General features: G+C 40.3%; 2 protein-coding genes, 2 non-coding genes and 1 pseudogene across 8 annotated transcripts; 2 read left to right on the forward strand and 3 right to left on the reverse strand.

Annotated features, from left to right (window-relative positions):
• The first annotated feature begins 17,633 nt into the window (after positions 1 to 17,633).
• Positions 17,634 to 69,413, forward strand: NDEL1 (nudE neurodevelopment protein 1 like 1). The gene is made up of 9 exons (XM_056115056.1): positions 17,634 to 17,826; positions 31,626 to 31,725; positions 33,358 to 33,511; positions 42,770 to 42,918; positions 46,934 to 47,070; positions 51,387 to 51,560; positions 53,643 to 53,734; positions 58,436 to 58,587; positions 67,452 to 69,413. Exons 2-9 carry the CDS (start codon positions 31,640 to 31,642, stop codon positions 67,543 to 67,545), a joined length of 1,038 nt encoding a protein of 345 aa, XP_055971031.1. The 5' UTR covers positions 17,634 to 17,826; positions 31,626 to 31,639; the 3' UTR covers positions 67,546 to 69,413.
• LOC130024496 (U6 spliceosomal RNA) lies at positions 37,134 to 37,240 on the reverse strand. Its single transcript, XR_008792576.1, has one exon. It is a non-coding gene; the product is annotated as a U6 spliceosomal RNA (small nuclear RNA).
• On the reverse strand, positions 43,340 to 43,444 carry LOC130024502 (U6 spliceosomal RNA). Its single transcript, XR_008792582.1, has one exon. It is a non-coding gene; the product is annotated as a U6 spliceosomal RNA (small nuclear RNA).
• A 3,677-nt stretch (positions 69,414 to 73,090) lies between the features above and the next one.
• Positions 73,091 to 238,247, reverse strand: MYH10 (myosin heavy chain 10). 5 transcript variants are annotated; one of them, XM_056115234.1, is made up of 43 exons: positions 238,003 to 238,245; positions 227,632 to 228,007; positions 206,602 to 206,758; positions 192,590 to 192,617; positions 186,959 to 187,061; positions 186,315 to 186,344; positions 182,321 to 182,413; positions 172,386 to 172,449; positions 171,418 to 171,516; positions 168,540 to 168,683; positions 168,226 to 168,321; positions 162,669 to 162,787; positions 161,843 to 161,995; positions 154,395 to 154,568; positions 151,594 to 151,767; positions 151,040 to 151,154; positions 146,422 to 146,484; positions 123,148 to 123,341; positions 122,930 to 123,051; positions 120,371 to 120,440; positions 120,121 to 120,281; positions 115,123 to 115,231; positions 114,902 to 115,033; positions 112,831 to 113,037; positions 107,827 to 107,964; positions 107,179 to 107,302; positions 104,810 to 104,981; positions 102,687 to 102,899; positions 100,157 to 100,301; positions 98,178 to 98,384; positions 95,211 to 95,315; positions 93,305 to 93,457; positions 92,676 to 92,924; positions 91,845 to 92,057; positions 89,906 to 90,118; positions 88,523 to 88,684; positions 83,946 to 84,074; positions 81,021 to 81,109; positions 80,207 to 80,330; positions 79,916 to 80,124; positions 78,086 to 78,194; positions 75,876 to 76,048; positions 73,091 to 74,752 (listed from the first exon to the last, which is right to left on the reverse strand). In XM_056115234.1, exons 2-43 carry the CDS (start codon positions 227,974 to 227,976, stop codon positions 74,608 to 74,610), a joined length of 6,024 nt encoding a protein of 2,007 aa, XP_055971209.1. In that variant the 5' UTR covers positions 227,977 to 228,007; positions 238,003 to 238,245; the 3' UTR covers positions 73,091 to 74,607. The 5 variants fall into 5 exon arrangements, with proteins under 5 accessions (XP_055971209.1, XP_055971210.1, XP_055971211.1 ...); XM_056115235.1 differs by lacking the exon at positions 186,315 to 186,344; XM_056115236.1 differs by lacking the exon at positions 146,422 to 146,484.
• On the forward strand, positions 197,304 to 197,633 carry LOC130024477 (costars family protein ABRACL-like; annotated as a pseudogene).
• Positions 238,248 to 288,358: the final 50,111 nt, after the last annotated feature.

A 288,358-nucleotide genomic window follows, 5' to 3' on the forward strand; every position in this document is an offset into this window, starting at 1 on the left:
CTAAGCTGGCACAAAATAATTTATTATATATTTCTTGCTAAAACTAAATGACTATTGAAATTATACAAAATACTTCAGTAAAATAAATAATTTGTGAAAATTGGTTATATCTCACCTGGGACATTAGGATCATGCCTAAGGGGTTACCAAGCTGTTGTTGCTATTTGACCCTTCTGTATTATTGCTTTTGCTTAGTTGTCATCTATGTTATTTCCCCAATTTTGATCTGAAAATACTGTGAAATTTGGAGGTGTTGTGTGGCTGTGAATGTAGTCGTGCACTCCAGAAACTCCAGGACATGTAACTGGGCTGTGAGTTTACATGGCATCCATGGTGGGATATGGGTGTGGCTTCTAGGGATTCCAGAAGTATGGAGTTTGGGGAAGATTGCTGCCCCCACTCTGAGAAAATCCCAGAGTTTTCAGTGTGCAGCTGGCATACCTGGAATTTTTGGCAGTTTGTGTGACTGCAGAGATTAGTTGTGAAGCAATAGAGATGAGATGTTGTCATGGTGGCAAGTAGCTGGGAGGGGACTAAAAACTTACATGTTTAATAAGTTTTTTAAAAAGAGCTTGGAATGTAGTTTAGTGAAAGAATGCTTACCTCAAATATATGAGGTCCAGACTTCAACCTCCAGAACTTCAATTTTAAAAAATCTTGTAAAATTACAGAAAAGACGGCTGGAGAGATAGAACACTTGTTTTGCACGCCACTGAATCAAGTTCAAATCCCCACACCACTGTGGTCCTGCACACTGCCTCAGGTCACTTCTGAACATAGAGCCTCTGTGCTCTCAACCTCTGCCCTCCAGAAAATTTACAAAAAAGAAACCAAAAAGAAGGTTGGGGAGATAATTCAAAGGGTTTGTGCACATACAATCCCTACCACATGGTTCTCCATGTTCTGCTGGGAGTAACCCCTTAGCATCCAACCAGTAACAGCCCTGATCTCTGCCTATTGTCCCAAAATTAAACAAAACTGAAACGAAAGAAGAAAACAATCCCCACCTGTGTAAACACAAAAGGTCTGCAGTGCTCTATCTCTCCCTGCTGCCTGTGTTCGGTAGTCTTGGGCCACTCCCCCCACCCAGGAGAGGTCAACGGCAATGGGCAGGCGAAGGAAGGAAATGAGGACCAGGCTGGTTGGTGTCCGTTGCAGTTGATTCCACTCTCCTCTCCATTCTCCTCTGATTCTCCTCCTGCTTCTCCCCGCCCCCCATCCCCATGCTACTTTATTCTCCTTCTCGATCCCCCTTCATTCTCCTTCTGCCTCCCTCATTCTCCTTCTCCTTCTGGCTCTGGATCCCCCAGCCCCCTCTTACCGCCTAGTTAATTCCCCCAAGCATGAGGGGTTCGGGTTTACACATAGGTGTGGTCACAATCAATAGGGGTAAAGTTCTTTTCCTCAGGGAAATCTGCTTCTAGGACAGATACTCATTCAGCAGGATGACCCACCCAAGTGCAGAATGCCATGAGTGTATTCCTCCTCTCCTTGTCCAACAAACATATAAGCATTCATAATATTAATCATGGTATGGCCACAATAAGAGATACATTAAGCTTATAGAATTGCTCTCCTGGGGTCATCTCGATCTCAGACTACAGTGCTCAGGCCAGATTAGTCTTTCCTATCCCTAGCAGGGTCCTAATCTCATCGTTACTTTTGGATCATGACAGCATCTGTCCATGACCATGTTCTCAACTTATAGTTGAGTATTGTGGTGCTTTGGCCTGGCCCATTTTGATGCCAGGGTAGCTCATAGCTTACCCTGGGTTCATTCAGTCCCTCGTCACGACCCTGCTTTTGGAGTGCTAAAAACTAAGGGCAACTGAGGCTTAAGTCAAGAAAGTCTGGGAGTGAATAATATTCATAGCCAATTAAATCCCAAGTTATAAAAGCATAATATTAACTGTCTTCCTTTGTCCACAAAAAGGACATTGCTTTAGAGTAAACTATTCAAAAGACATAAGGAGAGGAGAAAGACAATATGTAACTTACAATTTATGTGTCCTAGAAGGATCTGACCTTACCAATTAACAGATTCTGATTAGGGGAAAAAGCTTATTAACTTTTTGGGGAAGAGAGTATAGAGAAGTTACAGATAAGCACAGAGGAATGGGAGTGACTCGGCAGCTCTGTGATGGGTGTAACCTGATAAACCTAAGCTCCTTGTGGCAAGGGAGAAATGACAAACCGATGTTGTCCTAGACCCACCCCCACCAAAAGGGAAATCAAGAACAATGAATTAATTACCTGTGACTTTCTTACAGAATCTTACAGAAATGACCACCTTTTTGATATTTCTCCAGAACATTTTTGGTACAGAATATAGGCATGGTTTGCTATTTTATGAAGGTGAGATTAAATTACATATCTCATTTTCTACTCATTTGTACTCATTAATATTATTGAGATCCAATTTATATGCTATGTGCTGTGTGGCTATCACATGCTTGATCTTTCAAAATTTGTTTCTAATTTTTCTGCTATGCAATGCTTTGGTGAACACACTCATAACTAAATCTTTGCATATATCTTCAATGTTTTTCTTCAGGTAAATTCTTCAGATAGGCGGGATCATAATGGTCGCACGTTTATTTTGTGATCACACATGACATTGATGGGGCTACAAAGAGCTTAGATTTGGGGAGGTCACTTCAGATGAACATGTGGTGAACACGTGGGAGCATGTGGCGCCAGGGATCATCTCTGGGGCTCCTGCATGCAAAGCATGTACTACAGCTCTTTGAGTGGCCCCTGATGTACATTTTAAAGTTTTTCACTCAGGATGCTAAACTTCCTTCAGAAAAACTCACGCTCAGTAACACTTGGCATCAGATGAAGGTTTTTTTTTTTAATTTTTATTAGTGAGACATCATGAGGTACAGTTGCAGACTTACAAATTTTTGTGCTTGGGTAGATGAAGGGTTGTTTTATCTGTACTATGTAGTCTATATTTTTTCCTGATATTTGGCTCACTGTGTCTGGCATATCGAATACTCTCGGTAGCTTGCCGGGCTCTCCGAGAGGGGCGGAGGAATCGAACTCGGGTCGGCCATGTTGGCTCACACTTGGTAATGCCAAGGATCATGACCAGGGAAATTGCACTTGCTTGAGCTCTTGGAGTCTTCTTCCTAGTTCTAGTTTGATTTAAAACACGAAGGGGCTGATAGTACAGTGGGTAAGCTTCCTGCCTTTGCATGTGGCAGATCCAGGTTTGATCTTCAGCATCCCATATGGTTCCCTGAGAACTGCCAGAAGTGATCCCTGAGTGCGGAGCAGGAATTAACTCCTGAGTCAGGTGTGGTCCCACCCCCCCAAAAATACCCATCATGTATCTGTTGGAAGAAATACAGAATCTGTGGAGTTTTACTTTGAATGTTTTTATTAGAAGCATGGTGAAATATGGTATGTTTGTTAGAAGTTGCATTTTAAATGTTTTTCAGTTTATTAGATTTCTTTTTTAGCTATATCTGGCATTTCTCAGGGCTTACTCCTGGCTCTGTGCCCTGGGGTCACTCTTGATAGGGCTCAGGGATTATCATATGGAGTGCTGGGGATTGAATCTGAGTTGGATTCATCTAGGCAAGCACCAAACCCAGTACTCTATAACTCTGTCTCCTATTTATTAGATTATGAATAGTGTTTTGATGAAAGAAAAGGAGAGGCAAGGGAGATGGCTCAAAGGGTAGAGCATATACTCTGTATGCAGGGGCCCTGGTTTTAATTCCTGGTGACATTAGATCCCCAGAGCAACAGAAGGAAACCATGAAAATATCTCAGAACTTAAAACGTTCACTGTGAGGTTTTTCATTCATTCAATAAATGTTAAGTCCCAGGTGCTTTTCTTATAAACTTATTTTATTAACTGCCCTGCCTCTGAGGCCCCAGTAGTCCCAGATACTCATTAATATTTGTTGAATTATTGAATACATGATTTTTTCAGTCCTTTAACATTGATTCATTGGCCCACCTGAAATGGGAATTGGACTGGCGTTGCTTGAGACGATCAGCTTAGTGGTAATAAACACTATTTCTTTTAAACCCTGTCATTTCATTAGAATGGTTTGGGAGTAGGTAAAACTGGTGCCACTTTGTCTGTCTAAAGGTATGTGATCAGATATTGCTTTTGTTTATAGACAGTCACACTGTTTATGTAGGTGTGATGTCAGCAGCCCTTGGGGTTGCCAGGTGTTGCCCAAATTAGCAATTAACAGTGTCATGCCAACCTTTGCTATAGAGGTCTGGTCCCATACTGCAGCTCATTCTGTGGTAGGAGCCAGGACTGACAGAGAAGATCCAAGCTTGCAGAGAGCAGAGGCTCTGAAACCGGGAAGACCACAAGGCTACACATAGTTCCAGAGCAGGAAGAAGTCCGCAGTTCAGGTAGGCTGCTGGGGAGGAAATTGGATAAGGGAATCTTGTGAGTCTGTCAGAATATCAGGTTTTATCATAGGGAAAAAATGGCAAAGAAGCAGCTTGCAATGTCAGTTTCCAAATACCATTTTTCCAAACACTCTTCAAGACATCAGCAAGTTAGACTGGATCCTAACAGGGAAGGTCTATTACAGCTTCAACCTAAATTGTCCTTATTTTTCTCTCTTGCCACTCTTTTATGAACTTTACCTGGGCGTAATACTCTGCTGGCAAGTGATCCTAGGGCCAGAAGCAGGCCACCTTGCCAGGTGGGCACAATGAACATGGAAGGATGGGAAGAAGGCTTGAAATCATCTAGTTTCTGCTTTTCTGTTGACTTGCAGCCAATTGAAATTTGAAAATTAGGGTGCAAATTCCAGCAGTTAGCTGGAATTAAGCATTGTTAGCTCAAGAAACCTCTAGGCTGCAACAAGGATGACAAATGGAATTTTCCTTTTATATATTTTTTGAGTCACAGCCATTGGTGCTCAGGGTTTACTCCTGGCACTGCACTCAGGGATCACATCTGACAGGGCTTAGTGGACCATATGGGGTGCTGGGGATTGAATCTGGGTGAGTCGAATGGAGAGCAGGTGCTCTACCCTCTGTACTATCTGTCCATTGTGCCATTCCCTTTGAGTGGTATGGCTTTCTGGTTTGAATGAGTCAAGGACCGACCAGAAATAAGCATTTTAATTTTCTTTTCAAATTCCTCTTCCTCTCCCCCTCCCTTTGTTGTCGATGTTTTAATGACTGAGGCCTGGATCTGCACAAATGCCTGTGGTGCTTGCACACTTGACTGGGATGCTCATAAAGTTTGAACTTCTGTTTTAGTTGCCACATGTACTTACTTGGGTTGCAGTTTGTGTGTGCATGGTCTGGTTATGGTACTGCCCAGTGGTCACTGCTGTGTTCATATATGTGCTTGCTACGGGTTGTACTTCTTGGCAGTGGCCCCTACACATCATTTTTCTTTGAGGGTCACAACTGGCTGTGCTCAGGGATTACTCCTGGCTCTGTACTCATGGATCAATCCTGGAGGGCATGGGACCATGTTGTGCTAGCCATTGAACCAGGGTTGGCTGCAAGCAAGGCAAGTGCCCTGGCAGTTGTATTATCAATCCAGCCCCACTTGTGCATCTTTCTAATGCAGTGTGCATCCCCTTTGTGGTGCTTATAAAATCCTGGCTGTGGTGTGACTGGAAATTGTATTGCTGGGATCACACACCAGAACAGATGCCAGACTCAAATAGCAGAGCTCCAATTGGATAGTGTTGGCAAGTGTCAGCATTTTAGAGTTTTAACTTATGATTGTAAGTTTGCAAGGCAAGTGAGCAATCTAGGCCACAAGAAGTGAGCATTTTATTTTAATTAATTAATTTAATGTGATGCTGGGGATCAAACCTGGGGTTCACACATACAAGCAAGTGCTGCACCGCTGAGCTACATCCCTGGGTATTTTTTTTTTTCTTTTTGGGTCACACCCAGTAATGCACAGGGATTACTCCTGACTTTGCACTCAGGAATTACTCCTGGTGGTGCTTGGGATGTTGGGAATCAAACCCGGATTGACAAAAGCTCTACCCGCTGTACTATCATTCCAGCCCCACAACTGGGTATTTTTATCAAACTTCTTTTTCTGATTGTTTGTTTCTTGGGTCACACTTGGAAGTGCTTAGGGCTTACTCCTGGCTCTGCACTCAGGAAAATCACTCCTGCTGGGGCTCCAAGTACCATATGGTGTGCCAAGGATTGAACCTGGGTTGGCTGTGTGCAAGGCTGCTACCTGCTGTACTATCTATTACTCTGGTTAATAAGTGGTTATTTTCTTATTTTAAAAATAAGACATTAACTGTTTATCATTTCCTGTCCTATAAGGCAAAATTTGTCATCTGCTTCTGTTATTCTGTGGATCACCTAAGAATTCATTCTCCCCAACAATATTTATTGAATGCCTATTCTATACAAAGCATTATTGTATACATTAATACAAATTTCTTTATTAAACAATCTGCATATAGTTTTACATTCTATCTTCCTTTCTTTTGGTATCCTCTACAGTGCTTAGGGAACTCAGGGGCCACTCAGCATATAAGCAGTACCTGGCTGAGTATGTGGCCAGATGGTTCAGTGCTGGGCCCAGACACAAAAGAATTCCATAAGCATTCAATCAACAGTTATTATCAGTTATTGTTGATTGAGTGCTCAGTGAGCAGCCTGTACCACACTTATCCTTTTACCCTAGTTATGTTTTTTCTCTAGCATTTTCCATGTCTTGAAAAATAGATTTGTCTCTTTCACTGTATTTCTAGACTATGATAAGCTCTGGGGCTTACTTACTCTGGGGCTCTGGGAGATAGCTAAGTAATCAGGGCCAAATGTCTGGCACATGTGGTGACCCAGTTTCAAACCTCATCTCACATAGTCCCTGGAGCACTGCTGGGCCCAAGCAACATTGCACTGCTTTATCTGAGCATTGAACTCTGGCACATTTGACTGAGTATTGTTGGGAGTGGCCCCTGAGCACTGCTTGGGAGGAAAAATAAATAAATAACTCCATGGGGATGGGTTTGGGAGTGGGATATATTTTATATCAATGTGGATATATATATATATAGGCTGGAGCAATAGCTCAGCGGGTAGGGCGTTTGCCTTGCAAGCGGCCAACATGGCTGACCCGAGTTTGATTCCTTTGCCCCTGTCAGAGAGCCCCGCCAGCTACCGAGATTATCTCACCCGCACAGCAAAGGCTGGAAAGCTACCCGAGATGTATTCAATATGCCAAACACAGTAACAATTGTCACAATGAAAACGTTACTGGGCCCGCTCGAGCAAATCGATGAACAACGGGAGGAGAGTGACAGTGACAGTGATGGATATATATGGGCTGGAGCGATAGCCCAGTGGGTAGGGCGCTTCCCTTGCATGCGGCCAACACAGCCGACCCGGGTTCGATTTCTCCTCCCCTCTTGGAGAGCCGGCAAGCTACTGAGAGTATCTTGCCCGCTTGGCAAAGCCTGGAAAGCTACCCCTGACGTATTCGACATGCCAAACACAGTAACAAGTCAGACAACGGAGATGTTACTGGGCCCACTCGAGCAAATAGATGAACAACGGGAGGACAGTGCTACACTGTTATACATCTACATAATATTACATATAACATGTAATTAGGTATTGGGTTGAATCCTCACGGCCCATGACTGTCTAGTATAGAGAAAGCATTAAAGTGGTCCAAGTATATAGCTTTTAAATTAATTTTTTTTTGCTTTTTGGGGCACACCCGGCAATGCACAGGGGTTACTCCTGGCTTTGCACTCAGGAATTTCTCCTGGTGGTGTTTGGGGGACCATATGGGATGCCGCGGATTGAAACCGGGTTGGCCGCGTGCAAGGCAAACGCCCTACCCACTGTGCTATTGCTCCGGCCCCTTAAATTAATTTTTAAAGTTTTATATTTTATTACAGAAGCTGGATATGTTGTTTTGGAGATTGTAAGTGTTTTGGACTTGGTTTAGGTTTTGGACTAGAGAAAAGAAAGTTGTTCATAACCCTTTCAGACCAATGAAAATATCCTCTATAGATGGTGATTTTTTTTTTTTAATTTGGACCATTTTCCAGAAAGTTAAGTCAGTTTTGCATTTGAGTTATAGCCACCAGTCTATTGATTCATTCTTTTACTTTCATTAAAGAATATTCTAAGTGTTTGCTAAATTTTTAAGAATATTCTGAGTGTTTGTTACTGGAGACTATTAGGACAATTAATAAAATACCTTTTCCTGAGGGAGCTTAGATACCTTTATTACCATAAGGCCATGATCAATAAATCTCCTGTTAATTGCAGGGCTCTACTGGAGCTCAGAGGAAGGAGCACTCACTTTGGAATTTTGGTGCTAAGGAAGGCTTCTTAGAGGAAGTAACATATGAATCTCAAAAAAGGCAAAGGGCAGGGCTGGAGTGATAGTAAGGTGAACAAGGTGCTTGCCTTACATGTGTCTGACCAGGTTTGATCACATCATGGTTTCCCCAGCTCCCTCAGCACAGAGTCAGGAGTAAGCCCTGAGCGCTTCCAGGTGTAGCAAAACAAAACAAAACAAAACAAAACAAAACACAACAAAACAAAGCCACAAAAAAATGCAAAGAGGAAAGCAGACTTGAAAAGCCAAGCCTAGGGAGCTACAGGGCAGAGGGCAATAGGAATCAAGAAAAACTCTAGCGAGGAGGAACCGTCCATTTGATGGGCAGGTAGGTGCACATATGATGGATGAAGCAGGCTCAAGATGTTATGGAAGGGCCTTGAATGCCAGATCATGCAGTTTGTATTTGGTGACAAGGGCAACAGGATGCTGAAACAAGTATCAACCTGGGATATTCTGTGCACAGTGATATTTTTAAAAGATTAATCTCATGCGTCTTTGGATTGCTGGGATGGAACAAGAGATGTGAGGGAGATAAAATTGGCAAGGGACAGAAAAACAGGAGGCTTTCAACTGGGATGACACACAGAGAGAGATATTGGGAAATAAATGGGCTAAAGATTTTGTGAAGGGAATGTCTGGTGTTTTTGTCACTGAGTGAAACAAAAGTTGGGGATGGGTTAAGGACCATACGATGAGGGGTGTATCTTAATGACTATAAGAGCAGTGATAACGATTAGCAAAAATATGAACAAATGTTTAGGAAATTTTAATTGGCTCAAAAAGAGAATATGAGGGTTGGGGAAATACCGCAAAGGACCAGAGTGCATGAATTGTATGATCTCTCAAGTACTTGCTAGGAGTGACTCCAAAAGCACCAAGCCTTGAGTGGCCCTGGTTTGCCTAGAAATCTAGAGGTGTCAATACCTCCCCTCCCCCGCCCATTAGTAGCTGATCAATACCAATCTTCTCTAGACGCAGAACCTCGTCTATGTTTCCTTAGTAGCAGGGGAAATGTTGGGAAGCTGGTGATTGTTCTCTAGGATTAATATATTGACCCCTTGGGCTTGTTCCTAGACAAAATTGTACTGTACTTCTGCATATCCCTTTCTAAGGAGTTATGGAGAAGAGTAGGCAGCCCTTATTTACTTCTACTTTCACAAAGCAGATTTTATAATGTGTTTCCCATACATACAGACTACTTCCAGCTTTGATTTTATTTCCCTCAATGACATTTGGAAGGGATGGGGCAAAGGATACTATTATTTTCCCTTTTAAAAAACAGTCTACTCCCAGGGAGAAAGTTCAGTCAAAAAGGGAGATGATTACAGGGGCTTTGAAACTCTGAGAGCCCTTCCAAGTGAAGCCCATTCATTAAGATGGGGGCCAACACACCAGTTCTTACACACACCAGTTTTGGATCCAGGCTGTGTGGGAGGGGAGGTGTCCTGGAAGATGATGCCAACATTCATCTAATTAGCCTGTCCTGCTATTAGATGACTCAGTATGTTTCCCAGAACTTCAGCCAGGAGGTGAGGCTAAGGGATGAAACATTTATTTGTTTTTTCTTCCTTGGGTGGGTCTGTTCTGTCTTGGCACTAGGCCTACAGAAAAGCCTTCATTAATTATCTCCCTGCCTATGATTTCATTGGTCAAGGAACACCTTTAGTCAGGGAAAAAAATCTTTAGAACCTGAAAGAAGTTCCATAATGTCTCAGGCCATTGCCCTTGGAGTTAGATCAGTTTGATTTAAATTTCAGCTCCTTTGGGTCTGTTCTCTAATGTGTAAAATGGAAGTTTTAATTTCCGCTTCAATGACTGTGGTAGATTTTAATTAATACTCACTTCCCCCCTATTTTGGTTGTTTTTGGGCCACGCCTATAACACTCAGGGGTTACTCTGAGCTCAGGAACCATTCATGGCAATGCTCAGGGAAGCATATGGGATGCTGGGGATCAAACTAGGGTTGGCTGTGTGCAAGGCAAACCCTCTGCCCATTGTATTATTGCTCCATATCCATAATAGTCTCTTTCTAGACTGGTAGTATGCACTGGAGCACTGTCCTCCCATTGTTCACCAATTTGCTCAACTGGGCACCAGTAACATCTCCATTGTGAGACGTGTTGTTACTGTTTTTGGCATATCGATTATGCCACAGGGAGTTTGCCAGGCTCTGCCGTGCAGGTGGGATACTCTCGGTAGCTGGCCAGGCTCTCGAAGAGGGATGGAGGAATCAAACCCAGGTAGACCACGTGCAAGGCAAACACCCTACCCACTGTGCTATCACTCCAGCCCACTCTATTGAAGAGGCAGCCAAAACTTTAGAGAGGTAAAGGAATTATCTAAAAATGTAAAGCAATGGGCAGAGATCTATACCATAATCAGTGTGTTGGGATGGTTTTCCCATATACTACTTTCTAGCCATTTCCAACTATTTGTTCTACCCTACTCTATTTTCTTCTTGCTACAGAGTAAAATTTAGAGCATTCATTCCCTCAAAATAGTGTTTGCTACCACTGATGTTCAGCATTTCCCCTAACTTTTATAGTCAAGTCAATCGATATTTCCTTTATTGATCTATCCTCTGTTCCTATCCTACCAGCAGAATTTATCACATTTAAAACTTTTAGTTTTACTATAAGCACACTTTAAGTTTTACTATAAGCACAGATTGGTAGTATGATACTGATTAATAGTATGGTGTCTTCATTTAAGGCAATTCTAGATTGGGTGGGTTTGAATTTACTTTTTTCCCTAATTGATTGACCATGTGGTGACAGAAGTTTATCTTTCTTGCTTAGTCTTAGTTTCCATATTGGTCCAATCAATCAATCAATCAGTGTCCTCCCGTTGTTCATCGATTTTCTCGAATGGGCCCAGTAACGTCTCCATTGTGAGACTTCTTGTTACTGTGTTTGGCATATCGAATACGTCACGGGTAGCTTGCCAGGCTTTGCTGCGCGGGTGAGATACTCTCGGTAGCTTGCTGGGCTTTCTGAGAGGGGCGGAGGAATCGAACTCGGGCCGGCCATGTTGGCTGTGTGCAAGGCAAACAACCTACCCGCTATACTATCGCTAGGAATAATAAGGTATTTCATAGAATCATCATGACTAAATTATGCAAACCAAGCTTTTATCAAATTAACAGTATATACACACAGATACACATACAAAAATGATACAACAAAAGTAAGCTTTTTTTTTTTTTTTTTGCTTTTTGGGTCATACCTGGCGATGCACAGGGGTTTCTCCTGGCTCCTGCACTCAGGAATTACTCCTGGCAGTGCTCGGGGGAACATATGGGATGCTGGGAATCAAACCTGGGTCGCCCTACCCACTGTGCTATCGCTGCAGCCCCAAGCTATTTTTTTTTGTTTTTAAATTGTTTTGGTGTTTCTGTAGTACAGTGGTTATCACATTCACCTGACCAAAAAAAATTGCTTTGTGGATTTTGGGCCACACCCGGTGGTACTCAGGGTTTACTTTTGGCTCTGTGAAATCACTCATTTTTGTTTATCCTTTTCCCCACTTAATTAAACACCAATTTACAAAGCTGTTCATGATATGTTACAGGCATTCAAATTTCCAATACCAATTCCGCCACCACTGTCAAATTCCCTCACCATTGTTTCCATTTTCTTGGCAGGCTCTGGGGGTCAGGGCTGCTGGGGATCAAACCCAGGTTGGCCACATACAAGGCAAGCAGCCTAACTGCTATACTTTCACTCCAGCCCTTATTTGTACAAAATTTTTTCAACCCATCCGTCAGAATTTAAACAAAGGAGTCATTCTTCCCACAAACTCCACTCAGGGGTTTGGATGCCTTTTAAAATTCAGTTTACCTATTTATATCAATTTCCACAAAAATAATGACTTCCTAGGTATCACCTTGCTTGTGTCTTGAGGTTTGTCTTCACATCATTGATGTGTCCAAAGAACCCACAAGGGGGACTGGGGGGTGGTGGGAGTGATACTGGGAACACTGGTGGTGAAGAATGGACACTGGTGGAGGGATGGGCACTCGATCATTGTGACTGAAATATAATCACGAAAGTTTGTAAATCTGTAACTGTATCTCATGGTGATTCATTAAAAAATTGAAATAAAAACCAAAAAACAAAGAACGCACAAGTTCAATTCCAGGAGCAGTGACATCAGAATTGCATTGTGCATTATACAGCAAAGGTAAACTTATTATTTTTTTTTGGCCATACCCAGCTGTGCTCAGGGATCACCCCAAGCAGTATATGGTGCCGGGAATCAAATCTGGTTTGGGTCCATGGAAGGCAAGTGCTCTACCTCTCTCTTCAGTCCCCAAATTATTTTTATTTATTTTTATTGAATCCTAGTGAGTTACAAAGTTGTTCATGATTGAGTTTCAGGCATGCAATGTTCCAATACCAATCCTTTCACCAGTGTCCACTTCCCTCCACCAATGTCCCCAGTTTCCTACTGCATCCCTCAGCCTGCCCTATGACAGGCACTTTCTTCTTTTTCCGTTTAGGCACTGTGGTTTAGAATGTTATTGATAGGGTATCACGCATATCACTTTACCTCCTTTTTATCACCCAGTCCTTATCCAGAATCAAAACATTTTTTTCTTTTAAAGTTTTTTGGTTCTTCAGGTGTTCAGGTCTGACCTTGTCTGGGCTGGGTGCTGTTTGTTTCTTTACCGACGAAATGGCGTGTCGGGTTTCGGAAGGGAGAACGTTGGGAACGACATATCCATCCTGTGGAATTTGGTATGTCGGCAAGTGGACATGGCTATCGAAGAGATTTGAGTAGAAGTCATGAATAATCTTCTCCATTGCCGTTCTGGAGGATGTGATGGATCCATCAGGACGTCGGAGGGCAGTCATCTTGGTCTTGTAGTTGGCGAAGGACAGGCGGGCGTTACGAATACTTTTCCCAGCTTCTGCCGCATCTACCAGTACTTCTGCTCTTCTCTCTTTGAGGTCTTCCTTGATCGCATCTCTGCACTGCTTTGCGAGCTCGGACGTTAGCTTGCGGTTGCCTGAGGCATGCGCCAAACCACGCTGGCGAATTAGCTCAAGAGTTTTCGAAGATAGGCGATTTTTTGTGGCTATCTCTCTCTTGGCGTTCCTCGCACATTCATGGAGGTGCTGAACCAGTCGATCGTATTCCTCATCAATGTTGTCAACAATGGCATCTTCCCATGTTGCCGCAATAGTAGCAAAGAGTTCCCAGTTGGTGGTCATTCTGGGAGTTCTCTTTTTGAACTTTGCAGCCCTTTCTCCCCGCTCTGTGAAGTAGAATTTTGCATGAAGGAGACGGTGGTCCGATCCCGTTCGAAATTTTGGGACAACAGCAACATCAGTCAGGCAAAACCGTCGATTGAATATGATATGGTCTATTTTGTTGTGGAATCGTCCACCGGGAGACTCCCATGTCCATCGTTTAGATTCTGCCTTCTGGAACTGTGAGTTACCGTGAATGGTCTTGGTCGACATGATGAACTCAGACAGTCTCTCACCCTGTTCGTTCCATTCTAGGCCATGGGTCCCGATGTGAGGTTCTTCAGCTGATCTTCTCGGTCCTATCTTGGCATTAAAATCACCCACAATGATCTTGTAGAAGGTGTGGTCTTCTTTATAGAACTTCTCTAGCTCCATGTAGAACTTCTCGATTTCTCTTTCATCATAATGAGATGTTGGTGCGTAGACAACGAAGATAGAAACTGCAGGCAGTGAGTCACATCTATTCAAATGTAAACGTCTGATTCGGGTTGTTAGGCATTCGAATGAATAAATGCTCTTGGCCAAGTTTGTGTTGACAAGGACATCGACGCCTCCAACACCTCTTTTATTGCATGTTCCGAGGAACAATTCTTCTCCAGTGTCGAAAACGGCATGGTGAGATTCGTGCCTTCTTGTCTCGGTCAGACCAATGATGTCGTACTTGAACACCTGAAGAACCTGTCGTCAGTACTCATCAATACACTGGCTCGGCTCTTCACTCGCTACCTGTCTGAATGCAATGTTCCGTCCCAGTGGAAAACCAGCAGGACCGTACTACTGTTCAAGAAGGGAGACATCCATGACATTGGCAACTATCGCCCGATCTGCCTATTGTCTGTCATCTACAAGTTGTTCACTCGAGTCATCCTAAATAGGATTGGCAGAACACTAGATGAAGGACAACCATGCGAGCAAGCCAGGTTCCGCAAAGGATTCAGCACCATTGACCATATCCACACAATAACCAAGCTCATTGAGGTTTCTCAGGAGTTCAAGATGCCGCTCTGTTTAACGTTCATTGATTTAAAGAAGGCCTTTGATTCTGTTGAGACGGAAGCGGTCATTGAAGCCCTAGCCAATCAGGGCATTCAAGCCCAATACATCAGGATCCTCCGTGAGCTGTATTGAGGATTCACTACCAGGATCTCACCATTCTACAAAGAAGTGATCGTTGATGTCAAGAGAGGGGTGCGGCAGGGTGATACCATTTCACCAAAACTCTTCAGTGCCACCCTCGAGAACATCATGCGATGACTGGAATGGGAAGGAATGGGAGTGAAGATAGATGGTCGGCAACTACACCACCTCCGCTTTGCTGATGACATTGTTTTAATAACACCAAACATCAGCCAAGCGGCACAAATGCTGGCCGACTTTGACCGTGAGTGTGGAAAGGTAGGACTACAGCTGAATCTTACGAAGACAATGTTTATGAGAAACAGCCTTGTTCCTGACGCCCCATTCGCTCTCAACAGAACGACCATCTCCGAATGCAACAGCTATGTGTACCTAGGTCGAGAGGTCAACATGACAAATGACCTGGCACCCGAGCTGCGCAGGAGGAAGAGAGCGGCTTGGAACGCCTTCAAGAACGTCGAAGAAATAGCTAAGAGGACGAAGAACCTCCGGCTCTGGGCACATCTCTTTGATTCCACTGTTCTTCTTGCATTAACATATGCCTCAGAGACCTGGGCCCTACGCAAACAAGATGAGAACGCTATTCAGGTCTCCCAAAGAAGAATAGAAAGAGCTATGTTTGGAATATCACGTTTCACTCAAATGAGAGAGAGAATCCGGAGTTCTGACATCCGTCGACGATCAAGAATCAGGGACGCTGTCTCATATGCCAAGGTGTCGAAAATCAGATGGGCTGGTCACGTAATGAGATTTAAAGACGACCGCTGGACTAGAGCTGTTACCGACTGGATTCCACGGGATGTCAAAAGACCACGTGGCTGCCCACCTTCCAGATGGTCAGACTTCTTCGTCAAGATCATGAACGATCGGTTTGAGGCCCTTCATGTTCCCGGAGCGAACAGATGCCATTGGGCTACACTAGCACGCGACAGGGACAAATGGAGACGTTACTGGCGCCCGCTCGAGCAAATCGATGACTAACGGGAAGTTAAGTGATTAAGTGTAAGTGAAAGTTTTTTGGCATCACTGTCATTGCTCAGGTGTTCCTCCGGGGTCTGCACTCAGGAATCACTCTTGGCGATGCTCAGAGGACTATATGGAATGCCACGGATAGAACACTTGGGGGTAACATGCAATGCAAAAGCCCTACTTGCTGTAGTATCCCTGATTCCGAGAGCCAAACTATTTTTAAAAAAGCTCATTTTTTTTCCTTTCTGAGCTAGTTGCCTCTCAGTTAGAGGATATATATAGATACATATCTATATATATCTTGTGGATATATATATATACATATATTTTAAGTTCTAGGATGTGTATATCTCATGCATAACATATATACATATACATGATTCCACTCGTTGAAGTCCCAAGACATTTAATTACTAAATGTAAAGTTAGATACATAATTACATAAACACTTAAATTCTTTTTTTTTCCCCTTTATTTTATTTTATTTTTTTTAAAGTTGTAGATTTACAATTTTTTGTGCTTTGGTTTCAATTATACAATGATCAGATACCCATCCCTCCACCAGTGCCCATTTTCCACCACCATGGATAATATCCCTCCCACCCCCATCCCCCCATCCCCCCTGTCTCTGTGGCAGGGCAATCCCCTGTGTTCTCTCTCTCCTTTTGGGAAACACTTAAATTCTTTTCTTTTTGGATCACACCCGGTGATGCTCAGGGGTTACTCCTGGCTTTGCATTCAGGAATCACTCCTGGTCATGCTCAGGGGACCATATGGGATGCTGGGAATGGACCCCGGGTCGGCTGCGTGCAAGGCAAACGCCCTACCCACTGTGCTATTGCTCCATCCCCAACACTTAAATTTTCTTAATGCTCTCAACAAACATATTCACTATCAAGCAAGGCGTGAGATTCATAGCACTCATAAAATCCTACTGGAAGATAACTGCAGCACTGTAGCACTGTCCCCCCCATTGTCCATCCATTTGCTGGAGCGGGCCCAGTAACGTCTCCATTGTGAGATTTTGTTGTTACTGTGTTTGGCATATCGAATACGCCACGGGTAGCTTGCCAGGCTCTGCCAGGCAGGCGGGAGACTCTTGGTAGCTTGCCGGGCTCTCGGAGAGGGGCGGAGGAATCCAACCCGGCTCGGTCGGGCTGGCTGCGGGCAAGGCAAACGCCCTACCCGCTGTGCTATCTCTCCAGCCCCCGGAAGATAAAAATGCACAATACTTTTAGCGAGTGGAAACGTCGTTGAAAGCAACCAATCTCGGGGCTAGAGAAATGTTTACGCTCGCAGCCACCCCGGGTTCGATCCCGGGTACCACGTGTGATTGCCCGCGCTCCGCCAAGAATGAGACCTGAGCGGCCAGGCGTGGTCCCAGACAAACCCAAACCAAACCAGTCGATCTTTCAGGAGAACGACAAGGGCGATCAGAACACTTTAGGTCTTGTTTGGTGGTCTCGCAGATGAAGATCCCAGGTGAGTCTTTGTTTTGTCTCAGGGCCACACCATGCTCTCATGAACGGGGTCCCTGGGGCAGACTCTTGCAGGGTTACGGCGACTGAAACACGGGACAGTGGGTCCCAGTCACGGCGGTGGCTTTAGCTCGAAAGGTACACATAGGTCTGAGGGGCCTAAGAACGAAGACCACCGCGCCCGACTCCCCACGCCGCCCCGCCGCCCCGCCCCGCCGCGCCCCGCCTCCTCCCCGCCTCCGGCCCCGCCCCCTCCTCCCGCCCCACCCATCCCTGCCCGCCGGCCCTGCCGCCGCCGCCAGCCTCCCCGGCCCCTCCCCCAGACACGCCCCCACCGTTGTGCCCCCCCCCCCCCCCGTCGGCCCCGCCCGCCCCGCCCGCCGGCCCCGCTCCATCCCGCCCCGCCCCGCCCCGCCCGCCGGCCCCGCTCAGTGCGGCGCATGCGCCGAGCCCCGCCCCGTGCGTCACAGAATGGACACGGACATCCCGGCAGTCCCTGACGTGTCGGGGAGGAGCCGGCGCCGCGGTGCGGGGAGCAGAGCCCGAGACTGCGGAGGTCCGCGGAGCTGAGCTGCCGGGCGGCCCTGGCCCGGGTAGCGGAGCCGAGGCGGCGGTGGAGCAGCGGCGAACATGCGCTTTTGACACTCTGGAGGTGAGCGTGCGGTGCGGGGCTCCCCGGGGCGGGCCGGGCCGTCTGCGCCGAGGCCTGCCCGTGGGGAACCTGCCGAGCCCGGGGGTGACGTCGGAGGCGCCGCAGGCCGGGCCGGTCGCTGTGCTCCGGCGGCCAGTCCAGGTGCATCAGTTCCAACCGCTCTAACTGACTTTCTCGCCCCTGCTCTCAGATGCGGCCCGGCAGTGGCGCTGGGCAGGGGCTGGCCGGGGCCGGGGGGCGCTCGCGCCGGGGCGGGGAGGGGCGGCCTTCCCGGGGGCCGGGCCCGTCGTGCCGCCCCAGGGGTGCACCCGGAGGCGGGCCGCGGTGTGCCTGGCCCTGCCCTCACCTCCAGGCCGCGTAGCTGAAGGCTTCTTCAAACCGGGGTGGACTTGAGCTTGCGTGGCTTCCTTCCCGGTGGGGCGAGAGCGGAAGCAACCGACGTGGGGCTTTTTGGGCCTTTCTGTGACATTGCTGAGAATTCACCCGAAGTGTCACCGAACAGGTTCTGAGTGCTTGCACTTGTCTTCTTTTCTTCCTGGTAAGCAGTGCAGAACCCTTCAAAATTTGCCCCCCCGCCCCCCGAGGCGACAGTTCTTTCATTGTTCTTGCCTGCCGTTTCTTGAAGTGCCTTTGCATATTTCAAAGCACTCTTGCTCTCTTTGGAGCCTGATCGCCTTGTGTTTGTCCTGGATTCTGTCTTCGCCGTTCCACCCGATGTGTAAATTGGGTCCAGGTAGGGTTGCAGGTCTTAAGTGGTTTAGCCAGTGGTTTCACTTGGATCCTCTGCCTTGAATTTATGCCTCGAGGCTCAGAGTTCTGCTTTCTTTTTGTGGGATTTTTCGCATGGCTCGAAAACAAAACAAAAATTTTGACTTGTCAGAAAATATCAGAAGCTGGTTTTCTGGGTAGCCCGTGTTGTCTCTTGCACATGTTGTTTCTTTCTCCTCTAAGCAATCTTGCAACATGCACACCTGAAATCTAATTTATAGGAGACACATAGGATGAAATCTACTCAGTTGTAAGAAAACTACTTCGAAACTTGTTTATGGGTCCCTGGCTAATTATTTTGTTTGATAAGTTCCACTGCTTCTAATCCACTTGTGAAATTGCTAAATCATGAAGTTGGTGGGGTAAATGTCATGAGTTGAGACAATGAAGATTTTGTTAAATTAAAATTTTAAGATTTTTAAAATAAATTTAAAATCAAAGTGCATAGAAGCAATAAAGGTTTGGTTAGTCTTTGTTAGAAGTTGGCCTGCCTTATGAAGTGGTAGTTTGACAGAAACAAAAACATTTTTTTTCCCCTCCACCATACCCATCTACTCAGGAATCTCTCCTGGTGGTAGGAGAGATTCCTGGTTTAGGGATATGTGGTACCTGGGTGTACCTGGGCAGGCCGTAAGCAAGTCTTTGACATTTAGTTAAAAATTTTGTCCTCCTAAGTGGTGTGCAAGAGGTGGGGTGGGGCACCTGCAGTTCTCATTAGCTGGTCTGGAGGTTAAGTGCCAGGGGCCCTGGATGCAGTGCCACTCTAGCTTTGCAGTGCCAGGGTTACTCAGCTGACTCTAGCAGTGCTGGGGGCTTCTGGGGCTACACCTGGCAATGGCTCTGGGCACCATGTGGTGCTGGAATCAAACCTGGGTTGGGCTTATGGGTCAGGTGAATGCTGAGCATGCATCCTAACCACATCCTAATACTATCTCCTTGTCGCCTGTGTATGTGTGTGTGTGTGTGTGTGTGTGTGTGTGTGTGTGTTTTAAGAATTTTGTGAGTGAATCTGGGGAGGGGGCCTCCCAAGCAGGTATTTGGGTCCCCAGGGGCACTCCTTCCTATCCTCAGCTAAACCATTGGTGGCTCAGTGCTAAGCCTGAGGATTTGGTAGTGCTCTGGCCTGCTTTGCGGAGAACCACCAGGGCCACTTCTGCAGGGCCTTTTTCGTGGTGATGCCGAGGAAGCCATGTTGTGTTGGGAGAACCCCTGTAAGATCTTCCAGGCCCCTTTCTAAATTAAAAAACTTAAAATTTCTTTCTTTCTCTCTCTTCCCATTGTTGATGATGTTGCTGTGGATTAGGGTTGCCCTTCAGGTTGTGTAGTGCATACACTTGCCAGGTGTTCAGCTGTACTTCTTCAGTTACCTTGCTTGCACACGTGTATGCCAGCAGTGGTGCTTTTGTTGAGGTACTCAAGTTATAGTTGTGGTGCTTGCTGGGGGCGGGGGAGGGGTTGCTGCTTTATCATACTCGCTTGCCAGAAGTTGATCTTACTAGCCGGGGTGCTCACTCTTGTTTGTAGCTGTGCTTACACCTCTTTTTTTTTGTGTGTGTGTGTGTGTGTGTGTGTGTGTGTTGCTTACACATGCCTTGCTGTGGTGCAATGGGAAATCACTTGCAGTGCCAGGAAAGAAATACTAGGCTGAAGAGCAGAGATACTAGCAGATGGAAGAGGTATTAGGCTGAAAGAGCAGAGCTACCAGGAAGGAATTTGAAGCCATGATTATGCTCTTACTATTCCTCTCTAGGCTTGTATTGACTTTCTTAAGTAAATTGAAGTTGGGCAAGGAACACATAATAAGTAGAAACCAATGAACTTAGAAATTGCTTTAATGACATCTAAGAAAACTTACTTTCATTCTTATTTTAAGCCATACTAAGAAATTTGGTGAATAATGTTTAAAATTACATCTGGCATGAGTTTCTGAGCACCTCATAAAGGAGAAGAAAAATTTTGAAAAGATAAAAATTTCTGTAAATTATAAGAATAATTTTGGCAAAAAGACAAGTAATGCCTACACTAAATTAGAGAGCTCTCCCAGTTTCATTAGTGTATTGACAGACAATAACATATAAAATGGGTTATTTTTATTTTTTTGTCGTTGAGCCGTCCCCTGATCCTAAGTTTTTTTTTGAGAGTTGTATTCAAATTTGATTCATTACTTTTATTTTTTATTTTAGGCATTGTGTTTACATTATTGTTAATATTATGCAAACATTATTCTAAAAACAAATTCTGCACTATTGTGTCCACTACCCTCCACTATTGTCCCTATCCTATCCCTCACTCCCATCTGGATTTTCCTTCTTTTTCTTTTTTGTTTTTGGGGCCACAGTTGGCAGTCCTTTGGGCTTATTCCTGGTTCTGTGCTCAAGGATCGCTCTTAAGTGGTGTTTGGGGAACCGTGTGCAGTGTTGAGGATCACATCTTGATCAGCCATGTGCAAGGCAAGCACAGTAACCCTATACTATATTTCCAGCTTTGGACTTTTGTTTGTTTTGTTTTTGGGCCATACCTATTGCTCAGGAGTTACTCCTGATGGTGCTCGGGGACCATATGGGATGCTGGGGATCGAACCCGGGCTGGCTGAGTGAAGGTAAGTGCCGTGCCTGCTGTACTGTTGCTCCAGCCCCTTTGGATTTTCTTTTTAAGAAAATTAAAGAGGATTGTTTTAGGCCAGAGAGATAGTTCAGAGTGCTGGAGAACATACCTTACTCATGTGGTAGGTCTCTCTCGCACCACTTTACCAGGTGGTCCTTGGTGGCTCCTGATGAGGTGGGCTCAAGTTGCACTGCTTCACTGGCCTGAGCACTGAGACATCAGGACTGTCAGTGAGGCCTGCTATTGCTGGGGGTGGCCCCCAGAGCCCAGATCCTCCCCCTGGAATTATTGAATTGTAATTTATATTAAAATTGGCATTAGTAGGGCCAGAGTGATAGTACAGCAGGTGCGGTGCATGCCTTGCATGTTGCTGACTTGGGTTCAATCCCTGGCACTCAGTATAGTCCCCCAAGCCCCACGAGGAGTGATCCCTGAGCAGAGAGCCAGGAGTAAGCCCTGAGTACAGCTGGGTATGACCCAAAAATAAACACAAAAAAAGTTAAAAAAAAATTGGCATTAGTGTGAGGCATATACTTCAGTTATTTGAAACTGAATAATTTAGATAACAAAAGATAACAAAAATGGATTCTCTTTTTACGAATGGAGTTTCTTTGTGAATAAAACATTTTGGACAAGGGCTGCCTCCTTGTCCCCCTTAAATTTTTTGTTTTTGGGCACTCAGGGCTTTCTTTTGGTAGAGTGTGGGGGACTGACCATATGTGTGGTTCAGGGGATAGAACCCATTAAGATATGTTCCCAACCCACTGAACTATCTCTCGCCCCTCAGAACCCTCCCTGTTTTCAAAAAAACCCAAAACAACCCAAGTGAGGGGCTGAATTGATAGTGCAATGGGGAAGGTGCTTGCCTTGTACATGGCAACTGAGTTGAATCCATAGCATCCTATATGGTCCCCTGAGTATTTTCCAGGAGTAATTTCTGAGTGCAGAACCATGGGTAACCCCTGAGCATTGCTGGGTGTGTTCCCCTTCCTCCCCCAAAACCAAACAAGTGAGTTGCTACACCTTCATATACAGGTCATACATAGACTGATAATGCCTTATTTTAAGTAAAAGTTGTCATACTTTTATGATTCATACTCTACTGTTGTATAGATGTAGTATTGAGGAAAAATTTAGGTAGGGTAAGAGTATGTAATTATCTGTCTTTAGCTTCATATTTATAGATGTATCATTAAAGTATTGTTTTAGCAGTGTAGGTTTCTATACTGCTAACTCTGTAGTCTTACTCTCTCCAGTTATATAGTTTCAAATAACAGTCAGCATGTTCTCTCACTGTAACTTGAAACAAACTGAGAACTGTCTTTTACAGCCCTTGCAAATATCTTTTGAATATCTGTAGTGGTAGTAAATTTTTGTCATTTGTAAAGAATCTCACATTTGAAAGGTAAGTCTGATCAATAAAATTAGAGTGACAAAGCTAGATAATACCAGTTAAGAAGAAGTAAAAATGATGTTTGAGCACAAGTAATTTTCTGATTAGCTCTTAATCTGGCATTGCAACATAGATCTAAAAGAGGATTTGAAGTGTTAGGGTAGTGTGGTATCACTAGAATACTAGAACTGATTTAAAGAAATAAAATATGTCCAGAGTGTTTTCCAGAAAGACTGGACCAGTCGGCATTCCCACCAACAATGAAAGAGTGTCCCTTTTTCCCCACATCCACACCAACACTGGTTGCTTTTGTTCTTTTGAATGTGTGCCAGTCTCTGTGGTATGAGATGATATCTCATTGTTGTTTTGATTTGCATCTCCATTGGGCACCTTTTGGGCTCACTTTGAGAGTCAGGCAGCTCCCAACTGGGGTGGATTGCAAAACCAGGATTTTTATTTTGTTTTATTTTTGATTTTTGGGTTATACCTCGCTGTGATGTTGGAATATGGATTAGGATTTACTCCTGGTCGGATGCTTAGGGATCACTACTGGTGGGCTTGGCAGACCATATGGGGTGCCAAGGATCGAACCCAGGTTGGCCATGTGCAAGGCAAGCACCCTAGATGCTGGTCTATTGCTCTGGCCCAGGTTTTTATTTTTTAATTTATTTTTATTTTCTAATTAAGGCACAGTGATTTGCAAAGTTGTTCATAATTAATTTTTTTGCATACAGTATTTCCAATAGCAAACCCACTACTAGTATCAACTTAGCTCCATCAGTTTCCCTAGGTTTCCACAGGCACATTTTGAAGAATTTTGGTCAAGTTTGGTTATTGTTGCTTACAGTGTTGTTGATTCTGTTTTTTAAATACATAGATGGACCACACCCTTATATCACCTCTGTGCCTGAAATCCTTGGCCCTGCCACTGTTGCCTCCTGTCTGCTACTTACTTCTTTCTTCCCACCTTGACTTTTTTTCCTTCCTTGTTTTTTTAGTTTCTTAAATCTAGGGACTAGGATAATCTAGGTACCCTCCCCCTTTGATCCCTTGCATCTCCATGTCCTGTTAATTCTGCATGTCACAGATAAGTGAGATCATCCCATATTTGTCCTTCTGATTTAGAGTAATATGATATCATCCAGTTCTGTCCAGGTTGTGGTGAATTGCATGATTTCATTATCCTGTGCAGCTGCGTAGTATTCCATTGTGTGTGTGTGTGTGTGTGTGTGTGTGTGTGTGTATATATACACACACACACACCACATCTCTATTATCTGTTCATCTGTCATTGGACATTTGAATTAATTTTATATTCTAGCTAATCCATTAAGTGCTCCTATGAATAATGGTATTCGTTGTGTGCTTTTGAATGACTGTTTTTGCATCTTAGCGGTAGATACCAAGAAGTAGAATTGCTGAGCTGCATGACAGCTCTATTTTGTTTTGACCACAACCTGACTGAGCTCAGGGCTAACTTTTGGCTTTACACTCAGGGATCAGTTCTGGTGGGTTGGGCATCATATAGGATGGAACCCAGGTGGACCCCTTCTAAAGCAAACACCTTGCCCGCTGTATTATCTTTCCAGCCCCTGTATGTATACTTCTCTGAGAAATATCTACACTTTTCCATAGGGGTTGAACCAGACAACCTTCCCATCAGCAGTGGATGAGAATTCCTTTTCACCACAATCCTGCCAACAAGATTATTTCCACTGGTATGAAATGATACTTCATTGTTGTTTTGATTTGGATTTTCCTGATAATAAGTGATGAATATTTTTTCGTGTATCCTTTGACCATCTGTCTTTTTCAGAGAACTGTCTGACCATAGATCTGGGGATTTTTCTTTTGGGTACTCAGTTCTAATTCATTGATCAGAGTCTTTCTTATTCCAATACCTTGCCATTTTAATCACCATATTATAGTTTCAAGTTAGATAGTGAGATGCCTCCAATTTTTTTTTTTTTGAGTCACATCCCATGATTCTTGCAAGGCAAGTGTCCTTCCCCCCCATCCCCACTGTACTGTTTCTCTGACCCCCTCCCAATTTCTTATTTCTCAGTATAGCTTTGGCTGTTCAGTGTTTTTTATTATTCCATACAAACTTTTGTTATTCATCATTCTGAGTTCTTTTTTTTTTTTTTTTTTGCTTTTTGGGTCACACCCGGAAATGCTCAGGGGTTATTCCTGGCTCTACATCAGGAATTACTCCTAGCGGTGCTTGGGGGACCATATGGGATGCTGGGGATCAAATCCGGGTAGGCCGCGTGCAAGGCAGACGCCCTACTCGGTGTACTATAGCTCCAGCCCATCTGAGTTCTTGAAGAATGACATTGGAATATGGATTGGGATTGCATTGAACTATAATAATTTAGGTAGGATGGTTATTTTTATAATATTGATTGATAATATGTCAATGGTTGTGTCAATTTGTCAGTTTTGTCATGGGTTGACAATCCATGAGCATGAAATATTTTTTCTTTTTTCTATAGTTTAAAAATGTTTTCTTACTGAAATTTTATTATTTGGAATGTTTTTAATTTCTTTTTTATTCCCTCTTTGATCCAGATATTTAGCAGCATTTTGCTCAGCTTCCAGGTCACTACTTGCATTCTAAGGTGAAGCATAGAATTGTTTTTACCAACTGGAAGTGACCAAGGAATAATTAAGGAAAAGAATTGGCAATATCAGATTTTAAACATCTAAATTGTTTTTTCTAAACTGGATATATATTAAAAAAAAGAAATGTGTTATTTATAATCAAGACAGTCTCATTTTGCTTTTTAGCATCATTGCTTTAGTTGCTTAATATTTAAATTTTGCTGCTTGTCTTTTTTTTTTAATCACCTTGAGACACTGTTACAGACTTACAAACTTTCATGCTTACAATGATCGAGTACCCATTCCTCCACCAGTGCTGTTCACCACCAATGCTCCCAGTATCCCTCCTATCCCTCCCAGTGCCCCCTCCCCCCGTTCCCCTCCCCCCCCCCCCCCCCCCCCGCATATGTTGTAGTCTGCAGTGCAAGTATTAAGTGCATATGTTGTAGTCTGCAGTGCAAGTATTAAGTGACCATCATGTTTGGTCTATAGTCTATTTTCAGTACACATCTCCCATCTTGAGCGGATCCTCCGAGCATCCTTTACTTGGGGGTCCCTTCTCTATCTGAGCTGCCAGCATGTGAGGCTGGCTTCTAAGCCGTGGACTTGCTGCCTGTTTCTAAATCTTCAAAGTCTATTTCACTTCAATGACAAAAATTATTTTTAATGTGAAGCATGCTGAGACAAATGCTTATATCTAATGAAGTCTATATACTCTTATGTATTTGATTAAATTAAAAATGTTTTTATTAAGACACTGTGATTTACAAAGTAACTCATCATTGAATTTTAGGCATATTATGTTCAGCACTAGACCCTCGCCCATTTTCAGCTTCTCTACCAGATTCCCTCTTGCCCCACCTTCCTGAAGTTTTGATTAAAGCAAAACAATAAACTATACAAAAAAGTATTGACTTGTCCCAGTCCCTTACTTTGGCTTCTGGTTCTTGAATAGGGGTCATATTCTTTTCTTTTATTTATTTATTTTTTTGCAGGGGGGGTGATCACACCCAGTGTTGTTCAGGGATAACTCTTGGTGGGGCTTGGGGACCATATGAGATGCTGGGGATCGAACCCAGGTCAGCTGCATGCAAGGCAAGCACCCTAACTACCCATACTAACACTCCAGCACTTTCTTTTTTTTTGAGTCACTCCCAGTGGTGCTCAGGACTAGCACCGAGCTTGTACTTGTGTAAATAATAACATTTACAGATAAAAACAATTCTAGCCCACACCTCATGGCTCCCAATACTTTCTGGTGTTTTCCTGACGATCCCAAGCACCTCTGGATTCAAGCATTGAACTGTCAGGCTCACACTACTACCAGCATATTGCTGGAGGAAGCCTCTATTTAAATAGAATGTTGAAAAACTGAGGGAAGTTGTACTGTTCACTCTACTCTAGGAAAGCAAAATAATTAAGGGACCAAGATTGCTGCCAGGTGCCTAGGAACTGAAAAGATAAGAAATCTTTACTTGGAGAAGAACAGGACTGAGGAATACTATCAAAGCCTGCAAAATTGGAAGGGCTTAAATACAAAATTTTTCTTCTTGTTGATTAAATTCCAACTTTCCATGAGAATAGTACATGATAATAATGGTAAATTGAAGACCAAAATAGGAAATAAATTACTTTCCAAGCCTGATAAGCTAGATTTCATTTGGGAAATATTTTTTTTGCAGTCTTGTTTTGGAGCCATTATTTCTTCCACACTGTACTTTTTTTTTCTCTCTCCCTCTCCCTCCCTCACCCTCCCATTTCCCTCCCTCTCTCTCTCTCCCTCTACTCTTCCTCTCTATCTCCCCCTCTCCCTCCATCCCTCTGTCTCTCTTGGTTTTTTTCTCCCCATGCTCATTTTGTTTCTTGAACCATTATTTTTTCCTTTCTCTCTCCTCACTTCAATTTCTTTCTTTCTTTCTTTTTTTTGGGTGTGGGGGGGGTGGTGTGGGGGCAATGCTTAGGAGCTACTCCTGGTTCTGTACTCAGAAATTACTGCTGACAGGTTTGGGGGACCATATGGCATGCAGGGGGTCGAACCTTTATTGGTTGCGTGTAAGGGAAGCACCCACCTGCTGCTGTACTGTTGCTCTGGCCCCTCTCCTCACATCTTTTTTTAAAAATTGAATCACTGTGAGCTACTCTTTCAAAGCTTTCATGTTTAAGTTTTAGTCGTACAATGATCGAACACCTATCCCTCCACCAGTACATTTTCCTCCACCAATGTCCCCAGTATCCTTCCTCCAACCCCCATCCCACCCCATCCCCCTGCTTCTATGGCAATTTGCTTCTTATTCTCTCTCTACTTTGGGGCATTATGTTTTGCAATACAAATACCAAGAGGTCATCATGTTTGGTCCTTTATCTACTTTCAGCACTCATCTCCCATCCGGAGCGATCCCTCCAGCCATCATTGACTTAGTGATCCCTTCTCTGTCCCAGCTGCCTTCTCCCCCTGCTCTTAAGGCAGGCTCCCAACTGTGGAGCAGTCTTCCTGGCCTATCTCTACTGTTCTACTACTCTGGGTGGTAGTCTCATTATATTTTATATTCCACAAATGCCTCCTCTCACGTCATAATTAGTAAATGTCTTTTTATAAAAAAAAATCTTGCTTCACTCTTTCACCTCCTTCTGAAATTCTTTTTTGCGAGGGAAGGTGACAGACCTGGAATGCCTGTGCCAATTTTAGATTTGCAAAGAGCAGGTCCTTACTCCAGCCTGTGTCCATGGCTTCTTAATAAGTATGGTGTCAGGGATCATTTCCACCATGTGCAGAACAAGTGGACTCCAATCACAGCTTGAGGCTACCACGTGGGGCTGGTGGGACATGAATATCTGTACTGTGTAGGACATCACAGCAGATTTTACCAGTCCTGACCCAAGCCAGATATTTCCCTAGGTGAGTCGAGCACAGAGGTAAAAGTGCTTTTCTTGAGGTTACCTCACATCATTCCCCACTTCCCAAGCCACTGGCAATAACTATAAACCATCTTATCTCAAAATTTAATAAAAAAAACCCCTTGTCTTTCTTGCTGCCCAGAATGGATTAAGTTGAATCAATTACAGATTAATGTAATAAATATTATTTGGAATCTGCTGTAGTGCAGGCATTGTACTGGGATAGAAGTAAGCATGTAGTATAATAGGGGACAGAGTTGTTAGCAATTCTTATGGGGTCAGTATATTCTAGAAAGCAGGTATAAAGAGGCCCCCAGTAGCATGGGAGTCCTTAGTACTGTCTGGGTGAGGGCAGGAAAGGTTTTCTGGAAAATATGACAACCAGGATAAATGAGTGCCTTTGAAAAATGCACAGTGAACAGAGGACACAATGGTAGAAAAAAGATGCAGATCTGAAACAGGTCTATTAGGCAAGTTTTGAACACTGTTGTTGGAATGGATGTAAAGTGCAATAACTGAAATTTCTAAGCAGGAATCTAATGAGCTAGTGTCTCCATCTAGAATTTTGTATTTTTTCCTTTTTGGGAGAACCAAGGTGAAAGAATGTTAAGTGTGTGGGGATCAGTGGATTTATGGAGACATTTATAGAGAAATTTATGGAGTAATTTAAAATACAGGAAAAATTTAAAGATAGAACAGTCATATTGGAAATATGACATCTGATATAGTAGAATGACCTGGCCCAAAATATTCAAGCAGGTATTTTGAAGCTTTTATACAACAGAGAAGGGAATGCAATTCTGAGAGTAAGTTTGTTTCTTATCACCTGATTCCCAGAACACCATTTGACTATAAGCCAATTTCCGGAACCACCTTCCCCCCCCCCCCTTTTTATAAATTTATTTATTGAATTACCATGAGAGCAGTTACAAAGCTTTTGGGTTTAAGTCTTGGTCATATAATGATGAAAACACCCGTCCCTTCACCAGTACCCATTTTCCACCACCAAAAACCCCAGTATACTCTCCATCCCACACCCTCCCTCTACCTGGGGGCAGATGATTTCCACATTACTCTCTTTCTACTTTGATTACATTCAATATTTTGATATGAGAGCCATCATTATTATTTGGGATTTTACTCCAACACTCAGATCTGCCAAAAAGGCAACTGTAGACAATTTGTTTTCTGTTTCTGATTATGAATAACATATTTTGGAATTTCAAAATTTTAACCATTAAATCTGGAGGGATTTCTGCCAAAACCTGCTGGGTTCTGAGATTTGTTCCTGAGTCTCTGGGATCATGGCCATTAAGCAGCTTGATTAGAAGCCAGAGTCAGAGTCAGAGCCAGATTAGGAGTCGTTCGTGGGCAGTGACTCGGGGTCTCATTGGGGCAGGGAGGAAAGGGCCAGCTCCCCCCATCTTGTGAGGTGCCACGCGTCTTGTCACTGCGGGCTTAAATGTGACTGTCCAGTGGCTCTGGAGGATGGCGGCCACCAAGCCGCCAAAGGGGAACAGGTGGAGGGACAACACCCTTTCTCTCTGGAGTGGCCTGGTGCTGGTAACCTACTGTGGAGACTGGACGCATTTCTGCCAAAAGTTCCTGGGTTCCAAGAATTGTTTCTGAGTCTCTGGGATCATAGCTGTTAAACAGATTTATCAGGAATCAGAGAGGCTGTTCGTGGGCAGCAACTCGGAGTCTCGTTGAGGCGGGAGGAAAGGGCAGGTTCCACCTCCATCCCGTGAGGCCCCGCCTCCATCCTGTGGGCCCAAAACTGACTGTCCAGTGGCTTTTGGTGGATGCCACTGAACCGCCAGGGGGAATAGGCCAAGGCGCGAAACCTATTGCTACCTGGGGTCGCCTGGAGCCAGTAACCTACTGCGGGGACTGGACACATTTCTGCCCAATGCCACTGGGTTCCGAGATTTGTTTCTGAGTCTCTGGGATCATAGCCGTTAAGCAGTTTGATCAGGAACCAGAGAGGCCATGCCTCCAATTATATAGCTGAGCCGGAGGTGGTTTGTGGGTGTGTCTCCCACATACCTAAATTTTGGCCGCTTACTTTCTTGGTAAACTTTGCCCCAAGTTGTTGGGGTCTGGCCAAAGGCACAGCAGCAATTTTGGGGTATCTAGAAGTCTGAAGGCACCATCAGGCTGCTGATGCACTCGCCTCACAGGTACAGATTGACCTGCTGGAGGCACCATATCCCAATTCTGGAACCCTCTTTGCAGTGTAATTTCATGTAGCCAGTTCACCCAGAACCTATGTTCAGTGGATTTTACCAAAGGACTGTATCGATGGCCTTTTTTTAATCTTGATCATCTTATATTGGTGGTCCTTGAGAATGGGAAAAAAATAATTTATACATGCCTGGGTTATAATAGCAACTCTTTGGTGTTTTTACGTTTAACTTCATCTAAAATGCTCTACACTTAATATTGTCCAAGATTTTATGCTTTTATTTAGGTTCCTGTATTCTTTATTTAAATTTTTTAAAAAAACTTTATTTAAACACCTTGATTTACAAAGTTTTTCACAATACTGTTGTTTCAGATATTCAATATTTTAGCAACAATCCCACCAATAATGTACCCTTAACTCCACCCCCGGCCTTCTTCCTTAGTAGGTTCTTATTATATTGCTGGAGCGATAGCACAGCAGGTAGGGCGTTCGCCTTACAAGCGGCCAACATGGCCGACCCGAGTTCAATTCCTCCGCCCCTCTCGGAGAGCCCGGCAAGCTACCGAGAGTATTCGATATGCCAGACACAGTAACAACAAAGTCTCCAATGGAGACGTTACTGGGCCCGCTCGAGCAAATCGACGGTCAACGGGAGGGCCTTTACCTTTACCTTATTATAGAATAATGATGTTGCTAAAGTTATGGCCTGAGGATTTACTGAGCTGTTAGGTAAAAGTTGAGCCTTCTGTGTTAGTTTTCACTCATTGAGTCAGTGAACTTCTATTCAGTTTCCCTTCTGATTTTCTTGTTTTCCCTGGGCTGTCAGCTCTGTGAAGTTTGGAGGTGTTGTGCAGCCATATTTGTGACTCCACGCTTCAGGGGCTTTGAGGTTGGGACGGTGTAGGTGTCGCTCTGGCATCTCTCTGAAATCAGTCCTGAAGCTGGTCCACTTCTCTGGCAGTGGGGGGAGCCAGATGGGTGGGTGGAGAGCACGGGGCCTTTGGCAGGGTGGGAACCTGGTCTGCCCCATCTCACCTAGAATCCGGAGATCTGGGCCTGGTGGCAGCTGGGCCTTCTTGGGATAACTCAGCTGCCAGCATCTCTTTGAGGTGATTCCTGAAGCTGGGCTGTTTCTGTGGAAGTGTGGGAGCTGCATGTATGTGGGTGGTACCTTGGGCCTTTGGCAGGACAGTGACCTGGTCTGTCCCCATTCCACCTAGGGTTCAGAGATCTTTACCTGGTGGTGGATGGGCCTTCCTAGGATAACTCTGCAGACAGTGTCTCTTCAAGATCAGTCCTGAAACTGCTATTTTCTTTTCATTTGGAAAATTGTGTCTTTATATTTCACAGGTGACTTCTTGATCATGGATGGTGAGGCTATACCAGATTTTTCAAGTTTAAAGGAAGAAACTGCTTATTGGAAGGAACTTTCCTTGAAATATAAACAAAGGTAATATTGGAAAACATCTTAAAAATAGGGGAGAGCTTTTAAAATGCATTGTGTTTAGCATGTGCATTAAAAAAAAACAAAACACCTAACTTATAGGGTTTCAGAGCTAGCATTGGGGTTCTAGAAAAAGTCATAACATTGCTTATAGCACTGTCTATAAAGAGCAGAAAATGTCATAAATACTTAAATTTATAAAATAGTAAGCAAATTTGATGCCTCTTATGATTTCTTTTGGCGTTTTGCTTCCTTTATCCTTATTACCACACTTGGCTGTTTCGGCTGACTGCATTGATTTCAGCCTTGAGTTGTGGTCTTTTGGAGATAGTGCCCCTTCTAGCAAACTTGAGTTCTTTTCAAGCAAGCCTTAGTAATGTCTGGAGTGAACAAAGCTTCAATGAAGAAAGAAGAGCTTTGGAGATTTTGAAGGCGGATTAAATTGGACATGAACTCCACATCACTTTTTATTTTTATTTTTTTTAAATTGTATCACCATGAGATACAGTTACAAAGTTTTCATCTTTGAGATTCAGCTATACAATGATGGAACACCCATCCCTCCACCAGACCACATTTTCTACCACCCACATTACTGTCCTCATCCTACCTTATGGCAGACAGTTTCCCCAATACTCTCTCTCTCACTTTGGGCATTATGTTTTGCTCGAAATTTCCCACCACCATTCAAGCCTACCTGCCAGTGGCAGATGCTAGATCATTTATTGTCCTTTGCTCATTTTGAATATCATGAGAGCCATATGGGACGTTTTAATTACCTGGAAAGCCTTTTGGATAGTAACCTTTGGGCACCAAAACTTGTCTTAAAATTGAAAAAAAAAAGAATTTAAAACATGGTTCTTTCTACTTTGCTTAACAGAATCTGTTTAAGCTTACCTTACTGAACACTTGATTGCTAGTTTGTCATTACTGTTCAAGCCGTTTACTATTTTCAAGCTGTTTACTATTTTGTGTTGGTGGATATAGAAAATGTGTGTTTCTGACAGGAATTCTTCATATTTTTGTGCTATAGATACCTGAGTAGTCTGGGGATTTCTGTAGGTCCCTATGGATCCCTTCCCAGAATATTGTTTTTAAATACTTAAATTTAAATATTAGCATTAAAGAGGAAACCAATTATATTCGAAAACACATTTAAATATTAAACAGATTTGTGGTTTAATAACCTATTTTCTAATTAGCCCCTTAAAGATCTAAGGGATGAGTAATTTTAAGATATGTGTTCTTTGGGGGCTTTTAATGTATTTTCTTTTCTTTTTTGGGGGGAGCAGGATGCTTTGGGTCACATCCAGCAGTGCTTAGGGCTTTTTACTAACTCTGCTTAGGGGTTACTCTTAGCAATGTTTGGGGTACCATATGTTATGCCTAGGTCAAACTGGAGTTGACTGCTTGCAAGGGAGTTAACCCCAGTTTAGACCATCTCTCTGGTCCTATAAAATTTTCCATTGACCTCAACATATATAGTAAGAGACAGAGCAGTTGTCTTTATTGTTTGCTATACTTTATGATAGCTTCAGCAAAAATTCAGGCAGAAATTATTGAGTGGATATAATTAGCTTCAAGATGATCCTTATGATTCCTGATATAGCTTATCTTTTCCATTTTGTTTCCGAGTAGCTTCCAGGAAGCTCGGGATGAACTAGTTGAATTCCAGGAGGGAAGCAGAGAATTAGAAGCTGAGTTGGAAGCACAATTAGTACAGGCTGAACAAAGAAATAGAGACTTGCAAGCTGACAACCAAAGACTGAAATATGAAGTGGAAACATTAAAGGTAATTATGGCAGTAGATCTAGGGACCTAAATATTTTGGGTTTGTTAAAACCAGTACATAAATTAAAGTGACTTAGGAGCAGTAGGTAACAACAAAGTATAAAATCACAGTGAATTTTAAATTTTTTAATTTCGGTTCATATCTTGAATTGTTAAAGGGTATTTCGTGGTGCTAGGGCTCAAATCCAGGACATATGCAGGACATGTGCTCTATCACTTGAACCACATCTCCAGCCTCAAAATGAATTACTGAAATCTTTTCTTTCATGGAACTAAGAGGTGGTTGATTTTTTATCGCTTTATTGATTGATTGATTGCTGGCTACACCTGGCAATTTTCAGAGCTTACTGGTCAGGCTCCAAGGACCACGTGTGGTGCTGGGGATCCAAATTGGGTCTGTGGAGTGCAAGGCAAATGCCCTGCCTGCTGTACTATCACTCTGGCCCTGAGAAAGGTAGTTTAGAGTTTAGTTATAGTGTTTAAAATTTCACTATAGATTTCCTATCCATAATATTAAATGTAGTAATGCACTGTAGAACTGTCCTCCCATTGTTCATTGAGTTGCCCAAGTGGACCCAGTAACGTCTCCATTGTGAGATTTGTTGTTCCTGTGTTTGGCATATCAAATATGTCACAGGTAGCTTGCCAGGCTTTTGCCGTGCGGGCGAGATACTCTCGGTAGCTTGCCGGGCTCTCCGAAAGGAGTAGAAGAATTGAACCTGGGTAGGCAGATTGGCTGCGTGCAAGGCAGACACAATTCCTATAATTCTCATAGCTGTTGTTTTTTGACATTATATTTGTATGAAATAATACTTTTTTTGTTGTTGTTCATAGTCCCTTCAATTTTTTTAAAAATTTTATTTGAACATTGTGGTTTACAAAGTGGTTCATAGTACAGTTGTTTCAGGCATTCAGTATCACTACACAGGTCCCTCTACCATTGTCCTGTTTGCCACCTACCCCCTAAGTTTGTTCCCTTGGCAGGCACAGAAGAATATATATATTTTTTAATGAGGTACAGTTGTAGACTTTCGCGTTTGGGTTTCAGTTATACAATGATCAAGTACCCATCCCTCCACCAATGCCCATTCTCCACCACCAATGAACCCAGTAGCCCTTCCACCCCCCTCCCACTCCCCCTACCCTGCCCCACCTCTGTGGCGGGGAATTCCCTTTCATTCTCTCTTTCCTTTAGGGTGTTGTGGTTTGCAATGGAGGTATTGAGTGGCCCTCATGTGTGGTCTGTAGTCTACTTTAAGCATGCATCTTGCATCCTGAGTGAGTCCTCCAAACATCCTTTACTTGGTGTTCCCTTCTCTATCTGATCCCCGCCCCCCTCCCCCCCCCCCCCCCCCCCCCAGCATGTGCTGCTGGCTTCCAAGCTGTGGAGCAGACCTCCTGGTACTTACCTCAACTATTCTTGGGTGTTTGTCTCCCATTCTGTTACTTTATAGTCCCCAGATAAGTGCAGTCTTTCTATGTCTGTCCCTCTCTTTCTGACTCATTTCACTAAGCATGATACTTTCCATGTAGAACCACTTGTTTGCAAATCTCATGACTTCATCATTTCTAACAGCTGCATAGTATTCCATTGTGTAGATGTATCAAAGTTTCTTTAAGCAGTCACCTGTTCTCGGGCACTCGGAATTTTTGCAGATATTGGCTATTGTGAACAGTGCAGCAATGAACATAGAAGTGCAGATGTCATTTCGACTATACTTTATTGCCTCTCTGGGATATATTCCCAGGAGTGGTATTGCTGGGTCAAATGGGAGCTCAATTTCTAATTTTTTGAAAATCATCCATATTGTTTTCCAAAGGGGCTGAACCAGTTGGCATTCCCACCAGCAGTGAAGGAGGGTCCCTTTCTCGCCACATCCGCACCAACACCAGTTGCTTTTGTTCTTTTGGATGTGGGCCAGTCTCTGTGGTATGAGATAATATCTCATTGTTGTTTTGATCTGTATCTTCCTGATGATCAGTGATGTAGAGGATCAGAATGCTATTATTTAAAAAATTTTATTTTAATGATTCATCATGAGATACCGTTACAGACTTACAAACTTTTGTGATTATGTTTCAGTCATACAATGTTCAAGTACTCATCTCTCCACCAGTGCCCATTCTCCACCATCAATATTCCCAATATCCCTCCTGCCATCCCCCCCCCCCCCCCCACACACACACACCTCTGTGGCAGGCACATTTTCTCTTACTCTCTCCTTTTGGTTGTTATGGTTTGTAATACAGGTACTAAGCGGCCATCATGTTTGGTTCATAGTCTACTTTCAGCAGGCATCTACCATCCTAAGCGAGCCCTTCAACCATCATTTACTTAATGGTCCCTTCTCCATCCCATCTGCCTTTTCCCCCAGCACGTGAGACCTGCTTCCAAGCCGTGGAGCGATCCTCCTGACCCTTAACTCTACTGTCCTTAGGTGTTAATCTCCTATTATGTTACTTTATAATTCACAAATGAGTGCACTCTATCCCTCTCTTTCTGACTCACTTCACTTAGCCCTTTCTCTTCTATTTCTTCCTTTAAAGCCAGTACTTCCTTGCTGAGTTTTAGTCTTGCTGATCTATCAAGAGGTGATAGGGCGGTGTTGAAGTCTCCGACTACTATTGTGTTGCTACCAATGTCCTCCTTGAAATCTATTAGTTGTTTTAAGTATTTTGCTGGTCCCTCATTGGGTGCGTATATGTTTAGGAATGTGATTTTTTTCCTGATGCACATTTTCCGTGATTGTTGAAAAATTGCCTTTGGTGTCCCTTCTAATCTTTTTCAGCCTGAAATCTATGTTGTTGGATACTAAAGTATGGCCACCTCAGCTCTTTGTAGTGAGCTGTTTGCTTGTAGGATTGTTTTCCATTCTTTGACTTTGAGTCTCTGTTTGCTCTGACTATTCAGATGGGTTTCTTGTAGGCAGCAGAATGTTGGGTTCAGTTTTTGAATCCATTTTGCCACTCTCTGTCTCTTAATTGGTGCATTTAGACCATTGACATTGAGAGAGATTTTTGTCATGGGGTTTTGTGCCATCTTTCTGTAGAGGTTTGTTGTGCTTGTAGGGGTTTGTCTTGTCTTATGGTAGCCCCTTTAGTCCTTCTTTTAAGGTTGGTTTTGAGTCTATAAAGTTCCTGAGCTGTTGTTTATCCATGAAATAGTGTATTGTTCCTTTGAGTTTGAGTGAGAATTTAGCCGGATAAAGTGTTATTCATGAGGCATTCATTTCATTGAGTTTTTTCACTATATCCCACCATTGTCTTCGGGCTCGGACAATTTCCTTTGTTAAGTCTGCTATAAATCCAAGGGGTGTTCTTTTGTGTGTGATTTTCTTCTTTGACCTTGCAGTGTTGTGTCTGTATCTGTGCTATCCATCATTCTGATTATGATATGTCTTGGAGTCTTTTTATTAGGGTCTCTTTTAGCTGGTACCCTGCAAGCTCCTTAGATCTGGATGCTTTCATTCTTCAGCTCTGGGTATTTGTCAGCAGTGATATCTTTAACTATTGCTACTTCATTGGGGTTACCTTCCTGTTGTTCTGGTACTCTGTTGATTCTTGTGTTATTCCTCTTGAATTCATCTCCTAGGTCTCTGATTCAGCCTACAGCTATTTTTTTTTTAAATATGGAACGCTTCACAAATTTGTGTGTCATCCTTGCGCAGGGGCCATGCTAATCTTCTCTGTATCGTTCCAATTTTAGTATATGTGCTGCTGAAGTGAACACCCTACAGCTATTTTGACGTCTTTTTCCATTGTATGATGCTCCCTGTATGCTTTCTACAGCTCATCGTCAGACTTTCTGATTCTGTCTTTGGCCATTGTCATTCTACTGTTGAGGGCACCCACTGAGTTTTTAATTTCATCTGCTGAATCCTTTATTAGTGACACTTCTGTTTGTAGCTTTCTTATTTCTACTTTCATTTCTTCCTGTATTTTGTTGGCTGTCCATCCCATTGTTTCTTTCATGTCCTCCTTTAATTCACTGGAGGCCTGTTCCACCATTTCTTTTAGCTCATTGAACAGCCTCAACATTTCATCTCTGAATTCTTTATTGGAGAGATTGTATTTGTGGGTATTCCCTGTTGAGGCTTCAGGGCTCTTCATCCGTTACTCATGGTGGGGATCTGTGCTGTTTCTTCATGTTGCTGTGGTAGTATTGGGGCCGGTCCCTCCAGTTCACTATCAGTGACCCCCTCTTGCTTCACGGGTGGATTCTAGAGGGGCTCAGTTGATGGGCTCATCTAGAATGCTTTAAGAATGCTCTTTGGTGCTCCTCTGTGCCTTATGTGAGGCCACTAGTGCAGCTTTAGGGAATGTGTTCTTTTACATTAGGTTTGTTCAGTTTCTTTGTGTTCACCATTATTTTGCTAAGTTTTGGGAGTATTTTGATTGGAATAGGCTAGTGGACTATTGGTCTAATGTGTTTGGGATAACCAAGTTGTTCTCGTCATAATTAGGTAATGGAGGCTGAGATGTGAGTCCAAAGCACTGGGAAAAGGGGAAAAAAAAACCTGGGGGGAGGGACCGCTTCGATGTCTGCTTGGGGCCAGCAGTTCACATCTGACACACGTCTGAGACTTGTAGTAGTCCCTTTTGGCCAGGTGCTGGAGGGCACCTCGGTCAGGAAGTCAGAATAACTTATTTTATATTGTTACAATAAAACGGTAAGTGGAGTTTAAAAAAAAATTAGTAGAAAAAAGTTTGTGAAAATTGTTATATTTCACAGTGGTGTTAATAACTTTAATAAAGTCATTGAGGATTTACTGAGGTGTATTTTGCTAGCTGAGCCTTGTGTTATTTATTGTTTTTGCTTACTGAGCTTAGATTCTATGCTACTTTCTCTTCTACTTTGCAGTTCTCCTATTGGGCTGTTGTGTCAGTATTGTGGAATTTGGAGGTATAATGCTACCACATATGTGACTGTATGCTCTAGGAGCTCCAGGATCTGTAGAATGGGGATGATACTTGTCCTGCTTCCCTCTCAAGGATCCCCAGAGTTTTCAGCCCCAAAGGCCCATGTTTCCACGTGTTTCTTTGGCTTGGTATCTCCTCAGAGATTAGTTGCAAAGCTGTGAAGCTGGGCTGCTTACATTGTGGCAGATTCAGGGTGTGGGTACGGCCACTGGGGCGTCACTAGAATGGGGACTTGGCTTGCCCTTCTTCCCAGGATGACCCAGAGTTTTCAACCTGCTGACTGGTGCACTGGTGAGTTTTCATCAGCTTGGCTTGGCATCATCTCTGAGATTAGTCGTGAAGCTGTGAAGCTGGGTAGTTTATGTGGTGACAGCTATGGGGTGTCTCCTTTCAATTTTCAAGTGTAATTTGGGTCATTTACCTTGAAAAAGGAGTTGTCAGCAAAATCACTTAATCATTTAATCACTTAATCCCCGGTATTCATCGATTTACTCGAGCAGGTGCCAGTAACATCTCCATTCATCCCGGTTGCGTGCTAGCATAGCCCAATGGTATCTGTTCGTTCTAGGAACATGCAGAGCCTCAAACCGATCATTCAGGGTCTTGACGAAGAAGTCTGACCATCTTGTAGGTGGGCGTCCACGTGATCTTTTGATGTCCCGTGAAATCCAGTCAGTAATGGCTCTAGTCCAGCGGTTGTCTGTAAACCTCCTTACGTGTCCAGCCCATCTGATTTTTGATGCCTTGGCAAATGAGACAGCATCCCTGATTCTTGAGCGTTGACAAAGATCAGAACTCCGGATTCTATCTCTCATTTGAGTGAATCGTGATATTCCAAGCATAGCTCTTTCGATTCCTCTTTGAGAGACCCGAATAGCGTTCTCATCCTGTTTTCGTAGGGTCCAGGTCTCTGAGGCATATGTTAATGCAGGAAGAACAGTGGAATCAAAGAGATGTGCTCGTAGCTGGAGGTTCTTTGTCCTTTTAGTTATTTCTTCAATGCTCTAGAAGGCATTCCAAGCCGTTCTCTTCCTCCTGCGCAACTCAGGTGCCAGGTCATTCATCATGTTGATTTCTCGACCTAGGTATATATAACTTGCATTCGGAGATGGTGGTTCCGTTGAGAGTGAATGGAGCGTCAGGAAAAAGGCTGTTTCTCATAAACATTGTCTTCGTAAGATTCAGCTGTAGTCCGACCTTTCCACATTCACGGTCAAAGTCGTTCAGCATTTGTGCCGCTTGGCTGATGTTTGGTGTTATTAGAACAATGTCATCAGCAAAGCGGAGATGGTGTAGTTGCCGACCATCTATCTTCACTCCCATGCTTTCCCATTCCATTCGTCGCATGATGTTCTCGAGGGTGGCACTGAAGAGTTTTGGTGAAATGGTATCACCCTGCCGAACCCCTCTCTTGATATGGATGATTACTTCTTTGTAGAATGGTGAGATCCTGGTAGTGAATCCGCAATACAGCTCACGAAGGATCCTGATGTATTGAGTTTGTACGCCCTGATTGGCTAGAGCTTCCATGACCACTTCCGTCTCAACAGAATCAAAGGCCTTCTTTAAATCAATGAACGTTAGACAGAGCGGCATCTTGAACTCCCGAGAAACCTCAATGAGCTTAGTAATCGTGTGGATATGGTCGATGGTACTGAATCCTTTTCGGAATCCGGCTTGTGCACATGGTTGTCCTTCATCTAGTGTTCTGCTAATCCTATTCAGGATGACTTGAGTGAACAGTTTGTAGATGACAGACAATAGGCAGATTGGGCGATAGTTGCCAATGTTGTGGATGTCTCCCTTCTTGTATAGTAGTACAGTCCCGCTGGTTTTCCATTGGGATGGAACCTTGCATTCAGACAGGTAGCGTGTGAAGAGCCGAGCCAGTGTATTGATGAGTACTGATGGTAAGTTCTTCAGGTGTTCAGGTCTGATCTCGTCTGGGCCAGGTGCTCTTTGTTTCTTTACCGACGAGATGACATGTTGGATTTCGGAAGGGAGAACATTGGGAATGACATATCCATCATGTGGAATGTAGTATGTGGGCAATTGGACGTGGCTATTAAAGAGATCTGAGTAGAAGTCATGCATAATCTTCTCCATTGCCCTTCTGGAAGATGTGATAGATCCATCATGATGTCGGAGGGCAGTCATCTTGGTCTTGTAGTTGGTGAAGAACAGGTGGGCATTATGAATGCTTTTCCCAGCTTCTGCCGCATCTACCAGTACTGCTGCTCTCCTGTTTTTGAGGTCATCCTTGATGGCTTCTCTGCACTGTTTTGCCAGTTCGGATGTTCGCTTGTGGTTGCCTGAGGCATGTGCCAAGCCACGTTGGCGAATAAGTTCAAGAGTGTTCGAAGAAAGGCGTTTTTTTGTGGTTATCTCTCTCTTGGCATTCCTCGCACAATCATGGAGGTGCTGAATCATTCGATCGTATTCCTCATCAATGTTGTCAATGACGGCATCTTCCCATGTTGCCGCAACAGAGCCAAAGAGCTCCCAGTTGGTGGTTGTTCTGGTACCCTCTTCTTAAACCTTGCATTCTTTTCTCCTTGTTCTGTGAGGTAGAATTTTGCACAAAGGAGACGGTGGTCTGATCCCGTTTGGAATTTTGGGACAACAGCAACATGGGTTAGGCAAAACCGCCGATTGAATATGATGTGGTCTATTTCATTGTGGAACCGTCCATCGGGAGACTCCCATGTCCAACGTTTAGATTCAGCCTTTTGGAACTGTGAGTTACCATGGAAGGTCTTGGTTGACATGATGAACTCAGACAGTCTGTCACCCTGTTCGTTCCATCTAGGCCTTGGGTCCCGATGTGGAGTTCATTGGCTGATCTTCTTGATCCTATCTTGGCATTAAAATCACCGACAATGATCTTGTAGAAGGTGTGATCTTCTTTATAGAACTTCTCCAGCTCCATGTAGAACTTCTCAGTTTCTCTTTCACCATAACTGGATGTTGGTGCATAGACAACAAAGATAGAAACTGCCGGTAGTGAGCCACATCTGTTCAAGTGTAATTGTCCGATTCGGGTTGTTAGGCATTCGAATGAATCAATGCTCGTGGCTAAGTTTGTGTTGACAAGGATACCGACACCACCGACGCCTCTTTTATCACATGTTCCAAGGAACAGTTCTTCTCCAGTGTCGAAAGCGGCGTGATGTGATTGGTGTCTTCTCGTCTCGGTCAGACCAATTATGTTGTACTTGATCTTTCGTGCTTGTACCATCAGGTCTTCAATGGATGCAGCAGATGCCAGCGTACGAGCATTAAAAGTACAGACAATCATTTTTGTCTTTATTCGTTTTGGCAGCCTATTTTTGCCTTGGGATTTTATCAGCCTCTCCTTCCACATCCTTCTCGACTCTGCCATATTCAGGGTCAGGGGAATGAGATCCATTTATTACTGGATTTGGCATATCAATTTGGTCTGTTTGGCATAGACCATGGATAGCTGGCCAGGCTCTGCCGTGCGGGTGGGATATTTAAAGGTACCCTGAAAACTTAGAGAAAAGTAAATAAATAGTCGCGGCATTCGTGGCCGCGCGCTCCCGAGAGCTTGTTGTGATAATCTCTGGATCCTGGCCATTGTTGGGGTTACACGGCAGTTGGAGGGTGTAACTGTCTAGCTACTGACAGGTCCAGTCCCAAACCGTGCAGGCTTGGAGATCTCAGCCCCAGGTCCCACACACCTGGGTTCCTCTGCCAGTTCTGTTATGCGCGAGGCTCATCCAAGTGTGTGGAGAGTGGTCCCAGTATGGCCTTGGCTGGGGCCTGGAGGTCTTCAGCTGTTGGGCCCTGGCGAGGACAGTCAGGCACAGGGTAGGAGACTCTGCCTTGTGCTCTCCCTGGAGATTAATTTGTTTTGCTGCTGTCTATCACCACCTGGCTTAGTCTGAAGATATTTCTGGGTCCGGGGAGTGGGTAAATATGGGGAACATGGAGATAGGCATGTATGGGTAGGGAATTTAAACTCTGGGTGACAGCGTAGGGAAAACTCTTTGCGCGTTCCCTCTGCTTTATTCAGCCTGATAATCCACCTAGCTGTTCCCCTACCATGTTTGTTTTTTTGAGGCAAGTTTCATTATTTTTCTTCTTTTCAAAGATTATTATTAGCTTGCTCTCTGAGAGGAGAATGGTTGAACATCTAAGTTATATATGAATTAAAATGCTTGGGATGAAACTTACATTGTTGAAAGGAAAAAGGGATGTTAGCATTCAGATTGTGGGTAAATTTTTTGGATCCCCCTCTCTTTAACATGGTTTACATTCTTTTTTAAAGAAAATTATACATTATGACATATACTTTCCTTCCTCTGCCCACTTTCAGGAAAAACTAGAACATCAATATGCACAGAGCTATAAGCAGGTTTCAGTATTAGAAGACGATTTAAGTCAGACTCGGGCCATTAAAGAGCAGTTGCATAAATATGTGAGAGAGCTGGAGCAGGCTAATGATGACCTGGAGCGAGCTAAACGGTAAGTAAATGATGTGCACTTTGCAGAAAAAACCAAGGTTGTCAATTAGCGGTAAAATATGTGTTTAGACATGTTATCACCTAGAATAAGTGAAGTGAATTAATGTTAAAACCCCTCCCCCCTTCACCCCTGAGGTGTATTCTTCCATTTCCCCTTCTTTCATATGCCATTTTTGCTAGTTTTTCTTTAAAATATGTCTTACTCATTTATCTGCCCTTGCTTCTGTTTTCAGCACTACTGTACTTTTGTAGGTCCTCTCATCTCATATCTGAATTCTGCAGTTTGAAAAGGACTATCTGTATTTCTTTTCTGTCTCAAAATTAAAGAGCAGTCCATAGTGGTTTGCTTTTACTTGGCAGTCCATAGTTGCCAAGCTTTCATATTTACTTATATGTAATTAGGTTTTTCTTTTTTTTTTTTTAAATGTTTGGAACACTTCATGAATTTGCGTGTCATCCTTGGGCAGGGCCATACTAATCTTCTCAGTATCGTCCAATTTTAGTATATGTGCTGCTGGAGTGAGCACAATCAAATTTTATTAACCATTCCAATCCTAATTATATAACATTACAGTTACTGTCTGGTATTTTTTTCCCTTAATATTTATTGAGTGATTGTGAATGCCAGATAGGATGTCAGAGTTGAGGATACAAAGATACGCTTCCAGGACTGGAGTGATAGCACAGCAGGTAGAGCATTTGCCTTGCATGCAGCCAACCTGGGTTTGATTCCCAGCATCCCATATGGTCCCCCAGTAACTCCAGGAGTAATTCCTGAGTGCATGAGTCAGGAGTAACTCCTGTGCATCGCTGGGTGTGACCCAAAACCCACAAAAAACCCCAAAAAACCAAAAAAAATAAAACAAAGATAAGCTGCCTCCTGCTCTTGGGTGTACACTGTAGCACTGTCCTCCCGTTATTCATCGATTTGCTCGTGCGGGCCCAGTAGCATCTCCATTGAGAAACCTGTTGTTACTGTGTTTGGCATATTGAATACATCACGAGTAGCTTGCCAGGCTTTGCTGTGCGGGTGAGATACTCTTGGTAGCTTGCTGGGCTCTCCGAGAGGGGCGAGAGGGGCGGAGGATAGCACAGTGGTAGGGTGTTTCTGACCCGGGTGCCCTTGGGTGTAACAGTTAGCAATTTAATACAGTGATAAATACTCTAGTGAAAAGAGTCTGTACACTATTCCTGAGCAAAGAGAAAGAAGTAGCTGAAATGTCCTGGGGCATTAAGGAAGCTTAAAGATAACTGAAGCTGAGTTTTCAAAGACATGTGGAAGTTAAACTGGTAGAGATAAAGATGCAAAGGACAGAAATAGGAAAATATCATGAGTTACTAATTTTCCACTTTGATCAGTGAATGGCTGAATGACATGAGACTGGAAGGAATTAGCGGTAAAAATTTGGGGCCAACAACCTTGTATGCTGGATTTGAAAATAATTGGTGAGGTGAATGCTATTTAAAAAATTATAAAACAAAATAATAATATCAGAATTTGATGTGAGAATATAATACTAATTAAAATTTGGGAAGAGATGTGAATACCGTGTAGGAGAAATGTTGGATGATATTAATAAACCAAGGACTAAAGGCTGAGGAGAGGAAATAGAATTGAGAAGCATTTTTGGAGTTGACCGGACTTGACAAAAACAGGACATAGCACTAAAATTTGAAATTTGAGGCCACAGGGGCTGCACAGTACAGTGGGTAAGGCGTTTGTCTTGCATGCTGCTGGACCCAGGTTCGATCCCTGGCACCTCACATGTTTCCTGATCCCACTAGGACTGATCTCTGAATGCAGAGCCTGGGGTAATCCCTGAGCATAGCCTTGAGTGGCTCCAAAACCAAAACCAAAACCAGGCAAGCAACAAAAAATTGTTTTAAGACTAGGAAATTTTAATTTCTACAGCAGCTAGTATGTAGTGGTAGAAGGGTAGGAGGCACATAGTGGATACGTGTTTGTATTTGTTAAAGACACAAAATTCAGGGAAAATGATTGGCAGAAAGGAAGAAAATGGAGCGGGACCTGTCATTTTGTGTTTAAACTTTTATATCTGTAAAACTGTTGAAAACGAATTGTATTTAAAATCCAGTGGAGAGATAGAAATTGGGTAAGTGTTCTTTCTTGGAGGAAATTTAGAGATTAGGAGTTTAAGATAAAAGAATAGACTGAATGGACCCAAATAGTAGCAGATGCCAAATCCCTCTGAAATGGGTGGGGTCATTCTCTTTCAACTGGACCAGGCTTTTCTAGGTCAGAAAATGGCATAAGATAAACTTTGTTTTCTTTTGATCAGCTATTAGTCACGGTCCTCCTGTTGTTCATCGATTTGCTCGAGCAGGCCCAGTAACATTGTGAAACTTGTTACTGTGTCTGGAATATCGAATACGTCACGGGGAGCTTGCCAGGCTCTGCCGTGCAGGCGAGATACTCTCGGTAGCTTGCTGGGCTCTCCGAGAGGGGCGGAGGAATCAAACTCAGGTCGACCATGTTGGCTGCGTGTAAGGCAAACGCCCTACCCGCTGTGCTATTGCTCCAGCCCTTGATCAACTGTATGTGTATATATATGTATATGCATATATACATATACATATATATGTTTATGTATATGCATATATAAAATAGCACATTATTATTTAAAATTTTTTTTATGAAATCGTCATGAGATAAAGTTACAAAGCCTTCATGATTGAGTTTCAGTCATACAATGATCGAACACCCATCCCTCTAACAGCATGCATTTTCTACCACCAATGTTCCCAGTGTCCCTCTCACCAGCCCTACTCTATCCCACCCCCTGCCACTGTGCCAAGCACCTTCCTACTTACTCTCTCTCGGTTTTTCTTTTTTTTGTGTGTGTGTGCTTTTTGGGTCACACCCGGCGCTGCACAGGGGTTATTCCTGGCTCATGCACTCAGGAATTACTCCTGGTGGTGCTTGGGGGACCATATGGGATGCTGGAAATTGAACCTGGGTCGGCTACCTGCAAGGCAAATGCCCTACCTGCTGTGCTATTGCTCCAGCCCTCTCTCTCTAGTTTTGGGTATTATGGTTTGCAATACAGATATTGGGAGGCCATAATGTTTGTCCTTAGTCTACTTTATGCATACACCTCCCATCCTAGCGATCCCTCCAACCATCATTGACTTAGTGATCCCTTCTCTAACCCAGTTGTTTTCTCCCCCAGCTCTTAAAAGAGGCTTCCAACCATGGAGCAGTCTTCCTGGCCCTTGTCTCTATTGTCCTTGGGTGTTAGTCTCATATTATGAACCTGGCAAACTACCGAGAGTATCTCGCCCACACGGCAAAGCCTGGAAAGCTATTGTGACGTATTCAATATGCCAAACACAGTCACAACAAGTCTCACAATGGAGACATTACTGGGCCCGCTTGAGCAAATCGATGAACAACGGGAGGACAGTGCTATAGTGCAGTGCTATATTCCATAAATAAGTGCAATCATTCTTTGTCTTTCCCTCTCTTTCTGACTCATTGCACTTAATAAGATACTCTCCTTGTCTATCCACTTATAAGCAGATTTCATGACTTCATCTTTTCTAACAGCTGCATAGTATTCCATTGTGTAGATGTACCAGAGTTTCTTTAATCAGTCATCTGTTCTCAGGTACTTGGGTTGTTTCCAGATTCTGGCTATTGTGAACAGTGCTGCAATAAACATACAAGTGCAGATGTCATTTCTACTGTGTTTTTTTGCATCCTGGGATATATTCCTAGAAGTGGTATTGCTGGGTCATATGGGAGCTCAGTTTCTAGTTTTTAGAGGAATGTCCATATTGTTTTCCAAAAAGGCTGAACCAGTCAGCATTCTCACCAACAAATGAAAGAGAATCCCTTTCTCCCCGCATCCACTCCAGCACTGATTGTTCTTGTTTTTTGTTGATGTGTGCCAGTTTCTGTGGTGTAAGATGATATCTCTTTGTTGTTTTTATTTGCATGCTCATTATTTTTTAATTCATCAATTCTTTTTTATTTATTTATTTATTTTTTTTAGGGCAACGATAGTTTCATTGGAAGACTTTGAACAAAGGCTAAATCAGGCCATTGAACGAAATGCGTTTTTAGAAAGTGAACTTGATGAAAAGGAGTCTTTGTTGGTTTCTGTACAGAGGTTAAAGGATGAAGCAAGAGGTAAAATTTTATAATTTACAGTGTTTTTTTATTCATTAACAAAATATCCTTAAGCCAGAGTTCTAAACTAGCTTTAGGATCTCAAGTTTTTCTTTCTTATTTATTAACGTTAAGGAAATATTAAATTGTTTTGGGAGTCACCTGGTGGTGCTTGGGTGATACTGGGCCTCACCCAGCAGAGGGGGTGGGGTGGGGTGCCTGACATGTGGGCCGAGGACTCACACCACATTCTTTGTCCTAGGTCAAGATTTTTATTTTTGACCACACTTGATAGTGCTCTCAGGCTGACTACTGGCTCTGTGCCCAGGGATTACTCCTGGTTGTGATGGGGTGTTGTGCTGGGGATTAAACCTGAAGTCAGCTGCATGCAAGACAAGTGCTTTAACTCATATACTATCTCTCAAGCCCCTACAGTCTAAATGTCCATCAGCTATTAGTCCTTTGTCTGATGTATTTACATAGACCCCTTCTCATTCATTAAGGTGTCTTTTTTTTTTAAGCCTGAGTATCTTTTGCCAGACGTAGAAACTTTTATTTATTTATTTTTTGAGCCAAACCCAGTGATGCCCAGGGCTTACCTGGCTCTGGGCTCAGAGATCACTCCTGGAGGATTTGGGGACCATATTGGTTGCTGGGGATTGAACCTGGGTTGGCATGTGAAGAAAAGTGCTTTGCCTACCTTACTATCTGTGCAGCCCAGTAATCATGTAAAAACTTTTAAATTTAATGTTGTCTTCTTTATCTTTGCCAGTATGATCAAATATTAAAAACACTGTGAAGTCTAGATTCTGGAGTGTTCTGCCTGTATTTTCTTCTTTATATTTTATGGATTCAAAGTCAACTTTTTTTTTTTTTTTGCTTTTTGCTTTTTGGGTCACACCTGGCAATGCACAGGGGTTACTCCTGGCTCTTCACTTAGTAATTACTCCTGGCGGTGCTCAGGGGACCATATGGGATGCTGGGAATTGAACCTGGGTCAGCTGCGTGCAAGGCAAACGCCCTGCCTGCTGTGCTATTACTCCTACCCCTCAAAAGTCAACTTTGAATTAATTATATGGTGCGAAATATGGATCAAATTGTTTTTAATTTTTGCTTTTGAATTGCACTTAACTGAACCTAGTGCTTACTTCTGAGTCTGTGCTCCTGGCAGAACTCGGGTGACCATATGTAGTTCCAGGGATTGAATCAGAGTTAGCCATGTGCAAGACAAGCACCTAAATCCCTGTACTACCCGGCCCTCAAATCCCTCCCTCCCTCTCTTCCTCCCTCCTTTCCATCTGCCCTCTTTCATTAAACCCTCCCTTCCTTCATCCTTCCATCCACCCTCCCTCCTCCCTGGCCTCCTTGCTCCCTCCTCCCCTCTTTCCTCTCTTCCTCTTTCTCTTCCTCATGCATTATCTAGTTTTCTCAGCATCTTTTGTTAGTGATGCTTTCCTTGCTCACTTCATGTTCCAAGCAGGTTTATCTCTGGACTCTCAGTTCTAACCCCTTGGTCAGACAGTCTTACTTATTCCAGTACCATGATGTTTTGATTATACATTTATAGTATAAATGTGTAGTAGCTTTATAGTATACTTTAAAGTCAGAAAATGCTGTAGCCTCCCATATTATTATCATTTTTCTTTATTTTAAAATTTTAAAATTTTTATTAGTGAGACACCATGAGGTACAGGTGTAGACTTACAAATTTTTGTGCTTGGGTTTCAATTATACAATGATCAAATACCCACCCCTCCGCCAGTGCCCATTTCTCACCACCACGGATCCCAGTATCCCTCTCCCTCCCACCCCCCCCCCCCCCACCCTGCCTCTGTGGCAGGGCATTCCCCTTTGTTCTCTCTCTCCTTTTGGGTGTTGTGGTTTGCAAAAGAGGCATCCCATATTATTTTTTCCGAATTGTTTTGGTTATTTGTGGAGCTTTATGATAAATATGTTAAAAGAAATTTGATTAGTATTCATGGGCTGGAGCGATAGCACAGCGGTAGGGCGTTCGCCTTACAAGCAGCCAACATGGCCAACCCGAGTTCGATTCCTCCGCCCCTCTCGGAGAGCCCGGCAAGCTACCGAGTGTATTCGATATGCCAAACACAGTAACAACAAAGTCTCCAATGGGGACTTACTGGGCCCGCTCGAGCAAATCGACGATCAACGGGAGGGCCTTTACCTTTACCTTTACCTTCATGCTAAGTTCTTGAAGATTGTAGTTGTAATTTGTTGGGGATTGTGTTGAATCTGTATACTACTTTGGGTAGAATAGTCATTTTGACATTGTTGATTCTTCCATTGTATGAAATTGGAATATTTTTCAACTTCCTGGTGTCCTTTTATATTTTATTTCTTTCATAGGTAATTCACAGTTTTTAAGGTCTTTTGCATCTTTTTAGCTGATACATAGATACTTGATGTGACTAGTAGTAGAGAAAGTGGACATCCTTGCCTTTTTCAATTGGAGAGGGAAGGCTTTCAGTTTTTTGCTGCCAAGTATGGTGTTGGCTATGGGTTTAATATAAATTTCTGTTACTATCTTAGCATTTAAAAAAATGGAAACTGTGGTTTATACTATTAATAATGGTTTCTTGTGCACATAATTTTAGCACCACACCCATCACCAGTGTACCCATCTCCCTCCTCCAAGGATTCTGATAACTTTCCTTTGCAATAATGTTACTATATTGAGGAAGGCTTTTCTAACTTCATTTTAATTTTTTTGTGTTTGAGTCACACCCAGTGGTGCTCAGGGTTTAATCCTGATTGCACTCAGGAATCACTCAGCAGTGCTCTGGGAACATAGGGGAAGACGGGGATCAAATCCGGGTCAGCTGCATGCAAGGCAAAAGCTCTACCTGCTGTGCCATTGCTCTGACCCCGTTATTTTTTTTAACATCATGAGTGGATGTTAAAATGTACTATGCCAGAGCAATAGTACAGTAGTTAGGATGTTTGCCTTTACACATGGCTGACCTGGGTTGGACCCCGGCACCCCATATATTCCCCTAAGCCTGCCAGGAGTGATTCCTGAGTGCAAAGCTAGGAGTAAACCTTGAGCACAGGCAGGAGTGGCCCAAAAAAAACAAAACAAATCAAAACAAAGTATGGATGGATATTGAATTTTGTCAGAAGTTTTCTCTTTATCAATTGATATGATCTTATGATTTTTTCTTGCCTTTTGTGGAGAGTATATTACATTATTTGATTTGCAATTATTGCAAAAATTGTTGACCCAGCCAATTTTGGGAGGAACAGGAAGGAGAGATAATATGTAGGGAGGGTGCTTGCCTTGATTTGATTCTGGCTCCAATATGGTCCCCTGAGCTTCCACCACCAGGAGATCCTTAACATAGAGCCAAGAGTAAGCCATGAGCCCTGCTGGGTTGGGTCAAAACAAATTCTGTCTTGAATTGTGCTTTGGTTTTTGCATATGGGTATAGACAACTATACAATTTAGTTATAGCATTTTATTTTATTTACTTTTTTTTTCTTTTTGGGTCATACCCAGTGACACACAGGGGTTACTCCTGGTTCTGCACTCAGGAATTACCCCTGGCGGTGCTCAGGGGACCATATGGGATGCTGGGGATCAAACCCGGTTCAGCCGCGTGCAAGGCAAATGCCCTACCCGCTGTGTTATTGCTCCAGCCCTTCCCCCCCCCTTTTTTTTTTTTGCTTTTTGGGTCATACCTGGCAATGCTCAGGGGTTATTCCTGGCTCTGCACTTAGGAATCACTCCTGGTAATGCTTGGGGAATGAACCCAGGTCAGCCGTGTGCAGGGCAAATGCCCTACCTGCTGTGCTATCCCTCCGGCCCGTTTATAATATTTTAAAGATAAAATATAGCATTTTTATTGGTATTGATTTTTGTTTAGAATACCAGGGCTCTAACTCGGAGACTCATATACAATGCATGGGCTATATTCTTGATCCTTAATTATAGCATTTTTAATTTCTAAAGTGTAAGATTTTTGTTTTATTCCCCTTGAAATAAGAGTCTTTACATTGGAAATTCTGTCACTGTCCTCCCGCTGTTCATCGATTTGCTCGAGCGGGCCCAGTAACGTCTCCATTGGAGACTTTGTTGTTACTGTGTCTGGCATATCGAATACTCTCGGTAGCTTGCTGGGCTCTCCGAGAGGGGCGGAGGAATCGAACTCGGGTCGGCCATGTTGGCTGCGTGCAAGGCAAACGCCCTACCGCTGTGCTAAATTCATTTTTGAGAAAATAATAATTTAAGAAGACATTCTTTAAGACATTTCTAATGTGATTTTGCTTGATAAATTTGCTTTTCTAGTGAGTATTGCTTCTGTTTCAACATTTTACAGATTTAAGACAAGAGCTAGCAGTTCGGGAAAGACAGCAGGAAGTAACCAGAAAGTCAGCTCCTAGTTCTCCAACACTAGACTGTGAAAAGATGGATTCTGCGGTTCAGGCATCACTGTCTTTGCCAGCTACTCCTGTAGGCAAAGGAACTGAAAACGGTTTTCCTTCACCAAAAGGTTTGCAGTGTTTTTTCTTTTTACAGCCTATGATAGATTCTTGTTACGTTTTGTGTGGCTTGGTTTTGGGCCATGCTGCCAGTACTCTGGGGTTACTCCTGGTTCTGAACTCAGGAATCACTCCTGCCAGTCTGTGAGGACCATATGGGATGCTGGGGGATCAAATCTGGATCAGCTGTGTGCAAAGCAAATGTCTTACCCACTGTACCATTGCCCCGGCCTCTATGATAGGTTATTAACTTCAGCTGGTTTGTTGACATCAAGTTCCAGCAACAATTTCAGCAGCATCAAAGTAAAATCCAAAGTAAAATCAAATCCAAATTTTCTTGGGCCACTCATACAGAGGAAGGAATGATGGATAGAAACTTTAATAAATGGAGAGTTTTAAAAGTTATTATTATTATTTTTTAAAAATAGTGATATAGGTGGGTCCTGGGGGGCCAGGTCGTATGGACCATAGATAGTAAAGTGTAATAAAGACTCTTTGGTTGGGTGGGAGACTGAGTTTCAGGCCTTTTGTCTGTCAGACTATGTGCTCTGCCGCTTTGAACTGTCTTGCTAGCTGACAACAGTTCTGATGATTATCTAGTAATTCCTGGTGACTCTGGGCAACCTGGGTTGAATAGGTTGATGCTGGAGCTTCAGAATGAGGTATTGGTTAGACATAGGACCACCCTGGTGAGGTTCCAGTGCCACTCGGATCATGTATGGTAGGTAGTATTCAGAGGCTTCTAGGTCTGCATTTTGGCAGTGTCTGGGCAAATATGACAGGGATCAAACCAGGGTTCCCTTCATGCAAAGCATGCATCCTAACTTCTGTACTGTCTTCCTGGCCCCAAGTCACAGGTTTTGAAAGAAAGCTTATTTTTCTTTACTTCTTAAAAATTTATTTTGATTATGGCATTAAATGTTTATATAGAAACATTAAAATTTTTTTTTTAGATTTTATTTATTGATTGATTTTTGGGGTTTGGATTAATTTATTTATTGATTTTGGACTTCTGGTATTTTACTTAGTAAGCCTGGAAGTATTTCTGCTGAGAGTCAGATAATTATGAGATTGGTTTCTGTGCTCTGGAGCCATGGCCGTGCCAGAGAGCCGCTCGTGGGGGGCAACTCGTGACCTCAGTAGGGCATGAAGGACGAGCCGGGAACGCCCCCCTTCCCATGAGGTTTCAGTCGCCCCATCACGACCAGCTCATACCTGGCTTTCCATAAAGCTCCGGAGCAGCTGCCATCTTTCTTTCAGAGGGATAAAGGTGGAAGGGAGCAACACCCTTTCCCCTCTGGGCAGGCATGGTGGTGTGGATTAACACATAGTCTATTCACTTTTCTGCTGCAAGCTGCCGGGCTCTGCATTAAGTCCTTGTGCTTCTGGAGGCATCGCAGTCATTTTAATTTTTAAAGTAATTTTGTCTTTTTTGACCACACCTGGCAGTGCTTAGGACTTACTCCTGGCTCTGTGATCAGGGATCACTTCTGATGGTGCTCAGGATATTTGGTGCCAGGGATCAAACCAGTTAGCTACACGTAAGGGGTACCACAGATAGTACCCCCTAGCTGACAGTTTATTTATTTGGGCTATATCCAGTGGTGTTCAGGGCTTACCTCTGGCTCTGTGTTCAAGGACCACTTTTGGTAGGGCTCAGTAAACCATATGGGCTTCTAGACATTGAACCTGAGTTGGCTGCATGTAGTGCAAGCTCTCTCTCAGCTCTACTCTCACTCTGGCCCCATAGCTGTCATTTTTAAAGGTTACAGAATAACTGATGAGTTACACATTGAGAATATTGCTTTTGCCATCATCAGTGAGTGTTTCCAAATTGAGATAAACAGAAAAGCCTTTCAAATTAAGATAGGCAGAATAGTCACATGAGACTAATACTTAAATTAAATTTTTTATTAACTTTAATGTATTGAGATTTATAATTCAGTTTTTCAGTTGCATTAGCCACAGTTGAGTAATCAACCTTTTGTTTACTCTTATTTTCGTCTTAGGAGGTGAAATTGATATAGTTAAAATTACTGATAAATATATTGTATTGCTGCAAATTTAGTTACTTGTGTTTTATTTTCTTCTAGCTATACCAAATGGTTTTGGTACCAGTCCGCTGACTCCTTCTGCCAGGATATCAGCACTGAATATCGTGGGAGATCTCTTACGGAAAGTAGGGGTAAGCATTCAGTTATTTATTTATGTGTATTTCAAATAGCAAGGCATTTCATTTTTCCTTTAGTTGAAGTGAGAGAAGAAAAAAATGATCCTTTCTTGTAGTCAAGGCTATAATTAAACTGAAAAGCAAAAAGTATCCTTTAAAGTAGCTGAGATTAATTCAGATTCCCCCACTTCCTCCCCAACTTGGACTTGCTGGTGCTTCTGGAGGAGCTGTTCTCTGAGTTGCCTGAGTTCTCACTGGACATTCTTGTGTTCCCCATGACTGTTTCTGCTTTGTGGAGCTTCCATTTTGTTCTTTTCTAAATACTTCCTCTAAAGCCTGTGTCTTCCCACCTTTGCTCCTGTTTGTTTTTACATGAGCTTTACTTTGTAAAACCTGAACATGCTGTACATCATTTCTCTAAGTCATGTTCATCTTGAGCGATAGCACAGCAGTAGGGCGTTTGCCTTGTGTGCAGCCAGCCTGGCTGAGCCGGGTTCAGTTCCTCCACCCCTCTCCGAGAGTATCGCCCACACGGCAAAGCCTGGCAAACTACCCGTGACGTATTTGACATGCCAGACACGGTAACAAGAAGTCTCAAAATGGAGACGTTACTGGGCCCGCTTGAGCAAAATCGATGAACAGTGGGAGGACACGTTCATCTTACTTACATGTTCCTTGGCCACCCCAACTGCACTGTTATCTCCAGACTGTATCCTTCGACTTTTGAAATACTAACCTTGTTTTTTCTGCTTGTTCTGTTCGTTTGCTCGCTCTTTCTTTCTTTCTTTCTTTCTTTCTTTCTTTCTTTCTTTCTTTCTTTCTTTCTTTCTTTCTCTTTCTCCTTCCTTCCTTCCTTCCTCCTTCCTTCCTTCCCTCCCTCCATCCCTCTCAGTTCCTTCCTCCTTCCTTCCTTCCTTCCTTCCTTCCTTCCTTCCTTCCTTCCTTCCTTCCTTCCTTCCTTCCTTCCTTTCCCTCCCTCCTCTTCCTTCTCTTTCTCTTTTATTTATTTATTTTAAAAAATTTTATTTTATTTTATTTTATTTTTTTTTAATTTATTTTTGGACCAGACCTGGTTGTGCTCAGGGCTTACCCTGGCTGTTTATCAGGAGTCACTCTTGGTTTGGCTCTGAGGACCATATCTGAACCATGGTCAGATTTCTGCAAAGGATGTGTGCAAAGCAAGTACCCTACCTGCTTTACTATCACTCCCTGCTTAGTTTTTCTACTACGTATAATACCTATTTTTAGTATTATCAAAAGCAGGGTTTTTTTAAAAATTGAATCACAGTGAAATACACAGTTGGGAAATTGTTCATGATTGGGTTTCGAGTCATACAATGGTGTAATGGCCATTCCGTCACCATTTCCCACTACCAGTATCTCCAGTTTTTCTTTCTGCCACCCCTCCCCTCGTCCCAGCCTGCCTCTCTGGCAGATATTTTTTTTCTCTCTCTCTTTCTTTCTCTCTGGATTCAGATTTGGTATTGAGGTTTTTAATCCATTTTAATCTGACTTTTGTGCATGGTGAGTTCAATTTTTTTGCATATAGCTGCCCAGTTTTCCTAGCACCAATTGTTGAAGAAGGTTTCCTTGCTTCACCTAATGTTTCTTGCTCCCTTATCAAAGATTAAATGCGCATATATTTGAGGATCTGTGTCAGAATATTCAACTTTATTACATTGATATGAGAGTCTGTCTTTATTTCAGTACTATGCTGTTTTAATTACTACCACTTTGCAGTACAGTTTTAGTGCTGTGCTGTTTTAATTATCACTTTGTAGTACAGTTTGAAGTTGGCAAAGGTGATGCCTTCCATCTCCTTTCCCCCCAAGAATTACTTTAGCTAATCTTGGGGTTTATTGTTCCATATCAATTTCAGGAGTATTTTATCTATTTCTTTGAAAAATGTCATGGGTAGGTACCCTTAGAGGAATTGCATTGACTCTGTATAATTCAAAATGGGGGGTATTGTCATTTTGGTGGTGTTAAACCTTCCAGTCCATGAGCAGGGAATGTGTTTCATTTCCTCATGTCCTCTTTTATTTCTTTAAGTGGTATTTTATAGTTTTCTTCGTGTATGTCTTTTACCTCTTTTGTTAATCTAATTTTTATGTACTTAATTTTCTGAGGCACAATTGTGAACGGGATTTTTTTTAATATCTCTTCTTTTTCATTATTTTAATATAGGAAAGCTATAGACTTTTGCATATTGATTTTGTAACTTACCACTTTATTATACTAATCTATTGTTCTTAGGAGCTTTTTTTGTAGTCTTTAGGATTTTCTCAATATAGTAATATGTTATTTGCAAATAGTGAAAACTCGGCTTCTGCTTTTTCTATCTGGATGCCCTTGATATTTTTTTCTTGCCTAACTGCTATGACAAGCACTTACAGAACTATATTGAATAGGAGTGGTTAGTTGGGATCTAGGAATTTATCCATTTCCTCTAGGTTCTCTTTTTTTGTGGCATAAAGATTCTCAAAGTAATCTCTGGTGATCTCTTGAATTTTTGTGAGATGTTGCGACATCCCCCCTTTTATTTCTGCTTAAATTTACTTGGGTTCTTTCTCTCTTTGTGAGTCTTGCTAGGTGGTTTATCTATCTTATCTATCTTGTTTACTTTTTCAAAGAACCAGCTCTTGGTTTCATTGATTTTTTTTTTTTATGGTTTTTGGATTCCAGCTCGTTTATTTCTGCTGCTCTTAAGTTTTATTATTTCCTTCTCCCTGCCTGGTTTGGGCTCCGTTCGTTGGTCATTTTCAAAGATCATAAGCTGTGAAGTTATTTATGTAGGCCTTTTCTTCCTTTCTGATGTATGCATGTAGAGCTCTAAACTTTTCTCTTAACACTGCTTTGCTGTGTCTCACAAGTTTTGGTGAATCGTGTACTCATTCTTGTTTGTTTCAAGGAATCTTTTGATTTCCTCTTTGATTTCCTCCCCGACCCACTGGTTGTTGAGTAGTGAGCTGTTTAATTTCCAGGTGTTTGATTTGATTTTCCATTTCTGTGTGTGATTAACTTCTATTTTCAGTGCATCATAGTCTGAGAAGATAGTTGATACAATTTCTATTCTCTTGCTTTTACGGAGGTACATTTTGTGGCCCTTTGTGTGGGCTATCTTGGAGAATGTTCCGTGTACACTGGAGAACAATGTGTATTCAGTTTTTTTGGGACAAAAAAACCCTGTGTATATCTACTAGCCCCTTGTCTTCCATGTATTCCTCCAGAGCCAGTATTTCCTTGTTGAGTTTTATTCTGATTGATCTAAGTCTACAACTGTACCTCATGGTGAGATAACTCATTGCTATCAGTGTCCTCCCTGAAGTCTATTAGCAGTTGTCTGAAGTATTTTGCTGGCCCCTCATTGGATGTATATACATTTAGGAGTATAATTTCTTCCTGATCTGCACATCCCTTGATTATTAAGAAATGACCATTGCTGTCTCTTGTAATCTTTTTGAGCCTGAAATCTGTGTTTTTGGGTATGAGTTTGACCACCCTGACTTTTGTGAAGTTGTTTTCTTGATGAATTGTTTTTGACTCTTTGACTTTGAGTCTATGTTTGCTCTGACTCTTCAGATGTTTTTCGCCCCTTCAGTTCTTCTTTCACAATTAGTTTTGAGTCTGTGAAATTCCTGAGCTGTTTTTTATCTGTGAAGTTGTGTATCATTCCTTCATATCTGATTGATAGAGTCTGGTTGGGTAGTGTATTCTTGGTGAGGCCTTCATTTCATTACTTTTTTTTTTTTACTATATCCCATCTTTGATGTTGTGCCCAGAGGGTCTCATTTGATAGGCCTGCTGTTAATCTAACCGGCTGGAGCCATAGTACAGGGGGTAGGGCGTTTGCCTTGCACAAGGCTGACCCAGGTTCGATTCCTCCGCCCCTCTCGGAGAGCCCAGCAAGCCACCTAGAGTATCCTGCCCACATGGCAAAGCCTGGCAAGCTACTGTGATGTAATTGATATGCCAAAAACAGTAACAACAAGTCTCGCCACGCAGACGTTACTGGGCCTGCCCGAGCAAATCAATGAACAACGGGAGGACAGTGCTACAGTGCTACAGTGCTGTTCATCTAAGGGATGCTCTTTTGTGTATAATTTCCTTCTTTGATTTTGCTGCTTTCAGTATTATATACCTGTGGTTTTCATCTTTCTGATTAGGATATGTCTTGGAGTGTTTTTATTGGGGTTTCTTTTAGCTGGTACCCTTTGGGCTTCTGATCTGGATTCCTGTGTTCTCCATCTTTGGGAAATTTTCAGCAGTGATGCCTTTGACTGTACTTCCTCATTGGAGTTGCCTTCCTCTCTGGGATCCTGATGACTCTATGTTGCTTCTCTTGAACTCATCCCAATTTTCCTAATTGTAAGTGGAGGGTTAGATCTGTATTCCTCAGTAATAGTGAGAGAAATAAAATATTCTGAGCTTATTAGAAAGTGAGTCAACTTATGGGACAAGGTGCTGGGGAGCAGGGGTTTACACCCTGCAGTGCTGGAACGGAGTTCAGGGCTTCTCTATGTACTCCAGCCACCTGAGCAATCTCCCCAGCCTCAAATATCTCCTCTGTCTGTTTGAAGTAAATTATGTCTTAAGTGGGTACAGTTATTAACTGAAATACTGAAGTTTTTGAGTTTTGAAATATTCAGATGGTTGAAATGCACATTTTTATGGGTAGCTACGGTTTTGACCATTAATCATTCTTTCTTTTTGCAGGCTTTAGAATCCAAATTAGCAGCTTGCAGGAATTTTGCGAAGGACCAAGCATCACGAAAATCCTATATTTCAGGGAATGTTAACTGTGGGGTGATGAATAGTAACGGCACAAAGTTCTCTCGATCAGGGCACACATCTTTCTTTGATAAAGGGTAAGTCTTGAAAGTTTTAAATGAAAATTTTCTGAGTGGAGAAGTTGTACATTATTAGTTGAGCTTATTGGAGCCTTCTAAAGGTAGACCAGTTTGGTAAACCTGAAGGCTGTTAGCATTCAAATCTTGGGGGACATGAAATCTGTTGTCTTTTCATCCCCATGGAGACTGTAACCTTGGAAACCCTGACTGAAGCGTGTGCCCTGGGAAGCAGTCTTGAGAAGCAGCAGAATAAAGCGCTGGGGATTCAACAGATTTATGATATGGTCCTTGTTCTCAAGGTGCTTAGAGACTAACAAACTTTCTCGACAAATACTGGTTAATGGTAGAGGAGAGAGTATCTCACCAGGTATATGCTCACATTGCAGCAGACCTTTATTTTTGGAGGTTTTAGGGAAATAAAAAACTGCATTAAATTGTGCCTAGGAGGCAACTTTCACATGATGTAAAGATATTCTTTGGGGAATTGAGAATTTAAAAATACTTGTCATAAAATTGAAGCCACAGTATTCCTCCTTCCTCCTCCCTCTCATTCCCTCTCCTCCCTCTCTTCTCCTTCTGCTCTTACTCTCCATGTCCTTCCCCGCCCCCCCCCCCCCCCCCCCCCCGCCACCCCCTACCCCGCCTTTTCATTTTTGGACCATACCAGTGATGCTTGGGACTTAATCCTGATCTTGTGCTCAAGAAATACTCCTGCCACTGCTTAGGGACCATACTGGATGGTGGGGATCAAACCTGGGTCAGCCGCATATGAGGCCAGTGCCCTATCCACTGTACTATATCTCCATCCCTTGAGCTGTGGTATATTCTTTTTTTGGGGGGGGTCACATCTGGCGATGCACAGGGGTTACTCCAGGCTTTGCGCTCAGGAATTAACCCCTGGTGGTGCTCAGGGGACCATACGGGATGCTGGGAATCAAACCCAGGTTGGCTGCATGCAAGGCAAATGCCCTACCCGCTGTGCTATTGCTCCAGCCCCTGTGGTATATTCTTCTTGCTGCAAATAAAATACCAGCCAGCACAGAAGTATATTAAGTAAAATAAAAATATTTTTGGTTGCATTCAAATATGTTTGAATTCTTACAATATTTCTAGGGATTAAAATTATAATTTTATCTTTCTCCTATGCACTTAAATTTTATAGGGTTATATGTATTTGTAATATACATATTTTACATTATATGTGTATATATATATGTATTTATCTTTCTTTGATTTTTGGGCTATAGCAGTGCTCAGGGCTTATTCCTGACTATTTGATCAGGAAATCACTCCTGGTGGGCTTTGGGGGCCAGATGGGGTGCTGGTAATTGAATCAAATTCAACTATGTACAACGTAACCTTACCTACTGTATTATCTCTGGCCCGAAATTATATTTTAAACATTGCTCTGCAACATGTCTAGCATAACTTAAGTATTTCTAGTATCTTTCCATGCAGTACATACTGTTCTGTCTCAATTAACAGAACTGACACTGCAAACACCACATGATTATGCTCTCACTTGGGTTGCCTAACTTACACCAGTTAAGACCTTGTACTTTGGGAATGCTGGCTGTACTACCAAGTGGAGCTCTTGGAACAGCAGCTGACGTATCAGGATCCATGGCCCTCTCTCTGCTGTGAATCATAGAGGATGTGAAAGCAGATTCAACTCTAGAAAATTTTAGTTTCTTAAAATATTTTTTTGTTTTCTGTTTACCCCGTAACTATGGCATATTTTAAGGAGAAACTAATTTGGCACACAATTCACCTTAAAAAGATTTTTATTCATTCTGGTTAGTTTTTTTTTTCCTGATGTTTTTAAAAAAGAGGATTCTACCTCTCTCTCTCTCTGTCTCTCTGTCTCTCTCTCTCTCTCTCTCTCTCTCTATATATATATATATATATACATACATATATATATATACACACACATATATTTATATATATTTTTTCTCCATGAATTTATACACATTTCATTAAAAAGCACATTTTAAAAATACAGAACTTTAGCTTTTGGGGATTCCTCTGGGGAACTGTGTATAAAATTAATTTTCCTGAGGAGTGCCTTTTTTTTTTTTTTTGTAGGAGTACTGCTATTTATTCAGCCACTGATTAGCTGATTGAATTGTGCATGAACTCCACCTTACTTTCATTTTTCTTTTTTTATAATTTTATTTATTGAATCACCGTAAGAGCAGTTACAAAGCTTTTGGGTCTAAGTCTCAGTCATACAATGAAACACCCGTATCTTCACCAGTGCCCATTCTCCACCACCAAAAATCCCAGTATACCCCCATCCCACACCCTCCCCCTGCCTGTGGGGCAGATGATTTCTACATTACTCTCTCTCTGCTTTGATCACATTCACTATTTTGACACCAGACCCACCATTATTATTTGATATTTTACCCCAACGCTCAGATATGCTGAAAAGGCAACAATAGACAGTTTGTGTTCTATTGCTGGTTATGAATAACATATGATGTCGCGTGGCTGCAGTAGGGCCATGTGGTTTTGAAATTTTGAAATTTTAACACTTAAATCTGGAGGGATTTCTGCCAAAAGCCACTGGGTTTCGAGATTTGCTCCTGGGTCTCTGGGATTATGGCTGTTGAGCTGCTTGACCAGAAGCCAGAGAGGCCGTTCGTGGGCGATGACTTGTGGTCTCGTTGGGGTGGGGAGGACAGGCCGGCTCCACCCCATCCCATGAAGCCCAACAAGTTTCGTCACTGCAGGCCCAAGCTTGACTGTCCATCCTCTGGAGGATGGCGGCCACCGAGCCGCCAGGGGGAAACAGGTGGAGGGACAGCACCCTTTCCTCCCTGGGGTGGCCTGGCGACAGTAACCTACTGCAGGGTCTGGACACATTTCTGCCAAAAGCCGCTAGGTTTCGAGATTTGTTTCTGAGTCTCTGGGATCAAGGCCGTTAAGCAGCTTGATCAGGAGCCAGAGAGGCCATTCATGGGCGAAGGCTTGGGTCTCGCTGGGGAGGGGAGGACAAGCCCGGCTCCCCCTCCATCCCGTGAGGCCCAACAAGTTTCGTCACTGTGGGCCCAAGCCTGACTGTCCAATGGCCTGTGGAGGATGATGGCCACTGAGCCGCCAAGAGGGAGCAGGTGGAGTGACAACACCCTTTCCTCCCTGGGGTGGCCCGGCGACAGTAACGTACTGTGGGTTCCGGACGCATTTCTGCCAAAAGCCATTGGGTTTTGAGATTTGTTTCTGAGTCTCTGGGATCATGGCCATTAAGCAGCTGGATCAGGAGCCAGAGAGGCCATTCGTGGGCGATGACTTGGGGTCTCATTGGGGTGGGGAGGACAAGCCCAGCTCCATCCCCATCCCATGAGGCCCTGTGTGTCTCGTCACTGGGGGCCCAAACCTGACTATCCAGTGGCCTCTGGAGGATGGCAGCCACCGGGCCACCAGGGGGAACAGACCAAGGCACGAAACCTATTCCTACCTGGGTTGACCCATCACCGGTAACCTACTGCAGGGACTGGACGCATTTCTACCTAAAGCCTCTGGTTTCCAAGATTCGTTTCTGAGTCTCTGGGATCATGGCCATTAAGCAGTTCAATCAGGAGCCAGAGAGGCCTTGCCTCCAATTATATAGCTGACCGGAGGTGGTTTGTGGGTGTGTTTTCCACATACCTAACTTTTGGCTGTTTACTTTCTTGGTAAACTTTGCCCCAAGTTTTTGGGGTCTGGCCAAAGGCACAGCAGCAATTTTGGGGTATCTGGAAGTCTGAAGGCGCCATCAGGCTGCTGATGCACTCGCCTCACAGGTACAGATTGACCTACTGGTGGCACCATACCCCCGGAGGAGTGCCTATTTTTATACTGTAACAGTAAGTGGAATAAACAGATTTACTTTAGAGTTGACATTTCTCCTAAATAAAATAGGGAAAGTTTAGGTCTAGTTTTAATGAGTATTGAAAACTGCCTAATGATTTCTTCTTGCAGCTTTAGTTACCTCTAATAGAATGTTATGAGTCTTTATAATTATATATTTTGATGGGCCTTAAGATGTGAGAATAGGTGTGAATCGTGTGTGTGTGTGTGTGTGTGTGTGTGTGTGTGTGTGTGTGTGTATTTTGGGCCATACCCTGCCATACCTCAGTGGTTACTCCTGACTCTGCACTTGGGAATTACTTCTGGTAGTGCTTGGGGAATTTCATGGGATGCTGGTGATTGAACCTGAGTCAGCCGTGTGTAAGGCAAGCACTTTATCCACTGTAGTATCTCCAGATCCAAGAAAAGGCATGAGTCTTAACCTGCTAGGTTGAATAGATGCCTTCGACTTAGAATAGTAATGATGAACTGTGTCAGTCCAGAGATACTGACTTCTGCTTTATCCCTGCTGCAGGGTAGTGAGTGATCAGAGGTGAACCCAGACTTCGATGTCACCTAAAACCAGGAGCGGGCCTTGGCCACAGTGGCAGTCTGTGTCCCCGTGGGACCATTCTAGATGCAGGTTCAGTTACTTTCCCAACTGAACCTGGAAATGTGCTTCCTAATTGGAGCTGTCAAAGCTTCGTGTTAAAAAAAGGTCTTCAGCTCTAGAACTTGCCCTTCATCTATCTCTTACTCCTAACAATTACCAGTTTTATTAGTGTACCTAGAGACCAATAGAAGCATTGTTTGTGACAAAGTAGGTTTGTGTGCATTGCATGAATGTGACTCAATATATAAGTGCTTTCTTGCCTACCTCATAATCTTCAGATGCATTGAAGTCTCTCTCTCTCTCTCTCTACCTTTCTCTCTCTCTCTCTCTCACACACACACACAAACACAAAAAACACTTAAAAGAATATGCCTTATTGTTATTTATTGTTTTATGGGATTTAAAACTATTTTCTAAATTTTGGCAATTTGAGGGCTGTGATCACTTTGCCAGTTCCTAGAATTTATTTGCCAAACCTCTTTTCCAGGGGATTCTTTAAGTTGCTTCCAACTACCAGTAGCTCCATGCCACTCACCTAAAAGGATGCAGATTCATGTCTGTATACACATTCATGATACAGACCCTAGTCACTTGAGGTCCTGCAAAAATATTTTTCCATCTTTTCTGTTTAACTTACTTATCACTTACCCTAGTTTTGTATGCCAGTCTGATTTCTTTTGGGCTGTGCTGTGTGTAGCTTGGCATAGATGAGATTTAGGGCATGATGTAAGAATAGTATTTGAATTACTTTTTAATGTATTTTTCCTTTTTTTATAAGGTAAGGTAAGGTAAAGGCCCTCCTGTTGATCGTCGATTTGCTCGAGTGGGCCCAGTAACGTCTCCATTGGAGACTGTTGTTACTGTGTCTGGCATATCGAATACTCTCGGTAGCTTGCCGGGCTCTCCGAGAGGGGCGAAGGAATCGAACTCGGGTCGGCCATGTTGGCCGCTTGTAAGGCGAACGCCCTACCCGCTGTGCTATCGCTCCAGCCCCCTTTTTTATTAGGCAAGAAAACGTCTTATTTTTTTGTTGTTCATGGGTAACAGAATTTGTTTGCTATACCCTTTTTCACTCTTTCTCAATCATGGTGTGGTGAAAGACACATGAACTGATTAACTTACACCAGCGTGAGCTTTTTTTATTTTCCTTTTTGGGTCACACTGGGCAATGCTACACAGGGGTTACTCCTGGCTTTGCACTCAGGAATTACTCCTGGTGGTGCTCTGGGAACCATACGGGATGCTGGGATCGAACCTGGGTCGACCGCATGCAAAGGCAAATGCCCTGCCTGCTGTACTATTGCTCCAGCCCCAAGCATGAGCTTTAAAGTTCTTGTTTGATTTGATTGTAGACCATTATTATTGCCATTATTATTGCTTCAGTGGTGCAAAGCAAAAATAAATTTGTTGTAGTTATTCTGGAGGAGTTGTAAGAACAGGCCTGATGGTGCTATACTGATGAGGCCAGGAAAGGGGAGGGTGGGGGGGGGGTGGGGGGGCGGAATTGAAGGTCACTATTAAAACCCTGAGCCAGTTAGACTCATGGAATTGGGCTTCTTAATCCAGTGTCTTCTCTTTCCTCAACGCAGGCACTGATATGGGGACTAGGGGGAGGGGAGGTTCACTCTTATATTCTCATACACATTGGAATGGCAAAGGGGGTTATGTATTGCAGAGCCAATTTTCCAAGAATACATTTCAGTTTGCAGAGTCTGGACTGAGGACTATAGTTGGCTGGAGCTATGCCGAGCTTCTGTTTCACCATCTAATTAAGGGGTGTGAGGCTGGTGTGTCTGCTTGCTCTCTTGTATAGGACTAGCCTCATCTCATCCTTTTCTCTAGTGTCTTTACAGATGTATATGTTCCCAAGCTTTCTCTCTCTCTCTCTCGGCATTAAGTCGGTTTAGTCAGCTTCTAAATCTGTATTGATTCTCTCTCCTTTCAGCTGGATTCGTTATTTTTTTGACTCTTAACTAGATTTTGGTAGTTTGACCATGACATTTCATAGTTTCTGGAAATCTTTTTATGTAGCTGATTCCCATCTGTATCTCCATCCCTGCCTGTTCTTTCTCCGTTCAGTCCTGTGTTGTCCACTGGGACATTTCTCTTTGGCTTTGTTGCTGTCCCCTGAAGCCAGCTGAGGTGAGTACGGAGCTGTTTCTTTTCTTGGAAACCTTGAACATTACACAACTTTGCTGTTCACTGAAGAGTCAGATTTCTTTTCCCTCTCATCTTTTATTTCCCACTTCTAGACTTGGAAGATTTGATAGATACATGACAGATTATTATTCTGTTTGTTTCATCCAGTTTTCAGATCAAGAATTTTCATTTTCATCCACGGAGAAATCCCCTGTGTTTTTCGGTCATGCCACTTGTTTTCCCATTAGTGCTAATCTGCTCTGGTAGCACCATAGTGATACTTCTTTGAGGGCTATTGAGTGTCCTTGACCAGAAGAGACTGGGAGCATCTGGAAGCATCTGGATCTCTGGGCCCATCTTCCCAATAGGTGGGCTTAGAGAGTAAGTGCAGGGGGTTGCTGGGCCTTGTCTTGCTTTGGTTTCCTGAGCAGTGAACAGTGGGGATGAACTTCTTCTTTAATGGTCCATCTTGATGGAAAATGCTGGTCTTCATCCCTATGCCTGCGTTCCTGCTTTCATATGCTTCATGGTGCTGGTTCTTCCTTGACCCCTTATGCTAAGCTTTTGGGGTTGTCTCAGTACAGCTTTTTCTCCCCACTGCTCTCCTCCACTGAGTCTGAGAATCTGATATTCATCTGCTTTAAAGCTGATGCTACTTGGAATGCCTGAGGCTTTAGAAGTAGACATTCGTGCTTTGGAACTAACCAGACAGGTAAATACCACATGGAGCTTATTATTTGAAGTACCATAACTCCTGGAAGAGGCACAGTCATACAGCTTTAGCAGAGGTGGGAGGGATAATTCAAAATTTATACATGTAATCTCAAATATCTGGCCTCAGTTGATTCAGAAAGAATTTGGAATTTTTTTGGTGGTTGTTGTCTATTTGGGCCACACCTGGCAGTGCTCAGGGCTTAACTCAGGATTTTACACTCCTGGCAGGCTTGGGGGAACCATATGGGATGCTGGTGATTGAACCCAGGTTGACAGTGTGCAAGGCAACTGCCCTGCCCTGTACTATCTCTTCAGCCCTGGAATTTGGGATATTGATCACTACATGGTATTTGTGAGAGCCTCTCATGTTTTTGGTCTGTGAGTAAACAGCTGGATTCCAAACTCAGATATACTCAGGCTAGTTTCTTCAGGCATTAACGTTTTTTCTAAGTAGTCAAGGGTCATTTGTCAACACAAATCTCTTCACATACCTGTTTTTCTATGTGATTACATTCACCTTTTCAGTATATGAAACTGATTATCGATTGGGCACGTGAGTGTGAGTGTGAGAGTGTGTGTGTGTGTGTCTGTGTGTGTGTGTTGGTTTTGTTTTAGAGTACCTCTTCTTGAGTCTGCATTCAGTTCTTGACCCTCTAGGAAGATGTGGGTGGGGATCAGTGGTGGGTCAGTGTGGACACCGTGGATCCTTGCAGCTGATGCATCTTTCAGATTGCTAGTAGAACAAATTTCTGGGGGCATCTTTCAGTAGGAAAAGGCTGAAGTGGCTTCGTGAGAGGGATTTCAGGCCTTATACCCAGTTCCTTGCTGCCTGCATGACTGTGCTGTCGGGGTGGAGCGGAATGGACACTCAGTGTTGCTCCAGTGCCTGAGGCTTTTGTGTTGGTCTGGTCTGTTGCTTGTGAGTCTGCAAAGAAGTTTACCCATCTGGTTTTACTTGCTAAACAATTTAAAAATATTTTTCTCCCCTTTACTAAGATACTAGAGTACATTGTGTAAGATTTAAAAACAATACAAATTATAAAATATTAAAATTTACCCATAGTGCAGAGGGAAGAAAAGTTAACTGTTAGTAAATTTTCCTTCACTGATTTCAAATTCCTGCGTGTGTATCCTCATGTAATTGTTATTTAGATGTGCATCTTTCAAAATACAAAATCTAATATATACTGTTTTGTAAACTGATTGTTTTCCCACTTAGCTTTAATTACATTCTAGATATTTTCCCATGCTGCTAAAAACTGCGGAATTTGTTGTTGTTAATGGGCACGTAATATTTTGTCTCAATTGTACTGTGATTTATGTGCCTACTGGCACACTATGGGAAGATCAGAGCCATGACTGCAGGGGCCGGTCCTGTCACTGAGACGGGAGCAGACAATCCCATTCCTGCAGACTCCCAATGCTAAGTGCCCTTGGATAGTCAGGATTCTGCTGTGGGCCAGGAAGAGAACTAGTTTTAGAGAACAAATGAATTTCTTATTGTCTATTGAGTAATTTTAAATGACAATTTCTTTTTCTCTTCCCCCTTCCCTTTTCTTCTCTGCTCTGGTCACCGTTATAGGGCAGTAAACGGCTTTGACCCGGCTCCTCCTCCTCCTGGTCTGGGTTCCTCGCGCCCATCGTCGGCCCCGGGCATGCTGCCACTCAGTGTGTGAGTGCCCAGCCTCCAGGTGGGGCCTCCTGCCCTCCTTCAGCGACCCAGGACACCCTCACGTTACCTGTGCTACCTGGGCCCAGCCCGTGCCCTCCGTCTGCTTCCCTGGGGTCGGCAGAGCGCGGGCTGCATGCAGTGGCGGCTGCTGGGTTCTGCCCGGCCCCAGGGTTCTACGCGATATCAATACTGGCTATTATCTCTTCTCGCCGTAGTGCCGTTGGTTTCACATGATTGCACTTTTGTGTGTCACAAGGTGATACATACATGTATTACTTGGTCACTGGATGCAGAAGTACCCATTCATCATACCAGCCTCATTCCCCATCCTGCTGTACTGATAGGATTTTATTGTGTTTAGGACATTGCTGATCTTCCTGGAAGTTCTCCCCTGAATCAGGTTGACCCTGTGCCCTCCTGAGCTCCCGCCACAGCATCTTCAGTAGTCACGATCATGTGTGCCCCAACTCTGCTCACACCTGCCCCAGTTCATGTCTGTTGCTGGCCTTCAGGAAGGTCACTGAATTAGGTACTGTTTTTTGCACCTTCTGATTTTACTTGATCAGTTCTCATTCCATAAATGTCTCTCAGAGCAGTGAAATGTCTTCCGGAGTCCCAGGTGGTAGGAGCATCAGGGCCTGGGCAGACGGGCTATGCCTCCGTGCTGTCTCCTCCACGTGCCTCAGGTCCAGCTGGGAGGCGGTGGCAGCTTCCTTGCCCGCCTTCTGGTCTTCAGTTAAATGACATCTTCAGAGCAGTTTTGTTTTGTGGGGCCTTTCCAGTTGTCGTCAGGAGGCTTGAGTTCTCTCTTTCCAGGGGCTGATCAGTGCTGGCTCCTGGGAGGCAGATTGACCATTAACGGTTGTCCCTGTGCATCCTTTGATTACGCTCATGCTGCATTTACTGTTTACATTTGTTTTATTGTACATAGGTTTGTAAACATTATTGCCTAAGATATTTGTATATGACCTGGGCTTTGTAGCTTTTATTTATTCCGAACTCACATGGCATGTAATGACTCATGATGGTGTCCTACTCTGGGCAGCTGTATAGGATCATCATGTGTTTAAAAATATTCTTCCCTTCAAAAAAGTCTTTTAATGTGGAAACAATAAATTTCACAGAAAAAAACGAGGTTTTATTGAGTTTGTGCCATCTTGTGAAAGGACTGGAGTTATAAAGCCAGGCTTAAATGCCATTCGACCTGGGACACGCATAGACACTGGGCAACTGTGGAATGGAGCTGGGAGAGTCAGTGGCCTTCGGAGAGATCTTATGCACCTTGCACATGTTCTCATGCTGATTCTGGTGCTGATTTCTATTCTCAGTTGTAATTTCTAGGAGCAGCTCAAGAATGACCCAGGCCCCACAGGAAAAATAGGAAGGATGGGGACTTGGAAGGAGGCAGTTTACTCAATCACGCAACAGTGCAATGTCTCTTGGTGTGCTGGGGTTAGTGCTTACTAGAATCTGAGTTTCTTTCCTATCCTTCAGGTTGACACCAGCAAATGAGAAGGTACCGTGTATTTTGTAATAAGATACAGTGACTGGACTTGAGTAATGTGTAAACTAAGAGGGACTCTGAATGTATTGGTTTCTGAACATGGTTTTTGCTTATGATAAAGAGCAGAAATAAACTAGTTTTAAAACTATAAATAGAAGTTAGTGGATTAATTTTTTTCCCCTTTGTTTTTTGGGCCACACCCAGAGGTGCTAAGGGGATACTCCCAGCTCAGGGGTTACTCCTGGTGGTGCACAGGGAACCATACAGTGCAGGAAATCAAGTGTGCTTCAGCGTGCTGAGCCATGTCTCTGGCCCCATGAATCCAGTATTTATGTGACTTTAGAAACAGTGAATAGGATATATTTTCAAAATTGTTTTGTTTGTTAATCTGAGGGTAGAAAAATAAAGACACAAAAGCTTGTAGTTTCTTGAGGTTTTATTGTAAATTGACTTACTGAGAGATGCCTGTAGCAGTGTGAGTGCTGTGTTAAAACTGCTGCCTGGAATATTGAAAGGAAAACTCCCAAATCTTTTACTGATTTCTGCAGCATCTCCCCGTTTCTTTCCCAGTTGTCAATGGATGGATTCACTTAGGTAAGAGCTGGTTTAAATGTTTCACAGACCTCCCTGTACACCAACCTCAAATCTAACACACAACAGGGATTAAGTAAGGATGCTTTAATATAGGTATAAATTCTGGAGCCCTCCCCTCAAATCTATGGCCCTGACCTTCCAGTGACTTACTTCCTTTCCAGGTGAACACTCCTAAGATCATTTTCTCCAGATTGTTCTGCCCATTGCTGTTGAATGGGGGAATGGCTATAGCTGTGGGGCCCACCTGTCATGGTGGATGGCACCACTCCTTCAGGGTGAGAACATGGACCAGGTCCAGAAAAGGGCAGCTGTGCTTTTTTGCCAGTCCTCCCTCAGGGAGAAGACCCCAGCATAAGCCCTAAGACCTTAGCATCAGACCTTGACATGACTCCATGAGGAAGTGGGTTGATTCTCCCATACTGGTTATTCTGTTTGGATTATTGGTCCAAAATGCTAACTTTGTATTTGCTCAAATAGAGTGCTCTTTTCATGTCTAGGTTTACTCTGCTGGAAAGAGCCTTCCCATGAATAGGGCCCACTTAGTGATCTACCCTTCACTGAAGGGCTCATCTTTCAGGTGGTGAAACTGTATCATAATTTCCAGATAGTTTTATCTTATCACTCACCTAATTCCCTATTTCTGGCTCCCAGGCATATTTTTCCGCATGGGATTAAGAGCCAGTGTTCTGCCTCATTTCAGCCGAGTGGCCAGAAACTATACCCCACTAATTCAGCTGAGAATCATAAGCTAAAGCTAGGATATAGAATCACAAATGAGGCACATGGAAGCTATGTATTTGCCAACTGGAAGCAGGATGAATTGGTTTTACACCTCAGTTTACGTAAGGGATAGTTGATCCTAAGTTAAAGGGACTGATCTGAGTTCTCAGGTAGCTCATAGAAAAAAGCCGTATTAGAAATGAACTTGGTATCTTTTGCTGTACACACACTTTCCTTGACTTAAGGTCTCTTTGGGAAGGAAAAGGGCTGATTTTGAATGCTTAAAAGTGATGAGCTGGCATAGCCTTTGCAATAGGAAGGCTGTGATTCATTCACTCTCTTTCCCCACCTCCCACTGCCCCTGACCTCTAGACAACATCTGGTGGTGCTCAGGAGTCCATATGGTGGTGAGGATGAACTGGGGCCCCTCACATGCAAAGCATGTGTCCAATTCTTTGAACCGTCTCATGGTCTCTCACCCACCCTTCTTCAGTCAGTTACGATGCTAATTGTAAAGACATTATTAGAATCTTCTGAGAACCCAAAAAGATGTCTCGGGAGGGAACCATAGCTTTTAAGGACCACCCCAGAGCCAGACCTAGTGTACTTTGCTAAACCAGGTTAGTCTGGCTGGCATGGAAGAGGGGGGTGTGTCTAAATAAGCAGCCAATTGTTCCCCTTTTGGACCGGATGATGTAGGCAGAGCCTTTTCTACAGCCCAATTTTTATTTAAGATTTTCTCTATTGCTTCAAAGTTGAAAGAATTTCTCAATTTCATATACTGGATTTGCCTTTAAAATACAGCTGCTACTTGGGGAGGAAGCATTTTTGAAAAATGATGTGAGAAATCAGAACCCACCCCACTTAAGAGAAAAGCATTAATATTGAGTAACAGGCTTTCTTTGTAAGGTAGTACAATTGAAGTTTATGCTATATAAGGCTGTAATTTATTCCACGGTCCATCTCTGTACCCTGAAGTACCTTATTGGTGTTTTTCTGATAAGTTAGGATACCTTATGGGGTGTACCTTACCAGGTTTTCTGGTAAGTTTGACTGCTTGAACATTCAAATATGGAGATCTTTCATCTATCATAATTTGCAGGAGGCTGGAGACCCAGGCACTTATTTGGATAAGCAAGTAAGGGACACCTGGATTAGCTCAGGGCCCTGTTCTTCCCTGTCAGTTGGCAATAGTCTTAATAGATTTTTAACTAGGAAAAATTGCTATAAATCCCAGAGTAACTTAGAATTTAGAGGAATAATGGTACACTTTTTTTTTACAATACTGGGTCATTAAATTATTATGTCAGTCTTAATTTAATAAAAGCTATTAAAAAGACCTTTTAGGAAAAAAGCTTCGATAGTAAGAATGAATAAAGTCACTGTCAGCAATAACATGTCTGATGGTGGGGGAAGGGTCAAGAAGACTTAGGATATCACAGGATACCAGAGGGCTGTATAAATGCGCACATATTAATGTAGAAATGACCATTGAGATCATAGATATGAATATACTAACTACATCCTTATTACAAATAAATGAAAAGACTGCAACTTGACTATTTGAGTCATGATTTTCTTTGACTACTCAAATTAACTTGAAGACCTATGCTGAGCAACCGTTTAGAATAATTCTCTGAAACTTCTGCATTAAAAAAAGTTCCCATAAAAAAAATAAAAAAGTTCCCATGTTGTGTTTAAGGCATTTAACATTCCATCTCTGATTCAAAGTCTCCATCAGAGCCTCATCTCCTGTTTCACCTCTGAAAGCTCAAGGTTTTCCCAAGGTTTGCCTGAACTCATCAGACTCCTGCTGGGTGAAGCTGGCCAGCTGCATGGAGTTTGTCACATTCACAGACCCTCTTAACCATCTTCCTTGTATGAACTTTTTTTTTTAAAGACAATGAAGATGTCGTGAGTCTAGTGAAGAAAGGTTCTTGGTTCATGTGTAGATCCTGAGCAGCAGTATGGCATTAACGTGGCTTGAACCAGGCAGCAGGGAAGTTTTTTGAGAAAAGACCTCTGAATTTCACAAATATGACTGGATGGGTGAAGGACACACTTGTGAAACAACTGCTGCCTCATCCCCTACAAACACAGGAGAAAGGGGGAACATCTGCCCATTTTCTACATCCCAGCCACTTCTAAGAAGTCTGACAATTGGTACTACCAGAACTAGACTAAGAATATGGAATTAAAAATAAAAAATCAGCATCTTTAAAATAAGATTTTGTAGGTTTGTAACCCCTAGCCGACCCCCAACACCCCGCCCTTTTGTGGGTGCTTATCCTCATTGGCTAGAGAAGTCGCCGCTGAATCATTCCAGTGCATTTTTGATGTGCATCCTGCCCCCAAATCTCTGATACTTGGACTTTTCAAATACTCAAACTCTGTAAGAAACTTCATTGGAGACCTGAATTCTCCTAGAGGCCCTATTTTCTGTGATTGTATATGCTCCGTCAGCAATTGGATCCCAGTCAGCCTTTTCCTTCTCAGTGCATCTCCAGGCTCACTGATCAGAGAATTATTAGCTCATCACCCAACAGTTTCTGGGAGTATAATTTACAGGAAAAAGTGAGCTTGAAGACTAGCTCTCAATCATTAATCAGATGACGGAAAAATCAAGAACACGGTGAAAAAAATATTCCATGTTCACATGATCTTTTTTTTTTATTGAGGTCTGTTTATTCTCAACGGGTGCTTTCCTCCAAGTAAACAAAACAGGCGTAAATATCTATAATGAATAAATTTATTGTCTTACAAAAATCATTGTCTAGAAATATGGGAATACAAGAAAAGATATTTGCAGTCAGGTAGGTGTTTGGTGGTCAACAGCCAGTACAATTCATAAGGGGGGGGAGGGGAAACCAAAGATTCCAAACCCACATGACAAATTCTTCCTGACAGATGTTAAAGCTTTTAACCCAAAAGGTTTGTGTTTTCAAGCATGTATCAGAAGATCTAGGATTTATAATTAACACTGATTCATTGTCACTGAATGTTTATAATACCACTTTGACTAGAGAGGTACATGATATGGAGCACAGTCAAAACATAATACATTAAATTGCTATAGGGGCAAATAATATATTTAACATTGTCTTAGTACTGTAGTGTCTAAGGCACTTTCTGTAATGTCAGTTGCTCAACTAAAAACCAAAAACAAAATGCTAAATGTTCACTATAACACTGTCCGGGGGGAAGGGAAAAGGAAAAATGAAGAGGATTCACATCTACTGGCATGTCAACATTCAGGCAGATGGCACCTGTTTTTGAGGTTCAATAAGCCTCATCAACAAACTTGGAACAAGTATCTGACACAAAACCAGTATTGCCATTTTGGGCTCAAAGCAGCGGCTGAATTTGCAAGGTCAGCATGAGAGCCTGGCGAGCGAGGGAGGGCCTTTCACGGACTCCTGCTGAGGGTCCCCAACTGCCTGCTCCTGAGCCAGCAGAACGCTGGGAGAGCCAGAGGTCTGGGCAGCTTTTGGGAAGCCAGTTGAGGACTGCTGCGGTGCCAACTATGCCAAGCAGCCCTGGTCAAGGGCAGTTCACACGAACAGGTGTGGGGACACCACCAATGTGAGGGAGACAGGCACGGTAACCCCAAGCAGATGTTGCTTTCCCCAGTCTAACCTACCCCTCCCTAATCTTTCCAAAGCCCCTTTCACAGTTTGCTCACTGAAATAGTGTTGATCATTATTTGAAGGAAATGAGAAATAGAAATGCAATTTAGGTTCCACAATGTTCTAAGAGACTTATGTGGCTGAGGAGTTGGGGGCCACATGAACACAGAACTAAGTCACCTGTCCTTATGACAGAGCATGCAGAGTGACTGGACAATGGCCACGGGGCCGCCCCATTAACCCAGTGACTGGCAATGAGGGTCTGGAGTTTGTTTGAAAAAAGAGTTCTCTTCTTAACACATATTAGAAAATGGTCTTGATGAATATATGGAAAATAGATGCAATGAAGAGACAATCTGTTTAATATGTGTAATGTTTAGTGTATGTATATATATATAAATATATATATATATTTGGGAGCAATTGTACCTAAATCTGAAGCAGGATACAGTAAGCTTAGGCCTGAAAGCCTTAAGACACATTAGATCTTTCAGTAAGGAATCCCACAGCTCGCCTGGTTCCTAAATCTCTGGGAGGCCCCAAGGCTGGGTGAGTTTCTTCGTGTGCTGGGTGAGTTTCTTCGTGTCCCACTGTATTGCCTCCACTTGCGCTTCCTGTGACTCTATTCTGACTGGGGTGGCTGTGTCTCATTGACATCGCTGGTCTTACTTTCTGTGTCATCGTCTGAGAGCTCCAGGGAAGTCCCTTCAATGTGTAGCTGACGCCGGCCAGATCGGCTTGAAGAGAAACTGATTGGGCCACCCCGCCTGGAGAGAACAAAGCAGACACGTGTGGGTAAAGGTTGCGACTGAGGTTCAGAACTCTGCTTTTGTGGCCTGCCTAAGGATAATCGACCGAGGGTGGGGGTGGGGGAGGGTGTGGGGGAAGAGTTTTGGTGAGCAGGAAAGACTTTGGACAATTTCACCTGCTCTCCTGTCTGCCCACAAAAACCAGCTGGCACTTTTCTCAGTCTTTTCTGACCTTATTTCCATCCTGTGCCCAGCCTCTCCCCAACTCCTATTGGTTGGTTCCTTAGTTTCATGTGTGACCCCCTGTGAGTGATTTTTCACCTGTGACCCTGGGAATGAGAAATGCTGAACAGTGTGCCCAGAAGGCCTCAGAGAACTGGGGTTGGCTAGAGTCAACACATGGCTATCTGGCAGAAATTTTAAAGGAAGATGAGTGAAATATTTTATTGTGGATTTATGAACTTAATATTTCATTTTTTTGATGGGGGGGCATACCTGGCACAACACTGGGAGATAACTCCTGGCGGGTTTGGGGGACCATATGGGATGACAGGGATTGAACCTGGGTGGGCTACGTGCAAAGCACCCTACCCGCTGTACTGTCTTTCTTTTTGGTCCCCACTCTTGGGGTTTAACCACCCTTCTTAATTAATCTTTTAGTTCATTGTATTCTAAAGCAGGGCATGACTTTGGTCTATAGAAAGTTTACCAACACTAGTGCTAACTAACCTATATTTCTGGGAACATTTAGCTTAGGCTCTTCTCATGGTTTGAATGCACATAGTCCAATAATGAGTGAGAAGGAAGAATGGGCCTATTTTATTCCCCTCTTAATAAAGGTCAGAAAACCTGAATGGAGAGAGGAACTGATGTAACAGCAGGAACTGTACAGGAATCTTCTTTGTTTCTGGGCCATACATGTCAGTGCTCAGAGCTTACTCCTGGCAGTCTCGGACCATATGTGGTGCCAAGGGATCAAACCTGGGTCCTCTGCATGCAAGGCAAATGCCCACTCAGGTCTCCAGATATGTCTTAAGAAAACCTTCAGACCAGTAAAACCCTATATAGCAGTTGTTCGGGCAAGCTTTGGGTTCAGACTCTGTTTGACTTAGTGCCTCTTAAAGTCTCCAGGGTCACTCACCTTAGCCGGTTCTTCAGGGTGCTGACCTCACGGGTTAGGCCCTCATTAGCTTCAGTGGCATCATCCAGTTCCCGCTGGAGTTTGCGCCGTGATGCATTGGCACGTGTAGCTTCTTCTTCTGCCTCCTCCAGCTGGCGTTTCAGCTGCTTCATCCGGGCATTGGCTTTTTCCATCTTAAGGAATATATATAAACCAAGTCAAACCACACTGGTTAGAGATGCTGCCACCCTGAGAATTTGGGTACAGCCCTCTGCCCCTCAGCTAATGCATACTCACATGCACACACAGGCTTTTGTGTCGCCTGACGTGCACAGCTAATGTTTAGTGAAAAAAAAATACCCAAACCCCTATTTTACTTGTGATTTTCTAAAGGAAGAGAACAATTTAGCATCTCCGTAGGAGTGATAGATAGGATTATGAAAGAATTATTATTCCCCAAGCATGAAAGAGTTAACAGTGCAGGCAACCGCCAGCCCCCGGAAGAAGAATTTATTTTCGTATCTCTAAATCTGGATGTTCTAGATACGCTACTTTCATTCAAGTACAAAATCACTTTTTACTTTGGAAGAGCCAACTAAGAGGCCCACTCTGGATGCCAAACAACGACTGGCTAGCTCACCCCATGGGTCCAGCTCACATTTATCCAGTACTGTCCCGTTAGGGTTGCCAGCTGTGATGCAAGAATGGGAGGGTAGAACAGGGGCCTTTAACAGGGCAGGGAAAGAAGAGAGGAGTTTGGACCAAAGGTAGTGTGAGTCTCTCATCTTGTCAACCTCAACCTTGTCTGCCTTCTCTCCGGTGTCCACACTGGCAAGTTTCCTCATGGTAGAGGGAAGAATGTCAGAGGGAGGAGCATGGTTATAGCCAATGAACACCCAACCACAGCTCAAAGTCCTGTTGCTCTTGATTCTCCAAAACCCCAAAATCCTGGGGGCCAGGGAGATTTCTCAAAGCAAATTTGAGCCCCAATACCACACAGATCTCTGAGTACAATTGCTGTGGGCACATGCGCGCGCACGCGCGCGCACGCGCACGCACACACGCACACACACACACACACACACACACACACCCTGCCTGATGCCTATTCAAGTCGCAAGCGTATCTCCTCACTTTCTAGGCCATCGCTACTGCATCTGAACATCTTTGCTGATGCATTTGAGGTATGGAGTGGATTAATACTCAGAATCTTTGCACTCAAGAATTCTGCAGTTTAGACACAGATGAATCTTGGACCTGAGCAACTTGTGGCAGAGATGGCCCTGGACCTTGCAAAAGGCCTTCTCCGCTGGGCTACTCCAGACGGGGGCAGGTGTTATCTCTCCGCCAACCCTCTAAGAGCTCCAGCGGGCGCCATTTCCTAGAAGCCAGCGAGAAGCATCAGGTATGAGTTTGCAGTGATGGCAAATCCCAAGTCTCGAGGGACAAGGAAGGAGTGAGCCGTCCTTCCCCCTGCCCCGATGGAATGCTGAGATTATGTCACATCTGCCCACTGTCTTATCTATTTAAGCTCCCACGTGGCCACAATCCAGAGACACACAAACGAATTTTGGACCCCAACAACTTGCTGCAGTGATTTCTTCAGACCCTAATGATTAAAATCTTAGAATTCCTTGAGTGCACGGCCACTCTTGTGGCTGCATGACATTATATTATATTCATAACAAGCAATACAAAACATTGTTTAGCATTGCATTTTCAGCAGGTATGAGGGATGGTAGGACTGGTCTTGAAATACTGAAGGTAACTAAAGTGAAGAAAGAACATTTTGCAAATTGTCTGCCATAAAGGCAGGAGGTGTGGAATGGGGTAGGGGTGGGGTGGAATCTGGGGATTTTGGTGGTAGAAAGTGTGCACTAGGGATGGATGTTTGATGGCCGTATGATCCAAGTTCAAACATGAGATTTTTGTTCCTGTACCTCACGGTGAATTAATAAAAAAATAAAAAAAAATTCTGCAATTTAGTGGATTAAATAGATGGTATAATCTCTAGATAGGGTAGATGGTATAAAGCCCTCCAACATATTCTTGCCGACCTTCCTAAGTCTGCTGCCTCCAAGGGACACATTTAGCAGCCCTGGCACCCATGATGGTAATTAGCATCAGAATGAAGTCTCAAATAACATTTTCTTAGCCAGATTGTAACAGGTCTCTTTTCTAAGGCAGTTCCAGTGGAAGCCATGGTCATGCTGTGCTGCACCTCCCCTCACCTGCTCCTTATACTGGTCTGCATGACGGCGTTCGTCTTCAACCTGCATGAAGATTTCCTTCAGCTTCTTCTCAGTACGACGCACTAGTTTGTTGGCAGCTGCTCGTTCCCTTTTGAAAATGGAAAAGTTTTTAAAAAATTATTCCCCTCTGGAAGATAACATATTCAATAGTTTCCAGAGCCTAGAAAATTTCTCCTTCTGGTCACAATATGGATTGCGTTTGATATATTTTAATACTGACAAATTTATTTCCTACATAAGCAGGTAAACCACTTTATTCAGTAAGCTCAGAAAATCATGTTATAAGCCACCTGTCACAGTGAGTGAAGACTCTTAAAATATAAACCTTTGCTGATTTCTCTGGTTACCTAAAAACAAAACAGTCATTGTCACTGTCCTCCCGTTGTTCATCAATTTGCTCGAGCGGGCCCAGTAACGTCTCATTGTGAGACTTGTTACTGTGTTTGGCATATCGAATACGTCACGGGAGCTTGCCAGGCTTTGGTGCGCGGGCGAGACACTCTCGGTAGCTTGCCGGGCTCTCTGAGAGAGGTGGAGGAATCGAACTCAGGTCGGCCATGTTGGCTGCTTGTAAGGCAAATGCCCTACCTGCTGTGCTATCGCTCCAGCCCGAAAAATCAAAACAGTTTTATAAAGTATAAAATAATACATTTCAATTTGACTGCAGACAGGGGATTCATGGATAAGGCTCTGGGTTTAACTTCTTGCACTGCAAAACCCAAACAACTCATTGAAAGTAAAATTTACTGACTACCTATAGTAAGCCTAGGGATGACTAACATTGAAAACAAAATCTCATACAATCAAACAAATTACCATATTTTGAGAGGCCTATGTACTTCCATATGAAGGAGAGTTATTTAAGGCATTCCATTGAAAACCAAGTTATTTTTCCCTTTGAAAAATGTCATAAAAAAATAAGTGGGAAATGGGCGCTGGTGGAGGGATGGGTATTTGATCATTGTATATTTGAAACCCAAGCACAAAATTTGTAAGTCTACAACTGTACCTCATGGTATCTAATAAAAAAAAATAGAAAAAACAAAAGTGATGAGTCAGCTGAGGTAAAATATAATGTTGATTAAGATTAGGCATAAACCCTTGTTCTACTTGCATTCAGCAGAGCAGTAAGTATAGAACACCGCGTGAGGTCTGGCTGGACTCCTGAACACTGCATCACTGGGTCTCTAGCTGCCTACAAAGTGCTGGGTCTTATAACTGAAACCCAAGCACAAAAAATTGTAAGTCTACAACTGTACCTCATGGTGTTTCACTAATAAAAATCAAAAACAAAAAACCGAAAAACCAAAACCAAAACCAAAAACCAAAGTGCTGGGTCTGGAGGTCTGCTCTAGCTCGAGCAGGCTGAGCCCAATGACGTCATAAACTCCCACCCAAAGCTGCAGTGCGACGGAATGGGGAAATGTTAGACAAGTCCCGCTTGGGGATGAAAGACTTGTTTCTGTAGTGTTGCTTTTCTTTGCTAGGAAGCATTTCATAGAATACCACCAACTTAGGAAAGCTGGCTTTTGGAAGAAGTGTCAACTTCCACCATTTTGGAAACCCTAGGGTATACCTGAGTAGCCTTCAGTTCCGTCCAGGGGGAGCTGAAGGCAAGACCAGCTTCTCAAAGGCTCCCACCATCCCTCGCTCAGTCTGTGTACCCATACTGGCACTTCTTCCATGTATGTCATGAAAGCTTCCTGAGGGCCAGGGAACTGCTCGTTTTTGTCTGACCCAGGCTGAGCCTGGATCTGGTCTAGAGCAGAGATACAGAACCTTTCAGTTGAGAGCAGCAAACCGTCTTACTTGGCTTCCTGCTCCAGTTGCTCCTCCAGTTGGCTGATCTTGGCTTCCAGGGCCGAGATGGTGGCCTTGAATTTGGACTTAACGGTGCCCTCCAGTTCCTGCAGTTTGGCCTTCAGCTCCTTGTTCTGCCGCTCCAGCTGCTGGCGAGCATTGTCGCTTTTCTGGGCAGCACTGCGCTCGGCTGCTAACTCCGCATTCAGCGTATCCACCTGGAGAGAAGGGATGGACTGAGTGAACTGTGCCAGAGGGGCAGCACAGTCCTTGCCAAGGGGCAGGCAACTGTGAGGCCACCTGCAGTGTGGTCTTGCGGAAGCGGTCATTGAGCAGTTCCATGTTGCTCTGCTCCTCTTCGAGCTCCTCCTCGAGCTGTGCGATTCGTGCCTCCAGACGTCGCTTCTCATCCAGTAGTGCAGACCTGGTGGGGCCGAGAAGTTGCTACTCAACACCAACTTTCATGGGTATCAGAAAGCTAGGCAGAGCACCTTCACCCACTCCACCCGGCAACATTCTTGCCTTTGCCCTTTTCCTTGCAACCAGGTCCCAATCAGTCAAACCATCCAACTAATTGCAGTCCAGATAAGACACTGACATAACCCCAGGCCACCTCCCCAGTCCAGGAGCTCTCATCTTTTGCCGTTCCCACTGTTAACTTTTTAGATCTCCTTGCTGCCTCCCCCGCCTCTTTGCCACAGGTAACAACTTTCTAAGAGCAAAATGACCCTGGCATTCCCTTCGACTACTGGTTTTCCAATCACTGCGAAAAGTTCCAACTCCTCATTACAGCATGCTAGAAAAAGACCACAATGAACAAACTCTCAATGTGGTAACTGAATAGCGAGACAACTGGATAAAAGGATCTTATGAAAAAAGGTTTTCAGAAAAGGAATCCACTGGTGAAACCAAGTAAGTGTGATAGTGAGGAGTTGGTCTCTTGGAACCAGGTAGTCAGGTGGCTTAGTGCCTGGTGTTCATCTCTCCGAGCTCCGAGCAGGTGATCAGAGCAGTTACTGACTCCTCGATGTAGTAAGCGGCCTCAGCGCAGCCAGGCCCTAAGCACCTCTGCTTTTCACACCCACTCCTCTCCACCTGCTGCCTGGAGACTCACTTGCCAGAGGCGCTGTTGGCGATCTCATCTGCCAGCTCATCTCTCTCCTGCTCCGCGTGTCTTCGGGCTCGCTCAGATGAAGCAAGTTCCTAAATAAGTTCAGAATTTGACTTAAGCTCTGACTGTGACAGTGTTTTCAAATTTGAAATCTGACAGTGCCTGAAGACTGTGGCCACCTTGCTCCAGGTGCCCCACATGCAGCTGAAAATCCCAGTTTGCTGAAGAGAGCTATCTTCCTCTCCTCTGTAGGAAGCTGCTATTTCTTATTCATAAATACAAGTTTCATTCAGACCCAGAATGGGGCTAATTTCACCAATGAATAGCAAGGCACCAGAAAATTGGTGGTGGGCTGATGTGGCCTCAGGTGGCAAGAGCAGGGGTCTGCAACCACTCCTCTGAGCTGATATGGGCCCTTGGGGCAGGAAGACTGAAAACCACTGGTCTTTAATGGTTGCAACTGCCTGCTTGTGGAGTGGCACATAGGATAGGTGTCAGTATCAGGAACGGAAAGGCTGAAGAACACTGGCTTACAGAACAGGCCTCATGCTGTACCGCGGGGCCTCTCCAAAGGGGAGGACTGACAGTAACTCTGAGAACAGTGCCGGATTCAGGGTAAAGAGGAAGAACTGCTTGATAAAAACGATTCACATTTCTCCTTGGGAAGAAGATTCACAACAGGTATAAGAATGGCATATTTCTCATCCCAACTAGGTAAAGAATGAAATCAATATTGAAAGCCGCCATCTCCCTTTATGAAGACAATGAGATTAAGGCCCACAAAGATGAAAATCACTTCTCCCAAATCCCAGTGGTGCCCCTTCCAAAAGAGGGATATTTGGCTGAAACATCTTTACGATGCTGGAAAAAAGGTCTTCATGGAAGGAATCAGTTTGTGTGCTCAGCATGCGCTTCTTATGTTAAACTGCATGACCGGAGCCCTGCAAAGGTCTGGCTGGCTCTAAGGACTCTAGCTGACAGTGTAGGAGTCCAGGATGTGATAAAAACAAAAAAGAACAAAGGCCTGGGCCTGAACTGGGGGCTTCTTTTTAAATTTTTTTTAAAAAATTGAATCACAGTGAGCTACACAATTTACACAGTTCCAAAGTTGGTCATGGATTTCAGACAGATATGACCTGGGGCTTCTGATTGATGAGCACTGTAAACACGGACACTGTTGCACTCTGATGTTCTATCTTTGGGGCCCAACAGGCTCCTGTGCCTTGACTGGGTGTATTGCTGGCAGGTTGAGGGACCCATGGGAGAAAGGAGAGGAACGAGGACCTATAAACCAGATGATCAAAGGAATTTGAGGGAAGAAGAAATAAGAAAAATCTGCCGGAGCAGAGCTAGCTTTCTAGATCAATCTCTTCCCAAATGCCTGTTGTCTTTGTATCTAGATAGCTTTTGCCGGAAGGTAGACATTACTTTCAATTTTTTTTTTTTTGCTTTTTGGGTCACACCCGGCGATGCTCAGGGTTACTCCTGGCTCATGCACTCAGGAATCACTCCTGGCGGTGCTCGGGGGACCATATGGGATGCTGGGAATCGAACCCGGGTTGGCCATGTTGGCTGCGTGCAAGGCAAACGCCCTATCTGCTGTGCTATCGCTCCAGCCCCAGACATTACTTTCAATTTTATAAAAACTTGAGAATGCTGAGTGTGTTTAGATACTATCTAGAGGCAGGTCCTCTGTGGGAAATGAGACATTTGGGGGATATTACTGATCAGACTATAAATATCTTGGACATTTTACTTTACTCATGTTTTTTAAGCACATGTTGGGGATCAAGGTTGTCCATATACTACATACTAGGGCTGTTTAACTCAACACTCTAAACATAATGCACATTCTATCAAATTTTGTAGGATTCAGTAAAAACAGTACATGGGGGAGGGGGAGAATTTGGATGAACACATTAGACAGGAGGAAAGATTGAAAACTGAGGTACTGAGTGCCTTACTCAAGCAATAAGAGAAAAAAAAATCTCAAATGAATAAGATGATATAAAAGTAAGTTGAGAGCAAAGAAGGATTAATCTCAGAATCTGATCTCTGTTTGTTCCTTTGGTTTTTCATTTCCTCTTTTATTCCTGAACCTGGGGAGTTCTTTTTCCTTCCTGAACGCTCTACAGTTACAGTTGTCTTTGGTAGGATATTCTAGGTGTATTTTTTTTTCTCCATGCTAATGGACATTACATTTCAAGTTGCTCTTTCTAGGTTTTAATTAAATTTGATCATTATTTGTTTTTTTTTCTTTTTGGGTCACACCCAGTGATGCACAGGGGTTACTCCTGGTTCATGCACTCAGGAATAACTCCTGGCCATGCTCGGGGGACCATATGGGATGCTGGGAATTGAACCCGGGTCGGGCTGCATGCAGGGCAAACACCCTACCCACTGTGCTATCACTCCAGCCCCTGATCATTATTTCTGTAGAAATGTGTAGTTCTTTATAGTTCAATTGTGCTATTAAAAAAAAACATGTACCCTAATGCATCAAACTTCTGATCAGAATTTGAGATAATTGGAAGAATAATTGATTATAAGATGATTCACTTAGAAATTTCAATGAAACATGCCTCTGTCTTTTTTGTAGAAAAGGTAATCTAATACTACTAAGTTCAGCTGCATGAACCTGATGCTGACCAAAAGTAAATAAAAACTTCCGTTGTAAGAAAAGAGCATGAACAAAAGGCCTGCAAAGTTACAAATCAGCTCCTCTGCTTTTTTCCATAGATAGGAAAATATCTGAGCAGTGTCAAAAGGATCACTGAATTATAGAACTAAAGCAGTAAGATGATCTAGTACTATATTAAAAATGGATAGTAAATTTACACTAGGATAGAAAGATAAAAATATCGTTGAGTGATCTTGGAGGAATTTCAAAGGATAGTATTTGTTGATGTAAAAAGCAAACAAACGAACCTCTTGTAATTGAAGTATTTCTGCTTCGAGACTCTTCAATTTCTTTTCACTTTCTTTGGATTGAGCAAAAATCTCATCCCTGGATGCACGAGCTTCCTCTAATTCACGCTGGTAATCCTTCATCTGAGCCTGGGATTATTAAATAGGAAGATGTGGGATATTTTTTGTTTTCAGTTCTTAAAACATTCCCCCCCCCTAAATTACACAAATAATCATTATAGTAACCATAAAAGTACACAAGGGTGAGAGATGCAGCTCAGTGGTAGACCGCAGGCTGTGCATGTGTGAACTCCTAGGTTTAAACTCCAGACCCTTTGCACCTCCCCTCCCTAAAAGGCATAGAAGTGACAAAGATAACCTATATATATATTTTTTCAGATATCTCTTATGAACATAGATGCAAAAACCTGAGTCCAAGAGACATGATGAAAAGAATTACACTTTATGATTTAAATAGGACATGTCTGAAGAATGCAAGACTTGTTTGACATCTATGGATTAATGATATGATCAGTTCACTAAACACAGAAGCAGCACTTGACAGAATCTAACACCTTTTCATTATACATGCATTAAGTTGTAAACAACAGGAAAATTCAACTCTGATAACAGACAGTGAAAATCCAACAGCTAATATCAGGTGTCAAAGGATTAATGCTTCCCCTTGAGATCAACAATAAAGCAAGATCTCATGACAGTTATACAGAAACAATGCAGTGAAGATTCTAGTTAATTAGGTCAAAACAAAGTTAAAGACATTAGACTGGAAAACTCTATCTGCAGATAATTATGATCTTGTATAGAAATTAAAAGGAAGTCAGTAAAAAAAACCACAAGAACCAAAACACAAGTTCAGCAAGGTTATAGGACTCAAAGATTTATATATAAAAAAACCCTAATATTTTACACGCTAACTTATACATTGTAAAAATTAAGAACACAAATACATTTATAATAGCATTGAAAAGAATGGAATACTTATGTATATATTTAACAAAAAGGTTTAATTTGTGCTCCAGAAACTGTAAAACATCACTAAAAAATCAAAAATAGCAAAAAACAAAAAACCAAACAAAAGAATCTAAGTAGGGACTGGAGCAACAGTATGGCAGGTAGGGCACATACTTGCAGTTGACCTGTGTTCGATTTCTGGCATTCCATTTTGTCTCCGAGCACCGCCAGGAGCAACTCCTAAGCATAGCTGGGTGTGGTGAAAGAACAAAAACAAAACCCAAACAAAAATAACAAACCCCAAATAAATGATAGGCATGGAAGAATTAAATTATGGAAGAATTAAAACTAAGCTAGCAGTAGTTCCCAAATTGATCCACAGAGTCAACACAATATCAAAGCTCATTTTTTGTTGGGTATAGAAACTGATATTTATTCTAGCATTAGTATGGAATTGCAGGGAGTAGTTAAAAATAATCTGGAAACAGATGAACAAACTGAAGTCACATTTTCTAGTTTCAAAGCTAGGATAACAAAACTGATACTAATGTTGAGAACACACATACAGATCAATAGAGCAGAACCAGAGATAAACCAGAAATAAACACAAATCTACAGACACTATCTTCTTGAAAAGGATGCCATGGCAGTTTATCGCAGGACAGAATGAATTTTGTTAAAAGGTGCAGGGTCTGGGGAGGTGCTCCAATGGAGATGCTCCCAGACCTAGTCCTGTACTAGGCCCTGAGTTCAATCCTCCTTCTTGCATGACCCCCTGGAGTAATGCCAGGTGTAACATCTCCACTGGGGTGTGGCCCTTATAAAAATATTAAAAAGATTACACAGTGCTGTCACGGCAGAGTCCTGGCAAACTACCTGTGGCGTATTCGATATACCGAAAACTGTACCAATAACGGGTGTCATTCCCTTGACCCTGAAAGAGCCTCCAATACATTCTGAAAGATGAGTAAGAAGAGGCTGGTAACTCTTTACAATAGCCAGAATCTGGAAAAAACCTGAGTGCCCGGGAACAGATGACTGGTTAAAGAAACTTTGGTACATCTACACAATGGAGTACTATGTAGCTGTTAGAAAAGAAGAAGTCATGAAATTTACGTACAAGTACATGGAAAGTATCATGTTAAGCAAAATGACTCAGAATGAAAGGGATAGACATAGAAAGATTGCATTCATCTGGGGAACGTAAAGTAACAAAATAGGAGACTAACACCCAAGAATGGCCGAGATTAGTACCAGGAATTTTACTCTATGGCTTGGAGGCCAACCACACATACTAAGGGAAAAGGGAGCTCAGATAAAGGAGGGAACACCAAATAAAGGTGTTGGGAGGATCCTCCCAGGACGGAAGAAGCATGCGGAAAGCAGACAATAGACTAAACATGATTGTCACCCATTGCCTCTTTTGCAAACTACAACATCCAATAAGAGAGAGAGAACAAAAGGGAATGCCCTGCCACAGAGGCAGGGTGGGCTGGGGGGTATGGGGGTGGGAGGGATACTGGGATCCGTGATGGTGGGAAATGGGCACTGGTGGAGGGATGAGTATTTGATCATTGTATAATGGAAACCCAAGCACAAAAATGTGTAAGTCTGCAACTGTACCTCATGATGTCTCACTACTAAAAAATTAAAAAAAAATACTGTAGAACATTTATAAATAAAAAAAAAAAAAGAAGAGGCTGCTAAAATCTCAGGGCTGGGAAAAAGAGATGTTACTGGCGCCCGCTTGAGAAAATCCATGAACAACGGGATGACAGTGATACAGTGATACAGTGCTGGAGTAAATAGATATTCATAACTGAAAAAATAAAGCTAGATCTATACCATATAAAAAAAACAAGTAAAGTAATATCTCAAAGCACAAAGTTCTTCAATAACTTTGAAACTTTGTTTTGGCTTTGGGCTACATCTGGAGATTCTCAGGAAACCCCTTACGGTGCCATAGATCACACCCAGGTTCCTGCCTGTGTGTAAAGAGATGCCCTACCTACTATATCATCACTCTGGTTCCTGGAACAATTAAAATAATTATTTTTTTGTTTTGGGGCCACACCTGCCTAAGTTCAGGCCTTACTTTTGGCTCTGTGCTCAGGGATCACTTCTGGCTGTGCTCTTATGTGGTTCTGGAGAATCCAAACTGAGTGAGTTGTTTGCAAGACCCGTGCCTTAGCTGCTGTGCTATCTGCCCCTCCACAAACTTTCAATTAGCTGGTCATTTCAGATAAGAAAAGCTCAAGAAACAAAGGAGAGAGATAAACTGAACTCCATTGAAATGAAAAACTTTGTGCCATAAACAATACCGTAAACTGAATTAACAGAAAATCTAGATGATTAAAAATCCTAAGAAAATGATTCAGAAAATAGAGCAGTGTTATAGCTCTCAATTATTAAAAGAAAACTCAATTGCACTGGATTGAAAGACTTCTTGAACCGATAAGCACACAAAAAGATGTCTAAAATTAGTTTAAATCATCAGGGAATTGCAATCAAAATGAAATAAAAAATACAAGAAAATGTTTTCATTTTTTTGCCACACAGAGGACTGCTCAGTGCTTAAGCCTGCTCTCTGTTCAGTAATTACTCCCGGTAGGCTCAGAAATGGGGTGCTGGGGATCGAACCTGGGTCTGCTGCATAAAGACAAGTGCCCTACCCATTGTACTATTGGCCTAGCCCCACAATGAAATGTTTTATGCTCACTGGAACCGGAATGGCGATAATTAAGGATGGACAACAGAAAAAACTGCCTCATCATAGTTACTAGGAATATAGTCATTGTAGAGAGTTTTGACAGTTTCTCAAAGTTAACATATAATTTGTCAGTTCCACTCCTAAATATACCCAAGAAAACTGAAAGCACCTTTTCAAAGGAGTGTACACATGCATAATCCTAGCAGCATCCTTTATAGTAACCAAAAGATGGAAATAATCCAAATGTCCAGCAACTGAAGAACAGATAAATACAATGTTGCATATATACCTATATAATGACAATTTATTAGTAGTTAAAAAAAGAACAGTGTGCTTATTCATAGCGATAGTGAAAACCTGCTTGTCTTATGAGCCACACATGATTAAACCTGCTATGATCTGACTGAAAAGATCACATCGTCCCCTCAGGTGGCAATGCTGAAGAATTATTAGGAGTGGGACTGAGCAGATAGTACGTACAAAGGTCAGGTGCCTGACCCCTGTGCCCGGGCCTTCCCTGACCCCTGGCATTGTAGGGTAGAGCAGCACCACATGCTTAGGCTCTAATATTCAACCACATGGTTTAGTTGGCAGGGTATCTTGGAAGTGATATCCACCCCTTTGAACACTATGTGGAGAGGCCCCCCCAAGACAAAACAAATCATGGTTTTGAACCCCCAAGAGCATGGTAGATGATTCGCCTGGTGACGACTACAGCTCTATCGAAGACTCAGTGGAATTAAGCATGTCTTGTCGGCACTGGGGACATACACATGCCATCTTTATGTCCAACTATCACTGAGGGCAACAGCTCCAACATGCTCCCTGGAGCAACTGCAGGTGAGCACTGAGCTACATGCCTGATCCCAGCAGGGGCAGAGGACAACAGTAAAGGCTGGCAGTTGGCTGCATGTACCTGTAGTTTGCGAAGTTGCTTGATGACCTCATCCCTGGCTTTGTTTGCAGCCTCAATTTGAGCTTCAAGGTCTTTGAGGTCTATTTCCATTTTCTTTTTCGAAGCAATAGCAAGTGCCCGTTGTTTCCGCTCATCCTCCAACTCTGCCTCAAGTTCTCGCACCTACGGACAATGGACAATATTGGGTTATGTCTGATCAGACCCGGATAATGCTTGCCATTGATAAGGCTCTAGTTTTTGTGTAGTGCTATGCTCTGCCAAGAAGTTCTTATTAATAAATCACAGTAGGTAGGTTTTGTTAAAGGAGACACTTCAACAAATATCTGCTAGAAACCATTTCCTCTGACAGCTAAGATACAGAAGGCAGAGTCCCTGATCTTAAGCTCAGTTTAGATGATGCAGCAAAATTGAAAGATGTGAAACTTCCTGGGAAAGTTCCCGCCAGGGATGTAGGAAGCCTTCAAAGAGGCCCCTGTAGTGAGATGCTGTACTTTAGAGCCAACACCACATGGGTGACTGACTCTGCTTGGATGTGGATCCTTCAGCTGTGGCCAGGCCTTCAGAGGGTGCACCTGCTAAGCAGACTCTTAAGTTTTGGCTCACAGAAATGGTTTTATTTTTTTAAAGGTACTAAGTTCAAGCTAACTTATTAATCCTCAAGTAATAAATTATTAATAATAATGGAATGAAAACAATGAAGTTCAACAAGTAACTAGTTCTGAGATCCAACATTTGAGGGACTGTCTCAAAATATGCACAACTCATTAAAAATTGTTTTTTTGTGGAGTTCATCAGCGAATGCCCAATTCAATCAGCTAATCCGTGGCTGAATAATAGCAGTACTCCTACATAAAAATAAAAAAATTGTTTTGTTTTCATTTAAAAAGTAGTATAATGAGCACAAGTGACTTGAATTTCAGACTAACGTAGAATCACCTAGGCAGATGCCTACTGACTCTTTTCCCACATTTTTAAGGCTCACAGAACTTGGGTCAAACTATAGGCTCCCTTGAGTTCACTAAAAGCTTTTATTTTTTATTTTATTTTTTCTTTTGTTTTTATGCTATACCGGATGACGCTTAGTGGTTAATCCTGGCTCTGCAGTCAGGAATTACTCCTGGTAGTGCTCGGGGGACCATATGGGATGCCAGGGATGGAACCTGGATCAACATCCCACTAAGTTCTTTTAAAATAACCAGTATCCTAGCCTGTAAGCAGCTAGTGAGAAACAGAAAATCAAGACTAGTATATTAAGGAAAAAATTATTAATTGACCAAATTCAATTTACTAGCAATTCTGTTCTAGTGTAAATGAGATAATGACTAACACTGGGTCCTGTGAAGAAAGCAACTTCTTGTTTCAGTCACCCCTCCTTTGACATACCTGTTTAATCAGCAACCGTTTCTTTTCTTCATTCTGCTCATCTCTGGTCTGCAAGTCTCTTTCAAACTGGGCCTTCATTGCCTGCATGTTAACCTCTAAGCGAAGCTTGGCATCTTCCGTAGCCTGAAGTTCATCTTCTAGCTCCTCCAGTTGGGTCCTCATTTCTTCCACTTGCTGCTCTAGTGCCCGTTTGGACTTTTCAAGTTCATGAACCTAAGCCACAAGAAAAAGTTGATCGCTGGCAGGGGCACAAAGGCAGTAGTCATGCTGTTTCAGAGCAACCCCCAACACCCATGGCATGTCAACTTCTCTGGGCAACCTCCCAACACATCTCACAAACTTTCTTTTCTCTCTATGGCTGATGCTAGTTCTCATTCTGGAGTCTGTGATTTCAGTAACAGGACTGGATTTTTTAAACTCATAAATACTTTATTATTAGCAAACGGTTCTATGAAGACCTTGAAGCTAAGAAATCTTTGTAAGCCAAGATCTATGAGAAAAGAACATGGGAGCAGAGGCATCTGCTGAGACGCCACATGCCTGCTGTATGTGTAGCAGGTAATTTAGTACCATCCCTTCTTGCTGTGGAAAAGGTTATTCATATTGAAAATTACATGTAAAATTTTTGAAATATTAAGGTGTATTAGGCCTGAAAGGACAAGGACAGACAGTTCTCTGAATCTTCATTACAAACCTTCACCTAGCTCTCTAGGTGAAGACTAGACCTCTACCCATGTTCCTTTTAATCCCTATGAAACAACTTTTTTTTTTCTTTTTGGGTCACACCCAGCGATGCACAGGGGTTACTCCTGGCTCTGCACTCAGGAATTATTCCTGGCGGTGCTCAGGGGACCATATGGGATGCTGGGGACAGAACCTGGGTTGGCTGCGTGCAAGGCAAATGCCCTACCCGCTGTGCTATTGCTCCAGCCCCACCCCCCCCATGAGACAACTCTTTAGGCAGACATGTACAGGTACCACTGGGTTTTACAGCCATGTCAAATCTCACAGAGGCAAGAATAAGACAATGACACAAGAAGAGCACGTGTGTCTCTATGCAATGGGCTCTTCATAGGTACAAATAAAATGCTCGACTGCTGATTATTTTAAATAAAAATAATGAAGAGCAAATAAGAATATAGAATCAGCTGAATTCGGAGAAATTCTCTCTTCAAATTTCACTGGATAATCATGGCCATTTTTCTGTTCTTTGTCATTGGGGTACTGCCAGAATCTTTTATAGGAGACTCTCAGCCAGGGGTGGGATAGTCCTTATGGTACCTTATGGTACTCCGTTATGGTACAGCTATAGAGCCCAGAGCCCATGAAAAACGAACATCTTTCTCATGCAAGTAAAAAGAAGCCTACAGGTTTTCCCAGGGTTTCGTACTGCAGTAATTTAGCTTCATGCAAGTAAGGTAAGTTGCCATCCCTGGTCAGAATGAAAACTGGCAGAGCCCAGTGCTAGGCTTTATCTCTGACTACCAGCCGAGGCTTATTTCATCACCCTCAACATTCATACATGATACAGAGGGGGGTCCGTGGAGCAAACACACCATCTTGTAGGAAGCATAGATAATGGAAGGACAGATATTGTCCTAGAAATTTCCAACCTGCGAATAATCCACCAAAAGCTTTTGAAGTCTCCCTAAGAAATAGTGAGGGCCTCTGCAACCTCACTGCTCATTCAGTCCGTGCTGGAGAAACCTCCAAAGGCCCTCGATTTGAGGGGCCCTGCGCTTCAGGCGATGAGGCTCTTTTAAAAAAGTTCCTCTGACGGAATGCAAATGAGGACAGGGAGGACTCTTCGAGAACAGGGCTCTCCTCCCCTCATCCTAATCACCTGAAAATCTGACAGCTTTTCCCAAAGACTTGAACGCCTGTTCACATACAGGCCCAAGCTCCCTTCTGAAGGAACCAAGTCCTCAGAGATACTCACATTCTTCCCCACGTCATCCTTGGAGCTCATCAAATCTTCCATGTCTGCCCGCAGCTGCTTGTTCTGCCTTTCAGACTCTTCCTTGGCCTCCAGGGCCTCCTCAAGGGCCCTGGCCAGGGACAAGGCTTTAGTTTCCTTCTCTCTGGCCTCTGCTTCTGCACGGTCTCGCTCTTCTGCGTAGCGAGCAGAGATGTTCTTCTCTTCTGCTAACAGCTGTTCAGAATAGAAATGATATTAAAAACTATCACATTAAAATTCTCAATCGTGTATATGATATGGCAAAACTACTACAAGATTATTTTTTTTTTCTTTTTTGAATTCACACTTGCTGGTGCTCAGGGGACCATATGGAGTGGTATGGATTGAACCCAGTCTTTTGCATACAAGGCAAGAGCCTCACCCACTGTACTATTAGGCTCCTCTCTTATTTTTATTGTTCATTTGTTCTTCTCTATTTTGTTCAATTAATTTTGATATGAATATGTATTACTTTCATCTTTTTTTTTTTTTTTTAGCTACTCAGTAGTGCTCAGGCTTACTCCTTGCTTGTGCTCAAGGGTCACACTTGGCGGGACTTGGGAAACCGTATGTGGTTCCAGGGATGGAATGAGGGTCAACCACATGCAAGGCTTACCTGTACTATCTGTACTATCTGTACTTATAAGGCTTACCTTATCTGTGCTATCTGTCCAGCCCCGGCTTTATCTTGTATACATTTCTTTATAAAGCAATATTTAAACCAAAATCACAAAAGTGAGAGCTGTGCAAATAGAGAAATATGTGCTGTATCCTGAAGTCTCAGAGATAGGAGGCTTCTATGAGAGAACCTACCTGATCAAACTTCTTTTGCTTCTTCTCCAAGTTGGAGACTATCTGGCGCTGATGGTCCAGATCCACCATCAAGTCATCAAGCTCCTGTTGCAGGCGGTTCTTAGTTTTCTCCAACTTGTCATAGGCCAAAGCCTTTTCTTCCAGGCGTTGGCTCAATGCCTCCACATCCCTTAAAAGCTTCTTTTTGGCTTCTTCCAAACTTTCAATTGTTCCCAAGTCATCATCTACCTTCTTTTTCGTATCCGTCAACTAGGTTTTATGTAAAGACAAAAAAACCCCACCAATATTAAAGAATTCAGCTGGTTTTTGCATTTGAGGAACAAAGATAAACATAATTATTATGTGTGAATACCATCCTAAGTCAATATTATGTGTTTTAAATGATGGCTGGCTTGAAATCATACAGAGTTAAAGTAGGTCAGTGTCTTTATTTTAAATGCTTTTAACATCATCACTAGCATTGATAGTATCAGCTTCTGACTAGATCAAAGGGAAAAAACATTAATGAGTTGAACTTAGTACAATCTAATTAACCCTCACAAAGGAAGATGAAACAATTCAGCATAGCAGAGAGATGAGCTGTTGATATATACAACTAGGCCACCACAGCTTCTCAAGAGGACACATACCTGAGACTGAAGGGCCAATACTTGTTTTTCCATATTCTTCCTGGCCTCTTCCTCCTCCTCCTGCTGCTCCTGAAGACTGTTCTTCTCCTCTTCAAGCTGCCGAATCCGACTGCTCAAGTTCAGCTTTTGACGTGTCTCCTCCTGAAGAAGCTCCTATTTATTTTTATAAAAGATCAATGCTTAAAGTAACTTAAATGTATTTAAATTCATTCATTCCACCCAAAGGCACCAAGGCCAGGGACCCATGACTGGTATTAGATACCCGACTCTCTTCTATCTCCTATACTTCATCAGTCATTTTTAACAATCTTCACCAAATTCTTTGCCTCTGCACTTGGCATTTCTCACCAGGATTAACACTAGTATTGCGTAACTGAATTGTTTGTCTTTCATACGTCCCTCCCAGATTAATTTTTCTGAACTATAAATGTCAACATGTCTTTCTCATTACCTCAGGTATGGAAGAATTTGAAAACATATAGAATTTGTTGTGATATGTTCCTTTCTCCTTCATCCACACCACCTGGGATGCGCCTCATCAGTGTAAGCCCAAGTCACACTGAGCTTATCAGCTGCCTAATTATTCTATTATCTTTTAGAGATTTTATCCTCCTAATACTCACACCTAAGCCCAGAAGCTGGCATAAATCTCATAAATCTCTGTAAAATTATTAAATAAGAATACTGTATTAAAAATTTAACAGAACTAAGTAAAAAAGTGCTTCAATACTTCAAAGTCATCAATATCATTACCCTAATTTCTATCCAAGCCAAAGACACTGCTAACAAACTATTCATTACATCTTAACAATTTGATAAGCTTCACTTTTTTTTCACAAATTGGATTGTTTCTTATAGGTTAGTGCAATAAAATTTCAGTAATAAAGTATATTATTTTCTGGGTGAAGCAGGGCAGATTTTATTAAATGAATTTTTTTTTTTTTTTTGCTTTTTGGGTCACACCTGGCGATGCACAGGGGTCACTCCTGGTGGTGCTCAGGGAACCATATGGGATGCTGGAAATTGAACCTGGGTCGGCCGCAGGCAAGGCAAACGCCCTACCCGCTGTGCTATTGCTCCAGCCCCTATCAAATGAAATTTACTTAGAACGATGTGAGGAGAGAAAGAGAGGGATGGGCTTCAAGAGAGAACACGGGCTGCTCTGATGTAGAATAAATGCTGTTCAATGGAGAATACGGGTTTGAAATGGTAAGTTGGCAAACAAGCAAAAAAGACGAAGATACAAGTTGTTCAAGGGAGAAACACGGGCTGGCAAGAACAAGCCAAAATATACTAGAGGCCAAGAAAAAATTTATTATTTTTTTGGAGGGGGCACACCTGGCAGTGCTCAGGCCTTATTCCTGGCTCTGTGCTCAGGAAATCAGATGTGGTGCCAGGGATCGAACTTGGGTCAGGTGTGTGCAAGGCAAGCACCCTACCAGCTGTACTATCTCTCCAATAATGTATCTTATTTAAAACAGCCACTATCTACATGTGTGCAACAGGACCAGCAGTTGGTAAATCTACAACCAAGTCAGTGTTGAAGTCAACAAGGCAGATGCCAGACAAAGGCACCAAGGATTCTGCCTTGAATCACAGCTACAGTGGAAATTTCATGTGCATCACAACTGGGTATGACTTAATATACAAATTACTGATGCTGGAGAGATAGCTTTGCATGCAGGAACCCGTGTTCAATCCCCAAGGCGCATTAGGAGTGACCCCCAAACACTGACCTAGTAGTCATTCCTGAGTACTGATGGGTATGTTCCAAAACCCAGAAAGCCCCCAAGGACAGCATAAAACTATTAAGAGGAGATAAGAATGTAATTGTAGGACTTGCATGTTTTACCAGCATATAGATTAAAAAAGTGATCAACAAAAGGCCTATCAGTTTTAGAATTACCTGTGTATCCTGTAGTTGAGACTCAAGACTAGCTGCTTCCTTAGCAAATTTAATACCCTTCTTCTCTGCTTCTTCTAGTAGAGTTGAGACATTATCTAGTTCATTCTGCAAGGAGTAAAAGATTAAATTCAACTGTGGAGCAGATGAAAAGTGTCTGGAATCACCACCCTTAAATATACACACTGTTTTGACTATTACTGGAGGGGTAAACTTGAAGGTGCTCAATTCAAACAAGGAAAACTTTCACCATCACCTGTCTTTAAACATGTCTCCAAGAAGGCAGATACCAACCATGGTAGAGAAATTTAGTCTCTGTTGGAAGGATTGGAGTGTGGAGACCAAAGAGAGAGGGAACTAATATTTTTTAAATCATGAAAAGACAAATTTACACTAAAACCTCTGAAAGAATGACTTATCCTATATGAGAAGATTAGATTGGCATTGTTCTATTTCAATCCTCTTTATGTGCATGAGGAAGGCAAGAACAATCTACGTTTTTTTCCCTTTCTTTTTTCGGGGGAAGGTGGCTTGGGCTGCACCAAGCAGTGCTTAGGGGCTACTCTTGGTGGTATTCAGAGACACCGTAGTTCCACAGATTGAACTAGGGTTGGCCACGATACAAGGCAAATGCCTTAACCCTTGTACTATCCTTCTGGTCCACCACAATCCATATTATAGATTTTGAAAGTATCACAGAGGTTCAAAAAAAGTTTAAATTCTAGTTAGTAGTCAGAAAAAAATTATTTTTAAGTTTTAAAAATTCTGCACTGTATTTGCTTCACACACATTAGAATTGGAACGATGTGCAAGGATGACATGCAAATTCATTTAGTGTTTCACGCACACACACAAACACACAATCTGAAAATATTTCATTATTTAGATATTTCTTATGACCAAGTTTTTTCTCTTTGGGTCATACCCGGCTATGCTCAGGGGTTACTCCTGGCTTTGCACTCAGGAATTACTCCTGGTGGTGCTCAGGGGACCATATAGGATGCTGGGAATTGAACCCCAGGTCAGCTGTGTGCAAGGCAAATGCCCTACCCACTGTGCTATCGCTCCAGCTCCCATCTTATGACCAACTTTTATGAATAATATGAAACTGGTTTTTCATTTTCCTCTTTAATAATAACTCTAAAATATTTTCCAAAAATCTTTGGTACAAGACTCATATACCCTTTTTTTTGGGTGAATGCTGGATATATGTATTATAAAGAAGCAGAGGTAAATAGAAGGAATAATGGGGACGCTGGAGCCATAGTACAGTAGGTATGGCGTTTGCCTTGCATGTGGCTGACCCGGGTTCGATTCCCAGCATCCCATATGGTTCCCTTGGGCACTGCCAGGAGCAACTCCTGAGTGCAGAGTCAGGAGTAACCCCTGAGCACCGCCGGGTGTGACCCAAAAATGGGGAAAAAAAGGAATAAAGGGATACTCTTTATTCCAGTTTGTCCTCTAGTTGTGTTAGCAAATGGAAGGGATTCAGAGGACACAAGAATATATAAAACTTAAGTTAAATACTTTGCCATCTGTATTTATTTTAACAAAATCCTCCTTAAAGCTCACACTATATTAACCTTGGTAAATGTGTAATAAACGGCACTGGCCTTAGGAGACCTCTTATCTTCAGTTCCAGTTCTTTAAGCTCTCAGGTAAGTTGAACTTCTCTGAATCTGACATTTCTTATCTACCAGACACTTCCACAGGTGGCAATGAGATCTGTGGAATGTCCAGTACACAGATGCCCCATGAAAGTCACTCACCATGCCTCCCCATCATATATGTAGTTTATAAGGCTGCTTCCAGTATCTTCTTTTAGGAATATATTTCTGGAATTGTGAGAACACACACACACACACACACACACACACCGCACGCATGCACACGTATGCACACACTCAATTTCAGTCCATAGATGTGCAGAAGAAACTTAATAGAAAATGCCTTACAGCACTGTTTTCCTTCTTAAAGTGTGGGTCCTTGGCTGGAACCTTCAAATTTAGATTTCAGGAGCACTCTTATGACTCCCAAATTGATGAGTGGCTCGTAACTGTGTAAACTATGTTATTTATGTGGAACATCTGCTTCCTTCTGGGAGTCTGAAAGTTGGTTATATATCAAGCAGAAGGTGCATATGGGATGAGCCCCCAACCAAACTACTGAACATGGGGTATCTAGAACCTTCTCTGGTGGACCATATTCCTCCTTCTCTGAGCTGAGGCTAGAACAGGGGCATCCTGTGTGAGTGAAGTGGGAAGTCTGCCGGAAGCTTCTACCTCAGGGTGTCACCAGGGGCACTGTTCCCTTTCTTGCATCCTTTTACTCTCATACATGGCAGGTCCTGGGTCCTCCTAGTTAATCACCCAACAAGGGGTTGGTGTTGGGTTAAAACAGTTTTGTAGCTGTTTATAGCAAAGAAAAACGTGTTTTCTCACCAAGAATAGTCATCTACAATAATACTTTTTACTACTTGTATAGAAGTAAGTTATTAGACATTCAAGCTATTTTCAATTAAATGATGCCTTTATAACACTTTTGCAGTGAATACTTTTAAAGAAGAAACTGTGTCTGAACCCTTAATTATATCCTAGAAGAAAAGATTAACATGAGCCTTTGAGGGCCCCAAAGCATATTTTGAAAAACTAGGTAACACTGATTTACAATGCTGTATAAGTTGGTTTTTATATTTCTCAGGCAGTAACATCAAAACCACCAAACTGTCTCTAGAAAAAGTACTGTTAATTTAAACTTAAACAGCAGCAGGTAAGAATCCAGGTCAAAACAAACAAACAAACAAACCCCCTTCAATTTTCATCCATTATTTCTGCTCTTATTCATTACTCTAACGGAGAAGTTGAAGTGTGCTCAGGATTCTTAGTCCCTGAGTCAGAGATGGAGAGAGAAAACAGATTAGCTGTGGACACACTACATGGGGTCTATGGATTAAGCGTTTTTCAGACTCACCTGTAGTTTATTTGCTCTCTCGGCCAGTTCCACCCTGAGCCTGTCGCCTTCTGAGACCTTGGCCTGGAGTTCCTGCACCTGAGCATCCAGTTTCTTCCTCTTGTGCTCAGACTCGGCCCTGACCTGCTGCAGCACCTTCACCTCGCAGGCCAACTCCTTGTTGTCTGTCTCAAGGCCCTGCTTGTTCTTTTCCAGATTTGCTTTAAACTAGGGAAGGGAAGGGAAAGATTTATTTTTATAGTATTCCACGAACGGTACTGGTATTTGTGAGATGTATGCCTGATCCAGTTTGCAATCAACATTTGCTGAATGGAGGAAAACATACTATTCTACTGTGTGAAGAGTTCTCTTGAACACCCTACAGATAATAGAGGGGTTCACTCACCACACCATGTAATTTAACCTTTTAATTGTAGGGATACTATTTTTCAACAGTATATCCTGTCCAGAGTAACCATTCATGTATACCATCTTTTGTATAAAACTTGTTTTGCTTGTTGAAAAGAATTTTTTTTTTTTAAATTAACAAGGAGCTGAAAATCTTATTGCTGGGACACAATTAACATAGAGACCCAACTAAATAACCATAGGTAGAATATAACCAGAGTAAATGTTGTATGTTGGCAGAGGATGATCAGATCAGGCTGGGTTCTTGAGGCAGTGTGGGTTGAGGACACAAGGGTTCCAGGGCCAGACTGCTGGGCATCCCCTTCCCCTTTCCACTCACACATAAGTACTTTTGGGGCCTCGGTTTCTTCATCTTTTAAATGAAAATGATAGAGGCTACTGCACAGGGATTTTTCCTTGTCCCTTTGCTTTTGTTGAGATGACTTGGGACTGCCACTGGATGCAGGGCTCGTTCAGAGTGACACACTTTGTTGTGAGGACAGTGACACAAGGACTACACTCAGCATATAAGGAAGTCATACCTAGTCACGTTCAGTGGCCCACCTGGCAGTGTTTGGGGGACCACACAGTGCCAAGGACTGAGTTTGGGTCCTCGAATATGCTGGCCAAGTGCTCTGTCACTTGCGCTCTCTCCATATTCCCCTTGACAATGTGCTAATGAAGGTTAGAAAAGGCAGTGCAAGAGAGTGTTCAGCAAAGTCACTGAAATGCTCACGTAAGCATCCAGTTGATGTTAATACTGTCATTGTATAAATTAAAAGTTGGCTTGTCGAGGGCTGGGGATATATTACAGGGAATAATGTGATCTTCTTGCATGTGGCCAATGCTGGTTTGTAGCTACAGCACCATGTATGGTCCTCTGAGCACTTCCAGAAGTTGCTCCTGAGCAAATAGTCAGGAATAGCCACTGAGAACTGTAAGGTGTGACCCAGAATACCCCTCATCCACACCTCCCCAAAAGCTGGGTGCTGACAGGCAGAGAAGAGAAAGGGGGAAATCAGAGAAAGAGCAAACACTGCATGAAGGTATATTTAGAGGAGGAACAACAAAGACGCTTCCCCAGGGTGACTGGAGTTACAGGGCAAATGGAATTATTTTTTATCAGGATGGAATGCCTGTACCTGAGAACAGAAAAGGAACAATGAAATGAATTATACATTGTGTATATTGGATGCCAAACACAGTAACAAGTCTCAGTTTGTTGTGAGACGTTATTGGTGCCCGCTCAAGCAGATCGATGAACAATGGGAGGACAGTGCTACAGTATACTGGATTGATAAAAGGGAACTGGAAAGGGCAGGGGGAAGGGGGCGCACATTAGAAGCAGCTGACCAAGTGACACTTCACTACTCAAGGTTTTTGAACTAAGTTATCAGAAGGAAGAAGAAATAGGTGACCTGAGATAGTAGCTGGATCCACCCTGTTTTTTTTTTAAAGAGCCATGGGGGTTCCCAATCAGCCCATCACAGCAAAGTCTGAGAGTTCATCAACACTGAGTGGAATGGAAGGGTTGAGTGGGTTCAACCAATGATTTTCTCCTAGCTAGAAACACACAGCAGGGATTCCCTTACCCTTTTAGCCTGTTCCAACTGTTCAGAAAGCTCCTCGAGGGCTGTTGCATGTCTTTGTCTCATATCCTGGATTTGAGCTTCGTGGTTCTTGGTTTCTTCCTCAAGAGCCTTTTTTAACTCTGCTACTTCTTGTTCACGTTTTGTACTAGAGAAACATTTGAGAGAAACAAAGAAATAGTCAAATAAGTTAAAAAATACATTCTTAAAGTGCTGTCCTTATCTTAAAATATTAAACCAGTTCCTTAGATAATTACTTGACGTGTCACTTTCCAATATGCTGGCATGTCCATTACTGTGGTATCAGGAATCCTAAAACCAGAACAACTTCCGTTCCACGCCCTACTTACTACTGAAACACAGGGTAGTGTCTTTAAGGGTCTCTTGACTGTTCTTGGCAGACAATTTTTATTATTTATTAGGAATTAATATATCAAAGATGCTAACCTACCTGCTAAACAAACCAACAGAAATGTCAATGAAACTGGCAAAGACTAAATACTGAAGAGGCTTTCAAAAGAGGACAAAGGGATCGGGGCTAGATTAATCAGAACACTGCATTCAGATGAAAGCAAGATTTTTTTTTATCATTGATGTGAAGTATTAGCTGTAAACTAAATTACTCCTAATACTATATCAGAAAATGGTTCGAGGCTGGGAGGAATTAAAAAAAACAGGACATTAGAATGCAGGTTGAAGTGTTGCATTCTTGGTTCAGAAAGGTTTCTAGTTATTTTGTTTTTGGGCCACACCTGGCAATGCTCAGGGGTTACTTCTGGCTTTGCACTCAGGAATTATTCCTGGCAGTACACAGGGGCCCATGTGGGATGTTGGGGATTAAATCTAGGTCAGCTGCATGCAAGGCAAGTGTCCTAGCCACTATACTATCTTTCTAGCCCCAAGTTTCTAGTGTGTGATGTAACACTGCAGGTACAAGATGATACAGATTTTGGACGTCCTGAAATAAAAAGTTTTATAAAGTATGTATTTAGGGTATAAAGATTATATTAGTATTAGCAATATGTGTTTCTAATACTTTTATGATCTAACATAAATAAGGTAACGAGTAAAAATTCCTCTCATTAACTAGAAGAGATTTTACCTGCAAATAAGTCACTCTTTAGATAAATCATTTGCAGCACCTTTCTTAAGCATGTGGCTTCATTTAAAAAGGAAACAAGTTAGATAAATATCACTCCAGCCAATAGCCACAATAACACTGAAAGTTGAGGTAGAAGTAATTTTATAATAGCCCTGAACCATATTTCTGGCAAACTTGTTCCATAGTTTGAATATGTAACTAATAGCAGTGATTTCTATGCTGGTTTCTGTGTGTAAGCACATTTTCTCCTTTTCCCAGTGGAATGAGCCTGAGAAGGCTCGGATGAATTGTGCAGAGCGAACATGGGGGCACTGTTCTGTTGCTGCACGTCGTCAGCTTGGAGCAGCCTTATCCGCAGGTTCAGTTATGAATATGCTCATCCTCCAGAGAAAAGCGTAACAGCCCTCACAACTCTTTCCCTCCTTATTGTTCTAAGTCGTTTCTCACTTGACTATACTTTATAAACAAAGCCTGTCACTCTCGTCTTCCTCCGCTGGACCTCAGCCACTTTCTCGAGAGTGGTGGGCTACTCTTATCATCACTCACACTTGGAGCAGCCGGCAGGTTTGTGGTGTGTACATGTGTGTGTGTGTATGTAGGTTTCCTTATATTTGGGATTCCTGGGCTGGGTGTCACATGCCTGGCAGTACAGAAGATATCAGGAAGAGGCTAAGACATGTCCGGGAGATCATAATTTACGAGTTTCTATAATAATGATATCTACATGATATCAGGAGCGATGATCAGTCCTTCTGCCCACTCTGCTTACTAGATTATTGCCACCACTCTCCGGTGATTTTACATGGGCTGACATGCTAAGATTTCAACAAATGAGCCTTTTCTGGCTCTGCTCTCCTATGCTTTTCACTTTCCTCCTGCCTGTACCTGGCTGTTGAATCATGTTCAGTGCTTGCTTCTCCCCAGTGCCCACCGTTGTCTGGGTACTGGTACTCACCTTTCATCTTCTGTTTTTAGCTGATTATCTATCGTTATTCATACTAACAGCAGCTGTCACCAGAAGCCTTAGAACCCTGCTATCTCCTATTTTGGATCAGCTTCCGCTCCCTTCTTTCATCTCTTTTATTTTTGTTGATGTACTTGGTTGCTACTAGTGTTCAGAAGGCATGCAGTACCGAGAATGGAACCCAGGGCCTCAGACATGCCCCTGGTCCCATTTCTCTTCTTGCTCTGTGTACCTCAGTCTAGGGTCCACCCACATGCCCCATATACATTCTATCTATGGCTGGTTCTAACCACAGCTATTTCGACACCATTTCATTTGGCGTATTTTCAGGAGAGAGAGGCTACTCAAAATGACCGCATAAAGTAAAACACACCAGAGTAAAGCACATCCTAAATATTTCAGTCAGCACTTGGCCATTGGCAGTGGTTGGTAGGCACCTACGCTGTGCTTCTGTGTCTACTACTCACCGTAGTTCCTGCTGAGCTGCAGTGGTGTCCAGAGTGTCTTCCAGCTCTGTTTTAAGAGCTTCCAGTTCCTCACTCAAGTCCCTTTTCTGTTTTTCTGCCTTGTTTCGTGAAGCCTTCTCAGATTCAAAGTCTTCCTGAAGTTCAGCGATTTGGGCCTGCAGCTCTCTCACAACTTTGAGTGCATTGTTCTTATGGAGTGTCTCGTCATCACCTCTGTCAAAACAGCCAAGTATAAGGCTTGCTCTTCAAGCCCACGTTCTCCTTGAACACATACAGCTCCCCTCCACTCCCCTCACATGCTTCTAAAAGAGTTTCCATAAAACTAGCTTGCTTAAAAATTTTTTTAAAGTAAAGATATGAGATGCATATCTCATTTTTTTTTAACCAAGCATGAGACACACATTTTTAAAACTAAGCATGAGATACACACAGAACTGGCACACTGATAGATTGCTTCTCAGGTAAACCAACTCAAGTATGTTCCACCAGGAAGCTCTAAGTACTCATCTCTTAACCATGGCACAAAACTAGAGCAGCTTTATAGGGCCGGGGGCAGAGGCTCACAGGTGAATGAATGCCCCAAAGCTACTGGAGAGCAACAAGGACTGGAATCCAGTTTCACCCCACCCTCCAGTTTTCTTCATTAAAAGAGGAAAAGGTAGGGCAATCTCACTTTAATGATTAGAATATTGTTTTGACTGTTTTCCAGAGTAAAATGTTGTAGTAATAAGAAACTGGAAGAGGTAGTAGTTAGTCTATCAAACTGATACCCAGCCTGTAGCAATCCAACAGATTCAAAGGCATTCTGAGACACTGCAGAAGAAAGAAAAACCACTTTCATGTCTTCTACTCTGCATGTTATATTTCCTATATTTCATCTTTTTGTTTATATGTATTGCTCCCCTGTAGGGAAAGTCTTTTGTCTGGGAATAGCTGGGAGGTTTGATGTAAGGAATAGGGATGATATATGATAGTGAGTAGTAGAGAATTTTCATCTAGATTCTAGCTCTCATCTTCAAAAGTGAAAAAAGTAGAAAATTTGGTCAGAGTAAGACTTAACAGTATAGAGGACAGAGAGTCTTTGACAGAGAGATAGTATAGTGGGTAGGGCACTTGCCTTGCACTCGGTGACCTAGGTCCCATCCCTAGCACCAAGTAATAGTCCCCAGAGCACACCAGGAGTGACATCTGAGTGTAAGTCCTGAGCATCACCAGGTGTGTACCCTCACAATCACCCCTGCCCCCAGCAAAAGGAAAAAGTTTCTTGACACTAATAAATTATAAGTTTAACTATATATCCATAGTTATACTTCATAAATAAAATATTTGTAAAATGTATTAATTACATCTTATCATTTATATTCTAAAGCTACATTCTAATAGCAAATCATGCTGTGTGTGTTAGTGCAGGGGAGAAGTCTTTGTATGAAAGAGAAATCATTCTTCAAAAGTGATTTTGGGGGCTGGAGCGATAGCACAGCGGGGAGGGCATTTGCCTTGCACGTAGCCAACCTGGGCTCGATTCCTAGCTTCCCATATGGCCCCTCAAGCACCACCAGGAGTAATTCCTAAGTGCAGAGCCAGGAGTAACCCCTGTGCATTGCTGAGTGTGACCCCAAAAACAACAACAAAAAAGTGATTTTGTCTAAATTTGATATGAAATGTCTGTAGCACTGTCCTTCTGTTGTTCATCGATTTTCTTGAGCGGGCTCAGTAACGTCTTCATTGTGAGACTTCCTGTTACTGTGTTTTGAATATCAAATATATCATGGGTAGCTTGCCAGGCTTTGCCGTGCGGGCGAGATACTCTCGGTAGCTTGCCGGGCACTCCGAGAGGGACAGAGGAATAGAACTTGGGTCGGCCGCCTGGGCTGCGTGCAAGGTAAACGCCCCACCCGCTGTGCTATCGCTCCAGCCCTAAATAAATAAATAAATAAAATGTTGAGAATATAAGATTTTCTTGCTGTCCTTCCTGAAACAAATTATGTGCACATAGATTTTTCACTTCCTCACACAAGGTATTTATTCTCCCAATTTTCACCTACTCCTAGACAGAAGACACTGCTAAAAATAAATCCTGTAGTGACAGTCCAACACAAAGGTGTTTTGTGGAGAAAGCAGACCTGGCCAGAGCACCCTGCAGCTCCTCCTCCTTCTTGGCCAGCTGGATCTTAAGCTCATCGATCTGGGCCTGCAGTTCTGCAATCTGGTCCTGAAGGTCAGTGGTTTCACCATCAAGTTTTCTTTTGGCCTTTTCTAGTTCCTGACGAGTCTTCTCTTCCTTCTTTAAGCGTTCTATAGAGAAGATGCAAAAGATTGTTTTACACAGTAAATGATAACCACATGAAGAAACTCAAGATACAAACTGTTGGATAACATTGGTTTCTCCTTGCTTCTCCTGCAGGGAAGTTAGGTTTACTGAGTTACTCCCACCACAGTGCTCCTGAGGTACACCCAATTCCATTAGGCATTAATAATCCTACATTGCTTTTCTCTTTCCTCTATGTTTTTTGCATGGTTTATGTCCTTTTTGTATAGACAAAGGAAGACAGTTGATGCTATGCTTTTGCAACATGGGAGCTAACTGACTCCAAATAATATTTCCTCCTGGGCATCCATCATATTTACTTGACTTAAGCTTCAGTTGCTCTTACTTCCTAACATCCCCAAAAGGAGAGTCCCGGCGAGGGACTTGGATGGACCCAGGGTACGCTGTAAGCTACCCTGGCATTGAAAAAGAGACAAGCTAAATAATAAGTTAAGTGCATGGTCATGGAACAAACTCTGCCATGACCCAAAAAGAAGTAACTGAATAAGGACTCTGCTGGGGTTAGGAAAGACTACCCTGGCCTTAGGACTGTGGACTGGGATATATAGCGAGATGACCCCAGGAAGATCCAACCTTTAAGTTTAAGATCATCTCTTACTGTGTTCATATAAAATGAATAGAAATAAATGGATTACTAGCTAAGAAAAGGAGAAAGCAATAAGCCTTAGATGGAATCTCACCCTTGGTTGGATCTCCAAGTAATCTAGAGTGCTGAACCCCCAAATGGTCCCTGAGTTAACTGCCTAGAAGAACTTCCCCTGAAGGAGGGGCTTTACACTTGCTTATTGTTATGGTAAGTTCAATCCTACCTACGTGTACCTCCACCCTTCACAATTTCTATATAACTATGCTGAAATAAGAATAAACAGTCACTGGTTACCAATAAGCCTGTGTCCCCATTCCTTCGTTCCCATTCCTTTGTTCATTTGTCACTGTCAGGTGGCCAGGGGAACAGTTTTAGGCCACCAAAATGCACCTACAATTTGAACTCACACAAACTAATGTTGAAGATAAGTCATTTTATTCAAAACGGCATCATTTCCTGTCTCAGTTTCTTATTCACTTGAAATCCATGAAGACCAAATTAAAGATAAGTTAAAACAGTGGGAGAAGGAAGTCTTAAAGAAGACACTAGATAGATTCTCAGGACAGATTTTTTTTATTTGGCCCCCAAATGAGATTTTGTCCCTGAGTTAATCTTGGGGCAGAGGGGTCAGGGGACTGGCCATACCCAGCAGTGTTTAGGGGCTATTCCAGGAGTGACCACTGGCGGTGCTGTGGGAGCTTATGTTGTGCTGAGGATCTAACTGGGGTTGAAATGGGCAAGGCAAGTGCCTTCCCCCATATTCTATCTCAACCCCCTCAGGATATTTTTTGTTTTTGGGGCATAGTTATTGTTTATCAGGACTTACTCCTAACTCCGTGCTCAGAGATTATTTCTGGTAGGGCTCAGGAGACCATATGTGGTGTTGGAGATTGAATCTGGTTTGGGCTCGTGCAAGGCAAGCACCTAACCTACTGTCCTAGCTCTCTGGCTGCAGAATTTATTTTATGGGGAATAAACACACACTATGGAGTCAACTTCCAGTCTCTTTTCTTTTGCAGAAAGTAATGACTCATTTTATGGAAATTCTGGGATTTAACCATATTACTCTTGCCATTAGAAAGAGAAACTCTTACCCTCAGCAATTTTTTTCTATGCCAGTCATTTTTTTCACACTTGAGATTTATTAACATGCACGTAAGATATAAATAAGAGGATACCTTTGAGATTATCAGAGTATATAAAAAGTATATAATAAAAAAATTATGCCTGTCAATTTTCATGTCAGTAGCCAGACCCCCTGTGAAGTGAGATGTAGGAGTCTTAATACTCTTCTTAGATTAGAAACACACAAATATAATGGCTTGTATGATTTAAATATAATTCAGATCCTTAATGTGTCAACCAAACAGAAAAAGTTTAAAGCAAATATTTTAAAGATTTAAATATTTAAAAATTTTTAAAGTTTATCAGGTTTATCACCACTGGTGATAATCAATACAATGTATCTATTTTTGTAACTGAATCCAAACTAAGGCACATATTAGTAACTGCTCTGTATATTTTACTGTGATGCATGTTCTGATAATCCTAAATTTCTCTTGCTCAAACACACTAACCTTCTAAATCTGATATCATTACTTCTTGCTTATTTCTGATTTTGGCCAAGTTTTTTGCCTTTTCTTCCTCTTCTGCCAGCAGAGAAGAACATTCAGCAATGCGATCTTCCATGAGTTTCTTCTCCTGAATAGAAAAAAAAATTTAATTGTTTTAGGAGAGGTGCTCAAAATATCGCATGGGATTTGTAATACTTAAAAAATGATTTTGGGGCTGGAGGGTAGAGCAACGGCATAAAGTGCCTGTCCTGCAAATAGCTGCTCAAATTTAAATTCCCATTGTGCCACAATTGTTAAATATGATCCTGGCAGCTCTGCTGTATATGGAGCAGCAAACAATTTCTAGCCACACCACAGCCAAGTGTACGGAAGCACAACAAAGGAGAGGGTGGCAAAGGGCTGACAACTCCCGTTGAGCACCGAATTGGGCCAGGAAATGTGATCCCAAAGGAGCACATCTGTTACTACTACAGTGACCTCTGGTGGACACCATAAGAACGTGTGTCTCAAATCCTGGTGAGCACTAAGGTAGTGCTGGGGATTGAGCCTGCATCACTACGTGCAAGACAAGCACTGTACTCACTCTACTATCCCTCCAGCCTAACTTACTTCCATATTCTAAAATTAACTTTTTAATAAAAATATTCTTACTTTGATAAATTTGGAATTTTGATCTTCGAGAAGAAGAATCTCCTCCTCCATCTTCTTGATTTTCGCCTCTGCTGTCACCTTCTCCAGTTGCAGCTTTTGCCGGGCCCCTTCTTCCTCATCTAGTTGCTCCTCTAGGTCCTTATGAGAAGAACAAACAGTCGATTCCCACACATTCTCCACAAAATTCTACATACACTAATAACTGAAGGAATGCATGTTAAAAGAAAACACCAATTTTTGATTTTCAAAATGGCATAGGTAATTGTTATTTTATAGCATTTCAGACATCATTCATATGCATATATGGTAACAGAGGGTACCAACAAATGCCATGGTCTCAAGTATCTGGATCAAAGCCCATGCAGGAGGTATGGGTGTGCTCTTGGCTCTACTCACTCAAGTGGCACTTCCCCATCCTCCTCTCCACACTGCGACACCACTGAGTTCAGTTACTTAACAACCCTGCCCTCTCACTCACTATCCACAGAAAAAGCAGGTTCTGAAGAAAAGACAGAAACTTGCTACCTGGACCTTGTTTCCAGCCAGCACTGGAGTGTAGGTTGCTGATCATGTGACACCCCCAAAACTATGGCCAGAGCTCTGTCTGAAGTAATGTTCAGTTATTGCATGGGGAGAAAGTTTTCCAGAGAAAACAAAAATGATTCATAAAGGACTTGGGTAAGATACTCTTTTTAGGAAACTTATTCTTCTTTTGATTTATGGAGCATTAGAAAAAAAATTTAAATTGTCGTTGCTTTGCCATTAGGAGGGAAAAAAAAATTTCAGCCCTCAAGAAAGCAAAAATACTTATACAACTGTTTCTCAGAACAATTAGTAAGGAGCCAGCAGCAGTCTTTAATAAAATAATATCCACTGTAGGTTTCTGAAAACAGAATTGAATATTAACAATATATTGGTGAAGTTTGTGCCCACGTTGCCCCTTAGGTCCTAACTGTTCATTTTTGTTGCCTTGGGACAAGATTATGGGACAAAGCTGCTTCTTCCATCAGCCCTTCTCCCAGAGCCCTCGGTCCTGCTCTGCTCAGAGCAGCCTTCCCATGTCAATTTTCCTTGACAACTGACAATCTTTTATCTACATTTTCCTCAAAAATGACAGATGAGGTAGCATTTTGAAAGGGTAACTACTTTTATTGTCGACAGAAGTTTCTCTGACAGCTACAGCTATAAAAATCTTTGACTTCTGAGTTTCCAACAGGCACATTCATATGGTGTGTAGATACAAGCAGAGCCCATTAAATATACTCCTTTGTAGACACAAAGAAATAAGGAGGAAGTAAGACTCTAAGAGAAGTGTTGGGCATCTAGGCATTGGTAGGTCACAAACTCTAAACACTCGTGGTACAATATAAAAATCAATCACAACCCCAGGACCCATCTCATAAACAGGTGAACTATGAAGAAGAGAGAGCCTCAGCTCTGAAGAAACCCAGGAGCAAATGGCTAAATTTAGGTGTCTTTTAAAGATGTAAGTACCCAATAGGTACACTTTCTCTGGATCCACTGACCATACTACTCAAAGTCATCTAGGAAAAAAACGAGATTTTTTCTGGCCTCTTTACATTCTGTGACTGTTCATAAGATTCAAAAGACCAAAGAAAGTTTAGCTATAGCTTTGGTCACAGACTTACAAAGGACCGGGTTCTCCCCAAGCCCTTTGGTCATAGTCAGGAAAGGATTTGCTTCTGAAAGACGTGACACTCAGGGAAAGAAGTGATAGTGAAGGAAGGGGTCAGAATCACCCAACAAATGCATATGCACTACTGGGGATGGCATGGTGGATGCTGCAGGCATGCCAAGATCAGAAACCAAGGAGAGATAAAAACATGGCAAGTTTAGTCAAGGTATTTTCCATAGACAAGCGCAGAAATAACTACATGTCTTAAAAACAGTAACGAAGTGGGGCCAGCATTCCATATGGTCCTGAGCACCACCAGGGCTGATTCCTCAATGCAGAGCCAGGAGCAACCCCTGAGCATTGCTGGTTATGGCATCCAAACAAAACAAAACAAAAGACAAAAACCCAACAACTCAGTACATTTGTCAACTTGAGTGATAGCACAGCGGTAGGGCACGCAGCCCACCCGGGTTCAATTCCTCCGTCCCTCTCAGAGAGGCCGGCAAGCTACCAAGAGTATTTCGCCCGCACGGCAAAGCCTGGCAAGCTACCTACCCGTGACGTATTCGATATGCCAAACACAGTAACAAGTCTCACAATGGAGATGTTACTGGGCCCGCTTGAGCAAATTGATGAACAACGGGAGGACAGTGACAGCTATTCCCAACCCAAATAATAAGAGAGCTAAGAGTCCTTGTTCTAGTTCAGACACTTAAGGAAGATGAGAGAGGAAAAGAAATGGTCACATCGGCTACCTCTAATTCCCTGCCTTTGAATTTACCTGCCTCTTCTGGGGGAAAAAAGCAAGAGAGTGTGTGTGTGTGTGTGTGTGTGTGTGTGTGTGTGTGTGTGTGCGCGCGCGCGCGCGCGCCATATCTGGTGGTGCTCAAGGTTTACTGCTGGTGGACTTGGGGGACCATATGGGGTGTGTGTGTGTGTGTGTGTGTGTGTGTGTGTGTGCGTTTGCCACATCTAGTGGTGCTCAAGGTTTACTCCTGGTAGGCTTGGGGGACCATATGGGGTGTGCTGAGGATCAAACCCAGGCTGGCCATGTGCATGACAAGCACCCTACCCACTGTACTATTACTCGGCCCCAGAAGATATTTTTTTAAACACCTCTTGTTAAAAAAAAAAAAACTAGGCCATTCCTTTGGAAGCCAACATGGCAAAGTGCAGCAAGCTTGAAAAAAAAAACATTTTCTTCGATATAGCACTCAAAAAAAATAGTCACTGATATGAGAAGAAGTCGCAAAGTGTTAATCTGAGGAACTAAGAACATGCTACTGATATATGATGATAATGAAATGCTGTACTTATACAATGGAATAACATGCATTAATTATAATTCACATTTTGAAATAACTTTTGAGAAGTTTTAATAAAGAAATTTTATATTATGAATAATATAAAACCACACCAAGACACATACTTAATTCATTATATTCTAATGCACATTTTGGGGAAAGGAGAAGTGAACACGAAAAAAACTGAAATACATAGGTTAATGAGAAATGGGCTCATTTCAAATATGGTGAACACATGAGTATGTCACCAAACCAGGTGTGATCTTAGCATTTACACATATTTTTATTATAATATTCTTATATCAATAAAATAATTATTGTACATAAATAAATATTTGTGGTGACTTTAAGAATCCTTGAATTTGCTATGTAATTCCCCGTTAAACCTTTGTAGAAATTTACTTTTTACTGTGAAAACTTCAAACACAGAGTAAGTAGAATAAAGAACCACCCAAGGACATATCACTCCAATTTTAACAGGAGTGATCCCTGTGCACAGAGGCAGGAGCACTCCTTGAACACAGACAGCTGTGGCCCGAAATACAAAAAATAAAAGTAAAACGAAATAAAATAAAGCACTTATCCTAAAGTGTGCAAAGACTCTTTTTTGTTACTTATTGGCCCTTATTACACACTCTTAAGGTAAGAACTGTCACTGTCCTCCCGTTGTTCATCGATTTGCTCTAGTGGGCCCAGTAACGTCTCCATTGTGAGACTTGTTACTGTGTTTGGCATATCGAATACGTCACAGGTAGCTTGCCAGGCTTTGCCTTGCGGGCGAGATACTCTTGGTAGCTTGCCGGGCTCTCCGAGAGGGGCAGAGGAATTGAACTCGGGTCGGCTATGTTGGCCACTTGCAAGGCAAATGCCTTACCCACTGTGCAATCGCTCCAGCCCAAGGTAAGAACAGAGAACCTAATACTATGTGTTTCATATAATTTCAACTAATAAATGAATCCGTGTATTTTTAAAGAAATATATGTAAGGAAAAATAATGAAGATAATGAAGAAGATTATGAAGTGTGATTTGTATTTGTATTCTTTAGGTTTTCGACAGCAACTTTGGTTATAAAGGGTAGAGGTGAGAAATTCTGAAAGTCACACAGGCGTGTTTTCCCAAGGAATAGTTACTACAGAAACTCCAATATTTCATTACTGAGAAAAAATATCAATATTTAATTAATACAGAGAATAACGTATCTTGAGAAAACAAATCCTGTGTGTGTGTGTGTGTGTCCTTTTTACAGCTTTTGGGTACTCTGCTAATATATTTTGGAATATTGGAAAGCTGTTTATTGAAGAATAAAAGATGTCATGATTTATTATATGGGTTAGTTGCTAACCTAGCTTTTGGGGGCTGGAGAAATATCTGAATTGTCTGATTTGTAAATTTAAGCTATTAGGTGAGAAAAATTAAGGGAGACATGGGAGAAAGTTTGGTATTAGCCGATAAGATGTTGGTGACAGATGTAGATACCTTGATATTCAAGAAAGAAGAGGTGAAAAAAAAAAAAAAAAAAGAAATAAACTTCTGGAACACATTCTAAAAAAAAAAAAAAAAAAGAAAGAAGAGGTGAGCACATTTTAGGTGTGAGAAAGAAGAACTATTTTATAAAATTCATTTAGGTATTCAACCATCTACACAGATGGCTGTGTTTCATATGAGCATAATTTGCAGCTCAAGAAAGTAACTTACAGAGAAAAGCGAAGTTTCTTATTCTAATTCTTGGTGATTTTTTATGAATCAAATTAGTACGGATGCTCTTATGAACAGAGGAAACAATAGAATTTTTAATGACATCAAGAACAAATTAGGTTCCCTACAAAATACAGATCCCTGGAGACTAATTTTCAACCACTTTACTTCCTGAAATATGTCACACGAGAACATAAAATTCCTATTTTTAAAAAATAAACAAATGCATGCTAGAAGAAAATCTATTACATGTGTGTTTCAAAGGATGGCAATGTATATGACTTGCAACCTTGTTTATAGATGACTCATAACCTTTTTCTCCTTGGTGAACACAAAATCAAAAATATAAATAAAAATGATCAAGAAACCTGAATATGTGCTTGCATTTTTTTCTTTTCATTTTGGAGGATTTGGTTTCTTTCTTCCTCTTCTTCAACCCGAGACTCCAAGTCATGTAAAATCTCTTCTAGCTCCTGCTTTTTAGCAGCAAGTCTTGCTCTCATCTCTTCTGCTTCAGCAAAGAGTTCAGTCTCTGCTTGAAGTTGTTCTGCAAGGATATTCTTCTCCTCTAAAAGCTGCAACAACAATAAAGAGTCAGCACTATAATTTCACCCCAGTGTATACACAAGATACAATTACCATTATAACAGATAGTGAGTTATAACAGATAGTGAGTATCACCAAAACCACGTTTTACTTTATAGGTCTATTCATATTTCTCATTTAAAATTTTTGTTTTAAGGCCACACCTAGCAGTGCTTATTCCTCAGGGATCACTCCTGGTGGGGCTCAGGGGACCAGATGGGGTGTTAGGGATCAAACCCAGGTTGACTGCATGCAAATCAAGTGCCCTACCCACTACACTATCTCTTTGGCCCCCCCATTTAAATTTTCTTTACTCTTACTGTATTTTACACTTGTAAATTTTGCCTATTTCTTAGAAACTCTAAAATATATGAACACAGAATATTTAAAAAAGCTTTATGACAGGGAGACATGATAATGGCCACAATAAGATCCAAGTATAAAATAAAGGTTAATGCAGGGGTTGGAAAATAGTATTGTGGGTATTGCACCTGCCTTGCATGTGGTCTTTTCAGAGCCAAGAGTAAGCCCTGAGCACTGCTGAGTGTGCCCCACCCTCCCTATCCCCTCAAAAAAGTTGCACTTAGAAAGTTAATACAATACAATATATTTTAGATGACGGAGTTGAAAACATAAGTTATGTAAATGAAAATAGGCAATAAACCATACTGTATGAAATGATTTGAATTTACTTAATTGGTTTAAAGTCATATAGCAATTAATCATTACAAAATGATTTTATTTTTTAAAAAATGTATTTTATTTATAATTACATTTACCATTCCTTTAAGTTTTGTTAAAGCAAGTAATATGATATATGGGGGTAGGCTGGGATTGGGAAGGAACCTGGGTACATAGGTGGAGAAAAGGGAGCACTGGTGTTGTAACAATGGAAACCTGAACAACTCTATTATGAACAACCTTGTAAATCACTATGTCTTTATAAAAATTAAAAGAAAAAAGGATTTGAAAGTTAAAATTATGTACCACGGTCAAAAATGTTATCTTCAGCTATAGAAAAATAACAGATGAAAACATTTTGGTTGATTCTGTTGCTTCAAGTTATCCTGAATAATATACTTCCTATTCTGGAGCTGGAAGATCATTTAGAGAGGAGAGTGCTTATATAATCCCCTGAGCACTACCAGGAGTGACCCTAATAGCACCTGAGGACCTCTGGGTGTGTTCAAAAAACCCAGCCCCTCACCCAACAAGAAAAACACTTTGTATTCTTCTACTGGATAATTTGAAAAGTGGCAAAAATTATGAGGGTAAGTATTTGACAGCAATGAAGTTCATGGTAACTAGTAAAGATGTTTGGTAATATTCTTGGGGCTTCTTCCATTAATTTTTTAGGATTCAAACACTAAAATTCTAATATTGTCATCAGCAAACATTTCTAGGCCTGTTCTGTTTATGGAGCTTAACTGCCTGGAAAGTAATGCTGGTTCTCAAGACCACCACTGCTGGAGACAGCACATATGGGGGCTCTGGCCTAGCCCTACCTTTTATTTTTGGAGGATACAGTTGTGAAGGGTGATAATAATAGTGGAGCCTCACTAAAAACAGCTGGAGAAACACATGCCTGGCAGCAAACATGATTTCCTGCATGTCTGAAGAACGACAAAAGCAAAAGCGCCGGAGAAAACTGATTTTAGGATATAAAATATCAAAATGCATGGCATAACGATTATTACTTTTATTCTCAAAATGTAAATACTTTGTGAATCTGTGGAAAACAGACGTAAGATGATGAGGTAGAAAGAGCTATTCCTAATTAAATAAGGGTGAGATTTTCTCTGAATGGGAGATCTCATGAATTCAGGAAACAGTTTATGAAGTCAACGCAGATACCTGCTGATGCTTCCTCTCCATTTCCTCAAGCTCTCCTTCCACTTTTGTTTGCTTTTCCTTCACTTTCAACAACTCCTCATCTTTAGCTTGAAGTTCTTCCTCTTGGCGAGTAACTTGTAGGAGTGGTTTCACCTGTGACAAAAGTAGAGTTTATCTTTATGTCTCCCTCCAATGGACTCCACATCATAAGCTCTAATTAGGGAGAAGTATACAAAATCCACCTTTGTGAAGACTCGCCACCACTGCCAATGCCGTAACTTCAGATATGCTGCACAGTTCCTCTGCAAGACTTTTAGGGCACTTAATTGTTGCTGTTTCTTGGCAAAGGCCCTGAAGAATGGTAGAAAAAGTTATTAAGTAGAAAAAAAAGAGTTTTAGTAGATGTTGTAATAAGTAGGTTCCTAAGGGCGAGCATTCTTCTTAGCTAAGCTGGGCTACAAAAATCAAGAACCAAGTTAAAGTGCAATAATTCACTGGTCTGCTCAGCAGAACTCACTTACATATCATAGGATTCTTTGCACTTTCTTCTCAAATGCTTCCTTAAACATTCTGCCATTTACCCATATACGCATGTGTGCAAACACCCCTGCTATAAACTCCGATATTACTGGGGTGGTGAAGGCATGGTGACAGGGATCCCTTATCTGCCCTTTGCCCTTGCTCTTTACATCTGTCAGGGAGAAAACATTCTTCCCCATTTCTATGGTAATTTTCTTCCTCCAGCTCTCCGCTTTCTCATAATATAGTACAGCATCTCTGTAATGGAGCAGACCAAGAGATCTGGGTATTAATGCTTCCCAGTTACAGGTGGAGGCTCAGAGAGAGGTCATGTGACCTTCCTCTAGACCTGGAGATAATTCCTGAACTGTGGAATTCTTGTCTCCTCACCTCTACATCGGGAACTTCTCATTTCCCACACATGGCCCAGGACCCTTTTCCTATTTATAGTTATCCCGGTAGATCTTGTTTCTCACTTTCCTGCAGGAACAAACTATTCTTTCAAGAACCCAGCCCCTTACCTGACAAAAACAACCCCAAGTGAAGCTTACTGCTCTGCTTGTCCTTCTAGGATACAATTTATCTCCTACCCTACAGGAGCCACAGGCAAATGTTCCTTTAACTTTATTCCCTCACATCCAGGAATCTGGTTTCTACCTCATCATTCTTCTGAAATTATATTTTAGATAAAGGGTCCTCTAGATTTTGAGTTATCAGCTTTTTATTTTTTTTAATTAGTCAAATCAATTTTGCTTTCTCTGCTGCACATCTATGTGAACTGTCCATTTCATGATGACTTTTGTCTCCTTAGTTTCATAGTACAAATGACCTGGAGTTTCTTTCACCCCTCAGAGAACTTGACTCCATTTTAATTATCTACCTATGTGGTTCTTTTCTCAACTTCTTTGAAGCTAAGACCATGGTCCAACAGCTTTTGCAAGGGGCCAAAACTTGAACTGTAAAAAATTAGAATTATTCATTCACTCCAACAAATGCTAGTGTCGGGATTCATGTGGTATCTTAAGATCTGACTGTTGAAGTTTTAGAGTACAAATGAATGTTTTTCACCATTCTGTTACCTTGAGTATAATGTTTCTTTGCAGGAATCCTAGAGTGTCCATCTCAACAACTACTAATTCTTTCCTGGTGATTAGAAATTTTCTTGAGCACAGCTTTGTGACTATATTTCTGCTCTCTATAAAGATTTATTTCTTCTTTTTTATTGCTCCTAGTCAGGAAAGTATGGCAACATCTAAATTGCAATAATTCTTATAAGAAAATCCTAACAATCTCAAATATATTTTTTCAAAGATTAAAGCATCCCCTTTCCAATTCTAGCGATGTCCTTCAAGAATGCTATACAAGTTCAATCTTTGTTATTTTTATTACTTTTGGGATTTGGGGGTTACACGTGGTTGTGCTCAGGTTATTCCTGGCTCTACACTCAGGAACTACTCCTGGCAGTGCTTGGGGGACAAAATGAGATTCCGGGATTGAAGTGGGTTGGCCATGTACATGGCAAATGCCCTACCTGCTGTACTATTACTCTGCCCAACAAATTCAATCTTATTAAAAACTCTAACCTTATTTGTATCTTTGAACCCTGTTATATAAAATTGTGAAATGAGTCAAGAATATGTCAGCCACTTCTTTAGGAGTTGGCTTTCCTTGTCTACAACAATCAACATTTTATAAACCGATTAGTATTTATTAAGTCCCTGCTCTGTTTTAGGCACCTTCCTAGTTATATTTAATGGGTAATAGTGACCTGCATCTGTGGAAAATCATTCTGTCTTCAAGTGCCTACAAAGCTGAAGTTACTTCTGTTTCTTCTTCCCTCTTTATGATTTATCCTAATGTTTTCCAGGATGCTTCAACCTCAAATTAATGAATTTTCATAGAGATCTCTTTTTCACTATTATTCTAACACTGTTCTGCCGTTTTTAGGTTATAATCTGGTTCTTTTATACAGAGTGTCTTCTATTAACACATCCTAGACTTTTATTTTGACAGTGCTCAAGGCTCAGGGATTACTCCTGGTGGGGTTCAGTGAACAATATGCAGTGCTGGAGATTGAACCTAGTTTGGCTGCATGCAAAGTAAGAGACCTACCCACTGTACTATCTCTCCAGCCCTACATTCTAGTCACAACCCTAATCTTACCATATATTAAAATATTACATAACATTGGGTACAAAATGACATAGGCATGCTAGTTTATGTAGCTGATTTAACAGATATGTTAGTTTTTTTTTTTTATTTATTGAATCACTGTGGGAAAGGTTACAAAGCTTTCAGGTTTACGTCTCAGTCATGCAAATATCAAACACATTTCCCTTTACCAATACTTATTTTTTACCATGAAGAACCCCAATAAAACCCCCCCCCACCCACCCCTCCCCATCCCTGTGAGGCAGATGAATTCTAGTTAACACTCTATCTGCTTTGATTAGATTCATTGTTTCAATAAAAGATTCACCACTATTTTTTAGAGTTTACCCCCCCCCCCCCAAATCAGACATGCTGAAAAAGCATTGTGAAGTGATTTGCTTTCTACAGGTGGGTTCAAGAATTAAATGTTGGTTATGGATTTCTGCTATTTTACCTATTGACCCTGGAGGTATTTCTACTGAAAGTCAGATAGTTAAGAAATTGGTTTCTGTGTTCTGGAGTCGTGGCCGTGCTGGAGAGCCGGCGGCCACATGGTAGCCTTGTGGACAGCAGGTATGAGCCGGGAGTGTGGGGGCGACTAAAACCTCATGGGAAGGGGGGCGTTTCGCTCCGCCCTTCACGCCCTACCGAGGCCACAGATATGTTAGTTTTAAGTTCTTAAAATGAGATAAAATATGTATTTATCATGTTTTTTTTTTTTAGTATGGATATTGATGAAAATTTTGTAGGGTTTAGACCTCAATAAAAACTGCATGAATGGGGAACTGGGAGGTGGCTTAGTGGTTAAAGTAACTGTCTTGCAAAAACAAGGCCATGAATTCAGTCCCTGGTATCGCTACATGTGCCAAATAAGATCCGAGAAGCTCTGCTTACATGAGATCTCTGGCACCGCAAGTTATTTCTGATTCCATAGGAGCCAAGAGTGTGTGACCACTGCAACTAAAGGAATGTGGTGAGCACCAGAACTAAGTGTGTGTGTATTATGCAATCCCTGGGCCACTGCACCAACATCCATGGGGGAAAGAAAAAAAATGAAATAAAAATAAAGTCAAGCTCTGTGCATTTTTTAAAAAAAGCTGCACATACTTTCACAATTTTTATACTTTAGTTTTCACCCTTTTGGCATAATCCATTTCTGGCAGTTGCAAAGCTTTACCTAATCCTGGGATGTGAGGAAGGCATGTGACTAGGATCCATGTGTTCCTTCAGTCACTGTGTGGTATTTAGGGACAACGGGTTTGTTAAAATAGGTTTATTTTATTTCTTAAATAGGCTCTAAGCATTCATTTATATAACCCAAGTTGTCTTCCTTCTAGCCAAATGTTTTCTAATATGAATTTTCAAGAATACCATTCATTCTCCAAAGTTTCATTCTACCCTTTTATCTTGATATTATATTTTACTGTAGACACAAAAATATCACCTCTACTCAGTTGAAAATCCTCTCCTTGACCAGTAACCGGTCTTCAATCAAAGCTGCTCTCCAACTCACATCTAAAATATACTGTTACAGAACATTAACTTTCCAAGTGCAGGCTTTCAGATTATTTATCAGAATGGTCTGGAATGGCACTGGGGTGGTCTCTCAGTGGTAGAGAATATGCCTTACATGTATGAGGCTCTGGGTTCAAATTCAATTGTCCCTCCCAACAACACCAAAAAACAAACAAAAGAACAAACCAGCAATAAAAACATCTCTTTGGATGGCAAATATTTAGCCCCCTCAATTTCTCTCACTTCCAAATCCTAAATTTTTTTTCTAGGATTAAAGAAAACACCCCTGTTAACTCTAGATCCAAATCAATTAATTATAAGTTGCCCGACTCTCTCAAATTCAAAATTCTCCACCACAACATTGGGCCTGGGTATCACCATCTTCCAGTAAATCACAACAGCTTCCCAATTGGCCACCCAATACTGCACATGCTTTGCCTACAATACATTTGCACGTGATGACTTGAAAATATAAATGACCTCTCTATTGTTCAGCTGCACTTTTTTTTATGCTTCTTGGGTCATACCCAGTGATGCAGAGGGGTTACTCCTGGTGCTGCACTCAGGAATTACTCCTGGTGGTGCTCAGGGGACCATAAGGGATGCTGGGAATGGAACCTGGGTTAGCAGTGTACGAAGCAAACGCCCTACCCGCTGTGCTAATGCTCCAGCCTCAAGAGCTGCACTTTTAACACCTGTCAAGAGCCCACTTCTCAAGCATCTTGTAACTTTCTTCTTGTCTGCCATGAATCAACTACAATGGATGGCTTCACTTTCTCAAATGACACCATACTTTTCCATAACTGGTATAGCTCTCTCACCAGAAGTCTTCTTTTACACAGGCCAAGACCCATGCTAAAGCAGGATCCCTACCTTTCAATTTTTTGGCTGTGGTATTTATTTCCTTGTTTGCTTTCTTAGTGCAACATCCTTTTATCTTCTTACCTTTCCCACGAGAATACATTTTCATACCAAGGACCTTACATGGGACTCGCATTTCTTTCACAAAACACAATGCTTAGCACAAGCACATATTTAGTAATTCATCCACTTACTTTCTGGCTAGATAACCTCTGCAAACAGCTTGGAAGAAGATAATGATATCGGTAATTTTTAAATCTCTTTCTTCCTCTAAGTGTGCCAAAACTCCAGCTCTGAAAAAAATCTTGCTCTGTCCAATTCTATACAAATTTGGATCCAATTCTAAAGCCCGAATCTTAGAGAAAAAGAAAAAACATTTAACTTTTTTGTTATAGGGAAAACATAACAATAGCCTACAAACCAGAAAAATCAAGAAAAGTTTACCATTCGCTCACAAGCCTGTTTGCCATCCATAAAACCTTTAGGAATAGCATTTGGAGTTAGGATCTCATATCTGTAAGAAAAGCAGTCAAAAAATCTTTTGTAAAAATTTGTAAAAACATTACAGTTTTTACATTGTCTAAGAGGCAATAATAGTTTTACATTGTCTAAGAGGCAATAATATGGTGATTATCAAATTATGAGTGAAGATATGACCAGATGATAATCTTAGTTTTCCTGAGGATCTCACTGGTATTCCTGAAAATAAGCAGCAAAATAAAAAATAAGTTAAAGGTACAGGGCTTGGTCTAATAAGTTGTGGCAGAGAAAGATAGCATGGAATATTTTTAAAAACCTTGTGTTCCTTTATCACCCAGAAAGTGTTCATACTTTAAAGATGCTAGGAGAAACCAGGCTCTGTCATCCCTGTCAATTTGTAGGCAACAGAAAAGGCTTTAAGCAAGATAAATGCAAAGAAGTCCCTTATACAGAATAGCAGAAAGTATCAAGATAACACTTAAAATAGCTTTGACTAGGGTATGTATGTTTACTGGGCTATACATTTAAGATGTGAGCACTTTGTGTATGTAGGTAATACCCTGGCAAAATAAAATTTTGCAGAATGATAAGGGCTACATTATAGGATAAATTCTGATATAATCAAACCTGGACACCAATTATAGGCATGTTATTTACTGCCTTTATTTTACTCTGAAGATACTGTGTGTTTTAAAAACTGAAAGTTTGTAGTATCTCTGTAGGTACTATTTTTTTGAACATGGGTTTGTTGCAGTGTCATATTTACATGTCATATCTAAGGTATACATTGTTTCTTACAGCATAATGCTATTGCAGACAGAACTGTAGTATAAAATAAATAAAAAAAACGGGAAATCAAAGATTTTGTGGCAAGCTTCATTTCATTGCAGTGTGTATTGTGCTACTGCATGGCATCAAACCTGAAATATCTCTGAGGTATGCCTTTTCTTCTAATAACAAAAAGTAGAAATCTATCAGACTTATACCACAGGATAAAATTAAGGACTTCCCCCTCAAACCCAGAAAGACTGGAATAATGTCACAACTAGATTCTATGCAGAATAATTAGAGAAAAGGCCATTCAATTCATTTATTTATTTGTTAAATTAAAACTATTTTATTAAAGATTTTTTGTTGTTGTTGTTCTGTTTTCAGGCCACACCTGCTGGTACTTAGGCTACTCCTGGCTCTGCAATCAGAGATCACTCCTGGCAGGGCTTGGGGGACCATAGGGGTTACTGGGAATCAAACCCAGGTCAGCTGCATGCAAGTCAAGTGCTATAACGATTGTACTATATTTCTCCAACCCCACAATTTTTATGGAACAACAAATGTTACCACAATTGGAAACCTTCCAGGAGTTAAAAATGATAGAAGTAAATTATCTTAATTATTAAAGGAAATTACACAATAAATTTAAAGAGTAACTACTACCTATTTTATGTTCTTATTACACGACTTTTCCTCGTTTTTGTTTTCTCTTTAATGCATCTTTTTTTCTATTTTGTTAAAAGGACTATAAGTATACATACATAAACACACACACAGAAGAAAAGATTCACATGTACACAATACATATAAATATAGTGACATAGTCATTGAAAAAAGATTCATTCATTCATTCATTCATTCATCCTGTTATTCGTCGATTGCCTCGAGCAGGCCCCCGTAACGTCTCTTTCATCCTAGCCCTGAGATTATATTCAAGGCTCTTTAGGAGAATGAGACCCATCATTGTTACTGGTATTTGGCATATTTGGTACGCCACGGGGAGTTTGCCAGACTCTGCCCTGTGGGCAGGCTACATTCGATAGCCTGTGTTGTTGCCATGGTATGAAAAAAGATGGGACAAAAAAATTAGGAGTCACCCCTGAATGATTTTTATATATCTTTTACTTCACTTGCCTTTTCAAATTTGCTTCAGATGTAGGGCGTTTGCTTCAGATATTTGAAAAAAAAAGTTTAAAAAAATAATTTGTGTAAATTCCATAAAGAATGGTCTGAATGAAAACTTTATAGGTTCTTAGCTTTTAGATACTGATCTCACAACAGACTTCAGGGCCCAACAGTTTTTGTAGCACCATTAGCACATTATCTCTAGGTAGGTGCTCAATAGTCTTAAGCAGGGGCTGGTGAGACAGCACAGCAGGTAGGATGCTTGCCTTACGCATGGCCAACCCGGGTTCAATCTCCAGCATCCCATTCGGTTTCCTGCCAGGAGTATCTGCTAACTGCTAAGGGCAGAGCCAGGAATAACCCCTGAGCATAGCTGGGTGCGGCACCAAAACAAAAACAAACCAACAAGAATCTCCAGCAATGATAAAGTCCTTCCCTATAAGAAAACTGAAACTATTCAAGGGAACATGGAAATCTGTTTAACTCTTAACTCACTGTTTTTAATGTTACCAAAGTAAGTTTTAATACATTAAAAAAAGAAAGAAAGGAAGAAAGTAAGAAAGAAAGAAAGAAAGAAAGAAAGAAAGAAAGAAAGAAAGAAAGAAAAAAGATAAAAGCTAGTAATACCTCTGTCTGAATTCTTGGAAAACTATCCGGTTGGGGAACCCTTGGCGACAGATTCTGATACCTTCCAGAACTCCGTTACAGCGAAGCTGGTCAAGCACTAGATGAGGATCCAATTTTCCAGCCTAATCAAGAAAGAATAAAAACAAAGTTTTATACTTTTACCTCAATAGCCTTAGATTACTTTTAACTACCAGCTCAAGTTTTTGTTTAACACCTACCCGCTTCTCATGATTTGGAATGATGCAGCGAACGAAGTTAGGGTTGGTATTTCGAAGAGTCGCCATCAGCTTTGTGAGAGATTCTTTGTAGAGCTGCCCAACGGTACGGAACATGCCCTTCTTGGTTTTATATGCAGAGCCAAAAGCTGTCTCAGTCATACCAGTGACTTGATCCAGACCCACAATGCGGTCCACTGGTAAAAATATAAAATATTTAAATGTAAAAGAAAATAGCGAAATATAATTCTTTAGTAGGGAAGGAAAAGACAGTCATAGTGCAGCAGCACAAGCTTTGTGAAACAAATGATAAGAAGATGCCATATAGGTAAGACAGCATATTTAGACACTGCACAAGCCGTGGAACTAAAAGCCACATAGTTCTATTGCAGGATACTGTAGAGCTTTGACAACTTCGTATCACATACCAGCAAATGTGTTCTGCTATACCAAGAATTCACTGTCTTTGATAACATTTTGTCTGCTGCACATACAATTATTTAATAAATGAGAGATCATGGCAGGCACTATTGATACACAAACTGATACTGTGATAAGTCTCAAACTAGGAAGGGATAATAAAACTACACATAAAAACATATAATTTACAAAGCAAATCCACTTAATGAATATGCTTTAGCGATTAGGGACTAGAATTATGTTCCCGTTGGTAATTAAAATTTCAATAAAGGTATCAGGAACAAATGCAAAAAGATGAGGATACAGCACTTCAGCACTCATTGGAATGAGTAAACTTCAGTTCTCTCTTCAAAGCATGAGTAATAGTCAAGAACACAAAACAGGAAGGAGTATCCTAAAAAAAAAATCTGTGTGTGAGCTAAGTTTAACAATGGTTAAACTTCCTAGATGTCCCTCTCTTAAAAGTGTTGCCGCTTCCAGTATCCATGTGGCTCTAACTAATGCTGGAATTATAAGCAAAAGTCCAGCAGTGTACAGTCAACAGTAAAACATGTGGTACATAATATGGTCTCATTTGAAAAATAATTGTTAAAAACAAAAAAAAAATGGACTGAACTATGTCCAACAATGCCTTATTTAACTCTAAGAGCTACCTCCATTATAGTCTAAGGTCACTAAGCACATGAAAAACTGCATGAAATATTGAAAAATTCCCTCAACTATCTTCTTTTAAAAGGTTTTTATTATAGTTTAGGTAAAATGGCTGTACTAGTGTTACATTTTATGGTACCGATGTACAAAGCTACTGTACCTGCCACAGTCAAAGCGCCCATAGGTCCCTCTACCACCCTTCCTAGATCAGCTCTGATCCAGTCTTCATTCCCAGTACCTGGTTATCAGTTTTGTATTCCAAGGTCAAGGGTCTATTATTGTTCAGAATTATATTTCCTTGCTTTCTCTCTCTCAATACACAGATAAATACCATTCAGTGTTTTCCCAGCTCCCTCTTACTTTGCTTACCACGATACTTTCCAGTTTCATCATGTTGTTATGAACTGCAAAATTTCATCTTTTTCTTATAGCTATATAGCATTCCACTGCATATATGGAATTGTGTTGTACCACAAATTCTTTATTCATCTGTTGTTGGATGGTTGGTTTGTTTTCATATACTTGCTATTGCAGTAAGCACTACAATGAATGTAAGGACTCATATTAATGCACACTTTTTCTATTTAATGATCTTGTAGCTTGGGGGTAGGTGTCAAAAGTGTAGTCTGGATTGTACGGCAGTTCTAGTCTTACTTTTATTAGAATGTTACATTGCTTCCTATAGGGGCTGGACCATTCCCACCAACAATAGATGACAGTTCTATTTTCACCATGTTCCCACCAACACTGGTCCACTGCTGTCCCCTTCTATTTCTTTAAATAGTGACTTACAATTTTTGGTGTACACATCCTTCACATTCTTTGTTATGCTGATTCCTAGGTATCTGATGATTCTGGATAAATGGGGCTGTCTTTTTTCTTTTGTTCAAGTTCATTATCTGCATTTACACATATAACCAAAGTCCTGTGATGATTTTGTAACCCACTACTTTGATGTACTGGTTTATTGTTTCCAGGAGCTTTGAAGCAGTGTCTTTACAATTATCATGTTATCTGAAAATCTTCATAGTTTAACTTCTTTTCCAATTAGATTCCAATGATTCCTTTTTATTGCTTGCTTGCTATGGTGAGAAGTTCCAAAAATATATTTGGTGAAACTGTTGAAAGTGGACATCTTTGCAATTGCCTGATCTCTGGAGGAAGCCTTTCAGATTTACACTTTTGAGTATGATGTTGGCTGTGGGTTTGTTGTAAATGGCCATTAGTTTTTTTGTTTTTGTGCCACAGCCAGCAATGCTCAGGTCTTACTCCTTGCTCTGGGATCACGCCTGGCGAACATGGGAGATCATACAGGGATCGAACCCTGGTAAACTGCAAGGCCTCATGTACTGTTCTATCTCTCTGGCCCCAAATGGTCATTAGTTCTATGTCCTTTTTATCCCTATTTTGTTGAGGAATTTCTACCATGATTGGAAGTTGAATATCGCCAAAAGTTTTTCTGCATGCATTGATATGATCATATAATTTTTAAATTTTATTGTTGTATTAATTTATATATATTGAACCATCCTTGAATCTCTGGGGTGAATTGCACTAGATACTGGTGTAAGATCCTTTTGATATATTGTTGGGTTCAGTTCACTAAGATATTGAGAACTGTTGTTCGTCAGGGGTATTGGTCTGTAATTTTCAAGTGATATTTCTGTCTGCTTTGGGGAATAGGATAATATTAGCTTCATGGAAAGATTCCTAAACAGGAATCCTAAACAGTTCTTCCATAGTTTGCAAGAACTTTTTTTCGGGGGAGGGGGTTTATGAGCTACACCTGGTGGTGTTTAGGGAATACTCTACTCAGGGATCACTCCTGGTGGTGCCTGGAGAACCACAGATAGCGCTAGGGATGGATCTAGGGTCAAACTGCACGCATTAGTGCCTTACCCACTGTAATTACCCATTGTACTATGGCCCTAGTTTGGAAGAGTTTGAAGAGTTTGAGGAGTATTGGTAGTAAGTCTTCTCTGTAGGTTTGGTAGAATTCACTAACGAACCCATCTAGTCCAGAACTTTTGTCTTCAGAAGATTTTAAAAACAACTGTTTTAATGCTTTGATGTGAGGATATACCACTGGTGGACCACACCTGGATGTGCCATGGACTGTTCCAACAGAAATGGCTATTGTTGACAAAAAATTTCATATTATACTTTAGTTGGTACTATTAATGAAGCAACCAGATGGCAAGAAACACAAATTGCAGCACCAGTGCTAAATTCTTCCTTCAGTCATTATTAGCCTGTTCATTTTCTATTTCCTTCTGACTCAATCTTGCCAGTCTGCCTGATTCTAACTCATTTATTTCAGGTTCTCCTCGCACGATCTTATGTATTTCCACGGTGTCTTTTGCCATCTCCTTTCATCTATAATAAGGATTTTCTATATTTTGTTCTTTATGAATTAAAGGTGTGTCAATGTTTACTGTTTTTCAAAAATCAGCCTGTGGTTTCACTGACCCTTTATTTTGTTTTCTTGATTTATATGTCACTGAACTGCTCAAGTTCTTCCCTTCCATGTACTTATTTGGGATTCATTTGTTCTTTTTCTGTGTTTAAAGCTGTGAGATTAGGTCACTGGTTTGAGGTTTTTCTTCTTTCTTATGTAAGCTGGTTTGCTATGACTTTCCCCACCTTGGTATTGCTTTTGTTGTGTCCTATAGGTTCTGATAGTTTGTGTCTTCATTCTTGTTTGGAGGAATCTTATTTCTTTTCCTCCTTGACCCAACTGTTACTTAACAGTATGCTCTTCAGTGTTCAAATGTTGGTTGGAGTTTCCTCCAACTTTCTTTTTACTAATCTTTACCTTTGTGGTAGATCTAATTGTGGTCTTGATATGATTTCTATTTTTGTGAGTTTACAGATATTTCAATTGTGTCTCAACATGAGATCTAGCCTGGAAAATCTAAACTGGAGAAGAATGTGTATTTAGTTTTGTGAGGGTACTGTAAATATCTATTAGTCCCAATTCTTCCAATTCCTCATATAAAACTCTTGTTTTTTTTTTTTTTATCCTGCCTGGTGATCTATCTAGTGATGAGAGCAGCATATTAAAGTCTCCCAAAACTATTGTTTTGCCACTGGTATACCTTCTCAGTTCAGTTATCAGGTGCTTTATAAGCTTTCTCTTTCTCTTCATTCAGTTCATATAGGATGAGAGTTAAGCCCTTTTGTTTTTTTTTGATCCCTCAACCAGTTTGCAACCCTATCTCTGATAGTTTTGTTTGATATGAATGCTACTGGGCTGCTTTTTTTCTTTTCTGTCTGTCAAACAGCCTGTATGACTGTTTGCTAATAACCTTTTACTCAACGAGGATGCTTATTTTCAGAATTTAAGTATGTCTCTTGTAAGCAATAAAAGGTTGTATTCTGATTGCTGATCCATCAAGCTACTCTGTGCCTATTTGTGGGGGAATTCAATGTATTAACATTCAGAGAAATTACTGATACAAAGGAATTTATTGACATACCTATGAAAAGTTTGGCTGCCTATGCCTATACTTTTTATATGAGGCCATCATCCCTAACAAAGCTAGCTTAAATGCCACAAATATCCCCCGCTACTATTTATCTGGAAACATTTTTATTCATCTGTCAACTTTGAATGATAACTCTGTAGGGTACAAGAGTCTAGGCTGGAAAAAGGTAAAAAGGTAAAGGCCCTCCCGTTGATCGTCGATTTGCTCGAGCGGGCCCAGTAACGTCTCCATTGGAGACTTTGTTGTTACTGTGTCTGGCATATCGAATACTCTCGGTAGCTTGCCGGGCTCTCCGAGAGGGGCGGAGGAATCGAACTCGGGTCGGCCATGTTGGCCGCGTGTAAGGCAAACGCCCTACCCGCTGTGCTATCGCTCCAGCCCTAGGCTCAATTAACAAAAACATTTAACACAGAAGATTGAACTAGCAACAACAGCTTAGTAAGCCCTCAGTCAAGGATTTAATGTCCCCTTGGTGAGATCCTTCGCATTCAAAGATATATACAAAGAACACATATCATCCCATTTTCTTCTTAATAGTAGAGTTTCAGGTTTCTTATCTTTGTTTCTGTGTATACTACATTTTGCTTCTCTCCTGTTTTAAGGAGTTTGTGTTTGGTTCTTTCCTCTTTGATTACAATGTGCCTTGTGAGTTTACTTTGATTGGCACTCTTTGGCCTTTTGGATCAGTGCTTCAATTTTTCTCTTCTTATTGGAAAGTTTCTCACCCATTATTTCTTTAACTCATCATTCTCCTCCTCTCATTCTTTTAGTTCTTGAATTCCTGATTCTGAGGTTGTTCCTCCTAGTATTGTGTATTCTTTACTGATAGAGCTATGTACTGCATTTCTGAGATATACTTGATTTTTTCAAGTTCAACAATTCTAAAACTTAACTTTAGCTCCTTTATTTCTATTTGAGTGAATCCTGCCTGTCCCCCCTCCCCCCCCCCCCACACACACTGATTCTCTGTTCAAGAGTCTTTAGATCCTTAAACACTGTTGTTCTAAAGTCTTACTCAGATAGATAAAAATGTCTGATGTCCTTCCTTGACTTTGGTCAAACTCTGTTGACACTGCTGAGTTCCTTTGTTTTTTTCCTTTGTTTCTGGAGCTCTGTTATCTGAGAGCATGACTCAGAGTGCCCACTACATGGCTTCTCTTACAAGTGGCTGTGGTTCAATTTACACCCCTCATCGTGCAATTGGGGGGGGGGGGGAAGGAGGCTAAAGGTTACTAAAGGTTATCAATCCCTGGTTATCTCCTGGCTCTTCTGGGTGTTGTTGGATTGGGGATTCGATCTGAGAATATGTAGGATGCACCCTACAATTCTCCAACTTACATTTTGGGGGGATTGGGCCCACACCCGGTAGTGGCTAGGGGCTAATCCTGGTATTTCCTTGCAATATTAGTAATTTCTGGTATTTCTGGCAATGCGAAGAGATCATATGTGGTGCTAGAGACTGAACTGGGGTAAGTAACATGCAAGACAAGTGTCTTAACCCCTGTACTAGCTGTCTGGCAACTCCAATGAAGTTTTTAATTGAAGAGGAGAGACCATGACCCCAGAGGTAAGGTTGAAATTACGCAAGTCTTAAAATATTGGGAAGAAAATGGTTTGCAAAACTGGATTCATGTCTAGGTCCATTTTTATTATATTATGATTTCTCCTAAGAGAAGCCATAAATAAGACTTGGGGTTTGGGTCAATGTTATCTTTTGTACTTGTGCTCTAGAGTCTGTTTCATCCACCTCAGACTATCATACTCTCCTGTGACTTCAATCTGTACCTTTTACAGCAGAAAACAGTACTAAGCGTAAACCCAAATCCTGCATGCACTATAAACCTTGAGTTTCTGGGTTGGAAAGACAGTACAGCGGGTAGACAGCTTATTTTGAACCTGGGTTTAATCCCCAGCATCCCCTCTGGTCCCACTGCCAGGAGTGATCTGGAATGCAGAGCTGGGAGTAAGCCCTAAGCATCGCAGGTTGTGGACCAAAACCAAAAAGCAAAAAAAAAAACAAACTAAAATGAAACAAAAACAAAATGAATTTCCTATAACCTGGTATCCAGCTGTTTCTATGTCTTCAGAGTCAAGTTTCTTATTAGAGTAGTTCACATCTTACCATTCTTCATCCATTTCCACTAATTTCCCATGATGCAGGAAACTGACTTCTAGTACACTCTCCTTTCCATGCTTGAAACTACCCAAAGCAATGACAGAGGATCAACTGCTAACAACAGATATCATCCAATGTTTATTTTACCTGACCTTGGTACACTGATTTGTTGATCACAACATCATTCTAAAAACTCTTACTTTTATGAGTTCTGCCTTCTCCTGGACCATTATCTATCCTTCCTTGATTCACACTACAGTCTCCTTAATGTTTTTAAGTGCTAACTAGGGTTATATAAATATAAATATATATATATATGTCATCTGAAATCCTTCCTAGATATAAGTACAGACATATATTTCTTGATTCATTTTTAAAGTCACATTCTCATCCTGGGTGCTTTTATTATTATTTTTATCCAACTTCCCAGAGTATTAGTCAGCAATACGTATATTCTCCATCCACGTGCCCCTGCCTTTAAATGCCTATTCTTTATGCTCATGTCTGCTTTACTCAACAGTGTATCCTTTATATCCATCCTGATGTCTGGCATATATGACTCTTGGATACATATGCACTAGTAAGTAAATGAAGCAAACATTATTAAATGCAATTACAAATGTTAAGAAATGTATTTGGAGAATATATGTGATACATGAGAGAGGGATGTCTGGAGATATCTCTGGATAAATTAAACATATTACCCAAAGGTTAAGAATGAATCAGAGGGGGTCAGAGCGATAGCACCGCCAGGAGTGACTCCTGAGTGCAGAGCCAGAAGGAACCCCTGAGCATCGCTGGGTATGACCCAAAGGTACCCCCCTCCCCTCCCGAAAATAATGAATCAGTGTACAGAACAAAACAACAATGAGATATCATCTCACGCCACAGAAAATGACACACATCCAAAAGAACAAAAGCAACCAGTGTTGGCGTGGATGTGGGGAGGAGACTCTCCTTCACTGCTGGTGGGAATGCCGACCGGTTCAGCCCTTTTGGAAAACAATATGGACGTATCCCAAAAATATAGAAATTGAGCTCCCATTTCTTTCAGCAATACCACTTCTGGGAATATACCATATACCCTGGGAGCCCAAAAACACACAGCAAAAAAACAAACCAAAAAAAACCCATCTGCACTCCTATGTTCATTGCAGCACTGTTCAATATAGGCAGAATGTGGAAACAACCTGAGTGCCCAAGAACAGATGAATGGATAAAGAAACTATGGCATATCTACACAATGAAATACTATGTATGCAGCTGTTAAGAAAAATGAAGTCATGAAATCTGCCTATAAATGAATAGCCATGGAGAAAATCATGCTGAGTGAAATGAGTCAGGAGAAGGATAGATATAGAATGACCTTTGTGATATATGCTGCGTGTGTGTTTGTGTTATATATATAACTAAAATTCATGGCCAGGTTAAACAGGGGTTAGGAGGTAGGAGGACTGGTAAATGATTGAATCTAAACACAAGTGTGCATGGGACTCAGGGTAGGTAAGATAGAGAGACTGGTATGACAATAGCTGGGAATGATCACACTGAGCAAGAACTGAGTGTTAAAAGTCGGTAAAGGGATACTCTTGTTAAACTTTCAGTATCAATATTGAAAACCACAATGCCCAAAAGGGGGGGTTGGGGGGAGAGAGAGAAAGAGAGAGGGGGAGAGAGAATGGGAGAGAGGGAGAGAGGGAGGAAGAGGGAGAGAGGGAGGAAAGAGAGGGAGATGAGGGAGAGAGAGGGAGAGAAAGAGAGAGAGAGAGAGAGAGAGAGAGAGAGGGGGGGGGGGAGAGGAAGCTCCTGCTATAGAGGCAGCCAGGGGGTGAGGGGTGATGGGAGGAAACCTGGAGACACTGGTACTGGGAAATGTACACTGGTGGAGGGATGGGTGTTGGAATATGTATGACTGAAATCCAACCATAAACCGCTTTGTAAGGGTCTATCTCACAATGATTCAATCAAAAAGTTAAGAAGAAAAAACAGAATGAATCAGAGGAGAAAAAACCCAGACAATGGGAAGATCATGGACAGGAAGAAACAATGAAGCACTGTGAGTATGGAGAGTGAACTGAATGGGGACACAGTTATGAGATCAGAGAGTGATAGCTACAGCAGTCCAGGCAAAAGAAATATAATAGCCTGCAATAGAACCATTAAAGAGAAGAGAGAGAAGATTCATGAATTCTGATTTTTAAAATAGTGACTTGCATTTTTAGAAATAGGGAAGAGAGACATGTCTAGTATAACTTCCAGGATTTGGGCTGGAGCAAATGACTGGCTGGTGGTGCCAGACTATCAAAAGGGAAGAGAACTGGGGTTTCAGGTGAGAGGACAGGATCCAAACTCTGTGTATAAAGTTTGGGGTGCTTGTGAGACAGACATCAAGTAGACATGTAACAGTCCGGTCGGCTAAGAAGAAAGATCAGTACTTGAAAAGGTAAAATGGGGAGGTGTCATCTTAAATCGCATATTTAAAGTTTGGAGGTACTGGATGAACCACCTAAAAAGTGAATGAATACAGATAAGGGCTTGGGCTCAAGCCTCAAGGAGCTGGAGAGAAGAAGAATAACTAGATAATGAGAATGAGAAGTGACTGGAAGGTTAAGATCCTAAACTGGAACACATTCTCTATCTCCACCCTCCAACCTGTGTCTCCTCCTGTATTTTCTATGCAGATGTGACCACTGGTCATGTTCTGGTACTCATGCAAATGTCAAGCCAAACTTCTGTCTTTACTCCACCCTCTCCTATCCACTGCTGGTTCTGTGTTCTTCCTAAATGTCGTTTACCCTTGCCACTATACTTTTCTTTCCACTTACGACTTCTGTCCCCATATGATAACTTCTAACTCATGACTTCTGTCCCCATATGATAACATATGACAAGTATTTTTAAATGCAAAATGGCACATTATTTATTCCTATACTTAAAATTCTTCAGTTTCTCTTATAGCCCTATACTGCTATAAGCAGTGAAAACAACTCAACCCAACGTCATAAACATCTGTCATTGAAAGATGTTTACAAGTTCTCTAAGCCTATAAGCAATAAGCAATAAAGTTTGGGGTGATATATATGTGTGTGTGTGTGTTTGTAAAGTTTATTCCTGTAAGCAATAAAGTCAACACAATCTTTGCAGATGCATAAGATGCCAGGAAAATATTACAAGTACTCAATAAATGACTTCCCATGTCATTTTCCCAAGCATACCAATTTAGTTAGATTTTCTAAAGACGTAAGGTTTCATTCTTATCTCTCTGTGTGGAATGCTCATTACTTCTCAGTTATCCTAGTAAACATAGTAATTTTAAAATTTCCTTTAGTTTCTCTCTCTCCTCTTAAGCTTATCCTTCCACCATGCCTCGACAAAATAGGCTACTCCCTCCTCATAGCTACAAACAACCCATGCCCTGATACCTGAAATAGTTTTCATTCTGTTATATATCATTCTGCTGGAATGAGCTTCTGTGGGGATGTACTTCTAGTATTTAACACATGCTGGGCACTCAGAATTCTTTGTTGTCTGTGGATCCCTCTAACCATCAGCTCATTTTTTTCAGCCTTCCCCCAATGTTAACCTGGGCATGATACTTGGCACACTCTTTAACGAATACCTGCTGAATGCACATAAAATAGCCTTCAAGAACAGTTATCAGAAAGAGAACTGTGTTCACTTTGCAGGGATTTATCTAGAGTGATTTTACAGTTTTCAATAGGACAATGTCTAATATATTGCAATGTACTAATAAAAACTAAAACAAACAAACAAACAAACCCCCCCCCAAAATTTGATGCTTCACAGTTTCATGGGGTTTAGTTCAAAAATTTAATAAAAATTTAATTACCAATAAACAAAATTTGTTGTCTCATAAAATAGAGAGTGTGGGAAATTTTTTAAATGATTTACACCAAACTAAAAGTATACAGTTTCACTTAAAAAAATCAAGAAGTGTATTCATTTTTAAAAGAAGGTTTTCTTGTTGAAAATGGTTAAAATAGAAATCAGAGAAAGGAAATGCAAAGAATGAGATCCTGGCAGTCTGTTGAAATGAGCAGCATTATTCTTTTTAAGACCGACTCTCACTACTGAAACTTCTAAAGTTCCATAAAGGCCATGGTTTAAATGATACAAATTCTCTTCTTAGAGGTGTCAGGAATGCCTGATTAGACTTTCAATTAATTATTTGTTTGCCCAGCAATGTGGAAAGAATTGAAATTGTGAGGTCTTCCAGTTTAAGAATTCAAGGCATCTGGCTCTAAGAATTTATTATTATTTAAACACCATCACATGAAACTACCATCAATAGAGTTAAAAAAATCACTATGTATTTTTTTTTGTCTTTTTGGGTCACACTGGCGATTCACCCAGGTTACTCCTTGCTCTGCACTCAGGAATTACTGCTGGCAGTGTTCGGGGAACCATATGGGATGCTGGGAACCGAACTTGGATCAGTCACGTGCAAGGCAAATGCCCTATCTGCTGTTCTATTGCTCCAGCCCCCTATCAATAGTTTTTATAGCACTGTAGCAGTCTTCCCGTTGTTCATTGATTTGTTCGAGTAGGCACCAGTAACGTTTCCATTGTGAGACTGGTTGTTACTGTTTCTGGCATATCGAATACACTATGGGGAGCTTGCCAGGCTCTGCCGTGCGGGCGGGATACTCCTGGTACCTTACCGGGCTAATTGAGAGGGATGGAGGAATCGAAACCAGGTCAGCCATATGCAAGGCAAGCGCCCTACCTGCTGTGCTATTGCTCCAGCCCATAGTTTTTTTTTATAAGGAATAGTATTTGTGATATTCTTAACTAGCTCTTCATTATAGGAGACAGATAAAGGTAAAGGTAAAGGCCCTCCCGTTGATCGTCGATTTGCTCGAGCGGGCCCAGTAACGTCTCCATTGGAGACTTTGTTGTTACTGTGTCTGGCATATCGAATACTCTCGGTAGCTTGCCGGGCTCTCCGAGAGGGGCGGAGGAATCGAACTTGGGTCAGCCATGTTGGCCGCTTGTAAGGCGAACACCCTACCCGCTGTGCTATCGCTCCAAATATATGAAATTTCTGCATTTTTTTCAAAAAGGTCCAAGAGACAAAATACTAGTGCTACTGAACTTGTGATACTTAAGCCAGCTTTTCAGAAACTTTTTCTAGTTATCACTATATTCTAAAAAAGAGAAAGAAATTATTTAAATGTTAATTTAATTTGGGTTTTAGGCTACACCTGGCGGTTGCTCAGGGCTTACTCCTGGCTGTGTCAGGGATCACTCCTGTTGGGGCTCAGGGGACCATATGGGTGCTAGGGATTAAAGCCAGGCCAAGCTGTGCGCAAAACAAATGCCCTGTCTGCTGTATTATCTCTCTGACCCCTTCAATATTCATTTTAAGCAAAATGGTGATGAATAAGAACACAATATCAGATTTTCTACAAAAAGTCCCTAACATCTAGGCAGGAAGTTGTCAATTATTCATTTTTATAAAAGACAGTTTACTCTAAAATACTCTGAAATGTTGCTAAGAATTAAAGATTTAAAATATTTGTAAAGAAATATATTATTATTATGAATTCTCAGACACAATCTTAATAACAGACTTTATCTCCATGACATCTATATTACAGATAAGAAATTTATAATGATTACATGTTGGGCTGGAGTGATAGCACAGCGGGTAGGGCGTTCGCCTTACAAGCGGCCAACATGGCCGAGTTCGATTCCTCCGCCCCTCTCGGAGAGCCTGGCAAGCTCCCCGTGACGTATTCGATATGCCAGACACAGTAACAACAAAGTCTCCAATAGAGACGTTACTGGGCCCGCTCGAGCAAATCGACGATCAACGGGAGGGCCTTTACCTTTACCTTACATGTTGGGCAGCAGAATCAATCTGATAATTGTTCTAGAATATTTGGAAATTTTAAGAAAAATTCCAGGAAGTTCTGAGGTTGACAGGGAGCACATGACTTGAGGAGAAAGTAACCTTTCTTCTTCCAAGGACTAGTATTAATTTGATCTTGAATTACCACCTTTACTTCCACATCTATACTTTCCTAGAACTGCACAAGTCGTTTTTGGGCAAACAGGAGGTCCCATTCATGCCTACAGGACTTCTATTGTACTTCTGCTCTAGTTTTCTCTCCTCAGCAAGCCCTCTGTGTACTTAATTCAGTTAACACTGAAAAATACAGGTTGGCTTTAGGAATACAAGTGCACTTCCATTAAATAACACCCTCAAATGAAACACTTATTGATTTTGTTTTTGAAAACTACAACTGCAGCAGCACAACAGTGTAACAGGAACTGGAATGGCTGGAGTCAGAGCAGAAATCAACACCTACCTATCATAATCTGACTAGGGGCACTTTCTGGGTGCCAGATGCGGGCTCACATAACCTCACTTTGTGCTCACAATAATACTGAGAACTAATGTGAGTGTTCACACTTGACCTCATAAACTCAAGTTGTAGTACTGTTTCTCCTGGAGCTAGCTCCCAAGTTAAAAAACCCCAAAACTCCAAATTTTATTGATTTACCATTGGTTTACCACACTATAAAATTTCAAGAGTACAGCTATGATAATAGTACAGGAGTTAAGGTGCATGTCTTGCATGCAGCTGACAATGGTTCAATCTGCAGAACCACATGTGATCCTGAGGGCCTCCAGGTGTGATTCTAGAGACAGGAGTTCCCTCTGAACAACACTGATATGGCCCTAATACTACCAGCCCCTAATTTGAGTACAGCTTCACACTTACATAAGCATGTAAGTCACATCACACCTACCAACAAAGTTCCATGGCATTGTCAAAATGACTTCTCTACCCTTCCTTCCCACACACCCTTTCCCCCTCTAGCAACCATTATATTTTTTAGTCAAAGCTTTTTTTGTATGTGTGTGTTTCAATTGCTTCGGCTATTTTTATTCCATGTATGACAATTATAGATGTATGACATCTGTAATTGTCTTCCACTTTCTGACTTATTTTACTATATAATAATCTCTACAAGTTCTTATTTTGTCCCTAAAGGTATGCTTTCATTTTCTTTAAATGGCACAGTAGTACTTCATTGAGTATAATAATTACCACAGCTTCTTTATCAAGTCATCCCTGGACAAATAAATAGGGTTACTCCATGTTTTGGCTATTGTTAAAACTATAATCAATATAGAGGTGCAAATATTCTTTTGAACTGGTGTGTATCTTTTGAATACATTGCTGAATCATAAATAATTTCCATTTTCATTATTTTAACTCTCCATACTGTTTTCTAAAGAGTGCAACAATTTACATTTCAATCAACAGTATACGAAGAATTTTTCCTCCAAATTTTCTCCAACATTTCTTTCCAATATTTTTGTTATATAAGACATTCTCAAGGTCTGAGAAGGTATCTCATTGAGGTTTTTATTTGCATTTTCATTTCCCCAGTGTTAATTTTGAAGTTTTTTAAAAAATGTATATGTGGTTCATCTATTCTCTTATTCATACAAATATATCTGTTCAGGATTTTTGCCCATTTGATGTTGTTGAACTGAGTTCTTTATATATTCTGAAAACCAACTCTCTTTTTGGAGGTAAGATGTTCAATGATCTTTTTTTTCCAGTATTTAAGTTACTATTTGTATATGCTAGTTTCTTTAGCTGTGTAAAACCTTTTTGATTTGATGTAGTCCCATCTCTAAATTTCTGCTTTTCTTTCTCTTGTAATTGCATTTCCACATACATTTCAGAGGTTGAGTGTATTATTCTATGTATTTTATGGTTCCTGGATATATATCCATGCAACTTGAGTTGATTTTTGCATGTGATGTGGAATATTGGTCTAGCTTTTTTTTAATTGAATATGGTTATACCATTTTCCTGAAGAGGCTTTCTTCTTCATACATGTGTGGGTTTATTTTTGGGCTCCCAATTCCACTGGTCTATATATCACTTTTGTCTTAACATATTGTACTGATTACTAGTTTTTTGTAATAGAGTTTGAAGTCAGGAACTATGATGCTGTTTTACTTTTATGTATACATACATGTATGCTGTTTGTTTGCTAGGAAACATTTCGCCAATTTGTTCTTTTGCTTACCATAAGGTAAAGGTAAAAGGTAAAGGCCCTCCCGTTGATCGTCGATTTGCTCGAGCGGGCCCAGTAACGTCTCCATTGGAGACTTGGTTGTTACTGTGTCTGGCATATCGAATACTCTCGGTAGCTTGCCGGGCTCTCCGAGAGGGGTGGAGGAATCGAACTCGGGTCGGCCATGTTGGCCGCTTGTAAGGCGAATGCCCTACCCGCTGTGCTATCGCTCCAGCCCAAGGGTGGCTCTATTTCCTTGAAAACTGGTGCTGGGGAGCAGGGGCTGGAGTTATAGTAATAGTAATAGTTATAGTAAGGTACCTGCCTTGCATGTAGACTTGGGTTCAATCCCTGGCACCCTGTATGTTCCTTCAAGTCCACCAGGGATGACTGCAAACACTGCTGTCCCCTCCAACCCTTCTCCCCTTCACATCCCCCCTGCAAAAAATTAAATAAATAAATAAAGGAAAAGGAAAAAAAAGAGGCTGGAGAGATAGCACTACTTTGCACTCAGCTGATCCTGACTCAACCCTTGTCACCCTGAGTTGATCTATGATCCCTGAGAAGAGTCAGGAGTAAGCTCTGAATACTACTAAGTAAGCTCTAGATACTAAGTATGGCCCTCAAAACAAAGAAAATTTTTGGAATTTGCTTTCGAGCCATACCCAATGATTCTCAAGGCTTAATTAACCTGGGGATTAATTAAATCCAGGTTTACTTCCTAAAGACAAGCACCCTGCCTGCAGCTCCGGCCCAGACTATAAGAATTTTGTAAAGATTGTGTTGAATCTGTAAATTTCTTTAGGTTACATCAACATTGAGCAATATTACTCTAATCCATGAATGTAGGGTACTTTTCAATTTTTTTGAATCTTCAGTTTCTTAATGTCTAACAGTCCTATATCCAAGTATAAGGTAAAGGTAAAGGCCCTCCCGTTGATCGTCGATTTGCTCGAGCGGGCCCAGTAACGTCTTCATTGGAGACTTTGTTGTTACTGTGTCTGGCATATCGAATACTCTCGGTAGCTTGCTGGGCTCTCCGAGAGGGGCGGAGGAATCGAACTCGGGTCGGCCATGTTGGCCGCTTGTAAGGCAAACGCCCTACCCGCTGTGCTATCGCTCCAGCCCAAGTATATAGACCTATCTTTCATGTCCCTGGTTAAGTGTAGTCTGTGGTATTTCATCCCTTTTAATGCAGTTGTGATTTCTTATTTCCTCTTTCCTCAAAATCACTGCTTACACAGAGAACCAGAATTTCTTTCTGGGTATGCATTTTGTATTCTGCCACTTTATTGTATTCATTTTAAAATTTCTGGTTCATTTTAGTAAAGTCTTTAAGGTTTTTCATGAATATTATCACATCATCTTTAGACAGTGACAGTTTTAGCTCTTTTTTCAATTTAGAGCCATTTTTCTTGCCCAATTGCTAGGACTTGCCCAATGGCTAGGACTTCCAAAAGCTATTATGAAAAGTAGTTCTAAAATGAACATCTGATCTTTGGGAAAAGCTTTTGGTTTTTCTTTACTGAGTATTGATCATAACTGTAGCTTTGGTACAATGCTATATCTCCCCTTCCTTCCCATCCCTCCCCTCCCCTCCCCTTCCCTTCCTTCCTTCGCGTGTGTGCACATGAGTTTCCACTGTAAACTTTATTATAAACTCTAGTGTTTACTGAACACTGACATTTCATTCCAATATCTTCTGTAGTGAGAACTGTAAATAAAAACCCACTACCAGCAACATGAGCATCTTCATTTTCTTACCTATAGATTTGATTTTTTTAATTTTTAAATTATGTTTTGGCTTACAATACAATTTTGGCATATGCAAGGCAAACACCCTACCCACTTTTACTAAGGCTCTACTCCTTAGCTGTTTTATATTTCTGGTTCTTTTTTTCCACAAATTTCTACTTTTTCACTTGGCTGGTTTTGCTATGATTCTTTTAATCAATTCAACTTTTCTTTCGAGTATATTAAGTACATTTACTTTTGATTTTTGTTTTGTGTTTACCATAAGAATTGGATCAATCTGTATCTGAGATCATCACTCTGTGTACTTATGTCAATTCATCTTTAAACATTCTGTTTCTGATGTTTTATTTTATCATTTTAATGTTGACAATGTTTCTGATGCTGCATTACTATTTACTGCCTGCTTAAGATCTATGGTCTTTTGATTTTTCCTTTTCCAGTGAAAGACTACCTTTCAGTATGCAAGTCTGTTGATGGCAAACTATTATCTTTAATCTATTTTGGATAGCCATTTTTTTCTCTATCATATTTGAATCATAATTTTTCAGGTTAGAATATTTGTGGTTTGAAGTTTTTATCTTTTAGGATTATTAATACGTCTTTCTACGCTAACCTGTGGGATTTCTGCAGAAAGTTATGTTTATAGCCTGACAGGGGTGCCTTTATATGTTGTATTATAAATTTTTATTTATTAATACAAATTTATTTTTTAACATAAATATCAATATCCTTAAAGGTCTGAAATAAAAAATATAATGACTTTATTTTAATGGTATATTTCTTAGGCTCTCAGTTCAAAATATCTTTTTGGAATAATTTCATATCCTATTGTGTGTGATTTACAAACTATGTTTTATTACTAAACAAGTAGCATGAGAAGTATGTCTCCCCTTCCCTAGTTCTTCCCTAATTTATTTGGTAGGCCAATAGCATGCTGTATTCATAATCTACTTTCAGAAAGATAGCATGTGTAGCTGACCAGAAATTGAAATGGAAGTTAGTGAACTTGGAATTATTTAACCTAATTCTGTCATTAATTTAGGTTTTTCCACCAAATAATGCTGAAAAGTTATGTCACTTAAAAACTCTTGAATGAGATGCTTTGTAAGTATAAATAAAAAGATTATTAACATATAAATACTGTGCAATAGACATATTTAAAGCCTATTCTCTAGATTTTAAAACGTATCTCTCCAATATGATGCCTCAGACACAAGTTATTAATTTGATAAAGGGCAGCAGGACTCTCTACAGACACTTGTATGTAAAAAATGTAACGTCATTTTCAGGTGGATAGAGTAAATACAGTAATGTATTTAGCTAAATCTTTTAAGTGGGTAATTTAGATTTATATTAACTAGCATCTAATTAGGACACATCCCAGGACTGCTACTGAAAGTTGAAATTTAATTAGTAAGATATGTCTCAATGAGGTGAATGATATCACAGCTTAACTTCTCAAGAACACTTAATATCCACAACAGAGAACATTCTTCACAAGCAGTACATTATTGCTCAGAGTAGAAAATGCTTAAGAGCAGCCTATAAAGTACTGAACCTAAGCAGACTGGCCCTGAGAAAATGCAGGTAGAGACAAGGGAACACTCGAAAATACTGCAAAAGTATGAATTTCCCCATTATATTCATCACTTTTTGCATAATTTCAAGGATTAGATGGTAACACTAGGAATATTTTCTTTTCCAAAAAAATTAACTTCAGATGCTATGTGTATTACTTTTTCCCTTAATGTTTTTCCCTTTTGGGGGGAGAAGGTAGCCAAACCTGGCAACACTCAGGGGGTCACCCGGGCTCTGCACTCAGGAATTGCTCCTGGTGGTGCTTGGGGGACTCTATAGGATGTTAGGAATCAATCATAAATGGCCAGCTTGGCCCTGTGCAAGGTAAATATCCTACCCACTGTACTAACACTCTGGCCCCGTGGCTTTTTTTTTTTTTAAATTGTTGACTCTTGGTAATTCAATAATCTCTCTTAGTATTGGTCTTTTGCAATTAGAAACCTGGGTGTTTTTATCAACTTCCTAGCTATCTATGCTTAGTTTTTCCCCCTTGGGTCATGAAAGTTTTCAATTATTGTTATCTTTGAAATAGGCTCTCTTATTTCTCTCTTCCTCTTCTAGTATACTGATTATCCTACGTTCAACGAAGTCTGAACACTAAGATTTTCTAAAATCTTATTTGTCATCTTCCATTTGAGTGATAGCTGGACTTTTTTTTCTTCCTTTCCTTCTTGGTGCCACACTGGCATTGCTCAGAGCTTACTCCTGGCTCCGTTAAAAAAATCACTCCTGGTGGGGCTCAGAGGACCATATGTAGTGCCAGGGATCAAACCTGGGTAAGCTGCATGTACAAGTGCCTTACTTGATGTACTTAATTTCTCTGTTGTTCTTACCATGGAAGTTTCAATTTCATTGTTTCCTTATTTGCAATCTGAAATTTTTTTTTATAGCTTCAGGGTTTGTTGTTTTGGTTTTTTGTGAAGAATTTCTAAGGTGCTCTTTCATTATTGATATACCTGGATGATTTTTTGTGAGGGTAGGAACCATACTCTTCTGTGCTCAGATCACTATGTGCAGTGCCAGGAATCGAACCTGGGTTGAATGCATGTAGTATACCCCTGTACTACATCTCCAGCTTTCAATCTTGATGACCTTCCCTTAAGTTATTTCAAATTGTTAAATTCACCATTTCCATCTCATTACTCTGATTTTTGAGGAATTCTCTTTCTCAAAGACCTTCTCTTTTTTTGGCATTTTTTTTTAATTAGTGAAACACCATAAGGTACAGTTGTAGGCTTACAAGTTGTTGTGCTTGGGTTTCAGTTATACAATGACCGAGTACCCATCCCACCACCAGTGCCCATTCTCCACCCCCACCATTACCAGTATCCCTCCCACCCCCCATCCCCCATCCCACCCTGCCTCTGTGGCAGGGCACTCCCTTTTGTTCTATCTCTGGTTTTGGGTGCTGTGGTCTGCAGAAGAGACATTGGGAGGCAATCATGTTCGGTCCATAGACTACTTTCAGCAGGCATCTCCCATCCTGGGCAGATCTTCCCAGGACCCTTTATTTGGTGCTCCCTTCTCTATCTGAGCTGCCTTTACCCCTAGAGTGTGCAGCTGGCCTCTAAGCCATGGAGTGAACAACCTGGTATTTATCACAGCTGTTCTTGGGTGTTAGTCTCTTATTTTGTTACTTTATGTTCCCCAGATGACATTTGCTTTGTTTTTCCAATGAAAGATAGTCTAGCTCTGGATTCAGATACTTGTTTTGTTTTATTGGACCTTGATGTATGGGATGAAGAGTAGATGTATTCGTTTATTTTACTGACTGCTCTGCACAGGGAAAAACAACCTGAGTATAATATACTTTGTTATAATTCTCTCCGTCTGACCAGACCTTTCTGATCCATTTGAGCCCAACAATTGTGGTACAACATCTGATCCTCTATTACCCAGCTGTAGGTATCTGCTGCTGCTGGTTGTAGGTTAATACTGGAGGGAAGACGGCTGGATTTCCAAGAATGGTTAGCTGAGTGCACTCTCGCTGTGCCATATCATGCCTGCTGTAATCACTGGAGGCTGTAACACACAGCTACAAGTGGTCTGGATTTTGTCCCTTCCTCTGTGAAAGAGCTTCCTGACACAATGAAGACCAGTTTGCCTCTGAAGTCTTGGCTGTGACTTACATGAAAGCTGGGGGAGAAGGGACAGGAGCACATTCCACAGCCATGAGCTGACTGCTAAAACCAATGGGACTTGATATCTCGTTGTAGCTCTCAGGTGAGTTCTTCGAAGGAACTCACTGGATCCCTGGAAGGCATATTTCACCAAAGTTTTGGCCCTTTTGTTGTTGGAATTGTAATCTACATAACCAGAGAACTTTATCTGTTGAGTCTTCTTAGTAGTTGAGTTTCTGCAGCCTGATGCTATTGTGGTTTACTCTTGAGAGAGGATGTATGTGTGTGATTCTGCTGTGGCTGACTACCATTTAGCTAACATTGTTGACATTTATATTCTGACTGCAGTACCTCATTTTAAGCAGCCACGAGTCTTTCTTTTGCTTAGTGAAGCTGTTCATTGGAGGCCTGGAGACTTGAGTACTTCAAGTGTTCTGACCCTTTTATACTTTCATACTTTGTTCTACCGCAGCTATCTGTTTTGCAAAGACTGACTAGAGCTATGATCCACCTTTCCCTATTCCATGGGCATCTGGTCAACCATGTTACAAAATGCAGGTGCTTAGATTAATCAGATATCCTTTAGTGTTAAAGTTCCCAATTCTAGTAATCACAGAGATTCAGAGGATCTAAGTGCTATTCCTCTGTGAAGGAATCTGCAGAACTAAACCAGCATTAGGGCAGATTATCTGTAACAGTCCTCCCAAATAGTGGATCAGAACTAGAGCCATAGAATGCCCCTATTTTCAACTCTGAAACTCTAACTTTGAGGTGACAATCTCTTTCATAAAGCTTGCATCCCTACTACCAATTTACCTCAGATAATTAAAATTTTAAAATAGATCTGGAAGAAATAGTTCTTTGATATATATGGGTTTGTTATTCTGTCTCATGGAATTGTTTCTCCTGTTCTGGACTGTTCCCTTGATGTTTTTAGACACTTCTGTCTACTTCTGGAGAAATAGAAGTAGAATCTAATAATATATAGGTTAATCTATCTATGTTTTTTCTTTAAAAAGTCTATTTTTCTAATAATTTGACTATATTTAAAAGCACAAGGTTCACACTAACTGCATTAATAGAGATGCTCACTATTTTGCAATCTAGATCTTTAAAATTTCCTGTCTTCTGAGAAATAACAAACTATTAATGCTCACATTTTCATTAAAAACCTATTACCCTTTTGAGGGTGTTGAATCTTTCAACACATATTGAAAAACAAAACAAAACAAAACAAAACCATTAGGCTGTATTGATACTCTACACATCTTCAAAGATCATTTTCAGCCACTGTGCTGGAAAATTCTCTATAATTCGGTTTTGGCTGGGGAAATCAAAGGGCACCTCCCTAATAGAAAAAAAAAGGTTCATTTTTGGGGGGCTAGGCAAGCTTTTTGGGGGGCAACATCCAACTGTGTTAGGGCTTACTCCTGGCAGGCTTGGGGCATCATGTGGGGTGCCGGGAACTGAATTGGCTGTGTACATGGCAAGTGCCCTACCTGCTCTACTATTTCTCTGGCCCCAGGAATATGATAAGCTTAATGAATTTATTCTTTGAGAGAACTGTATGATCTACAAGTGGCTCTGTACTCAGTCCTACTGGTAAAAAAAACACCTGGTCCATACTCAAGTCATGTAGTCCCACAGGAAAGAGGGAGAGGTTAGAAGAGGAAAAAGTCCCTAGGAATGTTAGATGAAGTTGCTGTACCCATCAATTTCCTCAATCAATGATTTATGGTGTGCCTACTTTGTCTCTTTGACAGTGAGCAAAAACAGACACTGTTCCTGCTCTCAAGAAATCAGTCTGGGACTTTTCAGAGATTAAACCCAAGATCTAAAGAACTTTAACTTAACGAATGAAGGCGCTTTACATTGGGGGAAGTCTGAAAGTTTAAGAAAGTCAAGAGAAGTTTAACAAAGCAAAAGTTCCAGGCAGACATTAAGCGTAAGGCTATTTCTTAGTTCTCTCATTTATTTCCCACTTGCACATTTTTGTCAATATTCCTCAAGACCATAGATGAATGAATTTGAAGATTGGTTACTTTGGAGCTTTTCTGTGAAATATTCATTCTAACTCATGGAATGACTTTGGTATCAACTATTCCCTGCCCAGCTCTACCTTCGGTGTTTACAACTGACTATGAATTAGAGCTGATGATAAACATATTACTTGTGTTAAAATGGGCATGCTCCTTCAAAATACCTTTAAAATTTTTTTGAGATGAACTTGGATCTCAGTATTATTATGCTCAAAATCACAAAGAAAAGTTTATAGGATGAATTTAACTTAATCTTTGAACTCTATGACTTGACATTAACTAAATAACTGAAAGCTTTAGGGATCTTATTATTTATTTTTTTATTGCACTTCAGGGGACCACTAGACACATTTAAGTTGTATATTAAAACAGGTTTAAGGATTAAGACCACATTCCCCAAATGCTTGGAGATCAATTAAAAGTTCAATGTAGAAAATTCTAGTGGCATTCTATTTTCTCCTACTTCAAAAAGTTTTGGAATGGTATCACTATCACTGTTTCAAGAGAAAAGCCAAATAGCCAGATACACCATAAATTCCAAAAGGTATAATGGTTCATACCAAACTGTATAAAATATATAATTATTTATTCACAAAATGTTATCTACTTTAAAAAGAAAAACAAAAAAGTTTCAACTTCCTTTGAGTTGAAAAATTTAAAGGTTAAGTTGAAAATTATAGCAGATCAATTTCTGACTATTCCCTTTAGAGGGCTGTGTATCAAAATGGTACTATAGGAAAAGGTAGTGACATACCTTTTAATATGCAGTGCTGTAAGTGCTATGCATAAAATAAGAAGCAATGTATAGGCAGTAGCAATTGAATTGTTTATGCACTCAAACAGTTGCCTTGACATATAATAAAACTGAGCATGAAATGAAAGGTCCATGCAGGTCTATGAGCGAAATTAAAACAAACCCAGAAATCAGCTCCAGCACCAGTCTTCCCTGCCCTCCCAGAGCCACCCTGCCAGCCCCCCAGGAGTTGTCCCTGTGGGTTTAAAACCCTTCTGTTTTGGAAGACCTATGGGCTTTATACATTCACCTGGAGGCTCATGAAGACCAGAAACACTGTCATAGAAAGAAGCTCTCTGAATATTCTGAATCTCTAAAGCAGAGAAACAGTAAAAACAGGACAGAAGAGCAAATACACAAACACTTCAGTTAGTGTGAAAAACATTTGACATCACAAGAAACTCTGAATTTAGGTTAATGAGGGTAGCTGGTCCAGGGCAGATTCCATGCAAACATTACTCCTTAGTGAATATGCACATTTGGACAAGTTTATTATGAGATTAAATTTAAATTGAACCAAAACTCCAGGTGTGAGCATTTTATCATAACAAAGGTAAATGACTAAACCCTTATTAACAGCAGGATGAAACTTTTAAGAGTAATATGATACTTTTGCATTGTCTTTTATAAAATTGCCTTGCAAGTTGCAATTACGATAAGACTACATTAAGTACTCTGGCAAATGTAAATACTAGTAGTGTTTACTGCCTGAAATGCACAATATTATCTAATTTTACTACCAATACAAATTTAGGAAATTAAATTTATTCAAGTATAAATTACTAACCTTAAGGGAAAATTACTAACCTTAAAGGAAAACAAGATTAAAATTCTGTTGCAGCAAAACGTTAATATAATGTCAAACCACAAGTTCAAATTATACTTATTTAATCATACAATTAACCCAAAATATCCCGGAAGGCACATTTACACAAAAAGGCAAAACTTCTTTTTCTTTCTGTAGTGAGCCCCAAGAAGTCCTATGTACCTGGCAGAGTTTTCAAAACAAAAAGTGGAATACTATGTATGAATATCTAGAGCAGGGCTGCCAGCCCAAAACCTGATTTCTCTGGATCTGCCTTTGAGAAAACTGTGAAACTCTAACACAAACTGTTTCGTACTCAAGCTTTTGCACCTTCACAGGCAATTTATATTCTTCTAGTATTCACAGTCAATTTGCCATTATCTCCTGTGACTATAGAAAGAGAAAAGTATTTATTTTTTCCAGAGCTATTTCCTCTTCCAAGAAAAAAAGCTGCTTCTTTATCACAAAAGATCTCTACATACAGAGTGAGCAGTGATAAATTCATCTTAAAACTCTCTTCAAACTTCTACTCATGCCACTCACTTTATGTATAAAACACGTGGTACTATTGTATGTCCTTCACACCCTGAAGAATGGATACCACTCAGATCAAACTGAGTGCCCACTACTCTGAAGGAAGGACAAGGGAAGTTCCTGCTAATAGCATTATAAGGAGAGCAAATATATAGCATATTTCATATTTCATAACATATTTCAGAGTAGATGCTAGCACAGTCAAATCAAACTTAGGGCAGATGAGATTTCTCAATGTATTCTGACAGAAGTGGCCAAACATACTTCCAAATGTCTATTTTTATTAAAGAAGGCTACAAAAGTACTGTGCCCACAGAGTAGTGAGAGCTCTGGGATGTGTTATAGCTTATGTCCATATACACATATGTACAAAAAAAATCAGGGATATATACCCTTGAAAGAAAATTCACAGGTGGTATTTCCTCTCAGTAGTTCCTGAAGCAAATAAGCAACTTATCTATTTCTATTCAATGGGAAGCCCCAAAATACAGGCAAGGAATTTACAGATTCCTATTTGATAAGACACATTAACCGTAATGAAAGAGCATCAATAAATGCAGTCTCACCTCTACCCTTGCTTGCCAAATCTTAAATTCCTAACACTGACCTACAACTGCCAAAGGCTCTCAAGTAACTCAGAAGTGGGAGATAAAGTGTTAAAGGAGAAGAATGGGGGGAGGAAGCTGTGGAAAGAAGCTAGGAGCGTCAGGTCAGCTCTGGCCTAAAATTACATTTGTGTGTATCCTGAGTTTTTAATGAGATAATAAACTCTTACAGGATATATAACATGTCTTTAACTAGTCCCAAATCTATCTCACAGATTATAACCACAAAAATACCACTTGGTTAGACTTGTAGTTACATATGGTTGGATCAGATACTAAATAAATGTTCCCCACAATATTTTTTGGTTGCAGTCAAAAGCAGTTCACAGTGCCAGAACAAGTATTATTTCTAGAACTTACTTAATTTTTTATGCTGTCATTACTCTTGTTCTCATTCAAAACAAAGAGAAAACACATTAAGATTTCCAATAGAAAAACATACCAATTAATTATCTTGTGTTTCTTTTCTGTTGGGCATCCTCCCATGTCCAGGATTTTCATCCTGTAATACCTCACATTTGTCCTCTTCATCCAATAGATCCCAAATACTATGCCTGCTTATTTTTAAATTCCAAACCGTGGATACTATCCTGACTCACAGACATTACTGTTTTTATTTAGTCAGTTTCACTTGAGACTGGCAGTAAGAGTTCTCCAGGATCTTGTCCCAGACTAATACCCCCATATTATTTCTGCTCTCTCCACCTCTATGTTCTTGTATTATCCTAAAGTCAAAACAGAATATGAATTCTAAGTTTTGATTCCCACTTTCATCCCCTGACCATCCAGTTCATTTCCTCAACAATTACCCCTTTTCTTCCCATGTCCACTTTACTCATGTCCTGTACAAGTTAGGTCACAAGGATCACAAGTTAGTTCACAAGTTCACAAGTTAGTTAAAGGATTACTTATCCTTTAATGCCTAAGGCCTAAATAGAAGTAAGTTACTACTGAAAACTTCCTGGTACTAGTAAGTGCTCAGCTAATGGCAGCTGTCACTATGAACAACAACAACAACAACAACAACAATAACAATAAAGCATTGTCCTTAAAGCGCAACAAAAACTACATCCTCCTTCATGATATTTTCTCTTAGGCCTCAGGAAAGAGATGGTCCTTTTACCAGTCCTAGTACCATCCCAATGTCCAAATGAAATATGACTCTAGATCATCACTGAAAGTTCGCTTGGTATCTTTCACATGTCATCTGCCCTCATCCCCCCAGATATCTTAACCACTCATTTATATGGCTACATTTCTCACTCTCCCAATCCCCATCCTATGTTTTAAGACCTAGTAGTGTGCCAGGAGGGGTGACTAAATGACACCAATCTACACTGTAACCACATCTATGATCCGGAGCATTATTTCTTTCTCTTCTTTACTTAGTATCCTACAAACATTTCTAACCTCACCAAAGTGCAGTCATTCCAGCAATAACACTTGTGACAACCAGCTTCACAAGTGGCTTCTTCTGTTTCAATTCCAGTTTCTTGTATTCCTTCTAACACTTCCTAGCAAGAGCTTCTCATCCATCCAGACAACATAAAATCCACATAAGATTACCACTTTGCTTTTCAGTCCTCACACAGCATCCCTCCACTGACAAGTAACAGTGCACACTAGTCAGTTAAGACTTTCATGGAAGGACAGACCAAAAGCTTCCTGTTTGCGTTTCAGAATCCTAATCTTTCCCCCAAATCCCTCTTTTCAGTCTCCCACGTGTAGTGTCCCTGTAAGATGCACACATGTGTGCAGTGCACCTACCCCTGGCATTCTCTTCACATTCACTTGAGCTGATATGATCATTCTTGAATATTTCTGATATAGATATCTTTACCCAATCAGTTTCTATGCCGATTCTTCTCTCTGCGTCTTTCCTTTTGTTCCAAGTTCCCTAATCATCTTCCTCCCTTCTTGTGGACAGATAGAAGAGCAGGAAGGGTACCTGCCTTGTACGCCGCTCAGTAGGGTTGAATCCTGGCACCCCATATGGTGCTCTAAGCCCTGTCAGGAGTGATCTGGACAGCAGAGCCAAGAGTAACTCCTGAGTGCCACATGTGGCACAAAAGCCAAAACAAGCAAAGAACTTAGAAAGGGGTTGGACTTGCCTAACATCTGGCCAACCTAGCATCTGGTTCGAATCCTTGGTCCCAGGTACACCAACAGAATTACTCCTAAGAGCAGAGCCAGGAATAATTCCTGAACACTACTGTGACCCCTCCCCCCCCCCCCCCCCACCGCCCCTGGCCTCCCAAGAATCCAGTAAAAGACAAAGATTTAGGAAGGACTCAATCCAGAGCTAAGGTCACAGGGGGGCTGGGCTAAGTAAAGAGGTATGGAGGTGTGGGCTACAACTAAACAAGGATACTGCTTCCCATTATGGAATAAAGTCTTAAAAAAACTTATAGTCTCTGATAGAATCTCCAAAATCTTCATCTTTATATGAACTGTAGTGTAAACAAAGGAATAAACACCTATGCAAGTTCAAACAATTCATCTATTTGGTTTATTCACCTGCCACTTTGTGTGTGGAGGGCTATTCTGGAAGATACCACCATATGACTACACTGTACATAGTATAAGAAAAATGTAAATAATACAGGGTTTCTCAGGTTTTGCATCTCCAATACCCTTTTGTAACTTAATTGGGACCAGAATATGCTTAGGCATTTGTATAGTTGTTTAAGGCTCAGGGCCTATAATGTTTCCATAACTTCCAGAGCATCTGACCTTTTGGGCAGAGGTCTTGTTATCCAGGATTTAAAAAAAAAGGGAAAAAAGAGGTAAATTCCTAGGCAGCCCTGCTCTAGGGAAAGAGTTTTAAAGTACAATATGTCTATATATACATATATGTGAAAGAATCATACATAAGTGTCAGTTGTAAAAGAGTCCAATCAAGCAAAGTTACAAACAACTCTTACCATCCTTCCAAAGCTCTGCAACAAATCTGTCTGATGACTGGTGAAGGAGGGTGGCCACATTATCATTTAGAGGGTCCATGTTCTTCATCAGCCACTCATCTGCCTTATAGTCCACCTAGCCCACAACAAAGTAAGATGTGGCAAGATAGAGAAAAAGAAGTTTCACAAAATAAATATTTTAAACCTTAACCAAAGATAACCATAGAATCCAATGAATGGGCTATCTCAACAACCAGCTATCAAACTGTAGTATGTTTTAAAGGTTCACAAATGTTGATCAGCACCTTTGATTCAACCTTCAGTAAGGTGTTCTCTTGGGTCACAACTAGTGTTCTCTTGGGTCACAACTGGCTGTGCTCAGGACTTACTCCTGGTCTTGTGCTCTGGGGCCACTCCTGACAGGCTCGGGGGGGACTATATTGGGTACTGGGAATTCAGTCTGGGTTGACGGTATGCAAGGGAAGCACCCTACCTACCCACTGTACTATCTCTCCAGCCCCAAATCCAGTAAAATTTTAAACACAGCACTCTGAACTGAGTTACATAACACTTACCTTTCCTGCATAATGTATAATGCAAAAATCAGCTTTATCTTTCAGTTGCCGAGGTTTCTGAAACTTGGAATGGGAGCCTTGCTCTTGAACCAGTTTTTCAACAAAGGTTTTATCTGTGGCTTTAGGAAACCAGCATTCTTCATCCAAAAGGGCTAGTACACCAGGAGGGTTAGCCTAATAGTGAGAAGCAATAAGAGAGAACATGTTTTATACATTACTTTAAATATCATGATAATTTCTCTTGATTTTAAAGTACTTCTTCCAAAACAATGAAGACTTTTGTGGAGACCTATGAAACTCAATTAATAGAAAGGAAGGTAACATCCCAAGGTTTTCCCATAATGATAATTCAAACAAAAACTCAACTGCTATACATAAAAAAATGAATGCTCAAACTCATGATCTTATTAGTATGTAAACTGTAGCACTGTAGCACTGTTCTCCCATTGTTCATCGATTCACTTGAGTGGGCACCAGTAACGTCTCCATTGTGAGACTTGTTACTGTTTTTGGCATATCGAATATGCCACGGGGAGCTTGCCAGGCTCTGCCGTGTGGGCAGGATACTCTCAGTAGCTTGCCGGGCTCTCCGAGTGGGATGGAGGAATCGAGCCTGGGTCGGCTACATGCAAGGCAAATGCCCTACTGGCTGTGCTACTGCTCCAGCCCATGTAAACTGTAAGTTAACTAATTCAAGTAGATGCTCACCAAAAGCAACAAACAATAGGTGCTGGAATGCTTCAGCCATTTTATATCCCAATCAATTTAAGTTTCTGTGGTTTAAGAGATTTAAGTTTATATGATAAAATGCACCACTTCACACTTGGTGGAGTTTCTAAAGCTATCATTATGTAGAGCACTGGAAGGTGATAAAATAATCTACCAATCACTTTATATATGTATATTGTATTATTTCAAAAACATATGAGAGTTCATTTTATTTCACTCAATGAGTTGACTAAAAAAAGACCCAGATGCAAAGAGATATAAAGTAGATTAGTATAGCACAGGACAAGGAGGTCCCACTAGAGAAGTTCTTATTTATTTGGTGGGTTTTTTTTCTCCCTAGTGATTTTGGCATACATACCCTTTGACAGTAGGGTGGGCTGGTAATTAATTGGTCATCATTTCTGGATATAGGACTGACAAATTCTAGACCCAGTGATACTCAGGAACACACCTGACCACCCAAGTACAGTTAACAACACATACTTAAACACCAGACTTCCAGTGCCAAATGTATACAGAGTATCTTAAATGACAAAATGTAATCATCACTAGTGCTAATATGAGATTATATTACTTTTAGTATGTTTCCAAACAACATTTCTGGGCAATAAAACAGCACGAAAATGTATTCACATGTTTGTGTAAACATGAGAAGTCTCTGAAAGTTATTATTGATATGCTTTGAGTGTCACTTCTATATAATGATGAGAAGGATACAGAAGCAAATTTTTTCCAACTAAGGTAACTTAAAAGTTTGGTTCTAAACAAAAAAGGCAGAGTGATTTAAAGATAAAATGTTTTCTTAAGACAAATGAAAATGATCTGTTGCTATCTCTTAAACTCAAAGTTTGAATATGCTAGGACTACATTATCTCCAGAGAGTAGATTGTCCTCTAGGTGTTTCCTCTTGCCAACTTAACCCCGCTCCTTCTGGCTGGGGTATGGTAATATTAGGGATCTTTAAAATCAGCAATCTGAGCACAGGAGGTAACCAGAGATCAAGGAACAAGAACAATGACTGTTTCCTACTTAAGAGTACCTACAGGAAGAAACTTATGAACTGTTATTAAAATATAACTAATAATCTCATATAACTTGTATCAGTAGTATCAATGCTTAAGAATGCGCTAGTTTTCCTATAATTTTGGCCTCAAAATAAAAAGCAAAGCTTATTGTTCTTGTTTATCTTGTTGCACAAAAGCTAACTTCCAAAGGACACACTTAGCCAACTCATCAATGGGAGATCATAATCTTGTAGCAGTTCATAAGTGAATGAGTTACATAGTTCTGTTTTTCTACCAAGCATTGTAATTCTATATATTTCTACAAAACACAAAAGTGATCTGATACTTTGTAAGATTACTATTAAAACAGTCTTCCAAAATAAAACAAAAAACAACAAACACTGTTCTCCCATTGTTCATCAATTTGCTCGAGCGGGCCCAGTAACGTCTCCATATTTGAGACTTGTTGTTACTGTGTTTGGCATATTGAATATATCGCAGGTGAGATACTCCTGATAGCTTGCCGGGCTTTCCGAGAGGGGCCAAGGAATCGAACCTGGCTCGGCTGGGCTGGCTGTGCGCAAGGCAAACGCCCTACTGCTGTGCTATTGCTCCAGCCCATTCCCAAAACACTAATAAGTTAATAAAAACATCAGCCAATATAAAAAGTAGACTCACAAGACAAATCTTATTTTTAACTAGTATTACTTTATTGCCTAGAAAATTGGGTGAAACCCTAGAGTCTTTGACAGGCTGAAGGTGAATGCAACTGTCACTCCCCCAGCTGAGCCTAAAATATATGAGGAACCAGAGCACATCAGCCAATATATTTACATTTGTCAAGATATGAATAAGGCTACAAGGAAAGAGCAAAGAAGGGTCTTCCTGGAATGCTATTTAATTTTAAAACAGACATCAAAGTATTATCTTCTTAGAAAATTTTGTTTGGAAAATTATCTTCATGCTGTATAAATAGGATAATTTTTGTCTCAGTTTGTACCAAGAACAAAAAATTCAAAGCACCCCTTGAATATGAACTGAAACCAATTATCAGATAAATATTCTTACGGGTCTCTCTATCAGGTCAATGCATGGCTGCAGATCTAGTCCGAAATCAATAAAATTCCATTCAATGCCCTCACGCTGGTATTCCTCTTGCTCTAAGATGAACATGGTATGGTTGAACAGCTGCTGTAGCTTCTCGTTGGTATAATTGATACAGAGTTGTTCAAATGAATTCAGCTACAAATATTGAAGAAGTTATAAAAAGGGGAAAGGGAAGAAAAACAAGATTAATTATCTAGTTCTCAAAGTCATTAAAATTAGTAATCAGATATATTGGATTAGTGACTAAGTTGAGGGGGTTTCAATCTAACATACGTCATATATATGCTACATTACATTACTGAAATGCTAAAATGAGAATATTAAACAATATGCTCAGTGATTTATATACAAAACAAAAAATTTCAAAGTTTTATTATAGTTTGGATAACATTTACAATAGTGTTAATATTCATGATTTTGATCTCAAATTTATTATACCTCATTGCCACCCAAGTGCTCAAGACCCTCTCCTTTCACTATCACCCTTCTGTCATTTTCAGTCTGCCTTTTCCTGTCCTCCCCAGCCCACTCCCCAGACTGTTTTGCAATCCAAGGTCAAGGGTTGGTCATGCTATTTCCTTGTTTTTATGTCTTTATACTACAGGAGAGATTATCAGTAATTTGTCATTCTCCCTCTACCACACTTTGCTTGACAATTACTTCCATCCCAGTTGCAACAAATTATAACTCTTTGCCTATAGCTGCAAATTTTTCCATAGTATTTACTATGTATATATGTATAACAGTGGATAAAGACAAGTTCTTCCTTTTTTATCCATTCACATGTCATTGGACATCTGGGATGTTTCTCTATCCTGGCTATTGTACTTATTGCTGGAGTGAATGTGTATGTATATTTTCAAATTAATTTTTTGCATCCTGGGATAGATGTCAAAAAGTAAGATCACCGGGTCATATGAAAGCTATGTTCTTGTTCCGACTTTTTTTTGAAGCATCTCCATACTGTTTTCTATAAAGGTGGAACCATATGACATTCTCAGCGAAAGTGAATGGAGGGTTCATTTTCATCACATCCCTACCAACACTGGTTGTTTCCAGTTTTTTTGATATAGGCCATTTTCACTGGTGTGAGATATCTCATTATTTTAATTTGTTCCCTGATAAAAGGTGATGACAAACACTTTTTAAAAAAACATTTAAAAAAAGTAGTTCACAATATTTGATTATATTTAATATTCAAACACCAATCCCATCACCATTAACATCTTCCCACCACCATATTTGGGATGTTTTCATCCCGATCCCCAACCCCTGTCCCAAAGCAGAATCAAATTTCATTTTGTATTGTTTGTTATGAATAAATCTCTGAAAGTGATCCAAAAAAGTTTTCTTAGAGGAAAGTGTGAGAAGATGGTTGTATTTCACCCAGGGCCACTAAACCTTTCTATAAGAAATTATTAATATATTGAAGATTGAGCTTTGTGTGTTTATATATATCATATATATATATTATTATATATACGCACACACATTTATATATATATCTGTAAAAATATATTTCCATCTAAGGTTAATTGCATTCTACTTTAAACCCCACCAATTAGGATGAGCTACTCCTTGAATATTAGTGGTGTAAATATGGCCATGTGGTCCAGGAAAAAGTTCACTCATGGGTGAGGCTTGGCCCAAGCGTGTGGAGAGTGGCTGTGAGCATGGTGGAGGTTGAGTTCAGGAGGTTTTCGGCTGCTAGGGCTCTGTCCCTTGGGGCGGGGAGAGGCCTCACCCACCCCCCACAAACACCTTTTTTATATGCTTACTGACCATCTACATGTCCTTTTCAGGGAACTGTCTACTTATAGTTCCCTAAAGCTTTGATTGGTTATGTTTTTGTTGTTGATCTTTGTTTATATAAATTGGATGTTAGCCTCTTATCTGTTGTATGGTGTGCAATTATTTTTTCCCATTCAGTAGTGTGCCTTTTTATTTTACCTTGAGTTTCTTCAGTCTAATGATCTCCCAACTGAGCTATTTTGGCTTCGCAAGCTTGAGTTTCTTTTAAAACAATTCATTCTTATTGGCGAACGAGTAATAAAAATAGAGGCAGAAAGTGAGAAAAAGAAGAAAACAAAAACTTGGGAGAGCAACCAGGTCTCTTAAAGATTTGAGGGGGATCTAAGAAAGTTTTGGAGCTATTCTCATCCTAGTTTTGAATATGCTCTGGGTCCCAGAAAAAGTTAAGAAAAATCATCTTTACTTCTTAGGTCTGCTAGTGAGATTCCGGTCAGCCTTAACATATGTACCAAATAAGATTAAGTACTTAGTTATTGTAAAGGGTAGCTTATTGAAAAGGGAAGGAGGGGCTGCTCTAGATTGCTTTTTTATGTTTTTTTTCTTACCAAATATTTAACTTTTACTAGGATAAAAAATGATACTGCACTGCTGTAAACTTGAACATCCTTTTATGTTACAGCTATTTTTATGATCTTCTATGTAAACTCTGCCCATTTTATTTATTTTGCTATTCACTAGTTGAGAGGAAAAACAGAAGATTAATAATCATAGAGGGCTGGAGCGATAGCACAGCGGGTAGGGCGTTCGCCTTACAAGCGGCCAACATAGCCGACCCGAGTTCGATTCCTCCGCCCCTCTCGGAGAGCCCGGCAAGCTACCGAGAGTATTCGATATGCCAGACACAGTAACAACAAAGTCTCCAATGGAGACGTTACTGGGCCCGCTCGAGCAAATCGATGATCAACGGGAGGGCCTTTACCTTTACCTTACTATAATCATAGATCATAACAATCAATACTTTTTTGGACTGTTATGTCTACATGAGTGGCATCTTCCCATAAATAACGTTTCATTCTGAAAAGTGGTCTTAAACTAGGGAAAGTTTAATCAGCCACCAAGGAATAGATTTATAATCTGAAAAAAAAAATCCAAATGTTCCATCTCATGGGAATATCACACTATTGCTAAATGAGGTCATACTAAGAAGGTGAGAGGGTGATTGCCTTCTCAGTACAGTGAACCACAAAAAATATAAGCAACTGCCTGTTTTTATTCATGCTTATGTAAACAAATTTTCCTCTGCCTTAGGATGAGATCTTACTACTCTACTTAACATGAGCTACCTCATGAGATCTTACTACTCTACTTAACATGAGCTACCTCAGTGGTGGGACTGATGTTCGAATATTATCTGTAATCAACTACTATGAACTACTTTTGTGAAAATAAAATATATATAAAAATAATATGAGCTACCTATGTATAATTTTTCAAATATTTTTTCAAAAAATATTAAAACTTTTTTCAAACTTGCCTTCCATACTTAAACTACCACTGAGATTTAGAAATAATCAAAATTATAAAATGTACTATCATAAAAGGGGGATGCTTAGATCATCCTTGATCTTAATACTCAGAGACAGACAAGCAGAGAAGGAAAGAAGTCAAGTGGGGAAGAAAAGAACAAGAAGTTATGGGTTAATAGGCATCAGGGCTTCAGCTGTACCAGTGATGTGAGAGAGGGATAGCCATATACCAAAACAAAGATTCAACAGAACTGAAACATGAGATCAAAGTGGCAACCACTGACACTCTGTAATGTGCCTGTGCCTGTCTGTCAAGTTGACAGGTGGGGGTGGTATGAACTTTGGGATGGGGAGAGAACCTGGGAACATGGTGGAAGGATTGGTGTTAACTTACTGTACTCCTAAAATGCAAATATCAGTAACTTTGTAAATCATGGCTCTTTAATTTTTTTAAATGGAAACACTGGGGCTGGAGTGTCAGTACAGTGGGTAGGGTATTTGCCTTGCCCAGGTGGTTGACCTGGGTTCGATTCCCAGCATCCCATATGGTACCCCGAACAGTGCCAGGAGTAATTCCTGAGTTTAGAGCCAGGAGTAACTCCTGAGCATCGCTGGGTGTGACCCCCCCCCAAAAAAAAAATGGAAACACATAATAATAGAAATGTAGAAAGGGTCGCACTTAGAAATCCCACCCCAAATCTCTAGTTACCCTATAATCAGCACCATCACCTATTTTTTGTGCTCTTCCAGAAATAATTTTATGTGTGTGTTTGTGTGTGTGTGTGTGTGTGTGTGTGTGTGTGTGTGTGTGTGTGTATATATATGTTGTTTTGAATTTTGTTTGTTTTGTTTTGGGGTCATATCCGACAGTGCTCAGGGCTTATTCCTGGCTCTGTACTCAGGAATCACTCCTGGTGGTGCTCATAGACCATATGGGATGTCAGGGATCAAACCTGGGTCAGCCATGTGCAAGTAAAAGCTAAACTACCCGCTAAACTATCTCTCCGGCCCCTATCTTGAATGTTTTAACTTAATGTATCTTGGAATCTTTTCGTAAGTACATAAAATTATTCCATTCACTGTACAGGGGCTCTATTGTATGGAGATACCATAATTAATTCAACTATTTTGTATTGATGACATCAATCTTATGGTTTAGACTTTCCCCATTTGTTTTCCATAATGAATAGCACTCAATCTTATATATTTTTCACATTTATACATATTTCATATTATTTGTATTATGCTAAAACCATTTTTTTTATCTTAGTAGCAGTTTATTACAAGGAAGTTTATCCCACAGAAGAAATTTATGTTACGGAGGGCCCAGGTTCTCTCAAGCTCATGTTCCTCTTGCTAGTCTCTCCATGGTCTATCTTGCAGCTCTGCTCTAAAACCATTATTCTTAAAAGTTCTAGTTTTATATCTTTTAACTCTCTTATGAATTTTCTCAGAATTTTACTATTTTTTGTTACTAATTTTTCCAATTAGTTTCAGAAGGTTTCCTATTCCCCTCTCTTAAAAGCCCTAAAAATAGGCCCTTTTCGTACCACTTGGGAAACCCAAAACAAAACAAAACAAATATGTTGAATTAGTAGTTAAATGAAGAGAAAATTTACATTTTCAATGATGCTGATACTGTTTTTTCCTTTATTTGTGTCTTTTGTTTTTCACAGTAGCATTAAAAAATTGTCTTCATAAGGACCAGGACTGGCCCACAGTTTTAAACTTGCCACAAGTGGGGGCAAAAGGGGTAGTTAGGACAGAAAGGGGACCACTATGACAGTAACAGTTGGAAATGATCGTTCTGAAAAAGAATGAGTGTTGAAAGTAGGTAGGGTTGAAGGAAGACATTGATTGACTGGACATTGATGATGGGAAATGTACACTAGTGACAGGATGTGTGTTAGAAAACTGTATGACTGAAACCCAACCATGGACAACTTTGTAATTGTGTTTTGTTTTGTTTGCCTTTGGGCCACACCCAGCAATGCTCAGGGGTTACTCCTGGCTCTTAACTCAGAAACTGCTCCTGGTGGGCTTGGGGGACCATATGGGATACCAGGGATCAAACCTGGGTTGGCTGTGTGCAAAGCAAACGCCATACCCGCTGTACTCTGGTCCCAACTTTGTAACTGTATCTCACAGTGATTCAATTAAAAAGAAAAAATTTCAACTAAACCTTGGCCAGTTCTTCTAAATTTTATTCTTAGCATTTTGTCTCTTATTATACCTGAACATCAGGACTTTTCTTTGATTACATCTTCTGATAGTGTATATACAGAAAGGTGATGATTTTTTGTTCCTGCTCACCTTTCATGATTTCTCATGCCATTTTCAAAATAAAATAATTTATTGAAGCTCCTCTGACAAAGGATATTCAGTGAATAAAACTGCTTAAACCTACAGAACTTCAGATTTTGTCAGAAGAACAAACAAAAATTTAGTGGGGTTATTTAATTTTTTTATTGAATTGCCATGAGATACAGTTGCAAAGCTTTCATGTTTGAGTTTCAGTCACACAATGATTGAACACCCATCCCTCCACCAGTGCACATTTTCCACCACCAATGTCCCCAGTATCCTCCCCATCTCCCTCCTCCCCCTGCCTCTATGGCAGGCAATTTTCCCATTACTGTCTCTCTATTTGGGGGCATTATGGTTTGCAATACAGATACTAGATACTGAGAGGCTATTACATTTGGTCCTCTATCTACTTTCAGCACACATCTCCCATGTGGGACTATCCCTCCAACCATCATTGACTTAGTGATCAGTCATTCTATGTCTGTCCCTCTCTTTCTGACTCATTTCACTTAGCATGATACTCTCCATTACCATCCACTTATAAGCAAATTTCATGACTTTATCTTTCCTAACAGCTGCATAGTATTCCATTGTGTAGATGTATCAAAGTTTCTTTAACCAGTCGTCTGTTCTTGGGCACTCGGGTTGTTTCAGATTCTGTCTATTTTCAACAGTGCTTCAATGAACATACGGGCTCAGGTGTCATTTCTACTGTGCTTTTTTGCACCATTGGGATATATTCCCAGAGTGTATTGAGAGGCCATATGGAAGCGCGATTCTAGTTTTTTAAGAAATGTCCATATTGTTTTCCAAAAAGGCTAGACCAGTTGGCATTCAGTGGGGTTATTATTTTAAAAAAATTTTTTATTAGTACCATGAGGTACAGGTACAGACTTACAAATTTTTGGGCTTGGGTTTCAGTTATACAATGATCAAGTACCCATCCCTTCATAAGTCAATACTTGCTAAAATAGCATCTGATTTAGAAAAGAAAAGTACTTATTTTAGTTGTTATTTCTCACTATAGGGAAACTTTGGTATATCTACGCAATGGAATACTACGCAGCTGTTAGAAAAGATGAAGTCTGTCCAAGAAAGATAAGTATTTAAATTTTTATGAGACCAAAATTTCATCAACTTTCTTGAATAGTAAACATAGTAGAAATATAACTAAAGAACTTTGATGGTGACTGAGTGGGAAAATCTTGTATATCAACAATAAAATGTATTAAATCCATCAAGTAAACCCTGTGATTATATCTCCAGAACATAAATCATAATTTCCCCACATTTTCCATTATCATACTGCTACTCCTGACTCACCAACTGAGGATCATCTAGCTTATTGCAACGCTCAATGGAATTCTCAATGATTCCGCTTGGGATCTGGGAAGCCTAAAACATAGCTTTTGCCCCATATCACAGCTGTCTTAATTCTTTTCTTCTATATTTTGTCATATTGGATTTCTGGTAGTTACTAAAATTGTCAATTTTTCTCCCACATAGGAACATTAGGTTTACTATTCCCAACTTACTAGGAAAATTTACTCAGGTGGAAGTTACTCATTCATCAAGTGCACTTAACCATCACTGCTGCAGAGATGACTTCTGTCTCCCAACTAATTCCATGGTTGGCAGTACCATGTCTATTACAGAAGACTTTTCACTTCATTGCCCAAAAATCTGAGAACTTAGTGGTTGTCATCTGGCAGGGACTGTATTACCTTATTTATCGTTATACTCCACCTGCCTGAAACTATACCTGGTACATAATGAGTCTTAATATTAAAAGATTAAACAGAAAAAGAGTGGAGGGAAGCATACCTCAAAAATTTCAAATCCAGCAATATCCAGGATTCCAATGAAAGATGCTCCCTGACGTTTGGTCCTGTCCAGAGCTTTATTGATTCGGTGAACAAGCCAGCGAAAGAGACGCTCATATGTGGCTTTTGCTAGTGCTTCTACTGCAAAGTCTGCCTATATATAAAAGTAAATACAACCTTATTGCGAATACAATCTTAAAGCATCAACAGTTTTATGGACTTATAAAAGTCCATAAGCATTAGCCTTGTAGTATTCGAAATACTCAAAAGAGCATTTACTGCTCAGAAAGAATTAGAACAATTTAATACTGGAAAGGGGCTATAGACATAATTTAAGGGGTGAGACCCCAAGTTCAATTCCCAGCAACATATGGTATTCAGCAACACTCTCTGATGAACACTCAACACTGGCTGAGCACCAGCAATATTGCTCATTTAGGTCAATTCATAGGAGTGGCCATGTGACCCTAAGAACTGCTGGGGAGCATACCCTGGCCCAAAGCTGGAAATCATAAAGTGGATAAATCAAGTATGGCGTTCTGGTTACTGGGACCTGGGAACAGTGTACCCCATCACTGACTGGGATCCTTTTTTGTCTTCGTGGGTGATCTTACCTACCTGGGGAAATGGAAGGTGATGTTTCAAATTGACTTTTCAAAAAAAAATCACCTTTAAAATTTTTCTGAAAAATCATACTAGATAAAATTCAATTAGCAACCAGAAACATAAGAGAGCTTTTATTGATTCAATTTGCTACATGCAGATCAGAATGTCTAACACCATGACTTATTATTTAAACAAATGTGTAGTAACAATAATAAACTTACTTGTTCTTTGGTCTGTGCTTTCTGGACGTAGTCTCGACCAACCTTTATCCGAGGAGTAAGTATAGCCCGAGTAAACTCCATCACATTCATTCCAAGAAGATGGCAGAGCTTCTGTGCAACTAAAATGTAAAAGATTGTTAGACTTTTACTGATGATCTTGCAACAATGTTTTATGCACATCTGAAAAACCCTAGTAATCATTAAATTATAAAAGAAACCAAAAGTCTTAAAAATAATGAATTCTAGTTTGATGAAAAATTCTCTCATTTTTTTGTTCATAATACCCATTTTTAGGTTACAATAAATGTTTGTAACCATTGTAATTATTTACTTATTCTCAGTTTAGTGAAATTACCCATGAAACAATCAACAAAATGAAAAGAATCGCTACTAAGTAATTTAAATCATCATAGTAGTGACATAGGGTACATTCAGCTAATGATCCTAATATTTTACTAGAAAATAAATTTAAAGGGTTTTTAAAAGTAATTATTTGATTATATTGATAAATGCTAATTTTATTACTGCTCTCACCAGTCTGAGGCTATCTACCTGACTAGAAATTCACTGCATAAATTCAATATCCAACAAGTATATGGAACTATTATAATATTTACTAAGTGTTAAAATAAGTGATATATGGGCAAGCACATTTTGAATTATATTACAAATACTCAAATTCTTCTTGGGGGGGGAGGAAATAGCGTACACCCAGCTGTAGTTGGGGGTAATTTCTGGCTCTGTTCATTGTCCTTTGATGTGGGCTTTCTGGGCACAGTTTCAACTCACTTTTATTCAAGGATTAGGTACGGCCTGAGTAGTTCATCACATTCATCCAAGAAGGTGACAGGGTTTCTGCGCAACTAAGGAGTAAAAAGATCATTTCTGCTGGCACTAGGGGAACCATATTTGGTGCTGGGGATTGAACCCGAGCCAGCTACATGCAAGCCGTCCACTGTACTGTCTTTCTGGCCACACCTGACCCCCGAAGTTCCTATCTCAAAGCCTTGATCCTTTTGCCCACAGCTAGCCCAAGCACTGGTCATCTACCAGTGCCTGTGCAAGCAGGCAAGCTGTGTTCAGAGAATGCTTCCTTTGGTTTTGTGACTTATATGAAGAACTCTGCACGGGAGCCACATTTACATCCTACAGCTGCCACCATGTAATTTCATCAGCTTAGTTTCAGACTCACAACTAATTCCAGAAGACATGCAAGCCAAGCAGCTAAAACCCACAGGTACACTAGTCTTCCAGTTGAAAACTCTGGGTAGTTCTTGGGAGATAGGTGGACGGAGTTCCTTCCGCCAAAGCCCCAGCAGCCACAACCACACCCTACAGGTGCTACCATGCCAATGGTCCAACTTCACTGCTCTGTGCTAATCTCTGCAGAGATGCCTAACTGACAAAAATTGCAGGTACACTGGTTTTCTGGCTGAGAACTCTAGTTCTACCAAGTAATGGCTCCAGGTTGAAATATAAACAATCTTCACATACTTTCCTCTAAGAAAAAAATTTTGGGACCATTTTTAGTGGAATATTTGTAACAAGCAATACAAAATAAATTATTTAGGATCAGCCTTTGGAACAGGCTTGGGTGGTGGTGGTGGTGATAAAACTCAAAATAATGGTGGTGGTAAGGTGTGATGGTGGTGGGTTTGGTGTTAGGATACTGAATGTAATAAATTACTGTGAACAACCTTGTTTAAAAACACCAAACCAAACCATGGTACATCTACACAATGGAATACTAGGTAGCTGTTAGGAAAAAATGAAGTTATGAAGTTGACTTATAAATGAGTGGACACGGAGAGTACCATGCTGAGCGAAATTAGTCAGAGGGAGAGGGACAGAAATAGACTGACTGTACACATTTGTGGGATATAAAAAAATAGCATGAGACTAATTCCCAATGACAGTAGAAATACAGGCCACGGTTGGATGCTTGCCACAAGTGCTGGTGGAGGAAGGCATTTAGAATAAAGAAGGGACCACTATGACAAAGACAGTGGAAAAGATCACCCTGGATAAGAACTATATGCTGAAAATAGGTAAAGGAAAGACCATATAACTTCTCAGTATTTGTATTGCAAACCACAATGCCCCAAATGAGTGAGACAAAGAAAGAAGGAAAGTGCCTGCCATAGAAACGGGCAGGGGTGGGGTGACAGGACAGAAACTGGGCACATGGGTTTTGGGATACATACACTGGCAGAGAGAGGGAAAGGTATTGGGACACTGTATGACTGAAACCCATCCAAGAATAACTTTGTAACTGTGTATCTCATGGTGGTTCGGATTTTTAAAAAGGCAATTATTCATCCTTTCCTTCAAAATAAATAAATAAAACACCTATATCTATCATCCTGACCTAGAAAATGCCCCAGATTAAAGGACACTAAGGAATCATCAAAATTCAGTGTCGCATGTGAAGTCTGGACCAAAAAGAGATGTTAATGGGAGAGTGGCAATACCTGAACAATACTGCCACATGGACAATATAATAGTATTTACCTTAGCTTCTTGCTTTTGTTCTGGTTATACGAAATATTAACAAAAGAGGGCAGTATACATGCAGATATTTGTAAACTAATACTTGCGATTACTAAGTCTAAAAGCTAAAATAAAAAATTTAAAGACATGCTTCTCAGAAGATATTGGGAGTTCACTTTTTAGAAGCTGCCTATCATATTCTAAAAGCCTCACTTCTTATTTATTTATTATTTCTAATTACCATGAGATAGAGTTACAGACTTACAAACTTTTGTGATTGCATTTCAATCATACAATGATCAAATACCCATCCCTCCACCAGTGCCCATTCTCCACCATCAATGTTCTCAGTATCCCTCCTGCCATTCCTCTATCCACCATACAGGTAGTAAGTGGCCATCATGTTTGGTATATAATCTACTTTCAGTACGCATCTCCCATCCCAAGCGAGCCTCCAACTATCATTTACTTAGTGGTTCCTTCTCTATCCCAGCTACCTTTTCCCCCAGCATGTAAAGCCTTACTTCTCATGAGTTCCCCCATTTTATAATTTTTATCAACTTTCTACTTCAAAGTTTTATCATCTTTTTGATATTGACATTTGAAAAAATCCATTTTAAAAGATAGTATTCATCAAAAAGTCTCTGAAAGCAATTATTAAAGTTTTCTAAAAGAGGAATAGGAACTCTTTTAGCATAATTGGAAAAAAGGAATCATTCCTCCTGCTGAATTTCTGGTTGAACCCCATAGCCATGTTCTTCTGACTGCTGATCAGTACTTGTATATTGGCTACAAGATTTAGTAATCCTTTTTATATTTTGTAGTGGGGGTTAATGGCCACGGGGCTCTATGTGGTGCTGTGCTCAGGTGGCCAACTGACAGTTCAAGGTAAGGATACAAGGATGGGCCTTACGGTGCCAAGGATTTCATAGGCCCCACTCCTGACAGTGCTGTGCTGGGGGTCCTCAGGTTATATATATCTGGCAGGCTCATGGGCCTCCAGGGCTATAGCCAGTGATGTGTGGACTCAATGTGGTACTGAGAATGCAACCTGAGTATTATCTTCCCAGGCTCCCCCGCTCCACTATCTTTTTTTGCTCTTTTGAAGTGCAAAAAATAGCCCCAATCTCCCAATTCTCATTTGATCTGTAGTTTATTTCCAGATTTTATCAAATTTCAAACAGCCTACTCTTAATAACTAAGTCTAAATCTAAAATACAGTAGCTAAAATATGCTTCTCCCCCATTCGTTTATGAGACAAATGTAATTAGATGTCATTTTCTCTTTAAAATTTGTGCTGCTTCTGGTACTGCTGATTTGTTATGTTTGTCTCATTTACTATTTGTGCAGGAAGTGGATGAGGACAGAACCAGGAATAGGGTTGGAGAAATATTGGCATCTTGGTACTGGGTGTGGTATAGTAACATTTTATGACTAAAGCATAAGCATTAACACCACTGTAATGAATGGAAGGACTGGTAGATTAATAAAGACAATTTGTTGCAAACTATTGTATCAGGGCAGCTTCTATGTTTCAAAATGTCATTTTGGCATTATGTGAAATGCCATCAGGGCTTAGCCTATATGCTACACTATATCTTACTCTAACTACTACATGACTCAGCAACTATACTCCTTGAAACAATCATATCTATGTTCACTGCAGCTCTATTACCAGAGTCAAGATCTAGAAATGGCTCATATCCAACAATAGATCAACAATAGATTTTATATTTAAAAAGAATACACACACACACACACACACAGTTGTTACTCACAATGGAGACATTACTAGGCCTGCTAGAGCAAATCGATGAACAACGGGAGGACAGTGCTACAGTGCTACATATATACACATATACATATATTTATATGTATTTATATATTTTGTATTTATGTATTATATGAATAAATTTATGTATTTATATATGTATGTGTATATATAGATGTATATGTATATATAGATACAGAATCACAGTGAATACTCAGCAGATATAAGATGAAATATTGCATTTTGCTACAGCATGGATACAATTAGAGGTCATCATGTTAAGCAAAGGAAGTCTAAAGGAGAAAGAACCAGATGATTTCACCCCCATTCAGTATGCAAAAAAAACAAATCCTTAGAATCTGATAACAGATCTGATGTTAACAAGAGGAAATTGGGGGAAGAGGCCAGTATCAAATGGCAAAAGACGGAGTGGATGAGAACCAGGAATAGGGTTGGAGAAATATTGGCATCTTGGTACTGGGTGTGGTATAGTAATATTTTATGACTAAAGCATAAGCATTGACGCCACTTTAAACCATGGTACCTAAACAATATAAAATAAAGTAGAATTGTAGTTGTCAGGGACTACAGGTAGAGAAACATGGGGAGTTGTTCAATAGATAATTTGTGATACAGACTTCTGAAGATTGGTGGCTGTCACAGGGCCAGCATATATATACATGTTAATATAAATATAGTTACTTAAGTATAACTTCAAAGAGCAATTATTACATTATGTGGATTTTTTTTAACCACAAAAGCTTGTTAAGTATTATAACCAGAAAAGTTCTAATATTTAGGAAGTAATATAATCAATACTAACAAAGAATCCACATGCAGGGCTGATGAGGCAGCTCAAACTCAACTCAGAGCATGTGCTTAGCATGCTCAGAGCTAAGTCAGACCGAGTTCCATGGCACAGTCCTAGTGGCCCCAGCACTCAGCACTACAAGGAGTGGCTCTATGATACCCATGTTAGGCCAAGACGAGCACAACCCCAGGAACAGGCCTGGAAAATCTCAGGCTCATACCATCAGGCCAAGCAACTCCCAAATCTCTGAATAATGTTGGGCATGGCCCCTACTAAAAAGATTGTCCCCTCCCACCTAGGTAAAATCTCTACTTTTCTTCATATACTTATCTGCAGATTAAATTGCCTCTATAGGGATGTGGAGCTGCTTCTCCACTCTTGTGTGTTTAAAAACAGTTTGGGAGAGCCTTTATGCTTGCACCATATGTTCTTGGAGAAAAATCCAACAACCTAAGTGAAAACATAATCTGTATTTGTCAGCTTACCTGTATTTTCCGGCATGGAAGCTTGATCAGTATTTCGCTCCTTTTTGAAAGAAATATTTCCAAATTGTAGCACTGAGGACACCACTTTAAGCATTGCTTTACATTGACAGAAAGAAAAAAAGATTACATCAAAATGTAGTTGAGCCATACCCTAATTTATTTTATGCTAAAATTTCACTATACAAAACTATTCAGGATTTCATAACATCACAGGCAGTGCTCATTAATTCCTACACCATTTTAAAATATAGCTCATTTATACTCTTTATAACTTATGAAAGTGAGTATAAGAATTGTAGAGAAAAGACACATACACAGAATCTCTTCATGAGAAAAGCCCATGATATGCATGGCTTCCATTGTTTCTTGAAAGTTATCTTTGTCTTGCTGTCCCGGAATAGGAATATAGCCATTGGAGAGAAATCTGTAGTTACTAAATCCTTCAAGGAGCAAATCAGCTAAAAGAAATATATAATGGAATACAATTTAATAAATACTCATCAACAGACTAAGCACACCCATATTCAAAATGAAATTATATGGCGCACACAATGGTGTTCTTAATGGAATGGAAGCATATATGTATCTATATATATTTCTGTTAAGTATGATCCCCTCCAGCCCTCCAAGAGGGCCAATAAAGTAAAAATTGTAAATGGGAGGCCAGGGCATGAGACTGGGGGCCATGGGAAGAAAAAGGTTGAGAAACACTGCATTACACCATGAATTTTTTCCTTATATGGTTATATTAAGCATACAAACAAACTGTTACCCACTATCTGTAATTATAAAGAAAAATAATGATGTAAAAGTATTAAAATTCCAACAGGAGTTTTTGGAGCAATGCATTGTATTCTATTTTAAATTAAAATGATATAAATCTTTCAGACGAATTTGTTTTCAGATTTTAATATTTCAGTTGTCTTTATTTTTAAAATTTAATTATATTTTGTTTTTATAAAATTGTTCGCAATAACTTATTAGATTTAATATTTGAACACCAATCCCACCATCATTTGCACATTCCCAGCACCATATTTCGAATGCCCCCCCATATCCCAAACTGTGCCCCCCAAGGCAGAACCGAAATAATTTTGTACTGCTTGTTATGAATAATCTGCTAAAAATGGTGCAATAAAGTTTCCTTAGAGTAATATGGGTGAAGATTGTTGTATTTCATCCTGAAGTCATTAAGTCCTTGTATAAGAGATTTCTAACATGTTTAGTTATCTCTATCAAATTTTGTGTGCTACTCCTGGTACATCAGTGGTGTAGAGTATGAGAGGTCACATAGCTGTTAATGTGGCCGTGTGTGCTCCAGGAATTCTGAAATTTAGAAATAAATTATACAGCAGATTCACTCTTGGGTGAGGCCACTGGTGAGATTACATGGCGCCAGGGGCAGTTTGTGGACATTACTGCCAAGCTACTGGTAACTAGTAAGATGAGAGGAGGAGGCCCAATCCCTGCTCTGAGCAAGCTTGGAGATTTCAGTCACAGGTCCCACATACCTGGCTTTTTTTACAGATTCACTTGTGGGTGAGGGTCATCGGAGCCCATGGAGACTGGCTATGAGCTCGGTGGCAACTGAGTTCTGGAGATTTTTGGCTATTGGGGCTCTGTTGGGGCAAAGAGGGACACTCACCCGCCTCTGAGTTGCCCCGTTTGAGACACTATTTCAGTCATCTTTAGAAGGAAAGTTTTGGGATTTGTTTTTGTTTTGCGGTGACAGCTAGTGGTGCTCAGGGTTTGATTAGTCCTCGCTCTGAGCTCAGTAATCACTCCAGGTGGGGCTGATTTGCATGGATCAAACCTGGGTTGGCTGTGTGGAAGGTAAGTGTACGTGTACATGTAAGGTAAGGTAAGCCCACTGTATTGTCACACTGTATTATCCCTCCTTTCCCATCTTCTATATTATTTTAGCAAGTTGTTTTATAGTAAACATTGTGAGGTCAATGGAAAGACTATACGGATATAAAATAAAGACCTAGGAACAAGTATGTAATACGGTAGGGAATGCCCCAAAGTGGAAAATTTTAGGTTCCAAGACTCTTTTGATAAATGATCATTAAACACATCTCAGAACAATTCCTCCTATCCTTTACGTCTACATATTTAATATCTACTAGGAACTTCTCACTTTTTTGTCTCCTTCTTTTAACATTTTGATCATTTATTGTTTTGATCTATCTTTACAGGGTTACTGGTAATCTGAAGGCCTGAGGTTTTCTTCTTTTTCCCCATTACATATTGTATATCTTGAATTTCTAGTCTCTGATGGCAATTTTTTGCTTTTATGTTTTCTTTGCATGTCTTTCTGTAACTTCTGGGTTTAATGCTTTCACAGATATCTGTAGTTAATGACAGTCTAAATCTCTGATGAGAAAAGTATTACTGAGTATGTCTATTTTGATACCAAGGCAATATATAAAATACACAGTATCCGAATTTGCAACTCTGAACCATAAGACAGCTTTGAATCTCTTTTCCCACACGTTTCTTTCTGACATAGCTAAATTCAGACACGAAGTCTCCACTTTACCCTGCAAACTCCTAAGCTTCAAGACTAAAGTACAGCACATCATATGCTTCATAGAACCAGTCAAAGTATAACATATATACAAACATTGAGATAACTTTAAAGTACTTTAATTTCATGCAACTTAATTTATAAATGTTGAACAGAACTTGTATAATTTAAAGTTAAAAAAAAAGAAAAATACAAAAGAAATGTACTCTGACCCATATACCTACAATGTAATATACTTATCCCAAGGTACGAGAGTTCAAATTCATTTTGATTTTTGTGATTTAGTTCAGGGCTAGAGTGATAGCACAGCGGTAGGGCATTTGCCTTGTACAAGGTCAACACGGGTGCGATTCCTCCGCCTCTCCCGGAGAGCCTGGCAAGCTACCAAGAGTATCCCGCCCGCATGGCAAAGCCTGGCAAGCTACCTGTGATGTACTCGATATGCCAAACACAGTAACAAGTCTTGCAATGGTGATGTTACTGGGCCCGCTCGAGCAAATCAATGAACAACAGGAGGACAGTGGCAGTGACAGTGATTTAATTCAGTTTAATTTTTCTTGGGTGTTATGCACCCCAAAACTATTCTATTGTACAAAACTGTTTTTAATATTTTTAAGAGATTTTCAAATAAATGTAAAATAGAAAAAAATATTGTAACTTACATTTTAGGTGTTCTCCTGCTCCAGATAACAACTGATAAAAGATATGGAAAGTACGTTCATCTTTTGCTTGACGAACAGCACGAGATTTTTCCAGAAGGTCTGTGTAAAGACAGTTAAGGACTAAATTGAAAGGTTAGTTGGTCCACTTTCAGTGTTTACAGAAATGTAATTTGTAAAATACTGTCTTTCTCTTATATTTTGATATCAACCAATGTATAATAAGTTGATACCAAATGACTCTCAATTACTGAACTTTTGCAAGCAAAAACAGAAAACACATAAATTTATATTTCTTACTAACCTATAGTCTCTGGACTAATGACTGGCATGCTTCCCTAATTTCATTCTACTCATTCTTCCCCTAATTCAATTAAATAAATTTACTTGTATACAAGAAAGTGTAAGAAGCCACAAAAGTTAAAACAGAGTTGTTTAAGCAGGAAAAACTTGACTATACCAGATTATCACGATTTTACAAATTAGGAAACCAAGGAACAAAGAAATTTAAAAAAATCCAGCAACAAATAGTAAAAATAAACAGCTAATAAGTTAGAAATCAAAACTTGGTTGGACTCTAATACTAACTGGAAGTGCTTTAATTCTGTACTTTTTGCAAGACTTGTTTCAACAGGCACATCCAACTAGTAAGTAAATGGCAAAAAAAGGTTTAACACAACAATAATAGAGTGGTAAAATGTCCTCAAACTACAACTGCACTTCCATTTAGATGTACAGACAATCTTCACCTCGCCAGGGCTTTTCAGTTTCCCAAACACACAGACCAGTGAATCAAACAAACAGCAAAATCAGAATAACTGGTACTTAATATTCAAACTTGAAAGTATTCAAAAGTCAGAATTTCTCCAGGCTTAAGTTTTATTATCTGAAAACCTAGATTGGATTTGCAGAAGGTTGCCTTCAAGTCATAAAACATCAAGTCATTCTTTATTTAGGATTTAAAAGGATACATGTTTCAATGTTGGCTCCAACAATATAACCAGTTACATCAAAGTTGATCCGAATAAATTTGCCCTGAAAATAAATTATAAAGAACACTGAAAATAAGGATAAAGAGAATTTATGATAATATACATTATATGTCCCACAAACCACTGATAAACTATATTATATGTCACATGAACCACTGATAAACCAATTATAAAAATGCATCTTAAGTACTATTTAAAATAAAACGAAAGAAAAAAAACAATTTATTTTTCAATAAATCTGAGGTAATAGAATGGGTCTCTTTCCTGGGTTACTAATAAAAATAAAATCTGAATCATTTAGTCTTTTAAAAACTTGTCAAAATAATCAGAAATGAGAGATTTTAATAGTTTTAAAAAGCAGCATAAGGGACAGAGAGACAGTACAGGGATTGATGTACACACCTGCACATGACCAACTCGTTTGACCTCTGGAACCACGTGGTACTTCAAGCATTGTAAAGTGCATCCTAGAGACCCCGAAGCATAGTAGAAGCCTGGGTAATCCAAGGCACCACCGGGCCCTCTCAGCACTGTACCCTTGGGCTCTTGTATTGAACCACTTGCTTGGTTAGCTGAGAGTTACTGGAATGGGCCCCGAACCAACTGTTTTGAAACGACTCTCCCCACCTTCACCAGCCCATTACTCAATAAAAAAAGCAAAGCAAACCCTAAATTCCAAGGCACTGTATACAATCTTACAATAATATACTAAGAAGACTGAATAACTTAGGACTTCCTAGGAATATGGAAATCTATTCTAAGTCATAGTAGGGTAAGGCAACCTTTTGAACAGATCATAAATCATAAAAATCATGAACAGAATTACTTATTTAAAGTTAAAAGATTAAAGTTCATCTTAAGATAGCTGCTGCCATGTTGACTCACCCACCGGCCCTGCTCTTCAGGTTCACAATCTAAATCTCTGAGGAAGCTGAAATTCATGGACACACTGGTCCCTGTCCCAGGTGAAAACTCTACGGCACTCTCAAGGGGATGCGGGGCAGGGGTGGGTGGGAAACAAGCTGAATCCCACCCTGCTGGAGCACCAACAGGCACACCCACACCCCACTGCTACCACCAAGGCTTATGGCCTAACTCCATGGCTTCACTAAGAATCTCCGCAGACTCATCCCAGTACTCTATATTTTGAAGTTTCTGGTCTGCACGGCATCTCCAAACCCCACAATGCTGAAATTCCATCAGGAGCACACCAATGTAGAAGTCAACTAGACTCAACAAACAAAAAAGTAACACAGAAGGCTCAACTAGCAATGAATAGCATAGTAAATTCTCAGACAAAGGCTTAACTTTGAGGTAAGATATCACAATTTTCACAAATTTTTCTTTCACTTCAGTACTTCAGTATTTTTGATAATTCCTTTAGCCATTTGGTTGTAACAAGCAATCTAAAACAAATTATTGTGTGCTGCGAAGGAGGTGGGGGATGGTTAAGAAAATAGGACGAATGGTAGAGGGAAGGTCACTCAGGTGAAGGGAACTGGAACATCAAAAGCCCGTAGCAACTGTATTATGAACAACTTTGTAAGCCGGGGTGTGTAAAGAAAAAAAGTTCATCTTATAAACATTTTTTATAAACTTCCAATGGATAATACGTAACGGTCTTACTATATAAAGTTATCATACACTGACTATTCAAATTGAGTTTTTAAAAAGCATAAAAGAGGGAAACAAAACAAAAGCAAGTATGGTTATATCTTACTTAGAAATATAGATATTAAAGGCCAAATCACCAATTTTTAAAATTCTGTGACGGCGAAGAAGTTAAACATATTTTCAAAATAAATAGAAAAGAACTGGAGGGCATTCTTTGCAGAAATAAAAACCTGATTCTAAAATGTATAAGGGACTAGAAAAGAGTCAGAATAATTGGAAATATTTTTAAATAAGAGGATGACAGCAGGAAAATTCACACAATGATTAAAAAATTATAATTTTATTGATAGTACTAGCTAGATACAGGTTAAAAACAAAACAAAACAAAAAAAACAACATAGTCCAGAAATAAACTAGAAGGCACAGTAGATTCATTTTCAACAAAGGCAACAAGGTCATAGTAGGGTAAGGCAATCTTTTCAACTAATGGTGCTCAAAAAACAAACAAAATTTTATTAAATGTAAAGGTTAAAGCTATAAAACTTCTAGAAGAACAAGGAAAAAAATCTTTATGATCTCATTAGATAAAGTTTTCTTAAAATGCAAATTTTTTAAATAAACAATAAAACGGGCTGGCAAGACAGTAAAGTAATAGTACAGTACTGTACTGTAGGTAATTTAGGTGAATTCCTAAAAAAAAGAAATTTAAAAGCTGAAATGGAACCCTGATCACTGAGTTAAAGTTCTTTGCAAATTTTAAAGATATATGTATATCTCAATGGGTCAGTAAGAAATGAGAGCAGACTGTCATTCAACTATTTCTACAAAGATAATGTTGCACTTTAAAACCACAAAGAATATACTGCCAACATCAAACGTCTCATTTTATTATTGCAGAAAGTTAAATAAATTCATCTTACTCTTTATTTTGTCTTCCTGGTCCACAGCCAGAGGTGCTCAGGGATTACCCTGGCTCTGTGCTCAGGGATCACTCCTGGCAGTCTTGAGGGACCTTTTGGGATGTCAGCAATTGAAACCAGATTGGACGTATGCAGGGCAAGTGACCTAATTGTTGTACTACTGCTCTGGTCCCTTCCCTACTTCTTACTAAATAAAATATTTCAATTAAAAATTGATAAGAAAAAACATTTATGAGGGACAAAGAGACATGAAAAGAGTAAGGTGCTAGCCTTGCATGCAGCTATGCCAGTTTGAATCTTGCACCACATGTGTACCTTATGCATTGTGAGGAGTCACTCCAGAGCAAAGAGCCAGAAATAACCCCTGAGCACTGCCGGGTATACACCCAACCCAAGGAAAAAAATGAGTACCAAGCCCTGAGGAACAGTGCAGGGCAATAGAACACCTGTCTTATAAGCATATGGTTCAAATATCTGATGTCCCATACACATGGTACTCAATCCTGGCAGCTCTGTTCCAACCCCTAGTATTACAAGTGATTTCCAGCTGTTTCTGGGTTTTACCTAGCAGTGCTCAGGGCTTACTCTGGGCATTGTGCTCAGAGATTACTCCTGGTAGGCTCAGGGGACCATGTCGGTAGCCAGGGATTGTACCCAGGTCAGTCATGTGCTAGGCAAACACCCTACCTACTGTACTATTGTTCTGGATCTATAGTATTCTATCTTACAAATTATATGAAGAGATTTCTGGTGAAAATGCCAAGCCATATTTGATTTCATAAAAAATTATAGCACTCAGAATATTCAACCAGAATTTTAACAATAAAACAATAAAACTATGACAAATATATTATGTATTAAGTATACAGTTTGATGTCATATATATTGTGTAGCATCCAAGAACACTGAGGCTATAGACTAGCTTTTTCGAGTACTGAACAAAAAAACTAGAATCCTCTCTCTTGTAAAAAATAAAGTTTAAAATTGCACTTAAGTTATAGCAGAGAAATTCGCACATTTTCATATTATCAAGAGAAAAACTATTTAGTTGAAAGAATTTTGTTTCTGGGTAGGGATATGATTGGGTGGGAGGACATAAGTCTCCTATGTGTGAAGTCATGGGCTTAAGTGCTAGCACCCAAAAATACAGCACTGTAGCACTGTCCACCCGTTGTTTATCAATTTGCTCGAGTGGGCACCAAGAACATCTCATAACAATATGTGAGACTTGTTGTTACTGTTCTTGGCATATTAAATACCTCACGGGTAGCTTGCCTGGCTTTGCTGTGCGGGCGAGATACTCCCTCGGTAGCTTGCTGGGCACTCTGAAAGGGGCTGAGGAATCGAACCCGGGTTGGCCTCATGCAAGGCAAACGCACTACCCGCTGTGCTATCACTCCAATCCCCCAAAAATATATATGTAAAATTTTGTTTCTTCTTTATTGACATTCATTTTCTGTGTAGAGTACCTGATATCTACTGTAATTAAACCTAGAATAATTGTGAGCACTATACTACCAAAATATTTCCTTTTTCTCTAATTTAGTTTAGGGTTGTTATTAGATCTGTAGTTTATTTCAAAACATTAGTGTAAAAAGAATGTGTTATGTTAGTTTACTCTGCTGAAAAATCTCCACTCTAGAGACAGCTATTTGACCTTAGTGGGTAAACCCATTCTAAAAATAATTGGTTAATATTTAATCAAATGACCAGATGGCTGTTCATTTTAATTTGTGTGTGTGTGTGGTCAACCAAGAAATGCTCAGGAGGCCTTGGAGCCAGTTACTCCTGGCATTGCGCCAGTCATATGGTTCAGTGATTTGTCATTCAAGTGCCAATTCTGATGGGGAGAATATGGAAACCTTAACAGACAAATCAATCAAGAGTAAGGAAATCGAGTAAGTTATTTTAAAAAAATCTCCCTATGACTGAAACCCAATCATGAACAGCTTTGTAATGCTCTATCTCACCCTCATCCAATTAAAAAAAAAACCAAAAAAACCCCCGAGATTTAAATTCTAAAAAAGCAAAAAAATCTCCCTCACAAGTCCAGGTCTGAATAGGTTCACTCACAAGACCTACCAAACCTTCATGAAAAAATGACCTATACTCAAACTAATCAAAGAAACAGAATTCTTTTTAAAGCGTCTATGAGGTCAACATTACTTTAATATGAAGAAGAGACAGAGGTTAGAACTAGAAATAAAATTATAGGGAAAGAGAGGTAGTAAAAAGGGTAAGATGCTTTTGCCTTTCATGTGGTTGGCCCTGCTTTGATTCCTCAGTACCACCTATGTCCCCTGAACATTGCCAAGAGAGATTCTTAAGCACAGAGTCAGGGGGTAAGCCTGAGTAGAGGTCGGGAATGGCCCACCCCACCACTGGTCCTCCAAAGAAAATCACAAACCGTATTCCTGATGAATATTTATGTAAAATCCTCTATTTGTAGATGGCATGATAAGATAAAGACTCTGTTGAAAAAACTCTTAGAAACAATAAATCAATATAGCATAGTAGCAGGCTACAAGACCAACATACAAAAATCTATTTTACCTCTATATGCAAATACTGACCAAGAAGAGAAATAAAAGAATGTCATTTAAAATAGTGTCCCCAAAAATCAAATCCCCCAGGATTACTTTAATAAAGGATTTTTAAGACATACACTGAAAACTATCTCCTGCTAAAAGAAATAGCAAGGATACCAGGAGCCAGGGAAATATTCTATGTTTATAAATTAGAAGAATTAACCTTGTTAAAATGACTGTAACCATGCAAATCATAATTCAGATTCAATGCAACCCCCACCAAAATTAAAACTTAACATTAAACTACCTGAATAACCAAGACAATTTGAGATACAAAAATAAGTTGTGGGTACAGCACTTCCTGAAGCTGTACTCTAAACTATAGCAATTGAAACTCTGTAGGACTATAGTAATGGCAGATTCTCAGACTAATGGGATAGATTTGAGAGCCAAGAGATAAACCTTCTTATTAATGGACATTTAGTCTATGCAAAGGAACAGGGTGTATGGAGTGGAGCAAGATCTCTCCAACAGACAGTGCTGGGAAAACTGAACAGCCATAAGCCAAAAAAATGAAATTGGATCCATATCTCATTCACTATACAAAAGTTAACTTGAAGTGAATTAAGACCAGAGCTATCCCTCCAGCCCAGAGTTATAAAACACACTGAGGAAAACATAGGTAGAACTCTTTAGAATTTGACTCCACTGGCAAAGAAAACAGAAACAAACAAAAAAATGAATAATAATACATCAAACAAAAGAAATTTGCATGACAAAAAACCTCAGAATAAAATATGACACCCTACTGATGGGTCAGAGATAGAATAGGAGGTAAGGCACTGCATGAGAGCAACCTCCAGTCTTCCGGTTCTATCCCCAGTACCTCATGCAATTTCCCAGCACTGCCAGGAGTGATTCAAGAGCATGAAGTAAGGAGCAAGTCATTAGCAGGGCCAGGTAGGGTCCAGAAACCCACCATCCAAAAATACACGCTAGTGAACGAAAGAAAATATATGCACATCAGATACCAGGAAAAGAGCTAATATACAAGAAATATAAAGCACCCACAAAGTTAAAAAATGTGGAAAGAAATTAAACAAATACTTCCCTGAAGAATACATACAAACGGCTAGTAGGCATATGAAAAAGTGTTTATCACTTGTTACCAGGGAAATGCAAATTTAAAAAACTATGATATCATCTCACATCAATGAGAATGGCAAATATCAAGTCTGGAAATAATCAGTGTTGTTATGGTGAAAAAGGAATCCTCCTTCACTGCTGGCAATGATTTCATCTGGTTCGACCTCTAGTGAAAATAGTATGGGTATTTCTTCTGAAAAGTAAAACTAGAGTTTCCGTATGTCCCAGTGATCCCACTTCTAGGCATCTACCCCCAAAACATTAATGTAAAAAGATGTATGCACACCTATGTTAACTGCAACACCAAATTAGATGCTCAGATTAAGGAAACAACCCAAATAGCCAATGACAGTTGAATGGATAAAGAAATTGTCTTTATCCAAGACAATTTGATATGTATGCGTATCAAATGCATACATATCAAATCTATGTATGCTATGCAGCTGCAAGAAAAGATCTTGCAGTTTGCTGCAAGCTGGAACTGAAGGGCGCCATATTAAGTGAAGTAAGTTAGAGGGAGGACAATATCAAATGAACCCACTCATAAGTGGTATAAAGAAAAGACAAAACAAGGTAGAAGCCAGAATGGAAAGAAGATCAACCCTTGGGACTGGCTTACAAAGTTAACTGAGATTACCAAACGCCTGCCGGTGGGTGGAAGAAAAAGACAAATTGTAAATCTCTTAAGGTCAGTGGCGATCTTGAGCATTTCGTTGGTGGTAAAGGGTTACAGTAGTTGTGTACATCAAAACTATAAATGTTAGGGCTATCGTAACCATGTCACCAAAACTACAGTGAAAATTTAAAATAAATTTTTTTCTTTAAGATTCAGATTTATTGAGATTCTATGGACCAGAGAAGAAAAGCAAAACAAAGCACAACTCAATGAAATGAACAATTAATCAAGAATGCTATTTCAAGCTAGATTACAATTCACATTTGAAAGAATAATTAAAAGCTTCATAGGTAAATAATGGCTCGGGAACTTCATAGCCTTGAAATTAGTATTTCAAAAAGCATCATAGGGGTATCTTAAAAGACAACATGGGTTTCACAAACATACATAATCTCAACAGAATGATGGCAATTAATTACTTCTTGTCAATAATCTCACTCAATAGAGTGAGAAACTCATAGAGTCCAGCAAGAGACACAACTGGCAGGATGGATCAGAAAACTAAATCCAACTTTCTGTTTCCTACAAGAGATACATTTGACGAGTCAGGAAAACACAGGTTCAGAGTCAAGGCTGGGAGACTGGCATGCAGGTGAACGATTCTCATCAAAGGCTAGGTAGCCAGGCAATACAGACTAAAATGCTAGTTGCAACAGGGACTGTCTTTCCTTCGTCCCTGTCCCTCCCCACCTCTCCCCCACTCTGTCCATCTGTCCCTCCCTCCCTTCCCTCCTCCCACTCCTCTTTTACTCTTCCTTCCCTTCCTCCCTCCTTCCCTTCACTCTCTTTAAAAAAATTATTTTTAATTAAAATAAAGTATCAGGAGACTTGAAAAATAGTACAGTAGGTAGGGTGCCTTTCATGTGGTTGACCTTGTTCTGATGTCCAGCATCCCATATGGTCCCCCGCACACCACCCAAAGTAATTCCTAAGCACAGAGCAGGAGTAACCCTGGTGTATCACCAGGTGTGTCCCAAATGCTAATGAATAAGTTAAATTAAATAATGCATCAATTCTGAGCAAATGGAATGAAAAAGGCAGTTGCAAAGTAGTACTGCTCAGGCTATCACTTAGGATAGTGATAATAGCTTCAGAAAAACTAATAAATTGATGATGGAAAGAAAATAAAGTTTCTTTCCAGTACAGTACAGTGGGTAGGGTGCTTGCCTTGCATGCTGCCAACCATTGTTTGATCCCTGGCATTCCAGATGCCCTGAGCACCACCAGGAGTAATTCTTGTGTGAGGAGCCAGAAGCAACTCCTGAACATTGCCGTGTGTGGCCAAAAATCAAAACAAACAAAAGAAAGCAAGAGAGAGAGAGAGAGAGAGAGAGAGAGAGAGGGGGGGGGGGGGTTGGGAAGGGAGTGAGGGAATGAAAAAGAAATAAAGGAAGAAATGGAGGGAGGGTAGGAGGGAGGGAGGGTAGGAGGGAGGGAGGGAGGGAGGGAGGGAGGGAGGAAGGGAGGAAGGAAGGAATGAAGGAAGGAAGGAAGGAAGGAAGGAAGGAAGGAAGGAAATCTTTCAAAGAATTAAGACTCAGCAGAATTTATGTATTTTTTTATTAGTTTTGGGACCACATCTGGCCCTGCTTAGGGTATATTCCTGACCCTGGTCAGGGATCATGCCTGCCAGTGCTCTGGAAACCATATGTGGTGCTGGGGATAGAGAACCTGGGGTTCAGTTGTATGCAAGGCAAGTGTATTTATTACCTGCTGTACTATCTCTCTGGGTCCCAAATGGAAAAAAAAATCTAAAGAAAAGGTCAAAAAGACAAGCACAGGGGGTAAGGCTCACATCTTGCTTTTGCTGATTTGATTCCCACATAGCCTTCCAAGCACTGGGTTAAGTCCTGAAGAGCCCTGAGCATTGCAGAGGATGTCCCGTCCAACCTCCATTCCCCCCCCCCCCCCCCTACTGCCCATCCCTGCAACCCAATCCTGGAAAACCCCAAGCACTGTTAGGTGGCCTGGAAATGCCTGGCATTACATCACAAGGCCTAAGCATCAGTGCATCCTCAGGTACTAGCATTGAACACCAGCCACATTAGCTGAGTACTGTCAGGAGAGTCCCCCACCAGAAAAAGAAAACTAGTTATTCTGAAGCACATTTTCCATAGATATAGCAAAGCAGAAAAAAAATTGCTACAGTGAATCCATTTATTTAATCATTCAATATGCCCACTTCTGTATTATTCAACAGTATCTCATTAACCTCCATACTTAGTTTTGTTTTGTTTTTCAGGCCACTTGGGCAGTATGCAGTGCTTAATCCTGGTTCTGTGCTCAGGGCTCACTCCTGGAAGGAGATGAGCAATCATATGCCGTGTCAGCTGTGTGAGAGTAGAGTGCCTTACTCACTGTATTGACTTTCCAAACCCTCCGCCCCTCTCGGAGAGCCCGGCAAGCTACCGAGAGTATTCGATATGCCAGACACAGTAACAATAAAGTCTCTAATGGAGACGTTACTGGGCCCGCTCGAGCAAATCGACGATCAACGGGAGGGCCTTACCTTAACCTCCATATAAGTATTATATAACCCAAAATAAAGATAAACAAGTTCAGGTTTTATATTTCTATATCCATATATTTCTATATCAAGAGTATATTATATATTTACACCTAGTATACCTAATAAGCAGATGATTCACACTACCTTCATAATTATTTTCTTTGTTTTGGAACCACGTCTTGGGGGCTACTTCTAACTCAGTGCTGGGGAGGGAGGGTCACCCCTAGTGGTGCTCAGAAGACTTTGTGGTCCTGGGGATCAAATCAAAGTGATAGATTTGTGCTACTCTAGTCCTTTAAGTCATCTACACATCCCAATTAATTTTTTTAAAATGTGGCTACTAGAGCTCTTTAGATTACATTATAACTTGCATTGTATTTCTACTGGAAGGTTCTACTCTCTACTAGGTCTATTAGCTCTCTTCAAAATTCCAGAAAGAAAAGAATTTTATTTGCTTATTTACAGTTATCATCTATCAAGAAATCTTATGAATTGAAAGTTTCTGGTGCTTTTAAACTTACAAAACGAGATGAGTTATCATTTTTCACAGTCTTCGCATTTCCAAATGATTCCAGAATTGGATTTGCTTGCAAAAGTTGCCGTTCAAGTTCCCCCTAAAAGAGACACACATACACACATACACAGACACACACACACACAAATAAAAACAGATATTTGTTAATCTAATGTCTTTATTCCAGCCCTAGGAAAAACAAAACAAAAATCAAAACTATTCTTCAGTTCTGTTTGTTTGCCATCAACCTTTGTTGGTTTCTTAATCTTAGTCACAAAATGCTCTGCTAAAGGAAAACATCAGGATTCATGAAAGGATCACAAGGAGAAAGAAAATACCACACTTATTAGAGAAGGTAAATTTAAGGGAAGGGCACAGAAATTTGAGAATTTTGAAATAAAACAAACATATTTTCATGAAATTCAAGTTAGCGTGATACTTCAGTTAGGATATATTACTACTTATACTTTTTTCTTTTATTCTGTTTTTGCATGCAAATAATTCTAAAAGTTACCATGGAACTGATAAAAGACTTTTTTTTACATATCATTTTTACTTTCAGAGATATCAAAAATGGTGATGCTACTGACTTCTTGCTCAAAATTAAAAGGCTAAGTATAGAGTATTAGATGTATGCTTTAACTTAGTATTTTTATATAGGCAAATTAGCTATAAAATACATCTTATCAACAAATTATTTAGGAATATTAATATATGCTTTAATTATGAGATATACAGAGAAAGCTATATGAGAAAGTATAATGCCATTTCTGGCCATGTAAAATACTAGAAAGTGAACATCATATTCCTGTAATGTAATTTTAGTATTATACTGATCACTTAAATAAAACTGCTTTTTCTAAATACAAATCTTAACCCTATATTTTAAAATACCCATGATGTTCTGACCCAAAGAATGAAAAAACACTAAGAAAACTTGTAAGACTTTTAAATTAATGGCCAATTGCTACATATTAATATCAGGTAAAAAAAATAAAACAGGAACAAGGGACTGAAAGGTGGTGAAGTGTTAGGAATGAAACTCTATCAGTTAAGAACCACTGAGCCTAAAATTTCTTTTTCAAAAAACTGCCTGTCATAGAAACAGGCTGGTGGGTGGGAGGGAAACTGAAGATATTAGTGGAGGGAAATGGGACACTGGTGAAGGGATTGGTTTTGGACCATTGTCTGCCTGAAACCCAATCATGAATAACTTCGTAATTAAGGTATAAATAAAGAATATTACTTATTACTTATCATTCTGTGATAGAACAGAATGCCTTTTCTTTGATATCAGCAGTTTCTTCTATCAGCGTACCTATTGACTAACACCTTATAAAGCTGTTGGTTGGTGTGCTAGCATTGTAGCAATTATTTGGAATTATTTGGAATCAGAGAATAAACAACTCTGTTTTTACCTAACTCATTCTTTGTGATTAGAAGGTAGAAACTGTCAGAAATATAATGACTTTTTAATACGTGAAGCATTGGAGCATTACCTTTACACTATAAAACTATTAAAGGACTGGAATATTGATTTCTTAAAATTTATCCTATCAAGTCATAATAAAATTACTTTAGCCAAGAATCCCTTTAAGATGTGAAAAATGTAAGGGAGGTAAACACTTTACCACTAAACTGCATAACCAGCTCTCAAAACTATAGACTTTCAATGGTGAATTTTTTAGTCAATGAATTAATCTCAGTAAAGCTGTTTTTAAAAAGAGGAATACAAATAGAGACGTGTAAAATCAGAAGCCTACTTTCCCTTAATTTTTATAACTGACAGTACTCTCTAGTGATATAATGCTGTAGCACTGTCCTCCTGTTGTTTATCGATTTGCTTGAGTGGGCACCAGTAATGTCTCCATTGTGAGATGTTGTTACTGTTTTTGGCATATCAAATATGCCACGGGGAGTTTGCCAGGCTCTTTCATGGATATAATGCTAGAAACTAAAAATGATTCCTGAAAACCAGAGTAAATTTTGCCCATAAAGTTCAATACAAATTTACAAAACATGAAGTCAAATCAAAACTGTCACTATTTTCTGTATTTCTCAAAATGAGGTAGGGAAGTAATGAATAAGGGCACTGTGGGAGTGGAAAGGGAGTGCTAATTTCCTAGTACGACTATCAGGATGTGACCATTCCCATTACTAAGAAATATTCCTCACCTGAAATAGGAAAGGAAAATTGAAAATTTTTCATTTTTGTGATCTTTTCGTGTTTCTGAAAACATAGCTACTACTTAACTTAAGCTTGGTAAAAGCACCATCAGTCTTTGCAGAATAAACACATGCAGTAAAACATGCAAATCAACAAATGTGACCAAAAGTAAAATCTCAGGAGAGGCATGCTACTCACAAACACTTTAAACGGTAGTTTAAAGACATCAAAGAGTGAATGATGCACAGAGGACTTGGGAAACTGAGATCTGTAAATTAATCAAGAAAAGTACAGAGGGGCTGGAGTAATAATACAGGGGGTAGGGTGCATGCCTTCACGAAGCCAATCAAGGTCCCATTCCTGGTACCTCACATGGTCCCCCAAGCCCACAAGGAGTGATCCCTGATCACAGAGGCAGGAGTAAGACCTGAGCATGGCCAGGTCATTTCCCCCACAAAGTAGAGATCAAAACATCATTCAGTACGTGCTTTTAAAGAACAAAGAGAAACTGGTTTCTGATATAGATTATTTTATTAAATCCTTTATTTTCAGAGGGTGCTTGTCAGCTGCCACTGGTAGTGCTTGAGGAGTCAGAAAGTGCTGGGGAACAAATCTGATGCTTCTACATGCAAAGCACACACTCCAGTCTTCTGGTCCATATCTTTGACCCCTAGATACTTTAACTGCAAAGAAATGTTTAAATAGTCTAAAGGATAAAGAGGGTTAATTTATTAACACTCCCAAATTGTATCACTGGTGTGCTATGTAGTTAAAAGGAGTCAAGGCCATCATAGACCTTCATAGGAATAACAGTCAGTTTTGGTGTCTGAGAGTTTCTTACGAACTTCAGTGAAGGCATCTTAACTTTATCTTAAGATATCTTCATCTTATTGAAGATGTCTTTGCTTCAGTGACAATTCCTTTAGATGCTTGAATTGGGAGCCATGTGTGACAGTGCTTAGGGGCTAATCCCGGCAATGCTCAGGGGACCATGGGTAACAGGGATTGACTGATCTTGGGAACCAAGCACATACCAGACTTTTCCACTATCTCCCTGGCCTTTCTTTAGATACTTTATGACTAGTTATATTAATGGCTCATTTATAAAAGTTTACTGTTTCTTGGTTTACTAGTTTATATTATTATGCTTGTGAGAAACAGTCAAAATTGTCTTAATACTAGGAAAAGAATTAAGTCTAAGTGCAGATGTCTCATTCTGTCTCAAGCACCTGGCTCAGCCATGCCCACCCTCTTTCCCATGTGCAGAAAATACTCGTTTGTGGATTCTCCATTGCCTCTGTGAAGCTAAAAAGAGGACAAGACAATGATCAGGGGGAATAATACTCCCCCTTCCATACACAGTTTGTCCTGTATAAAGGAAATGACAACTTCATATTTTAGATAAATAAGACCTTTAGATTAAAACACATATAGGCCATAAAATTATAATTAGAAATTGATTAGCATAAAAGATAAAACTTTTAAAGATGAAAATCCAAATTCAACATTTAATATATGGCACAAAACTAAGTTTTCTTATATTTAGTAAGTGTTAAGTACATCTAATATTTAACATACAAAAATCTTAAGTTTTGGGCTTCATAAAAATATGGTTCACGATCATAGTAAAAGTGAATATTAAAAATTACTTAGGAAATAAATTAAAAGCAAGATGACATGCTGTTTAAAGAAAAAGTCTCTAAGAAAATTTCAAAAAGATTTCTTTTTTATGATATTGAGAACTGATGTTATTTGTTTCCAGTGGAAATAAGATCTAAAGACAACAATTAGTGTAAAATACTCAAGTCTAAGAAGCATAAAGAAAAGCACTTGCCTGGTGTTTCACTGGTTTAGGCAATTCCTGCTGTTTGTTGCAAACAGATAAATGCAAATGTTAGCACACTTAGGTCTTTCCTAGCGATAAGCCATATCCAAAGCATGAAGTTAATGTACTATTTAGAACCGTGCAAGCTGTTTAGGCTGGCATTCTCTCAGGCTTTATCAACTGTCACTACTGTTCCACATACCTATAAATTAGGGGTATCTGACATAGCTTTATCCCTTTCTATCATCAATTCCCCCAGGTTTCTGGGGATTCCATAAGTTAAGCTGCTGAGGAAAATAGCAACAGGCTGTTCCTCAAAATAATGGCTAGAAATGGTTGAGGATCTTTGGATAGAAAATACAAAATCTTCTTTAAGCATTCCTCATCAATCTTTAGCAGTATTTGTTAGTAATTAGGCCTCACATCACAACCACAATTCCTGTAGCTTGCTAGAATAACTAGTTAACAATTTCCTGATTAACCTGCTCATCTTCTTGAATGCAACAAAATCTACTTTTGTAGATTTGTAGGGAAATGTGGGAATATGAGAGCTGACATTATAGCAATATACTGAGTAGATCTGCCTCCTTGTTCTTTTTTCTGAAATTGCAAAGAAAAAATAAATTTAAAACTTAAAACAGACTAAAACTTACAGGAATATTATGGTCCTTTCGTCCCTTATGAGAAGAAGCAACATGAGCAAGGTACTGAATAACTTTCTTAGTATTTTCTGTCTTCCCAGCTCCGGATTCACCCCTGAAAAAAAATAGCAATAACAACTGCTTTGGAATATATAAAGTACACAATAAAATTAAAAGTTGAAAAAATAAAAATGAATTTCAAAAGAGGTAGTAGAAAATAAGTAGAAAACAAAACTATCAGCAATACTTAGAAAATTAGTTTTAAATCTATTTTTGGGAGGGTGGGGGTGTGCTCAGGGATACTACTGGCTCTGCACTAAGGAATTACTCCTAGGGATGCTCAGGGGACCATATGGGAGGCTGGGAATCAAACCCAGGTCAGCTGCATGTAAGGTGCACCCTATCCACTGTACTATTGCTTCTGTCCCTATACTTAGAAAATTAGTTTTAAAAACCAAGTGTTTGTAAGATGCAAGTAAAAGGGAAATGCTATTCACACTTTTCCCCTTCTTAGATAAGAGTTGGGGGTTCTTCCAAAGAAAATTTATCAAAATGTTCATGACAACATCAAGTACATAGCCAGCACTAGAAGACAATTCCTATAACAATTAAATTAATTGAATATGGAGGAGCTGAATGAATCCTGATACCCAATGTTTACTGACTTTTATCTTCAAGGCAATTAAAACTTTCTTCATTCATCTCTCAAACCAGGCTAATAACAGCTCTCTCCTCCATACCAAAAGAGCAACATGTACAAGCACATTAAATATATTCACATTGATCACTGGGCTCCTATACCAGCTTCCTATAGCAAGGACCATGACCTTGGGTGTTCACTTATTTGTGCTGTTTTAGGGGTCACGCCTTTCTTGGCTTGTGCTTGGGGTACTAGGTGGTGCTGAAAACGATCCAGGGCCTTCCTCATGCAAAGTATACACTAAAACTACTGAAATGTCTTTCTGACCCTGTGTTGGCTTTTATTTTAATTCTTTTGAGAGTGGAAACCCCTATGCAGTGTTCAGGAGGTCTGAGGGCCCCATTGGTGATTCTCAGTCAACCAAGGCAGAGGTTTAGTACAAGTGCCTGAACTAATGCTGCTGAGTTCCTGTAGTGCTAAGAATTACCCAAACTACTCCATGGGTGACAGGGATCTCTAAGAGCTGTACCCAGTAATGCCCAGGAGACCATGTGGTACCAGGAATCAAATCTGGGTCAGTTTGCTAACCACTGTAAGTATCTCCTATCCCATGTGCTAGTTTATTATTAAGGAAAATATTTTATTAATATCTTAGTATATGGACCATACCCAGAGGTGCTGGTCATTCCTTGAAACAGACAGTTGCATGCACTGGCAGCAGCTGCACTCTTTTAAACTGTTCATGTGCCACCAGGGAGCACCAGGGTTACCTTCTGGTGGTCAGGGAACTCAGGGCCTCACACCAGGCATGAACACTACTTCTTGAGCCATCTCCCTTGCACCTTATTTCTACAATTCTAGTGATACAAAGGGTCCCTAAAATAAGCCTGGATGCTGGGGCTGGAGAGATAGCACAGTGGGTAGGGCGTTTGCCTTGCATGCGGCCAACCCGGGTTCGATTCCCAGCGTCCCATATGGTCCCCTGAGCACCACCAGGAGTAACTCCTGAGTGCAGAGCCAGGAGTAACCCCTGTGCATCGCCAGGTGTGATGCAAAAAAAAACTAAGCCTGAATGCTAGAATAATAACTAGGTAGGAGTTCAGATCAGTAAGTGGGAACTCCTCTATCTAGCCTATGTCTATAGAAAAGCTGTTGGGGAGTCGCAGGCCAACAAGCCAGAGATTTCATCAGATGTTCATCTGCTGGAGGGAAAAATAAATTAGGGAGTTGGTGATATAAAAAAAAGTCAAACTTTAAAACTCTTGGATAGCTCAATTACTCTGAATGCTTTTCGTGCATGAAAAGCCCATGAGTTTGATCTCTGGTACCATATACATGTATACAGCACATTTCTGACAGCTCGGTTATGTGGGACTCCCAATGCTGTAACGAAGTATGCAATCTCTTGTGTGTGCTACAATCAGGTGAGTGCACGTGCCACAACCACAAGTGTGTGATCCCCAGCAAGCACTACAACTAGAATATGTGTGAACACCACAACTAAAGTTATGTATGAGGCCCCTGGTCACATAAAAACAACAGAAAAATGCAGGGAAGAAAAGGGAAGTAATTTTAAAAATTAAAAAAAAATTTTAAAGCTTAAAGAGAAACAGCTGTGAAGTCTTCATTTTTTTTTTTTTTTAAAAAAGGACTGGGCTGGGGAAGGATATAGCACAAAGGACTGGAGTTTTTTGGTGAAGACACTCAGGATTTCATTTCTTATGATAGAGCAATCTTTCACACTTGAACCCTGTATACTAGCACATGCCAAGCAGGCTGAGGCTGAATTTTGTTCCCTGCATTACACAGTTCACCACAAACATCACCAACCGGAGCACCGGTAGGCCCAAACAGCACTGTGCTGACTATCACTGGGTTCCTTAAGCATTACTTGGGACACTCTCCAAATGCACAGGCTTGGGAGATAACTCTAGTAGTAGACAACGTGACTAGCATGTGTGAGTTCTTGAGACTGATCCCTCGCAATGCACATCCCTTACCCTAGTACCATCTAGTATAGTCCAGGTGGCCCTTTATCTTCAGGTCTGTCACACAGGGAGCCCTGAGGCCCATACCACTGGCTGAGCACTGCTAGGAGTGGCCACCCCCATCACCCGTGCCACTAGGGGTTCTCCTACTGAAAAAAATTATTTATAATTGTATTTCTCTGTGTGATACTATGCAAATGTAAATATATTATACAGAATAACATTTTATAAAATGACTAACACCTATTCTCATGAAGTCTCAAATGGCTTGGCCATACATTAAATTTCCTTCTTTTCTTTTTTCTTTTTTTTTGAGGGAGCCATACATGACAGTGCTCAGGGCTTATTCCTGGCTCTGTCTCAGAAATCATTTCTGGGGGATCATATGTGGTTGGTGCTGGATATTAAACTGGGGTCTATCACATGCAAGGCAAATATCTTAACCTCTACTATCTCTCTGGTCCCAGGTGTACTAAATTTTAAGCCTCGTGATGAATTTTCAAATCACTAGGGAACACCGTAAGTTTTTAAATCTAGAAAACATAGTTTTACATTTTCATAATTCTCAAGTCAAACATCTCATACCTATTTACATAGCATAAAATGTATCTGAAACATATGACTATAAAAAACTTATTAAATATTATAACCAGTGATGCCTAAGAATTAAAAAAATGTAGTGATGGGGTGGGGGTAGAGATTTGTTCAGAGAAGACAGGAGGGAACTGGAAAAAGTAATGTTCTCTATTTTGACAGGGATTCGGTGACACAAATAATTTGGCAAATATATACAGACCTTAAATATAAATTTTACTAATAAGAAAAGATGTAAATTACTTAATATCAGATACACTATACTCTGAGATCAACAGTTTATCAAAGAAATATGTAAAAGAAAATTGGGGCAGGGTACTGAAGAGACCTGGGAGCTATTCCTGATTATTCTATCAATTGTATAGATTGGTTGAATGCTTGGGTCCAAAGATGTGGTGCCTTTTGGCCCTCTGGTGCCTCCTGAGTCACACCCAACAATGCTTCAGTAGGGGATTGGGAATCAAACTGAGACTGGGCACATGCTACATGCTGGTCAAGCATCCTAAACCCTGTATTATTTCCACAGTTATGCAAATCATTTAAAACTGAAACCATCTGAACGGGTCACTAAAACAGTTATCTAACCTTAAGCAGAACCTCCAAAAATATAGCTACTGACTCTTCTCCCAGGAGGTTTCCTGATTACGAAAAGGCTGACCCCCTTAGTAAAAGAAGTACAAATACAGCAGCTTTCAGTATCAAAAAGGTCAAATGAACCTACATTAGTCTAATTTTCCTCCACCCTCCTTTTTATTTAATTTATACCATCTTTTATTTCTGGTTAAACAACACTGAGTACTTCCACAAGCATTTGCATATAAACTTGTCCTTCCTTATCTTTGTCTATTGTCAGTTAATTTGCGGGCCCCCAACTACTGCATCTCAGTAAGAAAATGGTAAGTTTTCCTCCCAACACAAAATAAATGGAACTGCTGAATGAATAAACTGAACAATTCAATTTATGATACAACAAATTCTTCCAACTTTGCTTTATATTTGAAAAGGTAATAAAATGTTGGAAATTTTAACAAAAAGTAGAAGAAAATACAAGTGTTCCCCAATGTCTTGGGGGAGTAACAGCAGTCATTCTCTCCCCACGTTTCCTGCTTCCACTGTTCCAGACAACCCAATCGACTTGAAGCACATGTAGAGTTACTTTTGGCTTAACACTACTATTCTTCCCTGAATTCAATGCTATGTTCATTTCACAAAGTTTCTGTGACTAGATCCTATTGGAATTTTACTTTATTGGCTGATGCCATATAGTAAAGAATTTGGCTAGTTTTTAATCCCCAGTTCTTGGGAAAGAGCTTTAACGTCTTTGAGAGATTTTGTTAAACATGTTGGCCCCTAGAGATAGTGCTATAAAGATGATGTGCCAGTTCTAGGTTGTAGAACGCCATGCCAAGACAATTCAGTGATTATAGCTTTATGCCTTTGAATCTTGTGATAGCAGCCAGCCTGACATTCTAAAAGGGACTAGAGACTGAATTTAATCAGGTGGTCAATTATTCAATCAATCATGCCCATGTAATAAAACCCCAACAACCTTTAGATCTCTAGTTTGTTTGGTGACATGGATTAGATTTTTTCTTTCCAATGCCAAATAATGTCAAGGGATCAAGTCACGGACCTCACATATGAAAGACGAATGCTCTGCCACTGAATTATATCTCTGTTCCCTTGGTAAAGTATTTTATTGAAGTGCTGAGAGTGACATGTCTAGAAATGACCTGACCTCACTTTGTTTAATTACTCTTCTTTTGACTTGCTTTGATATGCCCTTAAAGTTAACTGCCAAATCCAAGGGCTAAAGGCAACCTACCAGATGAGTGGCCTGTGAACGTGAGGTTGCATTTGGTGTTACAATGTAGGTACCATGTAAAGCGAATAGCTAATTTTAATTTTTTAAATAAAAATAAATAAAAGTTTTTAAAAGGGAAAAGTGAAGTAAATTTAAAAACAATGAAAATGGTAATTTTCATATCACTAAAGTTGAGAAATTGAGTGACAGATATGTAGATTACCACATAGTTTTTTTTATGAAGGTTTGAAGTCCTTGGGCCACACCCAACATGCTCAGGGCTTACTCCTGGCTCTGTGCTCAAGGATCACTCCTGGCAATGCTTGGGGTGTCAGATGGGGCACTGGAGATCAAAGCTGGGTCAGCCAGGTTTAATGGATAGATTACCAAATGTTTAATAGGTCAAACCTCAACATACAAATTAGACACAAGTTTCACAAGTTAACATTATGAAATGTGTGAAGTTTGCTTTGATAACAATCTTAAGCAATTTATATACTGTTTAGTAAGTTCATATCAAAATTAAAAACTTACTGTTATCCTTTCCACCATAAAGAGAATTGCTTTACTTTGCAAAAAGGATCAAAAACAGGTCTGAACAATTATCATTTACTTACGTGCAAAGAATTGACTGGTCTTCACGATCTATAAAACAAAACAAAAGAAAAAGTGACCATTTTCCTTTTTAATTATGTCTGATATAATAAAGCTACAGTAACAGCCTACAGGATATTTGTAACTTTTCCTCTCTAACTACTTTTCCCCAGTCCTAAACAGTCAAATTCACTCACCTTATGCAGTGATGAAGGATGCCAATGTCTTAGAAAGTAAAACCTAAGCTTAGAATATTTTAGAAGTCTACTTAATCTAACTGGGTTGGAGCTATAGCACAGCAGTAGGGTGTTTGCCTTGCACACAGCCAGCCCGGCTGAGCTGGGTTCAATTCCTCCACCCCTCTCGGAGAGCCCGGCAAGCTACCAAAAGTATCTCGCCCGCACGACAAAGCCTGACAAGTTACCTGTGACATATTCAATATGCCAAACACAGAAACAACAAGTCTCAAAATGGAGACGTTACTGGGCCCACTCGAGCAAACTGATGAACAACAGGAGGACAATGACAGTGACTTAATCTAATTATAAAACCCTGGTATATGTAAAAATCAATTGGGAAAGAACATACTTCCTAGAACTCCTTATTATATCATTTTCAGAGTAAAAGGACTGAAAATCCTTTTTTTTTTTTAAATGATTCTGATGTATGGTCAGGTTTGGAAACCACTGCTTTCTGAAGAAAAACTTCAAGAATATCCATAGCCAGAGAAAACCATTATTAATTTGAACCTTAGAGGAGAAAAGGATCAGTACCCAGTGGAGGTTGAAGGAAGATAAATATCAATACAAAATTTAAACAGTCTCAAAGCATAATCATTAGCATTATTGTCTATTTTATAGACGAGAAAAACGTCCTTCAGGACTTAGGTAATACTATGACCACAGAGAGGCAAGGGTGCTGGGCTGAGAACCCAGACCTGTCTCTAGAACCTTTATCATTCACACTAGGAACCAAGCTGGCCCATATAAAAAGTCCTGGCCATGGGGTCAGACTCAAATAGAGTTTTTTTGGTCACTCCCTAGTCTGTAATTTCCCTAGTCTGTAATTTCCTTTTCTTCTGTTGGATGCCATTAAATGCCCAAATACTCAAATATGTTCCAGAAGTTTAGGCATAATGAAGTTTCAGCAAATAAAACTTTATTCAATGAAATATAAATTTCACTCACTATGTCATCCCCATAAAGTTAAATATATATATTTCATATTATAAAATTATTAAAATAAGCAATTCCATTCATATACTTTATTTATATAAACTGATCCTAATCTTAGTCTTCCTTGGGCTGTATACTCATTGTATACACTGAGTTGACACCTGCCTTCTCCTTTCTTTCACTTTCCCAGAGACCTCACCATATCCTTTCTTTAATATAATTTTCCAAGTCCATAAACAAGTGCCTATGTCCTCAAGTCCATGCAAGCTCAACTCAGGTGAACTTCAGCAGAAACCTTGCAGACTTTCGCCCTCAAGTTCATCAATGTTTCCTTCTTTATGCCCAATTTCCGAATTAGATAAATAGCACTGACCATAAATGCCTATTAGAAAGTGCTGTCTGAGATCAGACTGTCTTATCTCTTCTTTCTGAGCATTAGTTAACCTTTATTAGGTTAGTAATGAGAGGAATTTGGGGCAAGATATTGCATTGGGTACTGGTAAGACAGTGAGAAAGGGTAGCTGTTTTCCTAGTCCTATAATGCTAATGATTATACTTTGAGACTGTCACTGTCACTGTCCCCCCATTATTCATCGATTTGCTCGAGTGGGCCCAGTAACATCTCCATTGTGAGATTTGTTGCTACTGTGTTTGGCATATCGAATACGTCATAAGTCGCTTGCCAGACTTTGCCGTGCGGGCAAGATACTTTTGGTAGCTCGTTGGGCTCTCCAAGAGGGGCAGAAGAATCGAACTTGGGTCGGCCGTGTTGGCCACGTGCAAGGCAAACGCCCTACCCACTGTGCTCTAGCAATGAGACTATGTATGTATAAATGAGGCAGATTACTTGTTGGTCTCAGGTTCTTCATATACAAAACTGTATTTAACAGGTTGCTTATTTGCTCTAAATCTGAGTCCTCAGGACTCTTTTCTACAGAACTACAATACAGAATATTTTGTTTTGTTTTGTGGCCATACCCATTAGTGATCAGGGCTTAATCCTGCCTCTGCACTCAGGGATCACTCTTGATGAGGTCTGGGGCCAAACCCAATGGACCATTTGTAAGGCCAGCACCCTACCTGCCATACAATATTATTTAGCCTACCAATGAGTATTTTTTATAACTGTTCTGAAATAATCTAGACTTTTAAAAAAAAAAATCAGAATACACAAAACAAAATTCAGTTGCCTCCTAATTCAGCCAGAATGGTTATTCATTACTCTATTGTCATTGATCTAATCTCTATACAATTAATATAAATCTAGTATCTATACAATTCTATTCAACCCTTCAAACATGCTCTAAGTCCCCAATTTCTCAAGTCCCCAAACAAAGTATAACTCTTCCAGTCAGACCCATATATTCTCATTATGTCTGTCTGGTCACATACTAATTACTTCTGGGCTCAGTTAAATTATCATCATCAGTATAATATTATCATCATCAGTATAATAAATGTATGGTTTAATAACTGGTTATTTCCAGTGATCCACAGGAAGCTACTAGGCTAGGTTATCCTCCATTCAAAATAACAGCATATGAAGACCACAAATAAAAACTACAACCAATGAAAAAGTAAAAGAAATTCCAGAGTGTTTCTAAAGAGCATTAATCACAAATGGGAAGACATGACTGAGAGAGGAAAGAAAGTAATGTATTATATATTGATAGATCTGTAGTTCTGTTAAATTAATGTAGGTAACTTTGAAACTTGCCTAAATAGAAAACTTATTAATCCCCAGAAAAATAACAAATTTTATAAGAAAAATATGTGATCATCACTGTAGCACTGTTATCCCAATATTCATTGATTTACTCGAGTGGGCACCAGTAACACCTTCATTCGTCCCAGCCCTGAGATTTTAGCAGCCTCTCCTTACTCATCTTTCTCAAGGCTCCCATATTAGAGGCTCTTTCAGGGTCGGGGGAATGAGAACCGTTATTGTTACTGTTTTTGGCATATTGAACATGCCATGGCTCTGACGTGTGGGCAGGATACTCTTGGTAGCTTGCCGGGCTCTCTGAGAGGCATGTGATCATAGGGGTAATAATTTAAACATGAACATGAAATGTCCACAAAGTTCATTTAACATCTAACAGGAAGATGAGAGGTGGGCTTAAAATAAAATTCTTCTTTAATATTATGTACATAGACAAAAAGAGATTTTTGACTAAGGTCAGGTTTGGACAAAAACCATTTTTCCAAAATAAAATGACACACAAGACAACATATAGCCTAATAAATTATCATAAAGTTGTCTTTCATCTACCTTGCTGAACCAAAGGCTTAAATTGCCAAAAAAATTTACTTAAAAAAGTTTACTTAAAAATTACAGCTATACATTCTTCCTTATAATGACTTGTCACCACCCATAAATTATCTATGTGTGACATTTTGTTATAGTTAATTTCTAACATTTGCTAATAAAAGTTTGACTTATTTTACCAAAAAGCATATAGTTAAAAGCAAAACTAGTAAAAGCCCCTTAAACACACTCCCACAAAAACTGAAGCCACTGACTACTTCGAACTGAACTTTGTGGTCAGAGAATATGGGTTTAAAAAGTCTTATGTTTTAATTGGTAACAGCATAGATTTTACAAACTGTTTGTAAAAGTGTTTTCTGCTTGATGGGCATTTGCTAACTTGTATTAATCATAAACTCTCCCCTACCCCCTCTCATATCAAATTCTGAAAGAGGAATATTACAAGGTTCCGATTATAGGCATAGTTCACATCTTCCTTGCTTGCTCCCCGTGACGTATTTGATATGCCAAACACAGTAACAAGAAGTCTCATGATGGAGACGTTACTGGGCCTGCTCAAGCAAATCGATGAACAACGGGAGGACTGTGACCGTGACCGCTGTTTCATATATTTGATGGAATGACAATGACTTACTTATAAGTATTAACTATCTTTCCTAAGTGATTATGTCTTACTTTTCTCTCTAAACCTTTCAGTCTTTCTGAGGAAGAAGTGAATATAGTGGGTGGGATGTTTGCCTTGCAAGAAGTCAACCTGGGTTCCATCCCCAGCATCTCAAATAGTTCCCAAACCCTGCCAGGACTGACTCCTGAGCACAAAGATTCCTGAGCACAAAGCCAGGAGTAAGCCCTGAGCACCACTGGGTGTGGCTCAAAAAACAAAAAAGTTTAAAAATTTAAAAAAATTAATTCTTCTGGGCTGGAGTGATAGCTCAGCGGGTAGGGCGTTTGTTTGCCTTGCATGTGGCTGACCCGGGTTCGATTCCCGGTATTTCATATGGTCCCCTGAGCACCACCAGGAGTAATTCCTGAGTACAGAGCCAGGAGTAACCCCTGTGCATCGCCGGGTGTGACCCAAAAAGCAAATATATATATATATATATATATATATATACATATATATATATTAATTCTTCAATCTTTCTTCTCTCTTCCTCTCAAATCTGTCTTCTCTGAAAAAAAATAGAGCCTTTCTATAAATTTCTACCATCAACCATAACTACCCACATAACTGCACACATTGTTTAAAAAATCTCCCTCTCTGCACTCATTTACAATATAAAAAACAAAACCAAAAACAAACATGAAGGGAACCAGGGCCTGTGGCGGTTGCATCACTTTTCTGTTGTTCGAGACATAAATGTGGTTGGGAGCTGTAAAAGTGGATCATGAAGTTAACCTATTATTGGAAGAAATTCATTGTCTGGGTTCCAAAAAATGCTGATGGGAACTTAAATGTGAAATCTGGGCTTTCTTCTGAGATGACAAATGTGCCAACTTCTTTGAAGCCCTGGTGGGAACTCTCAAAGATGTGGAAAAAAAGGGAAGATTGTGACCTACATAGAAGAGCTGCTTTTAGAAGGAGTTCACAGTGACATTGATATTGTGTTGCTGCAAGATTAATGTGTTTCTCATATCTTTGTTTAGCTTTATGGGTTTTTTTTTGGTAAATTAGAATATTAAATCAGGGGCAGACTACTGGGCAGACTTACTGTATTTTTACAGGACATTGTTAAAAATGCAGACTCATTTGGAAATCTGTCCTTTTTATATCATCAGAATGTAAGTACTGCACTATAAAATAAGATCTATTATTTTCCTCAGAAATCTGGTTGAAAAGTTGAGCCCATGAGGTTATTTTGATGGGATGAGGAATTGTTTGTTTCACAAATCATTCATAGATCATTTCTAGAGATACTCTGAGAAAACACTGACATTCTGGAAAAACAAGAAGCAAAACTGCAAACAAGCTACCGTTAAGAATATTGAAATGTTTATGCAACAGAACACAGTGATTTAAAAAAAATAATAGTATGAGAATAATACCCAAAGACAACATAAACAGGGGCCAGAAGGACTGGTCTTATCCAAGGTAGGAAGCTTGCCACAAGGGGTGGGGAGATGGGAAGGGAGTGTAATTGGGCCAGAGCATGGACCACTATGATAATAACAACTGGAAATGATCACTCTGGACAAGAACTGGGTGCTGAAAGAAGGTAAGTGATATACCTGATATATGTAACAGTATTAGAAACCAAAGTGCCTAAAAGCAGGCTGGGGGGGTTGGGTTGGGAAGGAAACTGGCGACACTGATGGAGGAAAATGTGCACAGGTGAAGAAGGGATGGGCGTTGAACACTGTCTGAAACTCAATCATAAACAACTTTTGCGACTGTATCTCATGATGATTTAATTAAAAAATAAGTGAAGAAAATAAATTTTAAAATATGTCTGTAAAGAGAAGAAGACTTTCTTTTTGAAGTAATGGGAAGACTTATAAAAGCTGAAGAGAAAACTTACTCTACCCAGAGGAACAAATCTCATCCTTTTCAAAGGAAAATGCAGACTTCGATCTATCTCTGTTTTACTAGGCCTTTCCCGGCAACCTCTCACAACTGACCTTTCCTTTCTTTCTTCTTTCAAATGTTCTATTTTTAGCTCCAGAAAGATGGCATATAGTCATATAGTAAATTACCCAGTCTTTCTGGGTTTCTCCCATGCGTACAAGAAATATTCATATTATAAGTAATCTCTTCTGACCTTTCTCTTTAAAAAGGTATTAAGAATTTCAGCATTTTTTTCACACCATACACAAACTTTAATTCAAAATAGATTGAAGACCTTGGTATTATGCCATAAAATATCATTAATTCTTCTATAAATATTAGGATCCATAAAATACATCAAGGTAAACATAGGCAGAACTTTTCATGAATTCAACCTCAGAGGTGTCTAAGTCCACTGGCAGAGAAAACAAAGCAGAAGTAAGCAAAAGGGATTGCATAGGACTTAAAAAGTTTTGCACTACAAAAGAAATTAGGGACTCTGTCACCCCAACTGCCTTACTTTAAACATCTGTGCAGACTGCATCTGATACAGGGCATCTACAAGATGCCTTAAGTACTCCAAAAGCCCAACAACAATAAAACAGTGGAAAGAAGAGATGAGCATACTTCTTCAAACACGACATGTACTGTCAATAGGCATGTACAAAACATTCACCATGACTGATTATCCAGGAAATGGAAATTAACATGACAATGAGATATCACCTCACACTGGTGAGTGGTATCTACCAAAAAAACTGGCAACAAACATTGCTGGCAAGGACGTGGTAAAAAAGTAACCCCATCTACTAGGAACAGACAGAAATGATATGACAGAACTGAACAAAAAAGAGTTCATCAAGATGGTAACTTTATTAAGTTAATTTTTACTAACTTCTTTCTTACACAGAAGTTTAGAGCATGGTGAAACCACAGCAGAAGGGCAGAACCAATAGGCTGGGACTCAGAGTGTAGCAGGAAGGTCAAGAGAAGGAGATCTCCAGGGACCATCATAATTCAAGAAAGCTAAGAACCTTAGACATTTATACATTCTGAATTTTACCTCGTTAGGCCCACAGATAGGAGGAGACAGACAGTTAAAAAATAGGTAAAGAAGGGAGCAGTTTGGGGTTTGAAATGTTCAGATTTGCCTCTGGCATTTTCTGTGAGCACTGTGGGGGTTACCTCCAATGGCTCTCATTAGGCCAATGAGACAAGACACACTTGGAGGATACGTTTATCAAATCATAGATGTGAGAGTGAGCGACAGTACACCCTGCTGTTAAGGTGTCTAGTCTACTATAACAATGGACAGAATTACAGGGCATCTTGGAGGGCCAGAGAGAGAGTACAGTGGGCTTACCTTGCAGGCAGCTAACCCTGGTTCAATACCCTTGGCATTCCATCTGATCCCAGGAGCACCGCAAGGAGGAATTCCCGAGTGCAATGCCAGGAGTAACCCTTGAACATCACCGGGCGTGCCTTCTCTTGCCCCACCACAAAAAAGAAAGCTACAGGGCATCTTGGAGAAAGACAGTTTCATTACAGTAAAACTGAAGTTGCACTCATGAAGTTAATAGAAGTAAAACCCTTATGATTTTACTTTAGTGGGTTTAGAAATTGCTTCCAATACAGAATGGGTGAAAATTGCCTTTACTCCAAAGTAACAGCGATTCTGTCACCTACCACAAAACATCTTAGCAATATGAGGCAAGAGGCATCAAACTATTTCCAAACGCAAAAAACTGCCAAAAGAGAAAGTGGCTGCAGATCTTGTAAATCTGTTCCCCTACAAACAACTCTCAACACTCACAAGAGTGTTTTAAATAAATTTATATTGGGGTTTTGGACTGTACCTGTCTGTGCTAGATCAGGGCTTATTCCTGGCTCTGTGCCTCAGGGCTCACTCCTGGCAGTGTGAGGCAGGGGACTATATTATATGTATTGACAACAATTGAACCTGGGCCCACTGCATGCAAGGCAAAACCTGCATTCCCTCTCCGGCCCAAGAAAGAGTGCTTTTGTGACACTCTGATACCTTTTCCACACCAGAGAGAGGCCCAATGAGCTGAGCATATGCTTTTCATATGGGAAGCCTAAGTTTGATAGTGGAAACTGCGTGATCCCCCAGGCCCTGAAAGGAGTGTCCCTGAAGCACTGTACTGGGAGCATACACTGTGAACTGTCGAGTGTGGTCAACACCCTGGCAAGGACAACCTCCCCTCAAAAACCCCCACAGATGAGTTGAAACTATAAAAGAGGAAAGGGAGGTCAAGGAAATCAAGGCCAGGTTTTTCTCCTCCATGAGAGAAAGGGTAGCCAAATGATGAACTGAAGACACTCCACGATTGCTATTTACACTTAAGGCAATTAAAATTGAGTCTTAACTGCAGAACTTACAAGGCATTTAAAAATATTAAAATCTTCAGGGTAGACTAAAAAGCTCAAATGTCTACCCAAATTTATACAACAGGAACTTATATTTAGCAGATAAGCTTATTTACAAGAACCTTACTCTTATACCATTATTCTCTTTGGTTTTAATATATGATTCCCACTCACTGCACGAATCTGTAAGTTCCACATTCCCATAGGAACATGGACCTGTCACCAAGAAAGAACTATTTACGTGGCCCTGTAAAACACAGACACACACAGACATACAGACAAAGGCAAAGACAAAGACACAGACGCAGACACACACAAACACACATACAGAGTGGGGGTTACAGCTCATTTTTCTCTCTTCAGTAATCCATTTTTTTCTCCGTAAAGGTTAAAGGAAAATGATTTTATACCACCACTACTTTCCCATTTCAAATATTCCCATCATTACTCAGGTTCAAAATAAAAGCATCAAAATGCTTCCAGAACTTTAGCATTTTTAATGCTACTATTAGAACCTGTTAAAAGCTGAGGTAGTAGGCAATGCATCACACCTGAGAACAATCAACACAGATTCCTGAGAATATCCAGAAGATATGATAGTCAGCGAGAGGAAGAACCAGTGAGGCTGGGCTTTGACGATTTCAAGAGGACCAATACAAGAATCACAGGAGTTCCTGAAGAACAGGAAGGCAAATCTGATGAAGAAACAATGGTTAACAAAATCACTGATAAGAATTTCCCAGAGTTGCAGGCAACAAGATCCAAGAATCATCCAAGCAAAACCAGACTCAGCTAGAAAAATTCCAAGACACACTCTGCTCAGAATGACAAAATACAAAGATAGAGACAGAATATTGAAAGCAGGAAGATCAAAAAGAAACTTATCTACAAAGGAAAGCCCAAAAGATTCACAGCAAATCTACCAAATGAGACTCTGTGAGCCAGAAGAGAATGGACAATATAATTAACTCAATGAAATGAACACCTCCCCAAGAATTCTCTATCCTGCTAGATTATCACTCAGATTTGAAGGAACAATACAGAGTTTCACAGACAGGCAACAGCTTACAGAATCCACAACCTTAAACCAGTTTTGCAAGAAGCGTTAAAAGCGCTTCTTTAAAGTACAGGGCAAGGCCTGCCACAGAGGCAGGGTGGGATGGGGGGTGGGAAGGATACTGGGATCCGTGGTGGTGGGAAATGGGCACTGGTGGAGGGATGGGCATTTGATCATTGTATAATTGAAACCCAAGAACAAAAATGTGTAAGTCTGTAACTGTACCTCATGATGTCTCACTATTAAAAATTTTAAAAAAATACACCAAAAAATAAATAAAATACAGGGTAAGGGGCTGGCGTGATGGGTACAGCGTTTGCCTTGCATGTAGCCAACTGGGATTCAATTTCCAGCATCCCATATGGTCCCCCGAGCACCACCAGGAGTAATTCCTGAGTGCATGAGCCAGGAGTAATCCCTGTACATCGCCGGGTGTGACCCAAAAGGCAGGAAGGCAGGAAGGCAGGAAGGCAGGAAGGCAGGAAGGAAAGTAAGTACAGGGCAAGTTTCCCATCATGTATCAATGAGGATGGCACTCACTAATGGTGTTTATGGTTGCCTTCTAGTAGATTAAGAAAAGTTATGTTCACTCCTAGCTTGCTAAGGGATTCTACACATTTTCTGTAATGAATTAATATCTCATTTATATTGATTGTTCTATGTCTATCAGTTTTATTACATCCCTAAAAATTCATTTTGCAATCTTTTACTCATTAATGCAGACATTCAAACTGGATCTATAATAAAATATCTTCTAATATAAAACCAATATTCTCTTTCTCAGGATAAAACTTAGTACCTTTACGGGCCTATTCACATTTTCTTATTAAGTTTTCTTAATTATCTTCACACTTACTAATAAATTTTACATTTGAATGTTCTGATTATTTCATGGAAACTCTAAAATAAATTAGCACAATTTTTTTAACTAGCTTTATGTCTAGGAAGACATTACCACAATAGGGTCAAAGTTACACAAAATAATAATTTTTTGTACAGAATAATATTTAATGCAATATATTTTAGATTACAGAGTTGAGAAGTTATGTAAATGAGAACAGGTATTTGAATATATTTACATAGGTTAAAATTATATAGTAAAATTATATATCATAAAAGCACATAAAATCAAAAAACTAAATTGACTTTATTGATTTGTTTTCTGATAATTACATTTGCCATTCCTTTAAGTTCTGTTGGAGCAAGCAATATGAAAGATGTTATTCTGCAGAATAATCTGTTATTCTGAAAATGGAGCGGGCAGGGGTGGAGTGGGTGAAGGGAAACTGGGGACACTGGTAGAAGGAAGGGGAAATTGGAGTTGGAACATTGTATGCCTGAAACAACTCTACTATGAACAACTGTAAATTAGAGTGTCTCAATAAGAATTTAAATAAAAAAGGAACAGTAACAGCAATTCAGTTTTTTCTTGTACAGGTTATTGTTGTGAATTAGATTATACATAAAACATTCAGCTGAGTTATTAGGCAATTCGGCTTCATATTATCTACAAATTTTATGTGCACATATCCTTTCTCTGTATCCTCCATCTTTAATTATATGGATTAAAATGTTGGGAAAAAACACTGAAAAGGACTCAAATCCTTCAGGACACACCCTGATATTCATCAATCAATACTTTGACCACAACTTTTCATTATACAACACACAAGGATTTAAGGATTATAAAATACCATGTAAATTTCTACTAACACTGCCTACTGTAACTTCCATCCGACAAAGCCTGAAGTAATGCATGCTATATTTTTATATTATTCTTAGACTCTTAACAATAAGGTTCTATAATCTTTCCCAAGAGGTATTTTAAACTCAAGAGGCTGGAGAGTCATCTCCTTATTTATTTATTTATTGGCTGTCCAATTCATTTCTTTTTGTTCACAATAATTACATTCAATATTCCAACACCAATTCTACCACCATACACTTTCCCATCATCATTATTTCAAATATTCCCATCACCCCAAAAACCTGCCCCCAAAGCAGGACTTAATTTATTTTGTATTGCTTGTTATGAATAATCTGCTAAAAATGATCCAAAAAAGTTTCCTTAGAGGAAAGTGTGTGAAAATTGTTGTATGTCACCTTGAACCCTTGAAACACAGGTATGAGCCAGCGTGGAGAGAGATATATATATATATAGTGCATATATATATAGTGCTACTCCTAGTATGTCATCAGAGGCGTGGCTGCAATACCAGGAATTCTAAAATTTTAAATAGGATGACAAAGCTGGAGTTAAATTTTTAGCTGGAGTTAAATTTTTAACTGGATGGTGACTCTGGGGTCCAAAGGCATCTCTGCACCTCGCTGTTCTCTTCTGAGACTAATTTATGAGTTTCTGAATCATTGGCTGTTAATGAGCTTATATGGTACCAGAGGCAGTTCAGTTCATGAACATGACTGTCAGGCTCCCAGAAGAACAAGGAGACGGGGGAAGGTCACCCATTCCTGACTGCATGTGAATCTGGAGATCCTGGTCACAAAACCTGCAAACCTGAGTTTTTTAGCAAATTCACTCATGGACGAGGCTCATCCACACCTGTTGAGACTGGCCGTGAACATGGTGGTGAACTGAGTTCTGGAGGTTTCCAGCTGCTGGGGCTTCTTTTGGGGAAGGTGGGGAACACTCACCTGCCCCAAGAGATGAGACTCAGCATGGTGGAGGGCCTGAAGGCCCCTCTGCACTTGTTGCTCTCTTCTAAAATTTATTTGTGTATCTCTGAATCATGGCCATTAATGAGCTTATATGGAGCCAGACACAGTTCATGGGCATGACTGCCAGGCTCCCAGAAGAACAGGGAGATGGGGGGGAGGTAGCCCATTCTCATTTCCATGTGATCCTGGATCATCTCCTTTTAAAAAATTAGAATTTCATATATATAACTATATATATATGTGTGTATATGTATGTGTGTATATATATATATGTGTGTATATATATATATATATATATATATATATATATAAAATCTCATCTCTGTCTTCTGAAACCCCCTGTTCTACAAAATACTTCAAAGATGAGACGGTCAGAATCTCAAGTGTAAAAATGCATTTTTTTTATTGTTCAAAAGAGATGAATTCAATTTTTAAAATTTTCTTTTCGAACAAGAAAAAAGAGTGTGTTTTCTTCAATTTCTTCTCCCATTAAAGCAAAGTCTATTGTTTTCCTGCATATATAAACCATTCTTAAATAGAGACACAAAACTAAACAAAAAGAGACTCATGATTCTTCTTTTTCTCTTAGATAACAGCAATTTATCACAGCTATAACCATTTCTTACTTCTGAACTTAAGAAAGGTTATTAGTCTTTTTCCTAAGGCTAAGCTCACTTTGAACTGAGCTGTCCTATCCTTATCAATCCATGACATCCTCCTATTCTTTAAGTATTTCCCATTTACCTCAGAGGAGCTTGTATATGAAATGTATTCAAATAAGACTTAGAGTAAGAAATTAGTACTATACTTTATTAATTTCTTCATACTAGAACCTCAGGTCTATCATCACAGCAACTTTTTCATGAGCAGTTAGGGCACATGCCTAGCATATACTCGGTCCATTACCTGACATTACATGGTCCCCTAGCATCATAAGGACAGTCCTAGAGGCCCTGAGCACTGATAGGGCACCAAGGTCTCCTCCACTCACCTGGGCCTAAAGATCCCTGTATTCTCAAGACTCCTGGCACTGAATTGCAGACTGGTTGGCTAAGAATCACTGGTGGAGCCTCTGGAGCTCCTAAGTATACAAAGCTTGCATGCCATACCACACACAATCCCAAAATAAAATTTAACTAAAAACACCTTTTTTAAACTAAAGGAACAAGGGATGTGACTCAAGTGGCAGAGCACAAGCCTTGCATTTATGAAGCCCTTGGTTCAATCCCTGGGACCGCACAATGACCTTGCAAGTACCAATGAAAGTTGCTCCCACAACGAACAAGACAAGAATGTATTTCACACAGTACTAAGAATCACCATGTTTAAATGCTGTGCTATAAATGTATAGTAATGTCAATCCTAGTTTTCAAAAATATGCCCTTATATAACCATTTTGTCTAAAACCATGATTCAAATAAATGACTTTTCGAATTTATACTTCACTCTAAATCTGAAAGAAAAAAAATCTAGACTGGCAGTGAGTTCAGTTCACATGCCTTGCATATATGAATTTAGAAAGGGACAACAGAGAGAGAGAGAGAGAGAGAGAGAAAGAGAGAGAGAATGAGAGGAAGGAAGGGAGGAAGGGAGGGTGGGAGAGGGAGAAGAAGAGGGAAAGAAAGCAATGGACTACAACTAGCAATACTCTCAGGGCTATGCAATGTTAGAGCTCAGACCCATGCATGAGTATCACATAAAATAAACATGAGTTATACACCTGAACCAGTCCCCAACTGAATACCTTTTAACATAAAATTTAACATGAAGCATTTATGAAGCAATAAACTTAGTTTACTATCTTAAGAATTCACAATTTTTCCACAGTAAACATTTGTCATTTTTTCTAATTAGAAACTTAACGTTGGAGATGTTTTAAATAAAGTACTAAATTACTTTTAAGTGTGCTAATAATTTCCAATTACCTTGGAGCATGCATCTGTAAGCAGACTCAGAGATAGCATAGATGTGTGGTGGCATCTCATGACGTTTCTTTCCTCTGTACATTTCAATGATATTCTCAGAGTAAATTGGAAGATTCTTATAAGGATTTATGACCACACAGAAGAGTCCAGAGTAAGTCTAAGGAATAAAAATATTATGTCAAAAAATGCTTTTATCACAGACAGGGTTCAATTAAGGAGACAGAAAACAATAATTTGAACAGTGATTTTCCATAACTGATCCATGAAGTTTAGTACAACCCGTGATGGGTTGTATTTATTCTACACCACAAGTAGCAAACTACCACAAAGTTTACTAAGTGGTATTTTCTCAGATTTGGATTCAACTTCCTCATCTATAAAGTAGAAAATAATATAAGCATTATAACATCATAAGGATACTCTAAGATCCAAATATTATGTATTTACCTTTTCACATTAATTCTCTTATGAGTAAGCAAGGCATTAATATATACTCAAATTCCACATTGCAAATCACTATCACGATCATCCTGTTGTTCATCGATTGCCTCGAGCAGGCCCCAGTAACATCTCCTTCGTCCCAGCCCTGAGATTTTCAAAAGTGCCATATTCAAGGCTCTTTCAGGGTTAGGAGCATGAGACTCATCATTGTTACTGGTAGTTGGCATATTGGGTACGCCACGGGGAGTTTGCCAGACTCTGCATGTGTCCAAAGTAAGAATAAGATAATAAGATGTCATGTGGCCGCATTTGTGGCCGCGAGCTTCTGGGAGCTGGGTTTTATAGTCTCTGGGTCTTGGCCGTTGATGGGATTACACGGTGCTGAGGGTCAGATGGTGGGTGTGACCCCTGCCTACTGGAAGATGGAGGATCTGGGTGGAGGATTCTCCACATTGCAAATAATCTTTCAAAAGTGCCACAGGTCACGTTGAGTACAGTATCAAAGAATACCCACAATTAAATGAAATATCAAAGAATACCCACAATTACATGAAAAGAGATTCACAAATTGTAAAATGTTTTACTTCTATTGTTTTCTGAAAGCTATTTTTCATGAAAATGTTAATCTGTTAAAGGTTTATTTTTAAGTGAATTGAGTAGGGGCCGGAGAAATAGTACAGTAGATACAGCACTTTTCTTACACCCAGCTGACCTGGGTCTGATCCCCAAGATCCAATACGGTCCCCCAGGGCCTGCCAGCAGTGATGTCTGAACACAGAGCCAGGAGTAAATCCTGGGCACAACTGGTTATAATCCAAAAACCAAAAACTAAAAAAAGAAAAATAAAAAGGAAAAAAGAATTGAGTAATATTTTACAATTTGTTGTAATTACTAATCATAAATATCTATAGGCATAACCTGGGTGGTCTGATAATTTAAGAACCCCAATGGCCTAAAAATGATAAACTTTTCAGGGCTGGAGCGATAGCATAGTGAGTATGGCATTTGCCTTGCATGCGGCCGATCTGGATTCAATTCCCAGCATCCCATAGGGTCTCCCGAGCACTGCCAGGAGTAATTCCTGCATGCAAGAGCTAGGAGTAACCCCTGTGCATCACCGAGTGTGACCCAAAAGGCAAAAAACAAAAACAAAAAAACATAAAGTATAAACTTTTCTTGATAATATATTATTCATTTAATACCTTGAACAGTTTTGATTTGGGTTTTTTCAAATTCACATAGTAGTAACATTTAAAAATAATCTACAAAAATAACATTGAGAATACAAATAAATTTAAAAAGTTAGGATCGATGTCAAATGAACTGTTCATTGATGGAATTTGGTAAGAACACATATTGCATTATGAAGCGGACTTTTCACGAAAGATGATCTGGGTAGACCAAACAACATTGACACTACAAAAAGCTGAAGATCCATGGCCTGTTTCTCCAGGGAACACTAAAGCAAATTCTAAGTAACAGCAGTGTTCATACTGACTGAAACACTATGACAATCATCACCAAAAGACACTCTAGAGGCTACGTAGTTTGAATACTGAAGTTACTAATGCTAAAATAAGAGAACAAAAGCCTGCTAAAAGAAGCTCAGTGATCAGAACTACCTCTGTAGCAGTTCTCCTTATCACTTGATCACTTGACTTACCGTTGTCGATTTGCTCGAGCGGGCGCCAGTAATGTCTCCATTTGTCCCTGTCGCGTGCTAGTGTAGCCCAATGGCATCTGTTCACTCTAGGAACACGAAGAGCCTCAAACCGATCGTTCATGAGCTTGATGAAGAAGTCTGACGATCTGGTAGGTGGGCGGCCACGCAGTCTTCTGACATCCTGTGCAATCCAGTCGGTAATAGCTCTAGTCCAGCGGTCGTCTTTAAATTTCATTACGTGACCAGCCCATCTGATTTTTGACACCTTGGCAAACGAGACAGTGTCCCTGATTCTTGATCGTCGACGGAGGTCAGAACTCCAGATTCTTTCTCTCATTTGAGTGAAACATGGTATTCCAAGCATAGCTCTTTCAATTCCTCTTTGGGAGATCTGCATGTGTAGGGTCCAGGTCTCTGAGGCATATGTTAATGCAGGAAGAACAGTGGAATCAAAGAGATGTGCCCGGAGCCGGAGGTTCTTCATCCTCTTAGCTATTTCTTCGACGCTCTTGAAGGCGTTCCAAGCCGCTCTGTTCCTCCTGTGCAGCTCGGGTGCCAGGTCATTTGTCATGTTGACTTCTTGACCTAGGTACACATAGCTGTTGCATTTGGAGATGGTCGTTCCATTGAGAGTGAATGGAGTGTCAGGAACGAGGCTGTTTCTCATAAACATTGTCTTCGTAAGATTCAGCTGTAGTCCGACCTTTCCACACTCACGGTCAAAGTCGGCCAGCATTTGTGTCGCTTGGCTAATGTTTGGTGTTATTAAAACAATGTCATCAGCAAAGCGGAGGTGGTGTAGTTGCCGACCATCTATCTTCACTCCCATTCCTTCCCATTCCAGTCGTCGCATGATGTCCTCGAGGGTGCCACTGATGAGTTTTGGTGAAATGGTATCTCCCTGCCGAACCCCTCTCTTGACATCAATGATCACCTGCCTGTAGAATGGTGAGATCCTGGTAGTGAATCCGTAATACAGCTCACGGAGGATCTTGATGTATTGAGCTTGAATGTCCTGATTGGCTAGGGCTTTAATGACCGCTTCCATCTCAACAGAATCAAAGGCCTTCTTTAAATCAATGAATGTCAGACAGAGCGGCATCTTGAACTCCTGAGAAACCTCAATGAGCTTGGTTATCGCGTGGATATGGTCAATGGTGTTGAATCCTTTGCGGAACCCAGCTTGCTCGCATGGTTGTCCTTCATCTAGTGTTCTGCCAATCCTATTTAGGATGACTCGAGTGAACAATTTGTAGATGACAGACAACAGGCAGATCGGACGATAGTTGCCAATGTCATGGATGTCTCCCTTCTTGTACAGTAGTAGTCCTGCTGGTTTTCCATTGGGACGGAACCTTGCATTCAGACAGGTAGCGTGTGAGGAGCCGAGCTAGCGTATTGATGAGTACTGACGGCAGGTTCTTCAGGTGTTCAGGTCTGACCTTGTTTGGGCCGGGTGCTGTTCATTTCTTTACTGACAAAATGGTGTGTCGGAATTCGGAAGGGAGAACATTGGGAACGACATATCCATCCTGTGTAATTTGGTATGTCGGCAAGTGGACATGGCTATCGAAGAGATTTGAGTAGAAGTCATGGATGATCTTCTCCATTGCCGTTCTGGAAGATGTGATAGATCCATCAGGACGTCAGAGGGCATTCATCTTGGTCTTGTAGTTGGCGAAGGACAGGCGGGTGTTACGAATACTTTTCCTGGCTTCTGCCGCATCTACCAGCACTTCTGCTCTTCTCTCTTTGAGGTCTTCCTTGATCGCATCTCTGCACTGCTTTGCGAGCTCGGACGTTCACTTGCGGTTGCCTGAGGCATGCACCAAACCACGTTGGCAAATACGCTCAAGAGTTTTCGAAGACAGGCTTTTTTTGTGGCTATCTCTCTCTTGGTGTTCCTCGCAAAGTCATGGAGGTGCTGAACCAGTCCATCGTATTCCTCGTCAATGTTGTCAACAATGGCATCTTGCCATGTTGCCCCAATAGTGCCAAAGAGCTCCCAGTTGGTGGTCGTTCTGGGACTTCTCTTTTTAAACTTTGCAGCCCTTTCTGCCCACTCTGTGAAGTAGAATTTTACATGAAGGAGATGGTGGTCTGATCCCGTTTGGAATTTTGGGACAACAGCGACATCAGTCAGGCAAAACCATCGACTGAATATGATGTGGTCTATTTTGTTGTGGAATCGTCCACCGGGAGACTCCCATGTCCAACGTTTAGATTCTGCCTTCTGGAACTGTGAGTTACCATAGATGGTCTTGGTCGACATGATGAACTCAGACAGTCTCTCACCCTGTTCGTTCCATTCTAGGCCATGGGTCCCGATGTGAAGTTCTTCGGCTGATCTTCTCGGTCCTACCTCGGCATTAAAATCACCCACAATGATCTTGTAGAAGGTGTGTTCTTCTTTATAGAACTTCTTCAGCTCCATGTAGAACTTCTCAATTTCTCCTTCATCATAATTAGATGTTGGTGCGTAGACAACAAAGATAGAAACTGCCGGCAGTGAGTCACATCTATTCAAATGTAAACGTCCGATTTGGGTTGTTAGGCATTCGAATGAATCAATGCTCCTGGCCAAGTTTGTGTTGACAAGGACACCGACGCCTCCGACACCTCTTTTATTGCATGTTCTGGGGAACAAGTCTTCTCCAGTGTCGAAAATTGCATGATTAGATTGGTGCCTTCTTGTCTCAGTCAGACCAATGATGTCGTACTTGATTTTTCGCGCTTGTACCATCAGGTCCTCGATGGATGCATCTGATGCTAGCATACGTGCATTGAAAGTACAGATGATCCTTTTTGTATTCCTTCATTATGGCAGCCTAGTTCGGCCTTGAGATTTTATCAGCCTCTCCTTTCTCATCCTTCTCAGTGTTGCCATATTGGTGAAGCCTTCAGGGTCAGGGGAATGAGACCTATTGTAATTACTGGTTTTGGCATATTGAATACACAACAGATAGCTTGTGAGGTTCTGCCGTGCGGGTGGAATACTCTCGGTAGCTTGCCAGGCTTTCCGAGAGGAATAGAGGCTTTTGGGGCAACCTCTAATTGCCCTTGTAGGTGTTACCATATTTGAACCCCATCAAATATGGTACGGCAATTCTGGAAGATGGGTATTTAGTGTCTTATAATGTGTCACGTGGCCACAAAGCGGCCGCGCGGGTCCAGAAAGCGTCCTGGAGTGTGGAGTTCTCCTTATATCATTCTCTAACTCACCTGTGAAACAGTTCCTCAGAATCTAGATTAGAAGTACAGAATAGGTCAAAACAAAACAAAATAAAGTAGTCCTAAATTCAGGCTTCAGCTGCTTGTCATACTTCTGAACTGAAGACGGGAACATCTGTCTCTGCCAGGCAGAGTAATAACTCGACCCTCCCTCCCCTTCTCTCACTTTCATCCCCCACCATAGTAAGCTTCCAAGTGAACACCAGTTCTTAGTTTCTCTTGCCTTTAGATATTATTTCCTAACTGTTTCTATATATCTCACATACAAGAGAGGTCATTCTCTCTCTCTCTCTCTCTCTCTCTCTCTCTCTCTCTCAAATCACTCAGTATGCACGCTCCAGATAACAGCAGATTGCATGACTTCATCTTTTCTTATAGTCAAGTAATATTGCCATGAGGATAGTTCTTAGTTATCTGTTCTTGGCCACTTGGGTTGTTCCCAGATTTTGGCAAATAAAAGTCTAAGTAAGTTTTTCTGAAGCTACATCTTATGCACATTCCTAGCAGAGTGATCAACTACGTAGAAACCTGGAGGCAAAACATAGAGACTTACTATGAATTTTCTGTCAAGGTATTTTAACATGTTACTTAGCCCTCAAGCTAAAACAATCTTTGGAAAGTAGAATATAAGATAATTCTCTTTCCCCAGCTTTAAAGTTTACTATAAACCTATAATAATGGGGGAGAAATGAAGTTTTCTCCATGCTGTTACAATCCAGTCTTTCCAGCTGCTCTCTATAAGAACGGGATCACAAATCACAGTGTTTAAAATAAAATTAAGCAAAATTTTAATAAGAAGGTACAAAAGTAAGACCAGTAAAAATGCATGAATAGAAGAACAATGATAAATGAAATATTAATCAGTGTTCTGTGGAAAAATGGGCAAGATACTAAAAAGAGTCATCGGTTTTTGATTATATATATAGAGAGAGAAGAGGAAATTAAAAAGAATTATTTGAGGGCTGAAAAGATAGTAGAGCAGGTAGGGCACTTGCCTTGCACATGGCTGGCCCAGGTTCAATTCCCAGCACTCCTACGTTCCTCCAAGCCCTGCCAGGAGTGAGCCCTGGGCACAAAAGCAGAAATAAGCCTTTAAAAAGAAGAATTTTTGGGGCTGGAGAGAGTGCAAAGATTGGAATGCACACTTAGCAAGCAGGAAAGTTTGATCCCAAGTGCCATGCTCCCCAAGTGTCACTAGGAGCAGACTCTGAATACTATCAGATATCATAAAATATCTGATATTTTATGATACCCAAATACCATAAAAATTTTTTTAAAATTCCTCAGGTAATAAACAGAATTGCTATCAGATATCATAAAATATCTGATATTTTATGATACCCAAATACCATAAAAAAATTTTAAAAATTCCTCAGGTAATAAACAGAATTGCAGTAGACTATCATCATTTTGTTGGACCTACTGAAATAACAGATCGGGACAGTGCTTATCTCTAGCTACTAAAATTCGTAAGTGAACAACTGACAAGAACTCTCTTAATAGCTGAAATCAGGCTTACCAAACCTAAACTCAAACTGATCCAAATGACAACTTGCCATTATCTCATCAAGTTTCTGGGTTCAATTGCTCGTTTTCAGGGACGATCAAAGAAATGCAATCAACAACATAAAAAATATGAAAAAAACCTACAACACAACCTCCTTGCTTCAAATAAAAAGGAAAAAAAAGAGAGGGAAAAGATATGAAAAGGCAGTCTACTATGGTATTTTTTTATCTTAAACATTCTTGACACATAAGAAAAATCTGAAGAGTGACTCAACATTTGATGATGCAGAATTACAAATTCCTTTTAAGACAAATAATCATTTTACTATTTCCTTTTTTGGTAAGTAATAGCTACTACTCCCAAAAACTGTTGCTGAGAAACAATAAGCTGAACAGAACTTGCAGCATCATACAATGACTGCTAAGAAAAGTTCCAGCCTATCCAAAGGACAGGATAAATACCTAGCCTTGCAGTTGGAACTCTTAGAACTAAACGCTGAGTTAAAGAATATACCAGAAATAGACGAGCCCTCACAGACAGCAAAGTTTAGCTGGAGAAAAAATGTCAATCCCTAATCCATCATCACCTCCATCCTTATTGGCCTACCAAAAAAAACTCTTTGAATGAGCTTGTTTATTTATTTATTTGTTTTGGGTTTTTGGGACACACCTGTGAATGCTCAGGGGTCACTCGAGGTGGTGCTCAACTGACCACAGACAGTAATAAGGGCTGAGCCGGGTACACCTTATGCACAGCAAAAACCTTTAACCCTTGCTCTGAAGAACCCCCAGAATAAGTTTAATTATTATCATCCAGACCTTTCAATTACCTTTACAATTATTACGTACAATATAGGAGCGACAGCACAGCAGTAGGGATTTGCCTTGCGCATAGCTGGCCTGGACAAGCCAGGTTCGATTCCTCCGCCCCTCTCGGAGAGCCCAGCAAGCTACCGAGAATATTTCGCCTGCATATATTTAATATGCTAAACACAGTAACAACAAGTCTCAAAATGGAGACATTACTGGGCCCGCTCGAGCAAATCGACGAACAACAGGAGGAAGGTGTTTGACGGATAGCAACAATTATAACTAAAATTCAAAATAATATCTGGACCCCCCAAGAGTCTATTCTCATTGATTTTATTATCATCTTGGCTAATAATATGTTCGAGTAATCAAAAGACACAATTGTGGGCTAGTGAGATAGTACAGCAGGTAAGGCACTTGCCTCACATGCTACCGACCCAGGTTCAATCCCCAGCACTGCATATAGTTCCCTGAACATAAAGTCAGAACTAATCGCTGAGCACCACTGGGTGTGGCCCAGATAATATTAACTACAACAACAACTGAGAATTTTATCAAAGAATTATAAACTATTAAAAGACATCCCAAATGAAAATCTGAAACAGTAAGAGTAACTGAAATAAAAATTTTAAATGTTTTAATAAAAACTAAATTTTACGCATGTTTATTAAAAAGTAAATATAATTGAAAATCCAATACATATTTTAATCAGAAGTAAATATCTAGACTACAAATATCCAGTAGCATGGGCAGACAGAATAAAAATACCAAAGAATGTGAGAGATACATAAGTGGGCCAGAGGGGCCAGAGAGATAGTACAGCAGGTAAGACACTGTGTATGGTACTCAGAGCCACACCAGGAGTGATTCCTGAGTACAGAGCCAGGAGAGAGCCATGAACACAGCCAGGTGTGCCCCCAAGAAACAAATAACATCAGAGTAATGTCTGATATGAGAGGTTTTTGAATTTAAGACAAAGAGAGTGCAATATTTGTAAAGATAATGGTTAAGAATTTTTCAAATCTGTGTCCAGAAAGATGCCTCCTAGGACTGAAAGATAAATCTTGCATGTGGAGGCTCTCAGTTTGATCCCTATCATCATCACATGTTCACTTCCAATTCCCAACAAACATGACTTGGAATTAGGCCTAGTGTCCCCCGAAGCACTGCCAGGATAGTCATGGTGGTCCTCAGTACCACCAAGCCTGTTGAGCACTGAGCATATCAGGCCCACACAATCAAACTACCTAGAGTAGCTCCTGGGACCCCTGAGCACTGGTGGATGTTCTGCACCATACCTCCCCGCAAAAGCCATTGATTCAAAAATACTATAAACTCTAGGCAAAAGACAGAATAGAATATTCTACCATAGTATCTCATAGTTAAATTACTAAAAAACAGACAAGATTTTAGAAACAGTTAGTGGAATTAAAGTATAGATTACTTTCAAAATGAACAATGAAGAAATGTAAACTCAATTCACAACAGAAAAGATGGAAGACAGAACAAAGTGCAAAGTATCTTCATAGGACAAAAAGAAAATAACTATTACCATTATTGAATTCTAAATTTAAAGGAAACATTAAAAAGTAAAGGCCCTCCCGTTGATCGTCGATTTGCTCGAGCGGGCCCAGTAACGTCTCCATTGGAGACTTTGTTGTTACTGTGTCTGGCATATCCAAATACTCTCGGTAGCTTGCCGGGCTCTCCGAGAGGGGCGGAGGAATCGAACTCGGGTCGGCCATGTTGGCTGTGTGCAAGGCAAACGCCCTACCCGCTGTGCTATCGCTTAAAAAATGAAAAGATAAAACTGTCAGACACTTTCTGTTAGTTAAGTAATATAGAAAAAAATTTGTATAGTGGTTAAAACCAAATTATTATTAAAAAGTGAGGGGCCAATGTGGTAGCACAGGGGGTAGGCTGCTTGCCTTGCATGAAGTCAACCCAAACTGAATCCACAGCACTTCATATAGTCCCCCAAGCCACGACAGGAGTGACCCCTCGAATAGAGCCAGGAGTGATCCCCCAACACCACTGAGTGTGCACCCTTCCCCCACCCATCCAAAAAAAGTAAATCAAGTATCTTATAGAGAAATACAAGCATATATAATTAAAAGAGCAGCAACACCTAAGTTTGGGAGAAAGGAATAAATGCAGTTCAAGTATTCTGATCTTTCTTCACCCATAAGTGAGAAACTTGAGAGACTATACAAGTTAGCATAGGTAAAAGCTAAGAAGTAACCAAAAGAATAGCAGATTCATATAAAAAACTAACAAGGAGTGAAAAAATAGAATAAAAATATTGTAATGAAAAGGTATAAAAGAAAAGGGAAAAAAACAGATGAAAGCATAAACTAGATAATGAATTCAAACTGAAAATTTTTATATTTACATTAAATATTCTAGTTCAAATGTTTTTATATCAGATATAAAAATAACAATTATAGACTGTTTAAAAGAGACATGCCTTAAGTATCAAGACAAAAAAGGTGAAAGTAAATTTTTATGCAACAAAGAACCATGCAAATTCTATACAAAAAGAAAAGAGCTAAGACTAAAATCAAACAAAGTAAATTTGCAAGAAGCATTACTGAAATTGAAGATCATTTTATGGTGATTCATCAGAAAGTTATACAAAATATACAATTGTACACATGAGATAACAGCTTCAAAATGTATACAGCAAAATTTGGCAGAACTACAAAGAAGTGGATTTTAACAGTAAATGATAGGATAAGGAGATAAAATTTTTTTAAACTGTAAGCATTTGTAAGATTGAACAATACTGTACATACAGGATACTGTATCTAGTATCAGCAGGATACTTGTTTTTCAAGTATATAATGACCTCTTACCCAAATTGATCATAGCATGAGCCAGCCTTAAGATGAACAAGATGAACAATTCTTAACAAAACTTCAAAGGAATAAAATCATTCAGGGCATATGTTTTTTAATCTATGTTAGAAATAACAAAATAAGTCTAAAAATTCCCCTGTGTTTGGACAGTCAACAATTTACTTCTAACTACTCCACATGGCCAACAAAGACATCCTCTTTACTTTGAACTAAAATGGTAACAAAAACACAGCATACTGAAACATGTAGAATATAGCTAAAGTATATTACATAAAATGAAATTTGTAGCCTACATTTGTGTGTGTGTTATGTGTATGTACCAGGATAGTTTTTATTGAAACCTATTTATAAAGATGTGAGGGGAGGAGAGAGAGAAGTTATGTGTTTAAGAGAGACCACAGACTTCTCCAGAGTGGAAATAGGCAAGCAAAGAAATACACAGTCTAGCAAACAAGGTATTTATTCAAGGGAGTACATGGGTCTGAAGATGTAGCATTTAAATTCCTAGCCTTTAAATGCACATATAGAAAAATGATTGGCTGGTGGGGAAAATCAATGATTTAAGAATTAGAGGACAAGCTAAACTCACAGAAAGGATAAACAAATGCATGAATAATGGACAGATGGGCAGAAAATTAAGTACAAAGAAAGCAAAGAAGAAAGGAAGGGGAGGATAGATTGAAGAAATCAATGAAGTCAAAGGTCCAACAAAGATCAAAGTATATTCTTTGAAAAAACTAAAAAAACTCTGATAATATATACACACATATCACTGTCACTGTCCTCCCGTTGTTCATCGATTTGCTCCAGCGGGCCCAGTAACATTGTGAGACTTGTTACTGTGTTTGGCATATCGAATCCGTCACGGGGAGCTTGCCAGGCTTTGCCGTGCAGGCGAGATACTCTCGGTAGCTTGCTGGGCTCCCCGTGAGGGGCAGAGGAATCGAACTCGGGTCAGCCATGTTGGCTACATGCAAGGCAAACACCCTACCTGCTGTGCTATGGCTCCAGCCCATACACACATATAGGGTAAAATAAATGACAAATATTAGGAATGAACAAAAGAGAATACTGCTATAAAACCGTACATAAAGAGGGTATTACAAATTTATGCCAATAAACTAAAAATGTCAATGAACAGACAAATCCTAGAAAAACAATGATCAAGTCTGATACAAAAAATTCAAAATATTAATGTCCTAAATCTACTATACATTTTTCACAAGGAAAACTAGTGTTTTAAAAAGAAAAGCAGCAATCCTATCAAAATTATTTCAGAACACACAGATGAATGTCCCACAATTTATAAGTCTTGATAGAAAAATATGACAAGAAGACTACAAGAATAATTTTCAATCTCATTTGTGAGTATATATGAAAAATCCAAAACAAAATTTTAGCGCATGGCATCTAAGAATCTAATAATACATGAAGATAATACTTGGTCCTTAAATGCTTACACACTCAAATACACAATTCACCACTGTAACAAAACATTTCATTTCCTTAGATATTGATAAAATTTTCATCTTATTAAACACTTGTAGAACATCTTACATTAGATAAACCATTAAAAATTTTTCCTCAACCAGTATTTAAAAAATGTATTCACTCGAAGTAAAAACTAGAAAAAAATCTAAATGTGATAAAGAATATCAAAATAACAAAATTATACTAAACGCCATTCCTAATGGTAAAATGTCAGAGAGATCTGTGAAATCAGGAATTACTCAAGATGCTTCTGATCATCACTTTAAGTGAACATTTACTAAAAATCTAAATCAAATCAAAAACAAAATAAATGTTTAAGAATGAGAAAGAAGAAACAAAACTGTCATTGTTCACAGTCAACATGAACATGACAATAGAAAATCTAAGCCAAACTATTTAAAGTCAGGAAGTAGATTTACCACTAAATATAAAGTCAGTATATAAAATTATTTTTAAAACAATCAGGGACCAGAGCATGAGTAGAGCAAGTAGGGCGCTTGTCTTGCATACACAGCCCCTCATGGTTAGATCCCCAATACCCCATATGGTAAAAAAGAGAAGAAAACCCTCAGATATAAGGCAACCAACATAAGAATCACAACAGACCTTTTATATGACATCTGACAAACCAGGAAAAAAGAGGAATGATATATTCAAAGTACTGAATAAAAATATTTCCAAACCTGCAAGCTACTATTTAGAATTAAGGGAGAATAAGAAATTTTTCAGACAAACAACAGCTGGCATCATTATTGACAACTAAACCAATCCTTCAAGAATTACTGAAAAGGTACCTATAAAAAACAAATAGGCTTTTGCAAAAACAACTTGATTCCACACATACATACACAAAAATGGCAATAGAGCCATTTATATCAATAACCTTTCTCAAAATCAATGGACTAAATAAACTCCCCTGTGAAAAGGCAGAATAGTTGGTTGGATCAAGAAAAAAAAATCCATCCATTTGCTATCTACAGGAAACACACCTAAACTCATAAGATTACAGATTCAGAGTGAAAAGGATAAAAACAATCATACAAGCCGATGGAAGAAAGGGGAAAAAAAACTGGGACGGCCAATAGTATTCAACATAAAGTAATTAGAAGTAGTGATTGGTAAAAGGAAAAATAAATCAAGAAATACTGTCATCAACAATTTTGCACCAAATGAAGGCTCAGCAAAGCTTCTGTTCACAAACCTAAAGAAACACACTGATGGAAACAACACTGGGAGACTTCAACACTCCACTTTTGCCACTTGACAAATCAACAAGGTGAAACATTAGTGAAGAACCCTAAACAAGGAGATAAAAAGAATTGGGACTGTTGGACATAAACAGAACTCTCCATCCCCTCAAACAAAAATACACATTCTTCTCTAGTGCACATGGAGTATTTTCCAGAACAGATCACATATTAGGGCATAAGTCAGATATACATAACTTTACAAGCATAGAAATCATACAAAGCTTTGACCACAAAGCCTTGAGAGCAGAAATTAACCACAGAAAGAAGATGGGGAAAACTTTTAACTCTTAGGACCTGAACAAACACTGCTAAACGACAGCTGAATCAAAGAAGTAATCAGGAAGATATAAAAAGATTCCTTGAAATTAATGAAAATGAAGATACAAGCTACCAATATCTATAAGACACAGCAAAAAACTGCACTAAAGAGGAAATGAAGACACAGCAAAAAACTGCACTAAAGAGGAAATTCATAGCAATGCAGGCCTACATTAAGAAAGAAAAGTCCAAATCAACAACCTAAACACACATCTCAAAAATCTGGAGAAGGAACATCAAACAAACCCAAGAAGTAATAGAAGGAGGGAAATAGTAAAAACTAGAGCAGTGGGGCTGGAGCAATAGCACAGCAGGTAGGGCATTTGTCCTGCATGCAACCTACCCGGATCCAATTCTGAGAATCCCATATGGTCCCCTGAGCACTGCCAGGAGTAATTCATGAGTGCAAAGCCAGGAATAACCCCTGTGCATCGCCGGTGCGACCCAAAAAGGAAAAAAAAAGAGCAGAAATCAACCTAGAAGACAAGAAAGAAATTCAAAGAATCAATGAAGCCAGGAGTTGGTTTTTCAAAAGTATAAATAAGATAGATAAACCTTCATCAGGAAAAAAAAGAAAAAATGTTCAGATAAAACGACTCAGAGAGGAAAAGGAAGAAATAAGACCAATTCTTCAGATATTCAAAAAATAAAGAGATTAATATGAACAATTTTATGCTTTTAAACTGGAGAACCTACAAGAAATGGATAGATTCTTAGAGTCATGTAATTTCCCAAAGCCGAAGGAAGAGGAAGTAGAAAGTCTAAACAGGCCAATCACAAGAAAGGAAATTAAAAGAACAATTAAGACTCTCCCCAAGAACAAAAGTCCAGTCCATATGGATTCACTGATGTATTCTATCAAACCTTCAGAGATTACTGCCTTTACTCCTTAAGCTCTTCCAAAATATCAAAGACACAGGAATCCTTCATAACACTTCTATGAAGCTAACGTTATACTAATGCCCAAAGCAGACAGAAATTACTTCCAGAAAAGAAACTTGCAGATCAATGTCCTTATGAATATTGATGCAAAAATCCTTAACAAAATCTCAGCTAACAGAATCCAAGAGTATAAAAAAATTACACATTCCAATTAAGGGCTGGAGTGATAGCACAGCAGGTAGGGCGTTTGCCTTAGATGCGGCCAGCCAGGGGTCCTCCGCCCCTCTCGGAGAGCCCAGCAAGCCACCGAGAGTATCTCGCCCGCACGGCAAAGCCTGGCAAGCTACCCGTGACGTTTTCGGTATGCCAAACACAGTAACAAGTCTTACAATGACAACTGTTACTGGGCCCACTCAAGCAAATCAATGAACAACAGGAGGACAGTGCTTCCAATTAAGTGGGATTTCTCCCAGTTAACAAATCAATTAACATAGTACACCACATTAGTAAAAAGTAAAGATATGATCAGAACAATGGATGGAGAGGAAGCTTTTGATAAGATCCAACACCCATTCATGCTAAGAAAAAGGGGGGGGGGGTGGAAGAAACCTTTCTCAGATACTAGATACTAATAGCCATCTATAACAAACCAACAGCCAGTATCAAGAATAACTGAAAGCATTCACTCAGGTATAAGACAAGATATAAGACAAGGATGTCCACTTTTATTAAAAAAATATTAGGAGTACTGGCGCATATAAGTAAGTTTTGAAAAAAGAGCTGAGAATATGAAACGGAGTAAAGATGGCCTTACCTATTCAATACATGGTGCTGGGAAAACTGGATAACAACATGCAAGAAATTAAAGCTGGATTCATATCTCACACTTTACACAAAAGTCAGTTCAAAGTGAATCAAAGACCTTGAGATCTGACCAGAAACTATAAAGTTCACTAAGAAAAATATAGGCAGGATGCTCTAAGATTTGGACCTCAAAGGTGTCTTCAGTAACTTGATACCACTGGCAAAGGTGACAGAGTAAAAATTAAATGAGACTATATCAAATTAAAGTACTTCTGCATGGCCAAAGAAACATGGGGTAAAACTGAGACAGCTAACTGAATTATAAAAAAAATCCACATTCAACACATCAAATAAAGGGTTGATATTCAGGATATGTAAAGTGCTGACAAAAACTCTATCATCAAAAATATGGGGAGAGGAAATGAACTAACGCTTCTTAGAGGAAGACAGCAGATGGTTAGTGGTCGCATGAAAAAATGCTCAGCATCACTTATTAATAGAGAAATCCAAATCAAGATGACAGTGAGATATCTACAATCTCATACCAGTGAGAATGGCACATAACAGAAATAGTGGGAACAATCAGAGTTAGTGGGGATGTGGTGAGAAAGGAACTCTCGTCCACTGCTGGTAGGAATGCTGTCTGGTTCAACACTGTGAAAATCAGTATAGAGAGACTTCAGTAAACTTACAGTTGAACTGCCATATGACCCGTAATTCCACTTTGAGGCATCGACCCACAAGAACATAAAAACTTTCATTCAAAAGAACATGCACAAAATTATTCATTGCTGTACTCAGAGAATCAACCTACATGTCCAATGACAGATAAACGGATTATGGAGAAGTAGTGTATATAAACAATGGAATACCATGCGGTTGCAAGGAACTCATCATGCAATTTGCTGCGACCTGATTGGAACTAGCAGATACCATGTTAAGCGAAATAAGCTAGAAGAAAGATAAGCATGAAATGATCTCACTTATCTATGTTATATATATTCATCCAGAATAACTGGATGAAGAAATGTAATATAGCAAAAGGGGGATGTTTAGATTACCCCTAACCACAAAGTTTAGGGAGGACAGAGAAGGAAAGAAATCAAGGAGGGAAGGAAGAAGATATCAAAGAGAAGAAATAGAGGAACGGGGGTTGGAGCTTTGGTTATACTGGTGATGTGGGAGTGGTATAAGTATATATCCAAAGCACAGACTCAACAATACTGAAAACATGAGATATAAGCTGCAACCACCTAAGCTGCGAACTCTGTAATGTATCTGTCAAGGTGGCAGTCAGGGACTGGGGTTAGGACTGGGGTTGGGAGTAGGGCTGGGGAGGATGGAGTATGGGAACATCGGTGGAAGGAAGTTGACACTGGTGGTGGGATTAGTGTTGAAATATTATGTGCCTAAAATCAATCATCAACATTTTTAAAATTACAGTTCTTTAAATTTGCAAAATTTAAAAAAAAATCATGTTTTAACATAATAGTAACCAGAAAAAAACATTTAAAATCTTCAGAGTATTCAGAAACTCACCACCACACAAAAAATGATAAAACACTTTAAAATGTTAAATAAAATGATACAAATGAAATAAAATGATATGCCTATGAATTAGAAGATCAAATGTTTGGCCAACCCGGGTTCGATTCCCAGCATCCCATATGGTTTCCTGAGTACCGCCAGGGGTAATTTCTGAGTGCAGAGCCAGGAGTGAACCCTGTGCATGCCCGGTGTGACCCAAAAAGAAGAAAAAAAAAAGATCAAATGTTGTAAATAACTAATTTTCAGCAGCTGGAGACAGTGGATAGGGCACTTCTGTTGCATGCAGCTGATCTGGGTTCAATCCTTGGCCCCATATACAGTCTCCAAGCCCTGCTGGGGGGGACCCTTGAGCATAGAATCAAAAGAAAGCCCTGAGTCCCACTGGATCTTGCACAAAAAGGAAAAGAGAAAAGAACTCATTTTCTCACTCAAATTATCTATAGAAACAATGGATCGCAATAAGACTCTTTGTGAGTACATGTGTGTAAGCAGTAATAAATTCTAAAGTATACTGAAATGTAAACGATAACCGTAAAATATGCCTAAGAAAACAATGAAGTGGGCCAGAGAGATAGTTTAGGGGTTAACACACTGGATTTGCAGGCAGTCCACAGGTTTAATCGTCAGCACCACATAATGCCCCCTGAGCTACCACCTGGAGTATTCCCTGATCACAGAGTCTGAGAGGGCCCGCTTGAGCAAATCGATGAATAACGGGAGGACCGTGACCGTGACCATGCTTGCTATGAATAAGACACTAAAATTATACAAAAAAGTTTCCTTAGAGGAAAATGTGCAAAGATTGGTGTATCTCACCCTAGAGCCATTAGGTCCTTGGACAAAGAGATTACTAACATGTTAATACTGATTGAACCTGTGTGCAGAATTTTTTTTGATTGAGATTGGTTGCCTTCTACCTTGCACCCCATCAAATGTAAAATATCCCTATCTTAGACCATACACAAAATTCAATTCCAAGTGGAATAGAACCAGGATCAGCTATGTATAAAGCAACTATCTTATCCTATACTCTCTTTGCAACCCTCCCAAAAGTCTAATTTTCATGTGAAAATTCAATTTGTATCACTGGCAAAGCAACAGACTTTGTTCATTTGCAAGACAATGTCTATCAAACACTCCAGTATAAATAACTATAGCTATCCGTCATTCTACTAAATAAAAATAGTTGGCTTTTGCTTTTTGGGTCACACCCGGCAATGCAGAGAGGAATTACTCCTGGCTCTGCACTCAGGAATTACTCCTGGCAGTGCTCAGGGGACCATATGAGATGTCGGGAATCAAACCCAGGTTGGCTGTGTGCAAGGCAAATGTCCTAGCTGCTGTGCTATCGCTCCAGCCCCTTATTTTTTTTTAATAAGAACAGCGAGTTAGTTTGTAAATAAAGATACCATGCACTTTTCCTCTATGCAATAATCAAAGTTCAATATGAAGTGCTATGTTTACTTCATGATTTCATCACATAAAATACTGAAATGATACATACAAAACTATTGATACTTAATAAAATCAATACACATCCATCAGGTTGTTCACAGTCCTATTCTCTTAATACAATTTCTTTAAATTCCTCAGGTAAGAATCCTTTATCCATTCTAATAATGACAATATAATCTTCCCATTGCTTCACTTGAGTTGTAATCACTTAATAACCCAAATAAAACTCAGACTCTACATTTTAATGACCAAAGGGGCAATGTTTCAAAATTTACGTAGGCTGTCCTTGAGTTCTTTTGAAAAAAAATTTTTTTAAATTAAACCTAACAAAAGACAATTTAAATTTTTTTTAAATTTTTTATTAGTGAATCACCATGAGGCACAGTTACAGACTTACAAACTTTCATGCTTGCATGTCAGTCATACAATGGTCAAGAACCCATTCCTCCACCAGTGCCCATTTCTACCTACCATCAATGGTCCCAGCATCCCTCCCACTACCCCCACAAAAGACAAATTTTTAAAAGAGTTTTCTTAAGGAATGGCTACAAATAAACTCTCTTCTCTTTCACTCCTTCCCAATACTCCTCAAGCTCCCCTTTCCATTTTTTCTTCTCTCTGCTATTTGCAGCAACTACAAGGGCTAAAGGAGAGAATCATGGAGAAAATTATGGCAGAAAAGAACATAATTTCTCCCTACAGTACAGCTGTCCACATTTTGCTGGTTATGACAACAGAAGTTCTCTACAACCTGAGCCCTTCAACGTTTACTGCACCAGGCAGCATCTAAAATTGACCCACCTCTCAGACCTTAAATAGTAACATTAAAGTCTGACCACAATCACTTCATTTTCCATTTCCTTCACTTCCTCAATTCAACCCTTTCTCCAAACCTCTCTCCCGTATCTTTGAACTTATCTGAACATGAAGAGAAGAGAAAGAGGCAGCATCTTAGTAGAGATGGAACAGTGAGGAGGTTCTTCTGCCTTCACAGACCTGGGTGGCAAATCAACAATCTAATAGAACCACCCAGTCAGACAAAACGTGGTTGGCACACACATTGTTTATTATCCAGATTCAATTAGATCCTTAGTGTTGTTCTCCAGTCTTATCCTTAGCTTATCCCCCTTTCCATTCTCTTCAAGCCCACCTGTCATCCCCAACCTTGGTAACTCATTTTTTCTTCTGAAAGTAAAATAAGTGAGACACCATTAGGCATAACTGAAACTACTCCGGCAAGGTTAGGGATGAACTATTTAATCCTCAGGTTTTCCCAGCTTTCTCCTATCAGTCAAATGATACTTCTCAAAGACCTTCCACTGAGTTACAGTGGAAAGCCCTTGTCCTACTCAGTCTATTCCAAAGTCTATTTCATTTTCTTAGAGGATGTATTATGGAGAGTTATCTTATTTGCCCTGCTCACCCAACTGTCCCTGCAACCAGAACACAGCACCTACGTGCTCAGTAAATATTTGCTGAATGAGCTAGATCTAATGAAAAATCTAGTTCTGATTTACTTAAATTTTGAATTATGTGTATGCTTTAAAAACACATGCCTAAAGTGATATGCATGATATCCTATCAGTAATAATATACTGTAAACCACAGTGCCTGAAAGGGGAAACAAGAGAGGAAACAAAGAAAAAAGTGACTGTCAAAGAGGCCAGCTAGGGGGCCAGGCGGAAACTAGGGACATTGGGGAGGGAAGTGAACACTGGTGAAGAGATTGGTATTGAAACACTGTGTGTATAAAACTCAATCATGAATAACTTTATAACTTTGAAATTCACAGTGACTGAATATAAAATTTTTTAAATAATAAAAAATTAAATCACACCCCTTCCATAAAATACAATCACTTTCCAATTCAAACCGTTTCAATGCCAACTTCTCACTCTACCTCCCATTTCTAAATTTGCATTCACTGCCTTTTCACTGTCTTCCCAATAAACCTATTTTGTCCTTCTAGATTTTTTTTTAGTATCTGCCTTGCACGTTTCCTATCTTGTCCCTGTATTTTCAATTACTTCTCTTACATGTAAGTTACAATGTCAGTGACTACAACATATTTGGCAAATTGTTAACCACAAAACAACCCCAGCTTTCCAATCTCATCCTGAACTGTTTCCTCTTAAAAACCTCAATGTTGATCATTCTCACTTCCCTGCACTAAATGGGCATGTTCTTACTTATCATCACAGTCTTTTCACTTTATGCCCCTGCACGTAAGCTGCATTTCTTACCAATTTGGTGTCTGTATCCTATTAATGCAACTCATTATCATATTAAATTCTCAGTTCTTTCTGTCACATGGTGCCCTCCATTTCCCCAATCTTACTGTGTTCCAGGATAGATTACAAATCTTCAAATATTGGGGCTGGAGCGATAGCACAGCGGGTAGGGCATTTGCCTTGCACGCGACCGACCCGGGTTCGATTCCTAGCATCCTATATGATCCCCTGAGCATTGCCAGGAATATAATTCCTGAGTGCAGAGCCAGGAGTAACCCCTGTGCATCGCCAGGTGTGACCCAAAAAGCAAAAAAAAAAAATACACAAATTTTCAAATACCATGTTAGTACATTTAATTCATATTAGATTATTTACAATTCCATATTAAGATATAAAGTAAAGCAAGAGTTGGGCAAGCATAACAGAAAGTTATTTTAAGAGAGTGCGTGTAGTTTCATATTTTCATCTGATCATGAAAGTATGTACAATTTACATTAATTTTTAATCACCAACTCGCATGATTATTTAGAGGGAATACTTACATAGATAAGTCCTGAATAGTAACGATCCTTCAAATTATGTAAAACAGAAGCTTCATTCAAGCATGTCAATTCTGCCATATCCTCCACCTTGGAAAACTTCGGTGGGTTCATCTTCTGAATATCATCTTTGTTGACCATTGCTTTCTTTCCATTCTCTGCCAACTCCACCATAACTTCATCTCCCCTCTCCTCTTTGATACTTGCTGCCTCAAAACCATGGCGTTCTGATGGAATCCAAACTAGCTTTTTAGCAGTCCAATCAGCTTGAGTGGCAGGGTTGTAGATGACAGCCCTGTCCACAAAGAGATATCTCTCTGGATCTTCAAGTCCAGTTCTCTGTGCCATTGTAAACAGAAGGATCCAAAAGAAATTGCCTCTAAGAGAAAAGGAGAACAAATCATATATTTAAAAATATAAAATATTCACATATTTTTTCCTGAAGACGTATTTTGTAATAGAATGCATAATGTTGTACCTCAAACCATTTGGTTTAGCTACTATAAAAAGCCTACAAATGATAACTGTAGGCAAGGATATGCATAAAAAGAAACTCTCGTGCTTTGCTAAAGGAAATGTAAATTACTGCAGTCACTATGGAAAATAGCATGAAGGTTTCTAAAATATATGAGCGAGAAAGAGAGGTAATGAAAGAAAGAGAGAGATGCCATGATTCAGCAGTTCCACAACTGGGTAGTAACCGGCAAAAATTAAAACACTAATTTGAAAAGATATGCACCTTACGCTCAATGTTGCACCATTCATAATAAACAAAATAAACAGAGCAAGACAACGGATTATTAAAGAAGATGTGCTGTATAGGTATACTACTCAACCATAAAAGATCGCCACCTTCAGCAACATCTATGGACCCTAAGGGGATTATACTAAGTAAATTAAATCAGGGGGTGAAAACAAATACCATATAAATGCATTCATTCGGGGAATATAGAGAAACAAAGCAGACAAAAACAAACCATTACACTCTGACAACAGAATGGTGTTACTAGAGATGAAGTGTGGTGGGTAAAATATGTAGAGAACTGACTGGTTAGCGGTAGGTAGTGATTAGACATTCAGTGGTAGTGGGTATGGTGTGATATGTTATTACTACGTAAGAATTATGATCCTGGGGTTGGAGCTATAGTACAACAGGAAGTAAAACAGGAAGTACAACAGGAAGTATAACACAACTGTCTGCCTTGCACACAGCTGACCTGGGTTCGATCCCTAGTATCCCAAAAGGTCCCCAGAGCCCACCAGCAGCAGTCCCTGAGCACAGAGCCTGAAGTAAACCCTAAGCATTTCTGGGTACACCCTCCTAAAAAAGAAATTTTAAATTTGAAACGTATAGTGTCATAAACCATTAATACCTCAATAAAAAAGGAAACAAAAGTATTAGTCTCTAAATTTAAACCAAAAAATATCATTTGAGTTAAGGAGCTAGATATTCCTCTTCTTGGCCATTACTAATAGTTTCCAATGTATATATTAAGAGTGACCATAAATTATGACTCTCGTGATCTAAAACCACTCAAGACATACTCCCATACTCAAGACTGAGAACTAAAAAAACAAGCAAATGGAAAAAACATTCTAATTTGACTTTTTCTTTTTTGTCTTTTCTTTCATTCTTGCCACAAATGGGGAGTTTAAAATGGGAAAGAAAAAAGAAAACGATTCATAATAAAAGCAGTACCAGATGATACCACTAAAGAAACACATAACTGCTAGAAGGATATTAAAAGGATCAGTTCTAAAATATGCTCCAATTCTACCTGCAGACAGCAGACTCAAGCACCTCCTTACGAATTGGTCCTCCTGTAGTTTTTCCAAGAGGACTCTTGTGGGCTTGATGTGATCAAACAATGTCATAGGGGACAAGCCTAATTTGGCTTCTTCTAACAGCCTTAACCTCATGGTGTTTCACTAATAAAAATTTAAAAAAACAAAATAATAAAATAATTTGAAAAAAAAGTTTACGAGAGTAAACCATTCAGGTCCCATTCCCATTCCTGCAGCTGTTTCCCCAGTCCTCTCTGTCCTCCTCTTCAGCATCCTGTCCATCATTCAAGACCACTTCTCTACCCTAATCTCTCATCTCTAAAGAGACTTGAATGTGCTTATGCCTCTTTAGAACCCATTATATTCAAGGTAGAATATTCCAGAAGAAGGAACCATTCACAACCTCAGGTCACACTGAGGAAAGCACCGTTCTATGACTTTTACAATTAAGATCTCTCAAACCCAAACTGGTTTATTTAGCGCCCGTTTATAGTTGGCTTATAATGGCTTATAAAAATTGTTCAAAGCTACCTTTCCTTCCATTTTGTACAATTAGATTTTTCAACCAAAAGACAATTATTTTAGGAATTTAGAGATAGCATAGGGAGTAAGGCTCTTGCCTGGCAGAAAGCAGGCGGTCCCTGGTTCCTGGCACTGTGCATGGTCTCCTCAGCACTGCCAGGAGGGAGCCCTGAGCAGAGTCACGAGTAAGCCTTGAGCATCCCACCCTCAAACAAAAGGCCAAATTATACAATCATTGCTCACCTTTCTGAATGTCCACCTGACATTATTTTTATTGTGTGTGATTTGATTCCATCGTTAAAAAGGCCAAACTTCAGTATATGGAAACCAAGCATGGTTTCCATGACTATCTGCTTTGCTAAGGACATTATAACTCTCTTCAGATCCGTAAAGGGACATAACTTGTAGGAGATTACTCACCGATAATGGGTATAATTACTAGTTCTTTCACCAGTAATATGAATTTGCTAGAACCAAATAGTTAATTTCCTACAAAAATTGTTATAATGTAATGCAATATAAACCCGATATAAACTCTGGTATGTGCATCCGCTGCACTTAAAATGCTTATACAGGTTACCTGGTCCCATCTGCCTGGTTTCTACCAAATAACTTGGAGCCCAGAAATCTACATTTCTAACAAATTTCACGTGCTGCTGATGCTGCTGATCCTGGGACCACAGTTTGAGAACCAACACTCCACAGGACTTTGGCTGCCATGGTATGCAGCAGTTACTAAATTGTATGCTTGGGCAGGAAAAAGCATTGAAAATCAGTAACAGTCTAGATTAATGTATAAACCAATTTAAGAATGCGTTGCTATTTTAATGACTATAGGCTTGGATGTGTGTTTTCAAAAGGCCAGCGGCACTCTATCTTTCTTGCCACCTGCGTTTGGTGGTCTTGGGCCGCTTCTCCCACCCCAAGGAGGTCAATGGCGAGGGCCAGGCTGATTGGTGTCAATTGTGGTTTATTCCAATCTTCACTCCCCTTCTGGTTCACTCTCTCGAGCCCGAGCCCCTCTCACTTCTGACTCTGCCCCCTCCACTCTTACAGTCTTAGTTTATATAGCAATACAAAGGTAGGTTGAACATTAACAAATCCAGATTACTAGGAGATAGCTTAGGAGTGGGATCCCAACGAGGGTGTGCTTTCCTCAGCTAGTAATTCACTTAAATAGCTGTAGTAAATCTACTTTTAATATCTCACTTTATATTCATATATATATATATATATATATATCGCAGTCTCAGGCCAGGTCAGTCTTCCTAACCCCAGCACAGTCCTAGTCTCATCGTTACTTCTGGATGACAGCATTTGTCCATGAATTTGTCCATGATCATGCTTATAGCTGATCATATAGTTGAGTATCATACATGGCACTTTGGCCTGGCCCATTTCGATGCCGGGGTAGCTCACAGCTTGCCCTGGGTCCATTCAGTCCCTCGTCGGGACCCTGCTTTTGAGACGCTAGGAACTAAGGGCAACTGAATCAAGAAAGAAGATGCCCAGGAGTAAATATTAAGGTAAAGGTAAAGGCCCTCCCGTTGATCGTCGATTTGCTTGAGCGGGCCCAGTAACATCTCCATTGGAGACTTTGTTGTTACTGTGTCTGGCATATCGAATACTCTCGGTAGCTTGCCGGGCTCTCATTCGGCATCAATCAACTCCCAAGTTACAAAGCATAATATCAACTGTCTTCCTGTGTCCATACAGAAAGGACATTGCTTTAAGGTAGACTATATAAAAGATGGAGAAAAGCAATATTTAAATTACAATTCAAGTTTCATATCCTAAGAGGATTTGATCTTACAGAATCTGATTAGGGAAAAAGGTGATTAACTGCCTGGGGAGGAGAGCACAGAGAAGAGTTTACAGATAAACAGAGTAATGGGAGTGACTCGGGAGCACTGTGATGGGTGTAACCCGATAAGCCTAAGCTCCCCGTGGCAAGGAAGAATGGACAAACCACTCTGGAAAGAAAGATGGCAGCCGCTTCGGAGCGTTGTGGAAAGCCAAGTGTGAGCTGGTCGTGATGGGGCAACTAAAACCTCATGGGAAGGGGGGGCGTTCCCAGCTCGTCCTTCACGCCCTACCAAAGTCACGAGTTGTTCCCCACGAGCGGCTCTCCAGCACGGCCATGGCTCCAGAGCACAGAAACCAATCTCGTAATTATCTGACTCTCAGCAGAAATAGTTCCAAGGTTAATAAGTAAAATACCAGAATCCAAAATCGCGCGACATCATTTAATTCTTGTGACCAGCTGTAGAAAACAAATTATTTCACAATGTCTTTTCAGCATGTCTGATTTGGGGGTGTAAACTCTAAATAATAATGGTGCATCTTTTGTCGAAATAATGAATCGAATCAAAGTAGAGAGAGTGTTAACTAGAATTCATCTGCCTCATAGGCATTGGGAGGGTTGGGGGGGTTATTGGGGTTCTCCGTGGTGAAAAATAAGTATTGGTAAAGGAAAATGTGTTTGATATTTGCATGACCGAGACTTAAACCTGAAAGCTTTGTAACTTTTCCCACAGTGATTCAATAAATAAATAAATTTAAAAAAAAAATAAGAATGGACAAACCAACGTTATCTTACACTTGAATATGTTAAAACATCATCCAGGAAAAAAAGAAACATAAAGGGAGATAGTTCGAACGTTAGAGCAGATGCCTTGCGTGTTTGAGACCCTGAGTTTTATCCCCAGCATCCTAGTCATTTCCCCGCTCCAGAATCACTGGATGTAGCTCTGATTTTTTTTAAACCTTCTACAAATAAAATTGCTAACACGTTTTGCAATTAACCTTGCATTTGATTTCTTACAGAAAAATATTCTAAATAATCTAAAGATTGGTATATTCAAATTCCCATTACCTCTAGGAACTGTTCTACTAAGATTAATAATAATGTACAAAGACTATACATTTTTCTGCCTGTATAACACCTTGATCAGAAGCATGGCTCTGAGGTGAGAAGAGTCCTAGATCAATCTGGAGACAGACAGGACACAAATTCTGTCTTTATGAAGGAGTCTATTAAAAGAGAAAATATCTGGGCCAGAGAGTCAGTACAGTGGGCCCTTGCATGCAGCAGACCTGGGTTCAATATCCTAAACCACATACGAACCCCAGGAGTGATCTGAGCACAGAGCAGGAGTAAACCCTAAGACTGTCATATGCAATCCAAAACCAGAAACAGAACAGAGAGGAAATTTCCAACAATAACAAAATATGGCAAGTTTTTCGTATTATTCTTTTTAGGTATAAGCTGCAAATCCCCACATAACATTTAGGAACCTACCAGTAGTCATGAATGCATTTCTTTAATTTTGCATTGAGTATGCAATTATATGCTTATGTTTAGTGAGTATAAATTAGAATAATTCAGATCAGTTCTTGAGATCTTTATATAATACTTCATAAATTTTAAATTGATTTTATCAAATCAGTATAATTTAGGGGTTTCAAAGGGTGGAACACATAAATTGGAGCCCCAGGTTGAAACCCTGACAAGGCATGGTTCTCCCTCCAAACACTGCCAGGTGTAGCCTCCTATAGATGCAAAAAAAAAAAAAAAAAAAAAAAAACCAACCAAAACTGGTGCATTTAAAATACATCAGTAATTTTTCTAAGTGGAAAAAAGCTTGTAATTTAAGAAAAAAAATTAGAATAATTCAGATCAGTTCTTGAGATCTTTATGTAAAACTTCATAAATTTTAAATTGATTTTATCAAATCAGTATAATTTAGGGGTTTCAAAGGGTTGAAACATGTAAGTTGGAGCCCCAGGTTGAATCCCTGACAAGGTATGGTTCTCCCTCCAAACACTGCCAGGTGTAGCTGCCTATAGATGGAAAAAAAAAAAAACCTGGTGCATTTAAAATACATCAGTAATTTTTCTAAGTGGAAAAAGGCTTGTAATTTAAGAAAAAAATTAAGAAAAAAAACCATTACTTCAATAAAGTGTAATTACAAACTGATTCCAGATTTTGTGGGAGGAAATTGTATATACCAATGTATTTTTTTTTCTTTTTGGGTCACACCCGGCGATGCTCAGAGGTTACTCCTGGCTCTGCACTCAGGAATTACCCCTGGTGGTGCTCGGGGGACCATATGGGATGCTGAAAATTGAACCCGGGTTGGCCGCGTGCAAGGCAAATGCCCTACCTGCTGTGCTATCGCTCCAGCCCACCAATGTGTTTTTGAAGAAAAAAAATTTTTTTGGATCTTCACTGGCTACTGCCCTCTAATTACTTTTTCAGAGTTTTCTACAACTGAAACTGCTTCCTGTTATACAACGAGTCTGGAGGATGGGAACTATACTTGTTGAATATAGATAATATACCTATTAATTACACAGATGGTCCCTACACTTATAGGAAACCTGAACTTCCTCCACAACCAAAAAACTACTTTTTTCTTCAAATCCTGATCCATATGCAACCCTTGAAAAAGTTCTTCTCATATAATGTAGTAAAGGGAGGATGCCTAGATCACCCTTGACCTCCAGAGTACAGGGAGAAGGAAAGAAATCAAGGGGGGGGATAGATGATGAGGAAGGGAAGTAATGGGGAGCAGGGGTCAGGGCTTCAGTTATACTGGTGATGTGGGAGAGTGATAGAGCCATATAACTGAAACACTGGCTCAACAACAGTGAAAACATGAGATCTAAGCTGCAACCCCCCACAGGAGCTTTGCCATGTGCCTGTCAAGGTGTGTGTGTGGTGGGGGAAGGGCAGGCAATGGAGTATGAGGACCCTGGTGGAGGGATTTGGTACTGAACTATTAGATGTCTAAAACTCAACTATCAATAACTTTGATAGTTATTACAGTTCTTTAATTAAATTTACATTTAAATTTAAGTTAAACGTACTTAACTGAAATTAAGTTATAACGGTTCTTAATTTTAAAGGAATATCTAAATTAAAACTAAAAGGCCTGTTCAGATCAATGTAATTTAACTCAATTTAATTCTTTTTCTAGCATTTTGCATGGTTTTCTAGAATTCTTGCCTTCCTCTGCACTGGACCAGAGCAATACTCATAATGTTGTTTAATAGAATTCATGAGATCATGCAGAAAGTGTTCATCTCTAACTCTTCATGTGTGATAGCTAAATACACTGTATATTTTTCTTCCATTGTACATGTAGTACCAGATCTTTATCATACTGGTATTTAATCACTCTCAAATGCTTACCTTGTAGAAAAGATATTTTAGTTTTAAAAACAGTAAACACTTATTATAGACCACTAATTATGATCAGGTACTATTCTAAACAGTCTACTTATATCAAGTCTTTTTTTTTTCTATTTTGAGTCACACTCAACAGTACCCAGGGGCTATTCCCAACTATTGCCTGGCTATGCTGTGGGGACCATGTGATGTTAGATGCCAGGGATTGAACTCAGGTCATCACATATGCAAGACAAGGGCTCCACCACTCCACAACCTCAGTTCTATACATATTATTTCTTAATCCACATAACATCCCCAACAAGTATGCACCGCTTCAAAGCTCCATTTTAAAGACATGGAGGTTAAGATGCAGAGAAAGTCAAAATTGGCCAAGGTCACGTTCTAACAGGAGCACAGTTAGGATCAAACAGAGTTCAGCTCCTGACAGTATGCTGCAACCATGGAAAAAAGGGTGAAATTTTGGAAGGAATCTAAAAACAATATATACTGTTTCTCCAATGAATAAAAATCCTGTCAATTATGGCTCAACACCCTAGCACAACCTAACAAATATTTATTTTAAAAACTACGAATACTTTGGGGGGGAGGGAATAAGCAGGAACCTCTTTGCAGAAGGCGTGTTATCACCTTGAAGGTTTTGGGTCTGACTGGAAATAACTGCTTAACTATGGCTAAACCATCTATCTGTGTATGAATCCCTGCAGAGCAAAAGCCATCCCCTTCCTCAGTTTTAGATACACACCCCAGGAACCGTCGTTCTGTAGGCTATTTCTTGACATCCCAATAAAAAGCCACCCAGAAAATTTCTCAACTGCCTTCTAGCAACTAATATTGGTATGGACACAGGAAAACAACTTTAAGAATATCTTACATATAAAAAGCTAGACTAAAACGATGGATGGATCATGTATATTAGCATATCTCTCTAAGAATTCAAACAAGGTACTCTCAATTTGTATAACACTATTTTGGTCACTTACATTACTGGGACATGTTAGTCTGTAAGTGTATCATCACTGTGCTTAATGAAATAAGCACAAACACAGACCAAATGTAAGAGAAGGCTATTTAAGGTTTGCACTCTCAATAGCGTTAGACGAAATTTTAATCTTCATACCATAAAGTACGTGAACCCCTGACGCATCGAGTCATTCACAATACAAGCGTCTTTCGAAATTTCCTCCATCTCGCCTCCCATTCAGTCTCTCTCCATTGTAATGATTTTCCTAAACAGCCCAAATAAAAAGCCAAGCTCTAAGGTCACAAAAGCGCATGCTATCTAGCACAACTCCACCGTATGCTTTCTCTAGATAAGAATGAGAAAGAACTGAATTTAAGATGCAGAAGTACGGAGCTGCATAAAATGGCCACTTATGCAGAACCAGAGACAGACAGGGCACACTTAAGTATCAAAAGCATGATTCCACAGGAATAATAAATAAGGACAGATTGATGAAGGCAATAAAAAGATTCAACTTCGAGGCAGCACCAAGAATATTAATCTGGATGCAAAAAACATTCTCAATTCCAATGTTAAAATGCAAAATCTTAGCGAAGACAAAAGTATTATATTTAATAGATTATTCGGCGAAAACAGTCTTTGTTTCATTTGCAGTCCGGCTCTACCCCGCCTACTTTCCCCCTACCCTACCCCCAAGCCACCCCACCCTACCCCCACTGCCATCAACCGCAGTGATCTCCGAGGGAGCTGCAGTGGGCCCAAGGCACAGATAACGGTCAGGAGCGGGGCCACTTGACCCGAGCCTCACGGGCTTGGCTCAGACCCTGAGAGTCTCCAGTGGCCTTCCCAAAGCCCGGGTTTCGGCAGGCCGGGCTGGGGCCAGTCTCCCGGGTTCCGGGCCGCAGCCGCTCCCCCAGGCCCACAAAACCTCACTAAAGGACAGGACTCCGCGGGGGCGCAGGTCCAGCTTCCCCTCCAACAGCACTCCGGTTCGCTTTTACGGCCCTCCGAGTGTGCGACCCCCACTGCAGAGAGCCAGGAGGAGGCTGCCACGAGCCGTTCCCGGTCGCCCGCACAATAAAGGGACCCGCTGACCCTCCCCCAGGCCGTCCCGCGGCCACGCGCCCCCGCCGCGTTTCCCGCCTTCCCCCGCTCTGCCCCCCACCCCCACCCAGACCCCAAACGCCCGGGCCGCGCCGTGAGGGCCCGGAGCGGACACCGCCCTCCCACCCCCGACCCCGAAGCCCCCTCCCACCCCGGCGGCTCGGCCGGCTCCCGGGACCCACCCGCCGCGCGCTCGGCTCGCCCGGTCCCAGCAGCGCGGGGCGCGCTCCCGCCCTCAGCCCTCGCGGAGCCCGGCCGGCCTGGCCCACCCAGGGCCCTTCGCCCCGGCCGGCCTAGCCCACCCAGGGCCCTTCGCCCCGGCCGGCCTAGCCCACCCAGGGCCCTTCGCCCCGGCCGGGTGCGGATCTCCCACGCCGCCCCGGCTCATCGGCCCTCTCGGGGGCACCGCCGCGGGCGTCCCCGACCCAATCCGCCCCCCCACGAACGCCCCCGGTTCCCACTCTGCCACACCGGCCCTCCATCCCAGCCCCTCCGGAGTGGACCTCCGAGGGTCCCCCGCCCGCCCCCAGGCCCTACCCCGCAGACGGGCTCGCCTGGAGCTCCCGGTTTTCCGCCCCTCCCAGAACCTCCGACGCCCCCGGGGCACCTATCGGGTCATTCATCACTCCTCGAACCCCTAGTCCCCTCGGCACGACCTCCGCCCCGGAGACCCCTCCCCGCTGCCCGGCCGCCGCTCGGCGCCTGCCCCGGGGCCGCCCGCGGCCCCAGCCCCGAGCCCTCGCCCGCCTCCCACGAGCCGCCCAGCCCCGACGCCGCGCGCGGGCCGGGGCTCCGCGCCCCTCACCTTCGGCCGAAGACGGTGGCGCCGGCGCACGCCCGGAGCCGCGACCACGGACTCCGCCTCGGTCCCGCGCCCACCGCTACCTCCGCGGGGCTCCTCCGGCGACGCCGCTGCGAGCCGCCCCTCCCACTCCGGCCCTCATTGGGCCAACTCCACGCCCGTCACCGCCGCCCCCAGACCCACTGGTCCGTTTGCGCGCCCATCTCCCCGGGAAGACGTTAGCAACCCGGCGAAGCTACCTTCCCGAGGTCCGCTCCCTCCACCCACCTGCGACGCCGCTCATTGGCTCCGGCCCCCTGCCCAGCGGGACGGGGTCCCAAGCCTATAGGCTGCGCCTCGTGCCTGTCACAGATGCCAGAGGTGCGGCCGAGGCGCTCTCGGGCGATTGGCTCCTCGGCGGAGATGGACAGCGGAGGGGGGCTGAGCTCCAGTTATCCCGCGGGGCACCCAGCGCGGACCCCGCGGGCCTAGGCTCGCGGCGCGCCGGGCAGGTGTGCGGGGGCAAGACCCCAGCGCCGCTTGGGCGCGGCCTGCTGTGGCGCGCGGCTCTGCGGGAGCCCCCCGAGGGCCTCCCCGCCCCTCAGCCTGCCGCAGCCCGCAAGATACCGCCCCCCGACCCGCTCCCACCGCCAAGTCGAGGGGCCCCGGGCTCTGCCTGCAGGGGCGGAGCCGGAACGCGGTCCAGAGGCATGACGTCACTCTGGGGGTGGGGGGGCGAGCGGGGGCCTCCGCTCTGCGCTCACCTGCAGTGGGGGGCAGGGCTGCGAGGGATGGGGTGCTGCTCTGCCCATGCGCACGGGCTCTACTGCGGCCCTGCGACTGTCCCGCTCCGGTCACTGTCGCGACTCACGGCCCGGCCCTACCCAGAACCGCTGAGCTGTCAACACCCGCCAGCTTCCTCCGCTGCTGCAGTTTTGTGTTTGCGAGGAAGGGGCCTTCCTACACTACCTCCTGTCCGAGCTCGGAAAGATAGGGACGCACACCTTTGAGAGGACGCCGGGAAAAGGGAGTCATTCATCTCAGTCATTCCTGCGTTTGTCAAATGGGGCTCCTAGGTTCCCTGTGTGAGCGGGATAATGAGAAGGCTCTGCAGAATTCCTTAAGACAAGAAAAATGTTCGAGATCTGAAAAAAAAAGGGGGGGGGGAGTGGGATGGGGAGGGACTCCAAAATAAACTGAAAGAATAAAATGAAGTGTCTGTAGCCTCTAATCATCTGCGACACAAGTTTTTACCTCTGTCTTTTAGGTCACAAGAACAAAATGGAACGCAGCTATGTCTACCATCAATGCTGCCTCACGTAAACACAGAGGATTATTTCTTGGAATGGAAAATGGTAGCAAGTGACATTTGATGTTGAATATGGGTACCTTTTAGTATATGTAATAAGAAGTGACTAAACCTAGGACACTTCCAATCTAGTAAAGTGAGAATAAAGGGGAAAAACAAAACAAGACAGGAAATGATAAGGAAGATTTGGTGGAATTTAGAGAAAGCTTGGGGGCAGCTGAGTGCAGAGTTCTTCCTGGGGAAATCCGAATCAGGTTCTGTATTGTCTTTTGTCCTAGTACATCTGGTTCCCACCCCCTTCTACCATTTAGGGCAGTAAACTGCCCCTTGTCCAGATTACTTTGTGACTTGGCTCCATGTAGAGGTCTGTCATGAGTGCAGTTTATGCCTGGAGTACAAGTTAACTGTACAAAATATGTGAATACTATGCCTCTTCTGAATTTTTAATGCGCTTAGAGAAAACTAAAAATTCTATTTCTAAGACCTGAGTCTCAATTTTTTCCATCCCTGAAGTCATGTAATATTCCATGCTTAGGATACTATACACACACAGTCATATCAACTACCAAGTTTGTAGTTTCTCAAATTTTAAAACAAAATCAGACTATCAGAGATAAGGAAGCTTACCAGCATTAAACATCACAAAATTACTAGTTTTTATAAAAATCAATAATAAAGAGAAAATCTGCAAAGATACCTCTAGCTCTTGAATATCTCTAACACTTCAAATGCTTGCTAAGCATCTCTCTGTCTAGGTGGGAAAAAACTGCAAAAACGAAAATCACGTCCCAAATCTATTTTTGTCCCACAAACACTTCACCCCACCAACTACTTCTTTCTTTTACCAACTTCCTTTGCTAATGAAACAAGTCTTAAAATCTCTTTGATTCCTTCTTCTTCATTACCCATACATTATGTCCACCCCATCATCCAGACAACCAACCTCTTCTGACTCCAGCCTTGCCCATGTAACTTCGTTCCAGAATTTGTTGCCATTCTGTTAAGGGAAACATAGGATTTAGAGCCAGAGAGACCCAGGCTTGAATCCACTCCTACCACCCACTTGGCATTTAACCTTTGACATATTCCTAAACTTCTCAAAAAAGTGAATACAACTAAAGGGCTTACATAGTGAATATGTTGCAAGATGGTTTACTGCAAGGGAGTAGAATTTATGAATGTATAGTTTGAAAATTGTCTTTTTTTTCTAACCTATAAATATTACAAATGAGTGAGAAATTTTATTTCTCTCTTTCTCCACGGTAATTTTTGCTGGCAGTCTAGGCTGCTTTTAGCCAAAAAAAAAAAAAAAAAAAGGTTCACAGACCATTGTTTTGCAGTCTAGGTCAGATGTCCAGATTTGTTCCCTCAGGGAAATTTCAGCCCCTGAACCTGTTTTGTTCTAAACTGTTTTTTTTTCATCTGTCCAGAACTGATATGAAGATTTTTTTTTAATTTTTGAATAAATTCCAACATTAAAAAATCAAGAGCTATGAAATATTTGGGAGCTGCAAATAAAAATCGTAATGAGAAACCACTTCACGCCCAATAAAATGATTGTAACAAAAATACAATAATAATGGTTGGAAAGGATATAGAAAAATAGGATACCTTAATTATTTCTGGAAGAAGTATAAAATAGTACAACCTCTATCAGATAGTAGACCAGTTCCTTTAAAAAATAGCCATTTTTTTTACTGCCTTTGGTATCTACTAGAGTAGATACCCTTTGGTATCTAGTGGAAAAAGTAAACAGTCTGCCCTTTGTTATCTACTGGAAAAAGTAAACAATACCCAGAACAAAGATGGGCGCAAAATTAATAGTATGCCCCAAAATAGAATGTACCATCTACTGGTGAATAAAGTGTGGTTGATTCATATATTGGACTATTATTCACCAATAAAAAATGAATAAGCTATAGAGATGTGCAACATGGGATGGAACCTAGAACATTATGCTCAGTGGGGAAAAAACACGCATAGATCTCACAAAATGTTCATTTATATGGAATGTTCATAAGAGGCAAAGGTATAAAAACAGAAAATAAGATATTAGTTGTCTGAAGTGGGGGCCAGGGTGAAAAGAAGTAGGACATAAAAGACATTAACAGCATGAGACTATATGAGAGATTATTGGCATGATGAAAATATTCCAAGACTGAATTATGATGGCTGCACAAATTGGTGAGTTCACTTAAAAGATCATTGAATTTTATAGTAAAAATTGCATGGTTTACAAAAATATACCTTGTAGGGGCTGGAGTGATAGCACAGCGGGTAGGACGTTTGCCTTGCACGCAAATGACCCAGATTCGATTCCCAGCATCCCATATGGTCCCCTGAGTACCGCCAGGGATAATTCCTGAGTGTAGAGCCAGAGGTGACCCCCCAAAAAAAGCAATATATATATAGTAAAAATACAATTTTTAAATAATGGAAATAGAGATACCACTTGGAAATTCATATTTCTAAAAAACTTCCCTTTTAAAAATTGGGAGACCTGAAAATCTTCGCCGAGAAATTATCGATGCCTTAGCTACTACTCATTTTCAGATAAAATCTCTATACCTCAACATAGCTTGTCTGCACTATTCCATTTGGTCTCTTAAAAATGACATGCATCATTCATTGACCAGTATTTCTAGGAATTTAGTTGAGTTTTCAGATATTGTCATACCAGGGACTGGAGCAGGTAGGGCTTTTGCCTTGCACACTGCTAATCTGGATTCCATCCCCGGTACCCCACATATTCCCAAACACCACTGGGAATAATTTCTGAGCTCAGAGTCAGGAGTAACCCCTGAGAGTTGCCAGGAGTTCCCCCTGCCCCAAAAAAGAAATTGTCATGCCAATCCATCCTAGAAAGATAAGAAGGACCTTTATTTTTAGCTGAAGGGTTATTTCCCTGACAGTAATGAATAAGTGGAAGTTTAAGGTATTCATAGAAGTCCCAATAGAGTTCGACTTTCAGTGTGATGCATCAACATCATAAGATATTAGGACATGGATTCACCCTGGACAATAGTGCCCAATTGGTATGAAGGACCCATGACTTCTTGAAAAAGTGGTCTCCAATAGTCTGAGAGAAACATCTGGAATTTCTGGGTTCCTTAAAGCCCTAGCAATTTGGAAAACTGCAGAAGACTTTCCTGAAAAACTAATTTAAGACTTCTCGACAAGCATTGCAGAACAAGCTGCCTGATTCAGAAAACTGAAGGCAAAATAATCTTTATATCCTAATATCTGAGGACAAGTCAAACTAGTGGCTTTTTTCTTTTAATTGAATCACTGAGATAGAGCATTACAACATTGTTTATGATTACATTTTAGTCATACAATGTTCCAGTACCCATCCCTCCCCCAGTGTAATTTTTCCGGCACCAGTGTCCCCAGTTTCCCCTCCCATCCCTTCAAGTCATGCCCCCCTCCAGTCTGCCTCTGTTGCAGATATCTAGCTTCTCTCTCTCTCTCTCTCTCTCTCTCTCTCTCTCTCTCTCTCTCTCTCTCTCTCTCTCTCTCTCTCTCTCTTCTTTCTCATTACAGCGGTAGGGCATTTGCCTTGCATGCAGCCAGCATGGCCGACCTGAGTTCGATTCCTCCGCCCCTCTCAGAGAGCCCGGCAAGCTACCGAGAGTATCTCGCCCGCAGAGCAGAGCCTGGCAAGCGACCTGTGATGTATTCTATATGCCAGACACAGTAACAACAAAGTCTCCAATGAAGGCGTTACTGGGCCCGCTCAAGCAAATCGATGAACAACGGGAGGACAGTGACTGACAGTGACTCATTTTAGGCATTATGATTTGTGATACAAATGCTGAAAGGCTTTAATCTCTATCCCTTTATCTGCTTTCAACATTCAGTTCTTGTCCAGAGTGATCATTTCCAACTAGTGTTTCATAATGAATCCTCCTCTATGTAAACTACCCTCCACCTCCCACACCATTGACCCACCATCGACCAGTCCTCCTGCCCCTTTTTCCTTGGTCTTAGATATTAGTTTCATACTGTTTTTTTTAATATCCCACAAATGAATGCAGTCATTCTATATTTGTCCCTCTCCTTCTGACTCATTTCACGCAACATGAGATTCTTCGTGTCTATACATGTATAGACAAATTTCATGACATCATTTTAAAGTAGTATTCCATTGTGTAGATGTACCATTGTTTCTTTATCCATTGGTGTGTTCTCTGACACATAGGTTGTTTCCAGATTCTGCTATTGTGACAATGAATGAGGGTCCCTTTCTTCCCACATCCACACCAACACTGATTGCTCTTGTTCATTTGTATGTGTGCCAGTCTCTGTGGCGAGAGATGATATCTCATTATTGCTTTGATTTGCATCACCCTGATGTAGGTTATTGATGTAGAGCTTTTTTTATGTTCAATTTGGCCATTGAATTTCTTCTTTGAGGAAGTTTCTGTTCATTTCTTCTCCCCATTTTTTGATGGGATTGGGTGTTTTTTCTTCTAAAGTTCTACCAGTGCTTTGTATATCTTAGATATTAATCTCTTATCAAATGGGTGTTAGGTGAATAGTTTTTCCTGTTTCATGGGTTGTCTTTGTATCTTGTTCACTGTTTTTTTGTTTGTCTGTTTTTTTGTTTCTTTTAGGTGCAGAAGCTTCTTAGTTTAATGTAGTCCATTTGTTAATCTGCTCCCACTTGTGTGGTCAGCAGTGTTTCATCTTTGAAGATGCCTTGGGTTTCAATGTCATGGAGGATTTTGCCTGTTTTCTCCCATATACCTTATGGATTCTGGTCTGATACTGAGGTTTTTTTAATCAATTTTGATCTGAATTTTGTACGTGGTGTTAGGTAGAGATAAGAGTGCATTTTCTTTACATGTGGCTGTCCAGTTTTCCCGGCACCACTTGTTAAAGAGGCTTTCCATGCTCCACTTCATGTTTCTTGCTCCCTAATCAAAGTTCAAGTGAGCGTATATTTTAGGGTCTGTACTAGGATATTCAACTCTATTCCATTGGTCTGCAGGTCTGTCTTTATTCCAATACCATGCTTTTTTAATTACTACCACTTTGTACTAGAGTTTGAAGTTGGGGAAGGTGATGCCTCCCATCTTCTTTTTCCCAAGGATTGCTTTAGCTATTTGTGGGGGTTTCTTGTTCCATATGAATTCTAGGAGTGTTTTATCAATTTATTTGAAAAATGTCATGAGTATCCTTATACAGACAGCAATGAACCAGTATAATGCTTCGGGGAGTATTGCCATTTTGATCATGTTAATTCTCCCAATCCATGAGCAGGGGATGTATTTCTATTTTCTTATGTCCTATTTTATTTCTTGAAGTAGCATTTTGTAGTTTTTTGTAAAAGTCCTTTACCCCCTTAGTTAAGGTGATTCTGAGGCACTTAATTTTCTGTGGCACAATTGTGAATGGGATTGTTTTTTAATATCACTTTCTTCTTGTTCATTATTTGCATATAGGTATAGGAAAGCCATCAAGTTTAGGGTATTGATTTTGTAAACTGCCACTTTACTATACAAGTCTATTGTTTGCAACAATGAAAATTTGTAATACAAATCTATTTTGTAACCTGCACTCTACTATACAAATCTAATAGTGAGAGCTTGATTTCTTCCTTTTCTATATGGATGCCCTTAATATCTTTTTCTTCCCTAGCTGTTATGGTGAGTACTTCCAGTACGATATTGAATAGAAATGTTGAGAGAAGGCAACCTTGTCTTGTCCCTGATCTTAGAGGAGAGGCTTTTAGTTTTTCACCATTGAGAATAATGCTTGCTATGGGCTTGTGGTAGATGGCTTTGACTATATTGAGAGAAGTTTCTTTGAATCCCATTTTATTGAGAGTTTTCATTATGAATGGGTGCTGAATCTTAAAAATCTTTAAAAAAGCAAAAGCTTTTTCTGCATCTATTGATATAACCATGTGATTTTATCTTTTCTTTTGTTGATATGATGTATTGTGTTGATTGACTTGTGAGTGATAAACCATTCTTGCATCCCTGGGATGAATCCTACTTGGCCATGATGTGTGATCTTTTTGATGAGTCGTTGGATCCTATCTGCTAGTATTTTGTTGAGAATCTTTGCGTCTGTGTTCATAAGGGATATAAGTTGGAATTTTTCTTTTCTTTTCTTTCTTTCTTTTTTGTGTGTGTAGTCTGTCTGCTTTGGGTATGGGGGTCATATTTGTCTCATAAAAACTGTTTGGAGTGTTTCTTTTTCAATTTACTGGAAAAGATTGAAAAGGATTGGCATTAGGTCCTCTTTAAATGTTTGAAAGAATTCACTAGTGAATCCATCTGGGCCTAGGCTTTTATTTTGGGAAAGACTTCTGATTACCACTTCAATTTCCTCGATGGTGATAGGTCTGTTCAGGTATTCCAAATTTTCTTGGTCATTTTTTTTGCATTTTCTTCAATTCTGCTCTCCTATCTTTCTGTATTTTATTGGTGGTATGTTCCATGGTTTCAAGAGCTTTTTATGCATTATGCATCCTTAACAGTTCCATTCTAAATTCCATATCAGAGAGATCATACAGCTCGTTGTTACTCGTTTGGTCATCTGGGCTAGCATCTTCACTCATAAGCCTGGAGTTTTTCTGCGTTTGCTTTACCATCATGAACTTTGCTGTTTAGGGTTGTCACCTGTGTACTTTTATGTGGTTGAGAGCCTAAGTTAGGATGTATTTGTATGTGTAGGATGAGTGATAGAGTGGCAAAGAAATGCGCAGCTGCTCCACTTCAGTCCACAGCCATACTCTTTAGGGCAGTCTGAATTGAGGATGTACCTGGGAGACCGACACAAAGAGTGCCCTCCAATGCCTATCCGCGCACCTGCCCTGAAGTGCTAAAGCTGCACTCACATCTCTTTCACTTCCTGTGTGCTCTTTGGAGTAGTCCAAATTGGGGTTGTGCCTGGAGACCAAGATCCAGTGGCATTTTAAATGTTTCTTGTGATTTGGAGCTGTGGCAGATGCTGAGGAAATGTCTATGTCAACATAGACTTGGTCTCTAACCATACATTCTAATAGGAATTATAAGCAGATAAGCAACCAATTATGATAGAAGTGGGGATTCTTACTCTATATAGGCTACAGAAACAAAATGCTTTAAGGGTTGTAACCTCTGAAATTGTGGACAAAATATATTTGTGTGTCCTTTGCTTCTGGAGAAAGAAGCAAAGTTTCTCTGAAGTCTTTAATCCAAATGGTCAAGAGAGTGCACTAAATTATGATAAATATATTATGATAAATACTACATAATGAGAAATACAGCAAAATCAGGAATACTTAAGGAGGTCACATAAGCCAGGATGATAGCAAGGTAGGGTGAAGGATTGACCTAGAAATTCTCCTTAGAGAGATTACTGTTGAAAGCATAATCTGAAGAATAAGAAGACTAACAAGACAGAGAACAATTTTTTCAGAGAAAGCAACACAGAAGAAAGAGGAAAGGACTAAGCTCAGAAAGGAATGCAGAGTAGATAAACAAAGGGAAAATCATGCAAGAGTGGGGAATCTAGGATTGAGGAGGGAGGCAGGTCCAGTTTGTTCACATTACCTTGAGGAGAAATTTAGATTTTTATTCAGAGGACATTTTAGAACTATTGAGGAGTTTTCATTTGAAGAGTAACATGCTCATATTTCTTTTAGAAGGATCACTCTGTTCATGATGCAGAGAATGGGTTGAAGTAGAATTGGTAAGGAGGGGGAATTGAGGAGGAGAGGTGGCCAGTTTGGAGGCAACTATAGAAAATGACCCAGCTGAGAGATCGTGAGGATTGATCTAAGAAGAGGTAGCAGGCGGAAACACATGATCATATTGCACCATGGGTTAAGTGGGATATTTAAGGTGCCAGGCCAATGTGTGACGATATTAAGTGCCTAACATGATATATAAGAATATCAACTGTAGGGGCTGGGGAGATAATGCAGTGGGTAGGGCGCTTACTTTGCATGTGGCTGACCCAGGTTTGATCCCCAGCTCCCCATCTGATCCCCCAAGCCTAGCCGGGAGTGACTGATTCCTAGCACAGAGCTAAAAGTTAGTCTTGAGCACCACCAGGAGTGACCTAACTTCCACACCTGAAAAAAAGACAAAGGAATATCAACAGTGTATATCACAATGCTCAAGACACATTATAAAAGGATTTTCTTTATAATATCCTTTTTAATGTATGGTCTTACGAATTAAAAACAATCTCTCACTGAGGTTGCAGGGATAGTACAGCGGGTAGGGCATTTGCCTTGAAGCGGCTAATCTGGGTTCAATTCCCATCATCCCATATGGTCCCCCAAGCACTGTAAGGAGTAATTCTTGAGTGATTCTTGAGATCCAGAAGTAATCACTGAGCATCTCCAGGTATGACTCAAACAAGCCAAAACAAAAAAAAATCCCTCACCGGGACTTGGAATATAGCTCACCCTACCACTGCAAGAATAACAACAACGATAATTTCTATACTTATTTTTTGAAATCTACTTACAAAGTTTTGTGTCTAACTCTGAATTCTCCTTCAAGACCATTGTTGTCAGATTGAATTAGAATGTGACCTCCAATACAAGTCACAGGTGTAAATTTAAACCTTCTAGGAACATGAATTAAAGAGCTAAGAAATTTCCCCTCCCAGGTCAGTCAAGCCACCAGTACTCGAACCCGGGAATTGGCTTTCTTCATGCAAGTGCCCTGGGTGTCCTCTAGGACCCTGGGTCACCCACCATCCCTGAGCCTCTTCCTGTTCATCCCCAACGTTGTGCAGGTCTTCTTCTCCTCCCAGCTGGTCCCCCCAACCAAACCCACACACCAGGTACCTGTGGGGGCGTGGCCTCTTCAGTAGTGGTTGTGGCTTCGGTAGAAGTGGGTGTGGCCTAATTTTAGGCAGGCGGCCACTAACGCAGCCGCAGGTAGTTTACTGATACCAAGAAATCTCAGTCCCCATACCTCCTCACTAACATGAAGAAAAAGTGCAAATCCCCACCACGTGAGGAGTACGATGAAAAGAGTCCAGAAGCCTCAGTAGGTGTTACTCACCTAAAAGACATCTCTGAGAAAGAATCAGATATGAAGTAATGAAGATGTTCAATGAACTCAATGAAACAGTCAGACAAATATCCAGTAACATGACAGAAACAATCGAGAAATTACGGAAAGAAATGAGAGCAGAAATTGGAAAGCTATACACAGAAATGTCACGAATAAAGATTCTGTAGATGAAATAAAAAACTCAAATCTGTGCCCTCAACAGTAGAATGGCCACAGATGAAGACAGAATCAGTGAGCTGGAAGATCAGCTGCACCAAGCCAACAGGCAACAACAAACAATGGCAAGAGGCCTCAAAATAGCTCGAGAGCGAATCACAGTCCTAGGAGATGATTCCAGGAGGAACAAAATTAGAATCATTGGAGTACCAGACAGTCAGGAAAACAATCTCAATGAAAAAGCCACGGTCGAACAAATTATTGCTGAAAAATTCCCAGAGCAGGGCAATACAGCCATTCAGATTCAAGGAGCCCGAAGGGTACCAGCTAAAAGAGACCCTAACAAAAACACTCCAAGACATATCATAGTTAGTATGATGGATGCTGCCGATAGAGACACAATACTGCAAGCAGCAAGGTCAAAGAAGGAAATCACATACAAAGGAGCACGCCTTAGGTTCACAGCAGACCTATCAGAGGAAACCCTCCAAGTCTGAAGACAATGGTGGGATATAGCGAAAAAACTCACTGAAATGAACACTTCACCAAAAATACTCTATTCGGCTAAACTCTCACTCAAACTTGAAGGAACAGTACACTATTTTCTAGATAAACAGCAGCTCAGGAACTTCATAGACTCAAAACCAAACCTAAAAGAAGGGCTAAAGGGGCTACTATAAGACAAGACAAGCCCTACAAGCACAACAGATCCTTACAGAAAGATGACACAAAACCCCAAAACAATAATCTCTCTCAACGTCAATGATCTTAATTCACCAATTAAGAGACACAGAGTGACAAAATGGATTCAGAGACAGACCCAAAATTCTGCTGCCTACAAGAAACTCATCTCAACAGTCAGAGCAAACACAGACTCAAAGTTAAAGGATAGAAAACAATCCTGCAAGCAAACAGCTCCCTCAAAAAATCTGAGGTGGCCATAATAGTATCCGACAACATAAATTTCAGGTTGAAAAATATTAGAAGGGACATAGAAGGCCATTTTCTATTCATCAAGGGATATGTACAACTGGAAGAAATCACACTCTTAAAAGTATACACACCTAATGAGGGAACAGCTAAATATTTAAAACACCTGCTAACAGATTTTAAGCAGGACATTGCTACCAACACAATAGTAACTGGAGACTTCAACATCACCTTATCACCTCTGGATAGATCAACAAGAACAAACCTCAGCAAGGAAACATTGACTTTGAAGGAAGAAATAGAAGAGAGAGGGCTTATAGATCTATACAGGGCTTTTTACACCCCCAAAAGAAAGAATGCACATTTTTTTCCAGTGCACATGGAACATTTTCCAAAATAGACCATGTGCTAGGACACAAAACATACATGAATAGAATCAGGAAGATAGAAATAGTATCAACAATCTTTTCAGACTACGATGAACTGAGAATAGAAATGAATCACACACAGACATGGAGAACCAAATCAAACACCTGGAAATTAAACAACTCAAAGTTGAAAAATGAGTGGGTCAGGTCGGAAGTTAAGGACAAAATCAAAAGATACCTGGAAACAAATGAGAATGAAGACATGAGCTACCAGAACCTATGGAATGCAGCTAAAACCATGTTAAGGGGGAAAATTTATAGCTCTGCAAGCATTTCTCAGGAAGGAAGAAAGGGCCCACATAAATAATTTGACTTCATAACTCAAGAGCTTAGAAAAGAATCAACAAAAAGAGCCCAAAACAGGCAGAAAGAAAGAGATCATAAAACTTAAAGCAGAAATCAACGACATGGAAACAAAAAAAAATCTGAAAGATCAATTAAACCAAGAGCTGATACTTTGAGAAAATAAACAAGATAGATAAACCACTAGCAAGACTCACAAAGAAAGAGAGTAAGAGAGAGAGAGAGAGAGAGAGAGAGAGAGAGAGAGAGAGAGAGAGAGAGAGAGAGAGAACCCTAATAAACCGAATCAGAAATGAGAAGGGGGATATCACAACAGAAACCAAAGAAATTCAAAAGATCATCAGAGACTACTTTGAAAGTCTGTATGCCACGAAACAAGAGTACCTAGAAGAAATGGATAAATACCTAGATTCCTATAATCTCCGAAGGCTGAATCAAGAAGATCTAGAGTCTCTGAATAGACCTATTAACATCGAGGAAATTGAAACTGTAATTAAAAGTCTTCCCCAAAACAAAAGCCCAGGTCCAGATGGATTCATAAGCAAATTTTCCCAAACATTTAAAGAGGACCTACTGCCAGTTCTTCTCAAGCTTTTCCAGAAAATTGAAGAAACAGAAACTATCCCAAACAGTTTCTATGAAGTCCATATCTCTCTACTACCAAAAGGAAACAAAGACACCACAAGAAAAGAAAACTACAGGCCAATATCCCTGATGAACACGGATTCAAAGATTCTCAACAAAATACTAGCAAATAGAATTCAACAACTCATCAAAAAGATCATATACCATGACCAAGTGGAATTCATCCCGGGGATACAAGGATGGTTTAACATTCGGAAATCAATCAACATAATCTATCATATCAACAAAATAAAAGATGAAAAACCATATGGTCAGATCAATAGATGCAGAGAAAGCATTTGACAAGATCCAGCACCTATTTATCATGAAAACCCTTGCCAAAATGGGGATAAAGAGGTCTTTACTCAATATAGTTAAAGCCATCTATCTCAAGCCTACAGCAAGCATCATCCTCAATGGGGAAAAACTGAGAGCCTTCCTTCTAAGATGAGGGATGAGACAAGGATGCCCACTCTCTCCACTGCTGTTCAATATAGTACTGGAAGTATTTGCAGTAGTGGTTAGGCAAGAAAAAGATATTAAGGACAATCAGGTAGAAAAGGAAGAAATCAAGCTCTCACTATTTTCAGATGATATGATACTATACTTAGAGAACCCTAAAACCTCAACCAAGAAGCTCCTAGAAACAATAGACTTGTATAGTAAAGTTGCAGGCTATAAAACCAATACCCAAAAGTCCATGGCTTTCCTATATGCAAATAGTGAGAGAGAAGAAAGTGACATAAAAAAATTCCCATTCACAATTGTGTCCCAGAAAATCAAGTACCTAGAAATTAGTTTAACTAAGGAAGCAAAGGACCTGTACAAAGAAAACTATAAAACGCTACTTCAGGAACTAAAAGAGGACTCGAGGAAATGGAAAGATATCCCCTGCTCATGGATTGGGAGAATTAACATTGTCAAAATGGCAATACTTCCCAAAGCATTGTACAAATTCAATGCGATCCCTATAATGATACCCATGACATTCTTCAAAGAAATGTAGCAAACACTCCTGAAATTCATATGGAAAAATAAGCCCACACGAATAGCGAAAGAAAGTGGGAGGAATCAACCTCCCTAACTTCAAACTCTATTACAAAGCAATAATAATTAAAACAGCATGGTACTGGAACAAAGGCAGAGCTGCAGACCAATGGAACAGGGTTGAATATAATGACATCTCCCCCCAAACATATGATCATCTAATCTTTGATAAGGGAGCAAGAAATGTGAAGTGGAGCAAGGAAAGCCTCTTTAATAAATTGTGCTGGCAAAACTGGATGGCTACATGCAAAAAAATGGGCTCAGATCTCTGCCTAACACCATGTACAAAAGTAAGATCAAAATGGATTAAAGACCTCAACATCAGACTGGAATCCATAAGGTACATTAAAGACAAAGTTGGCAAAACCCTCCATGACATTGAAGCTAATGGTATATTCAAAGATGTCATGCCACTGGCCAAGCAAGTGAAAACAGAGATAGACAAATGAGACTATCTTAAACTAAGAAGCTTCTGCTCCTCCAAAGAAACAGTGACCAAAATACAAAGACAGTCTACAGAATGGGAAAGGATATTAGCCCAATACCCATCTGACAAGGGGTTGATATCAAGGATATACAAAGTACTGGTTGAACTCCACAAGAAGAAAACATCCAACCCCATCAAAAATGGGGCGACAAAATGAACAGAAACTTTCTCAAAGAAGAAATCTGAATGGCAATAAGGTGCATGAGAAAATGCTCCACATCATTAATCATCAGGGAGATGTAGATCAAAACAGCAGTGAGATATCATCTCACACCACAGAGACTGACCCACATCCAAAAGAACAAAAGCAACCGGTGTTGGCGCGGATGTGGTGAGAAAGGGACGCTCCTTCACTGCTGGTGGGAATGCCGACTGGTTCAGCACTTTTGGAAAACAGAATGGATGATTCTCAAAAAATTAGAAATTGAGCTCCCATTTGACCCAGCAATACCACTCCTGGGAATATATCCCAGAGAGGCAAAAAAAGTATAGTAGAAGTGACATCTGCACTTGTTTGTTTATTGCAGCAACTGTTTACAATAGCTGGAATCTGGAAAAAACCTGAGTGTCCAAGAACAGATGACTGGATAAAGAAACTTTGGTACATCTACACAATGGAGTACTATGTAGCTGTTAGAAAAGATGAAGTCATGAAATTTACATACAAGTGGTACTACATGGAAAGTATCATGCTGAGTGAAATGAGTCAGAAAGAGAGGGACAGACATAGAAAAATTGCATTCATCTGGGGAACATAAAAAAATAGGAGACTAACACCCAAGAATAGCCAAGATAAGTACCAGGAAGTTCACTTAATGACTTGGAGGCCAGCCGCACATGCTAAGGGAAAAGGCAGCTCAGAGAGAGAAGGGAGCACCAAATAAAGGGTGTTTGGAGGATCCTCGCAGGATGGGAGATGCATGCTGAAAGTAGACTATAGACTGAACATGATTGCCACTCAATGCCTCTTTTGCAAACCACAGCACCCAAAAGAGAGAGAACAAAAGGAATGCCCTGCCACAGAGAATGGGTGGGATGGGGGTGTGTGGAGTGGGAGGGATACTGGGCTCCGTGGTGGTGGAAAATGGGCACTTGGTGGAGGGATGGGTACTCTATCATTGTATAATTGAAAACCAAGCACAAAAATTTGTAAGTCTACAACTGTGCCTCATGGTGTTTCAGTAATAAAAAAAGAGCTAAGAGACTGTTCAAGGATATGGTTGGAAAGGGCACATGAAAAAATGCTCTACATCACTGATCATCAACGAGATGCAAATCAAAACAACAATGAGATATCATCTCACACCACTGAGATTGGCACACATTATAAAGCACAAGAACAACCAGCTCTAGTTGAATGTTGAGAGATAAGGGGTTCTCATTCACTGCTGGTGGGAATTTCGACTGCTTATTCTTTCTGGAAAACAATATGGACATTCCTAAAATTAAATCCATTGAGTTTCCATTTGATCCAGAAACTTCACTCTTGAAATATACCTCAAGCGCCCCAAAGCAAAATGGAGAAAAGACATTTACACCTCTCTGTTCCCTACACCGCTATCCACAAGAGTCAAAATCTGGAAATAACCCAAGTGTTCAAGAATAGTTGACTGGATAAAGAAACTATCATACATATACCATAGTATGGTACATATACACAATGGAGAATTACTTGGCCATAATTAAAGGCAAAGTCATGAAATTTACTGCTACATGGAGAGTATCATACTGAGTAAAATTAGTCAGAGTGAGAGAGACTGACACAGAACGATCATTCGCATGTGTGGGGTATAAAGAATTATAATGGTGGAATAACGAATGCCCAAAGAAAGTGGAAACAAAGAACAATGGAAATGGTATTCAGTAGGAAAGAAGCATGGCACTTAAGGGTCTGGGATACAGGAGAGAGAGGGGGGCAAAGTCTATGGTAGAGGGAAGTATTCAACTGGGAGGATGAGGTGGTGCTGAAAGGTGGTCAAATTCTATGCATGAAACTGAGCATTGTATTATAAACTACAATGCAAAAACCTGTAATATTTAAAGGTATAAATAAAAAGTTTATTATTTAAAACTTATTTAAAAGACTTATTTAAAAGGGTGGGAGAAAGTGAATGATGCATAGCAGATGCTTAATAAATATTTGTTGAGCAAAAAGATGGATGGATGGATGGATGGATGAATGGATGGATCGATGGACAGGGAACTTCCTTCTAGCATTCCAGATATTATTTTGTTGTTTTTAAAGTCCTTGCTTCGCATTCATGAGGCCCTGGGTTTGATTCATAGTACCTTTTAATCCCCCAGCACAGAATTTTTATTTTTTCCAGATGTTATTTTGGCTGAGACCAAAAAGTAAAGTGGGGAAGGCTTTAGTGTAGAGAAGTGAACACTGGTGAAAGGACTAGTGTTGGAAAATTATATGCCTGAAACCCAATCATGAATAACTTTGTAATTTAACAGTGACCAAATAAAAATAATAATTTAAAATGGATATGGCTGGGCAGTAGAGTGCTTACCCTGAGTGTGTGAAGTCCTAAAGAAACTTTTCAGCACCACAAGTATCACCTCCCACCACAAGTATGACCCTGAACACTATTCCACAATAAAAAATTAAAGAGAAATATGTTTTTTGGTTTTGGGGTTACAACTGGTGGTGAAGTTCCAGGGATTGAATACAGATTGGATGCCTACAAGGCAAATATCCTATTCACTGTACTATCTCTACTATCTCTCTGGTCCCACTATTTTAATTTTAACCCAATATTAAAGACTATTGCATTTCAATATATAATCAATATCTGATTGTGTTTTTGACCATTTCATTTCAGACTGGCTGTAGTTTTTTTTTTTTTTGCTTTTTGGGTCATACCCAGCAATGCTCAAGGGTCACTCCTGGCTCTGCACTAAGGAATCACTCCTGGCGGAGCTTGGAGGACCATATGGAATGCCGGGGATCAAACCCGGGTTGGCCACGTGCAAGGCAAACGCCCTACTACCCGCTGTACTATCACTCTGGCCCCCAAGACTGGCTATATCTTAAGTACTCATAAACTCTGTGTTGTACTCCTTGCAGGCAAGGTTAGTGTGCTCAACTTGTACCACCAGGAACTATTTCAGTACTTGATACATAAGATATGCTCTATAAATATTTGTTGCATGAAAAGATGGATGAATAGACGGATGGATCGGGTATTTCCTTCCAGCCATCCAGATGCTGTTAGCTGAGATCAAAATGTGGTAGGCTCAAAACATGTACAAAAGGAAGATGCAAGGGCAGAGACACTAGGAACCAAACTAATAGGAAGGCCAGGAAAAGGAAATGGTGGAAGTAACAGTCTTTGGATATTGTAAGGAATATGTGCTTCATAGAAAAAGGCAGGAAGTGATCCTGGAGACTTTTGAAGTTGACATCAATCCCGGTACACATCTGGGAATTCCCAAGATGTAATTTCCTTCAGTAAATATTTAGAGAACAAATGAAAAAAGAGTAATCAAAGAAAGAAAAGAATAACAAAAAGAAAGGAAAATGTTAGCAATATTATAACAATTGCTGGTGTCACTGTTGGCAAAAACTGACTCTGTCAGATGTTTATTTGAGGACCCAGTATGTCGTCACCTAGTGGTTGATAGAAAGAGGTCACTGGAGGCAAACAGTTGGAGATGTATGAAGTCTGTAGATTTTCAGAATAAAAGACAGGGTTGATGGTCTTCGAATGTCTGTGGGTTCCTGACAAATCAGTTCTGGTTGAGCATGTGGTGAACCTCTGGTGGTACAGAGAACTGGAGTTTGAAATCATGCTTGATGCTGTCCTATTCTACATATATACATTTTAGTTGTCTTTGTTATTTTATCTTATAGCTTTTGTCAGCGTTTTATAGGCCAATACACAAAAATCAATGACATTTCTATATATAAGTAATGAATCAGACGAGATCTAAGAGTCTATCCATTTAATATAGTATTCAAAGACATCAGGTACTTAGGAATTAACAAAGAGGTGACAGACCTATATCATAAAAACTTCTAAACACTCAAGAAAGAAATTGAAGATCTGACCAAACATGATGGCCTCCCAGTTTCTGTACTGCAAATCATAATGCTCCAAAGTAGAGAGAAAGAAGGAAAGTGCCTGCAACAGAGGCAGGGGGTGGTTTGGGCGTGGGTGGCAGGAAGGATACTGGGGACATTGGTGGTGGGAAATGTACACTGGTGGAGGGATGGGTGTTTGATCATTGTATGACTGAAACTCAACCATGAAAGCTTTATAACTCATGGTGATTCAATTAAAAAAATAAAAGAAAAGAAAAAGAAATTGAAGGTCTTAGGAAATGAGAAAGCATTCCATGTTGTTCATGAATTAGAAGAATCATATTGCCAAAATGACTATCTTACCTAAACTACTATGTGGATTCAATGCAATCCCTTTCCGAATTCAGACAATATTCTTCAGGGAAAAAATATTCTTCAAGGACTTAGGACAGTCAATTATAAAGTTTGTGTGGAATCATAAAAGACCCAGCATATCCAAAATCATACTGAAAAACAAGAAACTGGGAGGCATTTCACTACCAACTTGAATATATACTATAAAGTCATAGTGATTAAAATTAACTTGGTACTGGAATAAATAAAGACTCTGACCAATAAGTCAGAATAAAATATCCAAGGATAGGCATATAGATAGATAATATATGTAAGTATATATATATAAATGTATAATATGGCAAACTAATTTTTGACACATAAGCTGAGAGCATGAAATAGAATAAAAACAGCCTTTTCAACAAATGGGTTGGGAGAATTGGATAATCACATGAAAGAAATTAAAGTTGGATCCATATCTCACACTCATACTCACAAAAGTCAACTCAGACTGGATCAAAGACCTTGAGATCAGACTGAATCTATGAAATACATTGAGGAAAATATAGCAGAACACATCAAGACCTAAAACTCAAAGCAGTCTTTAATGATACAAAGCTATTGGCAAAGGCTACAGAATCAAAACTAAACAAATGGGACTACATCAAACTGAAAAGTTTTTGTATGGCAAAAGAAACACAGGCTAAAACTAAACGGCCCCCAAAGCACAAGGACTTAACGCAGAAAACCAGCAGCTTGGAGCAGAAAAGCGAACGGACTATGCCTATGCGCTAAACTGCGCCATCATGCCTGCCTGGAGGGGAAAGGGTGTTGCCCCATTCGCCCTCTCCTCTCTGGAAAGAAAGATGGCGGCCGCCAGGGAGCCTTGTGGACAGCAGGTTTGAGCCGGGGGTCGGGAGTGGCAGGGGCCTCATGGGAAGGGGGGCGTTTCGGTCCGTCCTTTACGCCCTACCGAGGTCACCAGTTGCCCTCCACGAGCGGCTCTCCGGCACGGCCACAACTCCAGAGCACAGAAACCAGTCTCTTAACTATCTAACTTTTAATAGAAATACTTCCAGGGTTAATAAATAAAATAGCAGAAATCCAAAACCAACATTTAATTCTTGAACCCAGCTGTAGAAAGCAAATCATTTCACAACGCTTTTTCAGCATGTCTGATTTGGGGGGGGTGGTAAACTCTAAATAATAATGGTGCATCTTTTATTGAAACAATGAATCTAGTCAAAGTAGATAGAGTGTTAACTAGAACTCATCTGCCTCACAGGAAATTGGGAGGGGTGGGAGGTGGGGTTCTATTGGGGTTCGTGGTAAAAAATAAGTATTGGTAAGGGGAAATGTGTTTGATATTTACATGACTGAGACCTAAACCTGAAAGCTCTGTAACTTTTCCCACAGTGATTCAATAAATAAATAAATTATAAAAAACAATGACAGTTAACTCAATGGGAGAAAATATTCTCACTAACACAAAAGGTTAATATCCAGGATTTATCAAGATCTCATGAAGATGAACAGTAACATAAACAAAAAAATCTCAAGACCCCACCAAAAAAATGGCGTGTTGCTCTCTTCTGAGATTCATTTGTGAGTCTCTGGATCATGCTCATCAAAAAATGGGCAGAGAAAATGAACAGATATGTCTCTGAAGAAGACAAAAGATGGCCAACAGGCACATGAAAAAATGCTCATCATCACTTATTATTAGGAAAATCCAAATCAAGAGAATAATTAGGAATCATCTTATCCCAGTGAAAATGGCACAAAAATACTGGGAACAATCTCTGTTGGTGGAAACCCCAACCCACTGCTGGTGGGAAAGTTGTCTGGTCCAATTGCTATGAAAAACAGTATGAAGGGTACTCAGTAAACTCAGAATTGAGTGAGCAGCTTTACTTTTAGGTATCTACACCCAGGACAGAAAAACATTCATTTAAAATAATATATGCATACCATTATTCATTGCAGTAATCAGCACAATAGCTAAGATTTTAAATTAACCTAGATTTCCAACAACAAATAAGTGGCTCATGAAGAAGTAGTTTATATACACAATGCAACTTCACAACTCTAAGGAATGATAAGATCATGTAATCGTGGCAACATAGATGGGACTGAAAGACATCATGTTAAATAAAATAAGCCAGAAGAAGAAGGATAAATACAGGGTGCTATTATTTATATATGGTATTTAGAATAAATGGATGAGGGAATGCAATGTTTTAAATGTGGATTCCCAGACCAATCTTGGCCCCAAAGTATAGGATGGAGAAGAGAACAAAGGGGGTATGGAAAAGGGAGAAGAAACACAAGGGTGGAAAGGCCCGATGAGGGAACTAAGGTACAAAGGTGGTGCGATCTGTCTGATCTCAAAGGAATAATAGAGCTAAATATCCAAACCATAGAGTCAACATTGAAATCAATAGACCCAAGCTTTAACAACTGAACTTAGAAAGGTGCTTCTAAAGGTAATCCTGGGGTGTGGGAAATATGGGAGGGAGCCTGGGAACATTGGTAGATGGTAGTTGACACTGGTGGTGGGATCGGTGTTTCAAAATTGCATGTATAAAATTCAACCATGAATAACTTTGTAAATCAAAGTGCTTTAGCAAGAAAATTAAATTAAAAAATTTAAAGAGACTTCAAAGACATTATCAACCAACTGCAATGTGTAACTTTACAAATTTTATTTAATACATATATGTCTGGGCTGGAGTGATAGCACAGTGGTAGAGCATTTGCTTTGCACGCAGCCAACATGGCCGACCTGAGTTCGATTCCTCTGCTGCTCTCAGAGAGCCCAGCAAGCTACCGAGAGTATCTCGCCTGCATGGAAAAGCCTGGCAAGCTCCCCGTCACGTATTCGATATGCCAAACACAGTAACAAGAAGTCTCACGATGGAGACGTAACTGGGCCTGCTCTAGCAAATCGATGAACAACGGTAGGACCATGGACCGTGGACATATATGCCTGTTTTATAATGCATATCATATACATACTGCATAATATAATCTTCGAAACAGGTATTAGAATATTGACTGAATATTAGAGAGGGATTTTGGAGAAAGCATAGATAAGTTTAGGCATGAATTATTGAAATTGAGTAATGGGCTCCAAGGGGTTTTATAATCTCTTATCTTTAGTCTATAATAACAATTCCATAAAATAGATGGCTTATAAACAACAGAAATGTATATATTTGGGAAGTTTTATTTTGTGGACCACATCCAGCAGTGTTCAAGTCTTACAGTGGTTGTGCACCTAGGGATCACTTCTGGCTCTGCTCAGATAGGTGCATAAGGGGTTTAGGGATAGAACCCATGTAAACGGAGTGCAAGGCAATAATCTTCCCCACTGTACTATCTAACCAGGCCTAGAAATTAATTTCTTATAGTTGTGAAAGCTAAATACAAGATCAAGGTGCCTGGTGAGAATGTGCTTTCTGCTTCCTAGACGGCCATCTTCTATATGTGTCTTTGTCTGGAGAAACAGGGATAAGAACTTTCTGGGATTTCTTTTTATAAGGGCACTAATCCCATTCATGAGAGCTCCACTTCATGACCTATTTACCCCAGAGGTCTCACATCCAAATACTATCACATTGAATGTCAGGATTTCAACATAGGAGATGGGAGTTGTGGGGCTGGGTAGGATATGGATTATAAACATTCATTCAATTTCACCACTATTCTCTTTATTCCTGGATATATTTTCTGCAAACACTGTCACTGTCCTCCCATTGTTTATTGATTTGCTCGAGCGGGCCCAGTAATGTCTCCATTTAGAGACTTGTTGTTACTGTGTTTGGCATATTGAATATGTCACGAGTGGCTTGCCAGGCTTTGCTGTGCGGGTGAGATACTCTCGGTAGCTTGCCAGGCCCTCTGAGAGAGGCTGAGGAATTGAACCCGGGTTGGCTGAGTGTAAGGCAAATGCCCTACTGCTGTGCTCCAGCCATATATTTTAATTGCCACATAAAAGTTAAACAGTCATTGCTGTTATGACATCTATTGAGAAGGACAGATTGTAGGGGGAAGGAAATGAAATCAGAATTTAAAAAAAGACATTTCTGAGTTTGATTTTCACAATCCTGTATAATCTGGTCCCAATATAACTTGTCAAACTCTTGTCTCCTGCCTTCAACACAGCTATTTCTTCCAATAATTATCTCTCCTGGGTCTTTTTCACTTGCCTTGTTTTTCCTGACCCCTTTCTCCTTTGTGTGTGTGTTATTTCCTATTAGAGGGTCCCATCTTTTCAAGTTTCCTTGGCCAAGTCCTCTCTACCATCAACGTTGAACTCTAAGTTCACCTCCTCCTGAAGCATCTCTGGCCAAATTTTCTCTGAATTCCTATTTTAAATTACTGTTTCTTGCCTGTTCTACTTTGATTTTTAAATGAAAATGGAAGCTTCTTCAGGGCTACTCTAAATAGAATCAATTTATTATCGATTCTATAAATAATGAATCAATAGCAAATTTACATTCATTTTATGATCCCAAATATACCTCCTCTGTCTTTGTAGTTTTATGTCTATCCTCTCTCAGATAATCTCAGCAACTGGATTAATTACAATTCCATGAACATACTCGCACCCCCGAGTTTTTCCATCACTCAGATGTGGTCTTTCTCTGTCAGGACCTTTTTAAGTCTCCACCTATTGAAATGCTACTCATTCTTAAAGATCTGATTCTTATACCTCTTCAAAGCGCCATACTTCTACTTCCCTTTCCAGCCAAATGCAGTTCTTTTATTCTTTTAATTTCTGAAACAGTAGGTTTAATCGTAAAGCAGTTATGAAAGGAAATATCACTACTGCTTTGGGAATCTCATGGATACTTCATCTCCTCACCATAGACACATGAACACATATAAAACATCAGAGTTGATTTTTGTACAAGAGGTTCACGGACCATGTTAAATTCCTACCTAGTTTTCTTTCTCTAAGCTAATAATTATCTTTCTTTTGCTTTTATACACTATTTTATGTTTTCTTATGCACTATCTTAAAGGGAAAACTATGCTTTGCTTAACTTTGCATCCCTCTTGGTGCCCAGCATGGTGTTGCATACGTTCAGCTTCTTAAAAAACATCTGGGGGCATGGGGGTGGGAGGGATACTGGGATCCGTGGTGGTGGGAAATGGGCACTGGTGGAGGAATGGGTATTTGATCATTGCATAATTGAAACCCAAGCACACAAATTTGTAAGTCTACAACTGTACCTCATGGTGTCTCACTAATAAAAATTAAAAACAAAACAAACAAAAAACATCTGTTGAAAAGAATCAAGTTCTTTTTCCAAATTAAAATTGGATGGTGATTGTAAATTCAAGAATTTATTCAGCTTACACTTTCTCACCCACACGGCAGAGTCTGGCAAACTCCCCGCGGCGTACCCAATATGCCAAATACCAGTAACAACGATGGGTCTCATTCTCCTAACCCTGAAAGAGCCTTGAATATGACACTTTTTTAAAATATCACGGCTAGGACGAAGGAGACGTTACTGGTGCCTGCTCGAGGCAATCGACGAACAACAGCATGATTGTGATCGTGATCGTGATGCTTTCTCAGAGAAGTTTCTGGCTTATTTTTAACTTTTCCAACTTGATTTAACCTTTAACAAGTCACTGAAATTCCATATCTCATTTCCTTTCTATAGATCAGAGTCATTATGTGGATTAAGGAGCTCCTATACTTAAAGTGAAAAGTGCATTGTCTGGCACACAAGTAACCTCTCATTAATGCCAGCTCTTATCATTCTGGTACTTTGCTCCTCTGTCTCCCTAGTCATGAATCAACCTAGAAGTTGGCCAAGAGGCAGATGAACTCCCCTAAATATAACTGAATCAAGATTTTTGTTTTTGTTTTTTCTCAGATCTTACTCCTGGCTCTGAACTCAGAGATCACTCCTGGCAGGGCTGTGGAGACTATTTGGGGTGCCAGGGTTTGAACCTGGGTTGGCAGCATGCAAGGCACACACCCTACATGCTGTACTATCTAGCCCTGAATCAAGATTTCAGGAGCTGGGGAAATGGCTCAAAGGGCTGGGGTGCATTCTGAGCACCACCAGGAATTTCCCCCAAGCCAAAAACAAAACTAAAATAAAACAAAAAGCTATTTATCAAAAGTTTATTTTTTTTTCATACCAGTTTAAGGAAAATTGGGAAGGGCTAAATTGGGAACAGAAAACTAGCATCTGAAAAAAGTTTTATGCAAACACATGTTTGAAAATGAGGTCAATATTTCAAAATAACCCTTTTCTGACATATGAGTCCATGGTAAGACACAGTGGCCTTACTATTAACAACACATGATGGCACATTTTCTGAGTGAGAATGTTTGCCAGAAATTATATCAGAGGGAATTACTCACTGTCAAATGTAACTATAAAGCCCAGCTTAAGATCTAAAGTTGGACTTCTAGGGATTTCACCCAAAATTAGCTGAATTCTTTGGTTATAATAGTCAAAGAAACGCAGCCAAAGAATCTGAGTACCAGACTATCTCCAGTTCCTGATGGGGAAAGTGCAGTGGAGGCAGGGGATGCTCATGACTTTTAGCAAGAGATCAGAGAACACTAGGTTTTTTCTAGCTTTTACAGGACTTCCCTTTACTACCAAGTACAATTGCCCATTGGTCATTGATTCATTCTTTGATTCAGTTAATTAGCACCTCCCTAAGCCATTATTTTTGACCATTTAATGATAACAGTTAGCAATTATTTATTACTTGCCAGGTACTGGGATAAGCTACTAATGAATTATACCATTCTTCAAAAATATTCTATGAGGGAGTATGGTGCTGCCCAACTTGATGCACTCACCCCGCAGGCACTCAACCTGGACCTGTGGAGCGAGTGCATTAGCCGCCTGATGGTGCCTTCTGGCTTCCTGATACCCCAAAATTGCCACTGTACCTCTGACAGAACTCCAACAACTCGGGACCAAGTTTCCTGAGAAATTAAATGGCCAAAAGTGTGGGAATCATGCCCACAAACCACCTCCAGCTCAGCTATACAAGCTCATTTATTGGCCTTGCTTCAGAGACCCAAAAATAAATCATGAAAGAGATCAAAATCAGGCCATTTAAGTGCATTAAAGGCCATGATTCAGAGACTCACAAATGAATCTCAGAAGAGAGCAGCACGCCACAGAGATGTCTCCCCACCCTGCGCCAAGCTGATTTCACTGGGATACCTCAGAGGGGGGCAGTTGTGTCCCTCTGCCTACCCCAAATAAACCCTGACAGCCACAAACTTCCAGAACCCAATTGCCTCCATGCTCACAGCTGACCTTCACAGGCTTGTCCTGCGGCATCTCCTCGCCCCGCCCCCCCCCCCCGCCTCCCCACCCCCCCCCCCACCCAAACCCACGCATAAGAATGAATCTGCTGAAACACTCAGGTGTGCGGGACTAGTGACTAAAAACTCCAGGATTCACAGAGTCAGGGTATGGGAGATCTCTCCCCCATCTCCCTGCCCTTCGGTTCCTTGGTAGTCATGCACAAGAACTGCCTCTGGGCACCATTTAAGCGTATTAATGGCCATGATTCAGAGACTTACAAATGAACCTCGGAAGGGAGCAGCAGACTGCAGAGATGCCTCTGGACACCAAATATTTTTTTTTTTAATTTAGGATTCCAGGACTGCACAGCAACAAAAGCGCTCCTGGAATTCTAAAGCATAGCCATGACATCTCATACTATTCATAACAAGCAATACAAAAATATTATTTAGCATCTGCCTATGGGGCAGGCTTGGGTGGTGGTGTGAAAATTTGAAATAATGGTGGTGGGAAGGTGTAATGGTGGTGGGAGTGGTGTTGAAATGTTGACTGTAAACAATTACTGTGAACAAATTTATGAAAATAAAATTAAAAACAAAAAAATTTAAAAAGTCAGGTGGAGTTCATGCCTGCTTCAGTCAGCTTAATAGGTGGCTGAATAAATAGCAGTACTTTTTATATTAAAAGATTCTGATATAGGTATTGTTAGGATTGAAATTTTTAGCTCAACTAAAACTGTGATGTGAGTGGGGCGGGGAGGAGGGAACCCATGTATTTTGTTTGTCTGTAACTAATCAGGCTCTTTTCTGAGTCTTCTACCCCTTAGACTCACATGATGAGGGTGGAGTGGATAGATGACTAATACAATTTAAATCTTTGTCTGTTCTGATAATTTAAATAGATCTTTTAAGTAATGCTTAGTCTCTCAAACCAACCTCCTCCCCAAACTCCTGCTTTTCTTCTGCTTCCTGTTCCTTTTTGTTTCTCTTTATGTAATTCTGTGTCTGTATTTCTGTGATGTGATTCTGTGTCTATATCTCTGTGATATGATACTGTGTTTCTGTATCTTTGTGATGTGTCTGTTTCTCCATGTCTCTGTCTCTGCACTATTCCTGGTCTCCCCAATCCCCATGGTTTTGGGATTGTGGAGGAGAGTATGTGGCTGACTTCATCAGGTAGGGTGGAAGTTTTGGAGTTGTAGTATTCCATTTTCTCTCGTTTGATGTCCTAATACAAGTCACTTTCTTCCTTCTATCACAGACCCAGGACATGTACCTCTCCACCAAGTTTTCAAGGCTCTCTCCACTAAGAGTTGTATCCTCAACTTCCATCTTTTTTTTCCTGTTTCCATGTATTATTCAAGACCCTCTTAGATCCAAACATACCTTAATAAGGCCTTTTGACAGTCTGATCATTCCCTTTCACTGAATTTCTGGAGTCATTATATTGGACAATTCTGAACTCCTGAGAGGTCTTTTCTTTTTAAAAATTTCCCTTGCGCTTTGTCAAGCAAGCAATTTAAGTCATTGAGCCATCTTCTTGGCACCCAAATATTTCCTTCCTTCCTTCCTTCCTTCCTTCCTTCCTTCCTTCCTTCCTTCCTTCCTTCCTTCCTCCCTCCCTCCCTCCCTTTCTTCCTTCTCTCCATCTCTTGCTCCTCCACCTCCTCTTTCTCCATCAATTCCTTTGTGTTAGAGATCAAATTCAGGGAATCACAATGCAGGACAAAAACTCTTGCTAAACTACATTCCAACCCCCCATTTTTGTTACTGTTAATGAAAATTAATATCTTACTGTTTTATATTTTGTTATTAAATTTTTAATCTTCTTTAGGGATATGATGTCTTATTGTTGAAATTTCCAAATGGAATCCAGAGTACAGAACAGAGAAGAATTACAATTTCTGCTGATTAAGAAAATGGATGATGTACGTTTAACAAGCAGTGATATAAAACATACTTCACATGTAGGGGGCTTTTACTTCAATCCTTGACACTACCACTACCACCATCAGAAAAAAATGACAAAAGTGTTGCAGGTTTGCACAGACAAAGGTTTCATATGCCTAGTACATGAATAATTTCTAAAAATAGAAGATCTAAGAAGCCTCGAGACTTGCCTTGCATGATGCCAACCTGGGTTTGATCTCTTGCATCTGATGGTCCCCTAAGCACTACCAGGGGTAATTCATGAGTGCAGAGCTGGCAGTAATCCCTGAGCATCGCTGGATGTAAATATTTTTATATTTACACCCAAATCAGTAAATATTTTTTAAAAAAATGTTAAATAGAGGGGTGGGGGCTGTAGACCTATAACAATAGGTAGAGCATTTGCCTTGCATGAGAACAATCCAGGTTTGATCCCTGGTTTCCCATATGTTCCCCGAGCCCCACCAGAAGTAATTTCTGAGTACAGAGCCCAGCAGAGTAACCCTAGGCTTCTCCAGGTGTGGGCCAAAAGTAAAAAAATATAAATAAATAAAAATAGAGGAATCAAGAGGGAAAGTACAGTAGGTAAGGTGCTAGCTTGCAGCTGATCTGGTTTGATCCCAGCACCATATATGGTCCCTGATAGCTTCCATAAATGATCTCTGAGCATAGAAACTGTAGGAAGCACTGGGCACAGCTGAATGTAAATAAATAAATAAATAAGTAAATAAAAAAGGGTCTGGAGACATAGTGTAGTGTATAGGGCTCTTGCCTAGCACACAGCTGGTAAAGGTAAAGGTAAAGACCCTCCTGTTGTTCGTTGATTTGCTTGAGCGGGCCCAGTAACATCTCCATTGGAGACTTTGTTGTTACTGTGTCAGGCATATCGAATACGTCACGGGGAGCTTGCCAGGCTCTGCAGTGCGGACGAGATACTCTCGGCAGCTTGCCGGGCTCTCCGAGAGGGGCGGAGGAATCGAACTCAGGTCGGCCATGTTGGCTGCGTGCAAGGCAAACGCCCTACCGCTGTGCTATCGCTCCAGCCCAGTACACAGCTGACCCAGGCAGGTTAAATCCCTGGCACCCCATACAGTCCCCTGAGCAACACCAGGAATAATTCCTGAGCACAGAAGCAGACAGAGAAAAATAGCCAGTAACATTATAAAAAATGGGTGAGAAGTGTGAATTCACAAAAAATAAATAAACAAATGTGATTCAAGAAGAAAATTTAGAATTAAACAAATATTATTTCTACTGCTTGAATCAAAGTTGTATAAAATTTATTTTCATAAAGTGGTAGAGAAATGGGCACATTTGGCATTCCTGGGGAGCTGTATTTCATTTGCAAGAGTCTACTGTTGGGAGGCAGGATTTGTATAAGGTAATTTGTTTTTGCTCTTTTCTTTGTTCGGGGCAGGGGAAGTGGGTGCTGGGCCACACCCAATGATGCTTATAGGTTACTCCTGGCTCTGCACTCAGGAATCACTCCTGTTGGTGCTCAGGAAACCATATAGGATGCCAGGAATCCAACCTGGGTCAATCGTGTGCAAGGCAAGCCCCAGTCTTTGCTCTGACCTGAGTACTTTTCTTGCTCCAACTCTTCCATGTCTCAAAGGTATCTATCTCCAGCCTTGATGATAGCACAATCCACACACATTTATTGGTTTGGCCATAGTCACCATTGTGTCAGGGCCTTGGGGAAAGAGCTGGGAGAACTGTTTGTGTTTCCTTAGGGTTTGAATGGTATTACTTATGAAAGTGTACCTGGCCAGTGCTGTGTGCTGGTGTCTTTGTATTTCAGGTGCCCATGGGTTCTTTTGTAATAATAGGGAAAACCTTTTCCTTCATCCTACCCTATTAAAGACAAGAATGGAAGCTAGACTTCTCTAAATATTGTTTTTATAAATGTGACTTGAAACTCTGCAAATATTTAATATAACCATAACAAAATAAATGTTTAAAAAAGTCATTACTAAAAATTTAAGATGAACAAAGAAAAAAAAACCTTAGCCTAACCATCCTATTTTAAGCATAATCACACAAAGGAAATCTAGTCCAAGTGATTTCAAAGGATATAAAATGAAATGTACATTTCCTAGGGGATATGCTCTATGAACTAAAATAAGTTGGATAAAGTGAGAGAAGTAAAAAAAGAAAGTAAAAAAACAATAAAAAGTAAAGAAATCTTGACCGATTTCCTTATTTTAACAGAAGTGTTGGTATTGTAAGAATCAGAATATTAATACCAACACTTCTGCTCAAATAAGGAAATCGGTCAAGATTTCTATTCTGATTCTGCTCTGTGTTTCATGCAGTCTTTTTCATGCCATTCTTATTTTGTTAATAAGTGACAATGAATACTTTTCATATGCCTACTGGCCATCTGTTTGTCTTCTTTGGAGAAGTGTCTGTTCATTTCCTCTCCCCAATTTTTTGATGGGAAGTACTGTTTTATTGTTGTTGAGTTTTTTTTAAAAAACTTTTATTCATCATGTTGAGTTCTTTTTTTTTTTAAAGACACATGAATTCACCATGAGTTACGAAGTTATTCATGATTGAGCTTCAGGAACACAGTTTTCACACCAATTCCTTAACCAGTATTCACTTTCCTAAACCAATTAAAGATTTTTAAAAACAACTTAAAAAATAACTTTTGACACTATTGCTTGCAGGCATTAGAGTTTTATTCATAGCACTTTACTACCTTTCAACATCCCCCCCCTTCCTCCTGGTCGAACACTTTCCCTCCTCCATTGTTGTAGTTGTTGTAGTGTTGTTCGCTTTATTCTCCAATTCACTCCCCACTCCCCACCTCTCCACTTCAAGTGACATCTTCCTATTGAAGACCAGTTCTCCTGTTTTTTGCTTTGGGCATTTGTTATTCCACTATTATGTTTCTTTAAATTTTACATATGACAGAGATCATTCTGTGTCAGTCTCTCTCCCTCTCATTAACTTTATTCAGCATTAAATTCTGCAGAATCCATCCACTAGCAGCAAATAGCATGAATTAACTTTTCTATGGCCAAATAATATTTCACTGTGTATATGAACCATAGTTTCTTTATCCAGTCATCTATTCTTGGACACTTGGGTTGTTTCCAGATTTTGGCTATTATGGATTGTGCTGCAAGGAAAATAGGACTGCAAATGTCTTTTCTCCATTGTGATTTTGGACCTTGGGGTAAATATCAAAAATTGGAGTTGCTGGGTCAAAGAGGAGCTCAATTTCTAGTTTTTGAGGAGTTGTCCATATTGTTTTCCAGAAAGGCTGAAACAGTCTACATTACCATCAGCAGTGAATGAGGGTTCCTTTCCTCCCATGCCCAATTTTTGAGTTTTGTGAGTGCTTAATATATCTTCACTATTAGCCCTTCATCCGATCGATGATGTGCAAATATTTTATCCCTTTCAGTAAGGTGTATTTTTACTTTAGTTTCAGTTTCTTTTGCTATGCTCAAACATTGATGTAGTTTGATATAGTTCCATTTGTCTCTTTTTGTTTTCTTTTACAATTGAGTTAATTCACTAAAGACTCCTCTGAGGTTTATATTCTGAAGAGTTTTGCCCATGTTTTTCTCAAAATTTGGGGCTTTTTTGTTTGTTTTGGGACCACATCCTGTGGTGCATCACTCAGTGATTACTCCTGTGGGGAGCTCAGGGAACCATATGGGGTACCAGAGATCAACCTGGGTTGAGCTCATGCAAGGCAAGCACCTTACCCGGTCACTTTGTTGTATTTTATGGGTTATGGTCTAATCTTGAGTTCTTTAATCCACTTTGAATTTACTTTTGTGTATGGTGTTTTGCAGGAAGACAGACAGGTGAGTCCCTGATAGTATGCATCAAAAGAACCCACTGATTTCCAAACTAAAAGATTTTGAGATGAGGGAACCTCTCTGAGAAGCTCAAGAACTCACTGGGATGCAGAAGTTAGGCCCAAAGGCAGGTGGACCTCCTGAGAGGAGCAAGTCCATGTCAGAAACAAAGGCTGTGATGAGAGCATGAAAAAAGACCATCAACCAGTTCCACGCTCTCAACCATGACAACACTCTAGCAACAGAAAAACTCTATGTACAAAAACTGTTAAGTTGAAGAAGGACATTTTGGGAAAACCCTATAAAACTAAATTTTCAGAGACAAGCAGCGGTGCATTCTTCATCTTGAAGAATCACCAGTATCTCAAATTAGAAGGGGCCACTCTTGTAGCTCACATCACTACTTCTCAGTTTAGCATGTGTAACATATGTACTCCTGGTAGAGAGACAGGACAGAGGAAAAGGCACGTGGTCAATTTGGGTCCAATCCCTGGCATCCGATATGGTCCCCTGAGCACCACAGGAGAGATTTCTGAGCAAAAAGCCAGAAGTAAGCCCTGAGTACAGCTGGCTGTGGCAAAAAAAAAATGTGTATTCCCACATTCTCTCTTGATGGTGTTTCTTCCTCCCTTTTCTCTTCACTCATATTTCCTGAATAAATTATTTTACTCACTACTTGTCTCTCTTTTGAAATTATTTTCTGTGAGGATACACAACAAACTGGGGAAACTGGGTGGAGGCAAGACTGATTTTTCTTTCTTGCATAGAGCAATTCTCTGCTCCAACCTGATGCCAAGTCTCCCTGGGAAAGTGTGTTGGTGGAGACAAATTTCTCCTATGCAGTGAAGATTAAGTGGAATTCAGGTATAGCCTGAGGGCTACTTTGTCAAGCTAGTAGGACTCTACTGCCATGCTGTGTAGGTTCTTGTTGTTTTTACCTGACTACTCTTAAATTTTCAATACACTTTTCCTTTCCCTAGGTGACAGATGTGTCGAGCAGGAAGGCAATTTTCTTTCTTAAGATTACTACTCCTTCACTTTCCACTTCACTTCTTTCACCTAAAACAGGATTGAATATGGATCAAGCTTCTTTTTTTACCTATTTTCCTTCTTCTTCTTCTTCTTCTTCTTCTTCTTCTTCTTCTTCTTCTTCTTCTTCTTCTTCTTCTTCTTCTTCTTCTTCTTCTTCTTCTTCTCCTCCTCCTCCTCCTCTTCTTCTTCCTCCTCCTCCTCCTCCTCTTCCTCTTCCTCCTCCTCCTCCTCCTCCTCCTCCTCCTTCTTTTTTGCTTGTGGTTATTTAGTTTGGGGAGAACTGTTTCTTATTCTTGATGAAATAATTTATTTTAAACAGCTCAGATTTTAATAAAAAATGTTAATGAATTACCATCCTATACAAGAAGGCCAAAGTCCTCAGCCTGGCACTAAGAGCCAGGCTCTATTTTCTTTATCCTTTCCCACTATACCCAGCTTCTTCTTACTTTCCACTTCCATCCCTCCAGTTACATCAAATTACTAAGTATTCTATAAAGATATCATATACCGTGAAACATTTCATTCCCTTAAAAGTAGCTTTGTCTACACATAGCCTTTTCCTTCATCCTATGTATCCATATTGTGTTCCTAGGGCTGCCATAATTAACTGCTTTAAACTCAGCAGCTTAACCTATATTTATTCTCTCATGGTTCTGGAGGTCATATTCAGGATGTTTTCAGGACCATGTTCCCTCTGAAGGCTCTATGGGAGGATCATGGACTCTTTCTATCTTTTGGTACCTACCTACCAGTTATCAGTAATCATTGGCTTGGCTTCTAGACATAACCTTTATCTCTCCCTCTGTTTTCATGAAACATTTTCCTGTCTCTATCCATGTCCAGATTTCCCTTTTCTTATTTTAAGGACACCAACAACTATCTAAATTCTCTCTGATCTTACATTTAACTTCACTATATCTGAAAAGATCTTATTTTCAAATAAGTTACTAAGTACGATTAGTACCACAGGCACTAAGGTTTTGGAGTAACAACATAATTCTTCAAAACCTAGTTAAATGTTACTTTCTGTTGGAAGCCCTCTGCAACTGCCTACAATATGACTTTTTAGAACTCTCAAGCTCTGCTGCAGCCTATCACATTTGGCACCGTGATGTTACCTCTGGTAATGAATGATAGGACTAGCTTACAAACCTTGCTTGTTTGGGCCAATGCTTTGGGTTAATACCTGTTTCACTAGGCATAAAATAATCTATGAGTGTTTGTCATTTGGAACTGAATTGATAAGAGTGATAAGATGAGGAAGGGAGCAGCTGCATTGTGCTTGCTAGAATGATTCTTAAGTCATTTGAAGAAAGAAAAAAGAATGTGCTATTAAGAACTGAAGTGCTGGGATGCAGCTAAAGCCATATTAAGGGGAAAATTTATAGTTCTGCAAGCATATCTCAGGACGGAAGAAAGGATGCACATAAACAACGTGACTTCACATATCAAGATCTTAGAAAAGGATCAACAGAAGGAGCCCAGATCAGGCAGAAGGAAAGAGATCATAAAACTTAGAGCAGAAATCAACGACATGGAAACCAAAGAAACAATCTGAAAGATCAATGAAACCAAGAGCTGGTTATTCGAGAAAATAAATAAGATAGATAAACTAGCAAGACTCACAAAGAAACACACACAGAGAGAGAGAACCCTAAAAAATCGAATCAGAAATAAGAATGGAGACATCACAACAGAAACCAAAGAAATTAAAAGATCATCAGAGACTACTTTGAAAGTCTGTATGCCACGAAACAAGAGAACCTAGAAGAAATGGATAAATTCCTAGATTCCTATAATCTCCGAAGGCTGAATCAAGAAGATCTAGAGTCTCTGAATAGACCTTTTAACATCAAGGAAATTGAAACTGTAATCAAAAGTCTTCCCAAAAACAAAAGCCCAGATCCAGATGGATTCATAAGCAAATTTTTCCAAACATTTAAAGAGGACCTACTGCCAGTTCTTCTCAAGCTTTTCCAGAAAATTGAAGAAACAGAAACTATCCCAAACAGTTTCTATGAAGCCCATATCTCTCTACTACCAAAAGGAAACAAAGATACCACAAGAAAAGAAAACTACAGGCCAATATCCCTGATGAACATGGATGCAAAGATTCTCAACAAAATACTAGCAAATAGAATTCAACAACTCATCAAAAAGATCATATACCATGACCAAGTTAGAATTCAACAACTCATCAAAAAGATCATATACCATGACCAAGTGGAATTCATCCCGGGGATGCGAGGATGGTTTAACATTCGGAAATCAATCAACATAATCTATCATATCAACAAAATATGATACTATACTTAGAGAACCCTAAAACCTCTACCAAGAAACACCTGGAAACAATAGACTCGTATAGTAAAGTGGCAGGCTATAAAATCAATACCCAAAAGTCCATGGCTTTCCTATACACGAATAGTGAAAGAGAAGAAAGTGACATGGAGAAAACAATCCCATTCACAATTGTGCCTCAGAAAATCCAGTACCTAGGAATCAGCTTAACTAAGGAAGTAAAGGACCTGTACAAAGAAAACTACAAAACTCTACTTCAGGAAATAAAAGAAGACATGAGGAAATGGAAAAATATCCCCTGTTCATGGATCAGGAGAATCAACATTGTCAAAATGGCAATACTTCCCAAAGCACTGTACAAATTCAATGCGATCCCTATTACGATACCTATGACATTCTTCAAAGAAATGTAGCAAACACTCCTGAAATTCATATGGAACAATAAACCCCCACGAATAGCTAAAGCAATTATTGGGAAAAAGAAAATGGAAGGAATCAATCTCCCTAACTTCAAACTCTACTACAAAGCAGTAATAATTAAAACAGCATGGTACTGGAACAAAGGCAGAGTTGTAGACCAATGGAACAGGGTTGAATATACTGCCATCTCCCCAAAAGCATATGATCATCTAATCTTCGACAAGGGGGCAAGAAAATTGAAGTGGAGCAAGGAAAGCCTCTTTAACAAGTTGTGCTGGCAAAATTGAACCAATAGATGCAAAAAATACAGCTTATTTATAAATTATAAATTTCAGGGCTCAGATCTCTGCCTAACACCATGTACAAAAGTAAGATCAAAGTGGATTAAAGACCTCAACATTAGACCGGAATCCATAAGACACATTGAAGACAAAGTTGGCAAAACCCTCTATGATATTAAAACTAATGGTATCTTCAAAGATGCCACGCCACTGGCCAAGCAAGTGAAAACAGATAGACAAATGGGATTATCTTAAACTAAGAAGCTTCTACACCTCCAAAGAAACAGTGACCAAAATACAAAGACAGTCTACAGAATGGGAAAGAATATTCGCTAAATACACATCTGACAAGGGGTTGATATCAAGGATATACAAAGTACTGGTTGAACTCCACAAGAATAAAACATCCAACTCCATCAAAAAATGAGGCAAAGAAATGAACAGAAACTTTCTCAAAGAAGAAATCAGAATGGCTAAAAGGCACATGAGAAAATGCTCTACATCAATAATCATCAGAGAGATGCAGATCAAAACCACAATGAGATATCATTTCACACCACAGAGACTGGCCCACATCCACAAGAACAAAGGAAACCTGTGCTGGCGCAGATGTGGTGAGAAAGGGACCCTACTTCACTGCTTGCTGGTGGGAATGCCGACTGGTTCAGCCCTTTTGAAAAACATAATTGATGATTCTCAAAAAATTAGAAATTGAGCTCTCATTTACCCAGCAATACCACTCCTGGGCATATATCCCAGAGAAGCAAAAAAGTATAGTCGAAGTGACATCTGCACTTGTTTGTTCATTGCAGCACTGTTTACAATAGCCAGAATCTGGAAAAAACCTGAGTGCCCAAGAACAGATGACTGGTTAAAGAAACTTTGGTACATCTACACAATGGAGTACTTACTATGTAGCTGTTAGAAAAGATGAAGTCATGAAATTTATATACAAGTGGTACTACATGGAAAGTATCATGTTAAGCGAAATGAGTCAGAAAGAGAGGGACAGACATAGAAAGATTGCATTCACCTGGGAAACATAAAGTAACAAAATAGGAGACTAACACCCAAGGGTGGCTGTTAGTACCAGGAGGTTTGCTCCATGGCTTGGAGGCCAGCCACACATGCTAGGGGAGAAGGGAGCTCAGATAGAGAAGGGAGCACCAAATAAAGGGTGTTGGGAGGATCCTCCCAGGATGGGAGAAGCATGCTGAAAGTAGACTATAGACCAAACATGACTGCCACTCAATGCCTCTTTTGCAAACCACAACACCCAAAAGGAGAGAGAGAACAAAAGGGAATGCCCTTTCACAGAGGCAGGGTGGGATGGGGGGAAATGGGTGGTGGGAGGGATACTGGGACCTGTGGTGGTGCTAAATGGGCACTGGTGGAGGGGTGAGTATTTGATCATTGTATAATTGAAATCCAAGCACAAAAATTTGTAAGTCTACAACTGTACCTCATGTGTTTCACTAATAAAAATTTTTTTAAAAAACTATTAGAATATAAAAAAAGAGTATGGTATTGGAATAAGTGAAAGACCTGCCAATAAATGAATAGAGTTTAAAAAAAGGAGCAAAGAGCACACATGAAGAAAGGAGAAGCTCTTCAATGAATGGTGTTTGGAAAACCAGACAGCTAGATGCAAATGAATGAAACTTGACCACAAAACCATGTACAAAAGTTAACTCAAAATGGGTCCAAAGACTTTAATGTAAAATCTGATACCATTAAAAAAAGCAGAAGAAAATACTGGTTACATTTCTTCATCATCCGTTTTACAGATGTGTTTGAAGCCATCATTACTCTAATGTCAAGAAAAGCAAAAGCAAAAATAAATAAAACGAGACTCCCACAGATAAACTACCATCAAAGGAGAAGACATTGTAATGAATGGTAGAAGATATTTATTTGTACATCATCCATTTGACAAGGGCTTTATGCACAAAACATATAAAGAACTCATACACCCCATCATCAGAAAAACTAACAATTGAATTAAAAATGGGCAGAAGACAAGACCTAGATGAAGGTTCAATGGACTAATACACCTACTCACCAACCATGTGGCCATGAGTTTAAGCCTCAGTGCTGTCTGTATACCCCAAAGTGATGTTGATAGCTTCAGTTTTTGGAATCACACAGAGAGAAAGAAATAAGCAGGGTAATACAAATGGACATTATTTCAAAGGCGATTTCGTAGAGCCAAAAGGCTTATGAAAGATGTCCATCATCTCTTATTATAAGGGAATATAAGTCTAAACAGCAATGAGAGACACTGCCTAACCTCTGGGAACATGACTTATCCAAAAGGCACTATAGGAAATAAAAAAATAGCTCAAGGGACTGAGGGAATCCTTCGAAGACAGGAGACAGATTTTGATCTCTGATGTCACCTGGTCTTCTAAGCATTGCCAGGAGTAGCCCCTGAGTTCCACCTGATATAGGCATAAGACAAAACAAAAAAACTTAAAACAGTTGCAAAGAAGCAGCAAGTACTGGATAGCATTCAGAGAGAGTAAAACACAGTTGATGTTACTGTAGATTACTGTTACAATCATTATAGAAAGCAATATAGAAGGTCCTAAAACATTGAAATTAGAATTCAGTATGATTTAATTATACCACTTTTGGATATTTATCTGAAAAATTACATTATATGTATTTGAAGGGTTATTGCATGCAGCATAACTTGCAATAGCCAGGAGATGAGAACAACCTAAGTGTCCATCAGCAGGTATTTGATTAAAGATGTGATTATATATGCATGAAGAAATAAAACTCAGCTATAAAGTAGATGAAAGTCTGCCAATAGCAATATCATGCGGAGATTTAGAACATATTATACTTAATAGAATGTCATAGAAAGAAGGCAAACACTGTATGATTTTACTCATATGTGGTATGTATAAAATAAAACAAATAGATGGACTGAAAATTAAATAAAAAAATTAAAACTTAGACTGCCACCAAAAAAAAAGAACTGAAGTGCAATTAGTTTTTTTTTCTCTCTGTCTCTGTATCTCTTTCTTGCCGTATGCAGGAGCCTCACTGAGGTCTATATTCAGGGCCCTGGTGGTATTCGAGGGACCATATGTAGTATCAGGATTCAAACAAGTCACAGCTACAGTCTCGTGGTAGGCTTTTGTAAGTTAAGGCTTTTCTTAATAATTCGGGCTTTTCTTAATAATTCTTCAGCACATCTGCCTCAGTTTCCTACTTGCGGTGGGCAGTTTTTATCTCTACATCCTTAAATGGCAGGACTTTGAAATATTCTGAAGAGCTGTTTGAGACTCAAGAATGTCCCTTACAGGGCAGATCTGTGCACAAGACACAAAAACAGAAAAAAAGAAAATCCTCCTTCCTTATGATTCTGAGATAGCCTCAAGATCTTGACTCTGGCTTCAAGTTGAAAACTCAGTGAAACACATACCAGGAAGACCTTCTGTGTGTAATCGCCTAATGAGGGAGTCTGAGAGCCCATTGAACTTCACAGGAAAGTAATTAATCAGTGATAGTGTCCAGAGAATGATTATTTTAAATATGAGAACGAAACAGTGTGGCTGGCCCAGAGCCCTACCTCATATGCTGTGTGGTCTAAGCACTTGACAGAGTTACTGCAGTATGCCTTGAGATAATTTATTTAAGAATAACATCGCAGCACCCTAGACATTCTAAAATAGCTGAGAAATAATTGTATATACTGTGATGCTTGCTGTTTAGGGAGAGAGTTTCAGAAAATGACCTAGTTAAACAGCTTTATTTATTCATCTCCTCTATACTGGTTCAAACCCGGTTTTAGGATCCAGCAATAAGCTTTAAGAACCAGCCCTAAGAGCAATTCCATGGATACATCATCCTTTTATAGCTTCCTTAATATCAACAATGTTGCATAAAAGGACTGTTTTCTTCTGGTCCCAGAGGGCAGACACAGTCATCCTGTAATGAACAATATGAGCAAAAAAACAAAACTGAGTTGTAAGTAATCCATGAGTGTTTTTTGTTGGTTGTCGGTTTTTTTCAGTGCTGGGAATTGAACTCAGGGACTCATACACATAAGGCAAGTACACTAACACTGAGTTATATCCCTGGCCCTTGCATGTCTGTGTGTGTGTATGCGCGTATGTGTTTTATCACTGAGTACTTAGAACTCTGTTGTTGTAGTACAATTTTGCATAAATTATTGTTAATATTTCCCACTCTCATTTCACAAATGAGGGGACCAAGGCTCTCAGAGACTATGTAACTTGCCTAAGGTCATACAACAAGAAAATAGAAAGCCAGGATTCAAATCCAGGTAGTCTGGCTTCAGAGTCTCTCTGACTTTAATCAGTTCACTATCTTCCTCCAGAAAGTGTATTTGTAGTTGACTTCTAAATATCTTTAAGCTAGCTTTAGTTTTTCATTCACTATGGAGGTAATTGGTTTATGGTAGGTTCAATTGATCCACAAGCAGGTAGATTAGTTGGTTAGACTCTAGACAACAGAACATAACTAGTTATTGAATGAACCAGATTTATTGGTATGCAATGCAAGACATTATTTTTGTCACTCTGTGGTCTTTCAGGAATTAACCAACAATTTCATCATCACTTAATCACTTAACTTCCCTTTAGTCGTCGATTTGCTCGAGCGGACGCCAGTAACGTCTCCATTTGTCCCTGTCGTGTGCTAGTGTAGCCCAATGGCATCTGTTCGCTCCGGGAACATGAAGGGCCTCAAACCGATCGTTCATGATCTTGACGAAGAAGTCTGACCATCTGGTAGGTGGGCGGCCACGCAGTCTTTTGACATCCCGTGGAATCCAGTCGGTAACAGCTCTAGTCCAGCGGTCGTCTTTAAATCTCATTACGTGACCAGCCCATCTGATTTTCGACACCTTGGCAAATGAGACAGCGTCCCTGATTCCTCGACGGATGTCAGAACTCCGGATTCTTTCTCTCATTGGAGTGAAACGTGATATTCCAGGCATAGCTCTTTCTATTCTTCTTTGGGAGACCTGAATAGCGTTCTCATCTTGTTTGCGTAGGGCCCAGGTCTCTGAGGCATATGTTAATGCAGGAAGAACAGTGGAATCAAAGAGATGTACCCGGAGCCAGAGGTTCTTCGTCCTCTTAGCTATTTCTTTGACGTTCTTGAAGGCGTTGCAAGCTGCTCTCTTCCTCCTGCGCAGCTCGGGTGCCAGGTCATTTGTCATGTTGACCTCTCGACCTAGGTACACATAGCTGTTGCATTTGGAGATGGTCGTTCTGTTGAGAGCAAATGGAAATAAAATCTTGTATTCAAACTCCAATCTTTATCATTTGAAAACTCTCTCCTTCTCTTGGTTTGAAAGTGTATTATAGGAAAAGATGTCTTAAATGGTTTCCTCTTGATTCCCCCCATCCACACCTGCTTCCACTAATCTTAATGCCTTCTTAATTTAGTGAACGTATTGTGGAGTGATATGAATCAGTAAAAGTCTAACTTGGTTTGCTGACTCCTGGATGTGTCAGGTGGTCAAATGATGGTTCTTTGAGACAATAACCTCTTTTGTGGTCTACTCTTCCATGAGGGACATACTACAGCATTACTGTATGGACTGCATATGCCTACTTGGATAGCATTCATGACCTAACTCTCCCTCTTTGCTGGCTTCCGCATGCAATCTCTGTTGGTTGGTTATCCTGAGCTTAGAAAATGCCCCCTTACATGTAGTCATATAGCTGACATAAAAAAAATGTACATATATAAAGGCTTTGACTCTTCTGGGGTGCTGGGGATCAAACTTGGGTCTCATTTATACAAGAGAAGTGCTGCACCACTGAATCACATTCCTAACCATAAGTTTTGACTTTTTAAGAGGTACAACAAACCATAATCAAGATAATTAACATTCTTCCACTCTCAAGGTTTCTTCATGTTCCTTAGTAGAGTTTCCCTTTGTCCTTCTTCACTGTCAATTAACATTGCCATGGTTTGCTTTATGACAGTAAGGGTAAGTTCACATTTTCTAAAATTTTGTGTAAATAATATTTCATATTATGCATATTTTCTCTTGGGCTTCTTGTACTCAGCATGATTCTTTTTAGGTGGTTTCTTGTAGGTGACTTACATGAAGTGGGGAGAACAGAGGTGGTAGCCTCAAGAACGGAGCTTATCACTTTCTTCTTTGCCCACCTCAGTCAACCAAGCAAGTAACTGGCAGGGTCTGGATTAATAAAGTCTGCCATACGATGTATGTGGCATGGGTGATTGTGTCTCATCTTCCCCTTAGTCAGGCATTAGATTGTGTAGATCAGTCACTTGATCTCCATGGTGTGAGAACAAGTACCTAACTTTTGATTTTTGACTCACAGGGAGCTGTGAAACTCAGGCTGGAGTAACAAATTCTTTCTTTGCAGGAATAAAAAGGTCAGTTGTTGCTTCTGTCCAGGTTACTAGGTTTGTTGTATATCCTTGCAGAAAAGGGTTCAGGAAAGAGATGAATAGTGAACTAAGATAGGTTTATTTGGGAAATATGAGGGGAGAGAAAGGGGAGGAACACTTTTGGAGGAATGTGGGCTTTTCCAGAGGTAAAAGAGCCCGAGTGGCTTTGGAAATGGAGTTATATATGGATAGAAATTCTCTAAAATTTCTTTGGCCTTGAATTCTCTGCACAAGTAGGAATTAATATGGGTTTTTTATGGGGAAAATCTTTGAATTTTTGACAGCTCTTTTCATGTTCTGACCATTTGACTTTTCAGCTGGAGACTCTCAGGGGGTCCAGCAGTAAATCTAGACCTTTAACTTCTGCCTTTCAGTTCCCTCTGGTATTCTTAATGGGTTTCTGTATTTCAAAGATCTCTAGGCTTTTAAGCGGGTTTAACTTGGTGACTTTCTATATAATCCACATCACATGGCCTCACCTGCCCACTTATCTATCTGCCAGCAACAAGTACATGAGTCCCATGGTCCATTCCAGGTCTCTGACACACAATACCAATTCAGTCTGTTCCAGGCAACTGACTCTTGCTAATTTGTATACTTTTATCTTCCAAGTATGGCAGATACTGATATGAGGCACCCTATGAAAACAGGACATAGGATATCTAAATACTTATAGGTTGGCTTCCTTTAGTTCAAGGTAAAAATCTTCTCCAGAATACGCCATAGCCATGCCTCCAGGCCCCATGCCAGCTATTTCATTCAGGGCAACTGGAATTGGGGTGGATGAGGCCCCTCCCTGCCCCAATGGAGCCAACCCTGGCAGCTGAAAACCTCCAGAACTCAACTGTCTCTAAGCTCACGGCTATATCCACACGCTCAAATGAGCCTCACCCATGAGTGAATCTGCATAAAACCTAGCTATGCAGGATTTGTGACTGATAATTCAAGGCTCAATGGAACCAGGAATGGGTGACCTTCCCCCCCGCCCCATCTACCCCTTTTTTCAGCAGCTTGGAAGTCATACCCACAAGCTGCCGCTGGCGCCATATAATCTCATCAGTGGCCATGATCCATAGACTCAACAATAAATCTCTCAGAATGGAGCACAGAACCATATGCCATAGATATGTCCCCAGACCCAATGCCAGTTTGTTTCATTTGGGGGGCAACCCAAAGCTGGACAGGTGAGGTCCTCTCCCTGACCCAATGGAGCCAGCCCCAGCAGCTGAAAACCTCCAGAACTCAACCACTGCCATGCTCACAGCTGCTCTCCACATGCTTTGGTAGAGCCTCACCCATGAACAAATCTATTCCTGGACATCTCATACTTTATACCACTAATATACCAAGAGTAGCACACCACATTTGATGGGGTTTAAAGTAGAAGGCAACCAATATTAGGGGGAAATGTATTTATACACACACACATATGTATGTGTGTGTGTGTGTGTATATATATATATATATATATATATATATATATATATATATGAAACTTTAAAACATGTTACTAATCTCTTACAGAAGGGCTTAATGGATCCTGGGTGAAATGCAACAATCTTCACACATTTACTCTAAGAAAACTTTTTCTGATCATTTTTAGTGGATTACTCATAACAAGCAATACAAAATAAATTACTTCAGTTCTGCTTTGGGGGTAGGGTTTGCAGTTTGGGATGGAAACATCCAAAATATGGTGGTGTCAAGGTGTAATGGTGGTGGGGTTGGTGTTTGAATATTAAATGTGATCAAATAGTGTGAACAACTTTATAAAAATAAAATATTTAATTAGTTAAACTGGAATTGTTCCTGGTGGTGCTCAGGAGGACCATATGGGATGCTGGGAATCCAACCCAGGTCGGTAGGGTGCTTGCCTTGCACTCAGCCAACCTGGGCTGACCCTGATTCGATTCCTCCGCCCCTCTCGGAGAGCCTGGTAAGCTACCAAGAGTATTGTGCTGAATGGCAAAAGCCTGGCAAGCTAACCGTGATGTTATTCGATATGCCAAACACAGTAACAAGTCTCACAGTATTACTGAGCCCGCTTGAGCAAATTGGTGAACAATGGGAGGGCAGTGCTATACAGTGGACAGTGCTATAATTAATTACAAATATCTCCAGGGGCTGGAGTGATAGCACAGCGGTAGGGCATTTGCCTTGCAAGCAGCTGACCCAGGTTCAATTCCCAGCATCCCATATGGTCCCCTGAGCACCGCTGGGGTAATTCCTGAGTGAGAGCCAGGAGTAACCCCTGTGCTTTGCCAGGTGTGACCCCAAAAAAGAAAATAAAATCTCCAATCTTTGTACCCTTTCCCGATGACTTTGGGGAAACTCCAATTTCCTAGAGGGTATCTCAGTAACTCTTAAATAGTTCCAATGGCTAATACTTTGTGGGTTCTATATAGATGGTGCCTTTCTTTAGACTGTGTGGGCATCTAACTTTTCAACTTGGGGACTCATCTTGGGAGCCTGAATGAAAACATACAACAAGAAAAGTTTCATGCATTGGAGATTAAAGAACATTCTTGAATAGAAATATCCTAACCCTGATGTTTACAAGTTTCACTTATAATCCAAGTATTTTAGACTTCACTAACCTATAAGATCATATTTGTCATATTTGTGGGCCATATTTGAGAAATTTATGTTAATATATCATCTGAAGTTAATAGTTAACTGGGCATATAGCGTTTCGTTTTGTTTTGGGGCCACACCTGGTGGTCCTCAAGATTTACTCCTGGCACTGTGTTCAGAGATCACTCCTGAAAGTGCTTAGAGAACCATATGTGGTGTTGGGAATCGAAACTGTGTTGGTTACATAGAAGGAAAGTGTCTTACCTGATGTACTATCTCTTACTCACAGGACTAATAGCATTTCACCTGGAAATTTTCCTCCTTCTGCTGTTTTTTCTTGTGCCCCTTGTCATTGCCTCTATTGCTGAATTTAATTTACTTCTCACAGTGAGAGTGCCCTAGAGAAATCTCCCTTCCCTAGGAACCAGATATTTCATTCCTCAGAGTCCAAGAAAAGGAGGCAACTTTCTAATGGGAAGTCTAAGGCTGCCTCTTCCCAAATCCTTCTTTGGGTACCAGGATGTATGTTCATGGAAACATTCATTCCTTTCAGGATGAACAACCTCACCCCAATACACACATGAATAAGAATGTGCTCTTAACCTTTACCCCCTGAAAGCATGAAAACTATTTTCTGGAATCAGTACATTTCCTCAAGATTAGTTAGCACAGCTGTTCTAGAATAAGCTGGCCTGGGAGAATACCAATGGTAGAATTTAGGTTCTCAGGCCAAGCAAATCTGGCTTGTTTTAGAGGACTGCTAACCCGCACCGAATATAAATCTCTGGGCATCTTTCCTGGACCCTTTGATAACTATCCTGAATCCATCTTTTCAGAAGGATTAATAATTTCAGAAATGACTGTGATGCAGCTCTTTATGGGGAAGACACTGCTTGATATTATTAAGCAGTGTGAAATGAAGTTCCCCAATTCTCAACAGAATAACACATTAATTTTACATTTATAGAATCAAAGACCCATTAAAATGCTATTCCTAAGCCAAGTAGTAAGTTTCCCTCAGGCTAAAACCCCAAACTCCACCTAAACAGAAAGTGTGCATTAAAAGATATCTGATTTTTCTACATAGAACCATTCATCTTTCTTAAGATATAGCTCAGTCTTAGTTAAAACCTTATCTGTTCTTCCTCCCCCATGCAAAACACTAATGATTCATCCAGTGGGTATATATATTTCCTTTTTGAATGCCTTGCTGGATTTTTTGGTTCAGAATACAGTTGAAGTTCAAAATGCTTCAACTATGCCGCTCGGCTAGTACCAAATGCTTCAGAAATAAATAAGTCTTTCAGTTAACTTAGACTTATCTTTACCAAAAACAAACCAACAATCCAACAAACCAAAAAACATCTTTTTAAAAAATTTTTTAAAGATGTTTAGAAGATTTGAATCTGTCAAAAATGTCACAGCACAGTATTATGTCTGCTTTTTCAGTTTTTCTGTCTCCTTTGTTCTCATGATACCAGATGGCTTATGACTGACTACTGCCAACATATCTGTCTTCAGCAGCCACTTTTTACTCACTGTTGAAAAAGATATGCTAAAAAGTAAATAGAATTTCTGCATCAAAAGATTTTCTCACAAATAAAATTCTAATCTTTAGTGTGGAGCTTTATGAAGATTATGATGGAAACTAAGGAGTTTGTTTTGCTTTGTGATGCAATTTTGAATTTTCCTTGCTCTGAAAGGTTAAGATTTCTTCCTTTCCATATCACTGTGATGTTAGTATGATGAAACCTTCAAGTTTCTTTAGATCCTGCGATGACAAGCTATAAAAGTTAGAGCTGTTGCTAAGGCAACAAAGGAAAGCTTGCTTAATGTACAAACCTGGTTATTATGTTTAACACTTAAGTAGCAGCCAGAGATTCTTAATGCAATAGGGAAGGCTCTTATTTTGAAGAGAAAATGACTCCTTGCTTAAAGGAAAGGTTAATTCTTTTTTTTAAACATGTCTTCAATGAATTCCTTTATTGTATTTTAATTTTAAGATACTTTTTCCTTTTTTTTTAAATTTTTGTTAGTGAAACACCATGAGGTACAGTTGTAGACTTACAAATTTTTGTGCTTGGGTTTCAGTTATACAATGATCGAGTACCCATAACTCAATGCCTCTTTTGCAAACCACAGCACCTGGAAAGGTTAATTCTTGAGCTTCATGTTCACCTGGAGACAGGTGACTGCTCTTACTGCTATTTTTAAAGTAGAAGAAAAGAGAATCATCTTCTACTCTGAAAATGAAAGGGGAAATACAAACTGCCTTTTGGCTGAATGAAGAGGAGAGACCGAAAGAGTAGAGGAGACCAACAGCTACGAGACTGGCAAATACAGTTTTCTCCTGTGAACAGAAATGGGTTAATAAAAATGAAAATGTGAGTTTGGAGGACAAAGACATAAAATTACATTTGCTTATATACTAATATCTTCTATCCACATTATCCTCAATCCCTTCACCGTTTATTTTACTTAATCAACCTTTGTGGAAACTATAGTCACAGGGCCACATTAGGGCGGAATGTGAGTTCTAACTCCAAACCCTGAATGTTTTCTCACTGCATCACCTAAGGGAAGAATATGTAAATTTCCAAGAATCTTGGAAAAGTCATATATTTTCTTATTTACAGTGTATCCTCGGGGCTATCAATAGCAATATTTACAAAGTATGTTAAAAAACATTCGTCCAAGAGATGATCCAGCAATCCCTATTCTGGGTTTAGATGCCAAAGAATTGAAAACAAACAAAAACATCCAGTGCTGGCATGGATGTGATAGAAGAGGGCTCCCTCATTCATTACAGGTGGGAATGTCGACTAGTTCTGGAAAACAATATGGATACTTCTCAAGACATTAGGAATTGAACTTCCATATGACCTAGCAATTCCACTTATTGGCATTTATCCCAAGAGCCCCAAAACTCTACTCAGAACAGACATTTGCACCTTATATTTATTGCAGTACTATTCACAATGGCCAAAACCTGGAAACAGCCCAAATGTTCAAGAATAGATCCAGATAGAGAAACTATGGTACACATACACAATGAAATACTACTTGGCTCTAGAAAAGAATAAATCAGGCAATTTGCTACTACACTGATGGATCTGTAGAGTATCATGCTGATTGAAGTTAGACAGGAGAGGGACACAATAATCTCTCACATGTTTGATACAAAGAAACATGGTAGGGGAATAAAAGATACATAAAGGAAACTGAGAATTGGTTTCCAGTAGGAAGCACACAGCATGGGAGAAAGGGGAAGGGGGGGGTGGAGGGAGGGATATGGGACGATGGTGGAGGGAGATGGACATTTTGGTAAAGGGTGTGATGCTGGAAATTTTATGTGTGAAACCATATCAATAACAATTTTGTAAACCACATTGCTTCAAATAAAACAAACAAAAAAGAATGGGAAATAAGGATTTTAATAGATACCTGGATATCCCTGTTCGTAGAAATATTATTTAAAGTGACTGAAAGGTAGAGACAACCCAACTTTACATTGATGAATGAAATACAATGAAGTACAGATATACATCAGAACAGTATCTGGCCCTAAAAAAGGAAATTCTGTCATATGTTCTAACATGAACAAAAACCTGGCTGGCAGTGAAATTTCAGAAAGAAAAGGACAAAGATAGTGTGATTCAACTTACATAAAGTTCCTAGAATTGTTAAATTCATGAAGACAGAAAATAGATGGTGATTGTCAGGACTGGAGGTGTTTGCCAGAGTTAGGGGTACAGAGTTTTGGTTTGTGAAGCTTAAAAAAAACTTCTGGAAATAAATTGTGGCAATGGTTATGAAACAACGTGCATATATTTGGTGCAACTGACTGATAAATTTTATGCTATGTTTATTTATACCATGTTTATACACAAAAGATATATTAAACTAGTTATAATATCACCAAACTAGGCTGAGGAATTCTAAATACTTGCCATCCAATCTCCAGCACCTCCTACCACACAGCCTCAGCCACAACGCACATTCAGTAATAGACTGTGATGTTCCAAATCAAAGGCTGTTTAATTCAATTTAATCAGGCATTTCCTCTACTGAATACAGAACCCTTTTGTATTCATGAATTCTATTAATAGTCCACACCTAAGTGAGCACTTTGCGGATAAAAGGGCTTTAGACTGCTCTAAAGAGGACCAAACCTCACAGATCATTTCAGCAAAATTAACAACTTGGCTTTAGTAACTAATGACTGTTGGAAAACATACAAGTAACTCTATTTTACTGATAAAGAAACAGAAGCCCAAATACATCAAGCCCTGTTTCAAGGGCTGCAAAGTGACTGTCAAGTTCAGTGGCAGAAGAGTCAGAACCCTTATTTTCTAAATAGTGTCATGGAATGTGAACCCCAAATCCTGGTGGCTCTCTTCTGCCTCTTCAGGGTACCACACTTGGAAATGTGGTACTAAGGACTCTCAGAGCTCATGGGATGCTTCCAGGAGTCAGTGACACTAAAAGTGATAGAAGAACTCAGGGATTGTGGTCTGGTTAAATTTAAAAAGATTAATAGTTTTCAATCTTTTTACACCTTCACACCTGCATGGGCTATCAGATTTCACTGCACTGCACTGTCCTCCTGTTGTTCATCGATTTGCTCGAGTAGGCCCACTAACGCCTCCATTGTGAGAGTTGTTACTGTGTTTGGCATATGAATACGTCACAGGTAGCTTGCCAGGCTTTGCCATGCAGGCAAGATACTCTCGGTAGCTTGCCAGGCTCTTCGAGAGTGGCGGAATTGGGCAGGCCGGCTGTGTGCAAGGCAAATGTCCTACTGCTGTGCTATTGCTCCAGCCCAGTGGTAGAAAACCACTGCTGTAGAGTTATAGAGGGTAAATGGAGGGGTGATATCTTTCCACTACAAATGGGTTTATATTAAAGAGGTGACTTTTGGAAAGCATGTATATGTGGGTGGATTCTGGTTGTTTTAGGATCCAATCCTAAACCTTCAGTCCCACCTCAGTTTCCTGGCAGAAGTGTGTGTGGTGAGGGGTGGGTTGGGTGGGTGGGGTTGGAGGCTTATTGGCTCACCAGTGGCCTATGATTTGATTAGATCACTAGTGACCTATGACTCACAAATAGCTAATGTTTTGATTGGATCACCAGTGGGCCAATGGCTCGCAAAGAGCCAACATTTTGATTGGATCACCAGTGACTCTTAGCCAGCATCTGAAGGGGCAGTTTTGTAGGATTGAGCTCTTAACCTGTGAAATCTGATATTATTTCCAGGTAAAGTTGATGATGAAGCTGAATACCTAACTGGTGTTAGAGGATAGCAATCCTCTATGGCTTATGGAAACCCTTCACCTTTCCTCTGCTCTGCTTCATACTTGGGATTGGGGCTCAGAATTTTTTAGCTCCACTCTCTTCATACCAGTAAATCAAACCTGGTTCCACTGCTCTCTGCCCACTGGACAACATTTTTTTCTAAGTTCCTCAGCTGTCACCCTATTCTCATGGTCAGGCTGAGCCAGCAGTAAAGGTACCCTTTGCTATCTCCCTTGCTACAGACCCAGCTCTGATGAAAATATTGAATCGACTTACTTTCTGAGTGTTGATGGAGACCAAATGGTGTTTGGCGCACCCTACTTCCTCTGAGCACACAACT

This window comes from Sorex fumeus, unplaced genomic scaffold (assembly GCF_029834395.1).
Source record: "Sorex fumeus unplaced genomic scaffold, SorFum_2.1 ptg000028l, whole genome shotgun sequence".
Lineage (NCBI taxonomy): Eukaryota > Metazoa > Chordata > Mammalia > Eulipotyphla > Soricidae > Sorex > Sorex fumeus.

Coding starts and splice junctions, on each gene's coding strand:
- MYH10 (XM_056115234.1), bottom strand. CDS start 227,976: ATGGCACAGAGAACTGGACTTGAAGATCCAGAGAGATATCTCTTTGTG. Junction 172,450..182,320: donor ATGATAACTCATCTCGTTTT/GTAAGTTTAAAA, acceptor ATTTATTTTCAG/GGCAAATTTATTCGGATCAA. Junction 100,302..102,686: donor GCAGCTCAGCAGGAACTACG/GTGAGTAGTAGA, acceptor ATGTTTCTCTAG/TACAAAACGTGAACAAGAAG.
- NDEL1 (XM_056115056.1), top strand. CDS start 31,640: ATGGATGGTGAGGCTATACCAGATTTTTCAAGTTTAAAGGAAGAAACT. Junction 33,512..42,769: donor ATGAAGTGGAAACATTAAAG/GTAATTATGGCA, acceptor GCCCACTTTCAG/GAAAAACTAGAACATCAATA. Junction 53,735..58,435: donor ATCTCTTACGGAAAGTAGGG/GTAAGCATTCAG, acceptor TTCTTTTTGCAG/GCTTTAGAATCCAAATTAGC.